Raw genomic sequence first — 288,358 nt, 5'->3', positions numbered from 1 at the left:
AACTAGTCCAATTTTCTTTAAGCACCGTTTTTCCGAGTTGGAGTCGTGTCAAATAAAGAAATCAAGATGACAGCTAATTGGTATTGGTTATAATTATGTTGTAATTATGAATGCTGAGTGTGCAGTTTTATTTGAATGTAAAGCTATAAAGCTTGCCAGAAAACAATATTCAAGATGCGTGGATTGACGGTCTCAGAAGCGGGGACAACTGAGACTTGTCCACCGCCACCCGGATTGAGGTGACTAAGCGTGCCACCATGAGGACCTAGTAAGTAGTGGGAATTGGGCATTCCAAATTGGGAGAAAAGGGGATAAAAAAAAAGGTGGATGAGCCCTTTGACGTCCCACCCAAACATCCTGTTTCAGGAAATACAGCAAGGAAAGAAACTGGCACTCATCAAGAGAATTCAGAGGTCTGTAAAGGCAATTACACAGTCAAGAAATACAGAGTTTAATTTTTCTGACTATGACAAAACTGAAGTAAATAGATAAAAAGAACGGAGTGGCTATTTGTACCCCGGTGTAAATAGCATCTGACACACAATGCAGCTATTTGCACCCCAATAGCCTGGTGGAACCACATAAATATACGACAATCTAGTAGGTGTCGTTGCTGTGGTGTGGGATGTAAAGACGGTGTGTGAATGTGTAGTGTTGTCCTTGTGACCTTGGTTCGAATTTGCATTTTGTCCCACTCTTTTTCCCATTGTGTTACTAATATGGTGTAAAATGGTGGTAATATAGTAACCATGGTTAATGTTGTGGTTACTGTTAATTTACAAAAAAAAACATGGTGAAACCATGGTTACTGTAGTACAACCAAGGTTATTTTTTCTAAGGTAAGGTTAAGGTTAGGTTTAGGGGTAGGAGTTAATGTAGTGTGTCAGTGGAACTATAAATAAACTCAATAAATACACTACAGTGATGCCCATACTGTATGTTAGTATTTAAATATGGGTGCAAATAGAATCTGACACTATTTGCACCAGGGTGCAATTAGTATCTACAATTATTTGCACCAGGGTTGGGGTGAAAATAATATCTGCCACTATTTGTACTGGGGGGGTAAATAGTATATACCATTATTTGCACAAGGGTGCAAATAGCATCGGCCTAAAAAGAAAGAAAACCAATTAATTTTGGTGGATGAATCTGTGTCTTAAAGTTGTAGAGTAACTGTGTATGAAGGGAACCCAGGTGCCATGAGACTAGCGTAATCAAGAGATTCTGCTGCAAATGGTGCCAGACAGACTGATGAGATGCTACATTTGTTCTTGCCAGGATTTCCCCCTCTGGGTTCTTGTTTCTCAGATGGTGGTATCTCATAAGTCTATTGATTAATAAGAAACTGTGATCTCATTGTTGCGGTCTCACTGCTAATCTATTGATCGACCTGCCTTGCCAGCAGTTTTGACCTTCCGAAAGTTTTTGGAGTCAGAATCCATTCTAAGCCTTTGGGGAGGACAGAGCGCAAAAACACAATGTTCCATCTCCAGGATTTTGGGTTTGATTAGATGCGATACCAGGCTCAGGTCAAGTGTCCAAAGAAATACAGCTGGCCATGTTTCAGTCTGGGTGGGCAAATTGCAGGTAGCTTCCTCTTGAGCCTCAAGAGCTCCCATTGGGGGTTACAGACAGTTTTCAGGGGAAAATACTGTCTTGTGTACAGAATAGATGAAAAAGTAATACAGCTGATTTTAACGGCTTTGGAAGTTGCATGAGCTCATTGTTGAACTTGATTTGACCTCAAAATCTTGTAATTGTTTGTATTTTAAGGAATATTTCGAGTTCAGTACAAGTTAAGCTCAATAGACAGCATTTGTGGAATAATTTTTATAGCGACAAAAATTTCTTTTGACTTGTCCCTCCTTGTAAAAAAGACAAAAAAAGAAGCAAAAATCTGGGTTACAGTGAGGCACTCACAATGGAAGTGAATGGGGCTAATCCATAAATGTTCAAATACTCACTGTTTCAGTGTACAGCCACAAGATGTAAACAATATGCGTGTTAACATGATTTAAGTGTGATAAAATCACTAAGTAACCTTTCCTGTGCAAAGTTATATCCAATTTTACAACTTTGTTGCCATGTCAGCATAATGCCGCAAACCCTGTAACTCCACAAAAATGACGATTTTTAACAACATTACTGCTCAAATAATGCATGTTTTAACAGAAGAATTAATGCAAGTGGTTTTTGTAAAATTATAAGCTTCACATTTCTGCCTGCAAACCCTCCAAAAATTGGCCCCATTCACTTCCATAGTGAGTACCTCACTTTCACCTCGATTTTTGCTTTTTTAAAGACAAGTAGGGACGGGTCAAAATTAATTTGTGTGGTAATCAACATTATGTCACAAATGCTGACGATTGAGTTTAACTTGTATTGAACCCAGAATATTCCTTTAAATATGCATTTTACCTGCATGTTCTGTAAGATCTCTCTGAAAACAAGACTGTGACAAAATCTCTGACTTTCTTGTGGAGGAAGCGGGAGCCAGATAACAATCCACATAAGCTTTTATTTTCACAATTTACAGCTTTGCACCACAGTTTGCTTTTCAGCACAACATAAATGTATGCACACAGAATCACTGCTGCGTGCGTCTCTCTCTCTCTCTCCTCCGGCGGTCTGGATACCCTTTTTATCCCTCTCCTGCTCTCACTGTAACATGGAACAGCTGTTAGAGATAATTCCCCACAGGTGTCAATCCTTATCGTTCTTCCTCTCCCGTCCTCGCTCTCCACAGATGTCGCTCAGCCACACCCACATCACCACATACCCCCATCGCCCGACTCAACCTGGGGAGCCATCCGGCCTGTGACTTACTCCCCCCTCCCATTTCTAGAGAGGAAATCCACCACAGCCATCTGCACCCTGGGCCTGTGGACCACCTCGAACTTAAAAGGCTGGAGAGCCAGATACCAATGGGTGATCCGCACATTGGCATCCTTCATGCGATGGAGCCACTGGAGCGGTGCGTGGTCCAAACAGAGGATGAAAGCACACCCCAACAGATAGTTCTGGAGGGTGAGGACTGCCCACTTGATGGCCAAACACTCCTTCTCTATCGTGCTGTACCTAGTCTCCCTCAGAGGGAGTTTGCAACTAATGTACAGCATGGGGCACTCCTCCCCATCCACCATCTGGGACAGTACCGCTCCCAACCCCCTGTCTGATGCGTCTGTCTGCAAGATAAAAGGGAGAGTGAAGTCAGGGGTGCAACAGCGACCTGCCGCAAAGTGCAGCTTTCACCCGCGTGAATGCCTGCTGACACGGCTCTGTCCACTGGACTGGATCTGGTGCCCCCTTTTTAGTGAGATCAGTCAGTGGGCTGGTGACGGTCAAATAATTAGGCACAAACCTACGATAATAGCCAGCCAGCCCCAGGAAATCTCTCACCTCCTTTTTGGTCTTAGGTCTCGGGCAGGCTGCAATCGCTGCAGTTTTATCAATTTGGGGCCTCACCTGCCCATAACCCAAGTGGAAGCCCAGATACCATACTTCCACCTACCCAATTGTGCACTTCTTTGGGTTTGCTGTGAGTCCCGCTCATCTCAATGACCTCAGGACAGCCCTCAGATGCTGCAGGTGCCGCTGCCAATTTTTACTGTAAATAATGATATCATCATAAGCAGCGTGCGGTCTGAGGATTCGATCCATGAGCCACTGAAACGTAGCTGGGCCCCGAACACACCGAAAGGAAGCTTCACAAATTGGTGTAATACAAACGGTGTGGAAAATGCCGTCTTTTCACGGGACATGGGAGTTAAGAGGATCTGCCAATATCCCTTAGTTAAATCTAGTGTTGACTAAAAGCGAGCCACGCATAACCGATCGAGCAGTTTATCAATCCGAGGCATTGAGAAAGCATCAAATTTAGACACCGCATTGACTTTTCTATAATACACATAGAATCGGACCATCACTCTTCGGAACCAGCACCACTGGGCTGGCCCAGTCACTGTGGTATTCTTCTATTACCCCCATATCTAGCATGGCCTTTAATTCTTCCCGAACCACTTCTTTTTTGTGCTCGGGTAATCGTAGTGACGACTGCGTAACGCTACCCCTGGGGTCATTTCGATATGGTGCTCTATGAGATTTGTACGACCCGGAAGAGGTGAAAACACGTTGGAGAATTCTCCATGCAAACTGGCAACCTACGTGACTTGTGACAGGGGTGACTCGATCAGTGGCTTTTAAGTTCACCTACGGTCCGAGCTCCTCCCTCTCCGGAACCACCGTCGCCAAAGTCACGGGGACTGCCTCTCTCCATGGCTTTAGGAGACTGAGGTGGTAAATCTGACGTGCTCCGCCTCTATCTGTTCATTTAACTCCATAATCGATTTCCCTGACTCGCTGTGTGACCTCAAAGGGTCCTTGCCACTTGGCGAGTAATTTAGAGATTGATGTGGGAAGCAATACAAGAACTTTATCTCCCGGTGTACATTCCCATAGCCGAGTACTCCTGTTATACAGCTTTGACATTCTTGAGCCTGGAGCAAATTCTCCTGTGTTAATTGCCCCAGTGTGTAGAGTTTTGCTCTCAGGTCAAGAATGTATTGAATTGGAGTCATGTGATGCCATGCGAGGAGCGGACGTGTAAACGGCGAGCTCTGCGCACTTTGCTAGTTTTTGATTATTTGTATGTTATAATCCGGTGAGATTCGATACACCCTGCTACATATCTATTTTTTGAAGTCAACATGGCAAAGAATTCTAAATCCTCGGGCTCTGGAGATATTAAAAGACACTTACGTGCTCAAGCTGAAACCTCTGACAGGCCCGCAGACCAGGGACTCGGTTTGGACGGTGCGGCGGGATAAATTAAGCGGCAACTGGCGAGCATGTCTGTGATGCTGATTAAGGTTGTTGCTGACTTAAAGGATCTTGCTATAATACGTCAATCGATTACACCGATGGAAATGAAATTCTCCGAGTTGGATACAAGAATCGGGGACGTCGAGAGGCGGATCGCAAAGGAAAGCTTTCTTGGAAGAATCACAACATTTTCTTGTCCCCAGACTTTGCGAATTCGACAAGAGAGAAACATGATCGATTCAAGGAATGCAAGAAACTCTTACATCAATGGAAGATTGCTTTTGCACTGATGGCCAAACTAAGAATTGATTCTAAGGATGGCTGCAAAATATTTATATGTCACAAGCAAGCATTGTCCTTCATAGAAATAATGGGGTGAGTAAACCATTTGGTGTTTCTCATGTGGCCCCCGAGTGAGCTGTCTCGCTGTACATACATTTGGCTATCCGAGGAAACTGAGCACCTTTTTTGTTTCTGTTTGTGAAATGAGGTGTGTGTATATATCATTTATGGATGGGTGATTATTTTTATTATATTTTTTATTTGTTTATTTATTTTTTATTTTATTTATTTTTTGTGTCTGTGTCTATATAATTTGTGACCACTGGGATGTTGTTGGGGCCAGGGTGGGGTTGGGAATTGGGAGGGGTAATAGTGGGGGTTAAAATTGATTCTGTGTATCATTTATGAGAATCAATAAAAATTGTTAATCTGAAGAATGTATTGAAGTTCGTTTTTGCTGTTTGAAGATCCCTCCTCCCAATTTTCCCATAGGATGTCGAGCATACCGCGCGGTCGCTGCCCGTAAAATAATTCAAATGGGGAGAACCCAGTGGAGGCTTGCGGGACCTCTCGTACTGCAAATAATAGGGGCTCGAGCCACTTGTTCCAATTTCGAGCGTCTTCGTGCACAAACTTATGAATCATATTCTTTAGTGTCTGTTAAAATCATTCAACCAAGCCGTCCATTCAGGGGTGGTAAACGCTGGTCCAAATACATTTAATCCCCAATAGTTCTTACAGTTTGTATAGTGTACATGACATAAACGTAGTGCCCTGATCAGTGAGGATTTCTTTTGGAATCCCCACTCAGGAGGATATTCTGAAGAGTGCCTCTGCAACACTTTGTGCTGAGAAGATGTGCAGAGGCACTGCTTCTGGATATCACGTTGCATAGTTCACCAGAACTAACACAAAGCGATGCCCACGTGCGGTTTGCTCAAATGGCCCGATGGGGTCCATGCCAATTATTTCGAAGGGGACCTCGATCAATGGAAGAGGGCACAATAGCGCTTTTGAGGTGGCTGTGGGATTCACCAGCTGACATTCAGGGAATAATTTTCCACAGCTGTCAATCCTTACCGTTCTTCCTCTCCCGGCCTCGCTCTCTACAGATGTTGCTTGACCACGACCACATCACCACAAAGACTTAATATCTTGTAATTTTGCTTCTCAAGTAAATGTATGTAGTTTTTAGAATGTGAATATATTTCTACTGGATAACAAGACAAAAAAAAAAAAAACGATTAAAATTGAAATGATTTAATTACTTTTTTGCAGTGCAGTTCCAGATGTGTTTTACAGTAAATAGTAAATTAAAAACCAAACAGAACCAGAATATAAATGTTCCTGTGATTCATGTCCAATCTTTCATTAAATCTCCCTTTCTGGATTTGTGGATTTCAATGCCCTCTTGTGTTTATCTGCTCTGTTAATCTCTGCAATGGCTAGATGGCCTGTCAGTCCAGCAGAGAGATTTGGAGTTGCTCAGTCTCGTATGTGGGTGCGGGGTTAAGTTGTCCTTGTAGTCTGAGCCTTATCTTTGTCTGCTTTGCTTCAGCGCAGCAGATAAGAGGAAGACAGCTGAGCGGATAGAATCAAGGTTACTAAATGATGGACAGTTTCAGGCTCCTCTCTCAACAGGTCTCTGATGAAGGTGTTAAGGGGTTTTGGATATAGTAATTTGGGAAATAATTGGTGTGTGAAAGATTACATGAACAGTCAGCTGGCTGGAATACTACCTGTTTTGTTTTTTAAGTAGGATAATGATATTATTACATTCCACTAGGATGGCCTACAGTAATAACTTATTTCCACTGGATATTTGATATAATGAACGATGCAATTTACATTAATATGTGTAATATTGTGATAATGGCAATCAAGATACTTAAAATAGGCATGCGGTTTTAATGTTCTACATCACTTTTTCTGCTGTAACCTGTTCTACAGTTATATTATACAGTATATATGCAGCATGTTAATTTTTCAATAATCGAATGGTCTGTTGTCAATTATTCCTTACATTATCAATATGTGTTATTTGCTTTTTGTGCTGGTAATGTACACATATTCAAAAGTTCATATAATGCAAATTTATTATATATATATATATATATATATATATATATATATATATATATATATATATATATATATACACAGTATATATAAATATGTGTGTTATGTAATTGATATGTTTTGTAAGTCATCACACCTCATTTTTGGCTTCCAAAGAAAAGAACCCTAGCAATCCAATCACCACAATCGTGGTAAAATATTGATGACAAAAAGTCGCTCCTTCTGTCTGAGAGCCATACATTCAAGAGCAGTGACACCCTGCTGCTGCTAGTCAAAGTTGTGTGCTCTGTACTGCTCTTGGTGATGTGCCAATGCGAACAGGTTTTTAAGTATTTACTGCTCAGAATTCCAATGGTTCTGGCATCATAAATGCTCAGTTAATCATCTTTGATACACTAAATTACAAGAGTTCAGAACTGATGGTACAGTATTTTGTTGTTGATTATGGTAATTAGGCTGTAATGGTTCAAGGATATCCTATGAGATTTAAACACTTAATAAATATTATTTGTCGAACTGTTGGATATGGATAGTGTATGCAGGAATTTTAAAAGAAACAGGGGTGCATATTAAATTGGGGTACAAGTAAGTTTTTTAATTACAAACATCAGCTTTGATAAGAATAAATGCTTGGTGTTTTAAATTCTGGACAATTGTGAGGTTTTTTTTTTTTTTTTTTTTTTTTTTAAACCATTCAAAACATTTTTGTGTGCTTTTTCCAGCTTTTGATCCTGCTTGACTCACCCTGCATGTCCACTGATGCAGGCGAGTGGAGCTGAGCAGGTGTTTTCAATTCATTCTCTATGGGAGCTGAGTGGCAGGCTCACAGGGGGATTGTGTATTTGACAGTGGAGTGGAGCAAGCATTGTCAAAAAATTAAGAAATGCTGAACTTTATGCAAATGAGAGGTGAAAACAACAGGGCGGCAGCAAATAACTATGAGGTTTGCATTGATACATACAGTATTACAGGTTGCACTTTTATTTACAGTACATGTACTTTCAGTATACTTACAGTGTACTTACCCAAGAAAGTACTGAGTAATATTAAGTAACTACATGCACTTAATGTGGGTTAAGGTTAGGGTTGGGGTTAGGTTTAGGGTTAGTACCTAGTAATTACTGTAGTTGTTGTAATTATATAGTATGTAAATGTAGAACAGTACTGTCAAATAAAGTGCTACCATATTACAATATCTTATTCAGATTTCAAATGCAGTTTGCACACTTTCATTATGTTGAGGCTATGGCTTAGATAACAAACATTTATTAAATTGACATATGTGTACTTTGGGAATTCTGAAATCAAGAATGCATTTTTCCAACTTTAATTGTACATATACAGTACTTTACTGTGCAAACGTCTTAGGCACATTAGATGTTTCACACACACACACACAAAAAAATTGCCTTAAAATAAAAAAAATTAAATTGAACTTTGCAAAATGTAAAATATCTTTCTCCTTCTGGACTTCAGAGCAAAGAAAGTCCCGCTGAAAGAAGTCATCTGCTGGACTAAAAAATTCACATGGCAACAGCGACATGACTGTGGATTCCACAAATGTTATCAGAAAAGCTACTCAGCCAACCACAATTCAGCAACTTTACTCTTCTCTGGGCTCATGTAACACATCTAACATTGACTCTTGCACTGAGATTGCACAACCTCTCAGTGACTTCAGAAGACTCAGTCCACCTCAACCACATGCAACTAAAAGCTTTTCAGCCACTGAGAACTGCGCTTTGTCCAGCTACTACAATTGGCACAGCTATCATAGACAGGTTCTCTCATTGCCCATTTCATAAACAATTATCAGTTCAGAATGAATGAACAAATAAATGAGTGAAAACTTTAAACAAAGACTGACCAATGCATGAGATGAGCATTTCTTGACTCTTTCCATTGATTTTTGTAGTATTACAACCTCAACTTCAAAAGCACCAAATAAAGCTCCTTCTGGCTTTGTTGAGTTAATTTGTTGAACCCGCTCAGTTTGTTCAGTCAGAGTCTTACGGAATAGTTCACACAAAAATGAAAATTCTGTCATTACTTACTGACTCTGTCATTATGTAGTGCTCTGAAAGAACAGGGCAAGAGTAAGTGGATACATGTAACGCCACTGCAAACGTACTGTGAAACCACTGGGAACACCGTTTTCTGGGCTCACAGAGGGGTTGGGTGAAGATGTTTATGTGACAGTTTATATTATTTTAAGTAACATCATAGATATAACAGTTTTAATAACAAGTGAATTGCATACATTTTTAAATGCAGATTAAATGCAAATTAATCCAGATCTCTCTTTCAAAACATGCTTTAAATAGGGGACAATGGCTTTGTTTGCATCTACATTGATTTGCTGAGTTCTTTGTTTTTAATACCAATTGATTGCTTCCATGACAGACATTGTGAGCCAGCTCAAGGTAACCTTTTCTTGTCAGTTTCTAATGGATTTGCTACTGCAATTGACAAACTATTGGATACACTCATAGGAGACACCCATTATTTTAGATCACAGCTCCCACTTCCATTTTCGAGACTATAGCTCAGTTCTAGAATCTAGTGAGTTGTCTACCTGGACAGCATTTTAAGGGCATTATACTGTAGATGCACTCCTGATGCAAAGGATATTCCAAAGGGTAGACAGCTAAATTATGCTGACTTATAAAATAACTTATGGCCAAATTCTAAGGCAATTTAGAAAAAAATCCAAGATGTTAGATAGAGTTGCGAGAAATGCATTTATTTTAATACTGAAAAGTTTAGATAGTATAGTTCAATCTTATAAAAACTTTATCATCCAATACTTTTGCCTAGAATTTCATGCATATAAGAGTATTGCATTGTTAGTTTACCAACATGCTAACTTCGAACCATTGGACTTTATGTGGCTGCCTAAATACAGTGTATCAAATCATATTCCATTGTGGTTAGGATGCAGCCCTGGGGGCCGTTCACACAGAACATGTTTGTGCTAACATCTGCACACACATACTTGCGTAAATTATGTTACTGGCCTCAAAATGAACTTAAACTGTTAAAAACACGTCTTGAGATACTTGCATTCTGCTCCATTGATGCTGCTGAGTCTAGCTTTTTTAGCACAAGTCTGCATTTGGCGTGAGGAACAGTTGTTTTTAGCTAAAAATCTTCATTGTAGATCTTCTCATTTCTCTTGCATATTCACACTTGACGTGTCATGATCAGTTACTAAACACGCAACAACCAATGCCATTTTGCATTTATGACAAATCTGGTGTGACGCATTTTGGTATGCCATATTTGAATGTTCGCGAACATATATGAGATTTGAGAGCAAGATTTCAGTTTGTTCCTCACAAAGCACAATATAGAGCATGAATCACGTGGACTTCTTATTTGCTGCCTTTTTGGCCTTTATGAACCTTGACAGTCCCTGATCATTACATGCTTTCAGTGTATGGAAAAGAGCATCATAAACATTCTGTCTAACATATCCTTTTGTGTTCCATGTCAGAAAGAATGTCATACAAGTTTGGATTGACATGATGGTGACCATTTTTATTTTAAAATTTTCATTTTTTGGGTTACTTAACCAAGCAGATTACAAGCTATGGAATCAAGAATGAAAGTTGTCTTTTTTTAGTACAATGCCTTTTTTTTTTTTTTTTTGCTGTCTTGAGACTGCAGGTCTGAACATTCTGTATTATATATTCCATTGTAACTCTATGACCCAAAGGGTCAGATAGTACATCCAATACAATTTTGTTATCTTGAAGTTTTCTTAAACTTTTTGTGTGCTATTTTTTGGCTTCATTCTTAATTTCTGAGGAATAAATAATCACAAGACAGCAAACACATCAACTTAACAGTGAGCTAGTAGAGATAAAACAGCAAAAGTGAGAGATACATATGGAACAAAGGTGGTTTGTTTATTTGTAAAGGTGTCTTCCCTGTGTGTGTTTAATCGTTAAATGCATGGGTGATTCGACAAACATCAATATACTCTAATCTTTAGCAAAACAGCATGTATATCTATCACATATGGATCTACAAAATGCCCAGATGGTGTCAAATTTTCACAACATTTTCAAGATTATTAGAAAATAATAGAATAGAATATATATTGATGTTTTATTTTTCATTTATCAAAGAGATGATGCAACAAAAATAGAACAGGATTCATTACTTCCACACTGAAATTTCATGAGACGCAGCTGGCTGTCAAACACATATTGATCAACACATTAACTACACAGATATATTTTCACAGGCACTTTTTGAGTATAAATAAATGTACAACATGATTACATGATTTCAGTAGTACTCTCAAATGACAATAGCCATGTCATACTGTTCATGTGTTACTCTTGCTATAGTTTACTTCCACATTGCTTCTTCATCAAATGGCAATGTCAAATGTAAATCAAGTCAATCACTGTGACGGAACGACACAGCCCTCGTGTGGATCATTGTTGCCCTGCCTCTTCAGAGGGCTGTTCTTCAGCCAGGCCCACAACTGGAGAGGGCAGAGAGGGTAAGGTCCAGGTGCTAGTGGGTGGGGTCCGGCGGCTGCACGTGCTCCCCTTGTAGGCACCGAGGTGCATGGGGCGGCGGCTTTTTCTTGAGCGACCCGGCTTCCTTGGGCCTCTGTGCTTGAGGAGAATTCCAGGCTGCTATTCTCCTCAAGCACCGAGGCCCATGAAAGCAGGGATGCTCAAGAAGAGCCGCCACCCCACGCGGCTTGGAACCTATGAGATGGAGTGCGTGCGGCTGCCCGAACTTGCCCAGTTGCACCTGGACCTTACCCTCTCTGCCCTATTCTTCCTGCATATAGCCCCATGCACCGCAAGGATGCCAGATTCCCCTTTATTTTGGACACTTTCCCACTTTGGACACTTCATTCCCCTTTGTCAGTTGTTATTATTTTAAATAAACGCCTCTCCGAGGCCTGTCACTTACTCATCCCGCCACAGTGGTGGAAAATGCTGGCACCTAATGTGAGCAGGAGATGGCACAGTTGTGCACCATCGATGACGTCATGTGCTCTCCCTCTTACCGGTCTTCTGAGAAATCCAAATGGGGATGGAGAATTCACGTGGACACTCAACCGACCGCCTAAGGGTCAGTTTTGCATCTATACTGTATTTTCAAGTTTACCCTGTGGTTGGTTGAGGCTATCATCTTTAATCCGTGCTTCTCTGTCCCTATCCTTGTGCGAGCGAGAGGGAGAGCTGGCTTGGAGTGGCACCCCAACATGCCCATTTCGACCGTAGGGCCTGGCTAAGGAAGTAGAATTCCCAGGTGGACAGCAGAAGAGGGAGCATCTCCAGACCTGTACCCCGACGTGGAGGAGCGTGGGAGGAGGTGCTGCCAGGATGACACTTGACACACCCGCCCATGGATCATCATCGCCCCACCTCTTCAGTGGGCCGTTCTTCAGCCAGGTCCACAACTGGAGTTGGCAGAGGAGAGAGAGGTGGGATGCAGTGACTTTTCCCCATTTGGCAGCATGTGATGGTGTTCACCAGAACTTAATGAAGAGCCACATCATAGATGCCTATAAGTGTGTCTGTCATCGGGAGACCGGTCTCTACCTGCTGGCGTCTTCGTGGGTCCAGGAATGGAACAGGGAGTGTCCGGCGCAAATTAGATGCATCGTCGGATCCGCACTCCGGGACACCGGTGCACATTAGATGCGATGCCATGGATTGGAGCACGTGTTTTGGCCACTCAGGAAGAGCCACCGTCCTATGCACCTCGGAACCTACAAGGGGAGCACGTGCAGCCGCCGGACCCTGCCTACTAACACCTGGACCATACCTTCTCTGCACTAACCTTCCAGAACATAGCCCCATATGTACACGCATATAGGATACTGACAAAACAGTCAGCATGTGTGACACCCTCTGCCAAAATCGAGTTGTTTGGAGTCTGGTAGTGTGGCTTTAACTTCTGGCTTTAATGTACCCCCCACCCTCACCCCAAACTGTCCACACCACTTTTTAAAACAAAGTGACTCCCGTGGTAAAAGTGCTGTTACATCCATTAAACATACTCAAGTAAAAGTACAGTATATCCTTCTAAAACTACTTATTAAAGTACAATTCCTGAGAAAAGCTCAATTACAGAGCATTTTTAACTTGTTTCATTACACCCTGGTGAGATTCAAAATAAAAAATGTAGTCACAAAATCCATTCTCTTGGTAACATCCGATGGCAAGAGGTTAGAGGAGACGCATTTGTGGCAGGTTAATATCATGTAAAAATGTAAATGTTTCATCTGGCCAATTAAGATCGGATCACCTGATACTGATGTAAATACCAGGTGAAAAAGAGGGCCAAGAGGTGCCAATAGTCTTTGTAGATATGGTTTATTACCTAAGGAGTGTCTCGTTTCCTCTGGATTAAAGTTTTGCTCTGATGTGAGCATCATGTCTTTTCATAACCTTCCTTTCCATCTGAAATCAATACCTTTCAGACAGGCTGACCACCTCAACAGTAGTTAATGTGGGAACTGCACCTGTGGAGCCTCCTTTTGACAGTCTATCTATAGAATGCAGCTCAATATTGCCATGCTATTTCATAATCCTGTAGTGCTATAATGAGGTGATATCAAATATAGACTGTGCAATTCATAACCTGCTCTCTCTCTGTCTCTCTCTCTCCAGCATGACTAGTAATCATCTCAGTCTTTTTTGTCTTTAAGCTGTGAATAATCCTGATGTATCAGCCTCGATCCCTCATTAAAAGAGTATCTTATCCTATTTGGAACACAGCTGGAATATAAAGAGGTTTCAGATGGCAATGAATCCTCCAAATTGTCTACTAAACCCTTCAAATTGATGTGTTAAACGTGAGGAGGTTAGATAGTCTTATCAAACAGGTTGCCGAGGGGCGGTACAGAGGTGTCACAAAATTCTACCTTTCGCTCAAAAACTACCGTGCCCGGAACTGAGTGGCCATGAAATGTATACTCATTATTCTGAAATTGTATTCTCTGCTAAGCCAATCAGAGATTGTAGTCTGGTAGTAAGGTAAGAAATGCTATGAGGGGAGATGGGTAAATGGTGTGGCAGAGACAGGCATCTAAATGGCATGGTGCCAGCAAGGGCAATAGTTCGAGCATTGCCAGGTGAGACAGGCTGAATGACAGACTGCATTTTAACCTGATGCTAATGAGGCCGACAGAAGTGTCACTACTGATGAGAGTGGTGTCATGGTGATGCGGGGACGCCCCCAACAGGTGCTGTGTGTGCTCCTAAACAGGTGTTCATGATGCCCGATATGCTACTGATGTCCAGGTGACTTTGAGAAAGAGAGTTTAGGGAGAAGAGGGAGAGAATGGCAGACATAATTACATTTCCATTTGCATTAATGATAGAGATCCTTGACCAAATTGTGCTCAAACATATATGGACATGTTAAAGGGATAGTTCACCCATCATTTACTCACCTTCATTCCATCCCAGATGTGTATGACTTTCTTTCTTCTGTAGAACACAAATTATGATTTTTAGAAGAATATTTCAGCTCTGTAGGTCCAAGTGAATGGGTGGCAAAATTTTGATGCTCTAAAAAGCACATAAAGGCATCATAAAAGTAATCTATATGACTCCAGTGTTGTAATCCTTATTTTCAGAACTGATTTGATAGGTGTGGGTGAGAAACAGATCAACATTGAAGTCCTTTTTTGCTTGAAATTCTTCTCCCTGCCCAGTAGGGTTGGTATACATGAAGAATATGAATCACTAAAAACACAATATTAAGAATGTGAAAGTGACCTGTTTCTCACCCACACCTATCATATAGCTTCTGAAGACATTGATTTAACCTCTGGAGTCTTATGGATTACTTTTATGCTGACTTATGTTATTTTTTGGAGCTTCAAAATGTTGGCACACATTCACTTGCATTGTATGGACCAAAAGAGCTGAGAAATTCTTCTAAACATCTTAATTTGAGTTCAGCAGATGAAAGAAAGTCATACACATCTGGGATGGCCTAATTTTTGGATGAACTATCCCTTTAAGGGCATGTCTTCTTTGAACAGAAAAATATAATGGGAAAAAATGTCTGTGAGATAATCTGTACTTATAACTTTTGGATCGACCAAATTCTTTTTTCCAAAGCTTAGAAAGGCAGAATTGGAATGGACTTAATGTCGATACTCAAAAGTCTAGCAACGAGAGACTAAAGACTTATTGGATCTTCACACAGAGCTAAAAAGAGGAGCATTAAATGAGACACGCGTTGTTCTGTCAACACACTACATGTTAAACATTAACCAATGTGGCATTAAAGTGTGTTATCAATGACTACATGTGTCATTCTGTAAAAAAAAAAAAATAAAAAAAAAAACAATCTTGGAAAATGTCTCTTACAGATGTAGGTACATTTACACCAGCTAGGCAACTCTGTACTCTGTTCATGCTGACTGACCTGGACTGAGTGAAGAAAAAAAAATAAAAAAAAATTAAAAAAAATCTTGTTGTAGTATGAGGCACCGGGTCACACCTAAATGTAAAACTAAGCTAAAAAACAAAACAAAACAAAAATACTGTAGAACATCAATAAAAGCCATTTATTAACTTTGTCATATAAAATAACAGCTCTTTACTCTTTACATAAATTAACACATTTTGGCACTTGGCAATGAACATCACAGCATAGGCCAAAACAATACAGGTGAACAGATGAAGACAATAAAGTTCCCTGAACAGTTCATACGAAATTGAAGAACGAACAGGTGTGACATTTAGAACAAAATCTGGCCAAAACGAAGGTGTTTTTGAGTTCGTATCTTTGATTCTTAACAGCTTGCCAGCGCAAAGTCCGCGAACTATCAGGAAAATGTTGTATCAGCTGCTATACAGCTTCTAACAGTGATTGATGACCTGGAGCTCCACCTACTTTGAGGCCGACAGTTAAGTCCTGTTCAGTCAGTTAAGATCAGTCAACATGAACACACCGCCGTGCGTTATAAGCGAGCTGGAAATTTTCCTACATCAATTCGATAGTTTGCGTAGAGATATTTTCCAAGAACATGTCATGCGATTTTTGTTTTGTTTTGTTTAATAAGTTTTCAAAAGAACTCAAATCTACTCGAATGCTCTTAAGTGCCCATTCACTGTTGTTTGAAATGCTACTTCACTCATGTGCGTCTGCAGCCAAAAGCCATTCACACATCTGCTCAAAGTAAGATATACCTGTCATCATTCTTTTGTCTGTATTCTGTCCATGAACATTCTTTTATAGACCCATTTTCGCAGTGTCATCAGTGTCATCATAAATTACAACACAGAGTGTATTTTATGGCCGTGTGTAGCATGTTAGCGCAAAAGGCGAATGCAAAAGGTAAACATGACAAATTACACATTATCTAGTGCATATAGGCTATATTACTTTAAATCATCATCGTCTTTTACTGGTCTCGTATTAATTCTACTCAATAAATGAGGTACTGAGTCATTGTTAACACATTTTAATGTCATATTAGTTGATGTTTAACATGAAGTCTTGAGCGTCCTTATATTTCAATGTATCTCTAAACGTCTCCCACAGAGGTGTGGCCGGTGTTTGAATGTATGCAAACAGTATGTCGTTACTCAGCTTATTCTATCTTCTTTTTGACTCTGACTTATTGTAGATACTCAAAAGTCTAGCAATGAGAGACTAAAGACTCTGATATATTCACAAAAATTCTTACTGGATCTTCACACAGAGCTGAAGGCACACCTTAAGGGAAATTAGCATTTTTTTTCTGGTCACAAAGTGTCTCATGATTCAAGAAATACATGTATTTTTACTGAATATTGATGGAGGAACATAATTTGTGTGAAAAGAAATAACAACAGAAGGTTGTTTTGAATACAACACAACTGGGGTAAAAGGCCCCCAGGGGGGTTATATTGATATAGTGTACATCCCTGGAGGGCACAATTTGTCAACTTATGCAAATAATTTTGAGGCAGCAAGATGCTTTTTTGAGTAGCAAATTAAGAAAATGCTTATTCAAAATAACCACTTCAGAAAAGGGTGTGTAATTTCTTGTTCATTTCAATCACAATTGACATTTCATTACATTTTAAGTATTCTATAAACAAATTAATCACCGTGATTAATCTATTGTAATTGGATTAGTCATTGTGAGACCACTTTGAACATTCTTCATAACAAATCTATTCACCCCACTTAAGAAAAAACAATGTGTTTTATAGGGGCCTTTAGCCCCTGCAGCAGGGGGGATTTTGACCCCAAATGATATCCTTTCACTTACTGGATAGTTATTGATATATATATATATATATATATATATATATATATATATATATATACAGGTGCATCTCAATAAATTAGAATGTCGTGGAAAAGTTCATTTATTTCAGTAATTCAACTCAAATTGTGAAACTCGTGTATTAAATAAATTCAGTGCACACAGACTGAAGTAGTTTAAGTCTTTGGTTCTTTTAATTGTGATGATTTTGGCTCACATTTAACAAAAACCCACCAATTCACTATCTCAAAAAATTAGAATACATCATAAGACCAATAAAAAAAAACATTTTTAGTGAATTGTTGGCCTTCTGGAAAGTATGTTCATTTACTGTATATGTACTCAATACTTGGTAGGGGCTCCTTTTGCTTTAATTACTGCCTCAATTCGGCGTGGCATGGAGGTGATCAGTTTGTGGCACTGCTGAGGTGATATGGAAGCCCAGGTTTCTTTGACAGTGGCCTTCAGCTCATCTGCATTTTTTGGTCTTTGTTTCTCATTTTCCTCTTGACAATACCCCATAGATTCTCTATGGGGTTCAGGTCTGGTGAGTTTGCTGGCCAGTCAAGCACACCAACACCATGGTCATTTAACCAACTTTTGGTGCTTTTGGCAGTGTGGGCAGGTGCCAAATCCTGCTGGAAAATGAAATCAGCATCTTTAAAAAGCTGGTCAGCAGAAGGAAGCATGAAGTGCTCCAAATTTCTTGGTAAACGGGTGCAGTGACTTTGGTTTTCAAAAAACACAATGGACCAACACCAGCAGATGACATTGCAACCCAAATCATCACAGACTATGGAAACTTAACACTGGACTTCAAGCAACTTGGGCTATGAGCTTCTCCACCCTTCCTCCAGACTCTAGGACCTTGGTTTCCAAATGAAATACAAAACTTGCTCTCATCTGAAAAGAGGACTTTGGAACACTGGGCAACAGTCCAGTTCTTCTTCTCCTTAGCCCAGGTAAGATGCCTCTGATGTTGTCTGTGGTTCAGGAGTGGCTTAACAAGAGGAATACGACAACTGTAGCCAAATTCCTTGACATGTCTGTGTGTGGTGGCTCTTGATGCCTTGACCCCAGCCTCAGTCCATTCCTTGTGAAGTTCACCCAAATTCTTGAATCGATTTTGCTTGACAATCCTCATAAGGCTGCGGTTCTCTCGGTTGGTTGTGCATCTTTTTCTTCCACACTTTTTCCTTCCACTCAACTTTCTGTTAACATGCTTGGATACAGCACTCTGTGAACAGCCAGCTTCTTTGGCAATGAATGTTTGTGGCTTACCCTCCTTGTGAAGGGTGTCAGTGACTGTCTTCTGGACAACTGTCAGATCAGCAGTCTTCCCCATGATTGTGTAGCCTAGTGAACCAAACTGAGAGACCATTTTGAAGGCTCAGGAAACCTTTGCAGGTGTTTTGAGTTGATTAGCTGATTGGCATGTCACCATATTCTAATTTTTTGAGATAGTGAATTGGTGGGTTTTTGTTAAATGTGAGCCAAAATCATCACAATTAAAAGAACCAAAGACTTAAACTACTTCAGTCTGTGTGCATTGAATTTATTTAATTCACGAGTTTCACAATTTGAGTTGAATTACTGAAATAAATGAACTTTTCCACGACATTCTAATTTATTGAGATGCACCTGTATATATATATATATATATATATATCACCTTGAACAAAACTGAAAATGACAAATAAGTATTTTGTTTCAAAATAATGTGATAATTTCCAGGATATTCATTTAGCTACACACATTTACAACATTTAAAAAAATATTAAATATTAGACATTTAGACATTACACGCAATGATCTCATGGAAGAGGACATTTTTGCTGTTCATAGTGACAATCAGGTGTTTAGGAAAGTACTATAGTTTTTTATGCTATTTAGTGTTTTGGGAGAAAATAAAATCAAAGGAGCCTTTTACCCCAGGGAGCCTTTAGTCCTATTGTACCCTACTGTGCAAGATGCTAACTTACTGGAGATTAAAATGATAGTTTGCCTAATTTACAAAAAACAAACAAAACAAAAAAACGCTAAAAACAAAAATTAAAATGAACATGCATGTGAAATTTTACTTTTGCTATGGTTAAATAAACTACCGCCGATATCTCCAAATGTTTAATTTTGGCTTAAATTCTTCTACACATCAGGGCCATTTCTAGCTATAAGCAGTATAAGCAGTCGCTTAGGGTGTTTTATATATATAGTACTGTGCAAAAGTTTTAGGCACTTGTCAAAAATGTTGCATAGTGAGGATGTCTTCAAAAATAATGACATAAATAGTTTTCATTTATCACTTAATGTCATACAAAGTCCAGTAAACATAAAAAAGCTAAATCAAAATTCGGTGTGACCACCATTGCCTTTAAAATAGCACCAATTCTCCTAGGTACACCTGGACACGTTTTCTTGGTTGTTTGCAGATAGGATGTTACAAGCTTCTTGGAGAATTCTCCACGGTTCTTCTATCTATTTAGGCTGCCTCAATTGCTTCTGTCTCTTTATGTAATCTCAGACTAACACGATGTTCAGTGGGGGGGGGGTGGCATGACATCTGTTGCAGGGCTCCCTGTTCTTCTATTCTAATCTATTCTATTTGAAAAAGTAATTTTTGGGAGTCTAACATTTATATTTCCTATTGACACACTAAAGCTGAAGATATAAATAACCATCTTAAGACAAATGCTTTTGTGGAACATTAAGACTTTTGCACAGTACTGTATATATATATATATACTAAAAGCTGTAAGATAAGGTAAGATAAGGCATCAAATATGGCCCCCTTGTGGCCCGAGAGGGAAGGGAGAATGTAATGATCCGGGGGAGGGGGGCTGTTATTACGGGGGGCCTCCAAGTCTTCGCTTAGGGCCCCCATTTGCTCAGAAATGGCCCTGCACACAGTATTGATATGGCAACAAGTAAACAAATGAGGTTTCATCATATAAATGTGTGGAATTTTTCAAACCATGTGTGTTACAACTAGCCTAAAATAAAAATTAAAAAAAGAGTATCATGGCCCAAATCTTGATGGAAATAAATAGCATACACAGAGACAGAGGTAAAGTATAGAGGAGTGTATGGGGAGTGGAAAAAGTATAGAGGATAAAAAAAGTTGCAATTTAATTTGTCACTATAGCAATTGTGCCTGTCATTAGCTGACCATTCACGATCACTCCATGATCATGCTGTTACACCATGCACCACCAACACATGCCCAACTCCCCTTTATCCAAAGAACACAACCACAGTTTGAAAGTCTTATACAGTATGCAACATCAGTGCACTTTATGATTCTGAAAGCTTCTAAACATACCAGCCGTGTCATAAGGAATCACTACTACAAAAGTTCTAAAATTCAATTCAAAGCACAGTCCGCAGTCACTTTCCAATGGGGACTCCAGGAAATGTGATTTGAATAGCAATATAGCTGAAATGCTTTGACTGTCTGTACTGCTGTTCCACCGAGTCAATTTAGCCACTGTCACATATAATGTAGTGCATGGGGTCTAAGCACACCATATGGGACAGTTGGAACCTTGCAGTTCTGAAGAAGTGGTAAGAATCGCAACGTTATAGATCCTACTGGCCAATGTACTGTCGAAACAAGAACTGCACCCATAGCATCTCTCAAGGGCATGCTGACAGTTTGTGAAAAATTTGCAAAGGATAAGCGAGACCTCCATTAACCTTGAGAATGTCTTGTATAATATTAAAATCTCGAAGGAAATCTGTCCTTATTATATTTTTGACTTTCATAATTTCTTGCCAGACAGTTGAGGAAAATCCACCTGTCAAAATGTATTCATCATTCACCATGAATATTTTACTGAAAATATCCCTAAATGTAAAACTTACAAAAGGCTGAGGTAATTTATATTCATGCCATCTGTTGCCAGCCTGTTATGTATTAGTGACAATTTCAAAAAAGTACTGTACGTTCAGTGGATTTTTAGCAGAATACTATTAGAGGCACAGAATGACAGCCTTGACTTTCATCATATGAGAAAAAGATGCAATTAAAGTCAATGGTGACTGAGACTGACATTCAGCCACATTGCTGTTGGGTGACTTTATGCCACTCCTGGCGCAAAAATTCAAGCAGCTCGGCTTTGCTTGATGGCTTGTGGCCACACATCTTCCTCTTGATCACATTCCAGTGGTTTTCAATGGGGTTCAGGTCTGGAGATTGTGCTGGCCATGACAGGGTCTTGATCCGGTGGTCCTCCATCCACACCTTGATTGACCTGGCTGTGTGGCATGGAGCATTGTCCTGCTGGAAAAACCAGTCCTCAGAGTTGGGGAACATTGTAAGAGCAGAAGGAAGCAAGTTTTCTTCCAGGATAACCTTGTACGTGGCTTGATTCATGTGTCCTTCACAAAGATGAATCTGCTCGATTCCAGCCTTGCTGAAGCACCCCCAGATCATCACCAATCCTCTACCTGGTCATCTAATGGTTAGACGGAGACCTGGAGAGGCCTTCAAGCCACAGTGTCCCACAGTGAAATTTGGTGGAAAAGAAATGTTTGATAAAATCTAGACAGGCCCCATTTCTAGCAGCCATCACTCCAACACCTTATCCTTGAGTGATCATGCTAAATTGCTAATTTGGTATTAGAAAATCACTTGCCATTATATCAAACACAGTTTAAAGCTATTTGGTTCATTAAATGAAGCTTAATATTGTCATTGTCTTTGTGTTTGTTTTTGAGTTGCCACAGTATGCAATAGACTGGCATGTCTTAAGGTCAATATTAGGTCAAAAATGGCAAAAAAAGAAACTGCTTTCTCTAAAAACTCATCAGTCAATCATTGTTTTGAGGAATGAAGGCTATACAATGATTGAAATTGCCAAAAAAAAAATAAAGATTTCAAAGGTGTACACTACAGTCTTCAAAGACAAAGGACAACTGGCTCTAACAAGGACAGAAAGAGATGTGGAAGGCCAGATGTACAACTAAACAAGAGGATAAGTACATCAGAGTCTCTAGTTTGAGAAATAGACGCCTCACATGTCCTCAGCTGACAGCTTCATTGAATTCTACCCGCTCAACACCAGCTTCATGTAAAACAGTAAAGAGAAGACTCAGTGGTGCAGGTCTTATGGGAAGAATTTCAAAGAAAAAGACACTTTTGAAACAGAAAAACAAAAAGAAAAGGTTAGAGTGGGCAAAGAAACACAGACATTGGACAACAGATAATTGGAAAAGAGTGTTATGGATCTTAACCCCATTGAGCTTTTGTGGGATCAGCTAGACTGTAAGGTGCGTGAGAAGTGCCTGACAATTGTGGCAAATGCTGCATGAAGCGTGGGGTGAAATGTCACCTGAGTATCTGGACAAACTGACAGCTAGAATGCCAAGGATCTGCAAAGTTTTCATTAAGATGCTTTTTTCAAATTGTAATAATAATTTTTTCACGTTATTAATGTCCTGACTATACACTGTGATCAGTTGAATATATATATATATATATATATATATATATATATATACAGTATATATACTACCGTTCAAAAGTTTAGAAACACTTACTCATTCTTTATTATAATGTTTTTCTTCACATTTTAGAATAATAGTAAAGTCATCAAAACTATGGAATAACATAAATGGAACTATGGGAATTATGTTGTGACTAAACAAAATCCAAAATAAATCAAAACTGAGTTATATTTTAGTAGTCACCCTTTGCCTAGAATTTGCAGACATGTACTCTTGACATTTTCTCAACCAGCTTCTTGAGGTATCACCCTGGGATGCTTTTTAAACAGTATTGAAGGAGTTTCCATCTATGTTGGGCACTTATTGGCTGCTTTTCTTTATTATTTGGTCCAAGTCAAGTCAAAAACTTTTTTAATTTTTTTTATTAAATTTGAGATTTATAATGAAATAAATTAATATGGTGGCACAATTATATTTTTGTCTACAAAACTAATTTCAAACATTAAAGCATACGCCTTCAGATCAAAAGATTTTTAAGATCATGGGAAACATTTCGGTCAAGTGTTTCAAAACTTTTGACCGGTAGTGTACATATACGTGTATATATATATATATATATATATATATATATATATATATATATATATATATATATATATATATATATATATATATATATATATATATATATATATATATATATATATATATATATGAACATTATTATTCAGCAGATTATAGTTTATATCATATGCATATGGTTTATCTGGGCTCTTGTTTAGCCCCAGTCCATCCCTGCCATGAAAAAATCACTGCTCCTGAAACCTGACATGCATCAGTCACACCTCCAAAGATCTTCCATGCACAAATTCTGGCAAGTTTTGGAAGGTTCCCTTAGGATCTTTCAGAAGCACTTGGGTTAACATCCAGATATAAATGTGTGAAACTACAAGACCCCAAACCAGCAGTGTTCATTAGCATATAACATTTATGAATGTAAGTAGTTTAGCAAATCAGTATCAGCAAGGGCCACTGGTTACGTGACAAGCCAGCAGATTTTGTGCTCATCTCTAATTAGGATTGTGTGAGAGTTCCTTTAGCAGAGCTACTGCAGATTCATCTTTAGCCTTATGCATAGTGATACCTTCTTCATCTTCCACCTGGAAATATTTTGACTAGGGCTGTTGATTTAACAAGTTAATTTAGTGTGATTAATTATTTGAAAAAATAATGCATTAATCAATTAATCATGCCCCCAACATGTACGTAAATTCCGTAATAAGGAATGTTCCTACCATCGGAGCAATTTAAGCTTGATGAACCACCTTTATGTGGCAGTAGGAGGCAGTCAGTGCTCCAGCTGTACAAGCAAGATGGAAGACATCATCAAACCAAGGAGAGCAACAGGCAGCAAAGCCTTCCACAGATGATGCGCTCTTGCACTCAATGACAGCTGGGCCGAGCAAAACAGAATGCAGGGATCTTGAGACAGGTTTTTAAAAGTTTCATGTGAAACTACGTTTAACATGACACAATGTCCTAAAAACATAGCACTTATAACTAGAGGCGCTGAAAACTAATGAGATGTGACGCAACCACAGTTAGTCATTCCAAAAGCATTTGTCCAGTGGCGTAACTACATGCAGGGCAGGGTGGGCAGTCACTCTGGGGCCCAGGGTGAAAGGTGGTCATTTTGAATGTTCTCTTTTGGGCAGCCGCCGCGAGCCCGACAGGTGATCAAAAAGACCAAGAGGGACACCCCCCGACGGAAGGTTAAAACGACAGAGGTGGTCGCAGACTATATGTTCTAATTATTTTTAATTATTGTAAATTGCCTTTATTTGGGGGCTTTTCTCATCATGTAATTAATTAATAATTTTTTTTTAACTGATTGACAGTAGGGCTGAGTATTGATACAAATTTCCTGATTCAATTCAATTCCGTTTCACAAGCTCTCGATTCGATTCCAATTTAGATTCAAATGGGTATATTTCAGTTATAATGTTCCTTTTGTTAACAAAATAAATTCTCTCCCTGCTAATGATGTTAATTATATAGGGGACCTTCTAACTAGGTACCTTACGAAAATATTAATTTTATTAATTATATTTTATTAGTTTTTCATCATTTTTCATAATTGTGTTCACATTTTAGCTTTTTAAAAATGAACAGATCCATGTATTCAATCAGTAATTATGATATTATATTGATATCATTTTTTGTTACATGTTTATTGTTTGATTGCATAAGTAGTACTATTTACAGGTTTTGTACATTGATTTGTTAAACACATGCTAAAAACCTGAACTGTCTCTTTAAGAAAACCGGCAATTCTGTAAAGAGCATCTGTAAATGAGCGCAGGTAAAGAGAGAAGACTCTTTTTTGCATCTGTAAATGAGCGCAGGTAAAGAGAGAAGACTTTTTTTTTTTTTGATCAGCAACTGACTGTAAAGAACAGAAAGGGTGTTAAAAAGACTTTATTTAATGTCAAATTGAACGAATATGCTAAATGAATAAATGAACAAATGGGTTGCGTGGATCTCGTCTTTGGACACACATTACACGGAACAACTTTTACTCCCAACACGCGGTGAAAGGATCTCGCTGCTGAATACTCCACCACTAAACTACACAATCACTGGTGAGTGAAATCTGAACCTTTACCAGCCAGTTGCCAAATATATATATTTTTGCTGCATAGCGCGAAATTTGGTTGAAAATGTGAGCGATTTCCTCTCATTGTAATAGAGAGTTCCACATGGAGTAAAAGATCGATCTTGGGATTTAAGTATCAATATCAAGATCATTCAAATGAAGATTGCGATGCATCGGAAAATCAATATTTTTACCCTCCCTTAATTGACAGCCCTAATTTTGAGTGTTTTGCTGTTTAATTTTGTCTTAAAGGGATAGTTCACCCTAAAAGGAAAATTCCATGATCATTTATTTACCCTCATGTTGTTCCAAAACTGTATGTAACCCAAAAGCAAATCAGTCACTATTTACTTTCATTGCATCTTTTTTTCCTATAATAAAAGAGAATGGTGACTGAAGCTGTCATTCTGCCTAACATCTCCTTTTTGTGTTGAAGAAAGAAAGTCAAAACGAGTTTGGAACAACATGATGGTGAAGAAATTAAAACACAATTTTCATTTTTGGGTCAACTATACCTTTAACTAGTAATCCATGTGTACAAACTTCCCCTAGAACACAATCAATATTTCATCATCAATAACAATACCTGTCATATCATGGCTTGAAAACTCTTTGAATGACTAAAAGTAATTTAATACGCAAATAAATTGTCAGTTTTCCATTCGGGGTTTTGTACTACACCATATTTCTGTCAATCAATGACTCGAAAATCAGTGTTTATTCACCTTTAGGCCATTTAATCCAAGCTATTAACTTGTGCATTTTGTATTTATCTGCACATTGTTGAATGTATTTATGTCTCTCCGTCTGCTGTTTTCTCCCCTGGTTGTAATTTGTGCACGATTTTCTGCAGGCATGTTTGTTTGTTTGTGTGCGTTACCCCCTCTTGTAAGGCAGATCTCTCAGGGCTTGAATAGAAAATCCCTGTGACAGAGCCGCTGTTGCATTAACATTCTCCACCACAGGCAGCTTTCACACACTGCAGCCACTGCAGAATTTCACTATCCCTCTGTTTCTATGCCTTTGTCCACTGTCCATCTTCTCATGTCTTTTGTCCCTCACTCCTTCTCTCTGACCCTCTCTCTCTCCCTCTCTCTGTATTTTTTTTATTTTTATTTTTTCCATCTTTTTTTGTTTTTTGAAGATTTCCCTCAGGGAGACAACCCAAACCTGCAGTGCACATTAAACAGTGCCTGCCGCTTGACCGTTGTGCCAGGGGCAAGAGTAAACCAGCATCACACACACACACACACTGTGTTTTCTCTTTATCTGACATCTAAAAATGAGCTGTAATCCCTGCATTGCTACACATTTGGACTAATGAGTGGCTTAAAACAGTGCTGTACCTGTGTGGTGTTTTTCATTTGAGCAAATGCATTAGTATATGACCACTGGCTTATCACCCTCGTGTCATTCCAAAAACCCATTTGATAGTCTTTTACCCAATGGAACACAAAGAGATTTTTTTTAGAAATATCCAAGTTGCTCTTTTCCATAAATTGAAAATATACCGTGAACACAGGCTGTCAAGCTCCAAAAAGAACAATCAGTGTGTGAGGAACAGACTAAAATTAAATTGCACTCTGTTTAAGTATTCACTGAAAATCTTCCCTTCTGCTGTAGTTCTTATATCTTACTTGCACTCGGAACATTCAAAGTGCCTCAAGACAGGTTGTGCCAGGTTTGACAACAAACAAACAAGCAAAATAACATAAACCTTAGAAAACTTTAAAGACAGACCTACCTTGTGCACCGAGGTTGTTAATCGATGGTGTATGCTTCTGTTGATGCCATCAATCAGTGTTATTTCAATTACATTAAAAAAAATGTGTTTAACCTACTGAGACCCGAGCATGACTGCCGTGTGCATTTTCCATTTTTCTTTATGATTTGTAACACCTAATAAACAAGCAAAAAAAAAAAACAAACAAACAAAAAAAAATGTTAGAGCAAATAGTTTTCCTAAAAATGAATGTCCACAAAAGTAGACAGCAGGCCTAAGTTGTGAATTTAAAATAATACCAAGCTGTAGAAAGTCAGATTTTTGTTCATCAAATTGTTTACTATGTTTCCAGGAGTGCTGGTTATTCATGTTTTTGAGATGTTAAAGACATTACAGCTGATTTTCTGTGAAGCTGTATAAATACTTCTTATTCAAAGCAATGGCCAGCATCATCCAATCACTGCCAACCATGCCAAAATTTAGCATTATAAAATGTTGAATCTATGTACTGGTTACCATTGTCCCATATCTGCCAAACATGTTGAGTGGTCCAAACATCATCTGCAGCCTGAAACTGAACTTTTGGTTGGATTTTAGCAAGCTATAGGATGCTCCCTTTCTAGTGAATGTCTTAACCTTCAGTGTGTGCTGTCTGTCTACACTGGTCTCAAAATAGTTCGAAATGCACCTTATTTTCATCCTAACTCTATATAAAGCCTCTGAAAGCAACATTTTTCAGCTTTTAGATAAACCCATTGATTCTCAGTGTGAAAATGCACAGTCAATATAAAAGAATGCATTTACTTATGTTAATGAATAGAACCGTATTGTATAGTGATAACAAATAAAATATAAAATTTATATTAAAATGAAGCGAAATGACCCACAGATGTGTTAATGTTGAACATTATTCAAAATAACTAACATGTTTTTTTCAACTTTTGAGTGGATAAAGTACAATTTTCCACATATGTGGACATCATGTTTATCAGCACGCTGATGCACGAAGAATGAATTAATTTTTTAAAGCGCATATCAAACAAAGCTAGAGACTTTACTCTTTACAACTAAACAGGTTTCAGTAAAAAAACTTAGAGGTTTCTTACCAGAGGCACTTTTGTTGGTGCTGTGCTCGTAGAAGCGCTTCACGAAAATCAACCCCGTGCTGTCACATGACACGGTGCGTCAGAAGTTTAACCCTTAAATGACAGTGTAGAGTGTTGTGAACAGTATTCAGTCGGTTTAAATTAATTTAAATTATGCGTTGCATTTAGCAAAGCCAAAATACAATGTCCACACATGTGGACGTGGGGTCGCACGAGGTTCATAGCAGAATTTGTGGTGAATAACTACATTACTCATAATCCTGTTGAGAAAGATCCACCAATCAGAAAAAAACATTGGCAAACAACATATGCCAAAAGGGCGGCACAACGACCAGCCACTTCCAAGAAGCATCGCAAATTACGTAATCAAGATGGCCTCCCTACACTCTCAAACTACTTATATAGTTGTATTTTTCTGAAAATTTTGCAATAAAATTAAAATATATTATTTCTGTACTCACAATCAACAACTTTAAATCAATAGTTCTATATTTTTCCAATTGTTTTTTATTTGATTACATTATTCGCAGTGCTTCATGGGATTGTAGTTCATTCCCTCATTAAAGACGTTAAGTACACTGTCTTGTACCTTTGTCTTTTTGTCCAATTTTCAAATACTTTTGTGCTTCAAACAAAAGTTTGTAATGGTGTGATTCATATTGGAGTTGGATGGTTTGGTTCATGGCTTAAAACTCTTTTATGAAGGATTTTATAAAATCCCTATGGAAAAAATTAATTGGGAAAAATACTTCCGCAACTAGGACAGTGAACACTGTTGCGCTCTTTAATATCAAAGCCTAATTTTTCACAATCCATTAAAAACCTCCTGCCCTACATTGCTTTCCACTGAATATTGTTTCACTTGAAAAAATGTGTTATTACAGAAGTTAAATGCATTGCATGCATTTCATGCTGTTTTTTAAGGGGCTTCTTCTTTAGAACCTATAAAGTGCCAATGGGGTTATTTATTCTACATAGTCAGCAGAACTGAAGTGAAATTTGCTTAAAAAAAAAAAAAAAAAGAAAAGGCTAATATTCACTTCTATTAATAATATTTGCCAATTAGGAAACCCCACAATAACTCTTTAAACACATTAAACTCAATCCTAAAGGAGTCTGCTTTGATCATTTCTCCATTGGGAAATACACTGTGGAATTAAGGGTCTATGCTCAGTCAAAGCAAAGCCAAATCAAACTATTTACTGCAGGATCCTATCTAAAATTTCTTCTGATGGTAATTTTGATATATGTGGCTCCAGAGGGTATATGTGCACTATCCAAAGGATCAGTGAGTAATTCTGAAGTGCACCTAGGCATCAAAAAAACACCATATTTGATACTCAGCAACTGAACTACGTGCTTCCAAAGCTAAAGCAAGCTTATGCAGGCCCACACAAAGAGTATGATCAAAACTCTGCAGAAAGCTTCAGAGAATTGGAACAGCCATCATTAACAAAGTTCTGCATAATCTGATCATGCTTTAAAGCTAACAATAAGACTGTAGTACTCTGAGCTCTGTTTAAAACCAAGTGAAATCAAAATGTGACTGTGGTTAATCAAATGCATGACTGTGGCATTTAATCCATGTCTATTAGATAGCCTGATCTAAACAAAAAAAAAAAAAAAGAAAAAAGAAAAAAAAGAAAACATGCAAATGGCAAAATTTTCGCAAAATGATATTGTGCGGCTCTTTAAACGTGTCGCGGCATCTGAGTGGTGCAAACAGCCAGTACATTTGTTTTTTTTTCTTTTTGCAAAACAGATGAGGGTTTTAAAGGTAAAAAAAAAATACAAATACATAACGCCCTAAACCTTAAACCTAAACATAACCAATTGTGTCAGAAAAAGCAAATGTGAGATGATAAATGCAATTGCTGAAGTATTCACGTCATTTTGTGGCGTGTGACACTTTCAACTCACATGTTGACTCACATGCTCTTCAGGACTCATACCCCAGTCCTTTGTATCACAAGTGCAACAGTCTATCAGATGAGCTACTGCGCAATTTGATCACTCCCAAAAACCTTATAAACAGAGTGGGTTATAGGTCATTATTAACTGATAATCTGCAGTTTTTCTTATAATAAACGTTGTTGCTTTAGCACCTCTAGTGTTCATTTCACCAGGAAACTGTGATATATGTAGAATAAGCCACTTAAAAATAATTTAACATAAATATAGGTTAGTCATATTTTTCTATGAGACCATGTAGCTTCTAGCTTTGAGACCATCTATATGCTAGTGTACTCCTAAAACTAGACAAAATTAACATTATATAAAAAAGATTTGTCAAATCAAATGCTCTTTTAAATGAGAATGTCCCACCCCTAATACCACCAGAAAATGACTAGTAAGAAGAAAATAATGCTTGATGGATGTGTCGTCAACTAGCAACTATTGGCCGTTTTAAAAAGTCCCTTGATATGTCCCACCCAAACTTCCTGTTTCAATAGAAAATACAACAATACAGGAAAGGCAACTGGGCTCGTCAAGCAATTTTATGGGGTCTTTAAAACATTGACCATGTTTCAATCCATTCCACAAAATTCTGCAGATGTTCTCCAAAAATCATCGCAGACAAAGCTAAAAAAAAGAAAAGCCTACAGATTATTTAGACAAAATTATAAGCAAAACGTCATACAAAACAAGCTGATTTTATTGTTCTGTTGGATTTGCCACAGAGAGATATCTCCATACAGAGAGAGAAAGAGAGACAGAAGAAAGGGAGAATGTTTTTTATTTTTTATTCCTATTATGTTTCTTTGGGAAAAAGCAGCTTGATTTTACACGGCTGACCTTTATAGAGATGACACAGTTTCTGCATTGTGCACCTCTATTTATTTATGTTTATATCACGAGGATGAAGCCTAAAAGAATGTTACAGTGAGAGAGAGTAAAAGAGAGAAATCACATTAAAGCTTGCAATTCCTGAACAACGGTTGATGCACTTTGAAGCTAAACGCCAGTAACACCAGTGTAACCCTAAATCCCAAGCCAGGAATATCCTCATGATGTTTTCGTATCCACATCTCAGTCAATAACATCCTCTGTTAAACCCATCACAACCCCTCCACCTGCTTCCAGCTCGTTTACTCCTTCTCAAACAGACAGCATGACATTTTGGTTGACATCATAACACACAATTCACAGGTGTTCACAGCCTTGACATTTCCACTGTGATAGATTAGGTTTCATTTCCATTTTTGGTAACAATAAATAGCTTAATAATAACTTTTATTAATAACAATAAACAGCATAATGGCATTATATAATAACCCAGCCTGATCTCATTTTTCGTAGCTATTTGTGCGTAACATTTAACATGTACTTATTGACAGCATCTAAAATGCATTTTAACCTTTTTTTACAGCTAAAGAAATGTAAAAATATTTATGAATCATTTAAATTAAGAATATATTTGTATAGTTAATTTTTTTATTTATTTTACAGATATTTTTGATTCCTTAACCTTACATGTACACCTAACCACTTTTCAACCATACATTTATAAGAAATGTAACAGGCATATATATATATATATATATCAGAATCAGAATGAGCATTATTGTCAAGTATGCTTACACATACATGGAATTTGTCTTGGTGACAGAAGCTTCCAGTGCACAAACAATACAGCAACAAGAACAAGACAGAGATAATAATAATAAAAAAAAATTAATAAAAAAAAAAAAAAAAAAAATATATATATATATATATATATATATATATATATATATATATATATATATATATATATATATACACACACATATATATATATATATATATATATATATATATATATATGTATATATATATATATTAACCCTAACCCTAACGGCAGATGAGGTAGGATATGTTGTATAAATATAAATAGACTAGGCTGTGTATTGCACATAATTATTGCTCAATGAGGCAGTTTTAACTGTTCATGAGATGGATAGCCTAAGGGAAAAAACTGTTGCTGTGCCTGACGGTTCTGGTGCTCAGTGCTCTGTAGCGCTGTCCAGAAGGCAACAGTTCAAGAAGGTAGTGGGCTGGGTGAATGGGGTCCAGAGTGATATTTCCAGCTCTTTTCCTCACTCTGGATGTGTACAGTTCTTGCAGGTAGGGCAGGGGACAACCAATAATCCGCTCAGCAGTCCGAACTGTCCTTTGTAGTCTTTTGATGTCCAATTTAGTAGTTGAACCAAACCAGACAGTTATAGAAGTACAGAGGACAGACTCAGTGACTGCTGAGTAGAACTGTATCAGCAGCACCTGTGGCAGCTTGAACTTCCTCAACTGGCGAGGAAAGTTCAACCTCTGCTGGGCCTTTTTTCACAATGGAGTCAATGTATATACACACACACATTTGAACTGCTAATCTCACCCTACCCCTAAACCTAAACCAAAAAAAAAAAACAAAACAAACAAAAAAAGAAGTGGATTAAACAATTACATCATTCATTGTAATATTTTAAAGGTTAGTCTTGGTAAGAGTGATATAATCTTTTGCAATGAGTTGAATACAGCACAAGAAATCCTACAGAACAGAATGAAACCGTAATAATGTCAAATTAGGTAAATGTGTCAACTGCATTTAATAAATATGATGGCATTGAATATTTAATTCATCTCATTTATTATAAATACAATAAAATTAATTAATTCCATGAATTCAATATGTGGATTTAATTATGATTAGTAAACATTTGTAATGTTCCTAACCCTAAATTTGTTCATTCGTAAAATGATTGCGTTTTAGATGCTGTCAATCCATCAGTATTGTGGGTTTAAGTGTCTGTGCAAACGTAAGCAAATGTACGTGTGCTAGAACCACACTTGATGTAAGAATACATACAAATACTCATGAGATCACAATCAAATTCATGTCATGAAACTTTCTTGATTTTTGTTTATTAATATTTGAATGCACATGAACTACTTAACTGATAAGCATCATATACTGTACAGTGGCCCCAAAAAGTTTAGACACTTTTTTTTATGTTATTGCATTACATAACATAATATTATCCCAAATGACATTTATTTTAAAGAAAGATAGCACAAGCACTCTTTTCGAGCAAAAGTCTTGATCAGTAACCTCACACGACATGCTGACATTTTGGACGTCATCGCTCATGACTTAGACCCCATTTACCCCTAGTTGCAAATTCAGAACTACTACGGTTTTGGTTAAGTGTGTTAGCTGGCTTACATAATATGAAGTACTCTCTCAACCATTAAAGCCCAGTTGGTTTTGTGGCTTCAGCACAAAACCAATATATTTTGTGACCTGAATTATATTGTGTTCCAAACAGCCAGCTATCACTTCTGTGCCTGCAGTCATAAATATAATTTACCTTTCCATTTTCATAGATAGCTATTTTTTTATAATTATTTATTTTGGTAGCACTTTATAAAAATGTTCCTTAAAGGAATAGTTCACCCTAAAATTAAACTTCTCTCATAATTTTCGAACCCTCATGCTGAACACAAACGAAAAATTTTAGAAGGATATTTCAGCTCAGTAGGTCCATACAATGCAAGTGAATGGATACCAACATTTTGAAGCTCAAAAAAGCACATAAAGGCAGCATAAAAGTAATCCATAAGACTCCAGTGGTTAAATCCATGTCTTCAGAAGTCATATAATAGGTGTGGGTGAGAAACAGATCAATATTTAAGTCCTTTTTACTATAAATTCTCCTTCTTGCCCAGCAGGTGGCAATACAGTATGTAAGAAGAATGTGAAACGCCAAATACACAAGAAGAATAATGTGAAAGTGAATGTGGAGATTTACAGTCAAATTATTTAATGATTTAAATGTTGATTTGTTTCTTACACCTGTCATATCGATTCTGAAGACATGGATTTAACCATTGGATTACTTTTGTGCTGACTTTAATTGCTTTTGGAGCTTCAAAATGTTGGTACTCATTCACTTGCATTGTTTGGACCTACGGCTGAGATATTTTTCTAAAAATCTTCGTTTGTGTTTTGCAGAAGAAAGAAAGTCATACACATCTGGGATGGCATGAGGGTGAGTAAATGATGAGATATTTCATTTTTGGGTGAACTATTCCTTGAATAACATTAACAAGCAACATTATGTTTTACAATAGTCAATTATAAAACATTCAAAATCACAAAACTTTGATTTATGTACTCTGATGTACATTCACATCTGAATGAGCTAAGCATCATATACAGGCTCCAAAAAGTATTTGGACATTTAAGTCACGTTAAAATGTGTGAATCGTATTGCATTAGATACAACACATCAAACCAAGTGGCATTTATTTTAAAGAAAGATAGCATAAGCAGACCTTTCAAGCAAAACATTTCACAAGAAAAGCTCGATGGCTTTTAAATGATAAAACAAAATACACAATACAGAAAGTACACTTTCTGGTTGTCAAGCAAAACTTTATTTCACAATAATTTTTTTACATTTTGGTAGCTACTGATATATATCACAATATAGGCCTACACATTTTTTTTTTTTTTTTTTTGGAAAGTGATTCAAAAACTTCTGAAAATATAATGATAGTTCCTTTTTTTATTTAAAACAATAAATAAAACTCTAACAACCTCTGAATAGTTAAGTCTAAAATACTTAATTTCAAAAGTGGCTCTGAGAAAAGTTAGCTCTGAGAAATTAGCATGATTTGTTTGCAGATACCACTATAATATTCACTATAATAATATATAAATATCATAAGACATGAATAATATTCATTGAGTTTTAAGTTTAGTTTAAGTACTCATTGAGGCTGCTGTAATGCTTGTCAATGACTTAAACAAAAGCTCAGACTAACTAGCCTAACTTTTATGTTTACTACAGAAAAAGTTTAGAACAAACGGTTATTCTTGCCATCAGTATTGTTCATTATTAACAGATAAAAAAGCCACAATAACTGTCTCCAAATATCTCTAACTTAATAGAGACGGAAGCAATATCTGCTCACTGCTCCTAGATATGTTCCCAATTTTTATAGAAATGAAAATAAAACAAAACAAATCAAAGAATGCAGTGAGTTTTGTGAAATGGATACAGAAAAAGCCCCGGGTCCAGTTTACGGACCGTGAAAATGGAAGGAAAGACTTCTCTACAAGCTCTGCAGAAACATTAGAGGTAATATATTCCAATTAGCATAGAAGGACATTCAACTAGGCTACATTTGCATTTGGTAATGTGCCTACATTTGTGGATATGAGTATGCATGTGTGGGTAAGAGACAGAGAGAGAACTCATAATTCTTTTCAAACAAGAAAAGAAAAGCAACCAAAACTGCAGATAAGAACATAAATTAGAGAGTAGCGCTTTTTATTAGTCTTTAATATTCCACTGACACTTGAAATTATTCAACACAAATACAGTAAAGTGAGCAGGGCTAGGAATTGAGAACCGGTTCTTATTCAGATCCAGAACCTTTAAAAGTCATGAAAATCATTCCATTTTTTTTAAATTATTACTATTATTAATGCTTCTCGAAAAGTGAATTTTTCCACCGATGCAGGCACAACAATGTACTACAACATCAACAGTCCTGAACGAATGACTCTTATCAGCCAGTCTGACTTGAGAAATTACTGTATGGTTGTTGATATGACAATGTGTAATTAAAAATACACATTATGAGTTGTAGTAGTAATTAGTGGTATTTTATATAAATGAATGAATTAATAAAATATTTTAATTACGCTGAATGATTTTCATGACTTTTAGTTCCGTTAACGGTTCTCGAAAGTGTATTTTTCCACCGATGTGGCCACAACAATGTACTAAAATATTCAACAATGTTTTTCAATAAGCTATTGAATAAGCAGCATGAACAGTGCAACCAGTGTTGATTGCCAAACAAATTACTCAGTTCATTTGAATCTACTGCACAAAACATACAGTACAGGGCAGCAAGTTGTGTAATCCGATTCCTAAATGAATGACTCTTATAAGCCAATTCTTTTCAATAAGCAGTGCAAAACAGCATGACCAGTGTAGCCCAATTACTGAACAAATAACTCTTTTGAGTCAGATCTTTTGAATTTACACTGCACAGTGCTTAGTACCGAACGAATGACTCTTATCAGCCGGTTCTTTTTAGGGAACAGTAAGTCCTACTTGAAATGAACCAAGAATTCAGAGTAATCACTGTATGGTTGTTGATATGACAATGTGTAGTTAACTTAATTGTTCACCCGCAAATGAAAATTCTCTCATCATTTACTCACCCTCATGCCATCCCAGATATGTATGACTTTCTTTCATCTGCAGAACACAAATTATAATTTTAGAAGTATATCTCAGATGTGTAGGTCCATACAAAGCAAATTTTGATGCTCCAAAAAAGCAAATAAAGGCATCATAAAAGTAATCCTCACGACTCCACTCTTTTCATCTATATTTTCAGAAGTGATATGATTGGTGTGTGTGAGAAACAGATCAATACTTGAGTAATTGTTTTGCTTGAAATTCTTCTACCTGCCCAGTAGGGGGCTATATGCATGAATAATGTGAATCACCAAAAACACAAGAAGAAGAATGGAAAAGGCTCACCCACACCTATCATATCACTTCTGAAGACTGGTTTAACCACTGAAGTCTTATAGATTACTTTTATGCTGACTATGTGCATTTTGGAGCTTCAAAATGTTGGAACCCATTCACCTGAAATGTATGGACCTACAGAGCGGAGACATTCTTCTAAAAATCTTCATTTGAGTTCAGTATATGAAAGAAAGTCTTACACATATGGGATGGCATAAGGGTGAGTAAATGATGAGAGAATTTTCATGTTTGGATGAACTATTCCTTTTAATACGCATTACGATTTATTGTAGTAATTAGTGGTATTTTGTATATAAGTGAATGAATTAATACAATATTTTAATTAAACTGAATGAGTTTCATGACTTTTAGTTCCATTAACGGTTCTCGAAAGAGCATTTTTTCACCGATGCAGGCACAACAACGTACTAAAATACTCTGACAATGTTTCTGAATAAGATAAACAGTGCGAACAGTGCAACCAGTGTTGATTCCCAAACAAATGACTCTTATGAGTTGGTTTATTTGAATCTACTGCATGAAACATTACAGGGCAACAAGTAGTGTAATCCGATTCCAGTGTGAAACAGCATTACCAGTGTAGCCCAATTACTGAACAAATTACTCTTATAAGTCAGATCTTTGAAATCTACACCGCAAAACTTAGCTTAGTACCGAATAAATGACTCTTATCAGTCAGTTCTTTTAGTGAACAACAAGTCCAACTTCAAATGCACCAAGAATTCAGAGTAATACAGTATGGTTGCTGATATGATAATGTGTGGTTAAAAGTAATTAGTGGTATTTTATATAAGTGAATAAATTAATAAAATATCTTAATTAAAAAGTCTGCGTAAACACCACTTGCAAGAATCTGTTCTGTTAAACTATGAACTGGTCTCATGATTTGGGAAACAGACTGCTGAGGGCAGAATATCCAAAAAGAATTGCATTTGTTATATACAAATATTTATTCCTCGAAACAAGTACTAAAAGAATCATTTATGTCATTTAATCATTTTTATGAAAATTTAAAACATATCAAAGAGAATTATGACATAAAATGAAGTAGTAGTAGTAGTAAGATTCTGAACTGTTTTTAGGTTTCTGATCAAATGTAATCAAATTTGTGACACTGACCATGTTAACTTCTTTTGTACAAAAGGTCCTTCCATCCACTGAAAGCACACAAGATGTTCTTTGGAACATTCCGAAATCATGCTGGATTAACATGGATCATCAGGTTTTGCACAAGCTTGCTGAGTTCATTCCAGCTCGAGTGCATGCTGTCATTAAAGCAAAAAGGGGGACATACCAAATACTAAAAAATTCATTTAAATTATTCAATTAAACTTTTCACTCAAATTGTCAGGCCACATATTAGATTTGGATAGCTGAATTTCCAGTCTGAATGACTCAGGGAGCAAATACATTCTTAAAGGAGAGGAGAGTCCATTCGGCAAACCATGAATATCTTTTCATTCTGTTTTATGAAAAGCAGTCATACAATATCAATGTCAAACCACAAGCTCCCTCTCTCTCTCTCTGACACACAGAAGACAGCTGCAAGTGTCTCAGATGCATTTTGTCTTAGTTCTCAACTACAGTATTTGATTTAATTCATAGGCTAAAAATCAGAAACATGCTTATCACACTCTATCATCCCTCTGCTGTGCTTGCAGGACCATTTCTAGTCATTGAAGAGAGGGCAGTTCAAGCTGGCAGTACTTTATATAGCGTAATTTAAAACTGAAGCAGTTTGATCGCAGGTTTAGAGCACAAACTCTATTGCAACATTCTGCAGAGGTTGATCAAGTCTCAATTGAATTACAGCCATAATTGCAAACAACACTGTAATTTTACCTAGCAGGCTAGAAGCCAGACGGCATGAAATGTGTTTTGCCAGAGCCCACATCTCTTGTCTTTCACAAAGTTTAACAAAAAAAAATCTGAACTTTTCTTATTTTGCAAAAGCAGTGAAAGCAACTGAATGTGTAATGTAGTGTGTAATGCACTGTATTCCATGGATGCTGTAATGTTTATACCATTTTGATAAAAGGTGGAAGGGCTTTTCTTAAATGGCTCCAATGCTTTGGAATGGCCTTGCTGAGTTTTGTCCTCCAATCCCAAGGTTCATCGACTGCGTTCACACAGTCAGTGTTCGGAGTTGACAACTGCATTTACTAACAGGTGTATTTTTCGAATTGCCCCATTCATACAACAGCTTACAGGAGCGTCTTAAATACTGCCCCCCCCTTTAAAATATTGTTCTTTACAGTACCGTATTAATTACATACGTTTTTATGATTGTTGCGCTCACAGCACTGTTGAATGTAGCACACAAACAAAAATTACACCATATGTAAACGTATGGAAAGCTAATATTTGCAATACCATGCTGTGAAAAAAATTTGCCAGAACAATAATTTACAATTCATAATAATTTTGTAACACTTTAGAATAAGGTATTATTTGCTAACATTATTAAATGCATTAGACATGAACTAACAATATTAATGTATTTGTACAGCATTTTTTAAAATCTTTTTTCACGTTTATTTAGGAAAATGCAATTGTTTATTTTTTTAAACAAATTTTCCACCCAATTCCCAGTGTGCTTTTAAGTCCTTGTGGTCGTGTAGTGATTCGCCTCAATCCAGGTGGCGGAGGATGAATCCCAGTTGCCTCTGCGTCTGAGACCATCAACCTGTGCATCTTATCACGTGACTTGTTGAGCGCGTTGCCATGGAGACATAGCGCGTGTGGAGGCTTCACGCCATCCACCGTGGCATCTGCGCTCAACTCACCATGTGCCCCACCGAGAACAAACCACATTATAGCGACCACGAGGAGGTTACCCCATGTGACTCTACCCTCCCTAGCAACCGGGCCAATTTGGTTGCTTAGGAGACCTGACTGACTTAGGAGACCTTACATTAACCAAGATTAATACGTGCTGTAAAGGCATTGTTCATTGTTAGTTTATATTAACTAATGTAGTTAACCAATGTTAACAAATACAACATTATTGTAAAGTGTTACCAATACTTTTAATAAGGGCTGGGAAATTGAATGTGTTAATTTCTGCGATATTTTTTGTTTATTGCGTAAAAATAATTAATGCAGTATATATATTTATTTTTTTTTAACTTCAACTTCACGAGATAGGAGAAAGGTGTCTCGAGTTGTTCCTGGCAGGCTACTCAGTTAGGGTTAGGGCATCTGCTGCCTGCCAGGAACAAAACTGGGCACCTTTGTACAGTGGACAAAACTTCACTAATGTTTATCCCCACTTTATGTGGCTAAAATTGGCATATATAAATTTTCAGGAGGTGCACACTCGACTTTGCATATCCTAGCACAGAAACTGATTGTGTGAAGCAGTGCACACTTATTCGTTGCACGCGACACATGTCCCAGGCATAATAATCACAGGAGCAGATTTACTGTATGAAGAATGAAAACTTCACCCGTAAGTTACGGGCAACCTGCTGTTGTCTGAACCAGTGTCACAAGCAAAACTGTGAAAGAGAGTCCCAGCGTCTGCGTGATAGAGACTTAGAAGGACCTGTTCAGCAAGCTGCAGCATACACCGATCAGCCACAACATTAAAACCACCTGCCTAATATTGTGTAGGTGCCCCTTGTGCCGCCAAAACAGCTCTGACCAGCATCTCAAAATAGCATTCTGCATATCTGAGTTACCGTAGAACTTTGTCAGTTCGAACCAGTCTGGCCATTCTGTGTTGACCTCTCTCATCAACAAGGCGTTTCCGTCCACAGAACTGCCCCTTGCTGGATTTTGTTTTTGGCATGATTGGTTGATTGTTGGTGCCAGACGGGCTGGTTTGAGTATTTCTGTAACTGCTGATCTCCTGGGATTTTCACACACAACAGTCTCTAGAATTTACTCAGAATGGTGCAAAAAACAAAACACATCTAGTGAGCGGCAGTTCTGTGGACGAAAACACCTTGTTGATGAGAGAGATCAACAGAGAATGGCCAGACTAGGTCGAACTGACAAAGTCTTTGGTAACTCAGATAACTGCACTGTACAATTGTGGTGAGAAGAATTAGGGGATTGGTGCTGTTTTGGTGGCACAAGGGGGACCTACACAATATTAGGCAGCTGGTTTTAATGTTGTGGCTGATCAGTGTACTAGTAGAGACTGAACGGCAGCCAGAGAAAATAATAGTTTTGAGATTTTAAACTTTAGTCATTTAAACCTCAGCATTATATATATTTTAAATCTGTATGTATAGTGTCTAATAATGCATTGGCAATGTACACTTGTATCATGTACCATAATTTAATCACGATTAATCACAGAAAACTGTGCGATTAATTAGTTGAAAATGTTTTTCGATTCACAGCATTACTTTTAATTCTTACAAAAAAATACTACCAAATCAAGCAAAGACATCTGAAGATAAGATAACCAAGGCTTTACGGAATTCTCCAAAATGAAGTTTGAGGATAACCAGGGGCTGGATTCATGAAATGTTCTTAAGAATAAATTCTTCTTATCTTACAATTTTTTTTGTTGTTGTTTTTTTTTTTTCAAAATTAAAACAAAAGCTAGGTAAATGACTTCTTATTTGTTTTACTTATCCTAAGAATTAAAAAACAAATTCTTAACATTTTCATGAATCCGGCCCCATGGCCTTACGGAATGTAAGTGAAGCCAAAGTGAAGTTTTAGGGGTTTGGCTAATGTATAGTGTGATGTTTTCTTGTGAGGGTGTGTTAATCATGCCAGTTCCAAGCTCAGCCTGACTAGTCTTGCCATTGATAGGCCGTGATGAAATGCCGTTATAATTAAAACCACTCATGTGTTCAAAATAAATGTTGGCCCATGTCTCTTGGCTGGGCACCGACACCACTGGGAGGTGATGGCAATTATAGTATTTCTCATTTCCAATTCTAAGCTATAGCGGCAGGATAGACTCCTCTATGCTTCCCAAAGGACTATCTGTAATTTAGTCAAATTAAATTAATTTTCCAACACATGCGTACCGTGGGTGTCACTGTTTTCGACAGCGCTGTGGACTAACCATTATGACATTTAAAAGGCATCACCAACAAAATGGGTTACAACCAGGGGTGTAGTAACCAACATGTCCCCTCACTTTTGGAAAGTTCCTAAAGTTTCTAAACCCCACCTTTGAGAGATAATCATTGTATTTTAAGCATTTTGTTTTGCTTACAAAGAAAAAATTGCAACCACCAGTGTTAAATGACAACTTTTAAGACCAAGCCTCAGCCAATAGTTGGACTGAACAAACAAAAAAGAAGTATGCGTACTTCGTGTCACCAGTTACCTGGTGAAATGAACACTAACTACATTCTAGACCCTACAACAACTTTTCTTTTTTATACAAATCACAAGAAAACAAAAACAGGTGCTTTTTATGACACTGTCGGTTAGGTTTAGGTTTAATGTTTGGGATAGGGAGGTTGAATTTGTGAATTTAAAACTTGATAGAGCATTAACCTTAAAACATGCATGTTTGGGAGAACATTTAACTTGCTTTTAGTGCCGCACAGTGGACATTTCACCTATCTGGCGTGATATGTGGAACCACGTTATATAATTTTGCAAAAATGTTGCCACAGTCACTTAATTTTCCTTGATCAGGCTAGAAATCTCATTGGTTCAAAGTCCTGTTCCACATACTTCATTAGGTCCACCTGTAAATCTACTTATGCATGTGACAGCATGTTTATAATTAATTATAATTTTATTTATTTATCACACATACATTTGCACATATTCAGTGAAATTCTTTTTTTCACATATCCTGGGGTCAGAGTGCAGGGTCAGCCATGATACTGTGCCCCTGGAGCAGATAGGGTCAAGGGCCTTGCTCAAGGGTCCAACAGTGGCATTTTGGCAGTGCTGGGGCTTGAACCCCCAACCTTCTGATCAGTAACCCAGAACCTTAACTGCTGAGCCACCACTGCCCCATCATCAGCCAATCGTGTGGCAGCAGTGCAGTGTATAAAATCATACAGATACGGGTAAAGCTCTTCAGTTAATGTTCACATCAAGGCTGCAGTGGGCCTACAATCTGTGTACCTCAGCAGAAATCGAGATTCATCAGACCAGGCACTGAGATCACATTTTTTTTTCCTATACTGATGGTTGATGTGAACATTAATTGAAGGTCCTGATGATCCTATCTGCATGATTTTATGCATTGCACTGCTGCCACACCATTGGCTAATTAGGTAACTGCATGAATAAGTAGGTGTACAGGTGTTTCTAATTAAAATGTTGGTGAGTGTATATTCTGATTGGCTCCGATTGTGTGGCGTCATGCAGAAGTTTTGCGTTCAGTGTGGACAAACGAATTGCTTGTCGTTGTGTGTCTGTTATCGAGCACTGCCAAAAAACAATACGATTGAGAAATATATGCATTTATGGGCTAGAAAACACATGCTGCTCTTTAACTTGCAGATAAACAAGAAGCAGAATCAGGGCAAGTGTAATAATCCCTTGTTGTTGCGTGCCTTGACTCTGTGATTATCAAATTAGTCCTTAATACATGATGAGGAGAGGTACTAATAACAGCACACCAATGCATATTCTCTGCTTTGGCTTGCCATCCTCAGGAGTCTCTGTGGAGGGTGTACTGTGAGGACAGAGTGAATGTAGGTGAATTATGAAATCATTTGACTTTCATGTGTTTATTTAATATTAATTGCTGAGATTTTTTTTCTTTTTCTCAATGGAAACGGCACTGCTAATAAAACACGAGTCCAGACAGATGCAGACACAGTGAAAAAGAGAGAGAGACAGCTTTTAATGATTCTCTGAATTGCGAAACTCCAGCAGATCGCTCTTGTGCAGAATCCAGGTCAAAGCTACAGAGTTCTCCTGCTGGCACAGGAAACTGGGGCAAACTCAGACTTTCCCTACTTTTTCCAGTGAGTAAGCAGTATGACACACTCTCTCACAGAACACATCACCAACAATAATACCGAAATGAGAAACAAGGGGGGAACTAAAGATTTAAGAGGTAAATAAACAGGAAATTATGTTATTGAGGGAAGGAAAGCAGGAAAACAGGGAAGGAAGGAAGGAAGGAATAAATGATGAAACTCAGCAATGAAAAACAGAAACAGGCAATTAGGGGAACTTTTCAGTCTCCTTGAATGATTTTTTAAAGACCCCATGAAATGGCTTGATGAACGCAGTTTCCATGTGTTGATAGCCTACTGTACCGATGGGCTTGTAACTTTTAATAAAAATAGCTGATAGCCATAAGTCTGCATTGCACCTATGAGCAATTGATAGTCAGAAGTAAGTGGTATAGGGGGAGGGGCATTCTATCATTCTAGAGAGCATTTTATTGGACAAAATTAGTGATTACAAGATAAATATTTTTTTGGAAACAGTAGGTTGACATATCTTGAGTTGAAGTGTCTGCTTACTGAAATTCAAAGCACTGGGTCCAGTGGCCAAAGCTGGAAGTGTTTTTGAACGTAAGGTCATGTGTGAGTTCCAGTTTCTGGGTGAAATATCCAAAGAGTTGTGCAAAAAGCAAGCTGTTTTCAGCTGTAAAGGATGTAATGAAGTGAAAAGGGATACATATTTTATTAACTCCACCCCCAAAACCCAATCCTATACCTAACCGTCAGTAGAGTAAAAATCAATGGTGGCCCGTACATTTTAAGTTTAGGCCTTCAGCGCAATTCATGCCATTAAGAAAAGACCGTTTCACATGAGCGTGTTTACATGCATAGCAATACGCAAGTTACTGCCATTTATTCCAAGAAGTTAACAATGTATTGCATTTACATGACACTTTTAATAATCGCATTATTCTCTGCTTTTGACATCAAACCGTGAAGAAACCGCATGCGCGCAACCAGGGGTTGCATTTAACGAAAATGTCATACTCATTACATTGCATTTAAAGCTGCACTACGTAACGCTGTGCTCTCTAGCGACATCTGTGGTTGAAATGTAAAATTGCAAACAATTTGCGGAAGAATACATTACATCCATCGTGTTTCAACACTAGTGCTCTGGCGGATGAATCTCATGATTTGAGCTTACCTGTACTTCACCTGTGTGATCATGACTGGAAGATATTCAAAGCCGGAGTTATAACGTGCTATTTTCATGTTGATATTATTATGTCATACGATTAAACATTTAAAAATGAAATATTACTTGCTTTGATGAAGATAAACAACACTCTTATTTACATATTTTGAATGAATGAATTGTCCACTTTTCTGACACTACACTCAAAGCACGTTTACATAGAGAACAGGGGACTCTCCTGAATCACCACCAGTTACAAGTATATTTTAATATGATTATTCAAGTGTATTATCGCCTATTCATGTTTGTATTGTATTATACTTATCACTATATAAGAGGTGAAACTCGTGATACTGCTGATTCGAGTTCAATGTAAGACTTATTTTTACATTATTAATCTTGTCAACGAAATTAATGATGAAAGCATTTGTTGACGAAAGGTTTTTTTGATTTAGTCAACGATAACGAAGACGAGACGATTATTAAATAATTTTATTAAAGCATACTGTTGAAAATATCATGATAAAAATTATACTGCAAGATACTAACAGTGCAAGATATAAACAGAAGAAAAAACATCTTGATAATCTGTAAATAGATGAAGATATTAGATACGGATTCATCTAATCCATTAATGCAGTGTGTTGGGCATTTCTCCGCTTGAGCTGCGTGACTTGAACTTGCTAACACCGGCAAAATGAACCACTTTAAAACAGAGTAAATATCTCATTTAAAAGCATCCTATTTATACATGAGATTAATCAATATATCCACAACATTTATGGAACAACTTACATCTGCACAACGAAAAGAATGAACCAGTGAATTTGAATTAAATGACGCGCTAATAAGAATTATCATAATTTGCATTGTGTAGCTTGTGTTGTGAATACACTCTTTCCATAAGAAACACGCTACATGCAATGTAATATCCTTTCACGGAAAATTAATAAGTCTCTAAAGCATGAAGAATACGGAGTACAGGCTACCTTCTAAAAAGTAGCTAATACTTCAGTCTATTCATAATTATTTCAGGAGCTCATGTTTTTCACAACAAGGACAGTAGGCCTATGTACATTTATACTGTATGTTTGATACAAGTTTACATTAAAAAAAAATTATAATTTTTTTCTAAATATTTGAATCATCATCAAGTAAAAGATATTATTTTCATTGACAAATTATATGTCGTTTTGTAAAACTAACTAAAATGAATGAATATAACATCACAAAATATTGACTATTTTTAAAGGACATTTTTGTCAAAAAAAAAAAAAAATGGTCGATTTCAGAAGTCATACGTATTAGTAAACATGCACAGTAACTTCCCCTGACAACAGATCACAATTGGTAAACACACAGGTAATGTTCGATTCATAAAAGCATGACAACTCTACCGGACAACATACTGTATACAGTTCCGCGCATTATAGCAGGTAAAAAACTTCGCCAAATGGATAACAGATAAACATCCATCCAGACTGCAGCGATGCCATCCTGAACTGAGTGACTGTGACTGACTGAACTGAACAGCGTCCTCAGCTGGAACACTTGACAGCTGGCTCTTCTTTCCTGTGTTTACGGACATGACATCATGACGCAAAGAGGAACGACATAAGCCAGCGATTTTGCGCCAAATCCGACCCGACAGCTCAAAATACAATTTATTTTTATAGGCTTACTGAAATGAATCGAGGTAACGTAAGGACATTGTTTTGAACATTGATTATGTACTTAATCAATAATGGCAATTTGTTAATTTTTAACCAAAAAAGCTTACATAGTGCAGCTTTAGTAAATATAATTTCAAAATCATTTTTGCCATTCATTGTTTTATTACCACATTTGAATCACTAAATTTGATATTTTATTTGAACATGCATATGCCTAAATTGCGAATTATTTGATCTCTATTTTTGTTTATCATTTATTAACAACAATTACAGAACATTATCAATACTTTAACATATAATTTACAGTAAATAAACTCATTAAAGTTATAATAGCCAATTATAAACTAATTATATTACTATAAATAAACAAACATCACACAACCCCATTAATAAATGTTACATTTAGCTTTGTCATGTATAGTGTGAATTAACTGTCTTTCTGTCAATATCCGCCTTTCAGCTTTCTGTGTTAAGAAAACGTTCCTATCCTACATAACTACTTGCTAATAAAATACTTTCCTATCCTAATACAGTTATTGATATTGAATTGATATTTTATGTGAGGATCGATCCTACCCGTACAACATCAGCATAGGAAGTAATGATAGTTTTGGATTAATCTGCCCATCCTTAGCAGACTAAAACTCACAAAACTCAAATTTTGACTTCATTTTTAAAACAACAATCATACTAGTTTTAAAGGATATATTATTACACTGCAAAGTCAAAATGCAGTAATGACATATTTTGTCAAAACTAAGTTATGACCGAAATCTGGTCTCTTAGACTACGATCTGTTCTTTGACAGACAGGTTTGGCTGAACTATGCTCAGATTCAGAGAAAATTGAGTGTGAAAAATGCAACAACAAAATCACCACTAAAACCCAAAAACTTTTAAGCTATTTTCTCAATTTCAGCATCAGTGTATCTTTAAACTTTATCTCTTTAATGACTTATTCCTAATTTTTAACACTGTTGAAATGTTAAAGGTCAAGTGTGTTATTGCTGCACCGCTAGCATCGCCAAATGGAATCTACTTGAAAGTTACAAGGATATGATCAGATCTATGGTCATGTGAAATAATGTTTAGTTAAAACATTGTTTTATTTTTCAAGATTTAAAGTAGTCAAAAGTTCCCCCTAATTGAAGTATCACCTAAATACAGAAACAAAAATGACACTCTACCCATAACATGGTTTGAAGGAAGTAAAGGAGTCATGCTGAACCCAGACAGACAAAAGAAGGGTGGGAACAGGCAGAGAGAGAGATAGGGAGCACAAGGGATGAAAGAAAGACAGTGTGACAGAAAAGCAGGTTAGCCGAGGTTGAAAGAAAGAAGGAAGCCTGAAAAGAGAGAGAGAGAGAGAAGCTTTTGAAAGAAAATAAGTCAGGAAAGACTCTTTTTTTTAGCTTGTTGTTCGCTTCTCTAAAAATAGAGAGGTGAAAATACTGACAAGTAGTGATACCATGAGCCCTGTTTCATGCATTGTTGTTGTAGGAAAACCATGTTTTGGGGTGGTTTAGAGAGAGAAAGAGAAACAATGGCTTGCTATTCTGATTAGCCTTCTTTTTCTACATGCTTATCTATTGATCAGGCAGCCATGGTTTGGGCATGTGAATTCTAAAAGAATTAAAATGCCAAAATTCTCAGAAATTCACCTGGAAACTAGGGCTCACATGTGCCAATACATTCAACAACACTTCCAGCTTCACAGTGCCATAGACAAATTAGGCAGATGTTAAAATGGACAGATCACATGACATGCCGCCATGCTTGACAAAACATGAATGAAACTACACACAGTAAAATAAAATACTACCCTAGACTACATTAAATATGGCTTCTCTTGCAGTTAGAATAAACATAGTTTGTGCCAACCACAATGTGTTGCTGTGAGTTATGACTGCAGCAATTTTAATTGTATGATAGAAATGTTGGTATTGTGGTACTGAGTCGCCACTTGAATGTAAAAACTGTCCTGAAGCAAAAGAGGTTGAAAACCATGATTTAGGTTATTGCATCTGTTTGCACTTACAAGCCAGGAAAAACATTAGATTAAAGAATGAGACACTGCCCGAAACCATGCAGGGAAACACTAATACCCAAACTATGTCATCTCTTTCTTTGCCTCTAAAAATTTCACAGAAGGTTGCACATGCCGACAAATATTCCAGCACAAATGTTAAGTAGGGCTGGCAGTTTTTTATCAAGCTTCTAAAATTTCATTCTTCAGAGCGGTTCTGCAGATATTAAAAGCTAGTTGCCCTTTACAGTGATCCGTGACCACATGTAGTTTGCCTTGTTACTGAATAAATCATGATTTGGGTGGGTTAAGCTCTTGTTAAAGGAATGTTCCAGGTTCAATAAAAATGATAGCAAATCGAAAAAATTTGGGGCATAATGTTGAATACTACAAAAAAACTGGGTAACATTTTACAATAAGGTTCCATTTGTTGACATTAGTTGCATTAGGTATGATGAACAAACAATTAACAATTTATATTTTTACAGCATATATTGATCTTTGTTATTGTTAGTCAAAGTGCATTAATGTTAACAAATACAACTTTTGATTTTAAAAATGTATTAGGATATGTTGAAATTAACATTAACTAAGATTAATAAATGTTGTAAAAGTATTGCTCATTGTTAGTTCATGTTAACTAATGCTGCTGCTGCTTTACAACGTTATTGTAAAGTGTTACCACAAATTCTGACCCGTACCCCACTCCAACACAACAGTCTATAGTGTGTCTGTGTATGTCTTTGGAGTTCAAAAATGGCTAAAATCGCTTACAGCACCTTTAAACAGTGATAAGCAACCACTGTCATAAAAGATAATATAAATAATCTAAAATGACAAGATTCTGAGCAATAATGTATGATGCTTTATAGTAGTACTAATTAATGTAACAATGTTTCATTTCTGATCCAACATGGCTTCCTTTTGTAACTATTTACATTGGCAGAAAATAAATAAATAAATAGCAGGCTATTTTGTGTAACGCCGGGAGGAGTGTAGAGCCGAGGAGGGCGGGGCCGGGCTGGAATGACGCACGTCCGGTCCCCAATCAGCCTGATGGGGCGCGCGAGGGATAAAGGCGGCCGGAGATGACAGTTCGAGAGAGAGAGAGAATTACAGGCAGCTGCCCTGCATGTGTTTATGTTTGTGTGTTTTTGTTTAAGTTTATTATTAAACTATTATTTAAGTTGTCAAGCCAGTTCTCGCCGCCTCCTTTCCCTATAACCCCCTTACACTGGTGCCGAAACCCGGGAAGGAGGAGGAATGCCCGTCCACCCAGGGAAGCGCCGCTGCCATCCACCGGGGGACGGAGTAGCCCGACCACCCGGACGCGGGGAATGGCCGCAGTCCGTGAGGCGAGTGCACTGGACTCCCCGACCACCTGGAGCGATGGAGCCGCTGCCAGGGGCGGAGGAGTGCCCTGCCGTCCCCCAGAAATGCGGAGGGGTCGAGAGAAGACCGCCGTCCACAAGGGGAGGAGGGAAGCGACTCCCCGACCGCCTGGAGCGGTAGGGCCGCTGCCAGGGGTGGAGGAGTGTCCCCACGGGTCGCCTGGAACGCGGAGGGGCGTTCTGTCCACTGGGGGTCGGAGGTCTGACTCCGGTCCACCCGGGGAGGAGCGATTGAGGATCACGCGACGGCGCATCAGAGAACCGGTGAGTGAGTTTCCGTTTTCTCTCTTTCTCTCTGTTTTGTTGTTGTTGTTTTTTCCCCTCCTGTCTCCTCCCAGGTCAAGGAAGATGGGGATGACCCGCCGGCAGTCGGGGCGCAAGGCACGCCAAAAATTCCTCTGTTTGTTTTGAGCAGCCCGTTTAGCCTGACACAACAACACTGACTCATCCAGTGGTGTGAGTTTGGGGCGGGACTATTCGTTTGCTCGATAAAATCTTTCTTATTGGAGCGTTAACTGCAGCATTGTACCTGTGTGTGTGTGTGTGTGTGTGTGTGTGTGTGTGTGTATATACACACACACACACACACACACACACAGTGAATTCATGAAGTATTCAGACCCCTTCATTTTTTTTTTTTTTTTTTTTTACATTTTATGTTGCAGCCTTATGCTAAAATGTTTTTTTTTCTCTCACATCAATCTACACTCCATACCCCATAATGACAAAGCAAAAACCAGATTTTTGATAACTTTGCAAATTTATTAAAAATAAAAAACTGAAATATCACATTGTGATGATGTGACAAGCTTTGTACACCTGGATTTGGGGATTTTCTGCCATTCTTCTCTGCAGATCCTCTCAAGCTCTGTCAGGTTGAATGGGGACCGTCGGTGGACAGCCATTTTCAGGTCTCTCCAGAGATGTTCGATTGGGTTCAAGTCCGAGCTCTGGTTGGGCCACTCAAGGATATTCACAGAGTTGTCCCTAAGCCGCTCTTGCATTGTCTTGGCTGTGTGCTTAGGGTCATTGTCCTGTTGGAAGGTGAACCATCGGACTAGTCTGAGGTCCTGAGCGCTCTGTACTAGGAATCAACAGTTCAGTTCTGTGGATGAAAATGCCTCGTTGTTGAGAGAGGTCAACAGAGAATGGCCAGACAAGTTTGAACTGACAAAGTCAGTTGGGTAACTCAGATAACCGCCCTGTACAACTGTGGTGAGAAGAATAGCATCTCAGAATGCTATTTTGAGATGCGGGTTGGCACTGTTTTGGCAGCACGAGGGGGACCTACACAATATTAGGCAGTTGGTTTTAATGTTGTGGCTGATGTGTGTGTGTGTGTTTGTGTATATATTATACACACACACACACACACACTGGCAGCCAAAAGTTTGGAAAAATGTACAGATTTTGCTCTTATGGAAAGAAACTTTTATTCACCAAAGTGGCATTCAACTGATCGCAATTTATAGTCAGGACATTAATAACGTGAAAAAATTATTACAATTTGAATTTTTTTTCAGCAGTTCTTAAACTACTTCAAAGAGTCCTCATCAAAAAATCCTCCATGTGCAGCAATGACAGCTTTGCAGATCCTTGGCATTGTAGCTGTCAGTTTGTCCAGATACTCAGGTGGCATTTCACCCCACGATTCCAGTAGCACTTGCCATAGATGTGGCTGTCTTTTCGGGCACTTCTCACGCACCTTACAGTCTAGCTGATCCCACAAAAGCTCAATGGGGTTAAGATCCATAACACTCTTTTCCAATTATCTGTTGTCCAATGTCTGTGTTTCTTTGTCCACTCTAACTTTTTGTTTTTGTTTTTCTGTTTCAAAAGTGTCTTTTTCTTTGCAATTCTTCCCATAAGGCCTGCACCCCTGAGCCTTCTCTTTACTGTTGTACATGAAACTGGTGTTGAGCGGGTAGAATTCAATGAAGCTGTCAGCTGAGGACATGTGAGGCGTCTATTTCTCAAACTAGAGACTCTGATGTACTTATCCTCTTGTTTAGTTGTACATCTGGCCTTCCACATCTCTTTCTGTCCTTGTAAGAGCCAGTTGTCCTTTGTCTTTGAAGACTGTAGTGTACACCTTTGTATGAAATCTTCAGTTTTTTGGGCAATTTCAAGCATTGTATAGCCTTCATTCCTCTAAACAATGATTGAATGATGAGCTTCTAAAGAAAGCGGTTTCTTTTTTTTTTTTTTTGCCATTTTTTACCTAATATTGACCTTAAGACATGCCAGTCTATTGCATACTGTGACAACTCAAAAACAAACACAAAGACAATGTTAAGCTTCATTTAATGAACCAAATAGCTTTCAGCTGTGTTTGATATAATGGCAAGTGATTTTCTAGTACCAAATTAGCAATTTAGCATGATTACTCAAGGATAGGTAAAAAAAAAAAAAAGTATTTTTTTCAAAATACTGCAGGAACATTACTGTTCAATTGTGTGCCGCATATTTTAAGTTCTCATTCGCAAAATGAATTAATTTTCATGCTGAAAAACTGCCAGATCATACAAAGTTTAAGTTGATATGACTGTCAGTGTTGTTCATTCCAATTCAAGTCACTTCTCAAGTTTCAGTAAAAATGCCTGCATCGGCCACGTCCACGTTTGATTGATGGCCTATAATGCAAAGCTGCAGGCTAAAAAAAAGACTGTGATTGGCCACCCTGCTGTGATTGGACAGTCTAATGAGTGCAGTGTGATTTTGCTCAGGTATTTCTTCCCCTTGTACCCATCAGCGTACAGACACTAATCTAGCTGGGAAGGACATGAGAATGGAGAAGACAAAGGGGGAACAAAGAAACTTGGCTTATGTCATTGCTTCACTGATGCGATGCTGTCTTAGAGGTCTAAACGCTCCTTGTTTGATTCACTTTTCTTGCATATAATGGACCTCATAACTAAAATAAAAAAATAGAAAAAATACTTTAATACAATAAAATATTTTGCTTGGAGGTAATGTGCAAAAATGGGAAGAAAATAATCAAAGACAGATTTTTATTTATATAAATATTTGAAGTAAAAACATTTTGTGGATTCTAAAATACTTAAACTGTAATGAACAATACAGTTATTAGTGTTTTATTAATATTTGACTTTACACTGCAATATATTATATAGAATTGTCTTCTAGTGAACAGTAAATGTAACTTGAATGTTATGTAAAAACAAAAAGTTTGCTATTACCAGATGATAATATGTCAGGAAACATACAGTAAGTAAAGAATAACCAACCACAGACTCCTAGATGGTAATGTGGACACAATGATTAAATTAATGCATAAATTGAATTCAATTTACCTCAAGATCAGGTTTTCATCCATAAAGCATTGTTTGTAAAACTGCATCCTTATGTGTTCTCCAGCAGCCACTGGATTCACAAAGTTCTGAGATACAGTCAATTGAAAATATGCTGAAATATAATATAATGTATATACATACATACACACAAACACACATTTTGATGATCAGTTGGGATATTAGTACTAAGAGTTTTGAAGATTTATCACGTATTAAAAACGTATCGAAATGAATAGAAAAAGTAAACTATTACAGTTTTTATTTTTATTTATTTATTTTTTTGCCAGAAATAATTTCTTTTTTATTGGTGGTGCTTGCAAAGCATCACTGTTGTAATCTCACATACTTATTAGGGGTGATTGCGGAGCAAAGCATCACTATTGTAATCTAACACTTATTATTAATATTTTTATTAGTGGTGCTTGCAAAGCATCACTGTTGTAATCTCACATACTTATTACTTATTGGGGGTACGGTGCACCCCTGGGGGGCAAAAAACGTCCCATTCTATTTCACTCAGGATGGCAAGTAACTTCGATAAATATCACCCTGGTAACTGCCTAGCAACCACATGGGCTTACCCTAACAACCAATTAACAAATCACATATATCTGCACCAGAACATCGTAGAGACATCCGGGTTGACTTATTTCACTCAGGATAGCAAGGAGCCTTGTTAAGTATCACCCTTGTAACTGCCTAGTAACCAGATGGGGTTACCCTAGCAACCAAGTAACAAATCACAAGTATCTGCACCAGAAAATCGTAGAGACTTCCGGGTTGACTTATTTCACTCAGGATGGCAAGGAGCCTTGTTAAGTATCACCCTGGTAACTGCCTAGCAACCACATGGGGTTACCCTAGCAACCATGGAACAACACCAATATCTCTGCACCAGAACATCCTACTCTCATGGGGGTGACCTATTTCAACTTTGGGCATTTGCTGGGACATCCAGTAAGAAATTTTGCCACGGCAACACCACTCACATTTTCTTCAGGAAATGTACCTATCTAGTTATTATTACTATTGGTAACACTTAGTGACTTTTAATAACATTATTTAATGCATTATTATTTAATGCATTAGGTATCAAGAACAAACAACTGACTATATATTTTTTATAGCATTAATTAATCGTTTATTTAGTCAACAAACCTGGAAATACTTCAGAGCCGTGCAGTTATCGAAAATTAGGCTACACCTTGGAACGTCTGTCAACCAATCAGAATCAAGCAATTAACCATGCTGTGGTATAATGGTAACATGAACAGGAAGAGGGAGAGCGAGGAAACGAGAAAGAGAGAACAAAAGAGCTAAACTGATTATATACCCCCTGATATTTCAACACACTCGCCACATTCAAACATATTCTGTTGCATGGATATGATTTGCATACATTTATGGAGTGTGTGAGTGTACGCACCCGAGCTTGATGCTCTCCACTGATCATCATCTGAGAGGCTCACAGTGATTTCTGCAGGCAGTCCTTTGAGATAACTGTTCCCTACTGTTATGTCCAATGACGCAAATACAGAAATAGCAGGAGTTGTCTGTACGTGAGGGCAAAGCATAATTAGAGTGTGACGTTCTTACGCACGCACGCACAAACTCTCGCAGACCAGTCTTTTTTCCTGTCAAGGTGTATTTGCAAGTCACTTGAAGCTTATTAAAACAATCGAAGCAGAGAAACGACTGACTGAACTCAATGTCAATCATTATCTCAGGTAAGGTGGAGACCTCACCCAACTATGTGAAAACAAGTGCTGGCATCCAATCAGGTATTGTGGGTATTTGTCTGAAAACATACATATTTTGTGAGGATTCAATGTGAAGTGTTTCATTTCTGCACCACTATCGGCATCAAAAATAAACATGGTTTTAAAAATCATAGTACATTTACCACAAATTAACCATGGTTTTACTATAGTATATTTATTTATTTTAGGTAGGTTGATTATATTACCATAGTTTTGGTTTTCCTGTACTTTTACTATGGTTTTAGTACAAATACCATGGTTAAAATATGGTAACTGTAGTAAAGTCATGGTTAATTTTCATAGATGGAACGCAAAACTTTGTGAGTGAACGCAATCTATTGCGAGAGAATGCAAAATTTTGTGTGATATAATGCAAAACGTCTGCGAGGAAATTAAATTTTTTGTAAGAGAACGCAAAACTTATTGTGAGGGAACGCAAAACGTTTTTTCAAAACGGAACGCAAAATTATTGCAAGGGAACACAAAGCGTTTTTTCAAACAGAAAGCAAAACTGCTGCGAGGGAATGCAAAACTTTTTGTGAGAACGCAACATTTTTTGTAAGAGAAAGCAAAACTATTGCGAGGGAACGCAAAACTTATTGCGAGAGAACGCAAAACTTTTTTTTTTTTTTTTTTTAAACAGAACAAAAAACTATTGTGAGGGAATGCAAAAAGTTTTTTTAAAACAGAATGCAAAACTATTGCAAGGGAACGCAATTTTTTTTGTGAGTGGACATTTTTTTGTAAGAGAAAGCAAAACTATTGTGAGGAAACTTTTTGAGTGAACGCAAAAAATTTTGTGAGAGAATGCAAAATTTTGTGTGATATAATGCAAAACTTCTGAGGAAATAAAATTTTTTGTAAGAGAATGGAAAACTATTGCAAGGGAATGCAAAGTGTTTTTTCAAACAGAAAGCAAAACTATTGTGAGGGAATGCAAAATTTTTTGTAAGAGAACATAAAACTATTGCAAGAGAATACAAAACTTGTGAAGAAATGCAAAACTTTTTGTAAGAGAATACGAAACCATTGCAAGGGAACCAAAAACATATTGCATGGGAATGCAAAACTTTTTGTAAGAGAATGCAACACTATTGCAAGGTAACGCAAAACTTATTGTGAGGGAATGCAAACTACTGTGAGGAAACAAACTATTGCGAGGTAACTCAAAACTTTTTGTTTCAGAACAGAAACTATTGTGAGGGAACGAAAAACTATTGTGAGGGAATGCAAAACCAATTTCCCTCACTTTCCTCTAAGGGGCTTTGTATGTCTTCCTTTGTTTGGAAAAAAGTTAAAGTTAGTCCTGCCCCAAACTCAAACCACTGTACAACTCAACAGAACAGTGTTGAGAAAGTGCCACAGAACTTACACTCAACTTACCAGTAACTTGCATATAGTTGTCTCTGCACATTAACGTTTGATAGGTGAAAGCATTTTAACATAAAAAAAATAAATAAAAAAAAACTGTACACTTTGAAGTATAGGCAAACAAACAACTTGCAAACTGTGTAATCTAAGAGCTCTTATCAATAAAACCTAAGGTGAAAAGCTGCCATTGATTATCACTGTCACTGCTTTTCTCACACTTTATAAAGTATCTATTTATCTTTTCAACTTGGTTCCACCTATAGAAGAATTTTGATCTTCCAAGGATCCCCTTCTGCCACTCCAAGGACTGATGGGACACATAGTGACATGGTAGCCTTCAAAGGCACATCCCTCACTCAATTGTAACAGCCTGTCAGTATGTCTCAAACCAGCTGTCAATCAATCTGCCACTCGTCCAGATGTGCAAACATTGTATTGAGGAAGGGCAGAAACTGATGAGTGATGGTGGGTGTATTTTTTTCAAGCTGTGATGGAATACCATAGAATTATGGAAAGTATGATACTTGAAGATAGCAGTATAGACATCTGACCACCAAAATTAAATTCAGAATTAGTCTTGATTTATATAAAATATTATAAAATATAAATACATCAAATACTGTTGAACCAATAAGGAAAGACCCACACAAGATTTAAATGTACTGCAATTTTTACATGAAATTGAGAAAATATTTACAAAATATATAGACAAGTCACCCTGTCTATACTGGACCATAGTGTCATGTCGAGTCAAAAGATAATAGCTTGAAGTGCCCGTTATGGTGCGTCACGCTGACAGTGGATGGATGCAAGGGTTTAACTGCTGACGTGCTGCAGAGCTACTCCAGCCACTTTATTTTCCCGGCCATCTGCAATATACTGATTTTACTTAAATACCATACTTGTTACTTTTTGCCATGAATTTTATTCATTGTGTATTTACACTTCTGACTGCAAAGTCATCTTGTGATGTTTCTGGTCTATGATCAACTGCATTCATTGCAAAGTTCTTTGAGATAAAGCTGATGTTTGTAACAATCAAATTAATAAATTCTTCATGGCAAAAATTAGAAGGCAGTAATGCTCGCTCTTAGCCTATTTAAGGCAGATTAATTTAATTATAGTGTAATCACTGCGCTCAATACACCTTCAGACCTTTCAGAAACAATCAAATCACATAAATGGAAAAAATAAATAAATCCATCCAAAGCTAAATAGAGTCAAAGCATGTTTAACAGTACCAGCAACTAAATTTTTTTTTTGGAAGAAAACATTAGAGGTGTTTGCCTAAGCAAAAGTAGCCACCAAGATACTAGGGTGTTATGGTGGTTGCCAGGGCAATTCTTTGCGGTTGCTAGGGTGTTCTGCAAAGTTGTTTAGTGATTGTAATTGTACACCAGGTGAAAACACAAAAAGCTGCACAATTTCCGGTCTCTGTGTGGAATGAGTTGTGTTTGTTTAAATCCCTAACCCTAAGTAAGAGTAATAGTAACAGTAACATTTGTGTTTGCAAGCACCACTAATCATTTATACAAAAAGCAAAAACACCAAGAGCATGAGGAATTCAATTCATTTATTCCTTTGCACAAACACATTTTCAAAAATATATTCAAATCCTTAAACATTCTACAACATTTCAAGAAAAGTAAACAATAAAAAAAAAAACTTTCACATCTGAAAGTGTTTAAAAATGGTATACTCCCTAAGGATTTTTCTTTCCCTACAATATCCTGTATTCAATCTATACTTCCACATAAAGTAAACCAGCTTTTAAAAACGAACACCAAACCGAATACCACACAAGGGTGCAATACGACTACTTTAGGCCAATTATTCTGACACATATTGATAGAGAGAGACAGAGATCTGCAGTGCTACTAGGGAGATGAACCTGAGTTGCACAGCGGAGAGCCATGTAGGCAGAGTGTATTCGTTACTTAATGCCCACTTAACCGTAGTGTCTTCATAAAGGGTTTACCTCATGCAGGCAAAGGGATACTAGGAAACAGCATGTAGTGTGACTCACAGAATGAGTGAGTTTGAGTTAGTGTTAGAGAGATCATGCTCTGTAGTTAAGTGTTTGCATGAGGCCATGCAGACCAAGGGCCTGGTCTTCGTAATGTAAACTTTAAATCACAAATTCATTCTTCATAAGCAGAATGTGCCAGAGGCAAACGGAATGGATCACAGCCTGTTAGGAATGTCATGAAATCAAGATATTATTCACAAATACAAACACTATAGTTCAGTCCATGTGGATGGCTATAGCTCCTGGAAGAAGGCCACTCTGGATTTGGTGCTCTGTAGAGTGAGCTGTGGAGACAGTTCAAATAAGATTCAGAGATGGAAACCACAACATTTTAAACTGATAATTTCATATGAAATGGCAAATACTAAATACGGTTTAATTAGGACATTAATAACGTGAAAAATTACTATTACAATTTGAATTTTGTTTTTCAGAACTTCTCAAACTACTTCAAAGAGTTCTCATCAAAAAATCCTCCACATGCAGCAATGACAGCTTTGCAGATCCTTGGCATTCTAGCTGTCAGTTTGTCCAGATACTCAGGTGACATTTCACCCCACACTTCCTGTAGCACTTGCCATAGATGTGGCTGTCTTGTCGGACACTTCTCACACACTTTACAGTCTAGCTGATCCCACAAATGCTCAATGAGGTTAAGATCCATAACACACTTCCAATTAACTGTTGTCCAATGTCTGTGTTTCTTTGCCCACTCCAACCTTTTCTTTTTGTTTTTCTGTTTCAACAGTGGCTTTATTTTTTGCAATTCTTCCCATAAGGCCTGCACCACTGAGTCTTCTCTTTACTGTTGTACATGAAACTGGTGTTTAGCGGGTAGAATTCAATGAAGCTGTCAGCTGAGGACATGTGAGGCGTCTATTTCTCAAACTAGAGACTCTGATGTACTTATCCTCTTGTTTAGTTGCACATCTGGGCCTTCCACATCTCTTTCTGTCCTTGTTAGAGCCAGTGTGTGTGTGTGTGTGTGTGTGTGTGTGTGTGTATATATGTATATTAGGGGTGGCATGATACACCGCAGTTCAAAACTGTGACAATACGCATCGTGGAGATTGGATGGTTTTTGTTTGTTTGTTTTTTTAAATTATATGTATCAAATATGCATGACGTCCTAAGCCTACGTAACACGGGCATACACATGGAAATTGCTTTAATGCACAAAATGTGCTCTAAAATGCGCTTACTTGATTTAAGATTATTATCTTACTTACAAAATCATATGTTATCTCCAGTTAGGAAATCCTAAACCACTCCATTGAGTTCGAAAATCAACTCTCAAATCAGTTACCAAGCAACCAACGATGCTCAAATGGCTGCTGTGAATTAATCATTAGCTAGATGAACATGGAAAAACAAAATCGATACATATTTTAATTTATGTAATCAGTGACTGTAAGCAGCATATGTATCTAAAATTATTCCATATTTTCAGCAAAGCTAATTATTAGCTAATATTTCCATTTGGTGTCACCATTGCCCTGTTCTAGGCTAGGTTTAAATGCTTTGCATACGTCTTTAAATATAATAAAAATAATAGTAATAATAAAATAATAAAACTTTCAATCTTACCTTTTCTCGATTCAGGCTTAAAGAATTGTAAACTGAACCGAACCATTAGATGAGTGAACCGTTAACAAAAATAATAAATAATTTATAATCACTACTATGTACATTTATAGGGCGGGCAGACAGACAGACAGAAAAGCAAGTGAGATAGGTAGGTAGGTAGACAGACAAACAGATAGAGAACTATGATCTTACAACTCCTTAAGATCAAGAGAAACAAAATGTAATGCAATGGGTTTTAATGCATTTGTTGAGCTTCAATTACAGTATAAACATGAGACATTACATTTTCAGTGCCTCCTACTGAATCATGTAGAGTTCAGGAATATCAAACAAAAAAAAAATATTTTGTGAGATAGAGAGAGTAAGATAACATCCCTCTTTTTTAGAGCTTCAAAAGAGAAATCTCCATTCACTTGCATTTTAAGGATCTACTGAGTCAAGATATTTTTCTATTTGTCTTCAAATGTGTTCTGGTGAAGAAAGACACACACCTGGGATATTATGAGGGTGAGTAAATAATGAGAGAATTTTCATTTTTGGGTGAACTATCCCTTTATTCCAAATGTTTTTCAACATAGACTAACTTTAGAAAGTGTAAGAGGGCTCCTTTGAGATGAACGTATTGAAGTTTCAAGCTTTTGGCTAACTGGGAAATTTTTTATAAAAGTTAAAGCATGTGGGCTTGTATACTCAACATCAAGTCAACATAAAATCTAAATTTACTTAAAATAGGGTTACTTTACTTACTACTGCAAAGTAGCCATAAATAGCATATAACCACTATACTTCCAACAACACACATAACCAATATAAAAAAATAAATATTAAGTCTTAATGTAGCTTAACTTCTGAGTTGTGGCCAAGTGGCGTGTGGTCGAATCCAGCTTGCAACATTTTCCGAACCCCCCCCCCTTCCCTGTTTTATTAAGTCTTGCTAAACTACTATTTCTCTCTGAAATATGTCACATTACCAAATCAAAATCGATTACAAATGCCTTTAAATGTTGACTTGTGAACAGAACAGTGGTGAAATTTTATAACCTTGTAAACCGGTTGTTGCAATTTTGTAACATTTTTGTAACAAAAATTGCAGCATGAAAAAAAATACATACATTTGCATAAACATCATGATTTTATAACCAGTGGCTTCCTAAAAATACTTCCAAGGAGGAAAATACATCAATATCAAAGATCTGGTCTCTGAGGGTTCATTGACTTACCTTTTAATTACCTACAATTCAATCAATTAACAAAGGGACACTTTGACACTTTAGGACACTCAACTGCTTTGATGTGGTTTTTGACAGACTACCACATTAAAATGTTCAGGGAACAGGTGAGACTGTCAGTGTATTAAGAGACTTCCATTTCATCTCAATTCCTCAGGTTATAGCTAGCAGCAGAACACACCATGGTATGAAGAAAGCACAGCTACTGCCATTAATCATTGCACCGATACGACCTGAAAAGCCATCAACCCTTGTCACTTTACTCCAAGGTCCAGTGCTCAAACCACCTGACCAATAGTGATTTACAATGAGTCAGACAGTGTCCCAGTACAGGTTTCCAAGATGCCCAAAGGGGGCTCAACATCGGCTAGGAAAACATTCGATGTCAAAGATTCTAAACAGAGTGGATTTTCTTGGTGCTGCTAGCACTAGAGCTGCAAAGCCATTAACAAAGTGTCTGCTGTGGTTTGCTTAAGCTCTACTTCAATTACACAATCACATCAAGTCAGACTGACTAAACACACAGAGGGCACTCCATCCATCCAAACAACCAATCACAACACGGGAATTAATTAGCATGGCTTTAACGAGACAGTTTCACACATGGGCTGAAGAAAAGGATTCTACAGCTAAATGCAGCTTTTAATCTACCATTTCACAAGGTTTGATGAAAACCTGTCAGAAAGAAGATAAATGAATTAATTGTGGTTTATCGGTGCACGGTAGCACATTTAAAGGATCAAGTCCTTTTGAGAAATGGAGCTACAATGCACAGACATTTCAGAAGTGTTTAAGTGTTACAGTGCTTTAAAAAAGTATTTGCACCCTTCCTGATTTCTTCTATTTTTGTGTATTTTTCATACTAAATAGTTTTAGATCTTCAAACGAGATATAACATAAAACAAAGGCAACCAAAGTAAACACAAAATACAGTTTTCAAATATATATATATTTTTTTATTGAAGCAAACAATTTATCCAACATCCATACTACCCATGTTAAAAACCAGAGTTGTGGACTCGAGTCGCATGACTTAGACTTAACTTGGACTCGAGTCACAAATTTGATGACTTGCTACTCGACTCGACATAATCAAAGAAGACTTGCGACTCTACCTAGACTTTGACAACAATGACTTGTGACTTGACTAGGACTCGAGCCCTCTGACTTGGAAAGACTTGATACTTTCTAAAATCAAATATCATACTTGTACATTTAAAAATGTGCAGCAAATTAACGATTCATTTTACCCAATAAACAATTCATTCAAATTTTCAAATCTGCATTTTCACGATCCACATTCAACCAACCAGACAACCAACCAATCAACTTCCACGAGAGTAGGACCCAATTTTAAGATCTCTCGTTTAAGGACGACACAGCCCAAAGGTAATTTCATTTGGATATAAAGAATACAATATCGAAGGCAACAAAAGTACTGCAACATGTAGAACCTGTGATTCAAAAATTACAGACGCTTTATCAACAACGTCCAATTTTGTGAGGCATCTGAAAACCCACAGATAGAGGTATGTTGGGATTGTTAACTTTTACATGTCAGCTAAGGTTCAGTAGCATTTAACTTACTGTGTTAGCTGGGTTAGCTAGCTAGCTGCTAGGGATGGGACAATATATTGAATTTTGATATATCGCAAAAAAAAAAAAAATAAAGACAAACCATATCAAGGCAAAACTCAGTATCGCGAAATTTGCAACAACATCATAATCTCTCTATCGCTTGATTTGACCCCTACTGTGATTTTTTTTCTACACTGTTTATAGGGATTGCACAAGTCCCTGAAGTGCTTAAAGTTAGCTTTTAGAAATGTAAGTACTTTAATACCTGGAAAATCTTTTTTGTTGAAAAGTGCTTGAAATTAAAACAGAACATTTCTTCTGTGTTATGTGTCCATCAAAGATTAGGCACACTTCACATTCATTGAATAATGTCTTTTAATATCCTTCCTGTTCTTTACAGCCAGATAAAAAAGTAAAAACAGATATTAATTTTAATCACAAATTGCATGGATGTGCTAAAAAAAAAAAAGAGAGACATATCTCTCGTTAATAAACCAGGCCACCTGTCTGTGAGATGCTTGTTGCTTGTTAAAGTGACAGTGCCATTTTTGTGCTTGTTAAAGGAATATTCCAGGTTCAATACAAGTTAAGCTCAACTGACAGCAGTTTATGGCATAATATTGATTACCACCAAAAGTAATTTCGACTCATCCATCCTTTTCTTTAAAAAAAAAAAAAAAAAAAGCAAACCTCTACAATGAGGCACTTACCATGGAAGTGAATGGGGGCTCATTTTTGAACGTTAAAATACTAACTGTTTCTGAAGTATAGCCACAACATGTGTTAACTTGATTTCTGTGTGATAAAATCGCTTACTAAGCTTTTCTGTTTAACGTTATAGCCACTTTTAACTTCATTGCCATGATGATGTACTGTAATGTCAACAAAACCTAAAACCCTAACATGACTATAAAAATGACAATTTAAACAACTTTACAGCTCAAATAATACACGTTTTAACAGAAGAATTAATGTAAGTGCTTTTATAAAATTATAAGATTCACTTTTCTGTTTAAAACCTTCAAAACTTGGCTCCATTCACTTTCATTGTAAGTGCCTCACTGTAACCTCGATTTTTGCTTTTTTTTAAATAAAAGTTATGCCACAAATGCTATCGACTGATCTTAACTTGTACTGAACATGGAATATTCCTTTAGGAACTTGTAACTTTCAAGCACATCCCTAGGCAGACAAATTGAACTGAGATAGATCGGTGCCCTTAGTGAAAATATACAGTATATCTCAAACGATATTGAACTGGGAAGTGATGAACATACTTTAAAAGCCTTCCTGATATGAATTTAATTTAATTTATAGCACTAATGACTTGTTTATGACTTGAAGCTTAAAGTTGAGGACTTGGAACTTGACTTGGACTTGCCTGTTTTGGCTTGGGACTTGAATGCAAAGACTTGAGGCTTATTGTGACTTGTAAAACAATGACTTTGTCCCACTCTCTGTTAAAAACTAACTGCCCTCTTAAATGTAATAGTTGGTTGTGCTTTAGCAACAATAACTGCAACCACATGCTTCCGATAACTGGAGATCAGTCTTTCACAATGCTGTGGTGGAATTTTGACCCACTCTTCTTTGCAGAGCTGCTTTAGTTCAGCCACATTGGAGGGTTTGAGAGCATGAATTGCCACAGCATCTCATTCGGGTTAAAATCAGGGCAAAACTTTAATTTAGCTTCTTTTGAGCCATTCAGAGGTTTACTCCTATGCTTTTAATCATTGTCTGCTGCATAATCCAGTTGTGCTTAAGCTTCAACTCACGGAGTGATGACCAGATGTTCTCCTTCAGGATTTTCTGGCAGAGAGCAGAATTCATGTTTCCCTCAATTATTGAAAGTCGCCCTAGCCCTGAAGCAGCAAAGCATCCCCAAACCATCACACTACCACCACCATGACTGACCATGCTACCACTACCATGCTTGTGGAATTCTGTGTTTGATTTACGCCAGATGTAACAGGACCCCTGTCTTCCAAACAGTTCCACTTTCGACTCATCAGTCCACAGAACATTCTCCCAAAAGGTTTGAGGATCATCAAGGTGCGTTTTGGCAAAATTCAGACGAGCCTTAATGTTCTTCTGGGCGAGCAGTGGTTTTCACCTCGCCACTCTTCCATGGATGCCATTTTTTGTCAATGTCTTTCTGATAGTGGATTCATGAACAGTGACCTTTATTGATGCAAGAGAGGCCTGGAGTTCCTTGGATATTGTCCTTGGCTTTTTTGTGACTTCCAGGATGAGTCGTCGCTGTGCTCTTGGAGGAATTTCAGAAGGTCGGCCACTTCTGGAAAGGTTCACTACTGTGCCAAGTTTTCTCCATTTGGAGATGATGGCTCTCACTGTGGTTCTTTGGAGTCCCAGAGCCTTTGAACTAGCTTTGTAACCCTTCCCAGACTGATGTATTTCAATCAACTTTTTCCTCATTATTTCTGGAATTTCTTTCAACCTTGGCATAGTGTGCTACTGGGTAAGACCTTTTAGCCAAATTCATGCGGCTGAAAAAGTTCTATTTATGTGTTGATTTGATTGAACATGGCTGGCAGTAATCAGGCCTGGATGTGTCTAGTCCAGCTGAACCCCATTAAATATTAAATTCATAGATTTGGGGATTTAGTAACTAAGTGGGCAAATACTTATTCAAACAAGTCCAGTTGGTATTGGATAACTTTTTTGCTTCAATAAATAACATTATCATTTAAAAACTGTATTTTGTATTTACTCAGATTGCCTTTGTTTTATGTTAGATTTTGTTTGAATTTTTGAAGCAATTTAGTATGACAGAAGAAATCAGGATGGAGCAAATACTTTTTCACAACATTTCTATGTATTTAAGAGTTTAAGAAGTCTGTCCTTCTATTTACAATATGAAAACCATCCCGGCAGGTCGCTTCCAACATTTTGCAGCTTGGATATGGAATAAAGAACATTAGACAATGGGTTTTGACTATCTATAATCATCTGTGGTGGACTGCAATCAAAACCCGCTTAATTTTTTTCTCAATAGAGTGTAATAAAAATGAGTGACTAGGCTGCTTCTTGAGAACTTGATGTGATTGAATTGGTACTTGTTATTTAGGAGCTTTTCTCCTAAAGCAACTAATGTCACAAAATCTATAGCAGGGGTGTCAAACAAATTTTTTTTCTCAAATTATTTTTGATATTTTTTTAAAACAATGTATTTATTTATAGTGGTGAAAGAAATGCATACCTGATGATCAAAGCCACAAAAAAAAAAAAAGTAATCCATTATTTTGTACAGGGGGATCAAAATGACAGTTTTCACCTATGATTTTGGAGTAAAACTACAGGTAAAAAAAAAAACAAAAAAAAACTCAGGAAGGTTCATTATTTAATTTTTACACAGAGATAGGTAGGTCTATTACAAAAATCAGTTGACTTCTGCACCCCTCATTGCATTATATGCCAATGGTGTAAGTCCACAAATTGGGGGGGGGAGGGGAAACAACAACACGCTTTTTGTGTTTTTCCAAAGTTGGAGTGCCAATATCTCCAAGTATTAAGATATCCTAATATCCTTTTAAATTCTGGTTCAGAACCAACTTTCCTTTAGGTATTTTCATATTTAAGGCTCTATATTAAATACCAGAGATATGGGGCCCTCAGTGTGGCCCCTACGTAAACTGTATCATTTTTACACATTTATAATAGTCAAAAACCAAACAGGGGTTACATTATGATACAAAGCAATTTTTCCCTGTCCAGCAAAACAAAGGTCTGAAGTACAAGTTCTGTTAAAACCAGAAAAGTACCTTTATTCTTTCACATAAGAACAATAATGTAACAATATTGTCAAACCCTGCTCCTGGAGGGCCACTGTCCTGCAGAGTTTCATTCCAACTATGCTCCAACAAACCTCCCTGTTTTTTGAAGTAATCTTGAACACCGTTATTAGATGGATAAAGTGTGCTTCTTTAGGGTAGGAGCTGAAATGTGCTAGACGGTGACCCTCCAGGAGCATGATTTGACACCCCTGATCTACAGGGACAGTTCCCCTAAAGGAACTTCTGATTCAGAACCTTGCACATTGTAACAAACTCTGTAAATCTCTAGTTTAAACAGCTCCCCTTCCAGATTCAAGATCAAGATTTACAACTGGCAAAAAATGTAAAAAATAAAAATATAATAAATGTCAATGACTGGGTATCGCCAACCACCTACATACAACACATATCACAATTTGTATGTTAAGAGTCAATATATCCCGATGCATAACAATATCATAATTGGATCGCGTTTGAAAGTGCTGCAAAAATGTGAGAGAAACTCAGCACGAATGAGGGTTCAGTTTTAATCTCTCTCACACCTCAGAAATGGCTCGGACCACAGAGTTTGTGTTTATAAAGGTGACCTGCTTCTTCATTATAGAGCTGTTGGTAATAATATGAATACACAAATAGATTATTAAAATTAATGTTACAAGGGTCTAAATTTTCGATTCAACATCTTCAGAATACTCATCTCATTATATGATAGTAACAGCACAGTCTGCAGATCGGTCAAAATGAAGCTGCAAGATTTTTAACAGGTACTAGGAAGAGAGACCACATTTCCCCTGTGCTGGTATCTTTACGCTGCTTACCAGTTAGTTTGAGAGTTCATTTTAAGACTTGCTTTTTGTTTTTAAGGCCTTGCATGATCTTGCCCCACAACATATCTGTGATCTCCTTCATCCATACTCTGCCCCCAGGTCAATCAGGTCTCGCAATAAAAACATTTCTCTACGTTCCACAAGGGTGATCAGGCTTTTTCAGTAGCTGCCCCTAAGTTGTGGAACGGTCTTCCGTTTCATGTTAGTTCTTCTCATACCCTTGCCATATTTAAATCCAGTTTAAAGGCTCATTTCGACTCCCTAGCTTTTGAAGTAGCTTGAGGTATAAAGTGGTTTTGTGTTTATGATCTTTTTGTTTTCTTTGTTTAGTTTATTGTGTCTTTTTTTATTTTTGTAAAAAAAATGTAATAATAAATTGCTTTTCTAGTGTGATTTCCATTATCATTGTTGTGATAACCATTGTACGGGAAGCCCGTACTGTATCTGTTAGTGTTGTTGTTCTTCTTATTATTATTCCGTTGAAAATCTATGACAGCCCACAGAACCGTGCATAGGAAAGTTATGAAATTTGGCACAAGGATAGAGGACACCAGAGACTATTTAGTACAGACTGGTCACTTCTATTAAAATGAATGGGAGAAATTGGAACACCTACTGATGGTCAACGGATGTAGAAAGGAAGTCCTGTCTTATAGGGAAAAGAGCCAATCACCTTCTAGATACAGGCATTACCTATCAATCATCTCAAGAACGTGCATGCGCATCAGCTATACAAGCTGGAAAAATTTCGTTTTTTAGCGTAAAGATAAAGAAGCACAATTTCTGATACCAGTGTTGTCAGAGTTTACTTCTGATTTGAAATATGTTCTTTGATTGTAATATTAACCAACCGTTTTGGAGATTTTGGTCTTTCCCCATTAAAGTTAGGAGCTGCACTTGTATGCCAATTGTTTACATAGAAAAATAGCTGCCCCTGAGTGTTCCATAGATGGCCACCAAGTGTACTGGCTTGCTAAAAAGACTTTCAGGTCTTTTTCAATGTAACTGTCCCAGGGTCTCTCACTCAAACCCTCTAGCGCTACCAACAGTTCCAAATTTTGCTTATGTTTCGGCCTACAACTTTTGAACCGTAAGTCCCAGAAACAAAATATTTTTTCCCCCTCTGATTCCTTGGGTCATGCCCCATTAGAAAATATTGCATCTTTTTCAGCTCCACCCACTCACTTTCCACTATTTAGAATTTTTTGAAAGACCTACTTTTTCTAACTCCTCCTCGTCTGTATGTCCGATTCGCTTGAAATTTAGCATGTAACATATAGAGACACTCATGTCAAAAAGTTATGAGAATTATTATGGTAGACCACACCGTTCACGAATAACGCTATAACGTATTTGACTGCAAGCATGACAAAATGGACGTGAGGCTATAACTACACAATGCTCTAGCGCAGTGGTTCCCAACCCTGTTCCTTGAGACCCCCCCAACACTACAAAATTTGAATATCTCCTTAGTCAAACACACCTGATTCAACTCATCAGCTCGTTAGTAGAGACTCCGAGACTGATTTGGGTTTTTCAGATAAGGAAGATATACAAACTGTGCAGTGTTGGGGGGCCTCCAGGAACAGGGTTGGGAACCACTACTCTAGGGTATTGACACAAAACTTACTATATGTCATCACAAGCATGACCTGAGTTGACCTGCAGCGTTTCAGCACAGTGCCACCTGGTGGCCAGTAGATATGAAAAATAGCTATTTTTGCTGAAAATCATAGGACTCGTCTCTTTAATGGTCTCTCTTTTTCCTTAAGGCATACAGAATCGAATGATACCCAGTTTTTTCATGACAGCAATATTGGGTGTCGATCATTTCGAATTTTGCCTTAAATTGTCATTGGGGCCATGTCCTGAAGGTACTTAAAAAGCTTGGGTACAAAGAAATGCTTATAACTTTTGATTCATTTGGCCTATCGATTCCAATTAACATTTTTTATTGATTTATATAGTTGACAAAGAAAAACAAAACATATATAAATTGAATCAACATTTAACTCCCACTTCTACCCCTCCCACTTCTACCCCACCCCCTCCACCTCCCCAATCACCAACCCCAACCCGACCCCCAACGAACATCCCCATGGTCACACATAAGTACACACACACAAAAAAAAAAAAAAAAAAAAAAAAAATATATATATATATATATATATATATATATATATATATATATATAAAATAATCATCATCATACACATCTAAAACTAAGCCTCTCCACAGCCACTCAATTTGGCCTATTGTTATGAGACAATGAGTCATGACGAGTAAGTTGATCCCAATTTTTCCATTGTTGGCCATACTTCCTGTCCACCATTTTTAATTTTATTAAGAGCGTAAGTTTTATTTTCACAAAATTTTGCATGTATTATCTAGAGTCACTCATGACAAAAACTTATGAAAAGCTTTTTAATATATCAAACCATTCTCTTTTAACGCATCACCAAATTTAATAGCAGGATGTCAATAAGGATCTGAGGCTGTATCTCTTGAATGCTTTGGTGTTTTTTTACTTAAAACTTCATTTATAGCATTGTGACCCAAGCCCTTACAATATCATATCAATTTGGTGACATGGCCACCTATTGGTCAAATGTTATTAGCATTTGTATAACACTATAAATAGTAAAACAAATGACCACTCTGAATATAGAATTCCGATGATGATTTTAAGCAATCTAAATGTTTGCCATTGGTGTGCTTGGCCACGTAATATTGGAAAAGAGTGTTATGGATCTTAACCCCATTGAGCTTTTGTGGGATCAGCTAGAATGTAAGGTGCATGAGAAGTGCCCGACAAGACAGCCACATCTATGGCAAGTGCTACAGGAAGTGTGGGGAGAAATGTCACCTGAGTATCTGGACAAACTGACAGCTAGAATGCCAAGGATCTGCAAAGCTGTCATTGCTGCATGTAGAAGATTTTTTGATGAGAACTCTTTGAAGTAGTTTGAGAAGTTCTGAACATTTTTTTCAAGTTATTAATGTCCTGACTATACATTGTGATCAGTTGAATGCCACTTTGGTGAATAAAAGTAACATTTTCTTTCATTAAGAGCAAAATCTGTGCATTATTCCAAACTTTTGGCCACCACTGTATATTTATGCTTAATTATTATACATGGATTTCTTACTATTGTACAGCACTTTGGTTCAATGTCTGTTGTTTTTAAATGTGCTTTAAAAATAAACTTGACTAGTCCTATTTCTGAATATTTATTAGTATCAAGTATTACATTTAACACACTAAAACTTTGCACCACACTTTGTCAGGCTGTGGGTAAGATGATTTGAGAGTTGATTTTAGTCATGTAGGTCTGAACAACAAGCCCAGACTTCAGAAGCATTTAACCCACCTTTTTAAAGTTGCTTTGCTTGCTGGTGCCTTTCTCAGTGTTCTCATTATGCAGGATGTCTAGCGGCGTTTCTCTGTCTTTTAGCTTTAATGACTCAATCTCTGTCTTTAGTTCATTCAGCTGCTCCTGAAGGTGTTTGCTCTTCTCCATATACTCCACCCTGACAAACAGAACAGACACATTGTGAAAGTTGGTCTCAAGTTCTCCAACTGTTTTGTCTAAGCCTATTGAAAGCAAACTTTAAAACATGATTTTAAAACGAAATACTTTACAAACTTCACATAGAGTTGGAAATATAGTACTGAGATATACATTAAGCAGATGCTTTCATCCAATGAAACTTACAAATAAGGAACATCACAAGCAATTTATCACACAAGATCAAACCATTTTTACACTGCATTGCAATTCCAACTTGTAACAGTAAGATAGAGTAGTTCAGAAGCTAAGGATACATAAAACAATTTGGTAAAGTACAGCAGAGACTTTTTTTAATTTCTCATGACGTCATTTAATTTTCTCATGACGTCACTGCGCCGCTATATTGCTATGCCCAAACATTCAAATGTCCCTATTGAATCATCTCATTTCAGCAAGTAAACATTAGTCATTCAATCACCTATTTTATATCTGAAATCTGCATGTACATCCCTACAACGTAAACGTTCTACACATGTAATTATTTATTTAAACTCTAAACATCCTGCCTCTTTTTGTGCATGAGCTTGAAAACGACATACCCAAAGTAAAACTCTTCCAGTTCTTGAAACTTCCAGTTCTTTTGGAGCCTCGCTCTCCCCGGCTTCGATCACCATCAGTGAAGCCTGGAGCACACCTGCTCCCAATTTAAATTGAACAAAAAACAGTATCCCATATAACTGTGCCCGTATTTGCTTCATTTGAATCCATTGCTCTTAAAATCAATGGGTCAATTCCCACTATCCTTGCCATTGTATACCGCCCTCCCAAGACCGATTCTAACTTTTTTAATGACTTTTCTGAGTTTTTAACCCTCTTATGCTCTATATCTCCCAATGTGATTTTGTTGGGTGATATTAACATCCACATTGATAATACTAGTAATATACGTACAAGGGAATTTTGATCATGTCTAAATAGTTTTGGTATACAGCAATATGCCAACACTCCTACTCACTCCTACTTTATCTGCTCTCCCGCTGATCAGCTGATTCAGCGCCGGCCGTGCATCATCATGGCCCGGCCACACCCTCCTCCTCGTCACACTCTTCCCCCGCCCGATTCAGGCCGGGGCGCCACTGGTCTGACCAACCCCCCCCAATCTCTGGAGGGGAGACACTGCCCTTCTGGCCGTTTTGTCAGCCGGTGGTCCACCCCGCCTCCTGTGAACCTCGGGGAGAGACGAGGAGATGTGTGGGGAGAGGGAAAGGGCGAGCGGAGACGCACACAGAGAGCGAGAGAGAGATAGAGAGAGAGAGGAGAGAGTAGAACTTGCTCTCCGGCTCCCGGACGCGCTGTCGCCCAGTCCTCAACCCCTCCTCTGCCATCATGACCCCTCCGTCCCCAGGCAGACGGCTGTGGCTGCTCCCCTGTCAAAACTCAAACTTAAAACAACATAAAAGAAACACAGACACACATGCAACGCAGCCGCGTGTATCTCTCTCTCTCTCTCTCTCGAACTGGCGCCTCTGGCTCCCCTTTATCTGGCTATCCCGCTTATCAGCCGATTCAGCGCCGGCCGTGGATCATCACGGCCCGGCCACGCCCTCCTCCTCATCACACACCTCTAACAAACTTCAGTGGTGAACAGATCAGCTGAATGTAAACAAGTTCACCGAAACTGAGGTAAGATACAAACAGACATTTTCAGACGTATTTATTGTGAACATTGAAGTGTTTGTTCAGAGTTACTTATTTTATGTTTTCATTAAAAAGTGCCTTTTTCTCACGGTCACTTGAATAAGAGCACACGGTCTCTCTCACTCTACAACACATGCAGCTGGAGCACTGAGAGACACGTGAAGAAAATTAAACTCATACACTAGGTTTAAATGGCAATGAACACGTATTTATGACATGGATCCATGTATGACTACAGAGCACTTCAATATGAAAACAAGCAAATCCCGGGCATTTAAGGCGATTTAGAAATCCCAGTCTGACTTTTTTAAAGTCCCTTTTGGTGGTAAGGACGTATTGTCACCCTAAACAAGCAGATATTACAGCTTTTCTTACTTATATTACAACTTGTGGACAGTTTTGCTGCTTCCTTTGGTGATTGTTGTGCTGCACTGATAGATTGAAGACCGTGGCAGGTGAATGCTCTGACATCACGATCGCATATATCTTCTCCCTCGTAACGAATATTTTCCATAATGAGCAAATAAAAAATTAAACATGATTGTCACTAGAGGGTGAAATGCAGCTGTCTCATCCACAGGTTGGAGACGATGAAACAGGGGTGTTTCCGCCTGTCAGTCATTGATGCTTTATGAGAGTTTAGGCATACCAAGATGGCCGCTCCAACACTTCTGGTGGCTTCACCTCCTGCAGGCAGTTTACTTTTGCATGAGCAATCCAATTCTATACATATATATTTCAGTGGTCGAGGTTTATTTTGTGATAAAGACCTGTTTACTATACAATATCCCATGCAATTTTTTATGCTTTTGTCTTATTAAATCATATCTGACTTGGTGTGAACAGACCTAAAATAATAATAAAAAAATGGTATTTGATGCAACTGAATATGGTCATGCCACTTCAACTGTCAAAACTGGAAAAGGGCAGGAGGTTTTACCAATGAAGAACAAATCTGCCACTGAGTAGAGCATCAGCAGAGGAGACACTCTAGTACAGTTGATTTAACTGGTTCAAAAAGAGCTAACAGATGTGAAGACAGCAGAGAGACTGTGGTGAGGAAGGACTGAAGCCTGAAATGGGCTGCACTCACTTCTCTTTCTCGATCTCCATGGACAGCCGTTTCATGTCCGTGTCTTTGAAGTCAAAACTCAGGTTGTCCATGCTGAAGTTCAAGTTCGGCCCGTAAGGAGGAAGAGCGTTGGCAGACAATGGTGCAGGCTAGGGATACAAAGAATACAATTTATCTATATAAAGGCTATATAATGGAAAATGTGCATAAAATATTAAAATAACAATGCTAGATTTATGGTGTGAAAATTAGACAAATGCTTTTCTGAAGCAAACAAAGTTCATTCCAACAATGTATTCAACAAACTCCATTACAAAATCTGTAGGACAGGACAAACAAATGAAGTGAACAAGAAACATGGGCATTTGTAACCCATTTTAATTCCGTAATGTGGCATATTTCTGAGTGAAACAGTATTTGAAAAAAAAGAAATGTAGTGCGGGACTTTATCCATCAGGAACTGACTGGACTAGCATTCATCAGCCGAAAAAAGAAAGTTAATTCTGTTGCATTTGATTGGCCAACTGAACTTGATATAGTAGTTGTAGTGACAATGAATTCAAGCAGCTAGTATGAGCTTCATAAACTGTGTTCTTTTTCCTCAGGCAGGACAGTTTATCTAAACAAATTCAACCTCAGGTTTGCCTTAGCCATCCACAGGAATTTGTCAAAGAGCAAGTGAGGCTTCAGGGTAAAAAAAAAAAAAAAAAGCACTTAAAAATTCTCAGTAAGACATTAATACACACAGACAGTGGTGATACTCTGAAATGCCTTCTGGATTTTTATGTGGTCATACCGATTTAACATTAACCACCCGTAGAGAGAAAGCTAATGTTTAAAATGATACACTGACCTCCGGTCACCTCTTAACTCACCGTGCATGTAAAATGTGCGGGTGAGCCACCCATGGGATTTCAAGAGAATCCGGCAAGCTTTTAAAGCAAGAAAGAACAGAGCTCCTAAGTGCTTAGGCTAATAATCAAGAACCTCATTGTAACTGCACCGAAATGCGGTTTCCAGGCAGAAAATTGTCCCCTCTCTCTCTGGGTAAAAATAAAATAAATAATTCTGACCTCAATTATGTCTATTATTCCTATACGGGGCTTAGGACAATCCTTCAATAGCCGTGCATTTGAATCAGATATGAAGTGCACTCAGTCATCATGTGCATTCAACCCCAGTGGATATTCACAGTGTATTTAATGGAGGCATTCAAGCAAACTTACAGTTTCACTTTCAATAACGAGACGTTCTGAACTACTTTGCAATCAAATTCCGAAAAGCATTACGGCGATGCTATGCTACTGCTGGCATCCAACACAAACTACCCAACCATTTTTTAAGCTGGACAGCTAAATATGAATATACTGTAAATATTCCTTCTTGATTACATTAGGGTGGTTATTGCGAGCCTGAAATACTCTCTGAAGGTTCCCTGGATGAGAGGGAATGTGTTTTTTGTAATGGAATGGTTGTCTGATGCAGCTTTTTAAAAATAAATTATCTTGACATTCGTCGACAAATGGCTGAGAGGCTAAAATAGACTGGCGTAGAAACCTGTAACTATGTCTTTTTTCTCTTAGAGATAAAGTTGGACTGGCTTCGGAATCTCGGATGATAAAGAAAGACAAGCGTTGATGTAATGTCATTGGTGGAGATGTTAAAATGTTTGGGGCCCTGTGGTGTGAGAGTCGGTCCCCTGCTAGTGTGCGTTATGGTAAGAGATAGGTGAATACCGAGTAGGGCGATTTGCTGGTGACCTCTAGCAGTTTGTTCTTGGCTCTGCGTTCAGATTCTCTCGCCTCCTGCAGGTCCTGTTTCAGCTGGTCGGCCTCTTTTGCCCTGCAGAGAACAGATTCACGAGTTATTTACTCAAGGTTTGAACCCTTTGAAGTGGACACACTACTGGAATCTCCACAGTACAATTTCAGATAGAAATGGAAAAAACTGAATTCTCAGCTCAGCGGAAAATTGCTACTTTCACACACAACAAATCAAACAGCTTTTCAAACATGCACTATGACATCAACAGTGTCACACACTAACTAGGGTCCCAAAGAAGATGGGTTTTTTATTAAATTTCTGGCATAAATTATGCCAGAGTGAATGTGTATGTTTTAGTCATGGGCAGTTACAAAATTTTCCTTACCATATTGTACCGATTCTTGCATCAATATTTTTAATGATTTATTTGTACATTCATTTCATGTCCAATAGTTCAATAATTAAGCAGCAGATTGTGTAAATAAGCAGACCGGCATTTCTCTGTCAGTTTATGAGGCACAAGAGACATGGAAACCAAACCTTAAAGCTCACTCCTTTTATTACGGACATGCCGAGTCTCTCTTGTGCAGTTTCAATTGAGATCCAATTATGATATTACGATACATCGCAATGTAGTGAATCATGACATATTTAGCACAATATGTGCAGAATTGTATCATAAGGTAGTTCCCGATACCCAGAGCTTGTGTTTGTGTATGATACCTCTTTTCGGACTCTTCCGCCATCTTCAGTGCAAGCATCTCAGCCTCTAACATCTTCTGCTCCATGAGTCTCTTCTCTTCTTCTGTACGAATCGCTGTCAACTTTTAATAATAATTCAGTGCATGTTCAGTGCTCACAATTTCTTGAAGAATCGTCTTTGTAAAGCTAGTGAGTCACTAGGTAAATGCCCACTTACTTTAATGCGCTGAATCTCCTGTTCTGCCTCAGCTGCTTTCTGAGCCAACAGCTTGGCCTCCTCCTCAGCGATCTGTGCCTTCTCCGCCAGAAGATCTGCAGTCTCCTCTGAGCGTAACTGAGGGCAGAGAGACCACGCACTTTGAACAAATGCATAAAATGTTATTATTTGTTAAGAAAACTAAAAGGAAACATTTTCGAAATAGAAAAAAACTGGCATAATTGGAAAAACTGAAACTAAATAAAAATACATGACTTAAATGATGTCAGAACTAACTAAAATCGAATAAGACCACAAATTATTAAATTTTCATTTTACTTTTTGATACGGTAAACACATTTTAAACATACAATCCACCTTAATTAAAAATGAAAATGCCACTAGATAACACTAGACAGACCTGAGAAATGTAATGCCATAAAACTTTATGAAATTCTATGAATTACAATTGAATGACATACATTATTTAAGCACATGTCCATGGAACTGTTATGAAATGTTATGAGTTGTGATCTTTTTAACCTCTTGTCATCATTTTGTTTTACTTTTTCAATTAATTCTATGGGTTTTAAAGAAAGAAAAAAAAATCTGTACATTTCACAAACACCTTAGAGGCGAATCTGATAAAATATGAAAATTGCAAACTCATTTTCAAAACACTTCATTGAACTACTTATAACTTGTTAAAATAACATGTGCGCAAAAGTAAAATATTATTTTTAATTAATATTACAATAGCACCACATGACATTTTTAGGGGCAAGAACAGGTTTACCTGGCAAAAAACACTTTGGTAATTCTATTGTGTTAAATTTTCAACTAATTCAATTTATTATTTTTTATAAAAACTGTTGAGTACAAAACTAATCAATTATTTTAACTATGCTATTTTCAAATAGCCCTTAAAATTCCTAATCCATCATTGACCCTTATGTCGTTTTAGGCAATTTAGGTAATCCTAAAATATTAAAACAAAAGCTAAATATACTGAACAACTTAACTGAACTAGAAGACAAAAAAAAAAAACATAAAACATTCAAAAATAAAAACTATTATAACCCTGGCCTACAAACATAAGATGACTTCCTTTAAAGCAAACATTCACATGGTCTGTGTCTGATTACGACCTCATGGTTCATTCTGAAATGCTTCATTTCATGCGTTTGCTGATTAACGCCATTAGATGGAGAACATGTAGCATGTACACCAATGCGGCATTACTATTAATTGACTCGTGCTGAATTACTCTGTATACTAGAAGTAACTTTCAACCTTGAATTCAAGTTTTGCTGTTTTAAAAATCTTCACACTATCTGCAACATTGTACAATCTCACAGGAAACTGTTACATAAAGCTCAGTCTAACATATTTGCGCCACAGATATTGTCACTAGGTTAGTACATTCTTCCCAAATATATCTTGCAAATCTTATCTACTTTCTGAAAGGTAAGTCTCTGATAGTGGTAATCAGCTGGCTAAAAGCAAGTAAATAACATCTACAATTTATTGTGGTCATAGAGATGACAACATGTTCATTATAAAAGTGCATCTCCATGTATCCCAATTGTAATGCTTCTTTCCTTTTGCTTTAACTATTCACACTCTTTTAGAAAGGCTACATTCTCTACAACAGTAGCCTAAAAGAACACCTAAATAGCTATTTGGTGGCTTTTGGCCCATTCACACAGAACCCGTTTCTGCATCGGTTTGCGCTTATCTTCTAAATGAAAACATGCACTAGATGGGCGTCTTTTACCGTAGCACCGCGTCTCGCTGTATTAAGTAGGGCTATCGATTTAACACATTAAGTGTAGTTAATTAAATAAAGAATAAAGTGTTAAAAAAATGTAAGCAATTATTCATGTCCCCGGACCGTAATATAGAATATTCCTACCATCTGGGCAATTTAAGCTTGAAGTACTACCTGTTTTCAGCAGGGGGCAGCAAGCAAAACTCCAGCTGTGTAGGCAACGCGCAGCTGTACAGATAACAAAACCACACTCAGGCTTGCTTGACACTAGCGACAGAGGCTGCATCCGAAAATGTAGGCAGCTGACTTGCTGCCTAATCAGCTAATGGCTTAACTGACAGCTGTTTTGAATTAATGGAACTCTTTAAGGAAACTGGTCTCTGGACAGTTTGAAAAGCTCCTTATTTTCACCCTGCCTCCATATACAGCCTCCGAAGGCATCATTTTCCTTGTTTCGGACGCAGCCAGAGACGCGTTCTTGCGTTCAAACACAGTTGGACAGGGCGCAAATCTGAATGCAGGGATATCAAGATGTGTTTTTCTAAGTTTCAAACTTCTTTTAACTTGACACAGCAACCTAAAATGCTGTGTTTATGATGCAATGCAACCCAAGTGAAATGTATCAAAAGTGTCCATCTGAGGTGTATGTATGTATATATATATATATATATATATACAGGTGCATCTCAATAAATTAGAATGTTGTGGAAAAGTTCATTTATTTCAGTAATTCAACTCAAATTGTGAAACTCGTGTATTAAATAAATTCAATGCACACAGACTGAAGTAGTTTACGTCTTTGGTTCTTTTAATTGTGATGATTTTGGCTCACATTTAACAAAAACCCACCAATTCACTATCTCAAAAAATTAGAATATGTTGACATGCCAGTCAGCTAATCTACTCAAAACACCTGCAAAGGTTTCCTGAACCTTCAAAATGGTCTCTCAGTTTGGTACACTAGGCTACACAATCATGGGGAAGACTGCTGATCTGACAGTTGTCCAGAAGACAATCATTGACACCCTTCACAAGGAGGGTAAGCCACAAACATTCATTGCCAAAGAAGCTGGCTGTTCACAGAGTGCTGTATCCAAGCATGTTAACAGAAAGTTGAGTGGAAGGAAAAAGTGTGGAAGAAAAAGATGCACATCCAACCGAGAGAACCGCAGCCTTATGATTGTCAAGCAAAATCAATTCAAGAATTTGGGTGAACTTCACAAGGAATGGACTGAGGCTGGGGTCAAGGCATCAAGAGCCACCACACATAGACGTGTCAAGGAATTTGGCTACAGTTGTCGTATTCCTCTTGTTAAGCCACTCCTGAACCACAGACAACATCAGAGGCGTCTTACCTGGGCTAAGGAGAAGAAGAACTGGACTGTTGCCCAGTGTTCCAAAGTCCTCTTTTCAGATGAGAGCAAGTTTTGTATTTCATTTGGAAACCAAGGTCCTAGAGTCTGGAGGAAGGGTGGAGAAGCTCATAGCCCAAGTTGCTTGAAGTCCAGTGTTAAGTTTCCACAGTCTGTGATGATTTGGGGTGCAATGTCATCTGCTGGTGTTGGTCCATTGTGTTCTTTGAAAACCAAAGTCACTGCACTCGTTTATCAAGAAAGTTTGGAGCACTTCATGCTTCCTTCTGCTGACCAGCTTTTTAAAGATGCTGATTTCATTTTCCAGCAGGATTTGGCACCTGCCCACACTGCCAAAAGCACCAAAAGTTGGTTAAATGACCATGGTGTTGGTGTGCTTGACTGGCCAGCAAACTCACCAGACCTGAACCCCATAGAGAATCTATGGGGTATTGTCAAGAGGACAATGAGAAACAAGAGACCAAAAAATGCAGATAAGCTGAAGGCCACTGTCTAAGAAACCTGGGCTTCCACACCACCTCAGCAGTGCCACAAATTGATCACATCCTTGCCACGCCAAATTGAGGCAGTAATTAAAGCAAAAGGAGCCCCTACCAAGTATTGAGTACATATACAGTAAATGAACATACTTTCCAGAAAGCCAACAATTCACTAAAAATGTTTTTTTTATTGGTCTTATGATGTATTCTAATTTTTTGAGATAGTGAATTGGTGGGTTTTTGTTAAATGTGAGCCAAAATCATCACAATTAAAAGAACCAAAGACTTAAACTACTTCAGTCTGTGTGCATTGAATTTATTTAATACACGAGTTTCACAATTTGAGTTGAATTACTGAAATAAATGAACTTTTCCACGACATTCTAATTTATTGAGATGCACCTGTATATATATATATATATATATATATATATATATATATATATCATACATACATACATACATACACACACACACACACACACACACACACACACACACACACACACACACACACACACAGACGTGTCCTTAGAAACACCCTTATAAATTCATCTCAAACAGATTGACAAATTCACTGCAAAATGGATTGCTGTAGACTGCAGGTCAATGACAGGCTTATGTTCAATGATATATGGAAATAAACAATATATTGCATTCTAAAGCCACTTTTTGTATTGTCTTATTAATGCTTTACTCGTCTGCCACAGTAATGTAATGCATTTTAATTGTTAGAATTATTATATGTATAATATGCATTGTATTTATAATTATTAAAATATAATTATTTATAACTACTGAATCATTATATATACAGGTGCATCTCAATAAATTAGAATGTCGTGGAAAAGTTTATTTATTTCAGTAATTCAACTCAAATTGTGAAACTCGTGTATTAAATAAATTCAATGCACACAGACTGAAGTAGTTTAAGTCTTTGGTTCTTTTAATTGTGATGATTTTGGCTCACATTTAACAAAAACCCACCAATTCACTATCTCAAAAAATTAGAATACATCATAAGACCAATAAAAAAACATTTTTAGTGAATTGTTGGCCTTCTGGAAAGTATGTTCATTTACTGTATATGTACTCAATACTTGGTAGGGGCTCCTTTTGCTTTAATTACTGCCTCAGTTCAGCGTGGCATGGAGGTGATCAGTTTGTGGCACTGCTGAGGTGGTATGGAAGCCCAGGTTTCTTTGACAGTGGCCTTCAGCTCATCTGCATTTTTTGGTCTCTTGTTTCTCATTTTCCTCTTGACAATACCCCATAGATTCTCTATGGGGTTCAGGTCTGGTGAGTTTGCTGGCCAGTCAAGCACACCAACACCATGGTCATTTAACCAACTTTTGGTGCTTTTGGCAGTGTGGGCAGGTGCCAAATCCTGCTGGAAAATGAAATCAGCATCTTTAAAAAGCTGGTCAGCAGAAGGAAGCATGAAATTTCTTGGTAAACGGGTGCAGTGACTTTGGTTTTCAAAAAACACAATGGACCAACACCAGCAGATGACATTGCACCCCAAATCATCACAGACTGTGGAAACTTAACACTGGACTTCAAGCAACTTGGGCTATGAGCTTCTCCACCCTTCCTCCAGACTCTAGGACCTTGGTTTCCAAATGAAATACAAAACTTGCTCTCATCTGAAAAGAGGACTTTGGAACACTGGGCAACAGTCCAGTTCTTCTTCTCCTTAGCCCAGGTAAGACGCCTCTGACGTTGTCTGTGGTTCAGGAGTGGCTTAACAAGAGGAATACGACAACTGTAGCCAAATTCCTTGACACGTCTGTGTGTGGTGGCTCTTGATGCCTTGACCCCAGCCTCAGTCCATTCCTTGTGAAGTTCACCCAAATTCTTGAATTGATTTTGCTTGACAATCCTCATAAGGCTGCGGTTCTCTCGGTTGGTTGTGCATCTTTTTCTTCCACACTGTTTCCTTCCACTCAACTTTCTGTTAACATGCTTGGATACAGCACTCTGTGAACAGCCAGCTTCTTTGGCAATGAATGTTTGTGGCTTACCCTCCTTGTGAAGGGTGTCAATGATTGTCTTCTGGACAACTGTCAGATCAGCAGTCTTCCCCATGATTGTGTAGCCTAGTGAACCAAACTGAGAGACCATTTTGAAGGCTCAGGAAACCTTTGCAGGTGTTTTGAGTTGATTAGCTGATTGGCATGTCACCATATTCTAATTTGTTGAGATAGTGAATTGGTGGGTTTTTGTTAAATGTGAGCCAAAATCATCACAATTAAAAGAACCAAAGACTTAAACTACTTCAGTCTGTGTGCATTGAATTTATTTAATACACGAGTTTCACAATTTGAGTTGAAGTACTGAAATAAATGAACTTTTCCACGACATTCTAATTTATTGAGATGCACCTATATATATATATATATATATAATTATTATTTTGGGGCCCTTCTCTACTAATTTTTCTATATGCAATTAATTTAATCAATCAGCATTTCATGTAATAAATTCAATCAAAATTGTAATCTATTAACAGCCCTAATTTTTAGCATTTCATGCCATGAGTGCCATGTTTAAGTTGATACATTTAAAAGAAATGTAACTTTTAAAAATGAGACTTGAGCCACAAGACCACATTTAACTGCATGAGGCTCACAAGCTGCAAATACCAAGATCACAGATGCATATATATTGGAATGAAGTGCTCCAGCAATCTTAGAAGCTATTATGGAAAGTTTACTGAGTGTGGGTGATGTTTTCTTTTCTCACCAATGCTTCATTGGACAATTGAGCTTCGTCCTGTAACTGAATCAGTCGCCTCTCCAGCTCATCACGAGCTCTTTCTGCCTCCACTCGCAACTGTTTTTCTCTCTCCAACCTCTGACGCTCAATCTACAGAGAGAGGGTGCAAAAAGCTCATCCATATTTCACTAGGATTGCTGCACTGCTAAATGGGTTTAGTAGATCACAATTTCAACACCCGGTTAGAGGTGCCTGAGGGTGCGACAGGAAAATCAATGCATTTGGTGACCATTAAGTCTTAGATTTACTAGTGAAGGATTGAGGACTTGGGCTTGCAATTCCTGAGCTCTCCAAAGTAAGATCATAGTATTTAAAAAGCGCAATAATTTCTTGCAATCATACTTATACGCATAAGTTACTTGAATTGCAAAGAAACCCTCCATCAGGGTTGTGAAAAGTAATATGGATGCTTAATATCTATTGTACAGAGAAAAGAACAAATCAATCATTGATTAATCAATCAATCAATCAATCAATCATTCACTTTTTTCTGACCTGTTTGCGAACTCTCTCTTCTCTAGCTTGCGACTTCATCTGCTGGATTTCCAGCGAGTCCACTCTGCGCCTTCGTATGAAGAGGTCATGGTTTCCGATGCATAGCTGAAGAATCTTCAAATAAACAAAAATGCCTTTATTGTTAAAGGTATAGTTCCCCTAAAGACGATTATTTATTTACTCACCCAACTGTTGTGCCAAACCAATTTTTGGCATTTGAACCTTCAACCTTCTGGCCCAAATCTTTAACTACTATGCCACACCACAAGTTTGTGGTTAGCCATTTAACATTGATCCAGGCACTACATCATGGAATGCTCACCAGTTTATTGACTATGAGCTTCGAAGAGTTGAACTTGAAGACATCTGCCTTCTTATCCAAGGGCTTAATAGCAAACTGAAGACATAGAGAAGGGATAGAGAAATTAGTGCATGAACAATATTAAACCTCTCTCCAAGTATAAAAAAATGGGTTAGAGAATATACAGAAATTGTTTCCAAAATGAGTACCTCTTTATCACTGTAGGAGATATTTCTGATCTCATTCCAGGGAAAAGAGATTTTGGGAGTTAGTTTGTTCTCTGGGTCATAAATGTGGAGGCCTAAAGCATCAACACCCAGCAGTAAACTTGTTCCTTTCTTATTCTTAAAAAAAAAAAAAAAAAAAAAAAGACATTAAAAACTTTCACTTTATTTAATTATACAGTCAAAACACTGCTATGGTTATTCAGAATCAAACAGATGTGACATGGCTGGCAGAAGTGATACATCAAACAAAGAGGAAGAAATAATAATTCAACATTTCAAGCAGGGTAGACACAAAAGGAAGTGCTATACACAAAGTCTCCATCATTTCTAACTGTGTGATGATGTAAGAGAGAGGTGATTAGGTCACCATTAATAAAAGTTTCATTCAAGCATTTGGCTGTAATGTCTTTGGCTGTACAAACCCAGAGTGCTGGCTCAGATCGTTACTGTCGTACAGCAGCGGAGACATTTCTTACCCTAATGGAAAAGTAATTGACCCCATACATCTCCAGATCCTGAGCTATTTTTAAATACTCCATCTCTGCTTCATCTCTGCAGAACACAAAATAATAAAAAAAAAGGCAGAAGAGAGAGAGAGAGAGAGAGAGAGAGAATGTATATTAGATACAAAAATAAAATCTATTCCTCTGCAGAGCTTTAATGAGACCCGACTAACTCGCAGAGTGCACGAATTAGAGGTCACGGCTTAAAGTGACTCTTGCACTGAACAAAAAACACTCATACACACACACACAATTAAAATGACGATACTAAATGAAATAGCACAACAAGACTAGATTTACATAAAACCTTATTCAACACTTTGTTACTGCTACCGTTACTCATTTCATATGCAAAAAGGTTAACAAATCATAATTCAAGACATAATTTACACATAAAAAGTAATACTGTATATAGTCGAAGTAGTAGAAAGTTGCATATAGTTTACAAATAGTAAAGGTCCAGTAGCGAAAACAACCTGTTCATTCTTGGGAAGGGCACCTGTAATATTTGACATTTGACAACATGACACAATCTTAAAATTGCAACGATCGTCTTAAAAACGAGATGCTTAAAGTGTGGACTCTACATAATGACTAAAAACGTCCATCTGACGCCCATGTACATAGACCAACAATTAAAAATAGTGAAACAGAATGTCATCACCCCCCTTCCAACCCAAAGTAATCGGCTGATTTATCTGATAAGTACTCGAGTAGTCAAAATCACCAAAATGCATACGGCGATTTAATTTCAAAAGTCAGGGAGAGGGTGGAAAAAAGGCCAGTAAAACTAAATAACACTTTTGGTAACCTTAAATAACATTCTAAGTGTCGTTCAGGGGAAAAAATAAAATGCTATAAAACAGGGGTGGGAATCACAAGTTAACTGGCGAAACAATATTATATCGATATCTAGATCACGATACGATATTATTGTGACTCTTTATTTTTGGTGTATTGTGATTCAAAACTGCGATATATTGTGATATTTTACTCACAGTTTCTCATTTTTCTTCAAAGTACTTCAGAGAACTGTTATTCTATCACCAAATGCATGAGCATTTATTTATGAACATGAGCAATTCTGACCCTAAAATAAGTCTTTTTTCATTTGACTTTGACTTTTAAACAATTGAAGTGAACACATAAAATGGAACCATTTGAATGGGACACATTTTGTAACTTTAAGGTGCTATATACAATCGAACTAAGCTTAATTAACAACTTATTTAATTTAATTTAATTAACACCTTAAATTGTTTGTTTCTTACTCCATAACAGACACTGTTTTCCTTTTATCAGGCTCTTAATGATTTAGGGGAACTTTATGAATATCTGAAACAAACAAGTACAGTTTATTTCCTAATATCTAACACCATTCTAACAGAACATTATCGACACATTATTTTGGCACATGCAGCACTAGTGGGTCTGTGATGGCTTGCAATGCATATCTAGTGCGTGTAAAGCACTGACCACGAGATTAATTTAATTATTTTTTTTAATGAAGGAAAAGCCCTGGACAAGCCAAAATGCTGCCAAACTCTGTATTTGAAAGAGAAAAGCAAATTTTGAATAGTCAACGACACATCCATGCTGTCAACAACTTTTCCAAGTTGTGGGTTACGTCTGAAGAGTTCCATTTTGTCTCAGTGGTAAAACATAATAACTGCTCCATCTATTGGACTGTTGTTTTGAAAAATATTGCAATAGACCTTATTCATGCTAGCGCCATCTTTGATTTTTAATGGGAATGACAATGAGGCTGTGAGGGATAGACTTACAGTCACTTCAGTGGGCTGTACTGCAGTTTAGAGTGTTTTTTTTTCTTCCTTTTTTTCACCCAATTTGGAATGACCAATTCCCAGTGCACTTTTAAGTCCTCGTGGTGGCGTAGTGATTCGCCTCAATCATGTGGCGGAGGATGAATCCCAGTTGCCTCTGCGTCTGAGACCATCAACCCGCGCGTCTTATCACGTGGCTTGTTGAGCGCATTGCCACGGATACATATCGCGGGTGGAGGCTTCACGCCACCCATGCATCCGCGCTCAACTCACCATGCGCCCCACCGAGAACGAACCACATTATGGCGACCATGAGGAGGTTACCCGATGTGATTCTACCCACCCTAGCAACTGGGCCAATTTGGTTGCTTAGGAGACCTGGCTGGAGTCACTCAGCACACCCTGGGAACCTAGCGAACTCCAGGGGTGGTAGCCAGCGTCTTTACCACTGAGCTACCCAGGTCCCCCCTCAGTTTAAAGTGTTTTTGGATTATTCCGCAGACAAAACATTGGTAAAATATCTATGCAAGAACATTCAGTATACAAAGAACTCCAAACAACATGAGTTGTGGGAAATCATACATGATCTAGGAGCTTTATACAGCTTTATACCGTTCGTGCCATAGAAGAGATTGTAAGTCTACCCCTCACAGCCTCGTTGTCATTCCCATTCAAAATAAAAGATGGCGCTAGCGTGAATAAGGTCTATACTTTAACTTAGCGATTTTTCCCCCACCTCTACTATAAAATACTATGCTATTATGCCCCTTTAAAAGATTACTATCTCTTTCAACAGTACTCTTCTGATGTGATATGAAATCAAACGAAATTCCAAACACACCCGTGTATGGGACTGAGGGAGATAAAGACATATGCAGACAGTAAATTTGTGTGTGTGTCTGATGAATGCATGTGACAGCACTTTAGTGTATCAGTAGGTGTTGAATATGAGAGTGTCCTACATGCATTTAATTGGGCTCTGAAGCAACACAGTAAACCAATTAGGTTTGTTTTTTGCAGAGCAAGGCTTTGCCCGGTTCTGGAAAAAGAAGCAGGTCATTTTATTTATCCTGACTTCCCAAAGTGCACATCAAGTCAAGGCACACCTGTGTGAGTTTGTGTACGTGTATAATTTTACAGACCCAGAATTCTGACTTTCGACAAAGTCTGGTCCACTTTGCAGTCCAACCGCCCAATTTAACAAGAAAGGGCCAACTTATATGTAAAGTGACCAACCACAGTTCACTTTACTTAACATTGCACAGCCAGTAATTGGACATTTGGAATGTTTTTGCCATTTTCTGTGTAAAATGCATCAGGCGGTTAATGGATGGTCTGTCGGTGTGCTGTCTCAGGTTGGTCTGTTCAATACCTAGTTCTGCCCCTGTGTTCAGCATAGCAGATGGTGATCCTCTCCTCCCACATCTCTGCAGTCATCTGGTATAGATTAATAACCTACAAAAATAGAAAGACGCATTCACAGAGAGCGAAGGTCAGTTGTCAACAAAGTCAAAGACTAACTGGACTATCCTAGGCTTCTCACAAAGAAGTGCTACGGCTTTTGGACACCGTGTTAAGTAAAAAATAACTTCAATTTTATACAGACCTTTGTAAGACACCTGCATTCTGTTACAGTGCATCTGGAAAGTATTCACAGCGCTTCACTTTTTCCACATTTTGTTATGTTACAGCCTTATTCCAAAATGGATTAAATTCATTATTTTCCTCAAAATTCTACAAACAATACCCCATAATGACAACGTGAAAGAAGTTTGTTTGGAAAAAAAAAAAAAAAAAAAAAAAAATCACATGTTCATAAGTATTCACAGCCTTTGCCATGACACTCAAAATTGAGCTCAGGTGCATCCTGTTTCCACTGATCATCCTTGAGATGTTTCTACAACTTGATTGGAGTCCACCTGTGGTAAATTCAGTTGATTGGACATGATTTGGAAAGGCACACACCTGTCTATATAAGGTCCCACAGTTAACAGTGCATGTCAGAGCACAAACCAAGCCAAGGAATTGTCTGTAGACCTCCGTCACACAGGACTGTATCGAGGCACAGATCTGGGGAAGAGTACAGAAAAATTTCTGCAGCATTGAAGGTCCCAATGAGCACAGTGGCCTCCAACATCCGTAAATGGAAGAAGTTTGGAACCACCAGGACTCTTCCTAGAGCTGGCCGCCTGGTCAAATTGAGCAATCGGGGGAGAAGGGCCTTAGTCAGGGAGGTGACCAAGAACCCCATGGCCAGACAAAAGCCACTCCTCCGTAAAAGGCACATGACAGCCCGCCTGGAGTTTGCCAAAAGGCACCTGAAGGACTCTCAGACCATGAGAAACAAAGATTGAACTCTTTGGCCTGAATGGCAAGGCTCATGTCTGGAGGAAACCAGGCACCGCTCATCACCTGGCCAATACCATCCCTACAATGAAGCATGGTGGTGGCAGCATCATGCTGTGGGGATGTTTTTCAGCGGCAGGAACTGGGAGACTAGTCAGGATCGAGGGAAAGATGAATGCAGCAATGTACAGAGACATCCTTGATGAAAACCTGCTCCAGAGCGCTCTGGACCTCAGACTGGGGCGAAGGTTCATCTTCAAACAGGACAACGACCCTAAGCACACAGCCAAGATAACAAAGGAGTGGCTCCGGGACAACTCTGTGAATGTCCTTGAGTGGCCCAGCCAGAGCCCAGACTTGAACCCGATTAAACATCTCTGGAGAGATCTAAAAATGGCTGTGCACTGACGCTCCCCATCCAACCTTGAGAGGTCCTGCAAAGAATAATGGGAGAAACTGCCCAAAAATAGGTGTTCCAAGCTTGTTGCATCATACTCAAAAAGACTCGAGGCTGTAATTGGTGCCAAAGGTGCTTCAACAAAGTACTGAGCAAAGGCTGTGAATACTTACGTACATGTGATTTTTTTTTTTTTCTTTTTTTATTTTTAATAAATTTGCAAAGATTTCAAACAAACTTCTTTCACGTTGTCATTATGGGATATTGTTTGTAGAATTTTAAGGAAAATAATTAATTTAATCCATTTTGGAATAAGGCTGTAACATAACAAAATGTGGAAAAAGTGAAGTGCTGTGAATACTTTCCGGATGCACTGTATATTTGTTGTGTGTAGCTTTTTTAGTGCAAGAAAACGTTCGGTCTGAACGACCCCTTGGGGAAGCATGTTGCATTTTTTGCATATTTTGCAATGCATCCATGGCAGACAGACGAATATAAGAGCCCTTTTTCTCATATTAGGTGCTGGCATTAAAACCAAAATAACAAAAAAGTGACTCATGAGTCAGTCTAAAGACAGTGGTAAACAACTGCAATTAATGCTCACAGAACTGATGTTGATTTTCCAAATAAATCATGTTTTGGGCCATATAATACAATTTGAAAAGGGAGTTGAATCAAAGTAAGGTTCAGACCAAGTGTTAATACAGTAAACTGACAATGATTAATTGAGCTGAAGGGCATTATCTAGTTAAGTGAGATTATTTAAATCCTTCAGATGACTTTGAATGCCAGTGGTGTAAACAAACACTGTTTCTCAGCACTTACTGTCATGTGAGTGGAATCTTCCAGTAGAGAGCTTTCACTACATCTAACGCCCTACGGGAGGCCCATCGAAACTGTACAGACTCATTACAGATCTACGAATATAATTAGTGGGGAGAGACCTTCATCTCAACATCACACTTACTCTCTTTGGTAGCAGCTCCTCCTGGGACAGGAAGCCCGGCTTGTGGACATTAGGGTTATAATCTCCATACTGTGGAACCAAAATTAAATCAAAATGAGCCCAATTATGATTCAGTTTTGGAACATAGAATGGGAATAATGGACTCACACAGTCCAGAGTAAAAAGAACAATTATATTCATTGGCTTTCACTTATACTGAATTTAGTAATACATAGTTGCCTAACACATTAAAGCACTTTCAAATAAAAAAAGAGATTAAATACAGCTCTGTGTTTTTAAGAGGCATAATGCGTAGGATAAGTAGAGAGGGATGTTGGAGAGATATCTGTAAAATCACATTTACACTACAGATGTGAAAACAGCAAAAAGGCAAAAGGGATTGTAGTCAACTTGACTTTATTTTTATTTGTAGAGAAAGGACTCAAACAGCTTTGTATTTTTAAAGCCATATGATTACGATAGCATTGCTAAGACTAGATTTTTACATTTTCTGCAGTGGTGCTTTCCCATTCAAAACTCGTTGCCAGTCATAATATGGTATCTTTTCGGTTTCCATCTCATCAACCTTCTTTTAAATAGTATGTCTCTGCTTATGCCATTTTTTTTTTCTGCCCTTTGATTCTTCCTGTCTTTTTAAACCTCTTTCTCTCTGCTCTTTCCTTCCTCACTTCCTGTCTCTTTGAATAACTCCAAACCTGCACCTGGTGGTTTAATATGGGGATAAAAATCATACAAGTTCTACAGTTATTCACAATTGTTAAACAGATCATTTTGGTTCCAAGATCTAACTGGATGGGTTACGTTCAAAGCCAATATCGACACGCTTGTGATCGCAAGTCAATTGAATTGTATAATAATGTGTTGGCTCTATATATCTACAATTTTACTAACAGTTTGGCTAATGAACTATATTACTTGGGGAAGAATTGCTAATTGTAATTATTCTTATTAATTAATGTATCTCATATTAATGTTTCTGTCATTTTAAAAAAGCAATAAGCCTCTTGAGGGTGTGTGCTTACCAGGGTTAAAGGAGCGTTCCAGGTTCAATACAAGTTCAGCTTAATCAACAGCATTTTTTAAATAATGTCCATTACCACAAAAAATACTTGACTCGTCCCTCGCTTATTAAGAACAAAAAAACAAATGCAGTTACAGTAAGGCACTTACAATGGAAGTGAATAGCAGCCAGTCCATAAACATTAAAATACACACTGTTTCAAAAGTATAGCCACAAGACTAAACATTATATGTGTTAACATAACTTTCATGTGATGAAATTGCTTAACGAAATCAGTGTAAAGTTATATTCAATATCACAATTTCATTTCCATGATGGTGCAACGCCGGTAAAACCTGTGCAATTGTATCATGCTAAAATCATGTTAACATGTATAATGTGTATGTCTTGTGGCTATACTTTATAAACAATGTGCATATTAATGTTTATGGATTGGCCCCAATTCACTTCCATTGTAAGTGCCTTACTGTAACTTTAAGGGCAAATTGAAAATATTTGTTGTGGTATTCAACACTATGCCACAAATGCTGTCAATTAAGCTTGTATTGAACCCAAAATATTTCTTTTAGAGGGATAACGCTTAGCATTGTAGCTAACAGCTCCCATTAACTATGGTAAAATCAGTGTAACACTCACCCTCTTATGGCTTCTTGCTTATAATTAGTGACAGACTCAAAAATCAAATATCGACTGATATTTTGTCATTTCGAGATTATCAGGCAATAATCATATCTGCTTGGCCGATTAACAGAAATGCAATTCGTGACAGTTCAAAAATATTATAAAATACTATAAATAATGCACTGTTTTGGGGAAGAGAATAAATGTGCATTTAACTTTATACAAGTCTAATTTGCTATACTTAAAAGATATTACAAAATTTAAATATGAATTTCATACTGACAACCCAGCTCTCTAGATTGCAGCATTGGCATTGGCCACTAATTAACAAACTGGCAAAAAACGAAATCATAGTATTTTAAAAATAGCATGTCAAAGGTGCTTGGATGGTGTACTATTTGCTGTGGATTTTCAAAGTATGCACCTTTTTATGCAAATCTAGCTGGTCACATTGGTAATCACCTGAATCAATACGCAGTACTGTTTGCCTGAATGTACCACAAAATCTGACAGACTACAAATTAAGGGAAAAGCCTTAAACACACCAGCACAACGCTCACCGAACAGCTAAACAAACTGTCTCGCCATGTGAAGCTTACAAATTGATTTAACAAAGCAAACAAAAGCTTCAGCTGATTGCCGTCCAGCACTTAAAGCCATCTAGTATTCCCTCTGTGTCTGACATGAGAGAGAGAGCGAGAGAGAAACAAAGAAGGATTTCTAAATTCGCACAAGTTGAGGTGTGAGCAGTTAGCCAAGGCTTTCGGATAAATCGCATGTTCTTGCTGCCCCTGAGCTGTCAATCAAGCTGACACCTTAATAAAATGCACTTCTGGCTGAGCTGAGAGTGTAATGGGATAGATGCCGACCTTGAAGGGACATCCACAGGAGGCTAAGGTGATGCTCAGACATCTGCGTGTCTATCAAAAAGAAAAGTGTTTAAAAAAAGCATAGGTGTGTCAGAAAGTGTGCTGACCTTGGAATGGACGGCGTACGAGGCTAATAGCACCGAAGCCTCAGGAGGACAGTAGATCTCCTCCTCTAGAATCTGCTTCTTCACCTGAGGGATTTCAAAACAGAGGAGAACATTATAATAGAAACGTTATTTGCCACATATTCAGAGTCTTGCTCAATGGCGCAATGGTGGTAGCCCCTTGGTTCAAACCTCAACCTTTTGGTTACCAGCCCAGATAGAGGTTGTTGTCATCCCTTTCTACCTACTGACTTCACATTTCCTAATAGCAAATGAAGGTACAATTCATAGCATTACAGAATAGTTTTAAAGATTACACATCCCAAATTGCATTTAATCTAATCTTATTTTAGATTAGATTCAACTTTGTCATTGTGCAGAGTACAAAGTCAATGACATTTGTTATGCCAGTAGAAGTACAGAGCCATCGGCGATAGTATGCAAGGTTAGGACGGGTGCATCTTAAATTGCCCCCAAATCTCTTGTTCTCTTTTGACTTTTTCAGCTGTAGCAGGAATGCAAAGCCAAAGCTAATTATATGAATGCATAAGTAAAATAATACATTTTAAGTAGTGATAGGCAGATATATCGGCCAGGCCGATTACTCTGTCATTTTGCAATAATCAGCTTTGGCCGATAACCGTGTTCTAAGAAGAGTTAACTTTCTCTTGTGTCAGTTCTAGAATCTACCAATTTGTTTGTTTCACTTCAGAAATTTTGTGAACATCTATTTTGCTGTTGTTAAGTTGAATAATGTTTCTCTCCATTTATATCGGCCATTAGCCATCCTGCTCTCTAGATATCAGCATCTGCAGCGGCTACTGAAAATCCCATAACGGTCAACCACTAATTTTGAGGTAATGAATATAGCTAGATGCAGGGTACCGAATTTTTACAACCAATTACTTTTCCAATCATTTGTGAATACTAGGTAAGGATTTTTTAAATAATTTTGATTCACACCGATTCGCTAATGAATCACTCCGATTTATGCAAAAGAACCATCGGTTCACAAATCGAACATCAATGTGGCTTGCAAGCAAGTTTTACTCAAGCGCTATACAAGAGCAATATTTGGCCAATATTTTAGAGCACAGCATAATGACAATACTTTTTTTATCACTTTAGAAATGCTCATGATTTTTAAGATTCAAGGCTCAGAAAAGTCACGAGCCATGACATTTCCAGCTATTTTCTATAACAGTAAAACCCTGCGCAGATGCGAAGACTTACATGGAAAAGAAAATGGTATGTGTCAAAGGGCTCTGTGGAATCAATACGCAATCTTATGATGTGGTTGTATGTCCCATACTGTCTTCCTACATAATTAATTCAGCACGCCCTGGATTCAAACTCACGACTCTAGGAGTGGTAGTCAGCGCCTTTACTCGCTCAGCTACCCAGGCCCCCCTTGTCTTCCCAATTTGGAATGCCCAATTCCCAATGCGCTCTAAGTCCTTGTGGTGGCATAGTGACTCGCCTCAATCCGGGTGGCGGAGGACGAATCTCAGTTGCCTCCGCGTCTGAGACAGTCAATTCACGCATCTTATCACGTGGCTTGTTGAGTGCGTTACCTCAGAGACATAGCGTGTGTGGAGGTTTCACGCTATTCTCCGTGGCATCCACACACAACTCACCACGTGCCCCACTGAGAGCGATAACCACATTACAGCGACCATGAGGAGGTTACCTCATGTGACTCTACCCTCCCTAGCAACCGGGACAATTTGGTTGCTTAGGAGACCTGGCTGGAGTCACTCAGCACGCCCTGGATTCGAACTCGCGACTCCAGGGGTGGTAGTCAGTGTCTTTACTCGCTGAGTTACCCAGGCCCCCCTTGTCTTCCCACATAATTAAAATAATGAAGGTACTAGTAAACTGGGATTCAAAATATCACTAAAGCCATGTCCATACTAATCCGTATTTGGCTGAAAACTCATTACTTGAGAGCATTTTCAAAAGTCTTTATTTTTAATGGAGGAAAACTCAGTGAGTGTGAATGAGAGAAGTAAACTTCAATGCAAAATCAAAGTGCAAAATCAACGCATTTTCCACCAAAAACGTTTTAGTGTGAACGTGGTCTAAGAATCCCACTATAAGGATCTCTTTCTGTCATGGCAAAACAGATCAGCAACAAATTAACATTCAATCCTACAACCTTTAATACTTTATAGAGAACTAGCTATGGCAGGTAGATTTTGAATGTATGGACTGCACATTGCTTTTATTAAAGCTATCTTGGTCATGCCTATCCATTAGTTAACCTGCAGAGCTTGTATCCTTGCGGCTCTATGGACTGCAAAGCCCAGACATCACTTGTGGCTGGAGATAGAAATGAAAGGCAGAATATTTCAGGGTCATTTTAAAGAACTCTTAAAACAGCAGATGGCTCAGAGATTGAAGAAACACATTAGTTGCCGCAGGGTTGTTGAGTTAAATCCTAAATGGAGATGTGGGGGAAAACAGGTGACCTGAAAACTCCTGCTTAGAATCCTAGTGTAGACTATTAAATCTGGTTGAAATCATTGCATAACTGTTTGTAACAATATAATTCTTGTGTCCATAATCTAGACTGAAAGAATGAATAAATTAAACTAGATTTGCATTTCCTGTATATTCTACTGCCTGTAAGGCAACAAGTTTATCTGAAATTTTAATATTACTCTTTTAAGGTTTAGGCTTTGGTTAAATGACCATGCATGTAGCACAGCAGAACTGCTTGGCAGCATAAGGGCAGCAATAGAGGTTTAAATAGATGAAAAAAGAAAAGACCAATCACATTTCAGTATGGAAATAAACGCAAGACCATCTGCACTTCAGTATGAAAATATCAATGATGTCTTCGCTGTCCGTTTTGAATTGCTACCAAATCCAAGAGAATGAAAGATTTTCACATTTTAAAGTGTAGTTTATAAAGAAATGTAAAGCTAATACGATGTGCAAAACAAAGTTTAAATGGAGTTTACACTTGAAGTGGTTTGAGCTGAATTAATTGTAAAAACTTCACACTAATTATAAATCAAGCATAGCGTTAGTGCAGGCAGGTCATGTTGGCCAAGCTTCCAATCAGCTGATGCTCAGCTGATCATGATGTCTACCAATTCAATTCAGACTCCAATCAAAGCGGCCCTCCCTCCCTTCATTCTCACAGCTGACTTTCTATTGCATGGATTAGTACAAGTTATTCGCTGCCCTCCCAGCTCCATACATGCATGCCCAGAACCATACCATCAACACCAATAGATGCTTCAATTGTCTACAAATTAATAAAGTATCCATTCAAGTATTCAATTTAGTAATCATTTGACAGAAGTGGTCCTGATTGAAAAGCTAATTTTAATACAGTGCATCCTTAAAATCACTGTTACAGGTGTCCGAACCAGATGCAATGCGATTCCAGCAACAAGCAATTCATCTGTAAACACGGATTATGAAAATTCTGCATGACCTGAAACTCAGCTAATCAGAATATACTGTATGTGATGGTTAACATACAGCTATGCAGAGAAGGGCTGCACAACAGAAAACATAATTATTGATTATTGTTCTTGATACTGTAATTGCAATTCATTGCTTAATAGTATTTATATTAAAATACTTTTTTTTTGTGTGTCATGCCATATTCTTTATGTCGATTATACATCCAAAAACATCTGTGTTCCTGAAATAGTTTTATGCATTACTAAATCAAGACAGTGCATAAACAGTCAAATTTACATTGAACCTTTTAGCAGAAAGAAAAACAAACCCATTCAAATTTTGAATCAATTAGTCACAAAAAGTGAGTGTATATGTAATAGGTTACAATGTTCAACTGTTGCAAAAAATAATTTGACACCATGGGAGTAGAACTAAATGGAATTCTATAATTGACACTTTTTATGATTTGTTAGTTGAGGCTGCTGTAATTGTAATATCGATATTTGATTTGATTCATTGTGCAGCCCTAACGTGTAGTATTTTGGATCAATGAGAATACACTGTGGATGGGGTTACCCAGTATTACGGTACAAAAATCCAATACAAGCAATTCTCCAAAATGTCTGGTAAGTAGGCCTATATGCTGCAATTGATACACTAATGAATGAGTCCATAAAATGAAATCAAATCCTGAATTCATGCCATCAAAAGTACACCCCTGACCTTGATGAACAAAATAATTATTCTTTGGGTAACAATCCAAAAGTCTGTTTATGTACACAGCTCATAAATGCATAAATTTGCATTCACATTTATAGGTTAAGTATTCAATTGCCAGTCATGATCCTGTGTCAAATTATGATGGTGAAATATTGAAGCTTTGCCAAATGAGCAGCAGATAAAAGCACAACGACATGGGAGATGGCTGGTGACTGTGCCAACTATTAACTGCTTGGCAAAATGAAAATTATACAAAAGGATCTCATTTGAAGTTAAGAAAATGAATCCCAGTAAAAACTTAACGACAATAAACAGTAAAAAGTGTAATGACAAGGCCACAAGTACCGCAAGGTTGAACGCCTGAGAAAACATTTAGAAAACAATAAAATGTCCATCTTTAAAGGGACAATACCCCTAAAAATTAATATTTTCACTCACTCTCATGTTGTTCCAAACCTGTATGGCTTTCCTCTGTGGAGCACAAAAGATCATGTTTCCTCAGTCAACATTCAATTTCATTGCATTTTGTTTTTTCGTACAAAGAAAATGAATGGTGACTAAGGCTAAAGTTCACCTCCGTTATGGGTCTGAAACAAAATGAGGGAGAGAAAATGATGCCAGGAATTTTTTTGTTTTGTTTTGGGAGAACTATCCCTTGAAGTATTACTTTAAATTTTCTTATTTATAAAAATTCATCATGCTTGCCATTTGTCCCTCACGACTACCAGGTTGAAAACATTCACACACAAAAATCTGACATGCAATGTGTCTGTGACTGGTCAAAGAGGTTCAGGCTATTACAGCCAGCTTTTTCAATCTGCTTTACAAATGTCACAGCACTTTAAAAGCGCAGTCTGGGAAGGGTGGCTGTTCCTGATAAGAGCTCATCCAGGAGAGCGGTTTTAAACAGTATCTGCATACCCAAACATATGGCTCTATCCCAACCTACAGATGAAAGGAGGGCAGAGGGTAAGAGAGAACAGACTCACCATCCTCCAATCTCTCCCCAGACTTCATTAGCATCTTTCGAGCGTTCATTACATTCTATTGCAGTGCGCATTGCCATTCTGAAGCAGCAGCTCGGGGGTCTACCTCCCATTACGTGCAAGATAAGCTACTTATGTTTCTCAGGGAATTTGTATCTTTGTTGCATGCCCTCTGCAATGCATTAAAGCCATCAGATTGATACAAGCACTGTAAATTAAAGGGCAAATAGCCACAATGTAACATTAAGTAACAACTGTGGCTGCAATGCTTAGGTCATATAGGAACTGTCAGTGAAACTGAGCTGAAAAGAGTTAAAAGAATAGTTTACCAAATTTAAATTCAGTTATCATATTCATGTCATTCCATACATGCATGACTATTCTCTACTGTGGAACAAAAATTCAAATATTTATATTCTGAAGAATCTTCATGAAGATCTTTTCCATATAAACAACAGTTCATAATGACCAATTCTGTAGAGCTACAAAAATTATAAAACCCCCAAAATAAAGCACTATGAAAGTAGTCCATTTAACTGGTGTACTTTATTCCAAGTGTTCTAAAACCATTCAATAGCTTTGAGTGTCTTTATTCACTAACGATCCTCCTTCAGTTAGCTGTTAACTCAGGAAACTTTGTGACCGTATTGATTCAGTGACTTAAACTTGAGAACCAGATCAGTCGGATTCATGAAAGAAACAATCATTCCGATTTATTTTTATTGAAAAGAACTGAATCTTTCTTTTATGCTAGACCCGTTCAATGAACCAGTTGATCCAGTTCACAAATTGAACCATTCATTTTATCCATTGTGGAATTGATTTTTCAAGAATACTTATAAACTTTTATAGACAGACCTACCACGAGCTCTGAGGTTGTTAAATGAAAGTAAATGTTTCTGTTGAAGCCATCAGTTTGCATTATTTCAACTTGGAATTTGTGCCAATTAACTATGAGAATCATCAAACAAACAGTGCACGCCAAAACAGCTCTGCAGAGACCGTCATTGATGCACTGTGAATGGCACAATCGGGTCAATCTACACTCTCAAACGATGTATATATTTATACATACAGTGCATTCATAAAGTATTCAGACCCCTTCATTTTTTCACATTGTTATGTTGCAGCCTTATGTTAAAATGCTTTAAATAATTTTTATTTCACATCAATCTACACTCCATACCCCATAATCACAAAGCAAAAACCAGATTTATTAAAAAGAAAAAACTGAAATACCCCTGTAACAGGGTTTAAAATGGGCAAGGAAGCGGTGGGAACCGGCTGAACAGTCAAAGTAATGCTTAATTTAAACAAAAAGACACAAATACACACACGGCAGCTGCGTGTGGCTTTCTTTCTCTCTCGAACTGCTGCAACCGGCTGCCTTTATCCCTCTCCTTGGCTGATTAGCCTGATTGGGGGCCCGGCCCTGCCCTCCTCCTCGTCACAACCACATTGACATACACTACCAGTCAAAAGATTTGAAACACTTACTCATTCTTTATTATAATTTTTTTTCTTCACAATTTAGAATAATAGTAAATTCATCAAAACTATGGAATAACATTAATGGAACTATGGGAATTATGTTGTGACTAAACAAAATCCAAAATAAATCAAAACTGTGTTATATTTTAGCATCTTCAAAGTAGTCACCCTTTGCCTAGAATTTGCAGACATGTACTCTTGACATTTTCTCAACCAACTTCTTGAGGTATCACCCTGGGATGCTTTTTAAACAGTATTGAAGGAGTTCCCATCTATGTTGGGCACTTATTGGCTGCTTATCTTTATTATTTGGTCCAAGTCATCAATTTCAAAAACTTTTTTTTTTTTTTTTACATTTTAGTTTTATAAAGAAATAAATTAATATTGGTGGCACAATTATATTTTTGTCTACAAAACTAATTTCAATCATTTAAGCATACGCCTTCAGATCAAAAGATTTTTAAGATCATGAGAAACATTTCAGTCAAGTGTTTCAAAAGTTTTGACCAGTAGTGTAAGTATTCAGACCCTTAACTCAGTACTTAGTTGAAGCACCTTTGGCAGTGATTACAGCCTAAAGTCTTTTTGGGTATGATGCGACAAGCTTTGCACACCAAGATTTGGGAATTTTCTGCCATTCTTCTCAGCAGATCCTCTCAAGCTCAGGTTGGATGGGGACCGTCAGTGGACAGCCATTTTCAGGTCCCTCCAGAAATGTTCAATTGGGTTCAAGTCCGGGCTCTAAGCCACTCTTGCATTGTCTTGGCTGCGTGCTTAGGTTCATTGTCCTGTTGGAAGGTGAACCTTCGGCCCAGTCTGAGGTCCTGAGCGCTCTGGACCAGGTTTTCATTAAGGATATCTCTGTATGTTCCTTCAACCCTGACCAGTCCCCCAGTCCCTGCTGCTGAAAAACACCACCAAAGCATTATGCTACCACCACCATGCTTCACCATTGGGATGGTATTATGCAGGTGATGAGCAGTGCATTGTTTCCTCCAGGTATGATGCTTTGAACTGTTTGGCTTCAATTCTATCTTCATTTCATCAGACCAGATAATCTTGTTTCTCACAGTCTGAGTCCTTTGGGTGCATTTTTGCAAATTCCAAGCGGGATTTCATGTGTCTTACACTGAGGAGAGGCTTCCGTCTGGCCACTCTGCCATAAAGCCCAGATCAGTGGAGCATTGCAGTGATGGTTGTCCTTCTGCAAGTTTCTCCCATCTTCACACATGATCTCTGGAGCTCAACCAGAGTGACCATCAGGTTCTTGGTCACCTCTCTTACCAAGGCCCTTCTCCCCCGTTTGCTCAGTTTGGCTGGGGGGCCAGCTCTAGGAATAGTCCTGGTTGTTCCAAACTTCCATTTAAGAATTATGGAGGCCACTGTGCTCTTGGGAACCTTCAATGCAGCTGGAATTTTTTTGTAGCCTTCCCCAGATCTGTGCCATGACACAATCCTGTTTCTGAGCTCTGCTGGCAGTTCCTTTTACCTCATGGCATGGTTTTTGCTCTGATATCAATTTTCAGCTGTGAGACCTTATATATACACACAGGTGTGCGCCTTTCCAAATCATGTCCAATCAATTGAATTTGTCACAGGTGGACTAAAATCAAAGTGTAGAAACATCTCAAAGATGAACCAGAGAAATGGGATGCACCTGAGCTAAATTTTAAGTATCATAGCAAAAGGTCTGAATACTTATGTTTATGTGATATCAGTTTTTTCTTTTTAACAAATTTGCAAAGTTATCAAAAATCTGGTTTTGCTTTGTCATTATGGGGTATGGAGTGTAGATTGATGTGAAAAAAAATAAATAAAGCATTTTAACATAATGCTGCAACATAACAAAATGTGAAAAAAATGAAGGGGTCTGAATATTTTATGAAAGCACTGTATCTGAATTTGAACTGTACCCTTCCGTGGAGTTGGCAATTAAGTAACACTGTGGCACTTAAAGGGTTTTTCCTCCTTTGAGAAATTTTGATGCATCGATTACAAAATGTACGAATAGATTATCATTATATATTAATTCCCATTGTGTCTGTCTCATATTACACGAACCTTCTCACAACAGACACGGAGCGGAGCACATGAGATTAAAGGGAAAGAAAGCGCACTTTGAAATAAAGTTTACCCTAAGGATTAACCTACTTGCGAAGGATACATATGATGTTACCATGGAATTTGGCTAAAACAAGATATTTTGGGAGGCAGCATATTTAAAGAACCTACCCTCTGGAACAGCCTTAGCATAAGGACAGGAGTGCACCTTTGATGCCTTAAAATGCAACCGAGTTTCCCCTGCAAAGGACGGACGCTGCTGAGTTCTTCTTTGTGCGTCATTATTCAAAACTGTATGCATCCATTTGACCAATGTAAGTTCATTGTTGTTGCCTTCTTCCCCGATTACGATACCTATAATATTAATATTGCTTTTGTATCTCCATAAAATGTGCCATTTCTCCATAAAACAGTTTAACCACGAATAGAACTTGGCTTAAATAAATCTGACTGGTGGGCAGATATTGGCTGTGAACGAAAACTCACACTCATTAATTCATTTTCTTTAGAGTGAATTTCACAGAATAGGGAGCGATTTCAGACTGTTCTGAAAGGAACTAACCAGTTGATTACAGTCACCTGTTATTGGTCAATGACACGCAGCAGCCAAAAAAGCTATTTTTTTATCTTTCTCAGTGTGTGCCGCAAAAACAATGTGATTGAATTCTCATGTACGGGCTTGATTAGCCACCAGCGCTTCTCTCCCTATCCTTAAATTAATAGGGAACTCACATTTACCACATCCCGTGTTATCGCCTTTACATGCTACTAATAGACAGTTTTTCATTCTTTGACCCTGCTCGATTAAAACCTGGATCGCATCTGCCTGCACATTACATTTTATCTGTAATTACTGGTTTCCGATTTCCGATTTCACGATGCATCGCAATTGTTAGGTAGAGAATCGTAATCGAATCATTGTCAGATCGAATTGTCACACCCCTAACACACACAAACACTTTCCCATTTTCCCCATTTGTTTCCATTGAATCCAAACGTTTTTATATTGAGCTATAATATTGTGACAACTCGTGTGTGTTTGTGTGTGTGTGAGTGGGGGTGGGCATGTGGGTCAAGTTTTGCTTGAACCACACACACACAAATATGTTTCCATTTTTCCCCATTTGTTTGCATTGACTTGCATTAATTTTATATTGAGCTAACAATATTGTGACAATTTACGTATGAATGTGGGTTTGTTTGCATGTGTGTGGGTCAGGTACAGCCCCACGCACACACGCACACACACGCACATTTGTTCCCATCATGGTCGATATATCATACTGATATTGGTTTCTATTGTTTCTAAACAGTTCTAGGCTATGGTGTCATTTGTATAATGTTTTGGCACTGCATTACAATTTAAAAATTCTAGTTTTCTAGCAAAGTACAGCTTTCGCAAAAGTTTTTATATGACCTTCCTTGTTACTATTTTTATAGCATCATTTATAAATATATGAAATGAATAATTTTAACACTGTCAGATCCAGATCACCTCTGTGGAGGATGTCATAAAGTTTCAGACCAAAAAGTTAAAATTAAGTTGATGTAAATCAGTGTTAAATGTTTAAAGGGGGCAAATTGACCCGGAACTGCATTAAAGGGTTAAAACATCTTGTTTATATACTTATGATTCAATTTAAATCAATAGTTTAATTTTTGTTTTCACCGTTTTAAATATTTTTTAATGACTATTACGTAATTTCCAATGTTTTGGTCCTCATGAAAGTCTTTTTGTCCAGTTTTAAAATACTTTTTTTGCTTCAAATCAAAGTTTGTAGTAGTGTGATTCACTTCAAAGCTGGTTGGTTTAGTTAATATATTAGAACTCTTTTATTAAATCCTTCTGTGAAAAAAAACGACAGATAAAAAAAAAAAAAAAGTGGTGGGCACTGTTGCGCTTAATAACACTATAAAGATTTGGAACAACATGAGGGTGAGTAAATGATTAAATAATTTGCATTTTTGAGGGAATTATTCCTTTAATTAGTTTAAAACAGGTGTTTATTTACCACCCAATGCTAAGCCACCTACCTGCTCAATGATCAAATGATAAAAAATGTGTTCCTAATCAAGATGTTTATACCTTGACAAGTTCTTATCGCTGAGAAAGAATGAATCATGGCAGGAAGCTGTTTAACAGAGGTAGATATTTCCCTGGGCTTATAGAACTCGATGTGGAGCACACTGATTCCACATGGCTAAACACAATCACACTGAACAATGGAAGAGAGCACTGAACCTGCAGACAGCACAGCCCACAGACCCACTCTGATAAAAGACTGCACGGAGAAACCCAATAAATGAGCCTCAATTCTGCTGCCAACTCCATTAAAATGAAACGGATTTAAGTTCGGGTCAACACCACATAGTTTTTTTGAAAAATATCTTAGCTCAGTAGGTCCTTAAAATGCAAGTGGATGGTGATCCGACATTTGAAGCTTCAAAAAGAATAGATAGTCAGCATAAACGTCATCCATACGACTCCAGAGGTTAATTTATTGTCTTCTAAAGCGGCACGATCGCTTCTGGTGCAAAAAAGATCAATATTAAAGTACTTTTTAACTCTAAATTATCATTTCCGGTCAGCAGTGGTATGCGCATGTGACAATCGCACTGGCACATGAGACACACGAGAACTGATGCATGTGTGATGCACACGGGAGAGCAGCATTGTTTACAAGTGAATAGGAGGAACGCTGTACAGAAGCTTTGTTGGTTTTGGTTTAGATCTGTATTTGTATTGGTTTCTTTATTCACAATGGTGCATTTGTGAGCTTATCCTGGATGTCTCAACCGAGGAGAACGTGAGATTATGTCCGAAACATGCCAATGCGAATTCGTCACACCAGAGGCCACGTGAATTCAGCGCTCTCGTGAAGCTTACCTGAAGCGATGGTTTATAGTTAAAAGTAGATAAATATTGATCTTTTTCACACCAAAAGCAATTGTATCGCTTTAGAAGACATTAATTTTACTGCTGGAGTTGTATGGATGATGTTTATGCTGACTGTCTGTGAATTTTGGAGCTTCAAAAGTCTGATCACCATCCACTTGCATTTTAAGGACCAACTGAGCAGAGATATTTTTCTATTTTTCTTCAAATGTGTTCTGCTGAGGAAAGAAAGTTATACACACCTGGGATATCATGAGGGTGATAAGACAACTGTTATATTTGGGTGAACTATCCCTTTAAGGTTAGGGTCTACTCTGTTTTCATGTGTGCCGTTGTCTCGCACAGAGTCGAGCACTCAGCCTTTCAATGTATATTGAAGATGCATTTGACGCATGCCCACTAAAATTGCTTTGCAATACTCTATTAGCACAGTCAATGGCAGAGGCATACACCGACAATATCTAGAAAAACTGGGCTGCACACGGATAGTCCACGCATACTATGCTGATGATGAAATTCGCCCCATGTGCAGTGCACGAGACATACCGGCAGGCGGAAAACCAAAATGTACTTCGGCATTTAGACTGATAACACAAAAGGTAACAGGTTGAATTACAGGCAGAGCTACTGAGATCGTCTATCATCATTGGCTCCTTGAGTAAGACATTGCATTTTCCAGAAAGACTGTCCCTATAATTAAAGCTGCTGTAAGCGATTTTTTTTTTTTGGCATACAAACAAAATCTCTCTTCAACCTGATATCACTGAAATAGGTGTCCTCAGGAATCACACCTATCTTTATAACAGCCCTCGACGCTGTAAACGGCAAAAACAAATCTGACCACAGCCCCCGCATGTCAGCAAATCAGAAAACTGATCTGCCAATGGCGTGAGTTTGGGACAGGACTTCTTGTTTGATTTCTTACAATGGAGTTATTGCAGCATACACTATTGGTCTGTTCCAATGCCTCCCTGCCTACACAGGCAGTTGCCTTCTATGGCAGCATCCTAACTAAAATAAAATTATATTAATAACCAATATCTCTCACTTCGTCCGCCATCTTGGATTTGTTTTCATCAAGCTCATCACAGTGCATTCTGAGGTATTTTGGGAGGCAGCGTGTTTAAGGAACCTCCCTTCTGGAGCAGCCTTCCCATTAGGACAGGAGAGCAACTATGATGCCTTAAAATGCTGCTCCTGGAGGCAGCTCACTATAACTCTCTAATGTTTGCTTTTTAATTCCATAATTTCGGCCATATAAAGATTGCTTTGTTGTACTTGATTAAGACAAGATGGTTAAATCCGTCAGTGCACAGTGCACATGTAAGACTCTTGAGCTGGACCTCTTCTCCCCATCATTTCCTGACCCCTTCTCTACTCTCCTTTCAGTAAAAGTGGCCAAATGCCAAAAAATTCCAATTAATTTGAGTTTAGTCCAGCTAAACACACCAGAGCCAGTGACTCACCCAGGGCCGGTGTTACGATTTCCATGGCCCTAGGCAAGCATTCCCCCACCCCCAGTCGAAATACGGAGGCCATTGCCAACTCTGCCTTTAGCTAGCGCCAGCTCTGGTCTCACCTGTTGGAAGAAGAGGTGCTGGGTTATGTCTTGTACCAACTCCTCCTCAGCATTCTCTGGGTAAAACTTGGCCAGGAAATGAAACACAATAGGCTCTTCTTTGAGCATATCATGATCCAAAACCTATTAAAAACAGTAATTCAGAAACATGACGTAAGACTTGGCAACAACTGTGCAGTGCATTTCAATTAATGCAAATTGCTATTTTTTTATATTATTTTATACACATTAACAAAACAGGACTAAAAAGGTACCATGGTACAACAAGGTTTTTTAGGACATTTAAAATGGTAATACCATGTATTTGGACATGTACCAGGGTAGTACAACGGTATTCTTGGAAGTACCTTAGAGTAACATGTAACGAACATTAGGGTACATACTATTTAGGGAAATTATTCAGTATCATATTACCACCTGAAACTATAACTGTACCATGGTTAAACCGCAATTCTTTTCTCTGAGGTTTGTTTTAATCTATACAATCATACAATTTTGGTTATAACAATTACAAATGTTTTTAAAAGCCCCCGACTATCTTCAAGAGCAATAAAGTTTACGATAAGTGAAAATACCCTCTTGTCCATTTTCAGCCATGCCACAGTGTCTTTGACGTCATACCGTAGACCAAAGAACCAGGTCTCTCTGAGTGCCAGTGTCCGGCAAACCAATTCAAACAGATCCTTCCCTTTCCACTTCAGCTGCCCAAATGAGATGAAAAAGCAAAAAGGTTAGTAACATGGTTTAAAAAAAGTACATGTTAAGCTGCAGGCTGGATGTGTGAATTTTCAACCAATTTAAGGGAGGCAACTAAATAACTCCCTAAAGCCCAAAGTATACGTCGCCTGTCCGTGTTCCGCGACGGTCCGTGTAACATAATTTTCGTCATCAGGAGTATCCGCGGACGTCTGCAGACAGTGTCTTCTTGCAGCTAGATTTTTCTGTCCACGTGGACTGTGCGCAGACAAACGCGCATGCGCAAGGTTGACTGTTAAGACAGAAGAGTCCACTAGGTGGCAATATGAACAGTTGGGCTGTACTGTCAAGCAGTATTCGAAGAACATATCCTTCTCCATTGTTTTGTTGTTGTTCTTGTTTCCTCTAATGGCGGATCCTCAGTTTTTCTTTATCCTTCAGAGCGGATGTCCTGTAAATGACACGACTCGGTGCTGTCCTCTAACGTCTGCTAGCATATAACAAAGCAATTGCACTGCGCATGTGTCGAACGCATCCATTTGCGCTCATCTGCGAGGTATACATTCAAAGCTGTGCGTACACAACTGTGTGCGAGACGGAAAGGAAAGCGCAAAGTGAAGTATACCTGGGCCTCAAGGATAGCAGTAGACTTATTGAATTCAGATTGACCATGAAAATGAACAGCACCAGTATAATGAACAACAATGTTCTCTGAATACGGCCAGACTATGAGGACAAAAGGGATAGAAACGACTAAGCATTATTACAAAGTCACCGATGTCAGCAAGCACATTCACTCATTTTTGGACATATCAGTCCATTTTTTTTATCAGCCAGACTCACAACAGAAGGATAAAATGAATTTGCATATTCAATTTCTGAAGGGCTGAGCAGGCATATCAGTGGCTTATTTCTCATTAAAATGTCTTTAATTGTCTTGTGCATAATGCATATACTGTGTTTTTGAACAGAATGAATAATGCGGCAACAGAACAAGAAAAAAAAAAAATGTTCAGTGCGCTCCAAAAATCTAAGACTCCCTTGAAAATCTGGGATTCAAAATCAAATTTTAACAGGAAATAAAAGTTTTGGAATCATCAAAAATTTACCACACATACACACACACAAACAACATTATGGCATTAAGGATTCTGCAGTGTCATTAATTAAATGTAATTAATTTGTGCCAAATACTAAGAAAATCAGAATATTAATTGCTGAATTTACATTTCATTCATTATGCGATGCTGATAATGTATTTTGAATAGACACTTTTTGTATTAACTTAGAAATACACAGAAGATGAAATAGACAAATTTTCACTAGTGGACCCCACTGTATCTTGTAGTACCAAAAGAGACTTATACAGTTTAAAGCAATACTTGCGGTTACAGTAATGCACTTACAATGGAAGTGAATCGGGTCGGTCCATAAACGCTAAAACACACACGGCTTCAAAAATATTATTATACATGCTTAAATTATTTTAGTATGATAAAATCAGGGATTTTCTGACATTACAGCATTTTTATACAACAATAATGGATATGGCATCACAAAGAAAAGGTTAGCAAGTAATTTTATAACAATAAAATTGTTAACGTGTAATGTTTACATCTTGTGGCTTTACTTTTGAAATTGTGTATAGTAATATTTTGGACTAGCCCCATTCACTTCCATTGTAAGTGCCTTACTGTAACCACAATTTTTACTTTTTTAAATAAACAGGGGATAAGTCAAAATTATTTTTGTATTAATCAACTGTATAATACATGAAACATTAAGCTGTTGCAACTATAACATTTACTGGCAAATGATAAACTGGAAACATGGCCAAATGAATTCAGATATTGAAAAGAGCTGTCCTTTTAATAGCAAATTTTTAAAACAGAACGCAAAAACAATGCAATCTGCAGGAGAAGATCAGTGGAATAACAATTAGAAAACTCATCTTTTGAGGACGATTCCCATGTGTAAGCATCTGCGCTCGATTTGGCTTGTCGTTAATAGGGTTTCCTCAAGTATAATAGGCATCAATCTGGACCCAGCCATGCTAGATGTTGTCTCATCAACAATATATTTGCCTTATGTCATCCTGCATTATTCAAGTTTATTCAAAAGGAGAACAAACTTGAACCTGTGATAAGTACTGACAACTTCCACAGAGTACTGCAAACATCATCAATATTGCAAACTTTATAAGCATAACAAGGACAGATGCTGTTGAAAGCAATATTTTAATAGTTTAATATTTCCTAATGTTTATGTATGAGAACATATGACAATATGCCACCATCCAGAGTCCAACCAATTAAATATGCTGATGCGTCCCCTCTAGGCTGCTGACAGGCTGCCTTCAAGGAGGACTGTCAGCCTGGTACAAACACTTGCAGAGTGACTGGGCTGTGTGTATGTGTAGAAGAGTAAGTAAAATCTTTTCTAAATATTCAGCTGGCAGCTGTGACTCTAGGTATGAAAAATAATCCATACTGAAAAGTTCAAGAGCCATGTCAGGATGATAAATGTAAAAAAGTTACCTCAAAGTCAAACTCTCTCTCTTTAGCACTATTGTGCTGCAGGCTTTTACCCCAAATCAGATTATATTGACTAAGCTACAGCAAAGGCGTTCTTGTTATACAGAGTGAGATTAGAGGTGGTCATTTTGAAAAGTCAATGCTGCACTACGCCTAACACCCTTTTCACATAGAGATATGGTTTATACTACATATTAGCCTACAGCAAAAACAAAAATACAGATGCAGTCCTTTGAATCTGTATTTTTGTTCCAAGTACAAAAGAGTACCCAAGTATAAAAGAGAGCTGTGCCACTCTTTTTAGTGTTTAGAGCTGGTGAAAAAAATTGCAATCTTCATTTGAACAATCCAGATATTGATTCTTAAAATCACAAGAATGATTTGATCAGAGATCATGATTGACCAGTCGATTGCAAGACAAGGCAAGACTGATTGATCTCATTAACAGGCCAAAAAGAAAAAGGAGAGGAATAGCTAAACAAATAACAAGAACCTTAAAGATCACTTTTTATAACCCACACTATATTTCAGTGACCGGTGGCTTCTCTCTGCGAGCGTGCTTTAAACGTGCACATGTGCTCCGAGAGTGCTCACGGAGTTGCGGTAATGCAGATACGTGTCAATGCTAAAACACACTTCAAAATTCAGTAAAAGAAACGTATCAAAATTGTATCAAAATATCAAACTTGATGTTCAAATACAGCCTAATAGACCTGTCTCTGTCTAATATGTCATCAATTTTAATCAAACAAGAAAACAAAAAATTAATGCATTAATAATTCACATATTGTGAAGACCAGTCATTAAAGTAGGTTCTTTTTTTTACTTTTTGCAATTTCTGAATGTTACTTTAATACTTGATACTGCCTTTAAAAACTTTGAGAGTTAAAAGAACTGTTTTTTTTTTTTATTTTATTATTATTATTTGTATCTTTGTTCTATTGCATGTAACATTTACTTTTTTTCTTTATCACAGACTGTCTACTTTAATAATTACTTTTTTACTCACATTAGGTAGTATTTTTATGTAATATCAAAATCTGTATTGAAATAATCAATTTGCTTTAATATGTAAGCAAAATTGACATTATAGCTGAAATATACCTCATTTAACTGGAATCAAATCAAATCCAACCAAATCGGGAGCTTGTGCATCGGAAACTAATGGGAAAGTTGATACCTAGACCTCTTTTTTATATACATCATGTTAAACTGATATTTTGAGTACGGTCAACGATAGATTAAAATGTAACAGTATTCATTCTTTGTCCTGTAGAATCAGAACTCACTTAGATCTTGGTTTTGTTACGCAACTGTTTGGGAACCATTTACTGTCATTTTTAAATGATATCACTCTGGACATGCAGAGAGAGAGAGAGAAAAAAAAGAGTGAGAGAGAAAAGAGAGAAAAAGAGAGAGAGTATAAGAATCTGTTTTCTAAATCCATGCTGCCACCAAGTGGTGTTTAGGAAAGATTAAGAGGCAATCGAACAGTAAAATACAGTGCAACTGATATCTTCTGACAGTGATAACAATGGTCCAGATTTCTCAAATTAATTTGCATTTAATTTGATCTTGACCCTTGTATCGTATTATTACACATTGTCAATTTTCCATTAAATACAGAGGTTCATTAATTTGGAATACATAATTCCACATTGCTGAACATCAACCTCCCTAAATAACTTCAAACACAGAATGATGATCACCCTGATGAACCCAGTCACTCTGTAAATGCTTATACTCTCAAACTCTCTGTATTCCTGCTCAAGTTGTTATTTCCTTTCAATCATATGTCTATGTCTTTCCTATTTTACTTTCTAACATGGTGGAATTTTTTTTATGTTTATTGTTTTAATATATTTTTTGTTTGTTTTATTTTTCTTTCTTGTATACACACACACACACACACACAGATCAGCCACAACATTAAAACCACCTGCCTTATATTGTGAAGGTCCCCCTCGTGCCACCAAAACAATGCCAACCCGCATTATACAGAGCGGTCGTCCGAGTTACCGTAAACTTTGTCAGTTCGAACCAGTCTGGCCATTCTCCGTTGACCTCTCTCATCAACAAGGCATTTCCATCCACAGAACTGCCGCTCACTGGATGTTTTTGTCAACATTCGGAGTAAATTCTAGAGACTGTTGTGTGTGAAAATTCCAGGAGATCAGCAGTTACAGAAATACTCAAATCAGCCCGTCTAGCACCAACAATCATCCATGCAATTATCTAATCAGCCAATTGTGTGGCAGCAGTGCAGTGCATAAACTCATACAGATACGGGTCAGGAGCTTCAGTTAATGTTCACATCAACCATTAGAAAGGGGGTAAAAGTTTATCTCAGTGATTTGGACCATGGCATGATTTTTGTGCCTGACAGGCTGGTTTGAGTATTTCTGTTAACTGCTGATCTCCTGGGATTTTCACACACAATAGTCTCTAGAATTTACTCAGAATGGTGCCAAAAACAAAAAACTTCCACTGAGCGGCAGTTCTGTGGATGGAAATGCCTTGTTTATGAGAGAGGTCAACAGAGAATGGCCAGACTGGTTTGAACTGATAAAGTCTATGGTAACTCAGATAACCGCTCTGTACAATTGTGGTGAGAAGAATTCTGAGATGCAGGTTGGTGCTGTTTTGGTGGCACAAAGGGGACCTACACAATATTGGGCAGGTGGTTTTAATGTTGTGGTTATATATATATATATATTAAGCAATATCACACGAGCAAGAGTACGATATGGCCCTACATCAGCACTGCTGATGTAGGGCCATATTGCACGATTGCGAGTGTGATACTGCTTATATACAACAGTTCAACGAACAAGTACATTTTAAAAAATTAGGAAAAACTGAGTACTGTCATAAAAAAACACATTTGTGCATGGAACTACTTTCTTGTGCCACGGATCAGAATCTGCCGTTGCTGGTTTAAAACAAATGATGTGTCCAAGCCTCTCAAAAACATCACTTTAGAATTACTACTATCAAGGCTCGGGCTGCTTCTAACATGTTATTGGAGAAACAAGGATATGTATGTGTGTGTGTGTGTGTGTGTGTGAGTGATTTGATTATAACTTGTGCTTTGGCAACATTGTAACATACAGTCATGCCAATAAAGCAAATGAAATTGAGTGGGTGAGTGAGTGAGAGGGATTGAGCATGAATGATCACCTGTTGATGACGCTGTAGTCTGTTAGTCAGCTTTCTGAAGATAACGTCATTTTGGAGAAATGTATTTTTCTCAGTGGAAAAATAGCTGTCCAAGCGGGGGTATTCCTCCCTATTTCGCGGTTGCCGGTGCGCAAGAGTCATTCACTACAGAAACCGCAATCTTCACTGCCATTTTGAACAGCACGTTCTCTCCAATGTGGAAACTCCGATAAGAGGTATATGCCTCAAGTTTGTGTAATTAATCAGTCTGTTGTGTTTCTCAGCTGTGATGAACCTTAATGCTGAAGTTGTTAGTTTAAAGCCGTTTAAAGCTGTGGGGATGGGGGTGTGGTTGAGTATCTGTCTGTGGCAGAGAGCGAGCGGTGAGGCTCATCACCTGGATTTTTATTATCTCTAACACCTGTTTCTTGTTATAGTGATGGTGGAGAGAGACCTGAAAAAGTGCACGAAGGCGTCAGAAAGGCAGAGAGAGAAAGCAGAAAGAGTTAGCTGCATGTGCCCATCATATTATAGAGAGAAACCTCAAGACTCGTATGTGTGTGTTTGGCCAATAAGAGCACATTTTTTTGTTAAAGTTTCGTTTGACGCTGAAGGAGTAAATAAAATAGTCAAGTTGATAGTTCGCTGCCTCCTGACTCCTCCATTTCCCAGAAATCACAAACCTGTCACAAAAGCTATTAACAAGCTATTATGAAGTGCTGTTGAACGTAAACACTGAGTGATGCTGACTCACTTCAGTCACCAACTGGCTCATATTACACAAAAATTGTATTTTGCCTCCACCTGCTGGCTAAAATATGTAATATCACAAAATTAAATGTAAAGAGACAGATAACTTAACACATCTGCACTGCTCCTACACCTTAGTTATGAATGTTACGAAGACCAGCGGAGTTATACAAACAGTGAAGTGTCCAAGTGCTGATTGTGAGACCATCAGTACTCATAGAACATCTCTTGTCCAATCAGATTCAAGGACAAGAACTAACTGTTGTGTGTGTGTGTGTGTATATATATTTATTTATATTATTTTTTTATTTATTTTTTTTCCCCTCTTTTCATAGAGTTAAATGTTTGTTATTGAAAAGGTGAGGTATTCAAATAAGCCCATAAGTGTTTCTAACCTCTCCTGCATATCCCTATTTTTTTGTATTCTTGCTTTGTTTTTTATTATTATGATGCTAAACAAATAAATATTCTTAGTTGGTGCCAAGATGCCAAACAAATATATATAAAAATACATTTAAAAAAAATACTCTAAGTTGCTCTAAGGTGCTAAGATGTTACTGCAGAATGACAGTTTGTGATGAACTATTACAGCTTCTGACCTTTAAAGGAATGTTCTGGGTTAATTACAACTTAATCTTTACAGTAATGCACTTACAATGGAAGTCAATGGAGCAAGGCATTGCACCTGGATAAATGAAACAAGAAACACCAGGATGATTTAGACAACTTCACAGATAAAATTCACACATTTATGTACGGAACGATTAAAAACTTAAAAAAGAAAAAAAAAAAAGTACAAACTTCACATTTCTGCTTATAAACCCTTCAGAATGCCTTGCCACATTGACATTCATTGAAAGGGCATTACTTTAAAACACATTTTTGTTTATTCTAATAAAAAAGGACAAGACATAATTATTGTCTAAACTACTGACAGTGTGCCACAGATTATGTCAATAAAGCTTAACTTGTTTTGAAACGAACAATCCTTCAATATTTATTAAAGATCAATGTCACAAAAAAATCAATGCAACATGGCAGTGTCATCAAAAAAATCAAACAGAACAATTCAAACCAAACATTTGGATTATCTCTTCTCTCCACTGCAGTTCTGTAAAACATATAACACCTGAAGTATTGTATGACCACAGAACCATGATCTCTCAGCCCTAAATGACATGTTCAAATTCCCATTGGCACCAAAGGAATTACGGTTAATGAGTGTGAAAGATCAAAACAGAGAGAGGACAAGATGTGACAGAGAAGCAGATAGGCAGAGAGACAGTAGAGAGGGTCTTGTGTACAGGGATGACCCTGTCCTAAGGGATATTAACTAATGGTACCCAGTCTATGTCACTGTTCTCTTACCACTATCTGTTTCCCCTCAATTCACAAAGATTCCCAGTGATGGTTTCTCTGTATAAATAGGGCATCATCCTCCATGGCACTCAGGGGATGCTATGTGCAAATGAAGTACAGCTTCATAGAGGAGTCATCTGTCTGCCTGCAGACCTCCCACTGGTATCACCATTTGTAGAAAACACCTTTCTACCTTGTATGATGAGTATTGGGATACAAGATGCAGCTTTCTTTGTAGATTTGCATGCTTGAATGCTTGCTGAAAACGTTTTTGCAGTTCAAAGTAGTTCACACAAAATTCTGTCATCATTTACTCACTCTCATATCATTCTTTTAAACACCAAAAAAGATTTTAGGTAGAATGTCAGAGCTCGTTTTCCACACGAGGAGAGTGGAAGGTTAATTATACTGATTTTGTAATGGTTCCAAGCTCTATATAAAAAAATATATATATAAAAAAAACACTATAAAGGAATCGTAAAAAAGCAGCCCATATGACTAATACACTATATTCAAAGTCTTACAACGCAATACGATATCTGTGTGTGGAACAGTGCAAAATTTAATTGCTGTTCACTGAAAACAGTGCTGTCTGCTGTAGCTCTTAAGTCTCATTTTCGGTCACGTTTTTCAAATTTGCTGTGTCACAATCGGTCATGTGACATGCAAGAACCAATGCATGTCACATGACAGAACGGCTCCTGGCAGACGGCAGCGGCGAGTTCTCCCGGACAGCGTGCCCTTCCTCTTTTCCCGGGTTTCGGCACCAATGTAACGGATCTCTGTTCATCTGGGAAAGGAGGAAGCGGGAGCCGAATCCACATTCAACGAACTTTAACACAGCAACATAAAACACTGATGCACACACACTCGGCTTCGTGTGGGGTCTGTCTCTCTCTCTCGTGTCCCCGGATCTTCCCTTACCTCCCTCCCGCTGATTAGGCAACTCAGTGCCGGGCGTGCATCCTCATGGCTCGGCCACACCCTCCTCCTCGTCACAGTCTCAATGACATCAAACCTGGCGCAACACTAAAGGTGCAATTTTTATTTATTTATTTTTTTAAACATGCACAAATGGCATTTGAAAGCTTTTGGTCTGTTCCACACATTAAACTATTGTATGGCTTCAGAAGACTTGGAATCTAGCATCTGGACTACTTTATGATACTTTCATGGTGCTTTTTTGTCCATTTTGGAGTTTGGCAGAATAAATCATCCACTTCAGTTGTATTGAAAAGAACAGCTCAAACATTCTGCCTAACATTACAATTTGTGCGTAACGTAAGTAAGTAAATAGTACTGGTTGGAATTACATAAGGGTGAGCAGACTAAATGATAACATTTTCATTTTAGGTGAACTACTGCCTTAAGCCTACTGAACTGTCTCTGTTCTTCAGTAAAGTTGCTAGAGAAGACAGTGATGCCTTGATGCAGCTCCTCTGGAGAAACAGGTCAAGCCGAGTGCCTTGCACATGGGTACAACAACGGTGAGCCGAGAGTGGAACACAGACATTAAACCACCAAATTGGTGTTTTCTCCAAGTTAAGCTTAAATGCCCTCTGGTTACTGATGTCAAGCCTTGATCACTGCCAGAACAGGTTGTGCTCTAGGCTACAATAAATATACTGCCAAAATATACCTACAGAGGCAGCCAATAACTGAAGCATCATTACTTCAAAATTCAAGGTGTCACTTTCACCCTAAAAATGCAATGCATTTACACAGCGCCACTCAGAAATCAGAGTGCACATGTGAAAATGCTATTTTGCATTTTTCTTAAGTAATATATTGTTTTCATAACAAATAATACTTTCAGCATATGTTTAAGTGAAAAGTTGAATTGACAAAATAACATGCATTTCAGCATGCCCTTCTGCTTTCATGACAGCATGTATTCGAGCTGGCATCGACTCCAAAAGTTTGTGTGAAACCAGATGATTCATGTTATCTAGCTAACATGATTTAAGAATGTTTTTAAAAGAGCATCTAGGGTGCTTTAATGGAAAAAAGAAAATCTGACCTATCATACACAGGTGTTAACATGGTCATTGTCACAAAATTACTAACTGCACTAGTGACTTAAAGAGTAGAATCTTAAATATGTCTTGTTCATTTTAAGTCATAAAATGTCTTTACATTTTTATCAAAATTCTACAAACTTTTAGGATAAAGTACATTTTGATTTGCCGTCTTTCAGTGTGAACTCTGTGGACAAAAAGTATATTTTTAGATCAAATACATGCAAATCACTCACCTCGCAACTGAACTCCAAGTCTGCATCCACTGTAACAATTTTAACATTGAAAGTCTTGGCTTGCTTCTTCCAGAGGGAATGGAGCCCCATTTTTGATGCGAGCACACTTGCCATTACAGATGTTTATGGGAAACCTTCCTTCTCTTCTTACAGACAACATAAACCTGTTTACTAACTATCTATCTGATGCATTTCTTAGGAACGCCAGCTTGGGATGACCTTCCTGGTTAAAAGCTACAAACTAGCATTACTGGCAACAAATGTAACAAAACTGTACTGAAAGTGCATCTCTAATAGCAGGAAGTTCTCAAACCACCTGTTAACTGATAACTAGTGGCTGGAAACATACTGCCCTCCTTTACTTCCTCTACAACTCCATTATGCCTGTAAAGAAACAGAGAGAAAACAAATAACCGAAGTTTACTAAGGGGAAAAGATCAGCTTGTAACTCAGAGTATACTAAGAAGATAGAGACAATTTATTTTGTTGACAAACAAAGCTAATGTTAAACTACAATTAGCCTCGTTAGCTAATAAGTGACAGACATCTGCTAACATATATTAGCCTATTAGATAACACCCAACTAAACACTTCAGTGTCAAAATACAGCCTTCTACGCGATTTGACGACATTTAAAGTTGTTATAAACATTTATTTTTGGCTAACTGTCGATTCATGCCTCCAATTATTGTTTTGTTTTTGTTGTGAGTTGTGACGAATCGCACCGGAAGCTCGTAAACCGGTTATTAACTCACCTGTCGAGCTGTAAACACAGCTCAATTCCCGCGGGGTATGTGTGTTTTACGCCCGTTAAAACACCTGACACACACACACACACCGCAGCTTTGACTCTTTCGAGACAAACCTGCAGCTGAAACTTTGCGTATGCGCTCTCGGTTGGCCCGTGCATGCGGAGGCGGGCGGACACATGCGCACTAACGCTCCATTGAGATTTTCAATATTTTAGGCAGTTATTACAAAACCCTAAAATATTAGATATATAAAATAGTAAAATTATTTTGAATAAAAAACAATCAAAATGTTAATTAAAAAAACAAAAATCAAAACTGTAATCACCTATTTAAAAAAAAAGTGTATGTATGTATGTGTATATATATATATATATATAGAGAGAGAGAGAGAGAGAGAGAGAGAGAGAGAGAGAGAGAGAGAGAGAGAGGGTTGGGGAGTAACGGAATACATGTAATGGAATTACACAAAATATAAGTAACCGTATTCCACTACAGTTACAATTTAAATCATTGGTAATTAGAATACAGTTACATTCAAAAAGTATTTTGATTACTGAAGAGATTACTTTGCATTTTATTGCCATTTGTTTCATTTAATATTCAGTCCTTTCAGATGGAAAACATTTATACATATAAATGATGCGATCCAAAGTGAATTTGAACAGCGGTGAAACACTTTCTTATGATGTGTTACATTCATACGAGCAGACAGAGAAGTACGTTTAAAGTAAGTTTAGTGCAGAAGAAATAGAAATAAACCTTGTGTAAATTGTCAGCTTTACACTAAGCTAAAATGCTATTTCTAGCCATTTTACATGCACGTTATCAGGCACGATCATATTTTTTTTATCAAGAAAATTCATTCTTTCTTTTTTCTAGTAAGACCTTTGATATTAGGGCAAAAATCTTATTTTTGATAATAATTTTTGTATTGTTTTCCTGTAAAAATATCTAAAAATATTTAAAACAAGATCAGTTTGATTAATCTTGTTTTAGAAACAACACTGCAAAGATATTTAGGTTTTTCAGAGAATGTATTTTTAACATGTGTATTTTGTCTTACTGTACTGGCAGAGTTTTTATAGTCAAAACAAGTGAAAAAAATCTACCAGTGTTGAAGAAGTAATCCAAAGTATTTAGATTACATTACTGACCTTGAGTAATCTAATGAAATATGTTACAAATGACATTTTACAGCATGTATTCTGTAATCTGTAGTGGAATACATTTCAAAAGTAACCCTCCCAACCCTGTATATATAAGACGATGATAAGCAAAGAAACATACAAAATGTAAATAAATTAATGAATGGAAATTAAAAAAACAACAACAACAACAACACTATTTATTATTTTGTGACTTTATTTGGCAACTTTATAAATGAATATTGAATTTTATTTTATTTATTGAATATTATCAATAAATGAAATACTGAATTGTAAATCTGGAAGTCATTTTAAATGTAAAATGTAATTTACAAATGTACAGTGCTGTGCAAAAGTCTTAGGCACATAAGATGTTTAACAAAAACATTTGTCTGAAGATGGTTATTTATATCCATCCATCTTTAGCTGTAGTGTGTCAATAGGTAATATACATTTTAGACTCCCAAAGATTCCTTCTGCAAATAGAATAAAACAGAATAGAATAGAAAAGAATAGAACAGAAGAACATGTAGCCCTGCAACAGATGACATGGCCCCACAGAGACCCCCACTGAACATCGAGTCAGTCTGGGATTACATGAAGAGACAGAAGCAATTTAGACAACCTAAATAGATAGAAGAACTGTGGCGAATTCTCCAAGAAGCTTGGAACATCCTATCAGCAAACTGTTTTGGAGGCAAAAGTGGTCACACCAAATATTGATATAGCTTTTTTTATGTTTACTGGACTTTGGATGATGTTAATTGAAAAATGAAAACTAATTATGGCACTATTTTTGAAGAAGTCCTCACTATGCAAATTTTTTCACAAGCGCCTAAAGCTTTTGCACAATACTGTATGTAAAATGTTCAGCTTTCTTTTTAATTTAAAGGTTACATTCAAATATAAATGTTACAGAGATTACACTTATTTTACGCTGCTTTCACGTCTCATCCATTTGCATCAGTAAGGGCGTGGTTAGTTGCACAACTGGGCGGGCTTTCGGCGATGAGGTCATTGGAGTAAACAGAAAAGATGGCGACGCCGTACACAGGGGATCGAGTTCTAGGGACGAATCCGGTTATTTTTGAGAGTTTCGCGAATCACTTAACCGATTTACCCGCTGAATTGTTAGAGCATATATTGCGCTTTCCCGTTCTAAACCATATCGACATTTGCAACGTTTCCTGCACGTGCAAGAGGCTGCATGACGTGTGCCATGGCAGGGGGAAGGTCTGGGCGCACCAGTACAAACTCAGGTGGCATGACTTTTTAGGCAGAACATTTGTAAAGCTTTATACCTATATATATATATATATATATATATATATATGGAGTGTGTGTATATATATATGGAGTGTGTGTGATATATATATATATATATATATATATATATATATATACATACACACTCCATCAACTGACAGCATATGAAAATATAAGCTTGATAGTTATGTAAAACGTGCCTGATCCCTTTCAGTTTGTTTAGATGAGTCTTTAATGCTTCATTTGATTGCACGCCCATTTTGTTGATGCACCAAATGTGATTACCTGTGTGTGCACATGCTTTGCGTTTTTTTTTCTTCTCTGTCCCCTTTTATCCCCAATTTGGAATGCCCAATTCGCTCTAAATCCTCGTGGTGGCATAGTGACTCGCCTCAATCCGGGTGGTGGAGGACGAATCTCAGTTGCCTCCGTCTGAGACCGTCAATACACGCATTTTATCACGTGGCTTGTTGAGCGCTTTACCGTGGAGGCTTCACGCTATTCACTCACCACGCCCCACCCAGAACGAGAACCACACATTATAGCAACCATGAGGAGGTTACCCCATGTGACTCTACCCTCCCTAGCAACCGGGCCAATTTGATATTATGAGATCCTCAGTGATGTGTCTTCATATTTATTATCATAAATTTAATTTGACAGATATGTAAGATTGTAATAAATATGTAATATTTACCATATATTTACAATAGTTACTGTGCATTTAATTATTACTGCTGTAAAATAATTTGGCTCTATATTAACATTTTATATTAACAGCTTTCCTTTAAACAGTCTAATGTGCTTTCAGAAATGTTTCTTTTTTATGTATAATTTTATTATTATTATTATTATTATTATAGACAAAACATACAAATAATACAAATAAGAATTTTTGTTTACAATAATTTAACAATAATTAAAATATTGGACCTACAGAGCTGAAATGTTCTAAAAATCTTCATTTGTGTTCAGCAGAAGAAAGTCATTCACTTTTAGGATGGCATGAGGGTGAGTAAATGATGAGAGAATTTTCATTTTTGGTGAACTATCCCTTTAATGTTTTAGGTGGCCAAGGCTTCAGAGATTGTATCGGCAGAACGAGTCATATGATTGGCTGAAGGAATTCAAGACCCGTCACGTGGTTGGCCAACAGATAAGAAGAACAGTGGAGTCTATTTCCAAGAGGTTCTTCACGGAAGTTGTACGTTTCTTTGACAGAGACCAACCTACAAAGCTGTCACAATTTGCAGTTATGAAATATACAGTTACTCAGAAATCTAACTTTGTGCTATTATCATTATGCAAAAGATCAGAGGTAGATTTCTAAGGTAAACTGGATATAATCAGTTGCATTCTTCACTAACCCAGAGATCTGTAACTCAGCCTTGTGTTGGCCAGGTTCTTGGAGACAGCTTTGCGGAAATTGATTCTCTTGGTGCCCCAGAACACTTCTGTGAAGATGAGCTACTCACCATTTTAAACTCAGACAGAAGGTTAGAAATACGCTTAGTTTACTCCATGTAACTTTAGCCTTACAAGGTATTAATTTGACAGAATTTAAGATTCCTTCTCTTTCCCTGTATTCCCATTATGTCTTTAGGAAAAGTTTGACGTTGAAGTACTATGCAAAGAAAATCCTATACTTCCTCCGCCAGCAGAACATTTTGCGGAGTTTAAAGATGTTCCTTGAGCGACCACCAGAACAACAATCAGCTCTTGAGGGTGAGTTAGTTTCACACAAACACAAGAAAGTAATGTTTTATTTCTTTTAAATCTTAAATTAGAAAATTGCCTCAAATTTATAGTGCGATGAGGCATTATCATAACAGTGACAAGACCATATAAGGGCCAGAGTGACACTGGTCCACCCAGTCATATCTGTCAGAATATAATGTTTTGGAAATTTAAAGGAATTGTTCACCCAAAAATTAAATTTCTCTCATAATTTACTCTACTACTTTCTTTCTTCTGCTGTACACAAACAATGACTTATAGAAGAATATCTCATCTCTGTTGGTCCATTCAATGCAATTAAATGGTGGCCAGAACTTTGAAGCTCCCAAAAGCACATAAAGGGAGCATAAAAATAATCCATACGACTCCAGTGGTTAAATCTATGTCTTCAGAAGTCATTTTATAGGCATGAGAAACAGATCAAAATGTAATCAAATCTTTTACTATAAATGATCCTCCCTGCCCAGTATGTGGCGATATGCACAAAGAATGTGAATCACCAAAAACAAAAGAAGAAGAATGTAAATATGAAAGTGGACATTTAGAGTAAAAAAGGACTTAAATAATGATATTTTTCTCACCCACACCTATCATATCGCTTTTGAAGACATGGATTTAACCACTGGAGTCTTATTGAATCCTTTTATGCTGCCTTTATGTGCTTTTTTAACTTCAAAGTTCAGGCCACCTTTCACTTGAATTGAACGGACCAACAGAGCGGAGATATTTTTCTAAAAATCTTTGTGTATGTTCTGCAGAAGAAAGAAATTCATACACATTGGGGATGGCATGAGGGTGAGTAAATGATGAGATAATTTTTATTTTTGGGTGAACTATTCCTTTAAAGCTGACGTGTGTAATGATTTCAGTGTTTAAATTCTTTCTCATATCCTGTTCTCATTCTCATTTCATCTCAGTGTAACACTGTGACTCTGTGACGCTATTAAAATATTCCTCTGTTTGTTGAGTGGCCCGACCAGCCCAAAACAGCAATAATGGCTCAACTGTTTCTTTTCTGGAATCTGTTTTGAAACAGTGATTATTTTTGCAATTCCGTTTGGTCATGCTAGAGGCGCAGAAATTACACACTTAAGCTTTAACATTTAGGAGACATCACAGATTTAATTGGAAATACACATTCCCTTCTGATTTATCCTTGTTTCCAGGGGCTGTTTTGGTGGACCAGTATTGCAGCCCTCTGACTGATGTCACTCTTGAGAGTATATCTGCCCAGATAGAAGAAATCGCAGACAAGGTGAAGAAATATCTGCGAGTAAAAAATGCCACACACCCGAGTCTACGAGCCGGCCAAGGTCAGTCAACAAAGAGAAATACAGAAATTCAGTTTGCTGTTCTTATGAGGTGCATTATGAGATTATGACCTCTGAAGCCAGTCATATGTACAGTATCAGAGACTATTTAGCAGAGATAGGCCACTTCTATTAAAATGAATGGGAGAAATTTGAACGCCCAACGGGATGTAGAAAAGGAAGTCCGGCCTTACAGGTAAAAGAGCCAATCACCTTTTAGATACAGTTATCCCTGTCAACCAACTCGAGAACCGGATGCGCATTAGCTATACGAGCCAGAAAATTGTGATTTTAGCGTGATCTCATTTAAAGAACAATTTCTGATACCAGTGTTGTCAGATTTTACTGCTGATTTGAAATATGTTCTTTGGTCGTAATCTTGACCAACCATTTTGGAGATTTCAGTCTTTCCACATTGTAGTGGATAGGATGTTCCAAACCTGTCTGACATTCTTTCTTCTGTGGAACACAAAAGGAAATTATCAGTAGCATGACAGCCTCAGTCACCTTTCACATTCATTGTATGGAAAAGAGATGCAATGGTTGTGAATTGTGACTGAGGCTCTCCTTCTAGAGACTAGCATCTCCTGTTGTGTTTCACAAAAGAAAGACAGCCATAGGGATACGGATTTGGAACAACAAGAGGGTGAGTAAACCCTGATGGAATTTTCATTTTGGGGTCAAGTATTCCATTAAAGTTGTAGCTACAGTATATCGGCTTTACAGATGAATTGGTGCCAGCAGATGGTTTTTGGAATTATGGGTTATCGGCAAAAATCTATGCCAATAGTGGCCTGTTTTTTTTTTTCTCTCTCTCTCTCTGTGTTCCTCTGTGGCTGATGCTGGACAATTCTAGAGTTCGAACGGCTTGGTTCTACAATGTAACAGTGGCCACTAGAGGTGAAATAAAAACAATTTAAAAAAAATTACAGCTCTACAGATACAGCTCTATATTTGCTGTATCTAAATCTTTCATCATTGACATTATTCATCATTATTTTATCCTCACTTCAATGTATATTTTGTTATTTTTAGTAGATAATCAAGTGTTCTAAATTGAAGCAAGGGCATGCAAAGTAAAATGTGACTATTGTGGAATGTGACCCTTCTCCAACTTCATATCTAGTAAATAATAAACCTTATACCTTAAACCTCATCTGGTGAAAAAAATAAAATAATTGTAAATACAGAAATACTCAAACCAGCCCATCTGGCACCAACAATCATGCCACACTCCAAATCACTGAGATCACATTTTACCCCCATTCTGATGGTTGATGTGAACATTAACTGAAGCTCCTGATCCATCTGCATGATTTTATGCACTGCACTGCTGCCACACGATTGGCTGATTAGATAATCACATGGATGATTGTTGGTGCCAGATGGGCTGGTTTGAGTATTTCTGTAACTGCTGATCTCCTGGGATTTTCACACACAACAGTCTCTAGAATTTACTCCGAATGGTGTCAAAAACAAAAAACATCCAGTGAGCAGGAAATGCCTTGCTGATGAGAGAAGTCAACAGAGAATGGCCAGACTGTTTCGAACTGACAAAGTCTACAGTAACTCAGATAACCGCTCTGTACAATTGTGGTGAGAAGAATATAATCTCAGGATGCTATTCTAAGATGTGGGTTGGTGCTGTTTTGGCAGCACGAGGGGGCATAATATTAGGCAGGTGGTTTTAATGTTGTGGCTGATCAGTGTATACAGTTGTGCTCAAATGTTTGCATACCCTGGCAGAAATTGTGAAATTTTGCCATTGATTTTGAAAATATGACTGATCATGCAAAAGAACTGTCTTTTATATAAGGATAGTGATCATATGAAGCCATTTATTATCACATAGTTGTTTGCCTCCTTTTTAAATTATAATGATAACAGAAATCACCCAAATGGCCCTGATCAGAAGTTTACATACCCTTGAATGTTTGGCCTTGTTACAGAATGGCAAATGGCAATTAAAGGTTAATTTCCCACACCTGTGGCTTTTTAAATTGCAATTAGTGTCTGTGTATAAATAGTCAATGAGTTTGTTAGCTCTCACGTGGATGCACTGAGCAGGCTAGATACAGAGCCATGGGGAGCAGAAAAGAACTGTTAAAAGACCTGCGTAACAAGATAATGGAACTTTATAAAGATGGAAAAGGATATAAAAAGATATCCAAAGCCTTGAAAATGCCAGTCAGTACTGTTCAGTCAATTCGGGGATCTCTTGATACCAAGTCAAGGTCAGGTAGACCAAGAAAGATTTCAGCCACAACTGCCAGAAGAATTGTTCGGGATACAAAGAAAAACCCACAGGTAACCTCAGGAGAAATACAGGCTGCTCTGGAAAAAGACGGTGTGGTTGTTTCAAGGAGCACAATACGAGGATACTTGAACAAAAATGAGCTGCATGGTCGAGTTCCCAGAAAGAAGCCTTTACTGCGCCAATGCCACAAAAAAGCCCGGTTTCAATATGCCCGACAACACCTTGATACTCCTCACAGCTTCTGGCACACTGTAATTTGGAGTGACGAGACCAAAATAGAGCTTTATGGTCACAACCATAAGCGCTATGTTTGGAGAGGTGTCAACAAGGCCTATAGTGAAAAGAATACCATCCCCACTGTGAAGTATGATGGTGGCCCACTGATGTTTTGGGGGTGTTTGAGCTCTAAAGGCACGGGGAATCTTGTGAAAATTGATGGCAAGATGAATGCAGCATGTTATCAGAAAATACTGGCAGACAATTTGCATTCTTCTGCACGAAATCTGTGCATGGGACGCTCTTGGACTTTCCAGCATGACAATGACCCTAAGCACAAGGTCAAGTTGACCCTCCAGTGGTTACAGCAGAAAAAGGTGATGGTTCTGGAGTGGCCATCACAGTATCCTGACCTTAATATCATTGAGCCATTCTGGGGAGATCTCAAACGTGCGGTTCACGCAAGACGACCAAAGACTTTGCATGACCTGGAGGCATTTTGCCAAGACGAATGGGCAGCTATACCACCTGCAAGAATTTGGGGCCTCATAGACAACTATTACAAAAGACTGCACGCTGTCATTGATGCTAAAGGGGGCAGTACACAGTATTAAGGACTAAGGGTATGCAGACTTTTGAACAGTATGTGAATTTTTTTTTTTCTTTGTTGCCATGTTTTGTTTTATGATTGTGCCATTCTGTTATAACCAACAGCTGAATATGAATCCCATAAGAAATAAAAGAAATGTGTTTTGCCTGCTCACTCATGTTTTCTTTAAAAATGGTACATATATTACCAATTCTCCAAGGGTATACAGACTTTTGAGCACAACTGTATATACTGTAGATAGATAGATAGATAGATAAATGCTGTATATACACAAAACCCTGCATTTGTTGAATATATACAGTAGGTGAATTTGGTAAATACTTAAATATAGAGCATTGTAACGGAGCCAAGTCTCCATCATTTCAAAATAAGTGTCCCTTGTGTGTTTTGGGCTTATTTAAAGTTAAAAGTCCCTCGTTATTATTGGGTTTTTGGTTAAAAAATAAAGCATTAGAGATTTCATTCATTTTGGACTCTTGTACTGTAGCTTCTAAGTCAGTGCCCATCATAGTAAGGAAAGGCTATGATTTCTTTTTTTTTTTTTTTTTTTTTTTAATTTTATGAATCTGTTTTAAAAAATAATCTGCCAATTAATTAGTAATCGGCCTTTCCACTTCCTTAGTTATCATATCTGCATTATCCACTAACGGTTAAGCTCTATAGTTGTAGCATCCACCCTAAGTCTGTCTTCACCATTTTTTCTAGATGACTGCTTTGTTCTGGAAGACTTAGAGTTTCAAAGGCAAGTCATTTGTGCTCTCAACGTGGTGCTGTATGACCAGCTTCAGTACAAGGGCAATGAGCGAGACTACTACAATCCACTAAACTCATACATACATCAGGTACGTGAGTCATAACTACCATCTCATATCTGAAATAATCAAGTTAGACATCTATTTTCCCATGGATAACCTTAAACATACACAAGATCTTTTCCAAAACCTAGTTGCATCATAGGTGCGCTTCCAGCGCAAAGGTTGTTTCAAATGATGCTGCTTTATAAAATACCTCATTTGTGCCAGATTACAAGGCGGCATTGCATGTGTTATTGATGGATAAAGAAATGCCAGAATGCACTGAAACAAGCTCGGGCGGAGTTGAGTTAAATATTTATTCTAAATAGGTAGCAGGTAGACCGATATATCGGTTTTCCCGATTAATCAATGCCGATAGTCGGTTTTTGGAACTATCGGTTATCAGCAAAAATCTATGCTGATAGTTGCCGATGGTTGTTTTTTTTTTTTTTTTTTTTTTTCAATTAATTGAGGGCACGCAATTGTATGAAACAAATGCGATGATATTGAAACCCCCAAATATCACATATATTGCCCCGTCATCACATACATTGTGTCTCAAACTTCTAAATCTTGTGAATAATAATCTCAAAATCCTTCATCTTGTGAATGTATAGGCTATAAATAGCTTAATTTGGTCAATACTTAAAAATAGAGATTTGTAACAGGGCCAAGTCTCCATCATTTCAAAATAAGAGTCCACAGGAAATTTCAGGCTCATATATAGTTAAAAGTTTTCTGGTTGTTAGCAGGATTTTGGTTGCACAATAAGCTGCTTCTGGAATTTTGTTCATTTTGGACTCTACTTTGCACTATATAGTAAGGAAAGACTAAGTTTTTGACATTTTATATATTGAATTTAAAAACTATCGGCTGATTAATCGGTTATCTGCCTTTTCCACCACCTTAGTTATCGTATTGGCAAAATCCATTATCAGTCGAACTCTAATAAATATATTTCATCCATTACTGAAAAGTATCTTTAAAAAATGTCATTCTTAATAAATGTATGTTTTGCTTTTTATGTATAATATTGCATATTATTTGTATGCTATGCATTTTTCCATGCTTATTAGATTATCATGTTGTTAAATTAGCAACATGCTAAGTCAAACTCTATTGAAATTAACTGTGAGTCAAGTCTCCAGTGCGTTTTGTGTTTTGAACCCTATTTGTGTAGACTGCAGAGATGCTCCCTATGGAGAGCATTTCAGATCAGTCACTTATGAGGCTCCATTTCAGTTAGGATGCTGCTTTAGAGGTCTTTCAGAACGAATGTGTTTTTGTGCTTAGAAAAGCTTAAAGTAGTGCAATGGATGGTCTTTATCAGGGTCAGAAATTAACTGTTTCATTATGGGGCAATATTTTACCCCTTTATTTGATTTTCAGAGTCATTATGTACCTTTTATTGTGCATTTTTCCCCAACCAAATACAAATGAAAAGGTTTTATCCTTTTATGTCAAATACTTAAATGTAGTCAGTCATTGATTAACACAAATATGAATTACTAGATGGAGAATTTATAACCTCTTACCCATAAAATGTAATCAACATCAACAAACTGTATACAATAATGTAAATGCCTAAATAAAGTAATTCATTATGGGGCTTTTTTTTTTTTTTTGCCCCTTGAATTTTGGGGGCATTTTTGTCACTTTCAGTGGTATTTTTGCACCTTAATTCCTGACCCTGGTCTCAAGACGTTTTTGAAATATGAAGATCTTTTAACTTGGCACACATCAGGCAAAGACGTCTGTCTAACGCATGTTTACATAAAAAAGCTGTTAAAAAACCAGGCGCAGAAAGGCGCAAAAGCACTCTGTGTGAACGGCCCCTTAAAATGTACTACATTTTGGAACAGAGCTGCATTCTATTTGTGCTGGAGGTATAAAAATAGTCAAAAATAAAAAAAGTACAGTGTGTGCATTTAATTATTGTATTGCATGTGTAATCGTTCGTTTAAAGAACAAAATGAGATCTATAGCACCCCCTTCTGGTTAGGTGCTGCTCCGTCAGACAGGCATTCCCATCAGCCTCTCCGTGCTCTACATGACTCTGGCCAGGAAGTTAAGAGTCCCACTGGAGCCCATCAACTTCCCCAACCACTTCCTGCTCCGCTGGTGCCAAAATCAAAAGAGGTGGGCGTTTCCCACATTCCAGTTATTATCTGTTACTATTCAATTATACAGCAGGCTTGAACTTCACTGAGCAAAATGTAAACATTTTATTGAAGCACTTCTCAAATTATGATGATTTGCTTTCGATGTATTCCTCGTTTGTAGGTGGCTTTGGATTAAATTGTCTGATAAATGAATAAATGTAAATACAAACACAATTCAGTATCAGAAGAAATTGATTACTTTTATTTCTGTCGTAGTTAATATTTAACTTGGATTTGAGTCAGCTGATATCACTTGTTGTAATATGTTAATATGTTCTCTGTTTTATTTACTTGTTCAAGTATTAAAAATATAATGACAGTAATGGCCCATGATGACTAATGTGAGCTTGTTTCACAGAAGTGGTGACATTTACGACTATATATACATTGATGCATTTGGAAATGGCAAGCAGCTGGCTGCTAAAGAGTGCGAGTATCTGATCAGACACCAGGTGACAGCAGATTACTACGGCGCTATAAGCACCAGCCAGCTGCTACTGCGAATGGTGGGCAACCTGCTTAACATCGGCAAGAGAGGGTAAGAATTGTGCTTGGATTTTTTTTTTTTAATTATTATTATTATCATCCGATTTGCACTTTTCCATACAATGAAAGTGCTTTGATATTCTTATTGTCATCTGCTTTTGCTGATTAATGCTTTTTTACTTTTAGACAGGTGTGTGGGTAATTTATAAACAAACCTTTCTTTTATGTGCATTTACATTTTCACACTCAGTTTTGCTGATAATAGGTGTTTAAAACATCAGTGCTATTGTATGCTGCATGTATTTTGTCAAGGGAAGGGAATGAGAAATCGTATCAGCTCCTGCGGGACTCTCTGGATCTCTACCTCATGATTAACCCTGATAACGTGCAGTATCTTCTGCTGCAGGCTCGTCTATACTTCCACCTTGGAATCTGGCCGGAGAAAGTAAGTCCAGTCTCAAAGATGTTAGTAACAGTTCACTTGAGAATTCTTGTTTGCTTGAGATTAGTTCAAAAAACATAAACCGTTTCAAGCCATTTTACAGTGGTTAGTACACGTTTTTACATACATCTCGTCAAAGAGACCAAAGGGGCTCATAAAGTAAGTGCAAATTTTATGTTTGAGGTGATAATTTGAGGTAATGTGGCATAGTGGTTTAAGCTCAGTCCTTTTATAAAAAGAGGTTCGAGCCCTGCAAAGAGTGATCCATGAGCCATCACCATTGTGCCCTTAAAGGAATAGTTCACCCAAAACTGAAAATTACCTCCTCATTTACTCACCCTCATGCTATCTCAGATGTGTATGACTTTCTACAATCCAAGTGAATGGTGGCCAGAACTTTGAAACTTAGAACTTTGAAACTTTGAACTTTGAAACTCGAAAAAGCACATAAAGACAGTATAAAAGAAATCCATACGACTCCAGCTGTTAAATCCATGTCTTCTCAAGCGATCCAATCGTTTTTGGGTGAGAACAGATCAAAATGTTACTCCTTTTCCACTGAACATCTCACCTTTGCAGTCTCTTGGCAGGATCATGATTTGAAGCTCAACCACTGGAGTCGTATTGATTACTTTTATGCTGCCTTATTGTGTATTTTGGAACTTCAAAGTTTTGGTCACCATTCATTTACATTGTATGAACCTACAGAGCTGAGATATGCAGGTGTAGCTGTTTAGGTGTGGAAGTATAAATGTCAAATGCTGCAGATAAACCACAAATGCCATTAAGAAAAGCCAATAAAGGATTTTGCTGATACCAATAAATACGGTGGTGGAAAGGGCCGATAACCGATTAATCAGCCAATAGTTTTTAAAATCGATTTATAGAATGTAAAAAAATTTTTTTTTAGTCTTTTGTTACTATGACAGGCATAGAGATTTATCATATTTCCCAAATTAAGCTTTTATAGTCTTCATACAGTATTCACCCACATGAAGGGTTTTGTATTCCTTACATACAGTTGTGCTCAAAAGTTTGCATACCCTTGGAGAATTGGTAATATATGTACCATTTTTAAAGAAAACATGAGTGAGCAGGCAAAACACAATTCTTTTATTTCTTATGGGATTCATATTCAACTGTAGGTTATAACAGAATGGCACAATCATAAAACAAAACATGGCAACAAAGAAAAAAATGAAATGACCCCTGTTCAAAAGTCTGCATACCCTTAGTTCTTAATACCGTGTATTGCCCCCTTTAGCATCAATGACAGCGTGCAGTCTTTTGTAATAGTTGTCTATGAGGCCCCAAATTCTTGCAGGTGGTATAGCTGCCCATTTGTCTTTGTAAAATGCCTCCAGGTCATGCAAAGTCTTTGGTCGTTTTGCATGATCTGCACATTTGAGATCTCCCCAGAGTGGCTCGATGATATTAAGGTCAGGAGACTGTGATGGCCACTCCAGAACCTTCACCTTTTTCTGCTGTAACCACTGGAGGGTCAACTTGGCCTTGTGCTTAGGGTCATTGTCATACTGGAAAGTCCAAAAGCGTCCCATGCGCAGCTTTCGTGTAGAAGAATGCAAATTGTCTGCCTGTATTTTCTGATAACATGCTGCATTCATCTTGCCATCAATTTTCAGTGCATCTAGCCTGCTCAGTGCATCCACGTGAGAGCTAACAAACTCATTGACTATTTATACACAGACACTAATTGCAGTTTAAAAAGTCACAGGTGTGGGAAATTAACCTTTAATTGCCATTTAAACCTGTGTGTGTCACCTCGTGTGTCTGTAACAAGGCCAAACATTCAAGGGCATGTAAACTTTTGATCAGGGCCATTTGGGTGATTTCTGTTATCATTATTATTTAAAAAGGAGCCAAACAACTATGTGATAATAAATGGCTTCATATGATCACTATCCTTAAATAAAAGAGGATTTTTTGCATGATCAGTCATATTTTCAAAATCAATGCCAAAATTTCACAATTTCTGCCAGGGTATGCAAACGTTTGAGCACAACTTTGTGTATATATATATATATATATATATATATATATATATATATATATATATATATATATATATATATATATACACACACACACACACACACACACACACACACACACACAGTTGAAGTCAGAAGTTTACATACACTTAGGTTAATTTAAGTCATTAAAACTCGTATTTTTAACCACTCCACAGATTTAATATTTGCAAACTATAATTTTGGCAAGTCGTTTAGGACATCTACTTTGTGCATGACACGAGTAATTTTTCCAACAATTGTTTACAGACAGATTGTTTCACTTTTGATTGACTATATCACAATTCCAGTGAGTCAGAAGTTTACATACACTAAGTTAACTGTGCCTTTAAGCAGCTTGGAAAATTCCAGAAAATTATGTCAAGTACATAGGAGGTGTACTGAATTGAAGGTGGACCTGTGGATGTATTTTAAGGCCTACCATTAAACTCAGTGCCTCTTTGCTTGACATCATGGGAAAATCAAAAGACCTTAGAAAATGTTTTTGGACCTCCACAAGTCTGATTCATCCTTGGGAGCAATTTCCAAATGCCTGAATGTACCACGTTCATTTTTACAAACAATTGTACGCAAGTATAAACACCATAGGACCACGCAGCCATCATACAGCTCCGGAAGAAGACCCATTCTGTTTCCTAGAGATGAATGTAGTTTGGTGCAAAAAGTGCAAATCAATCTCAGAACACAAGGACCTTGTGAAGATGCTGGAGGAAATGTCCTCTCATCTAATGAAACAAAAATGTAACTGTTTGGAGATAATGACCATCGTTATGTTTGGAGGAAAAATGGTGAGGCTTGCAAGCTGAAGAACACCATCCCAACTGTGAAGCATGGGGGTGCTTTGCTGCAGGAGGGACTGGTGCACTTCACAAAATAGATGACATCATGAGGAAGGAAAATTATGTTGATATATTGAAGTAGCATATCAAGACATCAACCAGGAAGCTAAAGCTCAGTTGCAAATGGGTCTTCCATATGGACAATGACCCCAAGCATACCTCCAAATCTGTGGAAAAAAATGGCTTAAGGACAAAAACGTCAAGATATTGAAATCCGAAACTGAAAAAGCATGTGCAAGCAAGGAGGCCTACAAACCTGACTCAGTTACACCAGTTCTGTCTGGAGGAATGGGCCAAAATTCCAGCTACTTATTGTAAGAAGCTTGTGGAAGGCTGCCCAAAATGTTTGACCCAAGTTAAACAATATAAAGGCAATGCTACCAAATACTAACAGTATATGTAAATTTCTGACCTACTGGGAATTTGATGAAAGAAATACAATCTGAAATAAATCATTCTCTCTACTATTATTCTGATATTTCACATTCTTAAAATAAAGTAGTGATCCTAACTTACCTAAGACAGAGAATGTTTTCTACAATTAGCTGTCAGGAATTGTGAAAAACTGAGTTTAAATGTATTTGGCTAAGGTGTATGTAAACTTCAGACTACAACTGTATATATACTGTATGTCCTGAAGGGGCACGTTTTTGTATAATTGCAATTTTTTTTTTTTGCATGCCCTCGCTTCAATTCAGAATACTTGCTTATCTTATCCAAATAACAAAATAAGCATTCAAATGAGGATTAAAAATGGATAAATGTTGCCGCTGTTATACTGTAGAACCGTAACTGTGGAACATGGAGGAATAAAAAAATAAATATCGGCATAGATTTTTGCAGAAAACCGATAGTTCCAAAAAGCAACTATTGGCACAGAAAAATTGGTAAAACTGTTATATTGGTCTACCTCTAATTAACAATGCTGAACCAATACAGTTGCAGTGCTTGATACAATTCATATACTAAGACCATTCAAATATGATTAAAACACAAAATGCTTACTGTATGTTCTGTTATAATCAAGGCTGAAAGGCTTTCTCTATATATATATCAGGTATTGGATATTCTGCAGCATATTGAGGCTTTGGACCCATCTCAGCATAGTGCTGTGGGGTATCTGGTCCAGCACACACTAGAACACATCCAGCATAAGAGGCATCCTGTAGAACCAGAGGTGAAGAGATGCAGCGCACCTGAGCACAGAGACGTGCAGTACTCCTTGGGCCTTGTCATGAAACACAAAAGGTGTGTCCATGTTTGTTTGTGTGTGATATGAAACTCATGAACCATATTGAACATGGTTTCATCTAAAATGTCAAGTCATTTGTCACTGTAGATTAACAAAGTGCCAGTTTACTGAGAAATTCAATAATAGCAAGGGGAACACAAACTTCTCTTTTGAGAATTACTCAGCTTTTTATTCACTTGACTAACATGATTGTGTTCTGCAAATAATTAAAAAAAAAAGAATGGTGTTTGTAATTTTTAAAGTTTTATAGTTAATATTTAAATAACATTTTACCAAGGTTCAATTTATTTTTATAGCTCTGTTCACAATTTATTATTGACCTGCCCCATCATTTTGAGTCTGTTTGACCCAGAAACACATTTTCAGTTTTTCACAAGCAATCTAATAATATAATGATTTTGTTTCTAGTTCAAATCGTTGCAGAGATATAATAATTTAAATGTTGATTGAGACTGTTGATGGTTGATTGATTTCATGTTTTGCATTACCGCATACAACTCAAAATGGTTTTCTGTGCCTTACAACCCACCAAGTGAGCAAGCCAAAGGCAACAGTAGCAAAGAAGAACTCCCTAAGGGGCCTTCACACAGAACATGTTGTGTTTCTGCATAAACATTCACTAGACGGATGTCTTTGACCGTTGCCCCACACCTTGCAGCTTTTTCAGTGTCTTGTGTGATGAGCTTTTTAAGATGCCATGTCAGTTTAAAAGATCTTGGGTGTCTCGGGACACCTGTATTCTGATCCATTCGTTGCACTGCGGCTCTAACTTTTTTTAAAGTCTGTTGTCTCTGTAAGATGTCTAAATAGATGATGAGGAAACTTACAGGGTAGAGTAATAAAGTATGAGAACAGCTCATTTACATTAGGTATATTTTGTTGCAAGAATTCTCAAACTGTCTATTTTTCTCGTAGGTCAGGCTATAACTGTGTTATCTATGGATGGGACCCAAAATGCACAATGAGTCAGGAGTGGATTAACACTATGAGGGTCCATCAGCTGTCTAAGGGGGCCGATCAGCCCTTCTACAATGTCCTAGTGCAGGATGGGACCTGTCGATACGCTGCACAGGGTGAGTTCTCTCAGGTCTTTTCTTTTTATTTCTTAGTGATCAAACTGATCTGTGGATTGGTGGGTCAGGGCTGACGGGTCTGTGCGATAAAGACAAAACTAGCCTAAAACCAAGTCCATATTATGCGTTTTCATTTGTAGGTCTACTGTCTACCATGCATGTATATAATGTAAGTAGCAGCATTAGGCCGCTGTTACACTAGCCTTTGAGCATGCAAAATTATTTTGGAGACCGCAAGAGACAGGATATGATTAATAAATAATAAATCACAAAAAACATAATTTTATATTCAAAATGTTAAATATACCGCCTACTCACTTTCCTGCAACAGTGAAAACACACAGCTTTGAAATATGTATTCTTTGACAATTGTGTGTGTGACTGTGACGTTTCGATCCTCTATTGGTCATACGTCTTTTGTCATCCAAAATCGCAGGTCAAAGTTAGTGCAAATAGTGTTATATACTATTTGCACTCCTAATTAAATACTAGCATACAGTATAGGGGCATCACTGAGTGCCACAGACACACTACACCAACCCCTAAACCTAACCTTCCCTTACAAAAATGAACCATGTTTTTACTACAATAACCATAGTGTCACCATGGTATTTTGAAGTAAAATATTAGTAACCACGATATTAAACATGGTCACTATATTAACACCATATTACTGCAGTAACACCATGGTTAATTGCATTAAAACTATGGCTTCTGCCAAAAACATGGTTACTATAGTATTACTATAGTAAAACCATTGTTAATTTTACCTGGATTAAACCTTTCTCTCAACTCCCCGACCTTAACTGTGACCAAATCACTGAGAGGAAATCAACCTTTATATACATTTTTATTTATTATTAAAAGTAGTATTAAAGGAAATATTAAAAGTGGAGACAGGAAACAAGATGGGATGTCCACATGATAAAAGCACATCCACACCGTTGTTACACCCCCACACTATTGCAGCGACACTAATGGTGCAGTTACACCTAGTACAAATAGTCACTCTGTGTCAAGTTCACAATCTTTGGAAATAAGATTTACAAAGTAACAAAATTCAATATATTTCAACTAAGTCAGGACATGCTTTAGGAGGTCGTCTGGATAATGTAAATCCATGCAGTGCAATGTTGCTTTTATTCATGTATAGGCCTATTATGTGTTGTTACTTTGTTTCTGCTGAAATACTATTTCACATGTAAATTCACAGTGTTGCAATCATAACTGCAGTCTAACTATAAAAGTAGTGTCCATCTAACTTGTTTTGACTTGCAGAAGATTGGCTCTCGGTTGGTCAAAAAATCTATTTAATCAAATTTTATCAATATGTCAAACCCTTAAACTGCAGAACCAAAAAATTAACCGTTTAAAAGTTGCCCAATTCCACGAGGAAACCGTGAACTTGGCAACCATACAGTGGGTGGTGGTATTTAGGGAATAATGAAAGAAATCTTGATTCATTTTGTCTGATTTCATGCCACGTCCACACTAATTCGTTTTCAGTTTCCTAACGTCATCGTTTTCCAAAGTATGTGGTTATGGAGAGTGTTTTCAAAACTTTTTCAAATGAATGAAAACGGCATTCTAGTGTGGAAGTGAGGTGTAAAGGTAGCGCGGATATGGCCTTAAATGCCAAAGTGTACTTCAGTTGTCCGCATTGCTGATCGAAATGTGCACATACTGTGCTGATGAGGAAATTTACGTCATGCATACTAAGCAGACTGTCCGCATGTGGCCCTGATTTTCTCAACATGTGGACAGTCCTCGTATGTGTGCATTGTTGGCGCATGCGCCTACCGTTGACTGTACTAAAAGAGTATCACATAGCAGTCATAGTGCGCATGCCATGAACGCGTTCGTATTAGCTTATGGTCAAAAGAGTATACTTTGAAAGGCTACGTGGTCGACTGGGCGTGATCTGATCTGGTTTACCCCACCATTAAAGTATATTCTTTTGGCTGCAAGCAAATACAAACACGTTTGACTCATGCGCACTATGACTGCTTTATGATACTTTTTTAGTACAGTCAATGGCAGGCGCATGCGACAACGATGAGCACAGACGATGGCTATGTTAAATTTCATCAGCATCAGTAAATAATATCTTGGGGGGGGGGCAAATGGGCCTGTTGTTAATTGAGTAATTCTTTTTATTTCAAGATTATAACGGTCACAAAACTCATTCTCTTTCTATTTGCAGAGAATCTGGAACCTCACTCTACCCCGCTGGAAATTGCTCACCCTGAGGTCGGCCGCTACTTCACCGAGTTCTCTGACACGCATTATGTCGCTAACGAGGAGCTTCAAACGTGTTACCCGGAGGACATATGCAAGACCAGTAAGACTGTAGAAGAGCTTTACCACAGTCTCAACCCCAAATCAGGGCAACCACCGGAGCCCACTGCCAATTTCCAGGATCACGATTTATTAGATCCATAGACTAGAACTCCACGACCCTTTCCCTCTCCCTTCCCATCAAAAATGCTTAAAGTCACACACTTTTACATAGGCACTTGCTAATGAACTGTTAAAGGAAGTTGTTGAAGACAACTGATATGGGACCAGTTCTGATGGTTGTAATTCAACTGCAAAAACTGATCTAGTAAAGGCAAAAGCTAGATCAATTTTTATCCTTATAACAACTGATGACAAGTGAATGATGACAGTTTTCATTTTTGGACGAACCTTTCCCTTTAAAGTCTATTCATTTGTACATCATCATGGTCCAAGATCAGTTTCAACTGAAACTTTGACCCAGAGTTGTAACGATGTGATGAAATAACAGTATTTGTGTGGATATTTGCTAAATGTACTCATAATAATATATATAAATTAAAATAAATAATAGAATTTCCATTAAAGGGGATCTGTATACAGTAAGTGGTGATCAACTTCAGGTCTGTTTGCCACATAAATAAAAAAAAAAAAATTCATTCTGTAGTCTTATATATCTCTTTAAAGTAATGCACTAACTCGTGTCATCCTTTAATAGTTCAAAAAACATGCACTTGACAAGAGAAAATATATCGAAACTGTCACTTTAAATGATTTTGTAATGGTTATTTCTAAGTTTTACAAAAAAAAAGCGAACAAGGGCTCAAGGAAACCTGGGCTCATAATGGTTGTAAATACAAAAGTATTAAGATTATAAGAGAATGGATCCTAATAAAAGGAGAAGCTTGATGTTTTTGTCAATTTATTTGTTCATTACTTGTCTGTTTATAAGTTTAATTAGGTATGTAATGTCTTAAAGGATACACTTACTGCATTTTCTTGACTCGAAATGAATATCAAAATATTTAAGTCTGCACCTTTAAACCTCATTTCTCTCAGAAGAAATTAAGCATATTTAAAAAGTTATTCGTTTGATATATCTACCAAAATTTGTGTCTACCTTAAACTTTGTGACATCCAATCTTTAACTTGAAATTTTAACTTAATTGTCTGGAGGAAACTTGGCGCCGCTCATCACCTGTGCAATACCCTCCCAACAGTGAAGCATGGTGGTGGTAGCATCATGCTGTGGGGGTGTTTTTCAGCGGCAGGGACTGGGGGATTGGTCAGGGTTGAAGGAAAACTGAACGCAGCAAAATACAGAGATATCCTTAATGAAAACCTGGCCCAGAGCGCTCAGGACCTCAAACTGGGCCGAAGGTTTACCTTCCAAGAGGACAATGACCCTAAGCACACAGCCAAGGCAATGCAAGAGTGGCTTAGGGACAACTCTGTGAATGTCCTTGAGTGGCCCAGCAAGAGCCCTGACTTGAACCCAATCGAGCATCTCTGGAGAGACCTGAAAATGGCTGTCCACCGACGGTCCCCATCCAACCTGACAGGGCTTGAGAGGATTTGCAGAAAAGAATGGTAGAAAATCCCCAAATCCAGGTGTGCAAAGCTTGTCACATCATACCCAAAAAGACTTGAGGCTGTAATCGCTGCCAAAGGTGCTTCAACTAAGTACTGAGTTAAGGGTCTGAATACTTATGTCAATGTGATATCTCAGTGTTTTCTTTTTAATAAATGTGCAAAGTAATCAAAAATCTGTTTTTTGCTGAAATGTTTTAAATGTGATTTTTTTTTTTTTTTAAAGCATTTTAGCATAAGGCTGCAACAAGATGTGAAAAAAAATGAAGGGGGTCTGAATACTTCCTGAATGTCTACATATATATATATATATATATATATATATATATATATATATATATATATATATATATATATATATATATATATATTAATCCATATCACACGAGCAAGAGTGCGATATGGCCCTACATCAGCACTGCTGTGATTACCTATGACACTTGGCCTGAATCACAGCAGTGCTGATTTAGGGCCATATAGCACGATTTCAAGTGTGATATTGCTTATATACAACAGTTCAATGAACAAGTACATTTTAAGAGTATGGTCACAAAAAAACGCATTTGTGCATGGAACTACTTTCTTACGCGATGGATCAGAATCTGCCGTTGCTGGTTCAAACCAAATGATACGTCCAAACCCCTCAAACGTCACTTTAGAACTAGTATCAGGACTTGGGCTGTTTCTAACAAGTTATTGGAAAATGTCATTTGTCTAATGCAACCTATTTTCTCAGTGGAAAAAACCAAGCGGGGGTATTCCTCCCTATTTTGCGGTAGCCAGTGCGCAAGAGTCATTCACTATAGAAACCGCAATCTCCTTTGCCATTTTGAACCGTATGTCCTCTCCAATGTGGAAACTGTGGTAAAAGGTAAGCGCCTTGAGTTTGTGTAATTAATCAGACTGTGTCTCTCAGCTGTGATGAGCTTCAATGCTGTAGTTGTTAGTTTAAAGCTGTTTAAAGCTATTTCCCAGCTTTAGTAGTGTAGTAGTAATCTGAGAAATCATGGTGTGCCAATGAATGAAAATACTGACAGCGCTGACTAAATGCATGTCATCTCAGCTGACACATTTACACACAAAAATTGTCTTTTGTCTCCACCTACTGGCTAAAATCTGCAATGTCACCAAAATATATGTAAAGAGACACATCTAGCTTTTTACACATCTGCACTGCTCTTACACTTTAGTTTAGAATGGCAGGAACACAAGTGGAGTGATACAAACAGTGAAGTGTCCGAGTGCTGATGTTCTGAGACATCAGTTCTTATGGAACGTTTCATCCAGTCAGATTCGAGGACCGGAACTAACTGTTGTATATATTTATACAACGGGTCTGTTAAATGCTTGATTCTGATTGGATGACAGACGTTCTAAGGTGTGCAATTATTGTCCAGTAAACGCACAGCTATGAAGTAATTCCAGGTCTTTTCTGCATAACGGTTCCATATCACTTTATCAAATTATTTCAGTTATTTCAAAGAGCCCTACAGGCTACCACAACAAAATAACCAATTAAAACAAAGACATTGGTTAAAGTAAATCTGTTAAAAATGTGAAACAATGTCTAAAATATCCAACATTTATCTCAATTTCGGTTAAAAAGAGCCCTTGCGCTCCCTCGTCTCACCTGCACTTACACACGCTCACACACAGAGAGCGCATCCTGCGTTGCTAGTTCTAAAGTGACGTTTTCAAACTAGCAACGAAGGCTTGAGCTGGATCAAAGCTAGATACACGATCAAAACAACAGTTTCTATATTATCTGAAATATCTGTGGGATGCACCCTCTTCTGCCCCCTCTATGTCGTTTTTTCAGCAAATACAAAAGCACACACTCCTCAACTGTAGACATGTTGACTCCGCCAATCCTGTTTCGTGGCGCCTAAAAAACTCTTTCGCCCCCTTGTGGTCCGAGGTTTGTAACCGCTAGAGCAACGCAAGAGCACACATAATGTATGTACAACGGGACCATGCGTTGGTCATGCGTTGGCGAAGCGCTCGCGTTTGCGTACTTGTGTGAAGTATGTTTGTGCCCTTACTCCTTAGCGAAAAATTACCATTACCACCTCGGGTGTGCATTACTTTTCAATAATTCAACAGTCCGTCATCAATTATTTCTTACATATACAGTTTATATATACTGTATATATCAAAAATAAATAATTAAATCATCATTATTATAGAATATAGATATCCTATTAAAAAGTATCATATTGGCCACGCCCCAAAACATTTAGTAAATCGGCCCAGTATGTCATTCACTAAATCTTTAAGCGGTGCCTCGTATGGAGATTATAACAAACCAAAAAATTTTCAAATGTGAATAAACTTGAATAACTCGGTCTCAGGTGGAATTTCCAACCCCAGGCGGTAAAAACCTGACGAGCTGCTGCTCAGAGACGCATGTATGTGACTGAAGCTCATTTACATAATTCATGATAGGGGCGGGACTTCATCATAAGCGCTTGAGCACACTTTGTAAAGTTCTGGCTACTCTGCATACGTCTTTCATACTAATCTCTCGTACTTTTAACATGGGCGCTTCCCAGTCTAGACGAGTGCATGTTTTCCAAGACCTGGCTGATAAAACCGGCTGTGAGTATATTTAAATACTTTAAAAATATGTACACTTTATGTTCCTGACTTTACACTTTCAATGAAGTACCATGGTACAATGATAGTATCAGATTGTAACATCATGATATGTGGTACAAATGAATGATTGATATTGTATTCATGTACATGTTACTACTTAAAAGAATATTATGGTACCACCATGGAACATATCCAAATAACTGTGGTTTGACCATGTCCAAAACTGTTCTGATTTCTTAATCTAAAATATTAATTTTATTTGTTGCAGTTAGCAACAAGGTGTTCCATAGTCTCATTTTAACTGCAATTATTATTTATCTTGTGTTTGAACACAGCACCTTTCTTTGCACAGTGAATCACCAGGCTTGACTTTTATAATCATTTAAAACATTATTACATCACCCAACGTGTATCAGATCATAAGTTTGATGTACAATCAAAATAGCAGAGACAAAGCTATCATAACATATGTATTGTGGTGGACCAAATAACTGATCAGCCTCTACTTAGAATGAGTCGAATTAGGTTGTACAAACCAGTACAAAGAGTTGTATCTGTGCACTGAGACCAAATTCAGCTTCCTGTAATATAATCTGGGGAATGGAGTGCATTAGAGTTTATTATTTTTACAATACTGAAACATACATTCCTTCTAAGTACAATTTTACAGTTTAATTCATTATCAATTTATCTCACACCTAACCCAACCCCACAACCCACACACACATATGACATATGACATACATAGACAATAATGCAACCCCTGCTGACCTGCTTAAACTGTTTAGAAACTGTTTAGCTATTCTAAACAGTTGAAGCATTTTAAGAGTTTCTGTGAAATATTAAAGGAATAATTCGTTATCATCATCATCATTTGCTCCCTTATATAGTTCCAAACCCTGTGGAATACAAAAAGAGAAATTTTAAAGAACATATTGGTTGTTTATTTCCATGCAATTACAAAGAATGGGGAAAAGAGACTTCAAGCTTCAAAAAGAACACAAAAGCACCATAAAAGTAAATCCATGCAACTCACCAATTTTGTGTTGGATATATATAAGTCCTCTGAAGCCATGTGATTCTTACCATACTGTTGATAAATTATGGAATGAATATAGTATCAAAAGTATTCATAAATGCGTAAACACTTATCCATCAATTCGATAAACGTCATACATGCATCTTACTATCCACACACAAATGCCTTTAAAGTTGTGTCTGTGAAATTCCGAATAAAACGAGTGTGCAGCAATTTGTACAAATAGAGACATATTTGTGAATACAAATGTTCCCTTTTGTATAAATGTAACACAATTTGCATGTCTAACAAAAGGAACACATTCCAAATTAAACACAAAATGTCCTTGTAAAGTATTGAAGGTGCATTTATTCTGTTTTATTTATTTGAATTTTGAGACTTTTGTTGTCAGTACTTTACAGAATAAAACAAAAATGTTCATTTTACTCAAACACATACCTATAAATAGTATATCCAGAGAAACTAGGGCTGCATGATATTGGAAAAAACTGACATTGCGATATTTTGTTTTTCTGCGATATATATTGCGATTTTGAAAAAATACAGGATGACTTCACCAGATGACTTGAATAGCTCTATTTGAGAAGAATTAATTATTCTAGAATGATTGGGGTGATTTTGTAGGGAACTGCATCTTCATGAAAAATTTAAATTAAAAAAAGAAACTGAAAATGACTTTTTACTTTTTGACTTATTTTGGGTAGTTTATTTTATTATAATAATTAACACACTGTTTAATTCACCATGGTTCCATTGTAATTATGTAATACTCTTCTATTAATTCAGGCTAAAGTCAATGATCTAACATGTTATGATATTAATAATGCATGTTGCTTACCCTAAAATAAAGGGGCTCATTTGTGAATGAAGAAGGGTGGTGTCTAGAAGGGATCCAGGAGATTACAGGAGCCTTTATCTCTGTACTCCAACCAGGTTAAAACAGAGCATTACACTAAGGAGGAAGTTTCATTATCACAATAGGGAATTAATGTGAATGACAAAATAAGTCATTTAACATTTTATTACATTACAAATTAAATTACAAATCTCTTTTTTTTTTAAATAGAAAAGTAAACAATAAACATCTTTTAATTTAAACCATTTGAAAAATAAAAAAGAGCAGCTATACACCAACCCTGAGTGGTTTACAAAAATACAACATAAAATAAAATGTTTATAAAACAAATAACTTAAAAAATAGTTACATGATGGTATTACATACCGCTTGTCAAGCGACCGGATCATGTTTTTAAAACCCTCTTTGGTAACCGTGTTAATTGGTAGCCTACCATGTCTTTCCCATGTCAACATTTTGGTGAAATGTTATTGAATCTGTGATTTCTTTCTGCCATTTGGAACCTGGCAAAGGCATCCAAAATAGTTTTTTGCTTAGGACGGCATTCAGATCTGGCTTTGCACTCGTCATACAAAGATGTGTGGTGCCGACTTAAATTATCAAACAAATTGGTTGTTTTGCGGCAACAATTGCAAGGCACTCTCGACAAAGTACCTGTTTTTGGTCAACATCATCCTGTTTGTAGCCGAAATATTTCCATATAACTGACGATGCATTTCTTTTTGCAACCAAATTCTCAATTTTGGTCTTTTTTGCCTGTTCCTCGCTCATCATTTCGTCATGCGCAAGCAGAGCCTGCATGTCAACAACGTGCAGCAACGAACTCCGTGTTTAAAAAAATAAATAAATAAACTCAGTGTATTCAAGAACCCATAAATCGGAGTAAATTACGTCATATCAGACAGATATAATGCTAGTTTTCCTTTAAAAAAAAAAATATTGTAGACTGATATATGTTTACCTTAGGCTACTACATCGCATGTTCTGCAATGTGACTATTGCGGATGCGCATATTGCGATGTCGATGCTGAAACAATATATCATGCAGCCCTAAGAGAAACTGATAATTTTGCAGTGGTCTCTTAATCCATAGCTGTATATAACCATATAATGTTTTTTCCTGGGAAAAAAAGGTTAAATAACCATGTGATGGGGTGGGCGATATAAGCAACAAATTATATGGTAATATTATTAAAAGTTTTGATCAATAATCATGTGTGTGATATGGAATATAGCCTACACATTTTGATGGAAGTGATTCAAAAACGTATGAATAAATAATAAATTCTTTTAATTTAAAATGATGCCCAATGTAGCCTAATAGACCTGTCATGTCCATTACAATGAAAAATGTTATCAATAAATAAATATTAAAAATATTATTTGATCTGTTTTATCTACTCTGCATTGCTTTTCAATACAAGCACAAACAGGCTTTTCTATTTGAATATAAACATTTGCTTTGATTCTGAAGCAAAGCCCTCAATCACTGTTTTGTTATGGATTTTGTCTTCCATTAGATACTGGAAACCGTTTTGGTAACTATATAGTCTACTTGATATAAATGCACTGTTGACAAAGGTGTTATTTGTTAATTCTTGATGTAACTCTCTCTTTGTGCTTGTGGGAGAACAGTCTGTAGGAAAGCTTGAAGGTGTCAGTGGTAATTAATTAACAGCAGCTGATAAGCAGCGCACTCATCCAATAACGTGAGACCGCAACTTTTAATGCAAAAATATATTCCTCCTCCTGCATTTGACTTGTTTCAGAGTCGTCCTGCAATCTGTTTTTTCATTTATCTCCATGTTTGTTTGTTCGTCTCTCTCACTATCAGTCACACCTTCGGCCAAGTGGAGCATTGCATGCACAGATATTTGCATAACATGAAATAGAAACATTTCTACCGATTGACACTTTATATATGATATGCCACGATATATATTGCCACTCCGCCCAGCCCTATTAGATACTACAACATTAAGAATTGTACTCATGCTTTGACTACACAAACAGATGTTTCCCATTGTGAAGACAGAATTTCAGTCTAGAAACTTTAGTTAAGATTGAAGTAGCAGACTCTAACGCTGACCTGGAACAAAGACCCGGTTGGCCAAGTGTTGGAATCCTATTAGCTAGAAAGCTTCTGACATGTAACACAAACATATTGTCACCAGGACTTACACTCTAAAATTGGCTTTTTTCTCCTTTTACAATGTGACAGGATTTTATCCTTGGTTATATATGAGAAAAATCGAGACAAACCTATGATTCTTTCTGTTGATCTCAGACGCTGTTTGTTTGAAGTGGCACATGCATGCCGAGTGACCTTGTGAATAAACCACGCCCCGCCTAATGTAAAATGAGACAGCCATTTAGTGTTAGCTGCTTATATTACACAAAGTTACGTGTGGAAGTGCATTTTATCATGAAGTCTCAAAAATCAAATGAATGAAACAGAAAACACAAAAAGACGTCAATGAATGTGCGCATGTCACTTGATCCACAAAAGCACATTCGATACTTCACAAGACCATTTTGTGTTTTATTTGGAACATCTTCATTTGGTTGCATCCACAAACTGATTTATTTGTACAAAAGGGAACATTTATATTCACAAATATGTCTCTATTTGTACAAATAGCTGCACATTCATTTAATAATAAATTACACCGACACAAGTAAAAAGATTTTTGTATAAGGATAATAACATGCATTTGTGAATTTTTCCCAAATTGATGGATAGATGTGCCCACACTTATAGATGAATTTAGGACATATTCATTGTAGTTGTTTGTGTGTGGGTCGGCCATGGTAAAAACAAAAGTCTCAAAATTCAAATAAATAAAACAGAATAGACACAACAACGTCAATGAATGCAATGAATGTGTGTCACTTGATCCACAAATGCACCTTCAATACTTCACGAGGCCATTTTGTGTTTAATTTGGAACGTCTTCCTTTTGTTAGACACGCAAATTGTGTTACATTTATACAAAAGGGAACATATGTATTCACAAATATGTCTCTATTTGTACAAATTGCTGAGCATTCAGTTAATTCAGAATTTCACAGACACAACTTCAAAGGCATTTGTGTGTGGATAGTAAGATACATGTATGACATTTATTGAAATGATGGAAACATTTTTACGCATTTACGCAATAATACATTTTGATACTATATTCATCCCATAACCAATGGACATATATTAACATATACACTCACAGAGCACTTTATTAGGTACACCTACATATTCATGTGATTATCTAATAAGCCAATCGTTTTGCAGCATTGCAATGCATAAAATCACGCAGATACGGTTGAGAGGTCAACAGAGAATGGCCAGACTGGTTCGAGCTGACAGAAAGGCTACGTTAACTCAGATAACCACTCTGTACAACTGTAGTGAGTAGAATAGCATCTCATAATGCACACGTTGAACCTTGAGGCGGATGGGCTACAACAGTAGAAGACCAAGTCGGGCACTTTATTAGGACCATAGTGTTCCTAATAAAGTGCTCGGTGAGTGTATGTTAAAATTATAGTTCATACAGTATATTTGTGTATATATTCAAATTGCAATGTCATTTGTGAAAATATATCTGAGAAATATGAAAACAGACATTTTTCTTGTATTTTGAAATAGATGTTGCATATAGTATGTGCATGTGATTTTTTTTAGATCAATGAAAAGCATATGTGAACATACATATGACTGTATATATTGTATGTGTATTACATATATTGCCATATAACAGATTCCCACAGACTAACCACTTCTTTAAAGTATTTATTTGAAGGATTCTATATCTCTCTGCAGTTTCCATTGAGCAAATCAGAAATCTCCATGACAGATTTATGTACTTGACACAAGAGGAGAACATTTTAAGGTACTGTCCAAAAGACTGATTAAATGGTATTTATTGAAAACCTCATGAAATGGCTTGACGAGCATAACTTTCTTGTCTGTCTTGACATATTTCCTATTAAATCAGGATGTAAGGGCATGACATATCAAAGGGCTCATCCATTTTTTTTTTTTTTATAAAATAGTACGGTAATTTAGGTCACAACCATGAGACACGATTTGCCCCTTGCTATTGCTAGTCTGTAGCAGGTGGCAGTGGCGTAACAACAGGCAGTGCAGTATGTGCAGCCCCAGTGGGGCCAGGGTGAGAAGAGGGCCGTTGGCCAACCGAAAAGAAAGATTGAAATGACCGCCATCCTAGGTTAACCCACCATCCCCACCAACTCTAAAACAAGGGGGGCCTGACTGGTGCCTTGCACTTGAGCCCATAAGATCCAAGTTACGCTACTGGCAGGTGGTATTAGGGGGAGGGACATTCTCATTCTAGAGAGCATTTTATTGGACTGATAATTTGTACATGCGCCTGTGCACAAGATGAGTTGTCAGTATGTTTGATCTGTTTTCCTGGAAGAGAAAGACAGTATATTTTAACATCTTCTAAATGTTAATTGTCAACTTTTAGTAGTACAATAGCATACAAATTTATCTTCTTAACGTCTAATAGATAAGGACAAGGTCTTTAATGGAATAGATCTTTCTTTCTTTCCTTCATTCATGACTGTATTTTGACAAGGGCATTTGGCTATGCAAGACATACTGACCAACAAACTCAATGGTAATCATAACAAGATGTTGTAATAGTTTTGGTAGCAAGTTCCTTTTTGGTTTTATAGGTTGGGCACATACTAGCAATTGTGTGTGTGTTTGAAAGAGATGTTAGAGGAAGTAGTGACAGGAAATTAACAAGAAAACAAAATGCTTCTTCTGAATTTCAGACGAGAACATCTTGACAATATTAGTTATTTGGCTTTCAACCCAATCCGGAGACAGATCATTGAGGTGTTCTTTGATAAAAGGTGGGTACAGGAAAGAAGTTGTAACCCATAGGGGAGACTGGGGCTAATGCTTAGTTTCTCAAGCAGTGGTTTCGTATGTTGGTTTCAAACACCTAAGTGTCTTAATACATGACATGTTTTTGTCTTTTAGTCATACATAAATACTAATATCTAGAACTCAATGCAAAGGCACAATGCCTTACATATGTGTGTTTTGAATATCCAGGAACTTGGGTCAGAATGAGGCAGGCTCTCTGCAAGAAATCGGATTTGAGGAATTCCTCACCGTTCTGGCCTTTTTCCGACCACCCAAACCACATGCTACTGAAGAGGAGATAGAAAACATCAAGAGAGCCAAATTACGCTGTGAGACCAAAGACTTCAAAACTTCAGTACAAATTGATTATTCAGATAACTCATATTTACATGTTACACATAATGATATCTCCATGTATGTACATTTAACTTCAGGCACATCTTTAACATTTAGTGAATCATAATGGATAGACAGACAGACAAGCTAGATAGACACAGTAGATAGACGGATGGACAGACAGACAGACGATAGATAGATAGATAGATAGATAGATAGATTTCTCTTATCAATTTATATGTTCATACTTATTTTATTTTCTGTAGTTCTATTCAACATGCATGACACAGACAATGATGGCATTATCACATTGGACGAATATAGACTTGTAAGATTTATTTCACTCTATTCTTACTGTTTATTACCACAAAAATCTGTCATGTGACTTGTTTGGTTACTGTCTGTGATCATGAATACAGGTGGTGGAGAAGTTGCTGTCCAGCTATGAAACTTTAGACACAGAAAATGCCAAAGTCATTTCAGATGCTGCAATGCTGGAAGTCGCAAGTGTCACAATGGGTCAGATGGTAAGGTATCATTTTCCATGATGCATGTCTGAACTGGGATTCGATATGATTGCCACTGATTTAGAAGTTTTAAAATACAATTGTGTTTTACTACAAAGCAATGCTTCTCAACTGGTGTTTCAAGACTTGTTTTATCCATTTTACAGATGCTTTTATCCTAAGCAACGCACAGTACATTCAAGCTACACATTTATCAGTTTGTTTGTTTCCTGGGAATCAAACCCATGACCTTGGCATTGCTAGCGCTGTTAAGAAGAGATTTTATGTTGTACATCAATTGGTGACCCAACATAATACTACCATGAACTGCATAGGCCGAATATGCAAATTGACAATTTTGATTACTAAATGTTTCTTGAATTTTGTTTTCATTTCCTCGGAAGCCAGTAATTCACAGATAAAAACACACTGTGATTGGCACAAACTTATCCTCATGTTAGCCTGAATCTGATGTAGTCTGGGTCAAATTATTTCTTACCTTGTTCATGGTTTTCGAGTATGTTGGCATCTGCCTAATTTGACTTTTACAGGGACAAATGAATTTGCACCAAAATGTTGTAGAGTAATTTACTCTATCATTTACTCACCCTTATGCCATCCAATGTGTGTATGACTTTCTTTCATATGCTGAACTAAAATGAAGATTTTTAGAAGAATTTCTCAGCTCTATTGGTCCATTCAATGCAAGTGAATGGGTGCCAAAATGTTATGATGCCTTTATGTGCTTTTTGGAGCGTCAACATTTTGGCACCCATTCTCTTGCTTTCTATGGACCTACAGAGCTGAAATATTCTTCTGAAAATCATAATTTGTGTTCTGCAGAAAAAAAAAAAGTCACATTTGGAATGGCATGAGGGTGAGTAAATGATGAGAATGATTTTGGGTGAACTATCCCTTTAAGTCTTGTTTTCAGAAAAATCTAACAAATGTTGTGGGGTTTTATGCTTAAACTATTTGCCAGTGTGGTCGAAAAATAAACCTTTTTTCCTCCTACCCTATCGGCAAATAGTTTTTTCTTGTTATAAGCATAAACATTCCTAATTTTGTTATATTTATCTGAAAACAAGACAGAATATCATGTCATTTTGTTTCTCAAGTAAATGTATCTTGTTTTAAGAATGTTTTTCATATAAGAATCAGAAAAAGAAACAGTACCCAACCCTAAACCAGAATCAACCTGCAACCCATTTTTGGGTCATGACCCACCAGTTGAGAACCATAGCTGCAGAGTGCAATACTTGAGTGTTAATAGTCTGACATTTGATGTGATTCAGTATTTGATACCTATTAACGTTATATCCTTGCTGCAGGGTCCAGATGAATTTTATGACGGAATAAGCTTTGAGCATTTTCTGCAGGTTTGCACTCTATAACAGTCTGTTTGTCAGTAGTTTATTAGAGAAATATTAAAATGACATGCAACACTGTTCATGCAGTGCCTCACATTTGAATGTCTCTCCAACAGATTTTAAAAGGCATCGAGATCGAGACCAAGATGCACATTCGCTTTCTGAACATGAACACAACGACAATGCACTTTTTTAATAGAGAGTAATTTAAAGTCTTTGTTCGATACCTAAACATCTTAAATTAGCATTATCTAAGTATTTCAACACTTAGTATTTAGTTTACTTTCTCTGAAATACCTTATATTTTCAAGATATTGAGGAAGTGAACATGACATGCTCTGGTGACTATTTCACAGTGAATCAGACCTCAGGGGCCAACCGAATGAACAGAGGGGATGTAGTTCTCCTTAAACACATGTAGTGGGCCCTAAAATTAGTAAAATGTATGAATGTCACTGCATTAGATATAAAGATACAGTTGTGCTCAAAAGTTTGCATACCCTTGCAGAAATTGTGAACTTTTGGCATTGATTTTGAAAATATGATTGATCATACAAAAAAACTGTCTTTTATTTAAGGATAGTGATCATATGAAGCCATTTATTATCACATAGTTGTTTGGCTCCTTTTTAAATCATAATAATAACAGAAATCACCCAAATGGCCCTGATCAAAAGTTTACATACCCTTGAATGTTTGGCCTTGTTACAGACACACAAAGTGACACACACAGGTTTAAATGGCAATTAAAGGTTAATTTCCCACACCTGTGGCTTTTTAAAATGCAAGTAGTGTCTGTGTATAAATAGCGAATGAGTTTGTTAGCTCTCACGTGGATGCACTGAGCAGGCTAGATACTGAGCCATGGGGAGCAGAAAAGAACTGTCAAAAGACCTGCGTAACAAGGTAATGGAACTTTATAAAGATGGAGAAGGATATAAAAAGATATCCAAAGCCTTGAAAATACCAGTCAGTACTGTTCAATCACTTATTAAGAAGTGGAAAATTCAGGGATCTCTTGATACCAAGCCAAGGTCAGGTAGACCAAGAAAGATTTCAGCCACAACTGCCAGAAGAATTGTTACAAAGAAAAACCCACAGGTAACCTCAGGAGAAATACATTTTTAAGTATGGTTAATCCAATATTGGTATACTAAATGTATATATGGATGAGTAGTGTGTAAATTTCCATTTTGCACAAAATTCCCATTATGATCATGGTAGACTTCTTTGCATAATCAAAACCATTTTTTAAAGCAGTGCTATTTCTGAAACAATCCACACCCAAAGTTAACAATCCACAACCAATAAGTTGACAAGTTGCATCTTATAGAAGAGAGAGAAGCCTTTTTTGCATATATACAGTGACATTTATTTGTTTTCACCTATTCCAACTAAGCTGGGGTCAGAGTGCAGGGTCAGCCATGATACAGTGCCCCTGGAGCAGAAAGGGTCAAGGGCCTTGCTCAAGGGCCCAACAGTGGCATCTTGGTGGTGCTGGGGCTTGAACTCCTGACCTTCTGGTCAGTAACCCAGAGTCTTAACCACTGAGCCACCACTTTTCTACCAAGGTTATACTGTATATTAATAAAAGTGGATATGAAATGATTTATATGTATGCAGTATGATCTTTATTATACATTATTGCCATGTGAAATCTCCAGAGCTGTCATAAAATCTTTTCTTTATTTTGAAGATAATAAAATATTAATAGATTTAGACATTGCATTTGCATTGCATTGTTATTGTGATTTTTGTTTTAAAGGCACTAATGTTCTGTCTGACATCAAGAATCAATGCAACACTACATAGATTCAATTCCGAAATGCCTTAATAAGGAATAAATGATGCAGTCATTGGGGTATTATACAAATAATTACCAGCATAAATAAACTATGGTACGTAATTATCTTATGCGATTCTGATCTAATGTGTACTAAAACAAATGTGCAAACACAACAAATGTTGATTTATTTAAAAAAAAAAAAAATTAAGCAAACATCTAAATAAACCTTAAGGAAACTGAATTGACTTTGGAGAGAAACTATTTTAAATCCAGCACAAAATAAGCATTCTAGTCCTTATACATATCTTAAAGCAACAGTTCACCCAAAAATCATTTCCTCACCCTTATGCCATCTCAAACTTGTATGACTTTCTGTCTTCTGCGGAACACAAACAAAACATTTTTGAAGGATATGAAAGTCTTTTTGTCCATCCAATCCAAGTCAGTGGGGTCAAACACTTTCAATGCTCCAAAAAGCAGTTAAAGGCAGCATAAAAGTAATCCATACGACTCAAGTGGTTTAATCCATGTCTTCTGAAGCGTAACAATCGGTTTTGGGTGAGAAACAGACCACAGTGTAACTCCTTTTTCACTATAAACCTTGACATCAGCAGTCTCTTTGCCTATCATGATTTGAAGCTCGATTACACTTCCTCGAGCTTGACAAATAGACGTATATCCTTCAAAAACTCTTCGTTTGTGTCCCACAGAAGAAAATCTGAGTTATGAGTTTGAGACAGCATAAGGGTGAGTAAATGATGAGAGAATTATAATTTTTAGGTGAACTATACCTTTAATGGTTTGTCCAAATACAGAGGGGGTTGAAATTATCCATCCAGGTTCTCAAACACAAATTACAATAATACTTTTTTTAATGGAATGTGATACCAGATCAGCATGGAACAGTAAATTATACACTAATCTCACCTGTGCCACCCAGGCCAAAAGGACAGTATATCACATAAGGGCCATTCAATATGTTATAAGGCATAGCCAAGCCAATTTTATAGCTGTAACCGGTGGATTCTGTGTAGTTGGACCTGCAGATGGGCAGAACATGATCTTGTGTAGATGAGTCCATGGAGAAATCATAGTGACAGATCAGCCCTCTGTATCTAAAGGACATAATAGTACAGTATAAATGGGTGGGAATAAAATATTGTAGATAATGCAACATAATATAACAGTCATGATTACCTGATCATCGTCTGTGATACAAGCTCCGCAAGGGTTCTTCTCTTCTGGAATGTTGGCAGTCACTAGTGTGCTGGTGTTGAAGTGTATGTGGCAAACAGGGTGCCTGTACAAGCAACAGTTTTGTGTTATCTAGGCAGCTCTGCTCTTACAGATGTATGTCATATCTGGCATCAATCAATGACTCACCATGCAAATAGATTACCCAGACAAACCCTATGTGGTGCAGCAATTTAAGGGATAGTTCACCCAAAAAGGAAAATTCTCTCATCATTTACTCACCCCCATGCCATCCCAGATGTGTATGACTTTCTTTCTTCTGCAGAACACAAACAAAGATTTTTAGAAGAATATCTCAGCTCTGTAGGTCCATACAATGCAACTGAATGGTGATCAGACCTTTGTAGCTCCAAAAATCACATAAAGGAAACATAGAAGTAATCCATATCACTCCAGTGTTTAAATCCATATCTCCAGAAGCAATATAATAGGTGTGGGTGAGAAACAGATCAAAATGTAAGTCCATTTTTACTCTAAACCTCCACTTTCACATCTGAAAATCACATGTGGTGCCTGTTTAGTTTCACTTTCACATCTGAAAAAGAAAGTTAAAGTGGAGATTTAGAGTAAAAAAGGACTTAAATATTGTTCTGTTTCTCATCCACACCTATTATATTGCTTCTGAAGATATGATTACATAGGGGCAGTGGTGGCTTGGTGGTTAAGGCTCTGGGTTACTGACTAGATGCCACCGTTGGGCCCTTGAGCAGGGCCCTTGACCCTTATCATGGCTGACCCTGCACTCTGACCCCAGCTTAGCTGGGATATGTGGAAAAAAAAGAATTTCACTGTATATGTATAATGTGTGATAAAATTAATTATTTTATGTTTCCTTTATGTGATTTTTTGGAGCTACAGAGGTCTGATCACTATTCACTTGCATTGTATGGACCTACTGAGGTGAGATATTTTTCTAAAAATCTTCATTTGTGTTTTGCTGAAGAAAGAAAGTTTTGGGATGGCATGAGAGTGAGTAAATGATTAAATTTGGGTAAACTATCCCTTTAATCTATATATATCAACTATATACTGTACTATAAAAATAATATTAATTATATTAAAGGGTTAGTTCATGGATAAATGAAAATGCAAGAACCAATGGCATTTGGCATTACTGACGTCAATCCTGGTGCAACATTGATCAGAAATACTGTCAAAAACAGTAGTAATGATGCAATTTACTATTACGGAGTGACACTGCACAGCTATTTGCACTCCAAAAGTCAGGTGGAAACAGAAATTAAAGACAAACTGCACCATTAGTGTTGCTGCAGAAGTGTGGGGTGTAATAATGGTGTGGATGTGCTTTTCTCGTGCGGATGACCCGGGTTCGATTCCCACTTTTTCCCCATCCTATTTCCTGTCTCCACTATTAATATTTAATTTAATATTATTAATAATACATTTAAATGAATATAAAGGTTGATTTCCTTGCAGTGATTTGGTCACAGTGAAGGTCGGAGTTGAGTGAAAGGTTTGAGCCGGGTAAAATTAACCATGGTTTTACTACTGTAATATTGTAGAAACCATTTTTTTTTTATTTATTTTTTATTTTTTTTATTAGAAGCCATAGTTTTAATGTAATTAACCATGGTATTACTACTTTAATGTGGTGTTAATATAGTTACCATGTTTAATTTTGTAGTTACTATGATTTGACTACAAAATGCCATGGTGATCCTATGGTTACTGTAGTAAAACCATGGTTAATTTTTGAAAAGGAAAGGCCTTTTCACACCAAATACGAATCTTCACTGCGATTTCTCACAGTTTTTGACATTTTGAATCAAAACAATGGATTCCTAACAAGCCATTCACACCTAGAGCGAAGATTTACAAGTTTTATTTTTTACGGTGAAGGCCTTTGCACACCAGAGGCGATGCGATAATGCGAAACAAATAGCTGATGAATGGCAGAAAGCAAAGCAAATGTTCGCTGTTAACGCATTCAAGCCTTTACCATAGGTGGCGCTAATTGACAAGCAATTTTACTCCGGTACGGTAAGTGGCGCAATGCACCTTTCAGCTGGTCTGCCCTTTGCCCATCATGGATGAGAAGAACAAATTGACAAGCAGATCGAAAAAAGAAAACAGATTTCTGTACAAGCTGCAGCAGTGATGAAGAGTTTGTAGTTAAATGCTTAACAAAAAAGAAAACATTTGAGACACTTCACTATTGCTATTCACCTTAGGGGTAGGGGTTGGTGTAGGGTGTCTGTGGGACTCTTTAAACACAATAAACATGCTGTAGTGATGCCCCTTTACTATATGTCAGTATTTAATTAAGGGTGCAAATAGTATCTGCCACTATTTGCACTTAGTGCAAAAAAGATGCTTTTTGTTGCTATTTACACTTTGTGCAAATAGCCTCTGCCTTATAATTACTGTCTGAAATAAGTGTTTTATATTTTTCTTGAATTTAAAATTTAATTTTACCCATGACTTCAAAGCAGTGAAAACGTTCTTAATGAGCTTCTTAATGAAGTGTGGTATGATATCTTGAAATTCGTTGGTCTATTGCTCTTTTGAGAGATGAAGGCTATTTCCATGCACTACTGTCTTGAAAGAAGAAATCAAACTGGATGTAACCAGGACAGAGAGGGGCGTGGATGGCCCAGACGCAAAGTAACAAGACGACATGTACATCAGAGTTTCTAGTTTGAGAAACAGATACCTTACAATTCCTAAAATGGCAGCTTCAATGACCAGTACATGCCAAATACTTACATTACTGCAAGAAGAGGATTCTTGAATTAACAAAAAGTTTAAAGAATACAGCATTTATTTTTAAAAAAAAATTGTAATTGGAAATATTATAAATGTCTTTACAGTAATTCTCGATCATTTTAATGCATCCTTGATGGACGGAAGTATCAATTTCTTTTAAAAACAAAAATGTATTAGTGTTCTAAAACTTTTGAACAGTAGTGTACATAAGTGCAGAGATTTACACCTGCGGGAAGATTTTCAGCCAATAAAAACTTGTCTATTCCTCACACAAACTATCATATGGCTTCAGAATACTTGGAGTATGGTGCATTAGTCATATGAACTACTTTTATGGTGCATTTACAGTATTTTTATGATACTTTTATGACTCTTATGATACTTTTTAGTTGAAGTATCTTTAGATACTTTAGATACTTTATACTTTGGAGATTGACAGCCCCTGCATGCTTAATTTGAATGGAATAGACCATATTCCATTCAAGGGCGTATTCCATTCTAGGGCGTAGGGTGTATAAGGAGACCACTGAGGAGCCAGTATGCAAATCAAACACTCTCACTCTAAAAAAAAGAAAGAAGAAATTATTGAATACCATTGGTTGTTATTACTTACGGACAGACGGAAGATTTCATTATAAAGTACACACACATTTCTGCAAATTTTTCTTGAATGAGAGTTTTCCACACCAGTCTATGATTGTGATATCATTTATTTCAGATAAACCCACCCTTAAACAACACATAGAAACAAACTTTGGTTGATCACTGAAAATGTCAGTCAAATGGTCTCTTCTTGTCTAATTGGATGATTCTTGTCCAGAATAAGCTGCAAAGTTGACCAGATTTTATGTCGGAATTTTGCCTATGCCAGACAAATGTGTCAGAGATATGACAACATGACAGCTTTATTCCCCTAACAGGACTGACATTAGTGGCCAGTAAAAGAAATGAGTTTTACAGGCCCAAAGGAGCACAAATCCATCTGTTCTATTTAATGGTACCAAAGGCAGCCAAAAGATGACTCCATGCTAGCGCTTTCCAAAAGATAAGCGACAAAATGTAATTTTGCTTTGACAAAAAAAAACAAAAAAAAACACTTGATTGGAGCAGAAAAGATATTAGTCACAATGATTTGTTAATGCATATCCAAGCTGGATTTAATGTTGCGAGTAATTATGTGGATGTGCTGGACTTTTGTCCTGTTTTAATTTCACCGAAGCATTCGCTCTTGTAAGCGGGTGTAATATATTTACTGGCAGTTTGCAGTTGTCATAAATCTAAAGCTAAAACAAGATCTAGTTGCATTGAGCTGTCAGTAGATAGGCATCTCTCAATTAATCAAGGATATTGTTTTCTAGCAATTTTGATTGAAATCAGCTCAAAAAAGCCATACAGCAAATGCCATCATTATGTATAAATACTTGAAATTTAAAGGAATGTTACGGGTTTAATACAAGTTATGCTCAATCAACAGCATTTGCAGCAAATAAAGTTTAAAATAATTTAGACTCAAGCCTCGTTTTTTTACAAAAAAAAAAAAAGAAACAGCAAAAATTGCAGTTAAGACACTTACAATGTAAGTGAATAGGGGCCAGTCCATAAACAGTAAAATACACACTTTTTCAAAAGTATAGCCACAAGACTTAAATATACAGTATATGTTAACATGATTTTATTGTGTTAAAATCAGGGATTTACCAGCGTTATGTTGTATGACAATGAAGTAGCAGTAATGGGTATAACTTTACACAGATAAGGTTAGTAAGCAATTTTATCACACTAAAACCATGTTAACACATATAATGTTTACATCCTTTCACTATACTTTTGATACAATGTTTATTTTAATGTTTAGGGACTGGCCCCATTCACTTCCATTGTAAGTGTGCCTTACTGCAACCATTTTTGCCTCTTTTTCTTTTTCTTTTTTTTTAACGGGGACAAGTTAAAACTATTTTTGTGGTAATCAACATTATGCCACAAATGCTGTCGATTGAGCTCAAGTTGTATTGAACCCAGAACATTCCTTTAAATAATATACACTACAAGTCAAATGTATGGACACACTTGACTCAGTTTATGTTTCTCATGATCTTAAAAACATTTGATCTAAAAGGCTTATTCTTAAATGCTTGAAATTAGTTTTGTAGACATATATAAATTGCACCTTTATATTAATACAATTTTATGTTTTTGTTTGTGTGTGTGTGTGTGTGTGTGTATGTGTGTTTTGGAATGAAAAAATTGCACAGAATTAGTATAATAAAGAATACCTTTTTTGGTCTGTCCAACTTTTGACTGATCATAATTTGTTTGCATCACAAAAGGTGAAAAGGAGATTTTTTACATTATGGGAAAAAGAATACAGTAAAGAGAATATTGGAGGAAAATATGCTTAATTATCATAAAGTCACAATGCAAAAACAAAAATAAAAAAATAAATAAAAAGTTAAATACATGTTAAGCTAAATCAACAGCATTTGTGGCATAATGTTTATTAGCACAAAAAATTATTTTAATCGCCCCTCGTTTATTTCTTAAATAGCAAAAGTTACAGTAAGGTAATTACAATGGAAGTGAATGGTACTAGTCCATAAACATAAAAAAAAAAAAACATATTTAAAAGTACAGGCAAAAGACGTAAACACGACACGTTAACATGATAAAATCGCTCACCAATCTTCTCTGTGCAGTGCTATCCAATTTGACAACTCTGCTGTCAAGACAACGTCACGCCATAAACCGTGTAATCTGTTAAATGCCAGTAAATCATTTTATGCCAGTAAATCCCAGATTTTTTCCACAGTATAATCACGTTAACTTGAATGATGTTTATGTCTTGTGGCTATACTTTTGAAACAGTGTGTATTTTAATGTTTATGGACTGGCCCCATTCACTTACATTATAAGTACATTACTGTAACTGAATTTTTTTATTTTTTTTTATTAATTCTTTTTTTTTTTTTTATAAACGAGGGATGTTGAAATTTTATGTTATTTTATGTTCTAATTAACATTATGCCAGTTTTACATGTATTGAACCTGGAACATTCATTTAATGATCCTGAAAATAGATTATTTTGTGGTGAAATATGACTTGGACATGTTCTTGACAGGTTTCCTGATATTTCCTGTACATGTTCTGTTCAGATGTCTAACCAGGCAGATTTCCCTTGTCCTTACAGCTAGATCCAATCAGGTACAATAAAACTTTCCGCATTAAAAAAAAAAAAAAAAATAAAAATATGTATATATATATATATATATATATATATATATATATATATATATATATATATATATATCAATCAAAGTATGTACACAAAAACAAAGCCAGAACTTACTGGTCACATTCCCCTGTCACTCTCCCCAGCACTGAGGCTGAACAAATTGGGAAGAGGACAGAACGGATGCATTAGGACCTGGCCATTGGCCATGCTAATAAAGGGCAAGACCCAAGTCCCCATTTCCTCTCGGCCGTCTGGTGTTTTGCCTGCAGATGGATCAGTTGGGGTCAAATTATTACAACCAAAATGACACTCCAAGGAGTGTTTCGTTTCGCCCATTCATCAAAGACGAACAAAAGGTGAGAGCTTTGCTTTGTTGGACTCATGGATAGATGGATGAAAAAGAAAGCAATGGAAGGAGGGACGCTTTAAAAGAGACCGCAGCTGGCCATAGCGCCATCATGTCCTCACACTTGGCACTCGATGTAGTGTCTGAGCGAAGATGCAGTTGGGATTTATTTACAAAGACCTGCCAAGCAACTGTCCACCTGCCAAAATAGTGGTCCCGCTGTCACAAGTGTCAATGAAATGGCTCTTTATTTGGAGAAGACTAATTGAGACGCAGGCATCAAATGTGGACCGTGCTCGTGGCTCTGTATTGAGTGTGCTGGGCAGATGCACCGCTCCTCTCCTCGTCTCCAACATCTCTTTGTCCACTAAATCAATAGCCCTCGGTGATGCACCGCTGACAATAACACAAGCCTTTCAAACCAAGAGCTTTCATTATTCCCATTCCCACATCTATAAGTGCTGGAGCTTTTCAAAAGCTTTCCTTAAAATGATTTTCAAGGTAAGCCAAAAATAGTTGAAAGCAAGAGTGCTCAGATCCTTTGAAAGGATGGCAGCTGTGAAGAGAAAGTTTTTCCACTTTGGAAATAATTAGATGTGTTTTATTTGAAGTGCTTTGATCTTGGTTATCTGAAGTACTTTGTTTATTGGCATCTATTAATGTCTGTTAAAACTTGGTGGAAGTACATAACAAACAAGAAGCTTGTTTATTTAAAACAAATTCCTGCTGGAGCCGTGGCCTAGTGGTAGTGCATGTGCTCCAGACACATTCAGGTTCGAATCTGGCTCACATCATGTCCTAATCCCATATTCTCACAATTTTTTGTCCACTCTCTGGGTGAATCTTAATAAGCCTGTCGATAACTTGTCCAGGTCATATATAACCTCAAAATCAAAAGGAAAAAATAAGAAATTGTTACATTGTGATAATATTTTCATGTCAATGAAGCACATACCCTCATTGTTAGTACCATAATTATCATAAAATAAATCAGAAAATCTAAATATTTACACAACAAGGTGCCATTTGTTGCATTTTTATTTAATATAAAAATAATAATAATAATAAAAAACTATTGTGTCCAGATATTATGATTTTCATTACTTTATTAAAGTAATACAATCTGAGGAATCACCATAGTGAATAATGAGAATTACAAACAAACTAAAAGTAAAACTTCCAGACACATTATGGTAATAGGAATTGGGGGGAATGTGCTTAAATATCATCGAAATAATGTCCCAAATTCACAGTGCAAAAAAAAAAAAAAAAAAAAAAGCTTTATTTTATTTATATATGTATTAGGTTTTAAAAAATGTTTTAGATAAGGATAATATATGAATTAATAAATAATATATATATATATTGGGGGTCAAATATGACATGGACAGGCTTTATGAGACTCACGAGAGATTCATGAGATGTTTTAATAAATAAAAATAGGATTTATATATTAATATAATATTTTTATTTCTTTAAAAAATGATTTAAAATGTTATGTATTATAAACATTGTATGCATGTAAAAATGATAAATAAATAATTTGTGGTGGAATATGACATGGACAGGCTTTTTGAGATTCATTAGAGGTTATAAAAATGACACATTAGGGTAATAAATAAATAAATACATAAATACAAATCTGACAGGCTTTATGAGATTCCAAAATTACCTCCCTCAAAATTAAACAAATAAAAAAAATATATAATAAATGCTCTATGAAAATAAATATATACACCAGTTTTGGGTAATGTAATTCAAATTACATTTGTAACAAAACAAGTATTAACACCATCTGCATGTGTAAATGAGAGCTCGACACTACTGTTGAAACTCATCAAACTCTCCATAAAGAAACTTCCAGTCGCAAGAGTATATAATTTGCCAGACAGATGACAGAAGTGTGTGCGTGTGTGTGCATGAGTGTGTGCATGTGTGTGAGAATGTAACAGAGATAGATGAGGTACACATGTTCGTGAGCGTGTCATACTGCCTGTCTTTATTCCCACACACCAGCAGGTGAGGGGGGCGATCTCTCAGGTTGACGCAAGTGAAGTCTCCCGCCGAGTTCCCGATGGTCAGCACTGATTGGCTGGTCTCCAGGCTGTACACCTGAATCTGAGGAGAGAAAAGGATTGCTCATGGTGTGATGGAACAGAGACTGTAAAACTGGCAGGATTTTGCTGCAACACCTGTTGAAGTTCAAGTGCCAGGCCCACAGCTTGCATCAACAGATGCCAGCTAACACTTTTCTTAAGTCTTGTGTGCCTTCTTGTGAACTTTTAACACTTCAAACATTTCAGGTAGACACAATTAGTTAAAAAACAAAGGCAACCTGTTTAAATTATATTATACCCAGTTATATTCTAACTTTGCAGACATGAATCTACAATAATTTGCAGTAGTCAATTGTGTGGGCCACTGAATTGAAGCTTACTTCTGCTTTAGGCACAATAGAGGTAACTTCCACTTTTGTGTAACCTATTGAAATATTGCCTGACTGACAGTAAACTGGCAGTAAGGTTCCATTAAAATCAAAGAGATTATAAGTATTATAAATTATATTGGTCAAGTGACACAAATCATGGCAGGTGTTAACAGTGAATATATCGACCTTCCAGGTTAGGCTGTGGATCGAGGGATCTTTTTCCCCCCACATCTACAAGTCGATTTTGCTTTTAAAATTCAATTCATTTATTGAAACACGGAACAATTAAATAAAAAATATTTCTAAATTGAAATTACACTTCAAACGGAATGATAATATAATCAAAATAACAAAGTCATCAAAAAATCGTATGTAACAACCTCGGCAAATTCAAACATTTCTGTGTCATAAAACAGCTACAACAGTGATCATCAGGGACATAATTTGATGTTACACTACATTTTCAGAGTTTGGACATGAACTTTATTACCACCTGCTGGTGGAATCTCCAAACTGCAAATGTAGGAAATACGTTTACACTTTATGCTGAAAACAGACCTGCTTTTGAAACGTCTTAGCGCAATGACCTATTTCTCAGGAAAATAGCAAATTGCGCTCTGCGCCACTTCGTTACAATACACCAAGAGTTTGCGTGCATACACTCCCACCCACGGCCACTTGCACTTTGCACTGGCAAGAAAATTGCACACAGAATAAGCGCTCTCATGAAAATTGGAGAAAACCTACTTAAAAATACAAGTCGCTTACAGGGATGCTCCGATCGATCGGCCACCTATGACTCGATTGGTGATCTGTAATTTGGCTGATCGCATAAACTGATGTCGCAAAAGACACGCGGCTCCTTTACGACTTCAGCAGCACTATCGTGGCATCACAGAGTGTGGGGAATACTGGCATAGTGTTGTAAGACAAAAAACTTGATTCAGCAGTTAAGAACGATGAAATCAAATTCTGTTATCAGCAAGCCCGGACAGTCCGCGTCTTTGCATGTTGATTCCATTTGTGCCTGCTGCTGCCGGTACTAAAAAGTATCGCAAAGCAGTTATAGTGCACAGATGTTGCACCCGTCCATACGGGTTCGTGTTCAAAGGAGTACACTTTGAAAGGCTAGAGTGCTAGACTGTGCATGAGATGTAGCGGCACGCAGAAAAACAAAGTACACCCTAACCTCTAGGCTGGCACCCACTTTGACCTTACATCATCATTCAAACTTTTGTGAAGACCACAGAGAAAGAGAGAGCGCATTCAATAATCAATTAAGTACATCCGCAGTATGAATCAGAGTACCATCAGTCTCCGCCAGGTGCTTTAAACGTCAGAAGCTCTCGACTAATCCCTTCACATTAAAAGCCATCTCTGAGGTAATTCAATCCCAAGAGAGATTTATTAACCAATTGTATCAGCTGTCATCTAAACAGTGATTAAAGCAAAGACAAGGACACAGCCAAATTGGACACAAATTATTCAGGCAGCAGATAAAGATGTTAAACAAAAGAGAGAGAGAAGAGGAAAAGAAACCACATGATGTCACAACTGAGCCCATGCCAGCTGTTTAGTGCCTGCAGTTTGGGCCAGACACACTTAATTGCGAGGCTCCCTTGAGATCCAAATCCTTGAGAGGACCCTAAAAGTACAGCCAATGGGAGTTTGTCATTAAGACACAAGAAAGTTTCCAAAATGTAAAGGTGCAATACGTGAAGACTTTAAGGGAGAAGCTGATTAGAATGCAGACATGATATGTGCATATGTCACTGGCAAGAAGACTATTGGGATTCTGTGTTGGATTTAGGCCTAATTATTTATAATCAAAGAAATCAGGATATTTAATTTTCTGGAGACGTTTACACAACTAACTTCATGCTTTTGCTGTTCACTGTCATATTGTTCTTTCATGCATCACAGCAAAACCGATATGGAAAATTATCATCATCATAGTAAGCATTATACGTATGAGGCACTACATATGAATAGACTAAAAATGTTTACTTTTACCATACATCATAACCTTGCCATAGGAAAATATACAAAAACTACAATGTATTAAAACAAATGATTTTTTTATTGACATAAAAAATATAAAATCTATTAAAACTTTACATTTTGGGGGGCCTGGGCAGCTCAGTGGTAAAGACGCTGGCTACCACCCCTGGAGTTCGCTATCCCAGGGCGTGCTGAGTGACTCCAGCCAGGTCTCCTAAGCAACCAAATTGGCCCGGTTGCTAAGGAGGGTAGAGTCACATGGGGTAACCTCCTTGTGGTCACTATAATGTGGTTCGTTCTCGGTGGGACGCGTGGTGAGTTGAGCGTGGTTGCCGCGGTGGATGGCGTGAAGCCTCCACATGCGCTATGTCTCCGTGGCAACGCGCTCAACAAGCCACGTGATAAGATACGTGGGTTGAAGATCTCATACGCGGAGGCAACTGGGATTCGTCCTCCGCCACCCGGACTGAGGCGAATCACTACGTGACCACGAGGACTTAAAAAGCACATTGGGAATTGGGCATTCCAAATTGGGAAGAAAAAAAAAACTTTACATTTTGTGGTAACAATTTATGTCCTCATAAACCACATTTATAGCATAATACCCTTGAAATTGCCAGTTTGTTACCTAAAAAAAAAAAAGCTCGTAAACCACCCAAACCCGCCCAAACACACACACATCTTCATGATGTTACGATGACTCTCCATAGACATAATGATTTTTATACTGTACAAACTACAGATTCTATCCCCTAACCCTAACCCTACCCCTAAACCTAACCTTCACAAAAAACTTTCTGTATTTTACATTTTCAATAAAACATCGTTTAGTATGTTTTTTAAGCCCTAGAAATGTCCTCATAAACCACATTTATAGCATAATACCCTTGTAATTACCAGTTTAGAAAAGGTAATTACAAAAAGTCCTCGTAAACCACTTAAACCTGCCCACACACACACACACAAATCCCTCTAATCCAACAAAAACCATCAGTAATGCCAGTAGAACCTCCATGATAGGGCCTACTTATAGCATAATTCTTCCCTTTCAGCCCTTATATCTTCCAGAGACTCTTAAGGAAACATGGATATGTTAATCAGATCACATGCACTGCTGTATGTCTCTGAATATCAGCACCTGGAGGAGCAGCAGAGTGCCACATTTCACCATCACCAGACTAGCTGGCTGTTAAATGCAAAAGTGGCGCCTCAGGGTGTACCAGCAAGATCTACTGTACCAAGCGTGTGCCTGTGTCTGGATCAGCGCTTCAGACACACACGATTCAGGTTGCTCCGGCAAGTTGAACAAGGAAAAAAAGAAAAGGGGGACACCATCTCTCCATGGATAGCCAATCCAAAATATATAAATCAGAGAAATAGATGGGCAATATCGGGGAACACAGGGTTTTCTGCACTCTTTTGAAACTATGTAGACTAGTGCTGGGAAGTAACTAACTATAAGCAGTGAGAGCGATTTACATGGATTGTCTGAACGAACTGATTCACTAAAATACAGTAAGTCACAGATTAATCCTGTCACCGTAATTGAGACCAAATGTTTTGTGCCAGATAAACACTGCAAAAATACATTTTCCTAATCAGTATTTTTGTCTTGTTTTCAGAAAACTAAATTTAGTGAGGCTAATGCCTAAAACAAGAAAAAAAGAAAAATATATATATATATTTGCAAATGGGCTAAGAAAAGAAACTTATTTGAAAGGGAAAACAAGTTTGTTATTCTTAAACCATTGGTAGATTTTTTTTTCTTCTTTTGTTTTTTCTTGTTTTAAGCATAGTGTTCTAAATTTTGTCAGATTTCTCTGAAAACAAGACTTAATATATTATGACATTTTGCTTAAGTAAATATTTTTTTGTTTTACGAATATTTAGATATTTTTACAGGAAAAAAATTATTAGACAAATACTAATTAATAAATATATATATATATATATATATATATATATATATATATATATATATATATATATATATATATATATATATATATTTTTTTTTTTTTTTTTTTTTTTTGCAGTGTATATATTGCTCTGAATGCCAAAATAAATTAGAACATCTGATAGATATATTCAAAAATATATCGCCCCATAAAATAGCATCAATGTAGTTATCTACTTTTATTTAGTAGCTTTTAATGTAGCTAACCATGTTTTCAGATTGGTAGTTTGACTTTAATTGAACTGCATTAAATTAAGAGTAGCTTGGGAAGCTACAGTTTCAAAATAGTTTCCCTAACACTGTAGACATACAGTAGGCCTACACTTATGTTTTCAATGCAAAGCTCCCTCCCATCCAGACACTTAAAACAAAACTAAGCTGCATGTGATTCAAAAGTTGTGACATCACAACCATGAACACAGACTGTCCAGGTTTCCATATTAACACCAATTCAGTATTAATCAACTCGGCTCACCTCAACTGTACGTGAAGGTACACAAAATGCTACAAAAGTGTATCATATGGCTGTTTTAAACGAAAGCTCTAAATGAATAGTGCAAAACACAATAGATGACTCATTCTGTTACCTCACAGTGGAGTGAAATCCGTTCACCTCCTCTTTTTGACAAGTTTTAATGAGGCATATGTCTTGTCATTTAATAACACACAAACACCTTGGATTTAGATGTGTGCGCTGGCATGTCTTACTTCCTTCTCGCAGTATGAGAATTCTGTCAACATTGAACGAGGCTGACAGACATGACATCACACAGATGGAAAAGGTGCTAATCATGAATTGGCAGAATGGAAAGTTGTAGAGTTCTCACACAGGAGAGACAAAACATGAGAAACAAAGACTGTGATTCCAACTAAATGTGCTACAGAAATGATGTCAAATGAGGTCATGAGATTCTAGATAAACTGGAGACTGTGTGCATGAGTAATCGATTAATCGAGTATTCGTTAATTGATTAATCGAGTGTTCGTTAATCGATTATAGCTTTAAATATTTGATTAGTAAAAACAATACTCTAATATTGCAATTAGATTTTCCTTTGTGCCTTTGCATGCTGTGGGCAACAATGAAACTACTTCTCTCACCTACAGTTGTGCTCAAAAGTTTGCATACCCTGGCAGATTTTGAAAATATGACTGATTATGCAAAAAAACTGTCTTTCATTTAAGGATAATGATCATATGAAGCCATTTGAATCTCCTTTTTAAACATAATGTTAACAGAAATCACCAAAATGGCCCTGATCAAAAGTTTACATACCCTTGAATGTTTGGCCTTGTTACAGACTCACAAGGTGACACACACAGGTATAAATGGCAATTAAAGGTTAATTTCCCACACCTGAGGCTTTTTAAATTCCAATTAGTGTCTGTGTATAAATAGTCAATGAGTTTGTTAGCTCTCACGTGGATGCACTGAGCAGGCTAGATACTGAGCAATGGGGAGCAGAAAAGAACTGTCAAAAGACCTGCGCAACAAGGTAATGGAACTTTATAAAGATGGAAAAGGATATAAAAAGATATCCAAAGCCTTGAAAATGCCAGTCAGTACTGTTCAATCACTTATTAAGAAGTGGAAAATTCGGGGATCTCTTGATACCAAGCCAAGGTCAGGTAGACCAAGAAAGATTTCGGCCACAACTGCCAGAAGAATTGTTCGGGATACAAAGAAAAACCCACAGGTAACCTCAGGAGAAATACAGGCTGCCCTGGAAAAAGATGGTGTGGTTGTTTCAAGGAGCACAATACGATGATACTTGAACAAAAATGAGCTGCATGGTCGAGTTGCCAGAAAGAAGCCTTTACTGCACCAATGCCACAAAAAAGCCCAGTTACAATATGCCCAACAACACCTTGACATGCCTCACAGCTTCTGGCACACTGTAATTTGGATTGACGAGACCAAAATAGAGCTTTATGGTCACAACCATAAGCGCTATGTTTGGAGAGGGGTCAACAAGGCCTATAGTGAAAAGAATACCATCCCCAATGTGAAGCATGGTGGAGGCTCACTGATGTTTTGGGGGTGTGTGAGCTCTAAAGGCATGGAGAATCTTGTGAAAATTGATGGCAAGATGAATGCAGCATGTTATCAGAAAATACTGGCAGACAATTTGCGTTCTTCTGCACAAAAGCTGCGCATGGGACGTTCTTGGACTTTCCAGCATGACAATGACCCTAAGCACAAGGCCAAGTTGACCCTCCAGTGGTTACAGTAGAAAAAGGTGAAGGTTCTGGAGTGGCCATCACAGTCTCCTGACCTTAATATCATCAAGCCACTCTGGGGAGACCTCAAATGTGTGGTTCATGCAAAATGACCAAAGACTTTGCACGACCTGGAGGCATTTTGCCAAGACGAATGGGCAGCTATACCACCTGCAAGAATTTGGGGCCTCATAGACAACTATTACAAAAGACTGCACGCTGTCATTGATGCTAAAGGGGGCAATACACAGTATTCAGATCTAAGGGCATGCAGACTTTTGAACAGGGGTCATTTCATTTTTTCTTTGTTGCCATGTTTTGTTTTATGATTGTGCCATTCTGTTATAACCTACAGCTGAATATGAATCCCATAAGAAATAAAAGAAATGTGTTTTGCCTGCTCACTCATGTTTTCTTTAAAAATGGTACATATATTACCAATTCTCCAAGGGTATGCAAACTTTTGAGCACAACCTGTAAATCTTGCCATTACAAGTCAGTGCAGTGGTTGGCGCTGTGGATGCATGATGTTGTTAAAGGAAACCCAAAAACACATTGTTAATTGTTTAAAGTGATTGCATCGCTTCAGAAGACTTGAAATTAATGTTTCTGTGTGAGAGCAAATCTTTTCTTTTTTTTTTATCTAGATGTTGTTGTTTATGCATAGTGCTCTCTTCTTTTTTTTTTTAATAGAAAAACAGGTTCATGGGTTGAACTGTTGAACTGGGTTGAATGTAATCGATTACTCTGTTTTTTTATGTGTTAAAGTACTCGACTACAAAATTACTCGAAATGCCCATCCCCACTGGAGACATTAAACTCCTCCTAAAGTTAGGCTTCTAGCAGACCTAAAGACTACATTGAAGCTACTACAGGAAGAAAATGTTTGTTATAATATAACTATTAAACGATATTTTCTGCTATAAACTCTACACAACTTATCTGGCTCAAAAACAACGGCGATCTCAATTATGGTGACATTTAACAACTAGGGTGGCAATATTAAAGTGAACAATTAAATTCACACTAAAAATATTCTAAATTGAACATTAAACAAATTCATTTATATTAAATAAAACTATTAAAACACTAGTTTATACTACTGAGTTGAAAACATAATGATAAACAGCTGCAATTAAATATTTTTCCTCAAATAAGAAGACATAATGACTTCTACGCATGGGCTGAAGTGAATCAGTGAATCATTTATTGTAACCTCGGGATATGAATCCTGAGGTTACCAGAGCCGGCAAGATCAAGCTCCATTCCTGCTTGGTGTCGGACTCCACCGCTACGTGACGCTGAGTGATGATGACAAACTACAGCCGATGCTAGCCAGACATCACTTCAGTCTTTTGAATTCAGAGGATGAACTGATGCCAATTCCAACTGTAAGACATCGGATACTTCATATGCCACTGTCTGAACCTTGGATTTAGGATGGACCCCACCGAACCTCAACGAAATGACCTGCCGGTTGAACTGCGATGCACCTCATTGATCTCTGTCTGTAACACCTTTGTCTGTTGATGGACTACACTCTGGAAATGGAATACTTAGACTAAAATTTAATTGCCAACAAAAGCCTTCACCAGCCAACTAACAAAGGACAATTCATCTATGTGAACTTCTGCAGTTAATCCAGGATGGACTTCAAAGACATTAGTCATTAATCTTAAAGTTCATAAAAAATAATTTTTTTAAACACTGGCTTAAGCACTTAAGGCTTACTTAATTTACAAATGTTAAACCATGACTTGCACTGCACACGAATAACTAATATTGGCATTGTCTTCATGTTGTTTACCCAGAGGGGAACTGGCCCCCACAGTGAGCCTGGTTTCTCCCAAGGTTATTTTTCTCCATTAACCAACATCTTATGGAGTTTTGTGTTCCTTGCCACAGTCACCTTCAGCTTGCTCACTGGGGTTCTAAATACAATTATTATTTAATTATTAAATGTTTATACACAATTTACAATCATATTTAAACTACACAATGATCACTCTAAGACTTTACAGATATTACAGTTTCATTTTTTGTTAATGCATGATTTCCTGTAAAGCTGCTTTGAAATGATGTGTGTTATGAAAAACGCTATACAAATAAAAATGACTTAACTTGACTCCGCACAGGGACAACCTGGAGTTGCTCAAGGGCACAATGGTGAAATTTTATGGATCATCCCTTGTGGGGTTTGAACCTACAACCTTTGGCTTACTCAGTTGAGATCTTTTACCACTAAGTCACAGCACCAAAACATGATGTCAAAAACTGGGGAATGCTGAACTCTACTCTGTGCTGAATCCCTGATGTTTACATAATTAAGCCCACCAGTGGAGTTTTATGTAATCGTATTCCCAAAGATAGCAGAAAAAAAAACGTTGTTCAGTTCATATTTTTATCTTAGAGATAGACTTGTTAATTAACTCAAACTTTGTTCCCAACGGCTCTCCTAAGAGTCCCTAGTTTGTTTCTAACTTTGGTATGTAAAGCTCAGAGATTCATTTGGATACCATGGAGACGATGCAATGTTTCCCCAGAGCTTTGAGTCTGAGCCACAGCAGTCTCAAAGTCATATTCTCCACAATTCCCCAATGTGTTTATTCAACCATTTAAATAGACAGCGTTCATACCTGGGGGGAGCTCAGCCCATGAGTGGGGCAGATCGGCTCCTCCAGGGAGAGTTGTATTTTTCAGTAAAGCGTCAGGCGTAGATGTTGACAGTAATCAGATGAGTGGTTGATAGATGGATGCAGATGGTGTTGTGTTGCAGCACACAATGATTTGGCTCTCCTCCACCCCTGACATCACCCTCATTTAAACACTCTCATTAACCAAACGGGCACCGGGGTAACTGTTTAGAGTTTAAATGACAGGACAGTTTGTCAAAGTCAGCCTTCAGTAGATTGTAGTTTTCCTGCCCTGATGCACACTCTTATTTTACTATTTAATGGACAGTAGTAATAAAATGTTTCTTTACTGACAAAAAAGTCTGAAAAGTACCATGTTACTTCCATGTTAATTTCAAAGGAATAGTTCACCCACAAACTAAAATTCTGTCATTATTTACTCACTTTTATGTCATTCCAAACCTGCATGCTGTTATTATTTTTGTGGAGCAAATAAGGTGAAATTTTGAAGAATGTACACAGTCGTCTTTTCCATATAATGGGCCTCTTTCATAAATAAATTGGAGGTAATTCCCACATAAATGAACCTCCCTGAAAACTTTCCTCCAGATTCACAAACGCTGTGTACAGCCCAGATTTGTTAGTGAATTCCAAACATTATAAATAGTTATTAGCGAGGTGCATCAGTACGATCGTTTGCGTAGAGAAATTTACCAAGACCATGTCATGAATTTTTTGTTTTTTGTTTAATTAGTCTACAAAGAGAATAAAAAATCTTAAGTGCCCATTCACTCTGTTGTTTGATATGCTGCTTCACTTATGTGCCTTCTGCAGCGAAAGCCATTCACACATCTGCGCAAATATACGCCTATCATCATTCTTTTATCTGTATTCCACCCATTAACACTCTTTTATACACCCATCTTTGCAGAAGTATCAGTGTCATCATAAATTATAATAACAAAGTATTGCCAATGCATATTATGGCCGAGTATAGCGTATTAGCAAATTAGCGCCATGAATTCAGAATGTAAACAAGACTAATTACGCATTTCCTACTGCATATATATTACTTTAAATCAAAATCGAGTGGTTAAAAAAAACTCTTTTACTGATCTCATGTGAATTCTATTAATAGAATGAGCCATGAAGTCAATGATAACACATTTTAATGTCACATTAGTTAAGGTTTTACATGTAGTCTTGTGCGTCTTCAAATTTAAATGCTCCTCTAAACGCCTCTCACAGCGCACTGCATAAGTTGTGTGAAATAGGCCGAAATGAAAACTTGTGTCTTGTTTCACACACTCATGCAGAAGCAAGATGTTTGAGACAGACCAAAGTCAGGCCTGTGTTGGTGCAGGTACCTTGTTGCCCCCGTCATTCATGCCCCATCTGCAGCTCTTGGAAACCCAGGGCAGCTCTGCTGGCTGTAATGTTTACACAGGTCACTGGATGGCCGTATACAGAGTTAAGAAGTTTTGGCTCCTGTTCTTCTTTCCATCTGGAATTCAGCAGGTACACGCTCTCAGCTGCCCATGATGTGACCAAAGAGAAGTTCCACCTCCCTGGCACCACCACTACTCCATCTACATGAAAGACAGTTCTTTGGTAATGAACTTTATGCCACAAATGCTGTAGACTAAACATTTCAATATTGCTTGCCAACCGCAAACAGCCTACAGTTAGGATAATGGACAATACTACTTGGTGGCAGAATTTTTGCGATAATTATTAATAATACATTTAACTGTTTATTGAACATTGGTCTCTTTTATCATATTGCTATTGCTGCCATTTTATAAACGCAATAAACCATTTGAGTGACTTTATAATGGGTACATAGTTTTAGGTCATATCCACACTAATGTATTTTTGATTGAAAACACATTGATTTAGCTACAGTTATGCCGCTCTTCCACACTGGAACTGTTTTTTCTCCCACTGAAAAATTAAGGCTTTTGAAAACGCCCTTTAGTAACGCATAATTTGGAAAATTATGACATTAGAAAACCGAAAATGCATCAGTGTGGACATTTTACAGGGTTCCCACTCATTTCAAGGCACGATTTTACTTGCCCAACAAGTGTAATATTTCAGCAAAAACACAATGCTTCCATTTCAATCGAGCTTGTTGTTTGCCGTTTCAGTGTGTTTTTGTCAACTCCAGATAAGCAGTTTGCTACATGGCCCAGTGTGATTATTAAACCCCATAAAGCTGTGATTTAATTAAATACATACATAGTCTGTATGTGCTGCACACTTCAGAGTGTTCTGCTCTCTGACATCTCACACACACAAGAGTGCGCATGATGATCATGATGTGGTGTTTTCAGTGTATGAGCGGCCGGCTTCACACATTCATTATGAAGCGTGCATGACTTGCAGATTATATATTTATTCAATTAAATCACAGACTTTTGCAGTTTAATTAGCACACTAGGTCATATCATAATCCAAATATGTCATATTCCATGACATTCTGCATTTTATAGCTAATAGACATTTTTATGACTAGATTCCGTGATTTCGTCCGTGTTTTCCTGCATACTACATTTACATTTATTCATTTGGCAAATGCTTTTATCCAAAGTGACTTACAAAATCAGGAAGGATACAACATCAGCGATTCATCTAAAGGATGTATCAGAAAAATACTATCCAATATTATCCAGATATTAGAGTACAACAACCTTTACATTTTTTTTTATTTACAACATGTGGTAACCATGGTATTAACAGACTCCGATCGTTAAATTATTTAAAATTAATTCACAACCCGAGGTGTGAAGCCCAAATCACCAGGCTACCAACTCAGAGGGTGTGAATTCATTTTCAAAAACATCAGTGGTCTGACCGCCATCATTGTCTAAAGTTTATAACTCAAGTGTTTTTGTGGTTAACACGACAACAATGTTGGAACGAATAATATAATTTTTTGTACTATATCAGTACTTACACTTTTTTGCCAGAGCAAAGCAGAGAGGACAGCAGATGAGCAGAGAAAGTATGTGACAGGGATTTATTAATGACAGTTAACCATTGATGTTATTGCAGCCGCTGGCAGTGACAAAACAATACGAATTTGTGTATTTCATTTCGATCATTGGCATGTTTTTGTACATATAACACAGTCAAACAGTGCTATTATACTAAAATATTTTCCAGGACAAATAACTATTTTCCATGACATTTAGGTATTTTTTATAATTTTCCATGACTGGAAAACTGCAAATTCCAGGTTTTCCAGTATGCGTGGGAACCCTGTTTTAGTGTCTTAGAACAGATCGGTTAGTGGTTATATACTATTCAGCATAAATTGTAGTGAAAGTTACAAACAGCTTAATTCTATGGGATGCCTTGAAGGTGCAAACATCGGCCACATGCGTGACTCATTACACATAACCGTTACAATGGTTGGCATCTGCGCTGTGTATGAGATTAAACTTACAGGCTTGGGTAACTGAACAAGACATTGTGATTTCCAGTAGCCCTGCTCATCGGGGGCGTCCACTCACACCTCTGGTCCTGATGCAGAGGCCAAAGTTGGACTGTCTGGACTCAGATCCACAGCATGAACCCTCTGGAGGTGCTGGTACTGATGAATGGGATCAAGACCAGTTTGAGTGCTCCAAACGCCCACACACCCTAAACATACACACATTAAACCATAAACTGAAACAAAATGCAAAGGTACATTTTTCTTCCTTTTGAAAACAGTATCTGTGGAGTCACTCACCATTCTCATAAACAACTGTGGCTATGGCCTTACTGATACGTACATGACTGACGTACGGTGCTGGACTCTCATCTCTGATGGAATGTGTGGGGTGCAAGTAAGACGTGTCCCAACGAAGCGTGTCCCACAACTGGACATCACCGGAGGTGTATCTGCAGAGAATAGGAATAGAATAATAGTTTGAACTAAAAATATACTTATACGCCTAAAAATAAGTAATATGTTTTATTTATATACCACTGAACTGTCCTACAAAAAATATGGCACTGTATTAATTATACAGACATACACCGATCAGCCACAACAATAAAACCACCTGCCTAATATTGTGTAGGTCCCCCTCATGCCACCAAAACAGCACCAACCCACATCTCAGATGCTATTCTTCTCATCACAATTGTACAGTGCGGTTATCTGAGTTACCATAGACTTTGTCATTTCAAACCAGTCTGGCCATTCTCAGGTGACCTCTCTCATCAACAAGGTGTTTCCATCCACAGAACCGCCACTCACTGGATGTTTTTTGTTTTTGTCACCATTCGGAGTAAATTCTAGAGACTGTTGTGTGTGAAAATCCCAGGTGATCAGCAGTTACAGAAATACTCAAACCAGCCCATCTGGCACCAACAATCATCCATTCGATTATCTAATCAGCCAATCATGTGGCAGCAGTGCAGTGTATATAATCATGCAGATATGGGTCAGGAGCTTCAGTTAATGTTCACATCAACCATCAGAATGGGGAAAAATGTGAATGCTATTCTGAGATGCGGGTTGCCGCTGTTTTTTAGCGGCACGAGGGGGACCTACACAATATTAGGCAGGTGGTTTTAATGTTGTGGCTGATTGGTGTATATTTAGCAAAATGTCAAAACTGCTCTGTCCCTGGTCACCATTTACATTCACTGTCAATCTTTTTCACACAATGAAAGTGAATGGTGACCAGGGACAGAGCAGCCTGGCCGTTCTGCTTCATACAGTTTAGGAACAACATGATGGTGAATGAAAAAAAGACAGGATTTGTATTTTTTAGGTGAACTATCCCTTAAAGTTTAGTGACACATACCCAGCAATAACAAAACCAGCACAGGAACTGACTTCACACAACACCTTTCCTAATTCATACTGCAGGTGACAAACGGACCCAACATGATTCTGTTGAAAATAGAGCAGAAATGTTGAAGCTTAGATGATCAGTGTACAGAATATTCCTTTAAGTCTCAATGCATAAAGTGACTCTCAACAAGGTTTTTGCATCTCTCTTTTTGTCATCTAGTCAAACACTTAAACTACTTAAAATACTTAAACTAAAAGCTGGCCTTCAGGATATTTAATAACACAGAAGTTCTGACAAAACAGAAAAAACTTGGTCATAAAAGCATCAAAAAGCCTTAAGTATTTTATTTAAAATTTGCTATTTTTAGAACACGGAGGACAGCGTTAAACAGTTTGTGCCTTACCTTCCAGTTTGCTTTCACAATGCTCTCTGTGTTGCGACAGTCTCTAAGCGTTCTCTTCCAGCAGGGGAAATCAGAAACACTTGACCCGCTGTGATAACCTTCCTCCAGACACATCTATGCCAAAGGACCTCATCCTCAGCAAGAACCTTCCAGGACGTACTCACCTGGAAGAAGAAAGAAAATATTAACCAGCGTACATCAAGACTGAGATTTTAAAACATATTACAGAATACAGCATTTTTTGTTTGAAGCCACTTGCCTGAATAGCAGTTTTTCTGTTGTTCTGCTGCACAATTTCAGCACAGCAGTTTAGAATAGAAATAGAGGGTTTCCATCTTTTGAACAATGAATTTTTGATTTTCCTTGCCTGATTATAAAAAAAATCATTTTATAGAGATATCACTCAGGAATTTTTATTTCCATGACTTTCCATGATTCTTAAGATTTTACTCATGCACACCATTACCATGAGAAACCCTGTAAAATATAATATAATATAATATAATATAATATAGTTTCCCACCTACTGACTATTGAATTTCATGAGTTTTCCTTGACTTTTCTAGGCGTTTATGATTTTTGCAAAATCTTGAGTCTAAGAGATTGCACTCACTCATTATGTTCATCCTGTAACCTTCCAGTGACTTTTGTAGTTATTTCAATTTCCATTACTTCTATAAAATTCTTTGATATTTCCAGGTTTACCATGAATGTGGGGACACAGAGTAGAATAGAATAGAACACTGTTTCCCACAACTGTTGACCGATGAATTTCCATTACTTTTCCTTCACTTTTTTAGATGCTTGTGATTTTTGTAAAATCATTTATAAAAAGATTGCACACGAGTTTATATAAGTTCACAATAGAAAATTCCATTACAATTCCATGACCTTTTAAGATTTTTTCATGACTTCTTTAAAAATCCCTGTGATTTCCAAGTTTATCATAACCATGGGAACTTTGTAGAACAGAATAGAATAGAATAGAATAGAATAGAATAGAATAGAATAGAATAGGGGTTCCCACACCTGTCAACAAATTACTTTTCATTAGTTTACCTTGATTTTTCTAGATGTTCGTAATTTTTGTAAAATCAATTCTAAGAGATTGCACTCATGAGTTTATGTTTATCTTGTAACTTGCATTACTCAATAACTTTTGAAGATTTTTACATTTCCATTACTTATTATTTTTTTATTTTTTTTACATTTCCAGGTTTACCATGAATGTGAGGACCCTATAGAATAGAATAGAATAGAATAGAATTTATGCACTCATTTATTTACCTGAGCACATCGTCCCAGAACTGTTCTGCTCAGGAAGTGGAAAATCTTCAGTGCCAGCTCATAATGTGCAATTCCACATCAAAGAATGGGATGTCAGTCACCTCATTCTAAACGAATTAAACAGAACAGCGGGCTCTTTAATATTAAGACAAACATAAGTAAACACCTCAAGCAGCAGTACGCCATCATCAGCCGCTTAGCAGGTCCTGGTCGAGCAGTTTATGGCATGTGTTGACTTTCCTCGGCGGCGCGCTTGTGTTAAGCGCATCGTTCTCGGGTGCGCGCTTCCTGCGCGTTCTCTCCTACTCTACTCTGTCAAGCAGTGGACTCGTGCTACCGTGCTCTTTTGGTCTGGGCTGAGTCTGCTGTGCTGCATTATTTTGTTTATCTCAAAATCTACTGTTTTGAGGACAAGATTAACTTTACTGGGATGCCCAAAATATCCCTCTTTGTTTTTGTCTGTCTTGGTCTCTAACTCCTGTTTCCAGCGCTCTCGAAAGGTCGACAGCACGTCCTCTTCCATCCTCGTTTAAACGATGGTCATGTTGTGTTTTCATTCGTGATCATAAATGTCTAATACAGTAGACAGTCTTGTGGAAAACCAGCCTGTTACCGTCAAAACACACAGCGGTCCGACAGCGTTATCGCCTCGGCTGGAACATTGTACTCACGCGACAGTGTTCCGCGTCACTCACCCAAAAGAACAATCATTCAAAACAAAAGACAATGTCTACGTCTCGAAGATTAGTGAGCTGCCTAACTAGACAGCATTTTTGGAAAGCAGCTAGGCGCGTTCTTAGATGAGCTGCAAAACTGCTAGCCGCACCTATGATGCCCAAAAATGTACATGTATGACAACAATTTAAGATATACTTTCTATTTTATTCTGCATGCACAAATGATGCCCAAAATCCCCCAAAGTTGTAAGACATACTTTTTTCTGCTCTATTATTCTGTTATGTTCTATTCTGCTTTCTCTATACTATTCCAGTCTGTTCTACACACGCCAATGATTTCTCTATTCTAATCTTTTCTGTTATATTCTGCACAGGCATATGATGCCCAAAACTGCATGTGTAATAAAACAATATATATAACTTTTGAAAAAAATTCTCCAAAATTGCTATTTTTATACTAACCACACATTCTATTTTATTATTTTCTGCACACACATATGGTGACCAAAATTGCACATTTATAATAATAAATATAAAATTCTCAGCTATTTATTCTAAGCTATTTTATTCTAACCACTTTATGTTCTGTTCTATAGTGAATATAAATTCATCAGTTTAATCTCTATAATATCACAAACAGCTGGAAAAGTCATGAAAATTAATTGGTTCTATTCTATTCTGCAAGTACAGTTGATGCCCAAAATTGAACATTTATAATACCAAACAATTATCAAATCTAATACAAAAAATTATCCAATCTTGTAATAAATGCTTTTTTTATATATATTCTAAGCCCTTTAAGCTCTATTCTATTCTATAGTGAATATAAATTCATCAGCGTGATCAAAATAAAAATACTTTTTAATTTTTAAGTTGTGGATACTATTCTGTTCTGTTCTTTTCTATTCTGCACCAGCATATGATCCCCAAAACTGCACATGTATAATAAAAAAATATTAAAATATGAGTAAAACTTTTTCATAAATTGTCAAATAAATGCTTTTTTATACTAACCCCATATTATTTTCTATTCTATTCTGCACACACATATAATGACCAAAACTGCACATTTATATTAATTAAAAAAAAAAATTAAAATAAGAAATTTCTCCTAAATTCGAAGATATGCGTTTTTTTTTTATTTTATTATTATTTTTTTATTATTATTATTATTATTCTAACCACGTTATCTCCTGTTCTAAAGTGAATATAAATTCACCAGTTTAATCTACATAATATCACAAATGGCTGGAAAAGTCATGATAATTCATTGGTTCTATTCTATTGTGCATGTGCGATGCCCAGAATTGAACATTTACCAAAAAATATCAAATCTAAGACAAAGAAATATCCAATCTATATATTCTAAGCCCTTTATGCTCTATTCTAAGCTCTATGAATATAAATTCGCTGTAATATATATATATATATATATATATATATATATATATATATATATATATATATATATATATATATATATATATATATATATATATTACAGCGAATTTATATTCACTATAGATTCACTGTGAATTTATATTTATATAGTATTCACAGCTCACCAGGTTTTGAGACACTAATATTTTATACTGTTCTGAATTGCACGACCTTGTTGCAGGAGAGACAAAAGCGCGTGATCAGAGAGAAAAGGACATTGAAGAGTTAACCATTACCGCTCTCTTTGGGGAGATGGTGATGTAAACCCTAAACCATGTGACACTTTAATAAATAATACAGCCGACAGAAACAAACACACACTGTTCCATAGACAGGCGAACAAAACGAGATTCTCCAGATATATATATATATATATATATACATATTTTCCAGAACAATATTCCAGAAGAAAAAGAATAACAGATAGAGGGTCAGCGAGAGGATGTGTTGTCTGCCGGAGGAGCAGACTTTATGCGCGTTTGGCGACTCCGTGTGCGCGCACCAATGCGCTCTGATGCCGTTTGCGCACCGACTCCGCTGGATCGGGGACCAGCTGGAGAAACGATGGGCTGCAAACGATAAAAGCTCGGAGAATGGGAAAAGAAGCGGAGGGGAAAAAATAATCAGAAGCTTCCAAATAGTGTGCGCAGTCATTCACGTAACGCTTCTCGTGTTTTTAGTCAAAAAGCGACATCTGTAGGTGAGATGACGCTCTCCTGATCTGGAGAAACAGCAGCAACAGGTAAGAATGAACGGTGAGTGTATTAACATTAGACTTTATTTTCATGTGTGCAGTGGAATCCTAGCTCAAACTTTACATTACAGAGTCAATGGAAAACATATCGGCTATCATGGAAGTATAATTAAATACTGAATTTAATAAAAATTAAATAATGTGTAGAAGGGAAGATCCTACAGGAGAATCGGGGTTCCTTTCCTCTTTTTTTTTTTTTTTTTTTTTTTTTAAAAGAAACTTTGCTATATTAAATACACATAAAAATAAACCAAAAATGTGTAGCTACCATGACTTTTAAACCCATGACTTGTACCCATTTAAACTAAAAAAAATATTAAAATTAGATTTCATCTTATGAAATATTTTTCATATTATATTAAAAGTGGTCCCAACTTTTGTTTTGTTGTGATCAAAAAAATTGTCAGCCGTTTTTGTCAAAAATGTATTTAATAAAAAACTTTGTGCATGAAACATTTTTCTCACTGTTTCGAAAAAAACAGATAAAATGACATTTAAATATGCAAATTAGGTATACATTTATTAAATATGCACAATATTTCATAATACATCAAAAGTAGTATTTAGTCCAAAATGTCACTTTTGTTTTAATGTGATCAAAAAGATTTGGCTTGAAATAAGATAACCCATAAAATGCTAAATAAAAAAAAAAATCAACAACCATTCTGACAATTACCAGCCATATCATTTAAGATAAAAATAAAGGTCTCTACCTATTGCGATTCATGGAATATTACATGTATATTAGTAAAACTAAAAGAAAATGGCATTTGAAAGAATTCAACCAATGTACAGTAAGAGCTGAAGGTGTATATAATTATGATATACCTGTTGGCTTTAGTTTTTTTTTTTTTTTTTTTTTTTTGTAGTTTAAGTTGCAGAATATTGTGTAAAGTCGTATTTTTTCATTCTTCCAAAATTATCATTTATGCCTCTCCCTTAAGTAGGGCCTACAGCAGTTGATTTTTACTTATAAATATTAAGTATAAAAAGTGTTTGTATGTATATGTACAAATATGCCACTATCAAGATTTGACAGATGTGCAATGATATTTGACAGCTGAGTGTCTACTTAATTCCCATTTTTCTCCTCCATTAGATGAATCTTCAGATTCTCCTAGGATGATCTGCTCGAGCTTTAGCGGAGAGAAGAAGGTGCCGGAAGTCTCTGCACTACGTAGAAACTTGCCATGCAAACAGTGGGTCAATGTTTCTCATCAATGTAAATCACAACTGTTGCAGTAGTGTTGTAATGGAAACATGCAAACACAAACATCTGTGCTGTACATTACAAGCGTGCTGATCACTTTGATAACTTTTGATGACCTATTCTCCATCCCATAGTCTTTTTGATCACTGAAGCTCTACAAGCCGATGTCATGTGGTACACGTTTGTTTGGTAGAACTCTCAGTGTAGAAGGTCAGTGTAATCAAACCCAGTGGTGTCACCTGGGGAAAAAAAGAAAATAAATACAAATCTGATGTCATTGTCCCTTGGCATTGTAGGAAACTTTTTTTTTTTTTTTTTTTTTTTACCACTATGGCAATAGGAGCCTTGTCTCAACTTTGATGACCTTAGAGTTTTTCTTGTTGTTTTTTGCCAATGTTAGTAAAGGGGTGTTTTTTTTTTTTTTTTTTTTTTTGGATATGCAAAAGTTAAAAATAGTAAATTGTTAAAATAGGATTAAAGGGATAGTTCTATCATGATTTATTCACCTTCATGTTGTTCCAAACCTGTTTAACTTTCTGTCTTCCATGGAACACAAAAGAAGACGTTAAGCAGAATGTTATGGACTAACAGCCTCAGTCACCATTCACTTTCATTAATCTTTTGTCCATACAATGAAAGTGAAACATTTCCTTTTGTGTTCCATGAAAGAAAGAAACTCGTACCTGTTTGGAACAACATGAGGGTGAATAAATAATGACAGAATTTTCATTTTTGGGTGAATCATCCTTTTAAAGGGTCAATCTTCTGAGGAGAACTACCAAAAACACTGTTACCAAATCCTCTCCTCAGCATAATGCACTGTAACATTTAGTTATAAGCTACTGTACTGTATGTGACTATGCCATTCAATATCTGAGCTGTGATTTTGTTTGTTTGTTGTTTTTATGAGATATTCTTAATATTGTACTATTCTCTATGGAATGCATATTTATACTGTAAAAATATTTGAGGTGTTTTTGATGTTTACAAATTAAGACAAATCGTTTTTTAGAACTTTTTATCAAGGGCTTTTGGCTTGATTGTTTGTGTCAGTGTTAACAGAATTTTTTTCATGAATGGGATTTCATGCGAAATGTGAAAAAAAGGGCATGCTACTGATGTTTACATAAGCTACAATCTTTTATAGTTTACATTACTACCATGTGTTTTAAACAGGTTTTACCTCTGCTATTTTGATATTGTGAATTTTGTCACTTACCGAAATAAAAATAAAAAAAGCTTTAAATATATACCTAGATAAACTGTGAAGTCTTTTAGGAGTGATTATAAAATGGATAGTTCCAACTCTAAATTCTGATTAGCCACATTTGAAGTCGTTGTAAGCAGATACACACGCATCTGTGACCGCACATCAGTTGATTTCTATGTTAATGCGTAAAGTTGCCATGTTAACTGGCAATTGTGAACAGTATGCACTTACAATGGAAGTGAATGGGGCCAGTCCATAAATATTAAAATACACATGGTTTTACAAGAACGGCCACAATGCATAAACATTATACATGTTAACATGTTACATTGTAAGTGCCTTACGGTAACCACAATAAGATCAGGCTGAAGATCTCATGAACATTAGGGGACTGTGGCAACATTTTTACAAAACAAAATTATGTGCCTTATTACACGGGAAATGGGGGGGGGGGGGGTGTGAGGAAAAAGTGAGTGAAATGGTGTCGTAATCAGACGAGATTTTTAAGGTAAATATTAGATGGAGGTTTTAATGAGTAAAACGTACCTCCCTAACCTAAAACTTTAAACTTAACCTAACCAATAGTGATCAAAAATCAAATGAGGTAGACAAAAAACAGACATCCTTACCCTTAACCAACACCCAAACCTAACCAATAGTGTCCAAAAACAAAATGAGAAATGAAAAGCACAATTTCTGAAGCAACCACGTCATTTCGTGCCACTTATTTCTCACGTGTCAGCTTGCGTGTTTGGCTGGTCAGGTCTCAAACCGCAATCATCCGAGTCCAAAGTCCAACACTCTATGAGGTGAATAACCGCAGAAGCTATCACATTGGAATAAGTCTGTAAATGTAGGTTGGTCTGTAATACATGTATAAAATGTATCATTTTTCAAATAATGCATTACAATAAAAGTGCTTCGATATCATAACGTAGCAGTGTATGAGTAACAGAGGGAAAAATAAGTGTTTATAAAGATATAATCAGATTTTGTAGTCATGATTTGTGTGAAAGTGAATAAATTGCACAGTTGTTGAGGACATGTTTGTTCACGGTCGAACCACAGGCACAAGCACTCCTCACAGAACACATGCTTTGGAAAGAAAACATTGAAGTACAATAGGACGGGTGTGAAAATACTAAAAGATGAAAATTAATTTAAAAAATAATTTACTCGCCCTCATGTTGTTTCAAACCTGTATTACTTTCTTTCTTCTGTGGAACACAAAACGGGATTTTATGTAGAATATCCTGGTGACTTACATATATTGAAAGTAGAGCTGTCAAAGTTAATGCTTGCTGTCACATTTTTGTATTGTTAGCCTTTTAGCTTATAGCTGTTTTCCACTCCAGTGTTTGTTTCCACTCCAGCGATTGTTCCACTCCAACGTTTATAATTAAAAGATTAAAAGGAATCTACTCCTGCGTCTCCTCTATTCCTCTTCCTCTCCAAGACACCCACGTTACAGAAGGACTGACCTAACAAAAATACAGATAATCTTACCTGCTCTTCCAGACATCATCTTCTACTCCAGTGATCCCTATAATCCTGCTCTTCCACTCGTCCACTAGACCCTCACGAGCATCGAGCCCAACCTAATGGATCTACCACCTGCAGTAGCAATCCTCCTCCTAGAACAAGGAGGCCGTCCAATTGAGGATCACTTACGTGAGTTTCTCCATCTCGCTAATTTGGTGCACTATGATGACCACGCTCTGGTGAGTTTCTTCAGGGCTGGCCTGAGTAGTGCATTGAAGGAGCTGATGCCTCTGTGGGGACCTCACTGGACGATCTCCGACTACGTGAAGGTGGCTCTGCAACTTTGTGGCTCATCATTCACTGTGGGTTTGGAGGATGAGGACTTTGAATCTCCTCACACAACATCCTCCAACCTTCCACGGCCCCTGTCTCCACTCCTTCCACGGCCGCTGTCTCCGCACCTTCCATGTCCCCTATCCCCAAGGTAACTCCTCTCCATTTAATTTCCCAAAATATTTGTTTTGGGGGAGGGGGGCTCATCCTCTTCAGTTTCCAGTGGTCGATGCCCTACTGCAGTTAATGGTAGCGACCACGGTTAATGAGCCAGTGCCCATGCCTGCCACGGTTAACCAGTCAGTGCCCATGCCTGCCACGGTTAACGAGCCAGTGCCCAAGCCTGCCACAGTTAAAGAGCCAGTGCCTGTAGCCTCGACTGTCCCAGAGCCAGTGCCTGTAGCCTCGATCATCCCAGTGCCTGTAGCCTCGACCGACCCCATAACCACACTCTCTGCTGGCCGAAAGAGGAGGAGAAGGAAAAAGACTCTTCCCCAGTCTCTGCCCATGCTCATGACCATAGAGGTCGTTCCCCAGTCTCTGCCCATGTCCACGACCACGGAGGTCGTTCCCCAGTCTCTGCCAGTGCTCATGACCATGGAGGTCGTTCCCCAGTCCCTGTCAGTGCTCATGACCATGGAGGTCGTTCCCCAGTCTCTGCCCATGCTCACGACCACGGAGGTTGATCCCCAGTCTTGACCTGTACTCTATTCCACGGCTCTCAGCTCCAAGCCTTCCACGGCTCTCAGCCCTGAGCCTTCCACGGCTCTCAGCCCCGAGCCTCCCATGGCTCCGCCTTCCCTGGGCCCAGCTCCCATGACTCCGCCTTCCATGGCTCTGTCCCTCGAGCCTCCCACGGCTCCGCCTTCCATGGCTCTGTCCCTGGAGCCTCTCATGGCCCCGCCTTCCAAGGCTCCACCCTCGGACTCTTCCGCAGCCCCGCCCACTTCCCCAGAGCCTCCCCCTCCAGCAGTTCCACCTCCTGACCCATTCCTAGCCCTGTGGCTGCCTCCCAGGCCTCCTGACCCAGTCCCTGCCCTGTGGCCGCCTCCCAGGCCTCCAGATCCATTCCCAGCCCTGCAGCCGCCTCCCCAGGCCTCCAGGTCCATTCTCAGCCCTGAAGCCGCCCCCTAGGCCTCCTGATCATCATCTTTGGATCCTTCATCTTCTGCGTCTCCCTGCCCTCATCATTTGTTCTTGGGCGCCAGGAGTCTCCCTCATTCTTCTTCAAGGACTCTTATTTTGAAGTTTTCCCCCCGGACTCCATTTCCCAGGATTCACTGCCCTAATCACTTCTATCAGTTCTTCATCATCTGCACCTGACTTCTATTCCCTCATTAGTTTCTCAGTGTATAAATACCCTCTAGTTTTGTTAAGTCATGGTCAGTCCTTGAAGTGTTTCGTTATGAAGTGCTATGTTGTGAAGTGTCACGTTTTTGTATTGTTAGCCTGTTAGCCTGTTAGCCTTATAGTTTGTTTTCCACTCCAGTGTTTGTTTCCACTCCAGCGATTGTTCCACTCCAACGTTTATAATTAAAAGATTAAAAGGAATCTACTCCTGCGTCTCCTCTGTTCCTCTTCCTCTCCAAGACACCCACGTTAGAGCTTGCGAGAAAGCATTAGGTTCTGTCATTTTATTCAGCTCCATGTGAGTTCTAAACACTGGTTGGAGTATGGCGGAACCTTTGTGATGTGTCCGCCTGGGGTCATTACACTGACGCGCACACCACAAACACACACAACAGCGATTAACTGTCAATGATCACGTGATGGAGAAGGGGCCGCAACGCTATTTGATGTATAAAACAAGCTCAGATGGGACAGAAATCAAGTACTTTGCAGCCTCTGTAAGGTGCAATTTAGGTATGTCAAGTCACAAAAAAGCAGAATGAGATGTAGTCTGCTTGCCGGTGGCATTAACGCCCTGTTCATTCATTAATCATGAATGCAGTGCGGATCGCTACAGTCTGGTGGCTGATTAAAATTGTGGAGGATTAGAGTTTAAGAGATTTAATGGGGAGCTATGGGAATAGTTCTTTCAACTTTTCAATCTCCCACTTAAACTTTGGGAAATGTTTAATTAAACGTTTAATAATTTCTATCTTTATACTGTGGAAAGCTTTGTTTGAAAAATGTTATGTTAATAAAGCTTTTTTTTTTTTTTTTTCTAAAAAAGAAATACATGCATTTTGTCAGGAAAAGTATATAGAGTAAAATTTAAGCACTGTCAAAATCTGCAATTAATCACGATTAACTATGAAAAATTATGCGATTAATCGCAATTAACTATGAAAAATTATGCATTTAATCACAATTAACTATGAAAAATTATTAGATTAATCACGATTAACTATGAACAATTATTCAATTTATCGCAGTTAACTATGAAAAATTATGCAATTAATCATGATTACATTTATTTATTTCTTATTTATCCCCTTTTTCTCCCAATTCGGAATGCCCAATTCCCACTACTTAGTAGGTCCTCATGCTGGCGCAGTTACTCACCTCAATCCGGGTGGCGGAGGACAAGTCTTAGTTGCCTCCTCTTCTGAGACCGTCAATCCATGCATCTTATCACGTGGCTTGTTGTGCATGACACCATGGAGAATCCGCATGTGGAGCCTCATGCTACTCTCCATGATCCACGCACAACTCACCATGAGCCCCATTGAGAGCGAGAACCACTAATCGCGAAAACAAGTAGGTTACCCCATGTGATTCTACCCTCCCTAGGAACCGGGCCAATTTGGTTGCATAGGAGACCTGGCTGGAGTCACTCAGCATACCCTGGATTCGAACTCGCGACTCCAGGGGTGGTAGTCAGCGTCAATACTCGCTGAGCTACCCAGGCCCCCGGGCAGTATATTCTTAAAAAAATCCTAGTTTCTGTTCTACAGAAGAAATAAAGTAGTCATACAGTTTTGGAATGATGTGAGTGTGAGTAAATAATTTTGGTTAACTAACCTTTAAAGATGATGAGGTTTGAAGAAGATGAGGGTAAAGATTTGGGCAACAAATGTCTGATCCATGAATTGATCACATTCATGCCCTTTAATGGATTAGATTAAAGTGTTTGCTAAATGACTACTTACTTATTCAAGTTCAACATGACTGTTGTAGCAAATTAGCTTAAAAAGGGAATTATTTATAATTAATTATAACTGGTTATAATTAATAATAAATATTTAGATTAGATCTTAGAATTAACTGTAGCAGAGTCGATATTACAATTACTTGATCTGTCCGTCCACCGAGCAGACAATATAATTATTTATCAATTCTAGGAAGATTACTTTCCTGGCCAAGGAACGATAGCCTTCCTACTTATACAGTGCTAGCAGTAGTTTAGCATGTAGCAAGGAGCAACATTCAGTGACTTTGAATTGTGAGCGGAACACAGAGACAATCAATTGTGAATATAAGGGATTTAATAAATGAAACTATAACTAACATACAAACAAACTAAGCAAAACATACATATATAGAATGAAGAGAGAAAGAGAGCAAAGAAGGCAGTATTTCACATCAATTAACCACAACCTAAATGAGAATCATCAGAGGCACAATTCACCTTAAAAGGGGTTCAAACTTAAACGCGCATCTAATCAGTTGTAAATGGTTACTTGCATTGGTTTGTTGCTGAATAAGAGTCTTGATGCGGTAGACGAGGTTCTCGACGATTTCTTTAGGAGTGAGTTGAAGAAGTCCACAGGAAATCCACAAAGTTACTTGAAGGTAAACACTGCCAGAAGGTTAAACTCAAGAGGAGAGTTTTGGAGTGTGTTGGTCTCAAGAAGAAGAGTTTTGAGCGATGATTAGTCTGTGCTCTGGAGTTTTAATAGTTCATTGCCGCACCCATTTTGTGGGTGGAGTGGCCAATCAGAGGCATGCATTTTGAGCGGGAGAGACATCCTTTGTCTCCGTTTATGGCCCATTCGCATTTTATTGCTGATCTGGACCGCTAGTGCAGCTTTTAATTCAAAACATAGTAAGAATTGTTCGATGTATTTCACGATCACATGGTGTACATTATTGTGTGAGAAATAAAGAGAAGATCATTTTGATACCAAGAAGGTAACCTCCAGACGATATTAAAGCAGAGATACACTCATACACTTGAATATAGGCATTTAACGTCTAACTAATACAAGTAAAGGGTTTTAACTAAGTTAATATAATAGGGGAATATACATACAACACATGCATATAGCAGATACATTTATAACTGCTTACTATGGCCTAAATAGAGAAAATGTCTTTAGGTGTGTGTGTGACGTGTATTGGAATTACTGGAGACAGACAACTGCTCTGGTGCCTGGCACGGGGGGGGTCACCCCCCTTTCTGTGGAATGTGTTTGAAGCTTGATGGAGACACTTCAGAGGAGACCTGTTTTAGCATCCTTTTGATAGTGATAAAGACCATCTGCAATTTAGCAGCCATATAAATGTAAACGCGGAGGCCAGGTCAGTAATTTATATGCAAATGTCAAAAGGCTAAAAGGGTTTTTTTTTAAACAAAGTGTAATTAGCCATCACTGATCTTACACAGACGTTACACTGTTCATCATGAATGTAATCACAGCCAAAAAAGCTTCCTTAAAACAGTCATCTTTTATCAATGAATGATGTCTATTTTATGGGTTATTTTATGTGGTTTGGGGCTAAGAGGGTCGGTGGGTGCTTTGCATCTTCCTGTATGATTTATTAGTTGAAAGGTCTCTCACCTGACAGAGCTGGCTCTCTAAACTCCGCCTGGCAGATTGCGCACACATCCTCTCCCTCACTGCACTGCTGAGCACTGGCTCTCGTACCATAACTCTGTGAAACACATGTACACATGGTGTCAAGATGGTTAACCACTGCCTTGATGCGCAATTGCTCATGTTTACAAAACCATGACAGTCAGTGTACAACACAATGGTGCCAACACAGAACAAGACATAGTGACAGTATCTTTAAAAATGTTAATTTAAAGCGCTGCTTACATGACATGACTACACTCACCTGTGTGCTGCACAGAATGACAAAGGCTTTTCTAATGTCAGATATTCTTCCACACAGATCAAATGACTGAAATAGGACAAAATAACAATGAAAAATTTAATGGCACACACACACACACACACACACACGATCTAACCCTGAAATTAATCTAACTCTCATAAAACACATTTTTTTAATTATTGTACTGTATTTCATGAGGTTGGGGAGAAAAAAAACTTAAGTAAATTAAAAAGCTAGACATTTACCAAATATGACATCACCACTGTTCTGCATTCTAAAGATTATAATTTAAAAAAAATTCTTTAAGCTTATACTTGTAACATCACTAAAAAATATATACGCTGTAAAATGAATACAATGTAAATATTTTTCCAGATAATATTTTTTATAATTTCTTTAGTACAATGGCAATATAAAAGCTAATTATTTAATAAACACCATGCTGTCTTTATCAAATCTCACATACTAGTTTTCTCAAACAGTATAAATAGGTCTTACATAAAACATATATAGCTGCCTGTATATTTTAGGAAGGGGGTCCCTCGCAAGGGGATCATCTTATTTGGTGGTCTTTGGGATTAAAAAGCTTGACAACCCCTACTTTAGAGGACATTTGTTTTTCGTTAATTTTTCTGAGACCATACACTCTGTAAAATATTAAATATTCCTATAAAACTTTAACAAATTAAATGTTGCCCTCTCCTTATCTTCTCTTTTAAGATTTTGCTGAACATCTGTGAATTCATCCTCCATACCTTCAGCACTCATAAATCCCAATATAAAAATTTTACCACCACTGTACATCACTGTGGGTCCATCACTTTATCAGTATGGGCCTTAGCAAAGGATAAACAAGCTTTTTTTATGCTTTGGGTTCAGCAGTGCCTTCATGCATGGGTGACACTATGCATTCCACTTCTTTGCAGACTGTGTCTTACTGTGTGAGATGAAACAGTCACACCAGTATGGCTTCCCACAGCGTTTGCCAACTCTGAGGCGTGTACTTGCCAATTCTTTACAAAAATCGCTCTTCATGAGGTAAAAGCTTACAGCGACCGTCTGAACATTTCAGGAATCTTGTCACAAGTCCATCCTTTTTGAATTTCTGTGTCACTTTTGCTAGTGTGTTTTGACTCAGTAACAGTGATTTGCTAATACTCTTGTACCATTGTCGCTTTTTGTGCAATTAAATCTTTACTTGACAATTCTCTCCCATGTGGTCCATTTGTGGTCAGCATTGAGTCTGAGAGTGATTCAATGGGATAATTAAAACATTTACACTTTAACCAACTGTATGTCTATTTGAGTGTGAGGTCCAAAAGAATAATCTATTGATCAATGTCCCTCAACTAGCATCAGAAAACATTTTATTAAGTGCTATATTATAACTTTCAGGAGGGTGTACTCATTTTTGCAACATGGCCTTTTATCATTTTGATAAGGAAGTTCTTTTTTTCTTGTTTAGTATTGACATTTTTCATTAGTATCTGATAAACCAGAGTTGCTTAAACATGACATTCTAGATGAACACCAAATATGTCTTATTTGTAAAGAGAAAGAGCTGAATTTGTTAGGTTTCAGTGAGGGTGTACTCATTTATGCTGTGTACTGTAAATATTATATAAAATTATATATGATAAAATATTAATATAGTGGCACCACTTTTTATTTACAGTATATTTATTTACATTTTTAAAAATCATACCCCATTCTTCATCCTCCAGTACTAAATTCAAGTCTCTCTCCCATAACTTCTTAAGAGATGTTAAAACCCTGTCCCCTAGACTCTGAATTAGCCAGGAATAGTACGCTGAAGCCTCATGACCCTTTCCAAAAGCAGCAAGCACCATCTTAAGAGTGTCTGCCGCTTTAGGGGGCTGCATACTACACCCAAAGGTGGTACAAAGTAGATGGCGCAGAATTGAGATCTGGGAATCCCAAACCGCTGTATAATATTTTCAAAGGATCTCAATGCTCCATTTTCATACAGGTCACCCAGTGTAGCAACTCCCTTCTCAACCCATTCTGTCCAGCAGAAAGGGAACTTGTTAATGCACAATTTAGGGTTTAACCAAATACTTGCGGCAACGTTCAGGTAAATGTCCGAATTGAACATGCAGGAAACTTTTGTCCACATTAAATGCATGTGTGAGATAACAGGATGTGTCTTTACTTCTCTGGGCAGCTTGGTAGAAAGTCTTTACAATGGCAAGATAGGGGCAAGGACCTCCTGTTCAATAAAGAGCCAGGGAGGGGCTCTCTCAGGTGGAAGCGACCAATGTGGCAAATGTCTGAGACCAAAAGCATAATAGTAAAACAAAATCATGGGGAGAACTAACCCACCTTTGTCAATTGGCCTGTGTAACTTATTAAAACGCATCCGAGGACATTTATCATTCCAGATAAAGGATTTAGCTATACTATCAAATTGTTTAAAATAAAAGAGGGGAACTACAATGGGGAGAGACTGTAGTAGGTAGTTGAATTTTGGAATACAATTCATTTTTATAACATTAACCTTCCCAGTAATAGATAAATGTAGTGAAGCCCACCTGTCCACATCACTCGAAAACCTTTTTATTAGGGTCTAAATTAACTCTGACTAAATCACACAAATTTGCTGAGAATAAAATACCCAAATACGTAATGCCCTGTTTGGGCCACTGAAAGGCGCCCGGCTGAAAAGCCGTTACCGGGCAGTATGCTGTCAGAGCCAAAGCTTCAGATTAGACCAATTAACTCTGTATCCTGAGAATTTAGAAAAGGAATGAATAATACTGTGGAGGCAAGGCATAGATCTAGTAGAGTCGGAGACAAATAATAATATAACATCTACATAAAGCAAAAGCTTATGCGCCATACCTCCCGTCATCACCCCTGGAAAATCGTCCTCCTTTCTAATCGCGGTTGCTAATGGTTCCAGGGCAAGACAGAACAATAATTGGGAAAGAGGTCAACCCTGACGGGTGCCCCTATCCAGAGTAAAATAATCTGAAATTAATCCATTTCTTTGTACCGCCGCTGCCGGGTGTCTATAAAGTAACTTAATCCATCCAATAAAAGTATTCCCGAACCCATATATTTCCAAAATTGTAAAAAGATAATCCCATTCTTCAATATCAAACGCCTTTTCGGTGTCAAGTGAGATGGCAGCAACCAGAGTCTGATCATTTGCCACTGACCAAATGCCTAATGTTATCAGAAGAGCTGCGGCCCTGAATAAACCCCCCCGATCTATATGTGTAAGAGATGTCAGAACTTTACTTAATCGGTTAGCCAAAATGTTTTACAATATTTTAATGTCTAGCTGGATCAGGGAAATTGGACAGTAACTCTTACACTCGCTTGGATCTTTGTCCTTTTTAAGAATCAGACTGATCCGGGCTTGTGTCATGGTTGGCAGAAGCTTTCCATTCTTTAATGATTCCATAAAACTTCTAGCAAAAGTGGAGCCAGTTCTTTAGCATAAGATCTAAAAAATTCAGCGGCAAAACCGTCTGGCCCCGGAGCCTTGCCTATAGGCAAGGCCTTAATTACCTCGCCAAGCTCCTCCAATGTTATCTCAGAATCAAGAGAATTTTTTTGCTCCGTCGTCAGTTTAGAGAGTTCTAATGGTTCCACAAAGTTTCTAATATCTTCATCAGTAGACGAAGACGTGGAACTATAGAGATCAAGATAGAATTCCTTAAAAGCATTATTAATATCAATGGTCAAGGTAAAATTTCATCACCAGCAGATTTTACTGAGAGAATGGTAGAAAAAGACTCTCTCTGCTTTATATATTTGGCCAGAAGTTCTCCTGTTTGTCCCCGACTCAAAGTATGACTGTCTTACCCTGAATAGCCAAAACTCCACCTTCCGCGACAAAATAGTGTTATATCTATATTTCAATCGGATCAAATCTCTGAGGCCATCAGCCGACATTCGGTGCTTCAGCTCTGCCTCGGCACTTTTAATATTCCCTTCCAACTCCACGAGTTCTCGTGCTTTGGATTTCTTGATTAATGAGGCATACTGTATGATCCGACCCCTAAGAAACGCCTTAAGTGCCTCCCAAGCCACGCCCACAGAGGATACTGAGGACCAGATGGTCGCCATATAAACATTGATTTTGGCCTTTAACGTTTGTTGAAATTCAGGATTTTGCAAAAGGGATACATTAAAGTGCCAACTATATGATTTGTTTTTCTCCATATGTGGCAATACATCTAGACTCACCAGGGCGTGATCTGAGACTAAGATATTTCCAATTGAGCAATCAACAACAGATGAAATGAGGGACTTAGATATATATATATATATATAAAAAATCTATTCTAGAATCATTCTTATGGACTGATGAAAAAAAATGTATAGTCCCTACCAGATGGGTTCAAAAGTCTACAAATATCTGTAAGACCAAGATTTTTACACATCCTGTGAAGTGTCACTATTGCCCTAGGGGGCTTACACACTTTTGCTTCACTATGATCAAGGACTGAGTCCATCAAAAGATTAAAGTCTCCTCCCAATATTATATCATGAGGGGTGCCAGCAGCTTGCAACATCCCTTCAAGATCTATAAAAAAGCCCTGATCATCAGCGTTAGGTGCGTAAATATTAGCCAAAATCAACCATTGCCCCTGAATTCCTGCTAAAACAATAATGACTCTTCCTAATTTATCTTTACTCTGTTTGAGACATTTGAATTGTAGATGCTTATTTATCAATGTAATGACTCCCCTGCTCTTATTTGAGCCAGCACTGAAGAAAACATGTCCACCCCATATCTTCCCAAATTTTTCAGCTTCCTACAGGGAAAGATGCGTTTTTGAAGAAACACTATATCATATTTCTTACATTTAAGAAAATAAATAACCTTCCTTCTTTTTATGGGGTGCCCCAACCCATTCACATTACATGTGGAGAGAGACAATCCACTCATATTAACATTTGACATTTTGACATATTAGAAAAAATAGATTGTGTGTCAAAAATAAAATTATAACGACCACATTCCAACATTAGTGCAACAATCAAACCCCGAAAAAAAATAAAACAGAAAAAAGAAAAACGTGCGTATTAACCCCGTGCACGACAGTGCCAACCGGCGTCCATCCTTCTTAACTCAAACAGTCCATGTATGCCTACGAGAGCCCCCACGACAAAACAGGGTGTATCGAATCTCACCGGTTTATGGCACAAAAAGTATTAAAATTAACAAAGTGCGCAGAGCTCGCCATTCACACTTCCGAACCTCGCATGGCGCCATGCGACTCCCTAGATTACATTATGTTTCTTATGCTCTAAATGAAATGGAAATAACATTCCAAACCATGTAATAAATCAAAAAGACATGAAAGGCAATAACCTCAGCATCAGTTTCAAATAAGACAGAAATCAGATAAACTACCTTGCACAGACTGTAGATGATAATCAGTGTTGCCACCAGGAAGTAGCTGCTGGATGGATCTTCAACCATGTTGTACTTGTACCATAGCTGGATGGGAACCAAAGCTCTGAAGAGTTGACTCAGCTCCTCTATCAGCAGATAAAACTTCCCCTTTAAAGTCACACACAGATATAGATCTGAGCCCAAACCTCTCAGAGTTAGGCATTGATCTAGGTTCAGGGCCTCTGGCCCAACCAATTAAATCTATTCCTTGGAATATGAAAGCCTTGGGATACGACCATCAGAGATCGGCACTTCTTTGTTGGAAAGGTAGTCTACTAGAAAACTGAAGTGGCAGAGCAGGGCAGATAGCAGACATGATCCACAAAGGTTTCAAAAGATTGAAAGAGATTACATCTATCAAAAAAAAAAAAAAAAAAAAAAATCATATGAGAGTTTCTTTATGGCTTTTCTCTAACTGTTTTTGATAACGGTGGTGTGAGACACAGAATGTTTTTTATTCAAGTTAACCTGAATCAAAAATGCGATGAGTTAAATTTTTTTTTTTTTTTTTTTTGGATGCCCCTAAGATGAGACAATAAAAAAGTATGAAAAAAAAAAAAAAGAAACTTTATATATATATATATATATATATATATATATATATATATATATATATATATATATATATATATATATAAGAATTTTATAAATATACAGTGGCCTCAAAAAGTATTTGGACACTTAAGCCACACTTAAAAATGTGCGAATGTCATTGCATTAGACAAGAAAATATAAAAACATGCAACATCGGCAAACAAATGATGCTAGACGTCAAATCCAAAGGTGGTTGTACGATGTTCACTTGTTTACCCAACAGATGACACAAAAAAATGATGATACTGGAATTTTAGTTTGGACGATAGAATTCACAAAATGAAAAATTCTAAAAGACAGTTTTGAACTAGTTTGAAGCCAACATACAGAAGCACAGCTAGGGAAAATTAGAAAATTACATTTGGACTTTTGACTCAAAACCATTTACTGAGGATGAGTTTCATTCAACTTCCTAGTTCAGTAGTCAGTGCACTAGCCAGGTAGTCGCACATTCCTAAGCAGTCCCATTCTTAAAACTATTCCAGTGCACTGAAACATTTGCTCCCTAAAATTCCCAGAATGCACAGTAAAAACAAGTGAGCAATGGCTGCTCACAATATTTACTTACCAGAAATGTCGTCATGTCTTCTATAGTCTCTCAAGTCACTGGAGGACAACCGGATATATGAATTTCAAGTCAAAGCCTTATTTTCTATCCTTAAAAAGATTCTCTTTTTTTTTATATATTCATTTCTGCATGTTCTCATTCATAACAGCAATGTACTGTTTAATATCGACAACGAAGATGCACAATGGCATGTTACATATTAATGCCCTTGATAAATACTAGCTACGTTTTATTCCCCAACTATGTAATGTCATAGGTAACCAAATTGTCAGTGTCCCAGTGTTTCATGAATCAACACTCTTTCTAGTGTCCGAATTCATGTTCACAATATAATGATTCACAACGTAGGGAACAAGAGAGCTCGATGAGACAAAGCCTTTGTGACAACTTTGCAGTGTGACAATGGCCATTTTCTGCCACTACACTTTTAGAAAATAAAAAAGGTACCCATTAAAGGTACAAAGCCATCACAGGAGTGGTACCCATGTTTGGGTTACATATTTGTATTCTTAAAGGGTTTGTTCAGCCAAAAATGAAAATTATCTCATCATTAACTCACCCTCATGCCATCCCAGATGTGTATGACTTTCTTTCATCTGCTGAACACAAATGAAGATTATTAGAAAAATATTTCAGCTTTGTAGTTCCATATAATGTAAGTGAATGGGTGCCAAAAATTTGAAGCTCCAAAATACACAATAGGGCAATATAAAAGTACTCCAGACAACTCTGGTGATTAAATCCATATATTCAGCAGCGCGGTATGATAGGTGTGGGTGAGAAACAGATCAATATTTAAGTACTTTCACCTTCACTTTCTCATCTTCTGTTTTTGATGATTCACATTCTTCATGCATATCGCCCCCTACTGGGCAGGGAGGACAATTTCTGACAAAAAATGATTTAAATAGTGATCTGTTTCTCACCCACACCTGTCATATTGCTTTGGAAGTTATGGATTTAACCACTGGAGTCATATGGATAACTCTTATGCTCCCTTTATGTGGATTTTGGAGCTTCAAAATGTTTAATTCACTTGCATTCCGAGGACCTACAGAGCTGAAAAATTCTTCTAAAAATCTTCATTTGTGTTCTGCTGAAGAAACAGTCATACACATCTGGGATGCCAGGAGGGTGAGTACATTTTTGGGTGAACTATCCCTTTAAGGAGTCAAAAAATAACTTTATAATTTTTTTCCCAGAGGAACAAAACATATAAATGTACATTTAAAGGTACACAATAAGTCCTTAGGGTAAAATTATGTTCAGAGTTGTTAAAGATTGTACAAAGTTTGTTAGAGTGTTAAAAAATGTGGAGAGTCTTTTTGTTTTTTAAAAATTAATAATTTGATACTACTGTCATGATTCACTGTTGTTTGCCTTGTGTTTCTCCCCTGTCATCTGTTCCTCCCGGATTACACTTCCCATAATTCCCTGCCCTCATCACTGCCAGCTGTCCTTGATTGTCCTCACCTGTGTTTCATTAACTTATTAGTCTTTGTGTATATAGTGCCATAATTTCTGTCCAGTCCTTGTAAGTTGTTATGTGTTTTGACCTCCTGTGTAAGACCAGCGCCCATCGTGAATGTTTCCTTTGTTTCTGTGTTTTACCGTCGTGGATGTTTTCTTTGTTACTGTGTTTACCCCATTATTCTGTACTTTGTTTATTTCGTTAAATACTGTTTCGCCGCACCTAGATCCAGCTCTCGTGACTTCCTTCCTAACATTCCATCACACGTTACAACTACATATTTCCTTAATTTGAAACACCCATCATGTCAATAAGGTTTGTGGTATAAGGGTTGTTGAAATAGAAAGTTGTCCGGGATGGAAAAAAAGAGAGAAATCTGTAACAAATCCAGTGTAAACCACATATATTAAGTTCATTCATTTGACCTGAACAAAATGTGCTTTTTGTTTTACATATGAAAAAATGTAATTTATTTATTTATTTATTTTTTTACTTACAATCATGAGGGTTTAAAAAAGTCTTCTCTGTTTTGTCGTTTTTCTTGTCACATGACAACAAAATGGCTTGCTGTATATTGGTTATATCACCTGACTTCGATTTGATGGACAAAAGTATTCTAAATGATTACAATTTTAAAACAAAATTGTTTCCCTGCTTTATTTTATTTATTTATTTATTTGGAAATAATAATACATTATTTCTACTACGTAAGCCAAAATTCTTTTTTCAGGAATTTCAGTTTTTAATGAGACTTTTTTTCCCTGTCTCCAGACGGTTACACAAATGTAGACATATTTGACTTTAATCCCCAGAAGAATATCAAAATGACTTTTATTTAGAAATTGAAAACATGTATATTCAAGTTGTTTTGTGTGAATGTATTTTTGAATATCATTTTATTTTGTTCATTTAACATATCTGAGTGCACAATAACAGAACAAGCACAATAAATGTCTATAAAATGATGTAAAAAAGCATCTAAAAGTCAAAATGTGCATTCATTTCACTATGTAAGTTTTTCAACAGTGATGCCAACCCTTTAATAATGTATTTTTTAAAAGACATACACTCAGGCAAAGATGAGATGACAAAACTGAAACAAACTACATATCCGTCCTCAAGCCGAATTTGAACAAGATCCCAGTCGCATCTCATCTGTTCGTTCATTAACTGTGAACACCTTACCCTCAAGCTTTAAAGAGACTGTGACATGGGGAGGGGAAGGGGGGTTCTTCTGCTAAAATATGGCTTCAGTCCAATGCTCAGCACATTCATGGCAATTTCACTGCACAGTAGACAAAACTGGCAGAAACACAGTACACCTGCTACCCTACTAAAATGTAACAAGCTCGTCCTACCCAAAACCTAATCATAACATTACTAAAGTAGCAGGTGGCTGCAAAACTCTGATTTCAGTGTCAAAGGGCAACACTTGCAGATTTCATGCTAAGATACATCGTGCAGCTCTCTGCTATAAACCATGACTACACTGAGATCAAGCAACACAACGCAACTAGAATGTTTCTATTATAATCAACAAAGTTCTGAAGGAGAATCTCACAAAGAAATGCCTAGGTCACCCCAAAAAAGAAAAGAAAAAAATATATAAGAAATCATAACTTTTGTAACTTTTCACTTGCTAGCACACGTGTGCATTTTTCTTTAAAACGGCAATAATTTATATAAATAAAACCTTTCGTCCTAGGCTTGCCAAGGACATGTGAGTCTTGAAATGATGTTGACCACTGGTTGGTAACAATGACAATCTATAAATTAGTTACTATCGTGGTCTATTTGGCCAGAATTTGGCCTGCAGTTATAAAAACTTTACAACGTTTGACCTTATCAGATTAGCAATCATTGTGACTAATGTTAATGAACATTGCCTAACTTTTGTAACCTCATTTATTTATTTATTTCTAATAAGTCAAAACAACAGTATAAGATATGGCATTTACCTGCTCAGATGACATGTTTTTGGATATATTTTCCTTTCTTTCGTTATTTATTTGTCACTTCACTCTGATAAGATGTCCTGTATCAAGTGTACACCGGTTCCTTGAACCACATTCATCCGCGCCGAGGAGCAGAGCCGAAGCATGACAAACCAAAACAATGCTCTTCCGCAAGACACATGCAGTTTTATTTTTTAAATGCAAGAGGGCCAAAAGTTACATAGTGTAGCTTTAATTTGCAAAGCACTTGGACCTACTATTTGTATCAATAAATAAAGTTTATTACTATTGTTATTATTATTATTATTACTATTTACAAAGGACTGCCTTTATCTGAGTCAGTTATCGCTCACAACGATGTTGTGAAACTCCAAATGAATGTCTCAAGTTGTAATCACCCACATCAAGTGTTGACTGCCTGACTCGAGTCACGGAGCAGGATGCATAATGACTTGTTGGACTCCACCTGACAGCGATTAATCACCCTGTTGGGGAGCTTGCAAGCTAACTGACAGAGATCTGTAACCTCCGTACGCAAGCAATTCATCTTAGCCAGAGTCCCTGACTCCCTGCAATCCTGTACTCGCTCACACTTAGTGATTAGACAAACTTGAGCTGGAATCCATCCAGCTACTGAAAAGTTAGGCCAGCTGCGTCATGGGGGAGGGTGTATTTCCTCTTAGTCTTAACAGCTGTGTCCCTGACTTCAAAATAACAATCAAGAAAAAATTATCCTACATGAGAGGTCTATGAGGTGGGAGACGGTATTTAATTTAGCTAAAGGCAATATCTGATCAAAGCTGTTTTTTGTTGACAACACAAAACTGTGGCTTAGCAGTTACCACATATGCTCCACATTTATTGAGCTATGGTGCTCATATGGAAAACGCAGGTTCGTTTCCAGCCCTTGTTATGTAATGATCCCATCCCTCTGGCACTAAAAAAGCTTCTGGTCTTTGTCCCTATGTTTAAAAAGAGAAAAGAATTTGCCCAACGTGTCCATTGCACCATTTTTTTCAAACAAAAACACTTTAACGCACATCAGATCATAATTGCGACTTTCCGAGCTTGAAGGAAGGAATTTCCCAGGAGGGCTTCAGTACCTTATTTCTCTTATTCTGACAATCTCAAGGCTAGGGCATACTTCGCTTTTCTGCATGACGTTATGTTTCGTGAATGGTTTAGCGCTCTAGCCTTTCAAATATATGTTGTATATCTATCTATCTATCTATCTATCTATCTATCTATATAAAAATATTTTGACTACTTTAGTATTTATGCTATACTTATGATTGCAAGCTGACATGGACATATTAAACACATACACACTAGGACTGCTCTGTGATACTTTTTAGCACAGTCAACAGCAGGCACATTTGCAGACGACGACATGTAGCGGCCTGCAAAAAACTGGAGTATACTTTGGCTTTCAGAACATGCTCCTACGAAATGGTGGACAAGTCAAAAGAAATGACATTAAAAATGTACTTAGATTTCATTCATTATTAAAAAAGTATACATTTTAGTTTAATCTAATTTAAAAAACACAATTTTACCAAATTTTTGTGTGTGCCATGTATTTTCATGCATATTAGCATATTGTGCATTGTTAGCTTAGCAACAAGCTAACGTCAAACTCTGCGAGATGTGAGTCATACATCCTGTGTGCTACACATACAGCATTTTTGTGGCACACATATTTGCTGCCTATAAAGTCACTTAAAGGGTTTCAATTAAGATGCTGCCTATGGAGTTGCACACCAGAAACATTTATTTGCATCCATCTGCGTTGTTTTTCAGTTGTTTTCCTTTAAACATGCGCTAGACAGATGTCTTTAATTGTTGCGCCGCTTGTCGTCGATTTATCCTTGTCTCATGCAGGAGCAGTGCGTTTTAGACACCGTGTCAAGTTAAAAAGAACTTCGAACACATCTCAGACACCTGCGTTCTGTTACATTCATTGCACTGCATCTCACTTTTTTGGCGCAAGAATGCATTTGTTCTGAATGGCCCCCAAGTAGGCATTAGACAGCAAGGTAGCTGCTCACTTTGGAACAGAGCTACAGTATTGACTCTATGGCTCCTTGAATTTCCAATCTTTATACAGTATGGGTGTGCTGTTATACTGACATGTATGTATGCAAGTGTATGTGTTGTGTCTTTGTAGATGTGGAGATTCTGGGCATGGAAAGTCAGCGGAAAGCCTGACACACTGACCATGACATCATTGCCTGTAAGAGTGCCACCTGGGCATGATACAAGAGGTGGAAAGTGTGTGTGTTTGTGTGTGTGTGTTTGGTCTAAAGGGTTGGGTATGGAAATAATTAGGGGTTGAAGCTAATAGCTGGAAGTGTACGTGGGGAGGAACCACAGTAGGTTCCTGGAAGAAAACTTCTGAGGAAGATAAACCGTGTGTAAGCCTTGCAGGTTTAAAGGCAAAGTGTGTGTATTTGATTCAAACAGATACGTATGATGCCTTGGCTCCTGTATTTGATTCAGCCCGATATTGGACAGAGTGTTGTGTTTACAAAGTGGCTTCTGTTCTAATAGACTAAGCTGAAGCAACACTCTGACTCCAGTGAATGTGTGATTGTGTAAGCGTGTGTGCATGTGTGCATGTGTATGTGTTCCACTGAGAGATGACCTCATCCTAGCCCCAGTGGGCCAGTGAGCTCACACGCTGCCTTCCAAGCAGGCCGGGTGACATGGCACACTATTTTGTTTTTTCTCCTTATTAGGTTTTAATTGCCAGTTAAACCCAGTTTGAACTGGTGCCTTGGAATTGACTGGAGTTACCAGGGATTTCCTCCAAGCTCATAGTATCTCATTACACTAGAACCCTAAAATGTGAAGACCGCATGTGAGTCGATACAGATAGATCAGAAACATACAGAAGAATCAAACATTCCCTTTGGACATTTACCAAGACAACAACAATATGTTCCACATAAATGCTTGCTTTTTTGCACCTGTTCTGCTTTTTTACATTCACCAAACCACTATCACATCCATGAAACACATCAGCATAATATGAATATGAATAAAGTTTTGTATACAATGTCTTTTGGTTTGTTTGACTAGATTATTTTGAGGGATTGGCAATCTAATGACACTCTATGGACCGTGTGTTATGCAAATTAGATAGTGGGTATAAATTGCTGCATTTTGGTTGGTTGAATTTTATAAATGCACTTACATTAATTCTTCTGTTAAAACTCATGTATTATTTGAGCTGTAAAGTTGTTTAAATAAGCATTTTTACAGTAATTTTAGGGTTTGATGACATTACATTATCATGGTAATGAAGCTGGAAAATTGGGCATAACTTTACACAGAAAAGGTTAGTAAGTGATTTTATCACACTAAAATCATGTGTACACGCATACTGTTTATATCTTGTGGCTATACTGTTGAAAAAGTGAGTATTTTAACGTTAAAAAATTGGCCCCCATTCACTTCCATTGTAAGTGCCTCACTGTAACCCAGATTTCTGCTTTTTTTAAATAAAAGGTGGGGCAAGTCTAAATAAATTTTTGTGGTAATCAATATTATGCCACAAATGCTGTCGATTGAGCTTAACTTGTATTGAACCCGGAATATTCGATTTTGTGGGTGAAATATGTTTTCATGAGATTCACCATTTTAACACAACATATGTCATATATGACATTTTTACTGTAGTAGTCAAAAATCAAAGCGGTTGATGTTTGGCTTTTCCAAAATAAGGCTGACGGGGTAAAAATAATCTTATTATAATATTTATTTAATATATAATTTTATAACATAATTTTAAAACATTTATTTACGATATATTAGGAAAAAATAACAAAAGAAACGTAAAACAAAATGTAAAAGTTGGTTCTAAAATTAATAATGAAAAAGGATGGGAAACTAAATACTCACAAATGCTGATATACGCAAACAGAAAATGGTAGATCACTCTGCAAAATGACAAAATGGCATAAGTTCTGAAATTCTGAAATTAGAAAAATGTTCAAATGAATAACCCTGAAAAGTAAATGACCCTAAGAGGAACAAACAAGATAGCATAAAAAGAATGACTGTTTGATGCATGTAATCATAGTTACTAATGAATGTCAATGTTCCTGTTGTGTAGTTCTTCTGCACTGAAAGTATAGTACAGATACACAATGTTGCCTGCTAGAAAGATCATAATCCAGAGGGTAGTAAACACGGACCTCTCCTCCTGAAAAATACACACATGCACAATGAAACAAACACAGGTGTTGCAAAGATAACTTTCTAAAACCATATTAGTGCAACGTAAACAATGAGTCAGAGCTATGGTGTAGCGGTTAGTGCACATTGGTACTCATCAGTGGCGGACTGGGAAGAAAATTCGGCCCAGGATTTTACATAGAAACTGGCCCAATAGTTATGGCCAGTCCGCCACTGGTACTCATTTGAGAGTTTGAATAGGGCCTGAGTCTAGTCCCAGTTCCATACCACATGCTCTCCCTGTAATCACCTGTCCTTCTCTACTGTCTCAATCAATAAAAGTGGCAAAAAGTCCCATAATAAAATATAAATCAACGATGCTGTGTGATTTTGCAAATCTTACCCACAGTGCAACATGACACTTCAAAGTTGAATTAGCAAAGGCAAAAGTGCTGATCATTCCGATGCAAAAAGCAATTCCTGTGAAATGCAGAGAGAATCATTTTTCTTCATGTTGCATTTGAATCATCTGCTGAAAGGACACTGTACTGTTGTAATCAAGTTCAATATTATAATGATCTTTGTGCCATCATATTAAAAACAACCTTTTGCAATGGTTTGTGTCATTACAGTGCATATCACAACATGTATACACCACAAAACAAGCAAAATTTCAGTGACAACAGCTGTGATTTTGACTGCTCAGGCTGCATATTTTATTTTATAATAAAGGCAGCTCATAATCTATGTTGTTGAGCGCTGGAGCCTACCGAGCTTGTGCTGAAAGCAGACTTTAGTGAGAATAATGAGGATAAATGGGAATCATATCTGCAGCCATGTGACCACAGCTTTGAGCTCAGAAAGAGCAGGAGCTGGTGTAGAGGCAACATCGCCTAAGAGGACAACATCACAACAACCATATGAAACCTTACAGGCTTTACAATAAATGTTTCACTATGATAAGTAACTATTATCATAAAATGCAATAGTTTGCAATTTTAACTTCTTGCCATTTTTCCGTGCAATATCCATCACTGTCTGAGATATTCTGTGGTTACGCTACTAAAAAGCAGAGAAAATTATTATATTATGAACATTTCAGGGACAGTCCTTCTGAGAGTAATGATTATAATTAGTCAAGTTGTCATGCATTTTGGACACACAGAAGTTCTAACCTCCATCACCTCTGCTCCAGTGTCTCTCAGCTGAAGTGGCCGCGTGCAGGAGAGAGGAGCGATGCTGGCCCGAGTGATGATGATGGTGGTAACGATGATGATGATGGTGCTGAGGAGGGCGAGAAAGGTAAGGCTGGCTCTTCATCCGGTGAGAGCCTTCATCCCTTGACGAGGACGCCATCTGGATGAAGACGTCCGGGGGAGAACCCAGAACAAGCCCTGCAGCCTGGAAGGGAGCTGAGGACACATTCCCAGCAGAGACCCCCACCAGACCAGAGAAGAGCTGCTGTGGGTATGTAGGGGAGTCTGGCTTCAGACATCAAACAGCCCTCCTTCATCAAGACTGCTCTCTGATCCGAGAGTTTGACTTCTATTCCTGCATAAACAAACAGTGTTTGTTAGTGCTGAGAAATTCCCAAACTCCAGGCCCAATCCCAAATCAAGATTCACTTTAAGAACTCCTGCCCAGCTGAAAAGACCCGCATGGTCTTGGCTAGTTTACACTAGTTTGGTGCTGGTCTAGCTAGAGGACCAGCACAGCGTGGGTGGTGAAGTTTAGAAAGCCAGCAGGGGACAACAGCACACCAGCATCCAAAACACAACATACACTGGCGACCAGATTCAAGTCGGGTGAGAATAAAATCAGTACTGTGAATCTAATCATATATGCCTATGACAATAAGAGTTAAGTCAAACCTTTCAGGTGGCATGCCCTCTGTGTTGCTGCTGTGGCATCTCTGCATTGCACCTGCTTTTTCCCCAGGAGCTCCAAAAGAGTGGAAAAGCAGGATGTCAGATGCAAATAAGAAACACTTTTATCCCTGCCCTTGTTCAATGCATGCTTCCTGAAACCCCCTTTGTGAAATTGCTCACAGCATACTGCAACATTACCAGTGAAATTATTTGGAAACTAACTAAATTAATGTTTCTCATGATCTTACATTTTTGTAATATATTACTTGTAAACTAAAATAAATTGTGTCCATGTACAAATTCTTGACAAAAATAATATTATTAATTTATTTAATTTTTAAATTGATGACTGAATAGTAAAGGAAAAGCAGCAAAGTAGTGGCCAGCATATACAGTGCATTCAGAAAGTATTCAGACCCCTTCATTTTTTTCACATTTTGTAATGTTGCAGCCTTACGCTAAAATGCTTTAAATTATTATTTTTTCACATCAGTCGACACTCCATACCCCATAATGACAAAGCAAAAACCAGCTTTTTGATAACTTTGCAAAATTGAGACCCTTTGTTATGACACTTGAAATTTAGCTCAGGTGCATCCCATTTCTCTGGATCATCTATGAGATGTGCCACCTTTCCACCTGTGGCAAATTCAATTGATTGGACATGATTTGGAAAGGCACACACCTGTCTATATAAGGTCTCACAGCTGAAAATGCATATCAGAGCAAAAACCAAGTCATGAGGTCAAAGGAACTGCCTGCAGAGCTCAGAGACAGGATTGTATCGAGGCACAGATCTGGGGAAGGCTACAAACAAATTTCAGCTGCATTGAAGGTTCGCAAGAGCACAGTGTCCTGCATAATTCTTAAATGGAAGAAGTTTGGAACAACCAGGACTCTTCCTAGAGCTGGCCGCCCGGCCAAACTGAGCAATCGGGGGAGAAGGGCCTTGGTGAGAGAGGTAACAAGAACCCGATGGTCACTCTAGTAGTCATGAGCTCCAGAGATCATGTGTGGAGATGGGAGAAACGTGCAGGACAACTTTCACTGCAACACTCCACCGATCTGGGCTTTATGGCAGAGTGGCCAGACAGAAGCCTCTCCTCAGTGCAAAAAAGCACTTAAAGGACTCTCAGACTGTGAGAAATAATATTCTCTGGTCTGATGAAACGAAGATTGAACTGTTTGGCCTCAATTCCAAGCGTCATGTCTGGAGGAAACCAGGCACCTCTCATCGCCTGCGCAATACCATCCCAACGGTGAAGCATGGTGGTAGCATCATGCTGTGGGGGTGTTTCAGCGGCAGGGACAGGGGGACTGGTGAGGGTTGAAGGAAAGCTGAACGCAGAAAAATACAGAGATATCTTTAATGAAAACCTGGTCCAGAGCACTCAGGACCTCAGTCTGGGCTGAAGGTTCACCATCCAACACGACAATGATCCTAAGCACACAGCCAAGCAACACAAGGGTGGCTTAGGGACAACTCTGTGAATGTCCTTGAGTGGCCCAGCCAGAACCCGGACTTGAACCCAATCGAACATCTCTGGAGAGACTTGAAATGGCTGTCCACTGATGGTCCCCATCCAACCTGACAGAGCTTGAGAGGATCTGCAGAGAAGAATGGTAGAAAATCCCCAAATCCAGTTGCAACAAACATAGAACAGGATTCATTACTTCCACACTATAAATTCATGAGACGCAACTGGCTATCAGACATATAGAGCTACACATAAGCTACACATATGTATTTTCTCAGGCACTTTTTGAGTCTAAATAGACACACAATTTACATGATTTCAGCAGTATACCCAAATTTCAATAGCCAAATCATGTTTTAAACTTGCTATAGTTTATTCCACATTGCTTCTTCATCAAATAGCAATGTCAAATGTAAATTAAGGCAATCACTGAATCACCAGCACCACAATAAGTATGTGTACACGCATATGAAATACTGGTACATGCATATGCTAATTCACCATTGTCACGCAGAAAATCATTGTGATATAGTAATCATTTACTACTCATTTTTCTTGTAATAAACAAGGAGATATATATCCTGAAATAGTATATAGTACAGATATGATATCTTAATAAAAACATGATTCATGGAAGTGCAAAAAAAGCGACACTATTACATATCACGGGTCTTTCATGACCCAATTAAGCTGTTATAAATTTTTTTTTTTTTTTTAACACAATTCAGAAGAGACAGGTTGAGAAATACTAAAGAGGTGTGGGCATAACTCCAAAAAATGGATGAGGTCCAGGGGTTGGAATGAGGTCCCGGGTCACCAAAGACCTGATGAATGTATTAAAGGGTTGATAATGTTTGAAATGCAAAGCTATAATCTTGACAAAAGCTACTCTGAAGAGGCTAAAATATAAGATAGTTTCGTTCAACATTTTTGGTCACTACAGAATTCCCTCACTTCCATTTGTGTTAATTAAAAATAAATAAATAAATATATAATATTGTTCTGTGGTCACCAGTCATAATAAAATATGAAAACCTTTGCCTAGTCGTGTAATTTATATAAACCAATTAACTTACAAATTGTGCAAAAAAACACCCCACATCAGTACAGTACACACAGACAGTGCACAAATGTGACACAATTTATGTAATCATAGTTCCAAATGAATAAAACTTACCTATATACTAAAATACATTTACTTAATTATATTTATAAGCGCACAACATAAACAAACCCTTGTAAAATGAATAAGCCTTTCAGTGACCAATATTGTACGAAAAAGCACATCAAATGTGTAATACATTGACAAGATCATCTTAACTTTATCATGGCATACAATACACAGTCAAAAATCTATATTTAATTGGTGCTTTTAGTGGTGCTTATTCAAATAAGAGACCACCATAATAAACAAATTTTGTTGACGCAGGGCGGAAGCGACCTGGTTTGTTTCCGGAAGTACACGTGCCAGACAGCCAATCACGATGCGCCGCTGCTTCGCATTTCCGCATGGAGAGATCTGTTGTTGTGTTGCCTGATTTCTGCAACTGTTTTGATTTCATTAATACGTTATCTAAAGAAATACAATTAAAATTTCCCGTGACCGTGAATGTTATATTAGACAGTAACCGCGCATATTCTGGTCGGGTTAATCACTCCATTAGGCTGGTTTGGTTTACACAGCATCTGTTGGGATGAGACGTTATATCTATGCATAACCAGATATCGTGACATTTTACGCGTAAAATGGGTTAAATTATGCTAAAACTAGCTGTTTTCCATGTAACGACAACAAATGAGATCTATTGTGGGCCTATGTTGAGGTAGCCTGCAATAACTGTACTTTTTCAATAACTGTTATTCCCGTGCAGTGGGTGTTAGTAATAGCAAAGGGATGTTGTGTTAAGTAGACCTCTCTATCTGAGATCATTAGTGGTGTTGATATAGCTCGATCGCATCTACCTGGATCTGCTACACGTCCAGAAGAACGCCTCCATGGTGCTGCGGCGGCTCGTACGCAAGCGTTGGGTCCTGGGGGTCGTGTTCGGATTGTCCCTCATCTACTTTCTCACCAGCACTCTTAAACAGGTATGTTGGGTTTTGGATGCTGGTACCCAACCTGGGATGCAGGTGTAGTGTTGCCTAGCAACTAGTAATGAACCGATATAGAAATTGTGTGTGTGTGTGTATATATAAATGTATGTATGTACAGGATGTATACTGTATGTATATACATATGATATGTATATAGAGTTTACATGTGTGTGTGTATATATATATATAGAGAGAGAGAGAGAGTGAGTGAGTGAGTGAGTGAGTGAGTGAGTGAGTGAGTGAGAGTGAGTGTGTGTGTGTGTGTGTGTGACTCTCTATATAGGTACACTGGTGGCCAGAAGTTTGGAATAATGTACAGATTTTGCTCTTATGGAAGGAAATTGGTACTTATATTCACCAAAGTGGCATTCAACTGATCACAAAGTACATTCAGGACATTAATAACGTGAAATATTACTTTTACAATTTGACTACTTAAACTACTTCAAAGAGTTCTCATCAAAAAAATCCTCCATGTGCAGCAATGACAGCTTTGCAGATCCTTGGCACTCTAGCTGTCAGTTTGTCCAGATACTCAGGTGACATTTCACCCCACACTTCCTGTAGCACTTGCCATAGATGTGGCTGTCTTGTTGGGCACTTCTCAAGCACCTTACAGTCTAGCTGATCCCACAAAAGCTGAATGGGGTTAAGATCCATAACACTCTTTTCCAATTATTTGTTGTCCAATGTCTGTATCTCTTTGCCCACTCTAACCTTTTCTATTTGTTTTTCTATTTCAAAAGTGGCTTTTTCTTTGCAACTCTTCTCATAAGTCCTGCACCCGAGTCTTCTCTTTACTGTTGTACATGAAACTGGTGTTGTGCGGGTAGAATTCAATGAAGCTGTCAGCTGAGGACATGTGAGGCGTCTATTTCTCAAACTAGAGACTCTGATGTACTTATCCTCTTGTTTAGTTGTACATCTGGCCTTCCACATCTCTTTCTGTCCTTGTTAGAGCCAGTTGTCCTTTGTCCTTGAAGACTGTAGTGTACACCTTTGTATGAAATCTTTTTTTTTTTTTTTTTGCCAATTTCAAGCATTGTATAGCCTTCATTCCTCAAAACAATGATTGACTGACGAGTTTCTAGAGAAAGCTGTTTCTTTTTTACCATTTTTGACCTAATATTGACCTTAAGACATGTCAGTCTATTGCATACTGTAGCAACTCAAAAACAAACACAAAGACAATATTAAGCTTCATTTAACGAACCAAATAGCTTTCAATTGTGTTTGATATAATGGCAAGTTTTCTAGTACCAAATTAGCAATTTATCATGATTACTCAAGGATAAGGTGTTGGAGTGTTGGCTGCTGGAAATGTGGCCTGTCTAGATTTGATCAAAAATGACTTTTTCAAATAGTGATGGTGCTGTTTTTTACATCAGTAATGTCCTGACTATACTTTGTGATCAGTTGAATGCTACTTTGGTGAATTAAAGTACCAATTTTCTTCCAAACTTTTGGCTGCCAGGTTATATATATATATATATATATATGACACACTCTCTCTCTCTCTCTCTCTCTCTCTCTCATATATATATATATATATTATACACATCATAGAGAATGACAAAGATCTCTATATATGTGCAGCTTACACCCCACCTACAGAATCACCGTACCATAATGAAGAATTTTTCTCCATCCCCACACAGAGATCAGTGACTTTCAGGCATAGGGAAATATACTGCTGTGTGGGGATTTCAATGCCAGGACAGGGCACGAATGTGACATCATAGACACTCACGGAAATAACCACATTTTCAAGAATTCCCTGCGACTGACCCCCACAGCAACTGTTCGCAATAACCTTAACCACATAGTTAACAGAAACAGAAATGAGTTTTTACAGCTCTGCCGAGGCCTCCAATAATTCTATTAGAAAACAACTTAGACACCTTTCCAACCTTAAACACAATCAACCTCACAACTCCGAATTAAGAGAGAAATACAGTGAAACACTTAAAACATATAAAAGAATGCTTAACAACAAAAAGCAACTATATTACAATCAAACTTTAAGTGATATTGAAGAGTCCATTAATACAAATGTCTTCTGGAAGAAATTGAATAATTTAAATACAACCAAAAATCAGGAAAAACTTATATCAAACGGAAATATCTGGAAAGATCATTTTAAAACTCTTTACAAAGAACTGCCATCAACTAGTCTATCTCCCCAACAATTACTGACCATGAGCAAGCTTGAAACACTAGAATCAGCCATCAAAGACAGCCAGAACCCTCTAGATTACAACCTCACACTAAAAGAACAGACACATACACTTAAAAAATGAAAAAATAGCAAAGCATGTGGCCCTGACTTAACTAGAACAGAAATGCAAAAAAAACAGCTCACCTGACTTACAAATTGCTTTACTTAAGTTATTCAACCTTATTTTACAAAATGGCAACTTTCCTGAAATCTGGAACAAGGGACTAATATCCCCCATTTATAAGAGCAGAGACAAATCTGACCCCAACAATTACCAGGGCATCTGTGTCAGCAGTAACCTGGGGAAGGTCTTCTGCTGTATTCTAAACGCCCGCATACAGGCCTTCCTTATAGAACACAATGTCCTGTGTAAAAAAACAGATTGGCTTTCTACCAAACTTCCGCACAACAGATCATATCTATACGCTACACACTCTGATTGATAAGAATGTTCACCAAACACCGAAATTTTTGCATGTTTCGTTGATTTTAAAAAAGGCATTCGACTCCATTTGGCATGAAGGACTATACTATAAAATTCTCCAAACTGGTGTAGGTGGTAAAGTGCATAATATCATTAAATCAGTTTATTTGAAAAATAATTGTGCTATAAAACTTGGCAACAAAAGAACTGAATACTTCCCTCAGGGCCATGGGGTGAGACAAGGCTGCAGCTTAAGTCCCATTCTTTTTAACATTTATATCAATGAATTGGCAACAACACTGGAACAATCTGCAGCTCCTGGCCTCACCCTAAACAGCACAGAAGTGAAGTTTCTCCTGTATGCAGATGATCTGGTGCTGCTGTCACCCACAGCTGAAGGTCTACAGCAGCACCTAGACCTGCTCCAGCAGTACTGCCACAACTGGGCCCTGGCAGTCAATCCTATTAAAATCAAAATTATGATTTTTCAAAAGAAAGCCAGACTTCAAGATAGCAAATATATTTTCACACTATGCAACACCACCCTAGAACACACTCTAAATTACAACTATCTTGGACTAAAAATGAGTGCGTCAGGTGGCTTTGGTCTGGCTGTGAACACACTGAAGGAGAAAGCAAGGAGAGCATTCTATGACATAAAAAAAAAATTCATAACATAGAAATCCCAATCAAAACCTGGAACAAAATATTTGACAGTGCCATTTTACCCGTCGCCCTGTATGGAAGTGAGATCTGGGGACCCCTCTGTAATCACGACTTCACTAAATGGGATAAACACCCTGTTGAGACCCTCCATACAGAATTCTATTGGAACATTTTAAGAGTCCAAAAGAAAATGCCAAATAATGCATGCCGAGCCGAACTAGGCAGATACCCATTAATTTTACACATTCAAAAGAGATCTATAACATTTTGGAAACACCTTATATCAAGCCCCCATCAAACATTCCACCATGAAGCATTTTTAAACCAAGAGCTGAACCCGAAAAGCAGTCCTCTCAGCCAGCTGGTCCTGAAACTCACCAGCTCAAACCAGTTAAAGACCAGTACTCCTGAAATAAAACATATCAAATTCGGCCAAATCATAAAGCACAATAAAAATACCTATTTGGAACATTGGGAGAATGAAACTAAATCACAACACAAATTAGAATGCAATAGAGGTCTAAAAAGAAAATATGAATTGCCAGTTTATCTGTCCGCCGTCAGAGATGTAAAACAGAGGCACATCCTGACCAAATACAGGCTGAGTGATCATAACCTCGCCATAGAAAGAGGGAGATCATATTAGGAGAGAAAGAACACATGGCCCCTACAGCTGCTAAGTATGTCACACTCTGCCATAACCTGAGAGAAAGAACTCTGAGCCACTAAAGCAAACTTTTTCACTTAATTTTATACATTAGTTCATATATTATTTCATTATATATACTGTATATAACTGTGTATCAGTTACATGTGATTTCAAATATTGACATACAATGCATTTGTTTATTTGTTTGTTAATTACTGTGTACTAAATATCCACAGTTTAAATCTGTTGATTAATGTTATACACATGTTTCTACTCTGTATGATTTGATTATAACTTGTGCTTTGGTAACATTGTAACATACAGTCATGCCAATAAAGCAATTGAAATATATATATATATATACTGTATATTAGACTATAAGACTTACTGTAAGGGTTACTGTAGATATATACTGTGAATTCAGTCATTAAAACATTAAAATATGGATTTTAATTTATTGGCCAAGATACCGATACCTAAAGAGCAGGATGGACGTTGGCTGAGAATGGTAATATAATATTCAATTTAATGATAGAAAATTAGATGTACACAATATTTAAATGAACCCTCACTTTACACAATATTTACTCGCAAATTCGCAAAAAATAACTAAATTTGAAAACAGAAAATGAGCAATATCGTTGACAAAGCTGTTGGAAATTCTATTGGCCTGGCCAACTGGCACAAATATCGGCAGATGTTGATCTTTCAAAATGGCCAAGTAACCGCCAATATATCACTATAACTGTTGAAAAAGTTGAAAAAGAGTCCTCATAACATGTGCTTCCAATACCTGCAAAATAAAAGAACTGACCTTCATCATTTACTCACCCTTGCATCCGTGAAACAAAAAAACCCAAAACAAAAAAACCCCCAAAAAATTCCAACGAGGGGGGCCTGGGTAGCTCAGTGGTAAAATACGCTGGCTACCACCCCTGGAGTTCGCTAGTTCGAATCCCAGGGCATGCTGAGTGACTCCAGCCAGGTCTCCTAAGCAACCAAATTGGCCCGGTTGCTAGGGAGGGTAGAGTCACATGGGGTAACCTCCTCGTGGTCGCTATAATGTGGTTCGTTCTTGGTGGGGCGCGTGGTGAGTTGAGCGTGGTTGCCGCGGTGGATGGCGTGAAGCCTCCACATGCGCTATGTCTCCGTGGCAACGCGCTCAACAAGCCACGTGATAAGATGCGCGGAGGCAACTGGGATTCGTCCTCCGCCACCCGGACTGAGGCGAATCACTACGCGACCACGATGACTGAAAAGCACATTGGGAATTGGGCATTCCAAATTGGGAGAAAAAGGAAAAAAAAAAAAATTCCAATGAAAGTTAATGGTGACTGAGGCTAACATTCTGCTTAACGTCTCCTTTTGTGTTCCACGGCATAAGGAAAATCATAAGGGGTTGAAACAACATTAGAGTGAGTAAATTAAGACAGAATTTACATTTTTGGCTGAACTATCACTTTATCAGGCATAATCAGCAAGACTTCTTTGGTCAATACTATTATAGGTAAGGTGGTGAAATGTGCAGTTGCTAAGGCAAAATGTTTTGCATGTGACATGATGTGCACAGGAGGAGCGAACCATCCGTGATCGGACCCTCCTGGAGGCGAGGGACTTGGATCATCACATCCAGTGGAAGGTGAAGTTCAACCTGGGCAACAGCAGCAGGCAGATCTCACTGTGCAGAAACTCCATTCAGGGAAAGAGCCTTCTCGCTGATGAACTGGGTAAATGATGCAGATCGCCCCTGCCTAGGCCAAATAATCAGAAATAAAGCTGCCGTGCTTTAAAGAGTGTGCACTGCTTTTGTTGTTGTTGTTGTTGAGACTATCATTGCCATCTTTAAATTATGTGCTGTGTAAAATCTCAAGGATTGTGACAAGTATGGTTGGGATGCTTAATTGTTATAAAAATAATGTCACAATGCAAAAAAAGAAGAGAAAGATTAACAGTACAAAAATAGGCTTTATTTTCTTCATGGCAAAAATTATTTATAATATAATTTATTAATAAATTTTTTCTTTACGTTTTTGGGACATTTTGCCTTTTTATACAACAGCACAGTGGAGAATAAAAGGAAAGTATTGGGATAAAAAGAGGCAGACAGGGTCGGGAAATGACGCTGATTGAATTCAAACCTGTATCACCATGAAAGCACCATGGCTTAACATGCCCTGGCCACTGCGCCACGGCACAGACATCATTAATTTCCAAAAATCCATGTTTTAATGTGTCCCTCCACCCCAGTTTTCAATATGCTTCCTCGCCCCTGCTTATGCTTATATAATATATTCACATTAGACTGACATGTATTTCTTTATCCTCAGGTTATGTATGTGAGAGGAAGGATTTGTTGGTGAATGGATGTTGTAATGTCAATGCTCCCAGCTCAAGTCAGTATATCTGTAAAAGCTGTCTGGCCAATGGCTGCTGTAGTGTCTACGAGTACTGTGTCTCCTGCTGCCTTCAGCCTGATAAGGTACTTCAGACAATATGTTTTACATGTATTTTCTCATTACATCACAAACCATTGAATTACAAGTACTTTAAGTACATTTGAAAATCCAGCAAATGATAATGAAGATGTAAACTGGTTCATAAATTAACTTGCATTATTTAAGAAAAATAATGTTTTTTGCCCTTATGGCAATGGAAATATTTAGCTGTTTTTCCATCGCATATTTGTGGCAAACAGTGCAGGTCATTGCAGGGGCAGACTGGCCCATAGAAACTGGCCCAAAAGTTGTTGAGTGGTGGGGGAGTGAAATCTGGCCCAAAAGTTGTTGTGTTGTGTTGGGGGTGGGGGGGGAGAGGGAAATCTGGCCCAAAAGTTGTTGAGTTGGGGGGTGGGGGTGTCGCTGTCCTTATCTGCATATCGCTGCCCCCTTCGGCATATCGCGGTGCCATTTTGTGGCCCGTTTTGCATAACGCAGTGGCCCATTTCAGCTTATCGCGGCCACATTTCGCGGCCGGCCCACAGGGAAAAGTCCCGGTTCTCCCAATGGCCAGTCCGCCCCTGGGTCATTGAGTCTCTCAGAGTATCATACACTCTCCAGTCCCTCTCTGAAATGCCACTGCTTTCAAGAATATGAACACTCATTGTGGTTTTTCTTTTCCGTTAAGTAACGTCAGTGTCAAGATTGTGTCACAGCATAAAATTCTGTAGCTGGGTTCCGCAGCTAAACTTCTTAGAATTAATTTTGACAGTCACTTTGATTCACTCACGGCTTGCAAGTGAGTAAACAATGACAGAGTTTTAATTTCTGGGTGAACAATTCCTTTAAACCATGCATTATTTTGCAGAAAATAATCCCCCCAAAAATATTGGCCAGTTTTTACTCACTAATCACTGCATTTGGTGCTTGTCGAGTGTTAATTTTGGACCCTGGTTGTTGTTGAAATTATGCAAAAATTTTATTGTTAAATATCTGTAATTAATAGTGCTATAAATGATAGCTGCATTTTTATGTTGAAATATTCTGATTTCATGATCACACAATTTGTGGAAAACAAATTAGGCCATCAACATTGGAAACTACGGATACACCAATCCAATACCTGGATCGGTATCGGCTCTGATACTGACGTTTTTAGACTATCTGGATGCTCACATACTGTATCATTCCGATACTGTGTGTTAGTCATGTTCGTTTCTGTCAAGCTCCAAAAATGACATAAAAGAACCATAAAATCACAATTAAAGTAGTCTATACAACTCGTGCATTTTATTCAAAGCCACAGATATGCGAAAGCTATGTAAATCGCAAAAGAGCAGCTCGCAACATGTGAGCGCTAAGAACAACATCTCAGATGTAGATGCTCAAAAGCTTGGGTAGCTTAAAACATGCATTTAGAACGGCACCAGAGGAGCAATTTACCAGCTTTTGAATAAGAAGCAAATTAAACTACTGTGAACTAGCCCACATACAGACACATTCAGGACTTCCTGGAGTTTTCCGACTGTCAAAATAAAAGCCAGAGGGTTTTAGATTTAAGAAATTTAGACTAAAATATATATTACTCTTGTATTATAAAATTGTAAAAGTCAGTAGTAATAATAATAATAATAATAATAATAATAATGAACATTTGTTATTATTATCATTATTTTTCATGAACAAATTACAACAATTCCAAAAAAATAACTGTGTGAATGAAAAGTGGATTGATAACTAAAGTGAGCAAAAAAAAAAAAAGAAAAAAAGACTGCAAAGAAATGGTGCAAAGAAAGCTAGCTTCTTTTTTACTGAAGACTTTCACTGGAATTACTGTTAAATGTATTGCTACATTATCCAGTATACTGGTTAACAATACAGTTTTTCTTAATAGGCTACACATTTATATTGAAATTATGTGTAGTTAGAGGTTTGTGTTCTTTACATATTACAGAGTACCCCCAATTAGTATCACACAGTGTGATATAGATATTCTAAACTGATTATGAAAAAAAACAACACTGGTATCGGATCAGGATCGGTTTCGGACGATACTGAGATTTCAGGTATCGGAATCGGATCAGAATAGAAAAAGCATCCCCATTGGAAACTCCCCTCAGACACAAAATAAACTCTCTCTCTCCTGCTTTGTTCCCAACAGCAACCTCTTCTGGAGCGATTTTTAAATCGAGCTGCTGAAGGGTTCCAGAATCTCTTCACTGCAGTGGAAGATCATTTTGAGTTGTGTCTGGCTAAATGTCGCACTTCTTCACAGGTGAGAATCGTTTTTTTTTTGTTTGTTTTTTTTTTAAACACCAGCACCCTTTGAAAATATTCATTCAAACATTTCTAGTTCCATTTCCGGTTCATTAACAGTTCCGTTAATGATTCGTTGAATATTTTTTAAAAAGCCCCTCCTGGCATTTTATTTGGTCCTACATATATATTTAATAAAAAGTGCTTTTTAAGTGCTGTTTATTACAAATGAATGTGTATATTTAAATACATATTGTTATTTGAGCATCCAGTTAGTAATTAGTTGATTAGTTGATTAGTTGATAGTTATGAATAATAAAAGTAATGACTTAAAAAATAGTAAAGAAACGTACTATTTGCAAACACAGACATGCAATGCATTGTCTACATACTTAAAGGAATAAGTCATCAACATTTTTTTAATTCTGTCTAAAACTTAATTACCCATTAAGTATACACACACACACACACATACATACATAAACACGCATATATATATATATATATATATATATATATATATATATATATATATATATATATATATATATATATATATATATACAGTACGGAGCAAAAGTCTTAGGCACATAAAATGTTTCACAAAAGCATTTGTCTTAAGATGGTTATTTATATTTTCAGCTTTAGTGTGTCAATAGGAAATATAAATGTTAGACTCCTAAGCATTTCTTTTGCAAATAGAAAAGATAAGAATAGAAGAACAGGGAGCCCTGCAACAGATGTCATGTCCCCCGCAGAGCACCCCACTGAACATCATGTCAGTCTGAGATTACATAAAGAGACAGAAGCAATTGAGACAGCCTAAATAGAACTGTGGCGAATTCTCCAAGAAGCTTGGAACATCCTATCTGCCAACAACCAAGAAAAACTGTGTCCAGGTGTACCTAGGAGAATTGGTGCTGTTTTAAAGGCAACGGTGGTCACACCAAATATTGATTTAGCTTTTTTATGTTTATAGACATTGTATGACATTAAGTGATAAATGAAAACTATTTATGTCATTATTTTTGAAGACATCCTCACTATGCAACATTTTTTACAAGTGCCTAAAACGTTTGCACAGTACTGTGTGTGTGTGTGTGTGTGTATATATATATATATATACACACACACATATACAGTTGTGCTCAAAAGTTTGCATACCCTTGGAGAATTGGTAATATATGTACCATTTTTAAAGAAAACATGAGTGAGCAGGTAAAACACATTTCTTTTATTTTTTATGGGATTCATATTCAGCTGTAGGTTATAACAGAATGGCACAATCATAAAACAAAACATGGCAACAAAGAAAAAAATTAAATGACCCCTGTTCAAAATTCTGCATACCCTTAGTTCTTAATACTGTGTATTGCCCCCTTTAGCATCAATGACAGCATGCAGTCTTTTGTAATAGTTGTCTATGAGGCCCCAAATTCTTGCAGGTGGTATAGCTGCACATTTGTCTTTGCAAAATGCCTTCAGGTCATGCAGAGTCTTTGGTCGTCTTGCATGAACCGCACGTTTGAGATCTCCTCAGAGTGGCTCGATGATATTAAGGTCAGGAGACTGTGATGGCCACTCCAGAACCTTCACCTTTTTCTACTGTAACCACTGGAGGGTCAACTTGGCCTTGTGCTTAGGGTCAGTGTCATGCTGGAAAGTCCAAGAGCATCCCATGCACAGCTTTCATGCAGAAGAATGCAAATTGTCTGCCAGTATTTTCTGATAACATGTTGCATTCATCTTGCCATAAATTTTCACAAGATCCTCCGTGCCTTTAGAGCTCACACCCCCAAAACATCAGTGAGCCACCACCATGCTTCACAGTGGGGATGGTATTCTTTTCACTATAGGCCTTGTTGACCCCTCTCCAAACATAGCGCTTATGGTTGTGACCATAAAGCTCTATTTTGGTCTCGTCACTCCAAATTACAGTGTGCCAGAAGCTGTGAGGCATGTCAAGGTGTTGTCGGGCATATTGTAACCGGGCTTTTTTGTCGCATTGGCACAGTAAAGGCTTCTTTCTGGCAACTCGACCATGCATCTCATTTTTGTTCAAGTATCGTCGTATTGTGCTTCTTGAAACAACCACACCATCTTTTTCCAGAGCAGCCTGTATTTCTCCTGAGGTTACCTGTGGGTTTTTCTTTGTATCCCGAACAATTCTTCTGGCAGTTGTGGCTGAAATCTTTCTTGATCTACCTGACCTTGGCTTGGTATCAAGAGATCCCCGAATTTTCCACTTCTTAATAAGTGATTGAACAGTACTGACTGGCATTTTCAAGGCTTTGGGAATCTTTTTATATCCTTTTCCATCTTTATAAAGTTCCATTACCTTGTTACGCAGGTCTTTTGACAGTTCTTTTCTGCTCCCCATGGCTCAGTATCTAGCCTGCTCAGTGCATCCACGTGAGAGCTAACAAACTCATTGACTATTTATACACAGACTCTAATTTCAATTTAAAAAGCCACAGGTGTGGAAAATTAACCTTTAATTGCCATTTATACCTGTGTGTGTCACCTTGTGTGTCTGTAACAAGGCCAAACATTCAAGGGTATGTAAACTTTTGATCAGGGCCATTTGGATGATTTCTGATATCATTATGATTTAAAAAAGAGCCAAACAACTATGTGATAATAAATGGTTTCATATGATCATTATCCTTAAATAAAAGAGGTTTTTTGCATGATCAGTCATATTTTCAAAATCAATGCAAAAATTTCACAATTTCTGCCAGGGTATGCAAACTTCTGAACACAACTGTGTATATATGTATATATATATATATATATATATATATATATATATATATATATATATATACATACACACACACACACACACACACACACACACACATTTGAAGTCAGAAGTTTACATACACTTAGGTTGAAGTTATTAAAACAAATTTTTTTAACCACAGATTTTATATTAGCAAACTATAGTTTTGACAAGTCGTTTAGGAAAGCAACTTTGTGCATGACACAAGTTATTTTTCCAACAATTGTTTACAGACAGATTGGTTTACATTTAATTGACTAGATCATAATTCGAGTGGGTCAGAAGTTTACATACACTAAGTTAACTGCACCTTTAAGCAGCTTGGAAAATTCCAGAAAATGATGTCAAGCCTAATTTAGCTTCTGATAGGCTAATTGGAGACAATTGGAGGTGTACCTGTGGATGTATTTTAAGTCCTACCTTCAAACTCGGTGCCGCTTTGCTTGAAATGGAATAATCAAAAGAAATCAGCCAATACCTCAGAAAAAAAACTGTGGGCCTCCACAAGTCTGGTTCATCCTTGGGAGCAATTTCCAAATGCCTGAAGGTACCACATTCATCTGTACAAACAATAGTATGCAAGTATAAACACCATGGGACCATGCATCCATCATACCGCTTAGGAAGGAGTCTCCTAGAGATGAACATAGTTTGGTGCGAAAAGTGCAAATCAATCCCAGAACAACGGCAAAGGACCTTGTGAAGACGCTGGAGGAAACAGGTAGACAAGTATCTATATCCACAGTAAAACGAGTTTTATATTGACATAACCTAAAGGGCTGCTCAGCAAGGAAGAAGCCACTGCTCCAAAACTGCCATAAAAAATCCAGACTACAGTTTGCCAGTGCACATGGGGACAAAGATCTTACTTTTTGGAGAAATGTCCTCTGGTCTGATGAAACAAAAATTGAACCATTTGGCCATAATGACCATTGTTATGTTTGAAGGAAAAAGGGTGAGGCTTGCAAGCCGAAGAACACCATCTCAACCATGAAGCATGGGGGTGGTAGCATCATGTTTTGGGGTGGTTTGCTGCAGGAGGGACTGGTGCACTTCACAAAATAGATGGCATCACGAGGAAGGAAAATTATGTGGATATATTGAAGCAACATCTCAAGACGTCAGCCAGGAAGTTAAAGCACATCGCAAATGGGTCTTCCAAATGGACAATGACCCCAAGCATACCTCCTAAGTTGTGGCAAAATGGCTTAAGGACAACAAAGTCAAGGTATTGGAGTGATCATCACAAAGCTATGACCACAATACAATAGAAAATTTGTAGGCAGAACTGAAAAAGCGTGTGCGAGTAAGGGGGCCTAAAAACCTACTCAGTTACACCAGTTCTGTCTGGAGGAATGGGCCAAAATTCCAGCAACTTATTGTGAGAAGCTTGTGGAAGGCTACCCAAAAAGTTTGACCCAAGTTAAACAATTTAAAGGCAATGCTACCAAATACTAACAAAGTGTATGTAAACCTCTGACCAACTGGGAATGTGATGAAAGAAATAAAAGCTGAAATAAATCATTCTCTCTTCTATTACTCTGACATTTCACATTCTTAAAATAAAGTAGTGATCCTACCTGACCTAAGACAGGGAATGTTTTCTACGATTAAATGTCAGGAATTGTGAAAAACTGAGTTTAAATGTATTTGGCTGAGGTGTATGTAAACTTATGACTTCAACTTTATATATAATGCAGTCTTCTGTTTTGAAACTGGCATGCTCCAGTCCCCATTCTTTGTAATTTCATGGACCAGTACATACTTCATAATGTCTAATTTTGTTTTCCACATAAGAAAGAAAGTTATACGGGTTTGGAACAACGAGAGAAAGAGTAAAACGATGACAGAATTTTCATTTTAGTGGCAAACTATTCCTTGTCGGATATTCATGTCCATCATTTCAATCACAACGATTTTAGCAGGCAACATGAAGTTATGACTGCTCTTGTCTTTTTTCAGAGTGTTCAACATGAAAACACGTACAGGAACCCGCAGGCAAAGTTTTGCTATGGCGAGAGTCCACCAGAACTGCTGCCTATGTGATCATGCCGTCGACTTGTTTACCCGAGAATGGGATCAAGAAAATAAGGGAGATTTTTTGCCGAAATGAACAAAAATCAGGCCGCACAATCATGAAGACTTGAAAGAGACAGTATAATTTACACTGCATAAGTACATAATACCAGTCTTTACCTCATCAATGACAAATATTTTGTTGAAGATTCCGCCCATTTATTTTTATGCTTGTCATGTTAAAGTAAGGACATGCAGGCCACCAGGTTTATTGTGACTGTTTTATTGTGGGAGGAATTTCATGGGTGATATTCCAGAGTCATTGTGTTGATTCATGTTCAAAATTATTGAAAGCGCTCATGGACAGAGCCCTCCACCCCCAGGGATCTTGGAACATTCAATGTGAGCTCAGATCTATGTGTACAACCAGCATGTGAACTGCTATGTTAATTTAATAAAGTAAATGTGATTTTCAGTGGCTTTACAACTGAGCATTTTTAAACTTTTAAAGACTTTTCTAACTTAAAGGAATAGTTCACCCAAAACTAAAAATTCTGTCTACGACGACTCACCCTCATGTTGTTCATGTAGCCATTTTGTGGCTGCAATGAAAGTAAATGGTGACTGAGGCTAACATTCATTTTCTTTTGTGTTCTATGGAAGAAAGAAAGTCATATGGGGTTGGAACAACATGAGGGTGAGTACTGTAAATGAAGACCAAATTGTAAGTTTTGGGGCAAGTATCCCTTTTAAAGTGTGGGTAATTTTTGCACCACTAGCTGCATCCAATGGAATTGCAAAAATTAAATAGGTTTCTCAGACATTCCCAAGAATGGCTTACTTATAGTTGCTCTGCACATTAAAGTATTTTGACTCATCAGTTTTAAGTATTTTTGGCAAGAAATACACAGGACGAGTAATTATTAGCCCACCTGAAAATAATTTTTGGTTTGTTGTTTTCATCCTCAAATGTACTTAGGCTTCAAATATTTTACACTTCCTTTTTATTTGATGATGAAATAAGGTTTTGAATACAATTGAAAGTTTTCACTGTGAAATCTGTGAGTTACAGGAATTTTAATTCATTATGAAAATGGAAATACACGTACTAAGAGTAACATTTAAATGGTCACGTATCATTATCAAGTTGTGGTTATAATTAAAAAATTACCAATAACTAAACAATGGGGAGTTCCTTTGTTGGGACATCTTAAAATATGAGCAATAAGGAAATGCATCATGCTTTAGCTTGCATTACATCAGAATGGGTCTCATGGTTACCCTCTAGTCCAAACATATTTCATATGAAGAAGAAAAATATTTGAACGCTACCAACTTTTGTTTCTTTAAGATCTATTTCTACTCAGTCTAGCTCTTAAAAATTACTTATAATGGTATAACCTAATGTAGTCAGGTTGATTTGGCCTTATTGAATAATATTTACATTTAGTCATTTACCTTTTATCTAAAACAACTTGTGGAATAGAATAAGCAAGTATAGTCAAAAATCATATTTTTTTACTAGAATAAAACCAGTTAATTTATATCTATATATATACTGTATATACTGTATATACAGTATATTTAGAGTGTATATTTACCTCCAATTACCAGTGTATTGTTCTATAAAAGTTTTAACTTTTCTGTTGAATGTGCAAATTTATCTCTGCCAATGGCCAGAGTAAAACAGTCACTTGGGGATACATGGCTACTATTAATCAATTAATCATCCTGATTATTCCAATAGAAAACATCTGCATTGAAATTAGAAAATTAACATGCTCAAGTTTTCATGGCCATATATGACAGTTTGATTAATTACAGTCACTTGAGACTACAGTATTACATTGCAAACTTAGCAATCAGAATGAGTCGGCCACCTGCTTCCCCACTTACACAATTAACATTCTCAGAATACAAGATGGATAAAGTTTTAATTTTCTTGTTAAATAGATAAATATGTTTATTCCAAATATCAAAATACAAAGTATTTACAAAAGTACAAAGAAGTACAAAAGTGAATAGTACAATAAATATTATGAACATTGTAATAATATGAGAACATATAGCAAATTCTGTTAATAACAGGACCTTATTAGTTTTCATGAATTAATATAAGGGTAGTTGAGAAATAATAATGGACATAAACTTAGTTTTTTAAATTCATCATCAAGATTTTGAGTTGAAATTTAAATGAATGTAAAGGAATGTGTACAGTATATTTTAGGTGCTTCATTATCACATTAAAACAATGTTTAGGGTTTTTTTGCAGTTCATTTAAAAAGTTCTACGTTGTAACACTGTAAAAAAAATTCCATCTACGTTTTAATTAAACTCAAGGTCATTTCTTAAAAATAGACTACATGTAAAATACTGAAATGATTTGTAAAGCCACACTGATTTTAAATTTTAGGTTTTTAGGTATGGTTTTAAGTTAAAGTAGATGGACTTTTTTTTACAGTGATAAATTTTTAAAAGTATAAATATTCCATGTAATCTTTCAATTAAAATGAGATAATAATTTGAATAATGCGTCATGGCACGCTGTTATCACTGCTTGAAATTAAATGTCATTTTTTTTTTTCCCAGAGTGATTTTTAGCATGTTGAAAATTGTGGTTTGAGGCTGTGGTCAAGGTCTGGCTTTCATGTCTTGTGTTTTTATGACCTTCAAGTGATCCAGAAAGTTTACAGAAGCCTCTAGAATAGACAGGCCCCACTGTTTTCTGTTGTATATGTTTTTATGAGGGAAGTGAGGCTTTGTGATATTTGTGCAGTTTTGAAAACAGCCCTTGGTTTGCTTTAACACCTTCAGAACCGTTTGAGTTTCAGATATGATTGTGTGGGTATCATGTATTTCTGTTTGATGGTGATATATTAACTCAAGTGCATCATACATGTAGTGAACTCCACAGTTTTCTCTCTGCCTTTTCTCGTTAGTTGAAACAGAGGTATTTAAATTGAGCTCTGGAATTTCTTCAGGCCAACCAGTGAGTTTACTGTTGAATTTGCGCTGAAAAGAAAAGGACAGAGATTGGCAAACAATTAAAACAAACGCCTTTTAAGTAACATTTACAGACTCTGCTATAGGTGCAGCAGTTAATTCACAAAATGAAATGCTCATTCTAAAAACCTCTGTTAAAGTCCTGATGGCCAAGAAATGATTATGAATTGCAGAAAGAAATGTATTTACATTTCTGTGACAACTACTTGAAAATCTCTTGAACAGATATTTGTATTGTTTTTTCAACATCATAGTAAATATGACACAGTAAATAGTGACACTTTACAATAAGGTTTTATATCTTTGCATATAGTTAATGAATTAGGTATCATAGATATAATTTATTAACCTTGTTTAATGTCCATTTATAAATATAGGCCTACTATGTGAGGGCACATATGTAATAAAGACTCTTAATGTCTATGAATGCGCCACAAGGGTGTTTGATATATTTTAGTTATGGTAGATATTTAGGGCCTTTATTTTATTACATATTGGCCCTTTGTTATATTTAGTACAGAATTGTATTACATATAGGGCTTTTATTACTAGGACCATTTATTACATTTGTGGCCTCAACAACCTGTTGGTCATTGTTATTCATGTTAGTTCATAATGTTCTGTTAACGTTTGTTAAGTAATGTTAAAGTATACAACTTTTAATGCGAAAAAAATTCATTTGTATTTTTAGAAATTATAAATAATAAAATTAATCAAGTTTAATAAATGCTGTTAAACTTTTGTCCATTGTTGTTAGTTCATGTCAACTATTACTACTATTAGCAGTAATAATTATAACTGTTATTACTAACTAATAACTAATTAATAACCAAAACATTAGTTAGTAACTATTAACTAACAATTAGTAACGTCAAACCTTCTTGTAAACTGCTGCCAAATAAATGCCATATCAAAAGTGTGTATTTTCCAATTAAAGTGCTTCTTTAAATTTTTAACCTTTTTTTTTCTTCTTTCTTTTTTGTCATAAAATCAACAACTAAATTTTCAAACTTCTGAAACATTATAACGACCCCAAAATGTATTTGGACACTTAGGCAACAATTAAAAATGAATGAATGAAGGTCATTCTGTTAGATAACCCAGTACTCACTAAAACAAATATGATAGATTTGAAATGACAAATGAAACAAAATTGCATTATGTTTGAAATGATAAAACAGTAGAGCTACTCTTCAAATGAACTTTCTCAAATGAACTGACTGACCTGACACATCCACTAAAAATCATGTCAACACCAGTTGGTTAAAAGTGAATTCGTTTTGAGAAAAAGCTCTAGCATCACTTGTTTGCTGATGCAACTTGATTTGATATTTTATGTAATGCAATGACATTCATGTTTTTCTAAGAGTGTCTTAAGTGCCCAAATACCAGGACAAACTGTCCTTTAATTAATGCATTTCTTGAGCAAACTCATCAGCTAAATCCAGGAAAAGATCAATACTTACATATATATGTAACAGTCCTTCAATTTTATTTCTGGTGTATTGAATGCGTTTTTCTTTGCATCCGTGTGTTGAACTGTACGGCATGGTCAGGCTTAAAACCACCATAGAAATCCACAGCTTCAGAAGTCCTATAAGGAATGTACAATGGTTAGTAAGAGGCATCTTTGGTGTTGATAAAATATCATGCACAGCTAGTTAAGTCATTAGTTCTTATCGAAAATAAACAACTAATTAATTCAAACCAAAAATGATGAGGAACTTCAAGTCTTACCTGTCTTTGGCTCCATGAAGAAAATTCACAGTATTTTACTCTTTGCGACTGAGTCTTCGTTCTTCGGAGTATTATAACTTTGTTTAATCAGTCAACACTCCTTTTTATGCCTGTGACCGCTTAATCATAAGATCATCACTGATATATCTGTTATCTTACACCATTTTAAATTAAACATAAGATGTAAAAGTGGAAAAGAGAGAGAGAGAGAAGACACCTACACTACCTACTTTGTGGATGATGTTTTGTGCTGATAGGCCTAACATGTCATGCTCTATTAATAGGCAGAATGGTAGATATGAAGTGTTTCAGATGCTATTCAGCATAATCACTGTTTGTCCCTCAATATATCCACATGCGAGATCTGATCATGTGGTGAGTGATCAAGCCCTGTGAAACCCCTGATTTAACTTGTAATAATCTGTAGTTACTTTATAGGAAGTAACACTTAAGTACATTTCATGTTGAATCGCTAACTATGTCTGAAATGTTACAGTAATGTAATGCATTATTGGGACCTTATTCACAAATTAAGCAGCCCATGCAAAAGTACATATAGCGCTCACATGCTTTCTGCTGAAGTTGTGTCATAATTTTAATGCAATGTTGAACTAGTTCCCTTAAAAGTCTTGTATGAGATTTGTGTGATACATGTGTGAGCATGTATTCTGTCCCTTTAGTCATGTTCTATTCAGGGTCGCATTACAGACGGATTTCCTCAAATACTTATTAGAAGAGGAGTATTGCGTTCAAACAGGAGAAAATACAGTGATGCTTTATCAGGAATGAGGGGGAGATGTTTTCTGAGTATGTGCTCACAAGATCTGGAATGGTAACTGAAAAGCTGCAGGTTCCAACAGGGTCATCATACCAGGGGGACTGAGCTATATTTACTATTATCATGAATTGTTTTGTCATATTGCAGCAAAGCAAAGAACATTTCATTTTAGGTTGCATGCCAGTCCATTCGCTTTGAGACTTTTTTTTAAATGTGAGGTCTTGCTAGATCCGACTAGATCAATCATCGTGCAGTTGTTTTCATGTTGGGATGTTGGCCTACTTGCATAATTTCATTCTGTTCATATTTTTTAGCTGACCAACTTTAGACACACCTTTTTAATACGTAACTTAAAAATGTAAATGGATGACAAATAGCACTTCCTATACTTTCTACTGGTTTGCCAAATATTTATTACTTATTTATTCTTATTGTATGCTACTTGGATTTTAAAAATCAACCAATGTAAATGTGGTAAACTGGTGAAACAGTTACAACAATCCACAACATAGCTACTGTACATATATATACTGGTCATTTTTCTGTAGGCTATTCCTTCTTGTTATAGCTTTTCAGTATATAATGTTTGGTAACTTTTAACATTATCATGCATTTTCCTTTGTTGGCAATATTTCTAATCTGATCTCACAATGAAATCGTAAACAGTAGGTTGACTTTCCTTTAGCTGAAATCGTTCTGTGATTGCGGAAATGTGAGACACTGCCCCCAGTGGCCAAAGCGGAAATGTCGTTGGCCGTAAGGGCACTTGTGAAATCCATTTTCCGGGTGAAATGTCCACAGAGGGGCGCCAAAAGCGAGTCATGAAGCGAGCAGTGGCAGTCCGTGACGGATTTTTCCGGGGAGGCAAATATATAAGGCAGATGCTATTAACACACTTTTGCAAATATTGGTATATGCTGTTTACACCCCAGTGCAAATAGCGACAGATATTATTTGCACCCATATTTAAATACTAACATACAGTATATGGGCATCACTGCAATGTGTTTATTAATTTTATTTAGAGTCCCACAGACTACATTAACCCCTACCCCTAAACCTAACCCTAACCTTACCTTAGAATGTTTTTTATTTTGTTGTCAATTTACAGTAACCACAAAATTAACCATAGTTACTGTAATACCACCATATATTATTGTATTAACACCATGGTTAATTGCATTAAAACTATGGTTTCTGCCAAAAATAAAACATGGTTGCTACAATATTAGTATTACAATGATGCAGTCTACACACATTCGATGCTGAGCCGTGGGAACGAGTGCAATCGACAGACCCCACCTCCGGATTAAACCCTTCTCTTCACTCCTCAACATTCACCGTGACCAAATCACTGCGATGAAATCAACATTTTATATTCATTTTAATCTATTATTTTAAGTAGTATTAAAGGAAATATTAAGAGTGGAAACAGGAAATCAGATGGGTAAAAGAGTGGGACAAAAGGCAAAATCGAACCATGGTTGCTAGGACAACACTACACATTCACACCGTCTTTACACCCCACGCCACTGCACCAACACCTATTGTCTAGGTTGTTGTCTGTTCCTGTAGTTACACCAGACTATTGTGTGGCAGATGCTATTTACTGCAGGGTGCAAATAGTCACTCTGAATATATAAATCAGTATTGAAAGATCAAACCAATCAAGGATTGCAGTGGGTCTAAATATCATGTTTTCTTATATGTTTTTTGCTGGTAATTATGCTCCCGTACCCAGATGATGTCCTCTCCCTGATATCTTAAAATAGTCTTGATAACTACTTGTGTGTTATAATCTTTCCGATCACCAACTCAGCGCTTGTCAATACAACAAACGAACTTAACAAATGATGTAGCGCCAGTTACAGGCTACGATCAATGTAAACATTTATGAATGGAGGGCCAAATTCCATGTACAGTAACATCTACTCACCTAATACAGTATGTGCAGATGAACTCCATCCTTCACTTCTTCATTGTGTCAAATTCATATATCATCCAGTCGTTCAGAATTTCACATGTTTTTAGATTGTCCAATAAGTTATATTCCATCTTTGGCATATTTTGAAAGTTCTCTTCACCTGTTGCGTTAAACACAAGCAGGCTTGATGAAGCATAAATGTGATACTGAAAGCTGATTGGCTTGAATGATTAATTCCCATAATGATTGGTTATGAATGTGGAAAAAGGAAATGTGCCTCCGTTTGGCCTTTTTTGGACACTGTTTGAAAGGAACCGGGTGACGTTGCGTCATTTGAATATCCATTTCGATTGGTCAGTTTACTAATGACAGGAGGCTTTATGCCACTTGCCTCCTCTGGCATTCATCCCGATTCATACACTAATTTAAACACCGTGCAAGAAAGAAAAATAAAAAAATACATGTTTTTCCATTAAAGGCATCTGAGTTGTGTATGTTAGAAAGGTAAAAATATATATTTTTTTAACTGTTAATTTTATCACTTTTGTTGTAATGTTATTTTTGAATACATTTTTGAGGGGGCTCAGCCTCCTCTGTCAGCTGCCACTGGAAGAGAATTTTCAGCTGTACAGGCTGTAATACAGTGAAGAGGAATGCTTATTTTATAAACTATACTCCCCAACCCAAACCCCAAACCTAAGCCTAACCATAAGTGGTGTAAAAATGTAATGCTAGAGGATAAAATGCAACTTCTCAATCACGCTCGTCACTGATTATGCAAACATGATTACTTTCTGGTTTAAACACGGGATTTGAACATAGGTCTCCCACGCTGCTGACGCAATACACTTCCGGTCATGCCACTGCTGAAGTTTAACACACTGGAGCTGATGCAAAATGTCTGAAAAGAGATGCTGCTTGTTGACGAGTCAGCATAATATGGATGAAACCTAGAGTACCAGAACTCTCAGAAACAACATGCCGACAGGCCGATGTTGTTTTGTGCTAAGGACATACTTTTATCCACAGTCTTTCTGACCTACCACTAGTGGGCACCATGAATTCTGATTGCCGCAGGACTGTTTTCTGGTTCCTGTCTCCATAAGAATCCATGTAAAAACTACCGAACAGGGTGTTAAATGTGTTATATGGAGTAAAAATGAGTTCAGGCTAGACTTGTCTGTCATAACAACTCGAAGTAGTTAATGATACCAACATAACTAACCTCGACCCACTCACTAAACTTTGATGGTTGAGGGCTGTCCAAAGACGGTTATCGCAACTCTGTAAAGTTTCGGCACTATGGAGCCATATGTGTTTTTATTTGGTTATTTTTTACTAATTTAATACGCTACGCATCACATTATCTGCTTAAAAACGTATGCAGATGTGAGGGACATTTTGGCCTTAATTCAGCACCTTTGTACTTGTGGAACAATGCACTTAAATTATACTTTAAAAATTGCTGTGTTCTTTTGGGTAACAGGAATTACTCCATGTAGAATAACAAACAGCTATATTGTATTTAAAGGGATAGTTAACCCAAAAATGAAAATTCTCTTATCACTGAAATACCCTCATGCCATACCAGATGTGTATGACTTTCTATCTCAGCTCTGTAGGTTCAACAGAACAATATTTAAGTCCTTTTTACTCCACTTTAACTTTCACTTTCAGATGTGAAAGTGAAACTAAACAGGTTTCGCATGTGACTTGATGTATAAGTGAAAGTGAAAGTAGAGATTTAGGGTAATAAAAAAATACTTACACTTTGATCTGTTTCTCACCTGCACTTGCGCTTCTGAAGATATGGATTTAACTACTGGAGTCTTATGCATTACTTCTATGTTTACTTTGTGATTTTTGAAGCTACAAAGGTCTGATCACCATTCACTGCATTGTATGGACCTACAGCTGAGATATTCATCTAAAAATCTTTGTGTTTTGCAGAAGAAAGAAAGTCATACACATCTGGGATGGCATGAGGGTGAGTAATGAGAGAATCTTCATTTTTGGGTGAACTATCGCTTTAAGATTAATTGTAATGTTAAGCGGAAACCTGGTGTAGTGCCGAAATCTGACGCTCCACCAGACTCATATTCCTTGCTAACTGATTAGCCCCTATCCCTAAAGCACACCCCTAACCCTAACCATACTAGGGAGCCAAAAATCAGCACGAAAGTGGCTGACTAAGCATTAATTGATGTAAGAACATGCAAGTAAACACAGTCAAAGTTTGAAAAGCCTATTTCACAGACTAGTTTTACTTGTGTCTAATTCTGTTATCTATTCTTCTCTAAAAACTGCTGTGACGTTATGCAAATTTTCCACAGAGGAATTCATAGGCATGCTCTATACTTAAATTTTACCATAAAAATATCAGACCAGGTGGCATCTGCAAACAAATGATGCTGGAGCTTTTCTTAGAACAATTTTTTTTTTTTTTTTTTTTTTTGTCATTTCAGCAATTACTTTTAACTACAAAATCATTTGACCTCATAAACTTCCTTTTTTGAAATGTTTTGCTTGACAAGTGTGCTTGTACGATCTTTAAAATAAATGGCACTTGCTTTGATATGTTATTATCTAATCCAAAGACATTTTAAGTGTTGCTTTTTGTGGTCACTCAATGAATCAATGATGGTATGATATTCCATTTGTGGGTAGAGACTTTTCACAAGAAGAAAGATTTTTGCTTAGAGATAACCTATTCCTTTCTGCCCTAAGAACAGTTTTGAGTAAGTGCAACGTCAATATGCAGAAGAGATAATTCACAAGTATTTAATCTGAATCGCTGATCTGCAAATTTTAGATGATAATAACGAAGTGGCATCATCACATTACAGCCTTAAACAGATTGCTCTTTCCCTTTTTTAATGAGACGGCACTATATCATTTGCATAAAACAAACTGCACACTATGTTTGGAAGCTCTGTAGTGATTGATGTGCACATGTAGATTGAGATTGTCATCACTACCTGCCCACAATTGCATCATGCTCAGACTTTCCGTTAAACTAAAAGAAGTCTTTATTCAGTGTGTCCTCCCAGATGGAGATACAATGCTTTGTATTACGTATAAGATGGGACAACATATTCACAGCGGGTTGGTTAGCCCTAAAAAGGTTTTTGTATCCTGGGGGATACAAACATTTAAGAGGCTGGGGTCAAGGAGTAACAAGTCGATAAAATGTTTGTGAAAAATATTGATAAGGTGGTCCCTGCAAATGCTGAAGACTTGCAACTTTTAACTATTATGTCTGGCACAAACTCACAATCTTTATCTAAATGTAAAAAGGCTGCATTTTTAACGCTCCTACCTTATTAATGTGATTTTCATGATTTCTACAAGCTATAAAATGTAAAATAAAAGCATTATTTTAGAAAAATAAACATGGAAATAAATAATGTGTTGGAAAATAAGCAAGGAATTAATTTTCAGAGGTACCTTTAGATGCTTGCCCATTTTTAGGGTTTTTATATATATATATATATATATATATATATACATTATCTATTTATCTTCTTAAGTGGAAAAAAGTTTATTTATATATATATATATATATATATATATATATATATATATATATATATATATATATATATATACATACACATATATACATATATATATATGCTTCTCAAGCATTTTTTTATGTGCCTGTAGATTTAACAAGAATGTTGTGATTATGGTAGTTATTTTGTTTGGAAATTATATTTATTTATTTATTTGCTTTTTGTTTGTTGACAATTCTATTCATTTGTGCACTTTCAGTTAACTTATTTCAATTAACCCTTTGAATTAGATTTTTATGTCTGTTCATATGCTTATATACTGTATACTTTTTGATAATTTATTTAAAGTGTCGGGTTGACCCTTTTCAAAATGTTGATCATATATTTGTATTATTTTTATTTTTATAACACTTTAAAGCAAAAACAAAACTACAAATGTAGCTGTACAAACTTCAACCTCTCAAACTTTTTAGACAAAATTAAACTAAATAATAATACAAAAGATTCCTGGCAATAGTAAGATTTCAACAAATGGTTTAAATTAGAATTATTTACACATGCTTAACTTTGGCATTAATTTAACTAGTTTTATACCTGGCAAAGTAAATGTAGTTGCTTTGCCATTTACCAAACTGTACTGTTATATGGATTTTATTTACTTTAAGTTTTAAAAGTTCATGCTCCTCTTTAAACTTAGTTAAATAATTAACATTATTTTATTCTGAATTCAAAATATGTACATTATTTTAAGATTACTCAATTTAGTTTGATTTGTCAAAGTTAAAAAGCGTAAATATTAAAAACAGATACAAAAAATACAAATAAAAAAAAAATATATATATATATATATATATATATATATTTATGAATTAAACAATATCTCATTCAGACTTTGCCTTCAGATGGCTCATAAACCACTAAATATTCTTAATGCAATGTCCACACGATGTAATTTTTTTAATATATATTTCTTATTTATTTTCTGTGCGATATAGACTAGCTGTAATAAAAATAGTCTCCAGCAGGGTTCTCCGTGTACAAAAACGTTCATTTGTGCATTGACTGGGTTTTCACCTTTAGTTAATATTTCAGTGTGACTTTTCCTTTGCCCCATGTCCTGATGGTATTATGAAGTTATCTTAACCTTAAGTTTTTGCCTCTGGATTTTGATTGCTTTTGTATATACTTTGTGTTATTTGTACTTGTTTAGTATACTTTACATATTGGCATTTTGAGTTATGTTGGTTTTATGTTTTTTTTCAGTAACATCTTTATATGCTCTTCAAATTTATATGCATGTATTTGTGTGTGTATGCATGTGTGTGTGTAATATATATATATATATATATAATTATAAATATACATTTTTGTTATCATGATTCATTATTTATTTATTTATTTTTTGTATTATTTTTCTGGTTTGCATTTTTTGGTGGTTTTCAGTTTGATTGTTTATTCTCTTTGTGCACGTTGAGGCATCACAACATTTTCTAGTGTTTATCTCTGGTTAATCATGTGATGTATATTGATTGATTGTTCTGGGGTACATAAGGGCTGACCAGTAGTGGATCCTGGCATAGGCGATATAGGCAGGCGCCTAGGGTGGCAACGCTCTCTGGGGTGGCATGACAGGGTACCTGATCGATTGCCCCTGCGCAGAGCTCACAAAATCGTAATGGGAGAAAGGTGCCCTGAATTGTGCCATCCCACCCCTGGCTCGTGATGGGTGAAAGGTGCCTCAAATCGTGCCACCCCTCCACGAGCTCACAAGATCGCGATGGGAGAAAGGTGCCCCAAGTTGTTCCTGACAGGCTATTCAGCCTAAAAGTCTCTAAATCAGGGGCGGACTGGGAAGAAAATTCGGCCCGGGATTTTACATAGAAACTGGCCCAAAAGTTGTTGAGCGGATTCTGCATATCGCTGCCCCCTTCTGCATATTCTGCATAACGTGGCGACCCATGCGGCCTCATTTCGTGGCCGGCCCACCGGGAAAAGTCCCGGTTCTCCCAATGGCCAGTCTGCCACTGCTCTAAATGGTTAGGATTATAGATATTCATAATGCATTCTTACATTCTGAACTACCATAAGATAACCATAATCAACAGTATAGATACACCGTGACACAGGATCGACTCAGTGGTCTTGAGAAAATAATTATCAACCATGTGATTGCTGGGCAGATTTGATAAAGTCATTGATGATTTTGCTTCAATGAAAACTAGGAGGGGAGGGTTAAATTTTAAATTAGGACTTATGAGTAATAGCATAAGCAACAATCTGTAAGTATTCTGGCATTTTCTTTATTTATTGACTATAATTTAACTGTGTAATTTAAGTTCTGTATATATAATGTACATGTACATGTTAACATGTACATGTTAATATAATTTACCATATATATATATATATATATATATATATATATATATATATATAAATAATATATAAAAAATATAATATATATATATATATATAAAATAATAATATTATATATATTATATATATATATATATATATACACACATACACATATACATATATATACATATACAGTAGTGGCCAAAAATATTGGCATCTTTGTTAAATATGCATTGAAAATTTGTGGGGTGAACTGAAGAGGGGAGTCCACCAACATGGACCTCTGAATTTGAAGGATCTGTAGAGATTCTGTATGGACGAATGGTCTCGGATCCCTTGCCAGGTGTTCTCCAACCTCATTAGGCATTATAGGAGAAGACTCAGAACTGTTATCTTGGCAAAGGGAGGTTGCAAAAATGATTGAATAAAAGGGTGCCAATAATTATGGCCAATGCGTTTTGGAGAAACATATTTATTTATAATGAGATATTTCCCCTGTTTCAATTGTTTTACTAAAATTAAAGGTTAGATTTTTGTGAATTTTTTTAATGAAAGTCATAAGGATAAACAATGCAGATTATTTTTTCACAGCCTTCTTTGCTCATATTTACCAAAGGTGCCAATATTATATAATATACTGGCAGCCAAAAGTTTGGAATAATTAACAGATTTTGCTGTTTCAGAAGGAAATTGGTACTTTAATTCACCAAAGTGGCATTTAACTGATCACAAAGTATAGTCAGGACATTACTGATGTAAAAAACAGCACCATCACTATTTGAAAAAAGTCATTTTTGATCAAATCTAGACAGCCCCATTTCCACCAACCATCACTCCAACACCTTATCCTTGAGTAATCATGCTAAATTGCTAATTTGGTACTAGAAAATCACTTGCCATTTTATCAAACACAGCTGAAAGCTATTTAGTTCGCTAAATGAAGTTTACCATTGTCTTTGTGTTTGTTTTTGAGTTGCCACAGTATGCAATAGACTGGCATGTCATAATGTCAATATTAGGTCAAAAATGGTAAAAAAAGAAACAGCTTTCTCTAGAATCTTGTCAGTCAATCATTGTTTTAAGGAATGAAAGCTATACAATGCTTGACATTGCCAAAAAACTGAAGATGTGGAAGGCCAGATGTAGAACTAAACAAGAGGATAAGTACATCAGAGTCTCTAGTTTGAGAAATAGATGCCTCACATGTCCTCAGCTGACAGCTTCATTGAATTCTACCCGCACAACACCAGTTTCATGTACAACAGTAAAGAGAAGACTCAGGGGTGCAGGCCTTATGGGAAGAATTGCAAAGGAAAAGCCACTTTTGAAACAGAAAAACAAAAAGAAAAGGCTAGAGTGGACAAAGAAACACAGACATTGGACAACAGATAATTGGAAAAGAGTGCTATGGATCTTAACCTCATTGAGCATTTGTGGGATCAGCTAGATTGTAAGGTGCGTGAGAAGTGCCCGACAAGACAGCCACATCTATGTCAAGTGCTACAGGAAGTGCGGGGAGAAATGTCACCTGAGTGTCTGGACAAAATGACAGCTGGAATGCCAAGGATCTGCAAAGCTGTCATTGCTGCACATAAATAAAAGTACCAATTTATTTCCATAAGAGCAAAATCTGCACATTATTCCAAACTTTTGGCCACCAATGTATGTATATATATATATATATATATATATATATATATACACACACACACACATACATATATACAGGGTTGGGGAGTAACGGAATACATGTAACAGGATTACGTATTTAAAATACAAAATATAAGTAACTGTATTCCACTACAGTTACAATTTAAATCATTGGTAATTAGAATACAGTTACATTCCAAAAGTATTTTGATTACTGTAGAGATTACTTTGCATTTTATTGCCATTTAATATTTAGTCCTTTCAGATGGAAAACATTTATACATATAAATGATGTGATCCAAAGTGCATTTGAACAGCGGTGAAACACTTTCTTATGATGTGTTACATTCATATGAGCAGACAGAGAAGTACGTTTAAAGTAAGTTTAGAGCAGAAGAAATAGAAATAAACCTTGTGTAAATTGTCAGCTTTACACTAAGCTATTTTACATGCACGTTACCAGGCACGATCATATTGGGGGGTAATCTTGCCTAGGGCACCAAGTAAGCCAGAACCGCCACTAGGGCTTACCTTTGAATGGTTTTATTGTCTGATGAAGAACCGTGGGCTCGAAACGTCACCTTAGGTGAGAACATTAAAATAAATTTTTCACATTTTGGAGCCGTGGTGTGCCGACTTTTCTCTCTTTTTCTAATACACAATGTAATTACACACACATTTTTAAGATGCAGATTAAGATCAAGATTTTGATGCATTTCAGTTGTACAACAAATTTCCATCAAACTGAACTGAGTAATCTAACAAAATATATACAAATATTGTTTTTTTAAATGTATAAAATATTATTGTTAAATTGATACAAAAAAATGTATACTGTATATTTAAATTTAATTTTGGTTAAAAAAAAATTATAAATTTGTTTAATTTCATTAAAGTATTTAATTGAAGACTGTTCTTATCAATTGATAAATATAAGTCCCAGTGCATATTATACCAGCTAAAATTATTAAGCAGCATAAAAAATGTAAACACTCACTTCAAAAACATTTACTTAACCAGGGAAACAGTTGGTATAAAGTGAAATCACACCTGTGGGAAAACACATTAATAGTGCTTGGGAAAGTTGAATGAATTAATGAATGTTATACTTATAGAGCAGTTTGACACCACACTCAAAGTGCTTTACATAATGAATGGGGGACTCTCCTCAACCACTACCAGTGTGCAGCATCCACATACGACGCTAGCAATAGTGCACATGCTCACCACACACCAGCTGTTGGTGGAGAGGAGAGAGTAAAGTGATACAGCCAATTAATGGCATTTATTAGAAAACAGCATGGATTTTATAGATGTTTTGCTGCTAATAAAATGTGTTTTAATGCATGAGCAATTGACAAAACTAATCTTTTAAAATTGATAAAATTATACATAAGATATGTTACAAAATAAGTGAGAAAAACCTGTTGTTTAGCTCTTTGATGATGTGCCTAAATACACATGCATTTTCTTTTTGATTTTTGTGCCTGATCAATTTCTGTGATCTTTTTTTTTTTTTTTTTTTAGCACAACCATAGTTTTGATGCACGTCAAAGGATCCTTTCTGATCATAAACTCAAATACATACATGGACAATACATAGTATGTACAATCATGCAATGTCAAATGTTGCTCTTGTCATCAGTACCAATTTATTACAATTCATCTATGGCTTTGATTTGATTGAAGGTGTACTATTGTTGATGTTATTCACCAAGGGAAGTTTAAAGGATGGAGTTGGAAAATTATTATTTTCTTATGTAAGTTTTAGCCTTTATCTGGGTGTAAACTTGTGCCGATGGCGATTGTTTTGTGTCTTAAATCTTAACTCCCTCGTCTCCTCCCTTTCCTGAGACTATTTAGTTCTTGAAATTCAGAGAATTTTTCTCCCATGATGAGAACACTGTTAAACAGCAAAACATGCATTGTTTTCAGAAAAGGGAAGATAAAGTGGGGATGTACAAATACATCATATGCTATTGTATTAAAAATATTTTCGATACTTTCTATGAAACCTGTATTTATATATATATATATATATATATATATATATATATATAGCATTATAAAAGTACTTAAATGCATTACAATGCCTTCATGTCTTATAATACACCCTATATTAATTGTATGTTTTCATGGAAAACTGTAACCACAGTTACAGTACATTATAATACATAACTATTCATTATTATATCTTAGAGTATAATGCAAAAAAATATATGACCAACACCAAATTTAACGTGTTAATTTGTTTTATGTTATTATGCATTATTAGGCCTATGGATATCTATTAAAAAACAATGTGTTTAAGGCTTTTTATTTTTATAAATAGCATTATATTAATAATTCATACTTTTTAATAAACCGTTGAATTTTTAAGTTCACAATAGCTAGCCAATACTATTTTGCACTTTTTAACCATAGTCATATATATTTCAAATATTGCTACGAAACCAAAACATGGTGTAATTTCTCAAGGATCAACTCAGGGCCTTTGGGAGAGATAAAATCGCTTTGATAGTTAATAAATAAAAAGTGTAGTGAAGTATTGTGTACGGCCACTTTATGTGCCATTTATGATTTTTATAAATCTCATGAAATAGAGTATTTTTTTGTTGTTTATTTAATAAGCAGCACACAAACAGGGTATGCAATTATATTGACACTGTATAAAATTTACCAAAAATGACTTTTATCTAGATAAATGTCCATAGCATAGTCTACAAAAAGCAGGAAAGAATAACAAATGCTTAGAATTATTAGTATTGACCTTTACGAATGGATTTTTGCACACCATGTAGCCTTGGTCTTTGCTGAAATTGTAGACCAGAAAGTACAGTAAGAGATCAAATATATCCATTGGAGCCCTAAAAAGTGGCTAATTAAAGAAAAAGAAAAAAAGAAAAAATATTGACATTCCAACTAAGTAAACTCAAAAACAAACAAACAAACACCACCCCCCCAAAGAAAAAAAAAAACCTGTAATCAGTTGCATACAAAACATGCAAAAAGTAATGCTAAATAATTATCTAATGTTCTGTATTTTGACCCTAGTGTTTCTATATCAGCAGCTCTTCCAAAAACCTTGAGCTTTTTTGTAACAATGACTTTTCTTATACTACTTAAAGCTTTACTGATTTATACGTTTGTTTGTTTTTTCCAAATTAAATCAAACTACCCCTGCAGCTATGAAATTATACCCAAGTGCAATTATACTCAAGTATAACTTCTGAAGAGCTGTGAAAAGATAACAGTAACACCTTACAATAAGTATTTATTTGTTAACATTACTTAACTACATAAGTTAATGTAGTTATGAACTTTCACAGCATTTATTAACCATAGTTGAAGGAACAGTTCACCCAGAAATGAAAATTCTCTCATCATTTACTCACTCTCATGCAATCCCAGATGTGTAGGACTTTCTTTCTTCTGCAGAAATCAAATGAAGGTTTTTAGAAGAATTTCTCAGCTCTATAGTTCCATACAATGCAAGTGAATGGGTGCCAAAATTTTGAAGCTCCAAAATCCACACAAGGGCAACATAATAGTACTCCAGATGACTCCAGTGGTTAAATCAATATCTTCTGAAGTGATATGTTAGGTGTGGGTGAGAAACAGATCAATATTTAAGTCCTTTTTTTTCACTATAAATTCTCCTCCCTGCTCAGTCAATCTCCACTTCTGTTTCACTATCCCATTCTTCTTCTTCTGTATTTGGTGATTCACAGTCTTAATGCATGTTGCCCCCTACTGGGCAGAGAGGAGAATTTATGATAAAAATTACTTAAATATTGATCTGTTTCTCACCCACACCTATCATATCATTTCTGAACACATGGATTTAACCACTGGAGTCATGTGGATTACTTTTATGCTCCCTTTATGTGGATTTTGGAGCTTCAAAATTTTGGCACCCATTCACTTGTATTGTGAGGACCTGTAGAGCTGAAATTTTCCTTAAAAATCTTTGTTTGTGTTCTGCTGAAGAAAGAAAGTCATACACATCTGTGATGGCATGAGGACGAGTAAATGAGGAGAGAATTTTCATTTTTGTGTGAACTATCCCTTTAATGTTCATTTGAATGTGAACGAATACATTTATCAAATGAAAAGTTATATAGGTTAACATTAGTTCTTGCATTATGAACCAACATTATCTAATGATAAACAACTGTGTTTTTATTAATTAACATTAACCGAGATTATTAAGTGTGGATAAGAATATTTTTAGTTTATGATACCTAACACACAAACTAATATTAATATCCAGAACTTTATTGTAAAGTGTTACCCAAGCAACTCATTAAATCAATGCCTGGAATGAGAAAGTTCTCCATACATCATTTTAAAAGCCATTTTTGTGGCTCCTGTAATAATCAAAAGCACTTTTCAGGATAAATGTTCTAAACAACTTTTTCAATACAATTGTTTTCAAATGTGCATATACATTTGGAGAAATCTCTCTTTAAGAGCATGTGCTTGGTTCACACATAGTGAACAAAAGTAGAAAATAACAGCCTGCTCTGACATAAAGCAAATATTATAAGAGATTGTAAGGCCACACTGATGCTGAGCCTCTTTTAAAGGCAGCAAAGGCAGAAATGTCACGAGCAGAGTCAAATGTGCTGTCATTAAAACAGACAGTTGTGCAAAAAGATTTCCTTTATCTCAAAGAATATCAATTGTCTAAGTGGTACTGGCATGACCCAGTGATTTCAATGATTTGTGGGCAAAAAAGAACTAAAATGCTGATTAAACCTACATTAACGTATTTGTTGATTGATGGCCTTTCAAGACGTGTAGACTAAAAATTCCCATCTCTGTCAAAAAAGGGAGTTTAAGTTCGCAATAAATGGGTGAATCTCACGAAAACTGTCCTGGGTACATTTCACTCCACGATAAAGAAAGAAAGAAAAAAAAAAAAAAAAAAAAAAATATATATATATATATATATATATATTTAGCAAAAAAACTATTTTTAGAATCGAGATTTTTTTGCATTGTGAGCACTCAACCAAATTCTCCAAAATAACTAATGCTTTTAAATATTTTTTTTTTTGGAATTCACATTATTGCGATTAACATTCAAAATAATAGTGAGAATTACTCTCTAATTTAATTCCCACTAGTGTAACATGTACAGTTGTGCTCAAAAGTTTGCATACCCTAGCAGAAATTGTGAGATTTTGGCATTGACTTTGAAAATATGACTGATCATGCAAAAAAAAAAAAAAACTGTCTTTTATTTAAGGATAGTGATCATATGAAGCCATTTATCATCACATAGTTCTTTGGCTCCTTTTTAAATCATAATAACAGAAATCACCCAAATGGCCCTGATCAAAAGTTTACATACCCTTGAATGTTTGGCCTTGTTACAGACACACAAGGTGACACACACAGGTTTAAATGGCAATTAAAGGTTAATTTTCCACACCTGTGGCTTTTTAAATTGCAATTAGTGTCTGTGTATAAATAGTCAATGAGTTTGTTAGCTCTCACGTGGATGCACTGAGCAGGCTAGATACTGAGCCATGAGGAGCAGAAAAGAACTGTCAAAAGACATGTGTAACAAGGTAATGGAACTTTATAAAGATGGAAAAGGATATAAAAAGATATCCAAAGCCTTGAAAATGCCAGTCAGTACTGTTCAATCACTTAAGAAGTGGTAAATTCAGGGATCTCTTGATACCAAGCCAAGGTCAGGTAGACCAAGAAAGATTTCAGCCACAACTGCCAGAAGAATTGTTCGGGATACAAAGAAAAAACCACAGGTAACCTCAGGAGAAATACCGGCTGCTCTGGAAAAAGACAGTGTGGTTGTTTCAAGGAGCACAATACGACGATACTTGAACAAAAATGAGCTGCATGGTCGAGTTGCCAGAAAGAAGCCTTTACTGTGCCAATGCCACAAAAAAGCCCGGTTACAATATGCCTGACAACACCTTGACACTCCTCACAGCTTCTGGCACACTGTAATTTGGAGCGACGAGACCAAAATAGAGCTTTATGGTCACAACCATAAATGCTATGTTTGGAGAGGGGTCAACAAGTATTGTGCTCCTTGAAACAACCACACCGTCTTTTTCCAGAGCAGCCTGTATTTCTCCTGAGGTTACCTGTGGGTTTTTCTTTGTAGCCTGAACAATTCTTCTGGCAGTTGTGGCTGAAATCTTTCTTGGTCTACCTGACCTTGGCTTGGTATCAAGAGATCCCCGAATTTTCCACTTCTTAATAAGTGATTGAACAGTACTGACTGGCATATGATCACTATCCTTAAATAAAAGACAGTTTTTTTTTTTGAATGATCAGTCATATTTTCAAAATCAATATATATATAAAAATTTTTTTTTTCTTTCATTATACAGCAATGTGATTTTTTTTTGTGCATTTATGGTAATGAGAATTGAAGAGGTAGGGGGGTGTTAACTGCCATTAAATTAAGGTCAAAATGCAAAAATACATAACTAAGTCCTAACTAATAAGACACCAGGCTTCATTTTCTTTATGGAAAATATGATTTCTTCTATTTGACTTTGGCATGAAAGATGACTTGGACATGTTCTTCATGAGATTCACCTGAATAACTTTGCTGTAAACATTTGCTGTTTGATTATTTGCGATTTTACACAAAATAATCACTCATAACAGTAAGATTTAGGTATTTTCAAGATATGTTTGAAATGCTCAAAAAAAAAAAATAAGATACTTGCTCTAGGTCACCATCAGTAACTGCTTATCTATGTGCAATATTTAAATGACACTACAGGTTGCTACAATTGTAAAACTCCTGGTCCTTGCTTTTAAAGGGACAGTTCACCCCAAAATGAACATTCTGTCTCAAACTCACCCTAATGTTGTTCCAAAACCCAAGTCTTTCTGTCTTTCATTAGACCTAGATAAAATGTTTTGGTTTTGGAATGATATGAGGGCGATTAAATGATGACAGAATTTTCATTTTGGGGTGAACTATCCCTTTAAACAAGGTTAATTAAGAAAAAATAAAAATAACAATACTGGAAGACCCGCCGGTGCACAATACTCACAGTAGTAATAGTGTTTTTGCACTGCAAAGGGCAGAACATAAATGCCAGCAAATAAACCCTCAACATGGATTTTACACAGTTATATTTCTGGAAGAAATCTCAACAATATTTGCTTATTACCAATGCATTGAAGTAATAAAGGCTGCAAATCTAATGACTGCGTCATAACCTCTAATTCACTCAACAACAAAAAAAAGTGCTTCAAACTGTCTGGCTTCTGCAAAGATATATGCTATGCCACTGTCATTTAAATCAGCATGTACAAATACTTAAATTCTCAAAATATGATCAGCGCAGTTTCCGCAAAAGCACAATGCCAGAGTTTTTATTTTTATTTTAGCCATTTACTTAAAAATGAGCCCAGGCTCTTAAATGCTGTCACTGTAGCACCTCTGTGGTTATGGCTAGACGATAAGAGGGTAATACTGTGTTTGTGGCACAGAAAAGATCTACCATCCACTGCAGGGGCATTTTTCAACCCTCCTCAAACTAAAAATGCATTTAACGAGGGCTTCAGTGGGACACATCCTTCCTCTGAGCTTGAAGCATCTCAGTCACGCTCACAATGTCTTCTTCTGGCACCTGAGAAAGAAAACAAAATGTGAAAAACAGTGAGAGATACAAAGATTTAGGCTAAGTGTTAGAAGAGCAGTTTTGAGTACACAAACACAAGGATGACTAAGTTTCATCCAAATATCCAGAATTCACATGGTCAAACACAGAATGTCACATGCCATCAGCTGATCAACACATGCTAATTGTCTGTAGCCTTTTGCATGTTGCGTGTGAACAGACGGGATGATTCATACCGTCTCCAAAATGATTAGCTCTCACCCTTAGGAATGATTGGGATTTCAACACACCTTATGATGCATATGAATCGATGGATGGATGCTGTGCGACAGCAGCCAGACACATCCAAATCAAAAAAATACAACATTCAATAATGTAAACACAATTAAAAGTATAATAAATATATATATATATATATATATATATATATGCATCTGAGTACAATCCACAAAATAGATACAAATTATAGATTAACTGGACCCCATTTGACACAGAACAGTTATAAACAGAAAAAGCCGTTTGTAAGAGAGATCATTCTGGCTTAATCCCAAATTAGTTCCAAGTATTGATATTTTTTACATTTAATAAGGATTAAGAGTATGGTTGGGAACCAAGAACGTTTTCTGAATATGAAACTTATTTAATATAAAAAAAAAATTAAAAAAAAAACCCTGAATCGGATGATTTTCATGATGTTCAGTTTCGTTACGGAACACTGTAATAAGATACTCTGACAGAGTTTCCTGCACTGCTATTTAGCGGCACAGCAATGCTAACGAATCTACAGCACGAAACATACAGCACGACTAGTGTTGTCCAATTCCCAAAAAAAAAAAAAAAAAAAAAAAAAACTCTCGAGCCGATTCTTTTTAGTGCGTCAAAAGCATACACACAAACAATGTAGTCCGATTCCCAAACAAATGACTCCTATGAGCCAGTTCTTTTCAGTGAGTCAAAAGTATACAGCGTGATCAGTATAGTCCGATTCCCAAACAAATTTTTTTTCAGCTGGTTCTTTTAAGTGAGTCAAAAGCATACAGAATAGCCAGTGTTGTCCGATACCCGAACTAATGAATCTTTTCAGCGAGTAAAAAGCTTACACCCAACCAATATAGTCCGATTCCCAAACAAATTACTCCTATGAGCCGGTTCTTTTCAGGGAGTCAAAAGTATACAGGGTGATCAGTGTAGTCCGATTCCCGAATGAATGAATCTTTTCAGCCGGTTCTTTTAAGTGAGTCAAAAGCATACAGAGTGTCCGATTCCCGAATGAATTAATCTTTTCAGCCAGTTCTGTTGAGTCAAAAGCATACAGAGTGACCAGTGTTGTCCGATTCCCGAACTAATGTATCTTTTCAACCGGTTCTTTTCAGTGAGACAAAAGCATACACACAACCAATATAGTCTGATTCCCAAACAAATGACTCCTATGAGACTGTTTTTTTCAGCAAGTCAAATGCATACAGAGTGACCAATGTTGTTCGATTCCCAAAATAATTAATCTTTTCAGCCGGTTCTTTTACGTGAGTCAAAAGCATACAGAGTGACCAGTGTTGTCTGATTCCTGAACGATTGAATCTTTTCAGCCAGTTCTGTTGAGTCAAAAGCATACAGAGTGACCAGTGTTGTCCGATTCCCGAACTAATGAATCTTTTCAGCCAGTTCTGTTACGTGAGTCAAAGGCATACAGAGTGACCAGAGTTGTCTGATTCCCGAACTAATGAATCTTTTCAGCCAGTTCTTTTCAGTGAGTCAAAAGCATACACACAACCAATATAGTCCGATTCCCAAACAAATGACTCCCATGAGGTGGTACTTTTCAGAGAGTCAAAAGTATACAGCGTGATCAGCAGACTCCGATTCCCGAATTAGTGAATCTTTTCAGCCGGTTCTATTAAGTGAGTAAGAAGCCAAATGCAAACAGAGTGACCAGAGTTGTCCAATTCCCAAAAAAATGAATCTTTTCAGTGAGTCAAAAGTATAAAGAGAGTGATCAGTGTTGCATGATTCCTTACAATTGACTCTTATGAGCTGGTACTTTTTAGTGAGTCAAAAGCACACACGCAACCAATAAATTCCGATTCCAGGAGGAATCCTATGAGTAATTTTTTTTATTTATTTTTTATGAATCAAATACTAGTGTTGGGTTCAAGTCCACCTTAGTCAAGTCAGAATCGAGTCTTTAAACAATCGAGTCCGAGTCCAAAAGGGGCCGAGTCGGCCTCAAGACCGAGTCCATAACAGGCCGAGTCCGAATTAATCTGTTCAAGAATCTGAATTAAAACTGTAACCATAAACTCAACATCTATCAATATTTTAAGCTTATTTTAACCTTCACAACTAAGAAAAACAATTTGTCAATATAAATGCAAAAACACATTAAAAAAAATAATTTATATACTACAATACTACACTTCACACTTTTCATTCCTCCTGCTGTGTCCAGGTGTAGCCTACTTCCCTAAAGTCAAGATCAGATTTTTGACAAATTCACCTTGGGCTGACGTTTCCTTCTTTTCACATTATATTTATTATGGATAAGAGGTGAATAGAGACTTCTCCCCTCACTTGTGTTCTTCATTGTATTTTCAGACTTTTTTGCCATTGAAACGCAAGTGCCAGCTTTACAGGTAACACACAGAGGTTGCACTACAAATACGTGACGGACTGAGTTGTACAATTTCCATCATGGTCTATTTCATCCGTCATATTAGTTTAAATGTCCCTCATACGCAGTAAATTTGATTTTGTCTCAATATAGTCAACATTTTCAGTTAGAAATGACTGCGTAGTAAACGTGAGTCTGATAAAACATGTGTTCTATTTAATAATTTGCAGAGTTAGGGAATGTACTTTTTAAAGTGTACTTGCGTTGATATTTCTGGATGAGAGCGGCAGAGCACGTCTGGCGAATGCCGATCTCTTTCCCGCACACATATACAGCATGAGCGCGTGGGAAGAAAGAGTTTAAAAAGTACTTTGAAAGAGTGCGCGCTGTTCTCAGCCAGAATAAATCACATGTAAGGATATTTACGCGTGAAAAAGGATGCGCAGTATCAAATACACAGAATGTACGATACTAACTGTAGAGAGCACTTCATTATGAAGACAAAGCCAAATTAGAGGCAATTTATTTATTTATTAAATTTGTATCCCCTTTTCTCCCAATTTGGAATGCCCAATTCCCACTACTTAGTAGGTCCTCGTGGTGACGCAGTTACTCACCTCAATCCGGGTGGCGGAGGACAAGTCTCAGTTGCCTCCGCTTCTTAGACTGTCAATCTGAGACCGTTGTGCATGACACTGCGGAGACTCTGCATGTGGAGGCTCATGCTATTCTCCGCGATCCACACACAACTTACCACACGCCCCATTGAGAGCGAGAACCACTAATCACGACCACGAGGAGGTTACCCCATGTGACTCAACCCTCCCTAGCAACCGGGCCAATTTGGTTGCTTAGGACACCTGGCTGGAGTCACTCAGCACACCCTGGATTCGAACTCGCGACTCCAGGGGAGGTAGTCAGCGACAATACTCGCTGAGCTACCCAGGCCCCCAATTTAGAGGCAATTTTGAAATCCCGACCGGACGCTTTTTTCAGGTCTGAAAAAGAAGACATGTCTGGGGAAAAGTGGACGTATGGTTACCCTATGTTACGTTGTTTCTTTGTTTTTCATTGCATCACAAATGCCATAGACTCAACCGGACTCTGAAAAAAAATCCCAAGTCCGGAAGGCTTGAGTCCGAGTCAAGTCAGAGTAAAAATGCACCATTAAAATTGGACTCGAGTCCGAACTTGAGTACCCCAACTCTATCAAATACATCTATATGAACAGTTGGAGTGGTTCCTGAATATGATTCACTTACTGAACCACAAGTTATTCTGTTCTCCATGTCCAAATGAAATGAATCAGGAATAGTGTTATATTGTAAATACGGCTTGTGAGACATACCAGCAAGCAAAGAACATTCCCCTAATGTTAAGAGTTTTGTTCCCATTTGGTTTTCTTTTGGGAACCAATTCCTAATGTTGCAAGAACGTATCTAGAACGTTCTGGGAACCAAAAATTGTTAATTGGGAGTAGTTACTAACTGGTTATTCATATGACAATGTGTAGTTAAAAGGGTACAGAAAAATTAGTTTTGTTTTAATGAAATGAAATGATATAGGCTACCACTTTTTTCATTTGTTTTATTTTGATTTAATATATAGTTAGGACAAATTATCATAAAGCAATAATACCACCTCTAAAATGTTTGTGAAAGTCATTAAGTCTCATCTTTTGGCAAGAGATTGAGAGATTTTTTTATTATTTCTTCCTCAAATACTAAAAGAATTGTTAAATGGAACAAATATGGAATCAAAATCGTAACTAGAATAGTTTAATTTCTTACGATTCTCATCCCTCATTAAGAGCATAATGGACCAGCTGACAAATACAAATGCGTTTCTAGGCAACAATAACATTGCTGAGCAAAAGTCATGCCCAAGCCAGGTCTATTTGCATTCCAGTTTCCTCATGTCTATACAGTGAAACATTGGAGTATGATTATGTTGGTGGGGAGTTCACTGTTGATGGCTTGTACTGATGGGTTACATCATCAACAGTGCACTATATATAGCAGTTCTGTGAATGGCATATATATTTTTGCGTGAAAAACTTCCTAAAAACTCTGATGACTGATCCCCATCTTTCTGGGTAAGTGATAGCTCTTGAGAGAATCTCTCCTAATTGCATAATTCATCTTTTTCTTGTGTCTCCACACAAGTGTCATGCTGTCACAAAATACTTGCTGCTACACTGTACGTTAACACATAGAAAAGATTTCAGAAATTACTTTCAATTACTAAAAATTAAGGCTTGAGGTTTAACCGCCTCATTTAAAACATCAAAACATAATTCTGTTTTGTTCATTCCGTTGTGTTTCTTTTAGCAGTTCTGAATGGAAGAACATGTTCTGTTTGACCTGCCCTTTACACTGGACATTTAAAACAGGCTTTACATCTGCTAGAACACAGCAACTCAAAAGTAAAAGGAAGTTTGCACATGCTTTCTGGCTCAAAATGTGCAAATTGTACTCAATACTGATTAACATGAACTGTGAAATAATAATTCTAATTAAATATGACAGAACAGAAATTAAATTTTTTTTTATTTTTATTTTTTTAAGTTTGTGTACTTGTGTACCAAGTTGGCAAAATAGTCAGTGAAGAGCATGCTTGAGATGAAATATAAGACAACTGATGCTTGAAGACGAAATAAAAAAAGGTAATTGTCAACTGTGAGTGGAATATTTTATTGGCCGTTATTTCCAATCAAGTTATAATTTTGCCAAATTATGCAAAAAGTGTAAAAATATTATTTAATTGTGTGTATTGAGGATGCATAAATTGTTACCCATGAAATTAACAAAAGCAAGACAATGAAGTTGGCCATTTTATTTAAATAAACATTTTAAATCGAATTAAATACAGGACATGCGATTAATCCGATTAATTAATCGGCAATTAATCGCATACATCTTTATTTGCTGAGATCCCCCCCCCAGATAAAGATAACTCATCTAAAAAAATGCATAATAATTTAAATATTTATAAATATACTATGTAGGGCCTATTATAAATATATATATTACGGATTGAAATTCAGTTTGAAATAAATGACATTATTGTGCAGATGAATAAAGCATTGATTGGACAACACAAACAGTGGCTTAAGAACTAAATATATTGTTTGTTTTATACTCCTATCATTGAACAAGCCTACAGTTGACAGCAATCTGTTTTCGTCAATGTGTCCAGTTCTCAGAGGACGTGTTCTTATGTTCCGTCTGCGCTATTTATAGTTGTCGCTTTATGTACCTGTGCGTGCCTCAGATGGACGCGCTTGGGCGTCTTACTGGTATTCAGCATCATGAACGGCACATTTGTAGGACACTGTGTCAAGTTAAAAGTAGTTGAAACTTTGAAAATCACGTCTCAGTATTCCTGTATTCTGTTGTGCTTCCTCCTCAGTGTGTGTTCAGTGGCCGTGCTGCTTGTGAGGTTTGTTGAGGCGTGCTGCCACCTATTGACGTAGCACTTAAAAACACATGTAATTCAAGCCTGAAGTGCTCCTTTGATAGGAGAATGTTTTCAAAATGCCCTCCTTTCCACACTGCCATTTTCAAACATTTTCGAAAGGTTGCTTGTCCACACTGAAACATATGGCAACGCTTAAATCCCCTTACTGCGCATGCAAAACTGTCTAAAATGCAATTATCCTGGTGTTCCACCACCGGACAACAATTTCGAGTAAGCTGCCCATCACCTTTGAAGGAATGAAAGGCTGTACAATGTAACATCAAAGTGGACACCAGGCACAACAACGCCACAACAACATGGGTCGCCATCTGGACTGCTTTGGGTTGAATGGACCACATGATGCGTCACATGACAATAAATACAGTACGTCATCGATTTCCAATGTCTCCGTTTTTCCAGTCCACACTACAGTACGTAGACTATGTTTTCAAATGTATAAACTTGGGAGCGCGTTTTCGAAAAGCTCAGTTTTCACTGTCGAAAACGCAGTCTCACTGTGGACAGAAGGCTAAAATGAGAAAAAATATGCTTTTCAAATGAAAACACATTAGTGTGGACGTAGCCAAAATTAACGCATTAAAGGACAGCCCTAATAATTACATAAAAAGAAAACTCACTGGAACACAGGGCTAGTGATAGACAAATAGATTAATCAGCTGTTTTTGAGATCATCAGCCAATAAACATGCCAATTAAATTTTCCGCCTAGTGTCAGTTCCAAAATCTACCTGACTTGTGTGAGGATGATGCAAATTTTCTGTATTCAAGTATTGCTTGAAATATTGGAAATATTTACACTAATCCAAACATTACAAATATTTTAGTGAATTTTAGTAAATATTGTGTAAAATATTCTCTTAATTGTAAACATTTTGTGAACAAATTTGCTATCATTAAATTGTATTTTATATACTTATCAGCATTATATCGGCCAATGGCTACCTTGATCTCTAGATGTCAGCACTAGCCATTGAAAAAGCATGTATCAAAGAGTCAACATTCCCAAAAATCAGAGGAAAAAAAGAGACATACCAGAGCATGGTCAAAACTAAAGGTACTGATGTAATAAGCTGATATATCACTGTCTGCAAGGGGCTGAGAGATTTGAGCCACTATTCCACATTCATCTGAAAAAGACAGAGGTAAGTCAATAATTGGAATTCGTGCATTTTTCCGATTTAATCTATTGTGTACAGTATGTTCATCTATCACTTATAGAGCATCTGCTATTGTCAAGACTATTGCTACAGGTGTGAATGGCCCATTAGGAATCCATTGTTTCGATTCAAATGTTGACCACAAAGAAATTTGCGTTTGGTGCGCAAAGGCCTTAAAGGGATAGTTCACCCAAAAATGAAAATTCTCTCATAATTTACTCACCCTCATGCCTTCCTAGATGTGTATGACTATCTATCTCTGCAGAACACAAAGTTTTTTAGAAGAATATCTCAGCTCTGAAGGTCGATACAATGCAAGTGAATGGGTGCCAAAATTTTGAAGCTCCAAAATCCACATAAAGGGCAACATAAAAGTAATCCAGACAACTCTGGTGGTTAAATCCATATCTTCTGAAGTGATATGATAGGTGTGGGTGAGAAACAGATCAATGTTTAATTTATTTAACACTTTCTCCTCCTCCTGTTTTTGGTGATTCATATTCTTCATGCATATCGCCCCCTACTAGGCAGGGAGGACAATTTATGAGAATAAATGACTTAAAATTTGATCCGTTTCTCACCCACACCTACCAAATCGTGTCTGAACACATGGATTTAACCACTGGAGTCTTATGGATTATTTTAATGCTGCCTTTATGTGGATTTTGGAGCTTCAAAATGTTGGCACCCATTCACTTGTATTGTGAGGACCTACAGAGCTGAAATGTTCTTCTAAAAAAATCTTCAGTTTTGTTCTGCAGAAAAAAAGAAAGTTATACACATCTCACTTTCGGTCTTCAAAAAAACGACTAAAACACATCTTTTCCATGAGCACTTAACCAGTCACTAAAAAAAAAAAAAAAAAAAATTTTTTTTTTTATAAGTGCTTGTTGGGGCCTGGGTAGCGCAGTGGTAAAAGGCGCTGGCTACCACCCCTGGAGTTCGCTAGTTCACTAGCTAAATGACTCCAGCCAAGTATCCTAAGCAACCAAATTGGCCTGGTTGCTAGGGAGGGTAGAGTCACATGGAGTAACCTCCTCGTGGTCGCTATATTGTGGTCCGTTCTCGGTGGGGCGCGTGGGGAGTTGAGCGTGGATGCTGCGGTGGATGGCGTGAAGCCTCCACACGCGCTATGTCTCCGTGGCAACGCGCTCAAGTCACGTGATAAGATGCGCGGGTTGGCGGTCTTAGACGCGGAGGCAGCTGGGATTCATCCTCCGCCACCCAGATTGAGGCGAATCACTACGTGATCACGAGGATTTAAAAGCGCATTGGGAATTGGGCATTCCAAATTGGGTGAAAAAGGGGAAAAATCCAAAAACTTGTTGCACTTTAATCTGTTTTGAATACTATTCTGATCCTAGTGAAACTTTGTAATATGGCACTTTTTCGTACCACTGTCTCCTTAAGATGATTCGCTTATGTTTTCCTCTTTTGTAAGTCGCTTTGGATAAAATATAATGTAAATGTAAATGTAATACACATCTGGGATGCCAGGAGGGTGAGTAAATCATGAGAGAATTTTCATTTTTGAGACAACTATCCCTTTAAATGATTGGATCACACAGGCACCATATCCATGACATGCTCAACCCAGTGAGCTGCCCAGCTATTTACTACCAACATAGATACTAAGCAGGTAATTGGAACCTGACATATCTAAATGACCTTTGTTGTGATTGGCTAATGAATGCTGTTTTTGCAGCTTAGTTTTCATTAATGGTCTGGGTGGATTGAGGAAGGAGCTATGTGTTGTGAACTATAGAGTATGTCAACATAATAGATCAAACTTTTATTTTAAAAGACCAAGGAAAATCTCATTTGTAATAAAACTGTAAGACAATGCAGCTCACCGAATCCAAGAGGCTGTCCTCCTATCCTCACCATCCTCCAGAGCTCACCAGAACTGCTGGTGAAAAGAAGATCAGCAGGAAATCTAAAAAGAGACATTTTCTCAGATACAAATGTGGCCATAACAAAGCCTTGATACACCTGAACCATCTCCATATGAGGGTCTTACTGTTTCTGTGCTTCCGTGTCCATCACCAATGAAATGTATCCATCAATCAGAGAGAAGGAGAAGAACTTGATGCCTTCAATTTTCTGATCCACACTGGCGCCCTCTTTTGGACTGTAGGAGATATTGCAAGAAAAACAATGTCAGAAATAGCACACAGTAGCTTATAAGGATGCAAAAGGCCAACTTTTATATATATATATATATATATATATATATATATATATATATATATATATATATATATATATATATATATATAAAAAAAATAGATTTACAACTTCGAATATGTCTGCATACTTTGTTATTTTTAAATGTAAGGCAAAGAAGGCCTTGCCTATATTTGTCATTTCAATTCTGTTTCTAGGGACGCATCCCTGTTTTTGATCTAAACAAAGTCTTGTATACAGTAATATCAGCAGGTTTATAGCACAGAGTCAAAAGTATGTAAATTTTGATGACTCAAGAACCACCTGTGGCAGTGAAATAGTAGACCAATATTGGTCTGCTAATGGTGCTGAGTTTTCACTTTAGTTTTTAACATGCAGACAACATTACTGCATGAGTTTATGGCAGAATGATTCTTACCTGTTCGAGTAGAACAGAACGTCTATGAGGGTGGTGGCAATCGCTGGCAGAGTGTCCGGATCTAGACTCATTACACAGAACTGATTTTCTGGGATCAAGACCGGATGAACCGTTGCATGTAGTACTGAACACACACACACACACACACACGACTCTTTAATGTCACAAATTAACAAGTGCAGTAGGGCACTATCACTTGTTTAATGTACACTCTGTTAATGTGTCTGGTGATGAAACCACAACAAATAGAATGAGCCTGTCTCAGAAAACATACAACAGATTTTAGCAAAGAATTCTGAAACTGTAGTAAAAATAAAAAACATAAAAACAAGACAGTTTCAGAATTTTAAAGACACAACACAATAAATCTTCTTGCAGTGTATGTCTTTGTGGATAAGTCAGAATGTGTCCCTCTTTAATTTCAGTCTCACCCTCTCTGCCATTCCGCTGGAGGCCGTTCCAGTCGTCCTGCCTGTGAACGGGCACAGGCTCACCCCCCTCCTCTCTGAAAATATTAAACTCCACCTCTAGAGTCTCCACCACCACTGACAAGTCTTTCTCTCGCACCTACGTCAAAAGAAAATCAACACTTTTACTATATACGATATGGTATCATTTCTGTACCTAAAAAAAACTACCAGCACTCTCTAAAGTACAAACAAATAAATAAGTCACACACACAAAGAATTAGCCGCAAGCATAAATTCGATTGGCTCTTACACATATACAGCAATAGGTCAATTAGACAATTAATTAAATTGGATATCAAAATTCAGTATCAAACTTCTTTTGACAACCTTTGTCAGTAGGGGTATAAAAACAATTACAATACACAAAGACCAACTAACATTACACAACTTCCTTTACACATCAACTAAAAAAAAAAAAAAAAGTGCCATTATTTTGTGAATCATTTACAATAGTTGTTTGATGTCTCATATTTATGCGCGTCAGCATTTCCTTAATACGTTATTTACAAAATACCTTTGTCTATGGGCTCAGCCCATTGTTGCTTCCTTTGGTTGGTAAACCACTGCACAAAGCCATTACAGCCAAAATATAATAACACTGTGTAACAGATTTTGTTCCTGGGTAGTAAGCGTTATTTCCTAATTGCTTATGTCTCAAAAGTATAGAAAATGGCTATTATTCCCCACAAACTTTGCTTTTGTGACAAGGACAGTGATATTTTGAAACGGACCTATTTCCAATGAGAAAACGGGCGAATTTGTGTCTTTTCGTTCATATAAAGAACGAACAAAAAAAACAACAACATATGAATCTAAATTAACATGTATTTATACTAAAGTATTATTCAAAGCCGCGCTGGTCCATAATGGTAACAAGTACCCGTCTCTTCCCCTGGCTCACTCAACCTCAGGTTTTGAGGAAACCTCAAAGAGGATTACAACAGCATCAACACCTTGCTGGACGCCTTGAAGTATGATGAGTACGGCTGGGAGGTCATAGGAGACTTCAAAATGGTGGCATTCCTGATGGGTCTCCAAGGCGGTTTTACCAAGTTTCCCTGCTATCTTTGCCTTTGGGACAGTAGGGACACCAAGGCGCACTACCACAGGCGGGACTGGCCACAGCAGACCGAGTTCTCTGTGGGGAGGAACAACGTCAAGTGGGAGCCACTGGTGGACCCCCGGAAGGTGCTGATTCCACCATTGCACATCAAATAGGGCCTTATGAAACAATTTGTCAAAGCTCTAGATAAGGAGTCGGCAGCCTTCAAGTACCTTCAAGACTTCAAAGCCGGTGTCTTCAGACCACAGATAAAGGATTTTGGATTCACATGTTGTTTTTTTCTGACTTTATGTGAACGAAAAGACGCAAATTTGCCCGTTTTCTCATTGGAAATAGGTACATTTCAAAATATCACTGTCCTGGTCACAAAAGTAAAGTTTGTGGGGAATAATAGCCATTTTCTATACTTTTGAGGCATAAGCAATTAGGAAATAACACTTACTACCCAGGAACAAAAATTGTGTTACATAGTATAATAATAATAATAATAATAATAACAACAACAAGTTGGAAACTCAAAATTTGATAAGATCATTTCTTTTACTTGGTTTAGGTCAGTATGAAGACGGGGAACTTGGATTTTTTGTCTGTTATTTTGGCCTTGTCGGCTCCTGAAGTTTAACCCCATGTTTTCTTTTTCTTTTCTTCTCACTAAATTGATTATCATTTACTACTTTAGTCTGAGTTTTTCTGTTGCAACCTGACCCTAGACAGGTCGTGACACTTCTCCAACTTGACGTCATATAAAAACACCAAAACTGCAGACACTTCAACAGGTAAGTTTATGGTTGATTATATCTTAAACCTTGTAATGGCCTCCTGTATCAAATTTGATATGGGATATACTAAAGTCTCTGCATCATTAACAATCAAAATTTTGCAGAATTGTTTTTGCATGCAATGTACTATATATCTACTGCTACCATGCTGAACGTTTCCATGCATTTCTTGTAGTACTTTTTTTTTTAATTACAAATTTTGGCCTTCATATTGCGAAACACTCATCTTTTTGATGTGTAATCTTTGCTGATTTTGATATAGTAAAAGTGGCAAACACTATACTGTTACCGATATTTTAAAATTTGTATTTGTTGATTATAAGCAATTTGTGCTTGGTTAAAATTTTGTACATTATTTTATTGAAAAAGCATGTTGAAATCCATACGTATCAAATATGATACAAAAGGCTTTTGAGGTATATCTCTCAATCACTATTACATTCATGCCTAGTGCCCACCAAAAAAAGAAGGAAAAAAAAAGGGTTAGTTCACCCAAAAATTTAAATTCTCTCATTAATTACTCACCCTGATGATATTCCAGGTGTATGACTTTATTTCTTCACCAGAACACATTTGAAGAAAATTTTAAAAATATCTTAGCTCAGTAGGTCCTTAAAATGCAAGTGAATGGAGATTTCTCTTTTGAACTCCAAAAGTCACAGACAGTCAGCATAAACAATCAATATGACACCAGCTGTTAAATTAACTTCTAAAGTGACAGGATTGCTTTTGGTGCGAAAAAGATAAACTATAAATCATGCTTCCAGTCAGCAGCGGTATGCGAGTGTGACGTAATCACATTGGCATTATAAGTGAGGAGGAACGCTGTACAGTAGCTTGTTTGGTTTTGGTTTAGATTTGCATTTATCTGTTACCTTACTCAAAATGGTGTGTTTGTGTGCTTATCCTGGATGTCTCAACCGAGTGGAGAATGTGAGATTATGTCCGTATCACGGCAACAGTAATATGTCTCACGAGAGACCATGTGATCTCCACCCTCTCATAAAGCTCTCGTAAAACATGACGATAATGACCTTTAAAGCCTGATGTATCAAATATGATATATATACTGTGTACATACGTACGTACCTACATACCTACCTACCTACATACTTACCTACCTACACACACAGTTGAAGTCAGACATTTACATACACCTTAGCCAAATATATTTAAACTCAGTTTTTCACAATTCTTGACATTTAACTGTAGAAAACATTCCCTGTCTTAGGTCAGTTAGGATCACTACTTTATTTTAAGAATGTGAAATGTCAGAATAATACTGGAGAGAATGATTTATTTCAGCTTTTATTTCTTTCATCACATTCCCAGTGGGTCAGAAGTTTACATACACTTTGTTAGTATTTGGTAGCATTGCCTTTAAATGGTTTAATTTGGGTCAAACGTTTTGGGTAGCCTTCCACAAGTTTGTCACAATAAGTTGCTGGAATTTTGGCCCATTCCTCCATACAGAACTGGTGTAACAGAGTCAGGTTTGTAGGCCTCCTTGCTCGCACACGCTTTTTCAGTTCTACCCTCAAATTTTTATTGGGCTACAGGGCTTTTGATGGGCTTTACAGGGCTTTACAGGGCTTTGTGATGGCCACTCCAATACCTTGACTTTGTTATCCTTAAGCCATTTTGCCACAACTTTGGAGGTATGCTTGGGGTCATTGTCCATTTGGAAGACCCATTTGCGACCAAGCTTAACTTCCTGGCTGACTTAACTTCTTGAGATGTTGCTTCAATATATCCACATAAGTTTCCTTCCTCATGATGCCATCTATTTTGTGAAGTGCACCAGTCCCTCCTGCAGCAAAGCACCCCAACAACATGATGCTGCCACCCCCATGCTTCACGGTTGGGATGGTGTTCTTCGGCTTGCAAGCCTCACCCTTTTTCCTTCAAATATAACGATGGTCATTATGGCCATTCAGTTCAATTTTTGTTTCATTAGACCAGAGGACATTTCTCCAAAAAGTAAGATCTTTGTCCCCATGTGCACTTGCAAAATGTAGTCTGGCTTTTTTATGGTGGTTTTGGAGCAGTGGCTGCTTCCTTGCTGAGCATTCTTTCAGGTTATGTCGATATAGGACTCGTTTTACTGTGGCTATAGATACTCATCTACCTGTTTCCTCCAGCATCTTCACAAGGTCCTTTGCTGTTGTTCTGGGATTGATTTGCACTTTTTGCACCAAACTACATTCATCTCGAGACAGAATGTGTCTCCTTCCTAAGCGGTATGATGGCTGCGTAGTCCCATGGCGTTTATACTTGCAGACTATTGTTTGTACAAATGAACGTGGTACCTTCAGGCGTTTGGATATTGCTCCCAAGGATGAACCAGAATGTTTTTTGTTTTTTTCAGGCATTGGCTGATTTCTTTTGATTTTCCCATGATGTCAAGCAAAGAGTTTGATGGTAGTCCTTAAAATACATCCACAGGTACACCTCCAGTTCAGTACACCTCCTATCAGAAGCTCACTGGCATGACATTATTTTCTAGAATTTTCCAAGCCGCTTAAAGGCACAGTTAACTGGAATTGTGATATAGTCAATTAAAAGTGAAACAATCTGTCTGTAATCAATTGTTGAAAAAATTACTTGTGTCATGCACAATGTAGATGTCTTAAAAGACTTGCCAAAACTATAGTTTGCTAATATGAAACTTGTGGATTGGTTAAAAAAAGTTTTAATGATTTCAACCTAAGTGTATGTAAACTTCTGACTTATATATATTTATTACACACACACAGTACAAAAAAAAAGTGTTTTTTTGTTTAATGGTTAACTATATTTCAGGCTTTACAGGGGCTTTATAGGGTTAATAATACAGGACAGTTTAAATGTTTTATGAAGATCATACAATTAGGCACACATGCTTACCAGAATAAAGTCTGTCTGATACGTGGAGAGCATGAAGACAGACACGTGCTGCTCGGCCAATGGAGCAATAACAGATTTGGCGATCTTGGTGACGCCCACAGCCTGTGAGCTACTGGAAGCATTGCCATTGGAGACAACATTGAGAGGGAGCCAAGTGGAACCCTCCACCTGTAAGTGCTCCGACGGCTGTAACTCTGGAAACAGAAAAAGATGTGATGGCCACCAAATATAGGCATGACTTATATCAAAATGGCTTATATTCCAAGAGACTCCAGCATATTTTTGCTTGGCAAGGCATTATTACTATTACTCACACTTAGAGTTAGGGGTTTGTTCAAATCTCTAGCACTATGTATTACATTTTAGTGAGTAACTCATTCCACACCGTTTGTACAGCGGTTACGAATGATTAATCAAATTGCGCAGATTGTTTATGAGAAATCAATTGGATTTTCATATTTTCTCTGGAGGGCAAAAACAAAAAAATAGACTTACAATGAAGGAGGGACTTGAGACATATCTAGTGACTAGACTATCATAGAGACTTGGAGGTGTGCTCTTGTGGCTTGGGCCAGGGAGCAACCACCTAGCAGTTGACAAAACGGAATCCGCTCACTTTTTTCACATTATCTGTGCATATTTTGAGGGAAAATCTGCAGAAGAGGTCAAAACATAATAAAATGTTTTAAATTGGGCTGAGAGTACTGTACTCTTATTGGTTACTGAGAGCATAATGAACTTAGCCAAATATATTTTATGAACAGACGTGCAAGGGTTGGGCAATGCCTAGAACTTTTATAAATGACAGATGTCGCAATTCTGCGAAATCCTGCTGAATTTTCGGCAGAGTTCTGGGAAAGCAGATTGCATCTGGGCCTGGCAATCGCCCAAAACACTGTAGCATTGTGGCAGTGAGTTTTGAACAAGCAAGAACCACTCACATTTTCATCAGAAAATGTAAAAATCTAGTTGCATTATGGCATCCAATTAAATTACTTTTTTTTTAAGAAACTAGCCCAAAGAGCACATGAGAACGTTGTTTTTCAAATGCTGATTTTGTTAACATGCCAACCAATCTCGAGTCTATAATTATTCACAGAGATGACACAGGAAGTCACACATCTGTGCCATCCGCATCTTAAGGGGCTTCTGCTTTAACAACTTGACAGTATAAAAGTTAAAAAGTTAACAGGGTCATTCTGTACATGATCACTGAACTTATTATCACCTGCCATTCAAGCAGCTGCTCTCTATGAAAGAACCAAATTAAACAACAAAAAAAAGATCTGATCACTTTAACATACAGTGGGGTTTGAGTCCTCTTGTAAAATTGATTCATGTCAGATTTTTAATCATTTTTTCCCTTATAAACTATACTACCAGCATAACACTGAGTGAAAAGTTGAACTATGCATTAACATGAATTTCTTAGTATTTGGTATGTCTCCATTTTCATTAATGACAGCATGCACTCAAGCTGGCATAAACAAAACCTGATGATTTCCAGCATGATTTGAGAATGTTTCAAAGAGCATCTTGTGTGCTTCAACGAAAGCAGGAAAATCTGACATTTTGTACTAAGGAGTTAACATGATCAGTATTCACAATTGTCAGTTTTACTGAATCCTCTTGTTCATTTTACTCAAGAAATTAATGTAACAAAGTGAACTTAAATTAACTAAGTTGTTTCAATGCTTTCAAGCTTTACTAAATCTATTTGCGTTGGGACAACATGAATATTTTGTTTTGTAAACTGAAACTGGGGAGGGGATTTCTAACTCCCAGCATGCTTTGCATGGCACTCGATTGTGAGAGATAATGTTAAAATTAAGTGTTATATAATGTGTCTTTGTGCAAAATGAATGTAAAAGGGGACACTTGTTAGTGTTTAATGAAATGTTGAATTGAGATTTTGAAGAGTTTGGTATGTTAGAGTTTTGGGGGTTACCAGCATGGTGAAGAGTGTAGCTTTAGCTAGCTTGCGGACAGGTACATATTGAGAATGCTCATTTTTAGCATAGTATTGCTATGCTAAGCATAGCATAGTGTTTCCCATTAGCATGTATTTAGCATGCGAGCATTCACTGTAATAGCTAGTTAATTATGGAAAGAGACTAATTTGAGTTAATTTAACATGGCTAATTTAGTTGAGTTTACTTCATTCAATTAGGTTTCCTCTAATACCTAAATCTCTTTGAAGTATTTAAGTTGAGATTACACGGCTGTTTAAATTTAAGAAAACTAATTTTAAACACGTGGAAGCACTGTCCATGATCGAATAATGTTCAGCCAAAGAGTGGTTTTTTTTTTTGAGCGAGTGCAAAATATTTCTTATTTATTTTGCATCATAATATTTCTTTGATTTAAATGTTTCTAAATTTCCAGGCTTAAATTAGATAGTTTTTAACCCCATTATATCTCTTTCAAACATAGAGAAAACAACTTGTTCTCATTTCAGAATCAGCACATCTAAATTAAATTAAAAGCACATCTAAAAACTTTCTCCTTTCTCTTTGTGGTTTTTGCCTTCCTAAGAGTCATGAGAAGGGAAAGAGCTTTTGCTGTAGAGGTGCAGGAGATTCTCAGCATAAAGGAAACAGCTGTGTGTGTCAGAGGTGGAGGACAGCCGTACAGGCAAGTTCGACAAAAACAGCCATGAACTCTTGTGTCCATGTACTTTCTCACCTGTCCACGGATCAGACTTCTAAAGTCAATAACCTTTGATATTTCCCTCTGTGGTGTGATAGTATGAATTGTCTTTTGTATGACTGATAAAAGTTCAACAAGCTCTAAAAAAAATCTGTGTTATTGGTTGCAAATAATGATGGTTTGGGGGACTTGAAGCTAATGGTTTAGATATATCTTAATAAAATGTAGCACCTTATGTATATAATAAGAAGATAAATAAGCTGTAATACGTTTTTACTTCAAATTCAAAGATAATTCCATATGGATTTACATTGTTTAAAGTGATCAAGTACAGAATGTTCAGTTTAAAGCAAAGATGTATTTATCTGCTGTTTAACAGCACTCTGAGGTTTCAGGCTTGGTAATACAATGAAACACAGCTTATTCGCTTTAACCATCTTTGACTACGTTTACATGGACACCAGAAAGCGGCTTCTTGTGAGAAAATGGCGTTTCAGTTTACATGCACCGTTTAAGTGGCGTACTCTTTACTCCTACATACGTGCAGCTCGGTCAGTAGCAGCTTTCTCCACAACAACGTAATTTCCCTGTAACGCTTGTGTATATAACAAACATGGCATCCGAGGAAGACGCCGCTATGTTATTCTCCGTTTCTTTGTTTTATTTCCAGAATATTCCACAGTTGTTGCTTTGACTTTTTCCTTCACTTTCTATTGTGACCTGCAGCAGAATTGTACTGCAATAGTCTGGATTCCCTCTTACGTACCACCCCCCAAATTTCCCACAATGAACTTGTGCGCATTTACGTGAAAACGTGAGGAACAGACAATATTTTACACTGGTGTGTGTAAATGGGTATAGTTTATAATATATGTGCTTTTCCCACTGTACTAGAAATGTTGAATTCTTTCCGCTGTATTGACTTGTTGTTGGGCTCCACCATGATGTTTATTATTCAGTCTGTTCACGCACATGCACACTCTTCAAAAACCTATAAGAAAGGCCCTTATGCGTTTACGTGAGCAAACAAGCCACAGTGTCTCTAGGAGAATCCTGGGTGTGTTAAACCGCTTTCTCGTTATCCCTTAAACGGCGTAAGGAAAATGGCATTCTTGTCTACGTGATGTTTCAGAACGTCACTTTCTCTTATGGAAAGGGAACCTTTTGTTTTACAGGTCAATCAAGTAAATCAACCAATCGTTCAAAATAGCATTCTTATGGAAGCATGGTTTTAAAACTGACCAACAAAAACAATTTTCTGCTCACGTATCATGAATGAGGCCCATTTTTGTTCCTTTGAAGCTCTTTGATTGAAATTGGAAGATATAACATTGTTGTATTTGCACTACAGGAAATATTTGTAATTTGTTACAGGAATCAGAATGCAACTAAATGGTCACATTCACATCTGAATTAAATCCATTTGGGTATGTCATTCAATGAAACGACTCACAGCTGATCGCCTCCATTAACCATACGTGCTGCATTCAGCCAATATCACTTACAGCAGAAATAGCTCAGATATTTACAACCAGAACATTAAACCACAGACAGCTAAACTAATCTGAATTATGCGCAAGCTGACAGATCCTATTTTCGGGATTTCCTCATCTTTCTTTTGGAAGGTCATCAAAGAGCAGAGATGTGCTGAAACAGAAGAAACCTTCACTAATATTATAAGTGGACTTTGGGGGGCTACAAAAGTGTTAAATATGGCCCCTTTATCTACACCTTTGCAAACTCCACCTAACAACAACAGACGAGAAGTTAATCCTGAGAAAAGCGTAAACTGACGCCAAATTCGCCGTTTATTCCATGGCAACACAGACTTTCTATGGACTTTGAACACAAGAGCTTTGGAGAGTAGTGTGTGTTTGTGTTACCTTTAAATCCCTCTTCATCGAGGACAACTGTGTAATTTTCCGGAGTTTCCGTCAGACTGAAAAATTTGCATCTGTGTGAAAGAGATAAATACAGAGAGAAGGTAAAAATTAGGTATTGTATAATGAACTAGGGCTGGGTGTTGATACAGATTTCCTGATTCAATTCAATTCCGATTCTCGAGCTCTCGATTCGATTCAATATTGATTCATATCAGTTAATTATACAGGGCACCTTTTAACTAGGTTCATTAGGAAAATATTAAATTTTCTAATTATATTTTATTACTTTTTCATCATTGGTCACATTTTAGCTTTTTAAAAATGAACAAATCAATATATTCAATCAATAAATAAGATATTATATTTCATATATTATTTTTGTTACATATTTATTGTTAAATTGCATAATTTGTACTATTTACAGGTATTAACATTGATTTGTTGAACACATGCTAAAACCGGTACTGTCTCTAACAAACGGCATTTCTGTAAACAGCGCATTTAAATGAGCGCATGTTAACTAGAGAGGACTTGAATGGCTTTACCTCATCTGTGCGATGCATAATTAGAAATAAAAGTTTTGTAGTTGTTTTTGATCAACAACTGACTGAAAAGAACAGAAAGGGTATTAAAAGAGACAGTATTCAATGACAAATGGGTTGCGTGGATCTCGTCCTTCAACACACATTACATGGAACAACTTTTACTCTCAACACGCGGTGAAAGGATCTCGCTGCTGAACACTTCACGACTAAACTACACAATTACTGGCGAGTGAAATGTAATAATTTACCAGCCAGTTGCCAATTATATTCACTTTAGTCGCATAGCGTGAAATTGGTTGCAAATGCAAGTTATTTCCTCTTATTGTAGTAGATGGTTGCGCATTGAGTGAAAGATCGATCTTGGGATATAAGAATCGATGTTGAGATCGTTCAAATGAAGATCGCGATGCATCGGAAAAACAATATTTTTACCCACCCCTATAATGAACAAAAACAATGCAGACTGTTGTAAAGAGAGAGTGCTCCAAAGAGAGAGAAGAGAGAGAGAGAGAGAGAGAGAGAGAGAGAGAGAGAGAGAGAGAGAGAGAGAGAGAGAGAGATTTAGTAGGCTGTATTGGTTGTTCATTGATAAAGTTAGGGATGTTCAATGGTTAATGTACATGTGAAAGAAAGAACACAAGGTAGAGTGTGTGTTCATGTGAGTTGGTTTCTTCATGATGAGCTTTGACCCAAATTCTTAAGGTGCCAGTCCAGGAACCCAGAACAACATGCTCCACTTCATTCAGTCTGATCTTTTGTGTACAGGCCACAGAACTGAGGGGCAACAGCAAGAGGGAATCATGGGAAAAAGAACCTTGTCATGCCTTCTTCTGCACAAAAGAAACCCATACAAGTATCTACCAACATCAATTTGACTAAAGCTCAATAGTGATTAGTTATGAATAGCGTCACGTGGTCTAATTACTCTGACTCAATTGTTTGCATTGCATCAAGTTCTCAATTATCAAACAATTAAAAAAAGGTAAAATACGCATTCACCACATAACTCAATAACCAAAATGAAGACTTTAGCCTTAAGCTAAATTTGTCTCTAAATTTAAAGAGTGGCGCTTGCTGCTGAATACTTCACGACTAAACTACACAATAACTGGTGAGTGAAATCTAAACATTTACCAGCCAGTTGCCAAATATATCCATTTTAGATTAATGCAATTAATCAGAAAATCTATATTTTTACCCACTCCTATTTTGTGTTCCCTGGGAATCAAACCCATGATCCTGGTGTTGCTAGCGCCATTCTCTACCAGTTGACAAAAGCGACGAACGTATAGAGCATAGCATTATGACTTTAATATATACAAGAACCGGTGCACTGTTTAACATCTGCCACTAGGCCAGTGTTTTATCTTTAGGAAGATCTGTGATATTGTACTGGCAGTCACCCACAGGTCTTCAGTCACACAGCAGGCCACTGCAGCTGAATCCTGAGCTGTCTTCAACTCAGCAGAATACAACCCAGACCCCGAAGAATCGGCCAATCAATGTAGGGCAAAACCGAGGGGAAATAATACATCCCCACCCTCAGGACTAACTCAGCACAGCAGCATTGTGTTAGCTAGTCTCACACTTCCTCACAACATCTAGAGCTCCCAGGGTTCAACTTCCTGTGAACGCTCCAAGGCCCTCTGGAAAACGTAGAGATATAGGAGTGCTGTTAAACCAACATCCTACAGAATGGTGAGAAAAGAGAAAAGGGAGGGAATGACTCAAAAAAAAGGTGAAATAGTAGGGGAAATGACATAATAAGAGTGAGAACATTTTTTTGGTGAGAGATGGAAAAACCAAACTTTTTCATGATAAATAGGCTACACTTAACTTGACCATCTGTGCCAAAGACACAGCTTTTGAAAAGTATACAAGAACTTATTTTTTCCATGGTGCATTAACCATTCACAGAAGGATTTTTTTGGGAAAACATCTCTCTCTCTCTCTCATTAAAGCAATAGTTCACCCAAAAATGAAAACTCTGTCATCATTTATTCACACTTATGTCATTACAAACCTGTACGACTCAGGCCAGAAACGTACTTTACGCAAGTACACATATGCAAATGCGAGCTTTTGGCCAATGCGCTGCAAACGGTCTGGTTGAACATACTATTGTGCTTTCTTGCGTTACTGTGGAGGTAACAATCCTCAATGCTCAAGGGGGTGATAGAGTTACCTTCGAAAGTCTGCCATTAAACTGGATGTTATTATTCAGGTTAGTTGCTATTAATATATTGTAGGGCTGGGGAAAAAAAAAAAAATCAATTGTCACAAATCGCGATTCTTGAGTCAAATGATTTTGAATGCGTATCCGATTTGCTTTTCTGTTCAGACGTTCATTTGCGCTTTTGTGTCTCTCGGAACACATGCTAATGGTGAGTTCTCTTTTTTCCCCCTCTGTCAGTCATCTGGGAGCAGTCTGTAAGAATAGTGCTGTCTATGAGAACGCTGCATACTATCTCAGGATGCACTGACGTGCACAGAACGGGGACTACAGGGGCGCAAGCCCCTGCCCCTTTTGTTCACAAATCTAAAGGTGCCCTTCACAAATAAAGGTGTCCTTTTAAGCAGAGGTGCCTTTAAGAGCATGGAGATTTAAGAGGAGGTCTTTACTACAGCACCCCCCACCCCAAACAACTATTGACGGCAGATTTCTCTTCTAGAGGTCTTCACGGGTCCACCCTAATCCGAGGACCCGACTCGGGACCCGTACGGGTTCAGATCCACGTTTTATACAGTCAGCTGGTTCCGGGTCGTGTCCCATTCTATTGCTGCGGGTCCCAGGTCTGTTTAACATTATGTGTAATACCCGAGTCGATCCAAGAAGACCCGGCCATGATCAGACAGTGCTGGTGATGATGGTGCTGTGTGTGTTGTAACTTGCAACATTGTAAAATTAGGATGAGAAAGTGCGGGCCGGGAAATAAGGTGAAAAACGGAGCGGAGCCACAACGAGCTGAGTGACGTCAGAGGCAGAGCGGAGTAAAGACACACGATAGCAAATTAGCAATGCTAACGTTAGCAATGAAAGAGCAATCTTTATTATAGTTCAAAAGGGTAAACAGTCAAAGTTATCTTAATGCGAGATACAAAAAAACTGCAAAGCTGATTCTAAACAAGTCGAATTTGTCATCCGTTACCGTGACAGCAAGTGGACTTTAGAAGCTGAAATTATGAGTGGATTAGCTATGCTATTTCAATCAGCAAGAGAGGAATCACAGAAAACCTTTCTTGGTGAGGGGGATGGATTATATGCGTCATGGCCAGGCACAGGGGAGAAGACTTCTAACGTTACATTAGGTAAGACACAAAGGTTTGTTTTCACAACTTGTAAATTAACTTGTTAATAGCAATCAGCTGTGAAATCGGTGTCGATCAGGTCTGTGTTTCCGGCCGGGTCCGGGTCCGGGTCCCAGCTTTCAAATAATAGACGGGTCCGGTTCGGGTCCGGGTAGTATAATAGACGGGTCTCTTTGGGTTCGGGAACAAATTTTTAGACCTGTGAAGACCTCTATTTTCTTCACAATCTGTGCATGTCCTTTCGTCCCTGCCCCTGCTAACGTCTGTGCACGTCTCTGTCAGGATGCATATGCAAATAACATGGAATAGCATTGGGATTACAGGTGAATTGCATGTGTCATAATTCAATAAACAAGTTTACTCTTTAGCCTCCATTTGTATGTTGCAAAATTATAATGATAATAGTAATAGCCTATCATGGTAATATTTGTTATATTTTATATTCCAAAATAACAAAATTAGTTTGATAAGTTAAAATGATATATTGTATTTATGTATTTATTGAATACAAATGGACATAATGCAGGCTTAAACATGGGTTCAATAATCATTTATTTCTGAAAAAAAAAAAAAAAAAAAAAAGAGTTGGTTATTTTAACTTTTTATGAAGTTTTTATATCAAAACATCATATAGCAAAACTTACAGAATCACATATCGAATCGGCTAGGAAATATCGTTGTAATATCGAATCGGGAGGTCTGTGGCAATTCCCAGCCCTAATATATTGACTACCTTACTTGCTCAGCATTCTCTTCAAACTAGGGCTGGGTGATATGGCTTCAAAAATGATCTCTCAATATTATTCAGCTTATTGACGATATTCGATTTATATCTCGATAATTATGTACTTGCTCTGAAATGGATCAAAACAGATTTTTTCTTTTTTAATTAGAGGAACCATCATTTCATCCAAACAGCCAATGTAGCCAAGCAGATTCAATATTTTAAAGGCATTAAATAAAAATCTATTTAAAAATAATAAATGCCATGTTTTCCCACAGTTGTTCACTTAATAAACACGAGGGAGAATGAGACTTTGATATGTAATTTTATATTTATTGATAGTAGCTTAATAAAAAGCATTATTTACCTTCATATGTTTTTACTAAAAATGTTTTGTGAATGAACAAGGTGTGCAAAACTACATCAAATCACTTATTTTTTGGAACCCAGTTAAATATTGCATAATACTAAATTATTGCTGTGGGACCCAGTCAAGTTATTTATTATAATAATATAATACTGAATTATAATTTGTATTTTGAGGATTAGATTTGTTATACAAAAGAAATACTAGAGCTGCACGCTTAATCATTAAAAGATTGCGATCTCGATTCAGACACCCACACGATCTTATTCCTAAATGACAATGATTCAGCCATTTACTGTATGCTAACCTTCCCGTGGCATGCCTTTGTAAGGCGGTCAAATGTATTTTTGAAATGAGCTTTGAGAAGCCTTTTAAAGGGTGAAGTTAACTTGATCTGGCATCTAAAAAACAGCGCTCCTGCATGAGATGCTGAATAAGCTAGGAAACACAACGGCCAAAAACGTTAGTTTGTAGCGCAGTGGTTCCCAAACTGCAGGTTGCCGCAACGACTGGCTAAGGGTGCCACAAAATCTCTGCTCGGTTCAATATTTTAATAGCTACTGATGCTACAAAAAACCGGCAGGATCAATCTCAGACTCAGTTCAGTAGCCACGCGCTGTTTGATTTCAGCTGGCTACATTCAAAGCTCATGTGTGTCTGCCCGTGCGCTCGAGTCCTGTGATGAATGCAGCTGTGTGTGTGAACAGCCAAATGCTCTTTTTTTTAGCCAAAATGCTTGACGCGATATTAATGTAAACATAGCTGTTAATATACAAATGGACGGGAATATTAGATCTGTGCTGTGTGTAAATGCAGCCTAAATGACTGGGTCTTGAATAATTACTTTAAAAGCTTGAAGCAACTTTTACAAAAGAAACACTGAAGGCTCCAATGTTTTAATTTAATGAGTGTTTTTTTTTTTTAAGGCATATTTGCTTATTTACCAGTGTAACGTAACACCTAATGCTCGGGTTCTGTAAATCACTGAAATACATTTTTTTTTCTTCAAAATCGTAAAAGAATCGTGATCTATATTCCAAGCAAAAAAAAAAAAATCATGATTCTCAATTCATCCAGAATTGTGCAGCTCTAGGTAATACATTTCTATCCTATTTAATTTCACCTTAACCTGGACTTTTATTTGGATACTGAAAGTGCTGTGTATTTGACAGTTTGAAGATGTTCCATATCTGGTGAAACCCTGTCATCACCTTTTCTGTTTTTTTCATGCTGCCTTTGTAGATTGGTATAATAACTAGTTGTGGTCAATGTTTCGAATGGTGCGAATGCTTGAACATGCAGTACTTTTCTTTCACAATGCATGTGAACTGCTCTAAAAGCACAAAAAACACAAGCCCATGAGCCCCGCGCATGCACAGAACAGTGCGTCACCCGGTTATCCTGAAGCACATACATACCATGTTTATCAGTCTTTAATTGCAGCCTGTTTTCGTGAAGGGATAGTTCACCCAAAAATGAAAATTCTCTCATCACCCTCATGATATCCCAAGTGTGTATGACTTTCTTTCTTCACCAGAACACAATTGAAGAAAATTAGAAAAATATCTTAGCTCAGTAGGTCCTTAAAAGTGGATGGTTCCAAAAAGAACAGACAGTCAGCATAAAATTCATCCGTACGACTCCAGCTGTTAAATGAATGTCTTCTGAACAATCGCTTTTGGTGTGAAAAAGATCAATATTCAAGTACTTTTTTAAACTGTAAATTATCGCTTCCGGTTAGCAGCAGAATGCGAGTGTGACATAATCCTGTTGGCACGTGAGACACGCGATAACTGACACACATGCAACGCACCTGGAAGAGCAGCGCTGTTTACAGCAGAGAACAGCCCTCTCGTCAAGCTTACACGAAGCATTACCTTTTTTCCCTGTGTCAAAAACGACTCGTTCAATGATCCGTTCTAAAGGATTCATTCTAAACTCCTCCTTTCAGAGAGCCTATTCTGCTCTGATTGGTCAGATGTCCCAGTATGTTGTGATTGGTCTACCGCTTAGTGTAGTGTTTGAGGGCGGGTCAAAGCTGTTCGCGAACAGCCAACGAAGACCAGAGGTGGGTTTTTTGTTACCAAATTACGTAGGTTAGTACAGGAAGTAAGTTTGGAATTACTAACGACTCATTTCATGTGTTCAGAATCGGTTCTTTCTTTTGGGAGTCAATAACTCCATTTGTCGTGCACTTTGATTTTTGAAACTTTGCAGATTTTTTTACATTTACAAACAGCTATATAACACACTACGTGAAAGGTAATATTTGAAAAACCATAATAGGTGCTCTTTAATGTCAATTAATTGATTATTTATTAACAACCCTACTTGTAACCAATCATGGCATGGCATGTTTGAAAATAAGGATACATGAATGAGATTTCAGGAAGATTTTCTGCAAATAATGACTTTCAGTAGGGATGGGCACGAGTACTTGAGTACTCGGAAGTGACAGCAATGATCAATCATGAAAATGATGATCGATAATGAAAACGGTTGACATGACTTTTCACTGAATTCGAAATTCAATGACAAAAACCTGTCACACTATAAACAAACGTGTCAAAGACGAGCCTTTTTTAATTTTGAGATTGATTATGTTGTGACTTTCAGCTGTTCCTTGATTGTTAGAGACGTCTCATAGCAACCAAACTGACAAACAATGCTGCAATGTTAGCGTTTGTTCTACAGGTTTACGATAATCAAAAGAAAGTTTAATCCACCGTGTTTTGAACATCTGTCTCTGCAAACATTTGCCAAACAAGTTTTATTGTCAAATAATGTGGTAACTTTGACTCAATGTATATTATTTAATAAAAGTGAAGTTTTATCATTGACTGTAAATCTCCCTCGGTGCCGAGTCCGACTTATTTGCATGATGTCACATACCTGCATCTCAGCGAAATCAGAGCTGAAGATTTCCGCACGAGTTGCAAGTCCAACAAAAAGTGGTGTTCCATTGCATGAAGTTTAAAATTCTTTAAAAGAGTTAAATGGGAGGAAGCATGAATCATCACAGCAACAAACTCCAACAGAGAGCAGCGTGACTTTCTGTCCGGGGCAAAGACAGCGCTCTAACCTCTAGAGAAATGCGCGCACACACACAAGGCGAAATCTTTCATTCAAACATTTAGATGAAGCACAGCTGAATGTAACAGAACGCAAGGTCTTCCAAACTATTTTCAACTTAACACAGCATTTTAACAACGCGATGGTTGGGGCCTGGGTAGCTCGGCGAGTTCTGACGCTGACTACCACCCCTGGAGTCGTGAGTTCGAATCCAGGGTGTGCTGAGTGACTCCAGCCAGGTCTCCTAAGCAACCAAGTTGTGCGTGGATCGCGGAGGGTAGCATGAGCCTTCACATGCGGAGCCTCCGCGGTGTCGTGCACAATGGGCCACGTGATAAGATGCGCGGATTGACGGTCTCAGAAGTGGAGGCAACTGAGACTTGTCCTCCGCCACACGGGTTGAGGTGAGTAACCGCGCCACCACGAGGACCTACTAAGTAGTGGGAATTGGGCATTCCAAATTGGGGAGAATAGGGGATAAAACATTTTTTTAAAACACGATGGTTATGACGTCTCCAGTCACGCCAACCGCGGTTTGCAGATACATGGTTCAGAAACAGTGGTGCGCACCTACTAAGCTTATTACGGTAATATGAAGGAGAATAGACACGCGTTCTGACGCGCCAGCGAGTCTTTACATAATGACAAAACATCATGCGTTATATTTTGATTATGCCCTCTTTTGTACTTATTCTAACAGACTACATTATAACAGCCTATAATAATGAATAGACACTGGAACAACGACATGCAATGCAGCAGCCAAAGACGTTTAACATATATGTACATGTCTATGCACCCCACCCCCTTTCGCCCGAGTACTTGACGAGTACTCAAGTAATTACTTCGAGTACACAAAATGACCATCCCTAAATTTCAGTCAGTTTCTCACACAATGCTATGGTATGGCTAAAGAAGACATGGAAGTGTCTGCAAACACTCCTGACCTTTACATAGCTATATTTTAATAGAATTCAACAAAACACTGAGTTCAGAATTTGAGCCATGGAAATAATATGCTCATTATGTTAGAATCTGGATTCTGGAACATCATAATGTAAATAATCTGGAGGATTCAAGGTTCAGGAAAGTTCAACAAGATATGGCTGAACAAACCAGAGATCCAAGAGCAGGCATGAAAGAGCCTTTTCTCAAATATGCGTGTATGACGAACACCTACCCCAAAGTCAACACCTCTGAAAACATTTCCCTTTGCTTTGTAGAAATCTTGAAAAACATGTCGCATGAAACCACACACTCAAACTCACGTCCCACATAAAGCATGCAGTCAATTTTCATAGACCATCAACCAACTGAGCAGAAACCATCACTGTCTTCATTGCACATTATGACACACTAATGTGCATGAGAAAAAAGCACCACTTTCAATTTTCACATTAAGCCCAACAAACCACTCAAATCAGACACATTTTACTTCCCAGAACATTGAATTGCCCAATGTCCCACTGTTAGACACAGGATATGAAGAGTGAAACATACATCTTCATTTAAATAGAACAAAAATGACCTCAAGAGTTTGCAGCTTTCATACTACAATGAAAGTCTCAACAGTTGGTTAAAATCCAAGACCATCTGACAGTTTGGACAGCTGGGGAGTCTTTAAAAGGACGTTCCAGGTTCAATACAAGTTAAGCTCAATGAGCAGTATTTGTGGCATAATGTTGACAACCAAAATAATGCTAATTTCAATTTGACCCTCATTTATTCTATAAAAAGTAAAAACTGTCGTCACAAAGCACTTACAGTGGAAGTGAATGGGGCCAGTCAATAAACTTTAAAATATGCATTGTTTCAAAAGAAAGTTGAACAAAAGGTGTTATACGTGTTAACATGATTTTAGTGTGGTAAAATCGCTTACTAATCCTATCAGTGTAAAGTTATATGGAATGTTACAACTTTGTTCCCATGACGACAGCGCCAGTAAACCCTGTTAGCAATTTTATCACATTAAAATCATGTTAACGTATAATGGTTACACCTTGTGGCTATACTTTTGAAGCAGTGTGTATTTGAATGTTTATGGACTTATGTTCATTCACTTCTACTGTGAGTGTCTTACTGCAACTGTGATTTTTGTTTTTCAACATTATGCTACAAATGCGCTCTGTTGAGCTCAAATTGTATGTGAACCTGGAAAATTCCTTTAAAAACTGTTCGAGAAGATTATAGTCCTTACATTATTTATAACAGCCTGAGAACTTTCCAGTTAAAACTGGTGTTGAGGAACACTGTTCAAGAGCGCTGTTGGGACATGTCTGTCATATTTATTAACAGAAGTACAATACTGCATGTGTCATTGCATCTAAATGTTTAATGAAATGGTTTATTGTACGTCAAGCCTCTTGTTCTCGCTTTAAACACAATATTGCTCAAAAACATGTTGAGGTACAATGGCCTCCAAAGAGTATTTGAGCACTTAAGCCAAACTTAATGTAGTAATGTCATTGCATTAGATTACAAAATATCAAAGTAGGTGGCATCTACAAACAAACAATGCTAGACCTGTTTTATAAAAAATGTCTGAGACATTTCTGCAATTAAACAACTGGTACCAGAGTCATTTTGGTGGATGGATGAAGTCAGTTCCCCTCAAGTTCAAACAGGTGTCCTTAATGAGTAATGTTCTGCTTAAAAAGTGTGCTTGTGTAATCTTTCTTTAAATAAATGTCCATTGGCAGTGACATTCATTCTTTTGCGGGGCACTGCATATATGTGCATTGAAAAAAGTCCACCTTAAAGTGATAGTTTACTCAAAAACGAAAAGTCTCATCACTTACTCACCCTCATGCCATCCCAGATGTGTATGACTTTCTTTCTTCTGCAGAACGCAAATAAAGATTTGTAGAAGAATTTCTCAGCTCTGTAGGTCCATAAAATGCAAGTGAATGGTGACCAGAACTTTTAAGACTCCAGAAGTTAAATCCATGTCTTCAGAATAATTAATATAATAATAATAATTTTCTTTATTTATCACACATTATACATTTGCACATATACAGTGAAATTCTTCTTTTTCACATATCCCAGCTAGGCTGGGGTCAGAGTGCAGGGTCAGCCATGATACGGCTGGAGCAGATAGGGTCAAGGGCCTTGCTCAAGGGCCCAACAGTGGCAGCTTGGCGGTGCTGGGGCTTGAACCCCTGACCTTCTGATCAGTAACCCAGAGCCTTAACCGCTGAGCCACCACTGCCCATCGTAGGCACGAAGTGATATGATCGTGTGGGTGAGAAACAGATTCATATTTGTTTTTTGTTTTTTTACTATAAATTTCCACTTTTACTTTCGTCTTCTTTTGTTTTTTGCCAATTCACGTTCTTTGTGCCTACTGCCATCTACTGGTCGGGGATCTTCTAAGGTGGAGATTTATAGTAAAAAAGGACTTAAAAATGAATCTGTTTCTCACCCACACCTATCATATCACTTCTGAAGACATGGATTTAACCACTGGAGCTGTATGGAGTACTTTTATGCTGCCTTTATGTGCTTTTTGGTGCTTGAAAGTTCTAGCCACCATTCACTTGCATTGTGTGGACCTACAGAGCTGAAATATTTTTCTGAAAATCTTCACTTGTGTTCAGCAGATGAAAGAAAGCCATACACATCTGGGATGGTATGAGGGTGAATAAATGAGAATGAATTTTCCTTGTTAAATATTGTGAAATATTCCTTTAATTACAAACGTTATATTAGTAATTTATCATTTCAAATGTTAAGATGGACTTTACATTATTTACTTGTTTATTTTAATGTCCATATTGTTTTATTGTGAGTTAAAATTAACTATGGGTTATAGTGCAATCTAGTGCAAAGAAGTTTAGAGGAAAAGTAAATTATTAGCTGTTTTAAAGCCTAGTGAGCTGCCTACTTTAGGACCTTGACTGCATTTTTGCCAATTAATCCAAAAATACTGTCTAGGTAGGCAGCTCACTAGGTTTTAAGACACATCAAAAACAAAACTTTTAAGAAATTATAGACATCCTAGTGCAACCGCTTCCTTTCAAGGCTACTTACAATGTGCCATCATGAGATTATCATAAATGAGTGTAAAAGGTCTGTACATGATATGACATTCTTTTGCTATTTATCACCTCTTCAAACTTACCAAAACAGGGTGAGGCTCGAATCGCTCGTTTAACTCGCGTTCGGATGCATGATGCAATTTTAAAAGGCATGCATAACATGAATAAGGAGATGTACCATCAAACAAATGCTTAAAAAACACGTTTACAATTCTCTTACCTTGTCCTGTTTCTTAAAAATATCAGTTTGATCAGGGGGTGGGTGTAAAGCTCCAGTCCAGGTTTGCTGACACATGTCACCCTTAATCTGTGGTCCAATATGTGCAGATCCATCGTTTGAATCACCCCGGAAGACGCCGTTGAAATGAATGATCTTTAAAAAAAAAAATTTTTTTTTGCAAGGCAGGTAAGCGCGCTATATAACGTAACCCGAGAGCCGCCTATTTGATTTTACATACCCCAGCACTCGCGAAACGCGTGGCATCCTCGTGCATTGGGTACTCTGGCTGCTGGTGGTACAGACAAATTCTATGTAATTCAATTCAAGAATGGTAATTGGGGGGGCAAGAGTTTTTATTTAATAGCTGTTTCTAATTAGACATATAGTTGCCTTCCTCCAGGGGGCGCTTGGCGGCTCAGAAGGCTAATCCTCCATTGAGGCGCGTTAAAATTTCAGAAGCTTTTTTGTGTTATTGGAAAGATTTATATACTATAAACATATACATATCTTTATTACAAGGATTGGCACCTGACATGCATATGGAAATCCGCCGCAGAAACAGCTTTAAAATTATTACATAAAATGCCTAAGGGGCCGTTCACACCGAACACGTCCTTGCCACGAATAGAGCAGAACGCAGGTGTCTCGAAACGCGTTTTAATTTTTTTTTTTTAACTTGACATGGCGTCTAAAAACGCGGCGCTCCTGCGCGATAAGCTGTAAAACAGCTACAATAAAAGACGTCCGTCTAGCGGATGTTTATATAGTAAACATTTGAAAACAGCGCGGACGGACATATTTAGTCATCTTAAACGACTGTGATTGGACCATGCTGACAAGCGTAGAGAAAAGTAACAGGTACCATGTGACAATTCGGTGCAGTGGTGCGGCGTAGCAGCGGCCTGGACAATGTTTTACACCTAATTAAACTAGAAAAACGTTTAGCGATTGAATAGGACATACAAAAACAAGAATTGTAATAGAAAATATAGTACTATTTAGACACATTGAATCTGCCCAATTTGAGATAACGTCGAGGATGCTAAACCCCGCCCTTTTTAAGATTCACGTTTCATATGAATTGCCATTCTACCCGCTTATTCTGTTCCACTCATGGTTCGAACTGAAGACGACCCAGTTGTGTCACACGCCCCCCCGGTTCTTAAAGGGACAGCTGCATGCAGGATGAGCTCAGCTTCCCCGTAAACAGGTCCTGCAGATTGTCACTGTACTCAAATACTGTAGTAATAATAATAATAATAATTTTAAGATTTAGACTTCGCATTTCAATTTCATAACAAAATTCCATCAACTGGAATTGAGTAATCTTTAAAGAAGAAGAAGAAAAAAAAATAATAATAATAATAATAATAAAAAAAAAAAAAAAATATATATATATATATATATATATATATATATATATATATATATATATATATATATATATATATATATTAAATTTTAGTCATGGAATTTAGTTAAAAAAAAAAAAATAATACACAATTGAATTTGATGGAATTTTGTTATTAAATTGAAATGCGTAAATCCTAATAATAGGCTTAAATATTTTCTTGAGCGTACCAGAGGCCTGAACTAAGTCAATGCTGTATGTTCCATTCAGATATTTAATTGCTAAAAACATTATTAAAATTAATTTGGAATAAATCCTTAATTTTATCAAATACTCTATACTGCGCTCATTGTTCAAAGCTAGCAATAATCATTCATCTAGTGACTTAGTGCACCCACTTAAAAACCTCTCTTCATAATGTACGTTATACCCGGTATGCAAAATTACAGTATATGGTACAATTTTCACCAGTGTTCTATTATTATTACCTTCACATATTTTCTTGCTTATGGTACCATATTATTAGCATAAAATTAAGCAAAATTAAAACATTGTTACATAGGTAACCAGCCATTCCAGTTAAATACATTTCATTATTTCAAACTAAATATTAATTTATTATTATTCACATAAAACTGACTTTCTAACATCTGTGCTCCAACTATGGACACATTTAATTAAAATATTGTCATAATCACATACAATTGAACAACAAACAAAAATCCGAGATTACTAAAATGACTAAAACAACATTGTAATTCCTTAAATATATATTTAAAAAAAAAACAATGCTCCTTGTTCTACTGTTACACTTAGTCACGTATAAACGTCAAGTTTGTCAGTCATTGTTCTTCTCCGTTTGGGCTTCAACATTGGCACACTTTTGCTTTTCTGTCATGCAAAGATTAGTTCTAGCCCAGCTCAAACACAACTGCCTGTGATTATTCAATGGGCCTAAAGATCTTCATTCACTGGTTCAGATGAGAGTGGACAGCAGAAGGACAAAGCACTGCAGGAAAACAGATCTCTAAAGAGGATGAATTACACAAAGTGTCTAGGTTACAGTTCACCCGAAAAATCAATGAAAAAAAAAAAAATATTTTGCATTAAAAAAAAAATTAAATAAAGTCAACTATTAGGACCCTTACGATTTTATGCATAATGATATTGTTTAAATGACATTTTACTCCCCAATTCCCATTACAGGAAAATGACAAAAAAGATACAAATAAAAAAAAAAGATAAAAAAAGCACTTGTTGTACTGCCTTCAATGAATTAAAAATCTTCATTTAATAAAAAAAAATCATTGATTAATTGTTAATTAATTTCTTGATTTTTTTTTTATAATATATTATTAAAATTATAAATTAATATAGTAAAACAAATGACTGCGTTACAGTAATTAGAACAATGCAAAACAATCTAAGGGTCTTAGCAGACTACGTTCTTTATGCAAAATGATTTCTTTTCTTCTTTTGGTTTTAGGGTGAAATGTGACCTGGGCCTTCTTGACAGGTTTCGTGAGAGGACTGTGATCTGTTGGTATCATCACAGCTACAACAGTGCTGATTTCACAGCAGAGGTGAATGCTCCATAGGGATCATAATTCTTGATTCCATTCTCTGGATCAGAGGCACTGTCAAAAAAGAAAGTAAGCTGTGAGATTCTGACGAATACATTCATATTGTTCTATACCAGTGTTCTGAACTTGCAGGTCGCAACCCCCCACAAAAATGGGTCTCAGGTCTGCTTGGAAAACAAACAAACAAACAAACAAACAAACAAACAAACAAAAAACAATGCTAAATGCAAATACTAAAATGCAGCAAACCATATAATCATGGATAGTTAGGATAGCATAATCAATATTTAAAAGGAAGGAGAAAAAGCTACCAAATGAATCCCAGGGCTGTTTCTGAGCATATGAGGGCCTAAGCAAAATCCTACTTGGTGGAAATCCTGCCTGGAAATCCTGGAATTTCATCACTGGGCGAAGTAAAACTATGGACACGCTCACCGTAAAAAATAAAATAAAAAAAGCCTTGCTTTGCCAGGTGTGAATGGAAAATTTGCGTTTGGTGTGCGAAGAAAACACCATCGTGCCAGGTAGCTGGCTTACATTCATTTCTTATCAGTGGTCTGGCTGCGTTACCTCCTCTTCCTTTTTGATTTTCCGCTTCCAACTTGTAGGTGCGCTTTATAATAACAAAAAACCCTTTGAGCGTCACATCTAGCTACAACTCTATCCTTGCAGTTACATTCTCCCTTCCCTCACGGGCCACAAGGGGCCACCCTATAACTGTCTACTTAAGCCATAACAGCTGCCTGAGTCTTACTGGCAGCTTTTAGTATATTTTAAAAAAAAAAAAATGTAAAAAAAAAAAAAAAAAAGTACTTTCTTTGTGGGGCCCCCTGGTGGCTCGGGGGACCTAGCGTCCGCTTATACCACTTGTAGCTAGAAACGGCCCTGGTGTGTCCTATCAAATTCTGATATTTTCAGGCAATTTCATCTGTAACTTGGTAATATGGCTAATATACTATATAAACCAGTGTTTGCTCCATGTGTTAGACAGGTAAAATCACACATCTCTCGTTTATGCATTTACAAAAGTGTCAATATTCCTATTTTGCCTATGCTCTTGCTAATCATTTTGCATATTATTGGGACTATGCACTTCATGTCGTATTCATGTTCCTGTTTTATTTTAAGGTCATTTTTGTTACTTTTCTACGATAAACAAATTGATTGGTACTGTGCTGGGTTTCCATACAATGTCCAATGTAAATCTGGGTCCCTAAACCGTTTGAGAACCACTGATATTTACTAATGTGATGTATGTCAACAGTTCTATTGAGATCCACCAGATGGCGAAATAAAACAGAAACAATATTGTATTTCCTCACTTGTATAGTGCACATTGGCATCCCAGCCCTCTTTTAACCAAGCAGCGTTCCTTGTGTCTTCTCTGGTCTGCAAGTCTTTATAAGCTATAATCAAACATATTCAACATGATTTAGAGATTTTCAAGTGCTCGTGATCAATAATATCCTAAAACCAGAAGATGGTAATTTGCTCTTAGGTTACTGTCACCTCAAGACAATCACTTATGGTGTTGATTATTTTATCTGTAAGTGTAAATGAATACATTTAAGTGTAAATGTGAAAGGTATTAGCAAATTCAGATGGAGAAAACATGATTTACTCACCCCATAAATGATGAACAACATACAAATCACCAATCTGAGTGAAGAAGCCGCCCACTGCTTCATTGTTTTCCTGTCTGTATTTGATTGCTCGGGCCCTGTGAAATGACAAAACAGCTCAAATATGCAACATGATGTTTTAAAACATGAATTCCCATGTTAAACTGCTCAAATCACACACACACACAACTTACCAATGATTTCCCCATTCGATCATCGTGCCAGGCTGAATTGAGGAAACACAAATATTTCAGGACATACAAACCAGAACAAAGAAAATGGTAAGATATGTAAAAGGTAATGTACATAAAAAAAAGAGCAATGCAATGGCCTTTACTTTTAGTTTATATGATCTCAATTCATAAATGTTGGGTCCACTTCTCGGTGCTGGCTCGTTCCAGAAACTGAACTCCAGAAGAAGTTGGTTCCGTCGAGAGATCAGCATTTTACTCCTCTCTTTTCGAAATGCAAGATATGCCTGCACAAGAAACATTTGGATAAAAGGCATGTAATACCTAGCTAACAACCTTTGGTTTCCAGAATGTTCTGGGAATGTTAGTTCCTGGAAATAAAAAAAATTGGACATACGTTTTTTATAAATTCTTATTAGGTTGTCACAAAACATGTTCCAACAACATTCCAGTTTTTTAAACGTAAATATTCCAATACTCCTTGAAAGTCACGAATTGCATTCAAAAAATAAATAAAATAAAAATACCAATCGGGAACTGTATACTAACGTTCCTTGTTTGCTATGTATATGGATTCTGACACTCTTACGGGCCATTCACACTACAGCTAGATGCAGAGCAGCATGATCGAATAGTACACAGAGGCCTCAAGACTCATTTAAAAACTTCAACTTATCACAGCATCTTAAAAAACACGGCATTCATGGCAAATCTCTAGAGTGGTTGATACTGTCAAAGACGTCTATCTGGTGGATGTTTGCTTAGACCAACCAATTAAAAAAAGAGCACAGATGGATGTGACACATGCTGTGTGAACGGCCCCTTACATCCAAACTGTTAATAAAATGACATGTGCTGAATACCGTATTGAGGTTCAGTTTACGTAAACACTCCGTCAGAGCAGGATAGCCACCAGAGTATCTCCAGAGATGCACTACAACAACAAAACAGCATGTGTCACTCAAGTACCATGCAAAGAATACAGTGCTCTGACAATTCAGAAATATAAGTATACATGTATTTTTCTGCATGCAAAAACATCAGAGCAGAACAGGTATTCTAAACCCAATGTGCAAGATTTTTAACATGTTTTTCTTTGCATTCCTATCTCACCTGCCTGATCTTGTTCACCATACCAGGTGTTCCAGCTTCCAACGACTTCACATGGATAATCCACATCACGATGAAGCTCTTTCTGCACCTCGGCTCTAAAATTAGACAGTTTAGAAACGTATTCGTCTTGTTCGTTAACTAAGTGTGTTTTTGTGCTGAATTAGTGGAACAGAGGAAACCTTTAACATTATCGCTCACATCACAAAGAGAAAAGGGACTGCAAATTGGCTATTTAAAACGCACGTTACCTACACTGTAAAAAAATACATAAATAAAAATGATTGAGTTAAAAAAAATAAGAAAATCAAGACAATATGATGCAGTACAATTTTTGAGTTCTCTCCACAATGGTCTTCAATGTCCTGATTAACATTGCTTTTAGTCAGTTTGAAAATGTTTGTCCACTAAATGCAAAAATTCTTGTTGAGAGAACTACTCATTTCTTGTTCAGCCAACTATCAATTTGCAATACAAGAACTTTAATTTTGTCACCATTCCAATCTTATGCTTGGTTTTAAATGACTTTTACATGAAGTAAACTGCAATTTTTGCCTATGAAAAAAGGTTTGTCTTCCAAGGCAAGACAGAACGTACAATTGTTTGATAGACACACAATAGACCTCAACCCTTAACACACAAACTTCAATAACAGCGACAATCAGCAAACCTTATTAAAGGGATAGTTCACCCAAAAATTTTTATTCTCTCATTATTTACTCACCCTCATGATATTCCAGGTGTGTATGCCTTTCTTTCTTCATCAGAACACATTTGAAGAAAAACAGAAAAAGATCAAATATTTAAGTATTTTTTAACTATAATCCAATGCTTCACGAGAGGGAGGAGTCCAAGTGGTCTCTTGTGTGACGTATTCACATTGCCATGATACCGACGTAATCTCTCATTCTCCACTTGGTTGAGACATCCAGGATGAGCACACAAACGCACCATCGTGAGTAAAGAAATAGATAAATACAGATCTTAACCAAAACCAACCAAGCTACGGTACAGCGTTCTTCCTTCTCACTTGTAAACAGCGCTGCTCTTCCGGCTGTGATGCATGAGCCTCAGTTCGATTGCGATTATGTTACACGTGCATACCGCTGCTGACCGGAAGCATGATTTAGAGTTAAAAAAAAGTATTTAAATATTAAGCTTTTTCACACCAAATCCGATCATGTCACTTTAGAAGACATTAATTTAACCGCTGGAGTCGTATCGATGATGTTTATGCTGACTGATTTTTGGAGCTTCAAAAGGGAAATCTCCATTCACTTGCATTTTAAGGATCTACTGAGCTAAGATATTTTTCTGTTTTTCTTCAAATGTGTTCTGGTGAAGAAAGAGAGTCATACACACCTGGGATATCATGAGGGTGAGTAAACGATGAGAGAATTTTCTTTTCTAGGTGAACTATCCCCAAAAAGGGGATAAGATGAATCAAGTGAAAAGGTGAGCTCTTAACATCACCACACAACAATTAACTCACAGAGGCAACAAAAAACAACAACAACAGCATAAAGTCAGCAAACAGGAAAAAAAGAAGCCTATTACACTAACTGCATAATTTATCAATGTTGCAATGCATGCTGGGAACTCGCAAATCAGCAACATTGTTCAATATGAAATTGTTCATTCAGACAACTCTGTTAGGCTAGTTGGGACAACATTTGGGGGGGATATTGTTGGTCTAACGTGTTTTTTGTTGATTCAAAGTAATTCACATTTTGTAGTACCTGTGACTAAAAAAAAACATAAGCTGGATAAAATGTAATTGTATTTGTTACAGTGTTGTAACTGTACTAATATTTAAGTTAACTTGCAATTTTATACTAAATTATTATGATAATATATAACAGACAAGAGATACAGCACAATTAAGGAACTAAATCTCATAAAATCAAGGCAATGTAGGCCGGCTAGTGTCACACTAGAAAAAAAAAAAAACAGCAACATACAAAGCAAATATTCTGAGAATCAGGTGACAAGTGAGCTGAAAGACTTAATCAGCTATACATTATTGCAAAATCAAAAGGGAGCTTACGACAATTTGTTGTATGCCTCCAAGCATTCTGGCTTGATATTGTGAACTGAAAGAGAAAAAAGTATTTGAAGATGTCAGGAAAGACAAATTATTCCAATTCAGTGGTATCTTTATGTGTTAAAAACAGAATTTAAACTTAACTTTGTATATAAGGGAGACGGTTATATAGCCTATAGATAACAATATATTTACAACATTTATTAACCTTTGGTAAATGTTTATTTCTACATATACTAATACATTTTAACAATACAAGTTGTATATGTTAACATTAGTCAATGCATAATGAACTAACTTGAATTAACAATGAACATATTTATGAATGAACATTAACCAAGATGAATGAATGCTGTAAAAATGATTGTTCATTGTTAGTTTATGATGCCTATTGCATTTACTGATGTTAACATTTAGAACCTTATATTGTGAAGAATTTTCAATTCTCTGAATTCCCTTTTTTCACTTGTACCAGATATTTTATGAAAAATCACCCTCATTTTTCTAAACCCAATTTTCATTACAATACTCTGCACAGCTGGTCTTGTGAAAACAAAGAAATCTACAAATAAACATGCCTGATTTATTAAAGCAATTAGTACAAAATAAACAGTTTTGAGCTGTTTGATTGGAGCAAATCCACAAGAAAAAAAAAACAATTTATAGGTAGTGGAATATTTTAGGCAATTCCTATCAGTTATAGTGCATGCACAATTTGTCTCGAGGGCAAAACATTTCAGCACATCCTTAAAGGTTTTAGATGGACGGGCTCACATTGTATCTTGTAGAGGTTGCTGGTTTCTTTCTTGGAGAGCAGATTGGAGTGGGCATCTTTCCTGGCATCCACATTGTGTGCAAACATGGAACTCAACCAGCCTTCATCACTTTTATTTGCAAAACCTCTAGAGTTTCACCAGAAAAACTGTTTCAGAAAGTGTTTCATAAATATACAGTATGATGCATCACAGGCTGACATGCACATTATGAAAAAAGCCAATATCATGCACGTTGGTAGTAGAGATGACATTTCAACTTGTTGAGATGACACTTCAAAGGGTGTCCTGCAGTGTGACATACTATACTTCATATATATATATATTTGTTTTTTTTTTATTTTTTTTTTACTCAATATAAATCTGAGCATGAACATTTTGCTATTTAACATTGCTTGTGTGTATATATATGTATAATAGATGGAAAATAAAAAATAAAATAATTGACCCATATGAGAAATATAGGGGTATTAACTCCTTTTAAAGGGTCACGTAACCTCAATACACATTTTTTGAGGCCTATGTATAAAAAAATAACCCTAACTTTAAATGTGAAAACAATTAGTTCATATGGTCAAAGATACTTTGATTGACAAGCTATGGCAGAATTATTGGATGTCTTGTGCATTTAAGGGGTTAAGTGACTACATGGAATATTAGTTATTATAAGAATTCAAATTAAGTGCTTAACAATTGTGAAAAAAGTTACTAAATCTAAACTTTAACACTTTCCCTTATACATAGGACTGCATTTTAAACCTAAAATGTTGACTAAAAGATATTTTAGCCTATTTCAAGATTTATGTGCTTCAGTTTCATAAATCAAATTGAACTGTGTAACTTTGAACAAAATGTAATTCATTTAAAAAACTTAAGATATTATGGTTATTTTAATTTAGTTAAAGATTACTCAATTCAATTCAATTAAAATGCTCAAATCTTAAAAAAATATATCTTAATTTTTTTTTTCAATGTTCATGTCCATGTAATTTGTTTACTACACCCATACTTGAATATAGTTCATTGCTGAACTTCTGTTATACCTCAATGTGTTTAGTTAACCCACGTGCATTTGCCAATTTGATCATGTAATGTTTTTCAAAAAGTTCGTTTAATGAAAATTACCTGGCCGCCCATGCTGAATGCACCTTGTTAAATAACTGCTGCTGTCTCTTGAGGATTTGCAGAGAGCGCGTTGTCGCCATTATTTTCGCTTGCTGTTCATAGAATGAGACTTATGCTGTATGTTATTTTGCTCCTGCAGTTGCAACACTCCCGCTGAGTTAATGTTTGACGCGCGTGAACTGTTGGACTGCAGGTCCATGTGCAGCTTCAATTGTCTCAAGCGCTCGGAAGTCTACAAACTGATTAATCACAATGATTAATCTGCTGGTTTGGCTGCTGATTTATTTAAAGTCGAGTCAATCAGAGAACCCTTATAAAAGCATGATAACAAAACTTCGGCCAAAAAAATAAAATAAAAAAAATAAAAGCCAACCAAACTGGTACTGTCATCAAACCCCCACTGTCATAAAAAAAAAAAAAAAAAAAAAAAAATATATATATATATATTATATTTTATTTTTTTTTTTTTTAGGAGATATATATACATATACATATATTTGTTTATTTAGAGTTCACTGTAGTAATTATGATTCTTTGACAGAAACTATGTTTAGGAAGATCATTTTCGAAAGAAATGTTCAAATGTTCCTAGAGTGGGGTCAAAAATTCTGAGACCACTGTTGGAAATGCTTCATTTTACTTCTTCTTTTCTAATTCAATGCAAATCTTGCATTACGAGTTACAATTTGAGTGAAAATTTGAATGGTAAAATGCATATTTTGGTGTGTCCACCTTTTGCTTTAATGACAGCATGCACTCCAGATAGCTTGGACTCCACAAGTTTGTGCAACACTTGATGATCCATGTTATCCCAGCATTATTTGAGAATGTTCCAAAGAGCATCTTGTGCGCATCAATAGAAGCAAGGAAATCTGAGCATTTGTACAAAGAGTTAAAAGAACTGTTCACCCAAAAATGAAAGTTCTCTCATCATTCATTCACCCTCATGCCATCCCAGATGTGTATGACTTTCTTTCTTCTCATGAACACAAACTAAGATATTTTTGAAGAATATCTCAGCTCTGTAGGTCCTCAGAATGCAAGTGAATGGTATGAACATTTTTAAGCTCCAAAAGCACATAAAGGCAGCATAGAAGTAATCATAAGACTCCAGTGGTTAAATCAATGTCTTCAGAAGAGATATGATAGATGTGGGCAATAGTCCTTTTTTTTTTTTTTACTATAAATCTCCACTTTCACGTTCACATTCTTCTTCTTTTGTTATTGGCAATTCTTCATTCTTCGTGCATATCGCTACCTACATGAAAGGGAGGAGAATTTACTGTAAAAAAAAAAAAAAGGAAGATATACTGTAGATTTAACCACTGAAATCTTATGGATTACTTTTATGCTGCCTTTATGTGCTTTTTGGAGCTTAAACCTTTTGGTACCCATTCACTGGCATTGTGAGGACCAACAGAGCTGAGATATTCTTCTGAAAATCTTTGTTTGTATTCAGAAGAAGAAAGAAAGACATATACATCTGGGATGGCATGAGGGTGAGTAAACAATGGGAGGATTTTCATTTCGTCTTTAAAAAATACAGTAGCCAACTACAT

The 288,358-nt window shown here is 37.1% G+C and overlaps 8 protein-coding genes and 2 pseudogenes across 17 annotated transcripts; 4 read left to right on the top strand and 6 right to left on the bottom strand.

Annotated features, from left to right (window-relative positions):
* Positions 1 to 58,056: 58,056 nt before the first annotated feature.
* On the bottom strand, positions 58,057 to 117,338 carry nf2a (NF2, moesin-ezrin-radixin like (MERLIN) tumor suppressor a). 4 transcript variants are annotated; one of them, XR_007896594.1, is made up of 18 exons: positions 112,081 to 112,236; positions 106,246 to 106,371; positions 105,671 to 105,793; positions 92,521 to 92,604; positions 89,903 to 89,971; positions 87,565 to 87,647; positions 84,382 to 84,457; positions 83,888 to 84,022; positions 83,700 to 83,774; positions 83,378 to 83,491; positions 82,850 to 82,972; positions 76,503 to 76,619; positions 76,307 to 76,407; positions 75,556 to 75,661; positions 73,841 to 73,968; positions 71,649 to 71,743; positions 70,909 to 71,068; positions 58,057 to 58,806 (listed from the first exon to the last, which is right to left on the bottom strand). XR_007896594.1 is itself a non-coding variant. In XM_051692835.1 (18 exons), the coding sequence occupies exons 2-18, from the start codon at positions 116,534 to 116,536 to the stop codon at positions 58,756 to 58,758; spliced, it is 1,785 nt and encodes a 594-aa protein (XP_051548795.1). In that variant the 5' UTR covers positions 116,537 to 116,806; positions 117,178 to 117,338; the 3' UTR covers positions 58,057 to 58,755. The 4 variants fall into 4 exon arrangements, 3 of the variants coding, with proteins under 3 accessions (XP_051548795.1, XP_051548787.1, XP_051548809.1); XM_051692835.1 differs by lacking the exons at positions 71,649 to 71,743; positions 112,081 to 112,236 and adding exons at positions 116,423 to 116,806; positions 117,178 to 117,338; XM_051692827.1 differs by lacking the exon at positions 71,649 to 71,743.
* Positions 117,339 to 119,334: 1,996 nt separating this feature from the next.
* LOC127437707 (F-box only protein 21-like) lies at positions 119,335 to 138,857 on the top strand. 3 transcript variants are annotated; one of them, XM_051692817.1, is made up of 12 exons: positions 119,335 to 119,578; positions 120,654 to 120,789; positions 120,987 to 121,081; positions 121,189 to 121,310; positions 122,489 to 122,635; positions 126,421 to 126,557; positions 128,512 to 128,648; positions 129,030 to 129,209; positions 129,470 to 129,602; positions 133,547 to 133,737; positions 134,657 to 134,814; positions 137,018 to 138,857. In XM_051692817.1, the coding sequence occupies exons 1-12, from the start codon at positions 119,355 to 119,357 to the stop codon at positions 137,254 to 137,256; spliced, it is 1,899 nt and encodes a 632-aa protein (XP_051548777.1). In that variant the 5' UTR covers positions 119,335 to 119,354; the 3' UTR covers positions 137,257 to 138,857. The 3 variants fall into 3 exon arrangements, with proteins under 3 accessions (XP_051548777.1, XP_051548768.1, XP_051548760.1); XM_051692808.1 differs by having other exon boundaries at positions 120,972 to 121,081; positions 129,033 to 129,209; XM_051692800.1 differs by having other exon boundaries at positions 120,972 to 121,081.
* A 2,284-nt stretch (positions 138,858 to 141,141) lies between these two features.
* On the top strand, positions 141,142 to 152,285 carry LOC127437995 (calcineurin B homologous protein 3-like). 2 transcript variants are annotated; one of them, XM_051693205.1, is made up of 8 exons: positions 141,142 to 141,279; positions 146,995 to 147,064; positions 147,978 to 148,058; positions 148,264 to 148,403; positions 148,677 to 148,738; positions 148,830 to 148,937; positions 150,248 to 150,295; positions 150,403 to 152,285. In XM_051693205.1, the coding sequence occupies exons 1-8, from the start codon at positions 141,219 to 141,221 to the stop codon at positions 150,490 to 150,492; spliced, it is 660 nt and encodes a 219-aa protein (XP_051549165.1). In that variant the 5' UTR covers positions 141,142 to 141,218; the 3' UTR covers positions 150,493 to 152,285. The 2 variants fall into 2 exon arrangements, with proteins under 2 accessions (XP_051549165.1, XP_051549172.1); XM_051693212.1 differs by lacking the exon at positions 148,677 to 148,738 and having other exon boundaries at positions 141,182 to 141,279; positions 148,264 to 148,429.
* A 1,951-nt stretch (positions 152,286 to 154,236) lies between these two features.
* LOC127439780 (F-box/WD repeat-containing protein 8-like) lies at positions 154,237 to 177,877 on the bottom strand (annotated as a pseudogene).
* Positions 177,878 to 181,061: 3,184 nt separating this feature from the next.
* LOC127439779 (RING finger and transmembrane domain-containing protein 2-like) lies at positions 181,062 to 205,598 on the bottom strand (annotated as a pseudogene).
* Positions 183,612 to 186,498, top strand: LOC127438017 (uncharacterized). Its single transcript, XM_051693236.1, has 2 exons — positions 183,612 to 184,985; positions 185,025 to 186,498. Exons 1-2 carry the CDS (start codon positions 184,503 to 184,505, stop codon positions 185,157 to 185,159), a joined length of 618 nt encoding a protein of 205 aa, XP_051549196.1. The 5' UTR covers positions 183,612 to 184,502; the 3' UTR covers positions 185,160 to 186,498.
* Positions 205,599 to 208,504: 2,906 nt separating the features above from the next.
* On the top strand, positions 208,505 to 223,037 carry spring1 (SREBF pathway regulator in golgi 1). Its single transcript, XM_051693285.1, has 5 exons — positions 208,505 to 209,102; positions 214,636 to 214,792; positions 215,393 to 215,544; positions 217,662 to 217,775; positions 222,504 to 223,037. The coding sequence occupies exons 1-5, from the start codon at positions 209,010 to 209,012 to the stop codon at positions 222,585 to 222,587; spliced, it is 600 nt and encodes a 199-aa protein (XP_051549245.1). The 5' UTR covers positions 208,505 to 209,009; the 3' UTR covers positions 222,588 to 223,037.
* Positions 223,038 to 224,474: 1,437 nt separating this feature from the next.
* osm (oncostatin M) lies at positions 224,475 to 227,499 on the bottom strand. Its single transcript, XM_051693314.1, has 3 exons — positions 227,298 to 227,499; positions 227,027 to 227,154; positions 224,475 to 225,569 (listed from the first exon to the last, which is right to left on the bottom strand). The coding sequence occupies exons 1-3, from the start codon at positions 227,311 to 227,313 to the stop codon at positions 225,189 to 225,191; spliced, it is 525 nt and encodes a 174-aa protein (XP_051549274.1). The 5' UTR covers positions 227,314 to 227,499; the 3' UTR covers positions 224,475 to 225,188.
* Positions 227,500 to 244,636: 17,137 nt separating this feature from the next.
* On the bottom strand, positions 244,637 to 277,305 carry LOC127437845 (cytosolic arginine sensor for mTORC1 subunit 1-like). 3 transcript variants are annotated; one of them, XM_051693065.1, is made up of 10 exons: positions 277,239 to 277,305; positions 277,001 to 277,153; positions 264,724 to 264,794; positions 260,192 to 260,385; positions 255,425 to 255,560; positions 254,994 to 255,117; positions 254,409 to 254,519; positions 254,242 to 254,324; positions 252,264 to 252,358; positions 244,637 to 245,153 (listed from the first exon to the last, which is right to left on the bottom strand). In XM_051693065.1, the coding sequence occupies exons 1-10, from the start codon at positions 277,262 to 277,264 to the stop codon at positions 245,085 to 245,087; spliced, it is 1,062 nt and encodes a 353-aa protein (XP_051549025.1). In that variant the 5' UTR covers positions 277,265 to 277,305; the 3' UTR covers positions 244,637 to 245,084. The 3 variants fall into 3 exon arrangements, with proteins under 3 accessions (XP_051549025.1, XP_051549027.1, XP_051549028.1); XM_051693067.1 differs by having other exon boundaries at positions 254,242 to 254,297; XM_051693068.1 differs by having other exon boundaries at positions 254,242 to 254,294.
* Positions 277,306 to 279,007: 1,702 nt separating this feature from the next.
* nipsnap1 (nipsnap homolog 1 (C. elegans)) lies at positions 279,008 to 286,921 on the bottom strand. Of its 2 annotated transcripts, XR_007896634.1 has the most exons (11): positions 286,800 to 286,921; positions 285,676 to 285,803; positions 284,905 to 284,950; positions 282,861 to 282,955; positions 282,611 to 282,681; positions 281,894 to 282,034; positions 281,751 to 281,782; positions 281,560 to 281,654; positions 281,257 to 281,340; positions 279,851 to 279,988; positions 279,008 to 279,378 (listed from the first exon to the last, which is right to left on the bottom strand). XR_007896634.1 is itself a non-coding variant. In XM_051693094.1 (10 exons), exons 1-10 carry the CDS (start codon positions 286,877 to 286,879, stop codon positions 279,924 to 279,926), a joined length of 837 nt encoding a protein of 278 aa, XP_051549054.1. In that variant the 5' UTR covers positions 286,880 to 286,921; the 3' UTR covers positions 279,008 to 279,923. The 2 variants fall into 2 exon arrangements, 1 of the variants encoding a protein (XP_051549054.1); XM_051693094.1 differs by having other exon boundaries at positions 279,008 to 279,988.
* Between the last annotated feature and the right edge of the window lie 1,437 nt (positions 286,922 to 288,358).

Source organism: Myxocyprinus asiaticus, chromosome 4 (genome assembly GCF_019703515.2).
Source record: "Myxocyprinus asiaticus isolate MX2 ecotype Aquarium Trade chromosome 4, UBuf_Myxa_2, whole genome shotgun sequence".
NCBI classification, from domain to species: domain Eukaryota; kingdom Metazoa; phylum Chordata; class Actinopteri; order Cypriniformes; family Catostomidae; genus Myxocyprinus; species Myxocyprinus asiaticus.
The sequence above is the reverse complement of the archived record's forward strand: the minus strand, read 5'-3'. Positions and strand labels throughout refer to the sequence as shown.

Bases quoted from the DNA above. Each gene is read 5' to 3' on its own strand.
- nf2a (XM_051692827.1), bottom strand. From the start codon at position 112,221: ATGACTCTTGCGCACCGGCAACCGCGAAATAGGGAGGAATACCCCCGC. The intron at 83,492-83,699 runs GTGAGCATTCCA...GTTTATTTGAAG, and splicing joins AGCTCATAGTCAATAAACTG to ATTCTTCAGCTATGCATCGG. The intron at 75,662-76,306 runs GTATCATACACA...TGTTCTCTGCAG, and splicing joins GCGGAAGAGTCCGAAAAGAG to GGCAAAAGAGGCCGACCAGC.
- spring1 (XM_051693285.1), top strand. From the start codon at position 209,010: ATGGTGCTGCGGCGGCTCGTACGCAAGCGTTGGGTCCTGGGGGTCGTG. The intron at 215,545-217,661 runs GTACTTCAGACA...TGTTCCCAACAG, and splicing joins GCTGCCTTCAGCCTGATAAG to CAACCTCTTCTGGAGCGATT. The intron at 217,776-222,503 runs GTGAGAATCGTT...GTCTTTTTTCAG, and splicing joins AATGTCGCACTTCTTCACAG to AGTGTTCAACATGAAAACAC.
- LOC127438017 (XM_051693236.1), top strand. From the start codon at position 184,503: ATGAGGACTTTGAATCTCCTCACACAACATCCTCCAACCTTCCACGGC. The intron at 184,986-185,024 runs GTCGTTCCCCAG...ACGACCACGGAG, and splicing joins CCATGCTCATGACCATAGAG to GTCGTTCCCCAGTCTCTGCC.
- LOC127437845 (XM_051693065.1), bottom strand. From the start codon at position 277,264: ATGCCACGCGTTTCGCGAGTGCTGGG. The intron at 277,154-277,238 runs GTATGTAAAATC...TTTTTTTTAAAG, and splicing joins CGCGTTTCGCGAGTGCTGGG to ATCATTCATTTCAACGGCGT. The intron at 254,520-254,993 runs GTAAGAATCATT...TATCTCCTACAG, and splicing joins GTTCTGTTCTACTCGAACAG to TCCAAAAGAGGGCGCCAGTG.
- nipsnap1 (XM_051693094.1), bottom strand. From the start codon at position 286,879: ATGGCGACAACGCGCTCTCTGCAAATCCTCAAGAGACAGCAGCAGTTA. The intron at 282,035-282,610 runs GTATTCAGCACA...TTTCTTGTGCAG, and splicing joins GTAAACTGAACCTCAATACG to GCATATCTTGCATTTCGAAA. The intron at 279,989-281,256 runs GTGAGGAAATAC...CTTTTTTGACAG, and splicing joins TGCCAATGTGCACTATACAA to TGCCTCTGATCCAGAGAATG.
- LOC127437995 (XM_051693205.1), top strand. From the start codon at position 141,219: ATGGGCGCTTCCCAGTCTAGACGAGTGCATGTTTTCCAAGACCTGGCT. The intron at 148,059-148,263 runs GTGGGTACAGGA...TTGAATATCCAG, and splicing joins GAGGTGTTCTTTGATAAAAG to GAACTTGGGTCAGAATGAGG. The intron at 148,404-148,676 runs GTGAGACCAAAG...TATTTTCTGTAG, and splicing joins CAAGAGAGCCAAATTACGCT to TTCTATTCAACATGCATGAC.
- LOC127437707 (XM_051692800.1), top strand. From the start codon at position 119,355: ATGGCGACGCCGTACACAGGGGATCGAGTTCTAGGGACGAATCCGGTT. The intron at 119,579-120,653 runs GTGGCATGACTT...TTAATGTTTTAG, and splicing joins GCGCACCAGTACAAACTCAG to GTGGCCAAGGCTTCAGAGAT. The intron at 122,636-126,420 runs GTCAGTCAACAA...CATTTTTTCTAG, and splicing joins GAGTCTACGAGCCGGCCAAG to ATGACTGCTTTGTTCTGGAA.
- osm (XM_051693314.1), bottom strand. The intron at 225,570-227,026 runs GTAAGTATTGAT...TTTTCTTTTCAG, and splicing joins AAGGACTGTTACATATATAT to CGCAAATTCAACAGTAAACT.